We start from the raw sequence: 273514 nt of genomic DNA, 5'->3' as shown, positions 1-273514 counted from the left end.
TTTTTTATTTAAAATTTTTCGATTTTTTATTTTTTTATGTTCCTATTTCTCGATTTTCGACTTGTAGGTTTTCGGATTTTCCGATTTTTCAAATTTTCATTGTTTCAATTTTTCGATTTAAAATTGTTCCGATTTTTTGAAATTTCGATTGCTCAATTTTTCATAATTTCAATTTTGCGATTTTCAATTTTCCAAATTTTGAATTTACTAAATCTTAAATTTTTCGATTTTCCGTTTTCTTATGTTTCAATTTCACAACATTTTCAATTTTGCAATTCTACAGCATTTCGATTTTTCAATCTTTTTATATTTTAAATTTTCGACTTTTTAAATTTAAAATTTTTCGATATCTCAAATTCTAGACTACTCAATTTTTCGATTTTTCGGTTTCTTCAATTTCATGATCTTTCGATTTATAGACTTTTTGGGTTTTGGGTTTTCCGATTTTTCAAATTTTCAGTGTTTACATTTTTTGTTGATCCTTCAATTTTAAAATTTTTCCCTTTTTAAAATTTTCAATTTTTGACATTTCTAAATTTTCGATTTGTTCATTTTTCGAATTCCCGATATGTGGATCAATTGATTTTTCGACCTTTCGATTTCTGGTTTTTCGACTTTTAGATTTTTGGATTTTTTGACTTTTCGATTGTTTTATTTTACCATTTCTCGATTTCTCGACTTCTGGATGTTTCGAATTTACAAGTTTTCAATGTTTCGATGTTTCAATTTTTTAATATTCCAATTTTTCGATTTTTCATTTTTTTACGTTCCGATTTCTCGATTTTCGACTTCTTGGTTTTTCGACTTTCCGATTTTTCGATTTTCCGATTTTTCAAATTTTCATTGTTTCAATTTTTCGTTTTAAAAATGTTCCGAGTTTTTGAAATTTCGATTGCTCAATTTTTCAACATTTCGATTTTGCGATTTTTTAATTTTCCAATTTTCGGATTTACTAAATCTTAAATTTTTCAATTTTTCGATATTTTAAATTTTCGACTTTTTAAATTTAAAATTTTTCGAAATCAAAAATTTAGACCACCCCATTTTTCGATTGTTCAATTTTTCAATTTTTCGATTTCTTCAATTTTAGATTTATCCATTTTAGTTTTTTTGATATTTCAATTTCTCGATTTTTCCATTTTTGGACTTTTGGGTTTTCCGATTTTCCAAGTGTGTTTACATTTTTCGTTCTAAAAATTCTTTGGTTTTTCGATTCTTCAACTTTAAAATTTTTCGATTTTTCAAATTTTAAATTTCTTGACATTTCGATTTTTCAATTTTTCAAATCTCGTGAGTTCGATTTTTCGATTTCTCAATTTTTCAGCATTGCAATTTTGGATGTTTTTAATCTCTTTTTCAATTTTGCAATTCTTCAACGTTTCGATTTTTCAATTTTTTGGGGTACTTTAAATTTTCGAGTTTTTAAATCTTTTTCTCGATTCTTTTAATTTCTCAATTTCCGGTTTTTCGATGTCCCGATTTCAATTTTTCGATTTTTCAGTTTTTCGATTTTTTAAATTCTAGATTTCTCGATTTACTGTTTTTCAAATTTTCGATTTTATGATTTTTGATGTTTCGAATTCTCGATTTTTCAATTTTAGAAAGTTCGATTTTAGTTTTTCGATTTTTCATTTTTCATTTTTCAACTGCGATATTTCAATGTTTCGATTTTCCGTTTTTTTATGTTTCAATTTCACAACATTTCCAATTTTGCAATTCTACAGCGTTTCGATTTTTCAATTTTTTTATATTTTAAATTTTCGACTTTTTAAATTTAAAATTTTTCGATATCTCAAATTCTTGACTACTCAATTTTTCGATTTTTCGGTTTCTTCAATTTCATGATCTTTCGATTTATAGACTTTTTGGATTTTGGGTTTTCCGATTTTTCAAGTTTTCAGTGTTTACATTTTTTGTTGATCCTTCGATTTTAAAATTTTTCCCTTTTTAAAATTTTCAATTTTTGACATTTCTAAATTTTCGATTTGTTCATTTTCCGAATTCCCGATATATGGATTAATTGATTTTTCGACCTTTCGATTTCTGGTTTTTCGACTTTTAGATTTCTGGATTTTTTGACTTTTCGATTGTTTTATTTTACCATTTCTCGATTTCTCGACTTCTGGATGTTTCGAATTTAGAATTTTTCAATTTTTCGATGTTTCAATTTTTTAATATTCCAATTTTTCGATTTTTCATTTTTTTATGTTCCGATTTCTCGATTTTCGACTTCTTGGTTTTTCGATTTTCCGATTGTTCGATTTTCCTATTTTTCAAATTTTCATTGTTTCAATTTTTCGTTTTAAAAATGTTCCGAGTTTTTGAAATTTCGATTGTTCAATTTTTCAACATTTCGATTTTACGATTTTTTAATTTTCCAATTTTTGGATTTACTAAATCTTAAATTTTTCAATTTTTCGATATTTTAAATTTTCGACTTTTTAAATTTAAAATTTTTCGAAATCAAAAATTTAGACCACCAAATTTTTCGATTGTTCAATTTTTCAATTTTTCGATTTCTTCAATTTTAGATTTTTCCATTTTTCGTTTTTTTGAAGTTTCAATTTCTCGATCTTTCGGTTTTGGATTCCTCAGTTTTTCAATTTTTCATTTTTTTTATTTAAAATTTCTCGATTTTTAATTTTTTTATGTTCCTATTTCTCGATTTTCGACTTGTAGGTTTTTGGATTTTCCGATTTTTCAAATTTTCATTGTCTCAATTTTTCGATTTAAAATTGTTCCGATTTTTTGAAATTTCGATTGCTCAATTTTTCAACAATTCAATTTTACGATTTTTTAATTTTCCAATTCTTGGATTTATTAAATCTTAAATTTTTCGATTTTCCGTTTTTTATGTTTCAGTTTCACAACATTTTCAATTTTGCAATTCTACAGCATTTCGATTTTTCAATTTTTTTTATATTTTAAATTTTCGACTTTTTAAATTTAAAATTTTTCGATATTTCAAATTCTAGACTACTCAATTTTTCGATTTTTCGGTTTCTTCAATTTCACGATTTTTCGAATTTTAGACTTTTTGACTTTTAGGTTTTCCGATTTTTCAAGTTTTCAGTGTTTACATTTTTCGTTCTAAAAATTTTTTGATTTTTTGATCCTTCAATTATAAAATTTTTCCCTTTTTAAAATTTTCAATTTTTGACATTTCTAAATTTTCGATTCGTTCATTTTCCGAATTCCCGATTTGTGGATTAACTGATTTTTCGACTTTTCGATTGTTTTATTTTACCATTTCTCGATTTCTCGACTTCTCGATGTTTCGAATTTACAATTTTTAAATTTTTCCATGTTTCAATTTTTTAATAATTCAATTTTTCGATTTTTCGTTCTTTCGATTATTCGATTTTTCAAATTTTCGACTTTTCAATTTCTTCCTATTTCAATTTTTGGAGTCCCCGATTTTTCAATTTTTCGATTTTTCAGTTCTTGGATTTTTTAATGTTTCGATTTCTCGATTTTTCAGTTTTGAAATTTTTCACTCTTATTTCTTGATTTTTCATTTTATCGATTTATCAAATTTTCGAGATTTCAGTTTTGGAATTTTTCAGTTTTTCAATTTTTCTTTTTCTTTTTTTATTTAAAATTTTTCGATTTTTAATTTTTTCATGTCCCTATTTCCCGATTTTCGTCTTCTTGGTTTTTCGATTTTCGGATTTTTCAAATTTTCATTGTTTCAATTTTTGATTTAAAAATGTTTCGATTTTTTTAAATTTCGATTTATTAAATCTTAAAATTTTCGATTTTCCGTTTTTTATGTTTCAATTTCTCGACATTTCAATTTTGGATTTTTTTAATTTCTCCTTTTTCAATTTTGCAATTCTACAATGTTTCGATTTTTCAATTTTTCAACACTTATTTCAAATTTTCGACTGTTTAAATTTCAAATTTTTCGATATCCCAGATTCTAGATTACTCAATTTTTCGATTTTTCGGTTCTTTAATTTTATATTCTTCCATTTTTCGTTTTTTCGATGTTTCAATTTCTGGATCTTTCGATTTTTGGACTTTTTGGCTTTTGGGTTTTCCGATTTTTCAAGTTTTCAATGTTTACATTTTTCGTTCTAAAAATTTTTTGATTTTTCGATTCCTCAATTTTAAAATTTTCAATTTTTGGCATTTCAAATTTTCGATTTGTTCATTTTCCGCATTCTCGATTTGTGGATTGATTGATTTTTCGACTTTTAGATTTCTCGATTTCTCGACTTCTCAATGTTTCGAATTTACAATTTTTCGATTTTTCGTTTTTTCGTTTTTTCGATTATTCGATTTTTCAATTTCTCCCTATTTCAATTTTTCGAGTTCTCGATTTTTCAATTTTTCGATTTCTCAGTTCTTGGATTTTTTAATGTTTCGATTTCTCGATTTTTCAGTCTTATTTTTTGATTTTTCATTTAATCGATTTATCAAATTTTCGAGATTTCAGTTTTGGGATTTTTCAGTTTTTCAATTTTTCATTTTTTTGTATTTAAAATTTTTCGATTTTTAATTTTTTCATGTCCCTATTTCCCGTGTTTCGTCTTCTTGGTTTTTGGATTTTCAGATTTTTTAAATTTTCATTGTTTCAATTTTTGATTTAAAAATGTTTCGATTTTTTTAAATTTCGATTTATTAAATCTTAAATTTTTCGATTTTCCGTTTTTTTATGTTTCAATTTCTCGACATTTCAATTTTGGATTTTTTTAATCTCTTTTTCAATTTTGCAATTCTACAATGTTTCGATTTTTCAATTTTTCAATACTTATTTCAAATTTTCGACTTTTAAATTTTAAATTTTTCGATATCCCAAACTCTAGATTACTCAATTTTTCGATTTTTTGTTATTTTGAAGTTTCAATTTCTCGATCTTTCGATTTTGAATTCCTCAGTTTTTCAATTTTTCATTTTTTTTATTTAAAATTTCTCGATTTTTAATTTTTTTATGTTCCTATTTCTCGATTTTCGACTTGTAGGTTTTTGGATTTTCCGATTTTTCAAATTTTCATTGTCTCAATTTTTCGATTTAAAATTGTTCCGATTTTTTGAAATTTCGATTGCTCAATTTTTCAACATTTCAATTTTACGATTTTTTAATTTTCCATTTCCAATTCTTGGATTTATTAAATCTTAAAGTTTTCGATTTTCCGTTTTTTATGTTTCAATTTCACAACATTTCCAATTTTGCAATTCTACAGCGTTTCGATTTTTCAATTTTTTATATTTTCAATTTTCGACTTTTTAAATTTAAAATTTTTCGATATCTCAAATTCTAGACTACACAATTTTTCGATTTTTCGGTTTCTTCAATGTCATCTTTCGATTTATAGACTTTTTGGGTTTTGGGTTTTGGGTTTTCCGATTTTTCAAGTTTTCAGTGTTTACATTTTTTGTTGATCCTTCAATTTTAAAATTTTTCCCTTTTTAAAATTTTCAATTTTTGACATTTCTAAATTTTCCATTTGTTCATTTTCCGAATTCCCGATATGTGGATTAATTGATTTTTCGACCTTTCGATTTCTGGTTTTTCGACTTTTAGATCTCTGGATTTTTTGACTTTTCGATTGTTTTATTTTACCATTTCTCGATTTCTCGACTTCTGGATGTTTCGAATTTACAATTTTTCAATTTTTCGATGTTTCAATTTTTTAATATTCCAATTTTTCGATTTTTCATTTATTTACGTTCCGATTTCTCGATTTTCGACTTCTTGGTTTTTCGATTTTCCGATTTTTCAAATTTTCATTGTTTCAATTTTTCGTTTTAAAAATGTTCCGAGTTTTTGAAATTTCGATTGCTCAATTTTTCAACATTTCGATTTTGCGATTTTTTAATTTTCCAATTTTTGGATTTACTAAATCTTAAATTTTTCAATTTTTCGATATTTTAAATTTTCGACTTTTTAAATTTAAAATTTTTCGAAATCAAAAATTTAGACCACCAAATTTTTCGATTGTTCAATTTTTCAATTTTTCGATTTCTTCAATTTTAGATTTTTCCATTTTTCGTTTTTTTGAAGTTTCAATTTCTCGATCTTTCGATTTTGGATTCCTCAGTTTTTCAATTTTTCATTTTTTTTATTTAAAATTTCTCGATTTTTAATTTTTTTATGTTCCTATTTCTCGATTTTCGACTTGTAGGTTTTTGGATTTTCCGATTTTTCAAATTTTCATTGTCTCAATTTTTCGATTTAAAATTGTTCCGATTTTTTGAAATTTCGATTGCTCAATTTTTCAACAATTCAATTTTACGATTTTTTAATTTTCCAATTCTTGGATTTATTAAATCTTAAATTTTTCGATTTTCCGTTTTTTATGTTTCAGTTTCACAACATTTTCAATTTTGCAATTCTACAGCATTTCGATTTTTCAATTTTTTTTATATTTTAAATTTTCGACTTTTTAAATTTAAAATTTTTCAATATTTCAAATTCTAGACTACTCAATTTTTCGATTTTTCGGTTTCTTCAATTTCACGATTTTTCGAATTTTAGACTTTTTGACTTTTAGGTTTTCCGATTTTTCAAGTTTTCAGTGTTTACATTTTTCGTTCTAAAAATTTTTTGATTTTTTGATCCTTCAATTATAAAATTTTTCCCTTTTTAAAATTTTCAATTTTTGACATTTCTAAATTTTCGATTTGTTCATTTTCCGAATTCCCGATTTGTGATTTTTTAATTTTCCCATTTTTGGATTTATTTCGATTGTTTTATTTTACCATTTCTCGATTTCTCGGCTTCTCGGTGCTTCGAATTTACAAATTTTCAATTTTTCGATGTTTCAATTTTTTAATATTTCAATTTTTCGATTTTTCGTTCTTTCGATTATTCGATTTTTCAATTTTTCGACTTTTCAATTTCTCCCTATTTCAATTTTTGGAGTCCCCGATTTTTCAGTTCTTGGATTTTTTAATGTTTCGATTTCTCGATTTTCCAGTCTTATTTTTTGACTTTTCATTTTATCGATTTATCAACTTTTCGAGATTTCAGTTTTGGAATTTTTCAATTTTTCATTTTTTTTATTTAAAATTTTTCGATTTTAATTTTTTTTATATTCCCATTTTTCTCGATTTTCGACTTCTTGGTTTTTGGATTTTCCGATTTTTCAAATTTTCATTGTGTCAATTTTTCGTTGTAAAAATGTTCCGATTTTTTGAAATTTCGATTGCTCAATTTTTCAACATTTCGATTTTGCGATTTTTTAATTTTCCAATTTTTGGATTTATTAAATCTTGAATTTTTCGATTTTCCGTTTTTTCATGTTTCAATTTCACGACATTTCCAATTTTGCAATTCTACAATGTTTCGATTTTTCAAGTTTTCGATATTTTAATTTTTCGATTGTTCAATTTTTCAATTTTTCGATTTCTTCAATTTTAGAGTTATCCATTTTTCGTTTTTTTGATGTTTCAATTTCTCGATATTTCCATTTTTGGACTTTTTGGGTTTTCCGATTTTTCAAGTGTTTACATTTTTCGTTCTAAAAATTTTTTGATTTTTCGATTCTTCAATTTTAAAATTTTTCGAGTTTTCAAATTTTCAATTTCTCGGCATTTCGATTTTTCAATTTTTCAAATCTCGTGACTTCGATTTTTCGATAGCTCAGTTTTTCAACATTTCAATTTCGGATTTTTTAAATCTCTTCTTTTTCAATTTTGCAATTCTACAGTGTTTCGATTTTTCAATTTTTCGATATTTTAAATTTTCGCCTTTTTAAATTTAAAATTTTTCGAAATCAAAAATCTAGACCACCCAATTTTTCGATTCTTCAATTTTTCAATTTTTCGATTTCTTCAATTTTAGGTTTATCCATTTTTCTTTTTTTGATGTTTCAAGTTCTCGATCTTTCCATTTTTGGACTTTTTGGGTTTTCCGATTTTCCAAGTGTGTTTACATTTTTCGTTCTAAAATTTTTTTGATTTTTCGATTCTTCAATTTTAAAATTTTTCGAGTTTTCAAATTTTCATTTTCTCGGCATTTCGATTTTTCAATTTTTCAAATCTCGTGACTTCGATTTTTCGATTTCTCAATTTTTCAACATTTCAATTTTGGATTTATTTAATCTCGCCTTTTTCAATTTTGCTATTCTTCAAACTTTCGATATTTTAAATTTTCGACTTTTTAAATTTAAAATTTTTCGATATCGCAAATTCTACAATCTAGACTACTCAATTTTTCAACTTTGAATTCTCTACTTTTCGATTTTTTAGTTTTTCAATTTTTCATTTTTGATTTTTCAACTGCGGTATTTCAATGTTTCGATTATTCGCTTTTTCGACCTTTCGACTTTTTAAATTTTAGGTTTTCCGTTTTTCCAATTTGTCGATTTTTCGATTTAATTTCAATTTACTTTTTACGCAAATTTGTTATAGAATTAAAAATTTTGACAACTTGTTCGTTTATAGTTTCCTTACCTTGAAGAGAAGTATTTGACGAACTTTTATTTTTTAATTCCTCGTCGACATGTTTCGAAAAAAGTTAAAAATTTAATTTTGCAAAGATTTTAAGACTGTAGTAAGCGCTCTAAATTGTTAATTAAAATTTTTGTTTATCCCCTCCAAAACCTGATGACGTCGTCTCGAAATTTTGCTGGTTAAATCCTATCTAAAATTAATTCACACCTGTATTTGTTTTAACTTGTAATAGTTATCACAAAAAATAAAAATTCGAGTTTTAATGTGACCACACTTTCGATGAAGATTCTGTTAAATAATTCTCCTAAAAAATGACCAACTTTTATTGTAAAATACTGGCAGAACTGAAGTAACAGAAATGCTTTTGAAACAATAAAATCAGTAGTCTCCCTGCTTACATGTAAATTTTTCAGACGAAAACTTTGAGCTTGAAGTGGCTGGCTATTGCATATTTTAAAATCTCTTCCCCAAACGGAACAGATAGATCAAACCCCAATTCCGGAAGTGACTCGAACATACTCTCACGTAAATTTTTCGAGGCTGCATGCTCGACTTCACAAACTTCTAGTCGCTGCATCCGTAACACTTTTCCCGAATTTAAATAACCTAATTTGAAAGATAGAAAAAATTTCGTTCATTAATCAAGTCCGGCTCTGCAAAAAAGCGGGAGAAAAATACCCTTCGAAACAACTTCGCACTTTAAAACAACAAAATCACCCCGACTGCGCCTCGTTACGCATTACCCCCGCCCCACCCTCGTCAAGCTGAAACAAGATCCCTCACCTTGAACGAAGAATAAAAAGAAAACGAAGTAAACACACGATGATGACAAAAAGAAATTCAATCAGGCGGATCGATTCATCCCTAACACTTTCATGATTCAATATTGCCGGAGAATAAAAGATTTTTTCTTCGCTTCTGTTCCCGACTAGTTCATGATTGATATTATTATTCGGAAATAGCGTGTTTAAACAGACATGTAATAAAACACGACAAATAATGCTCACGACACATCCATTTCGGATGAAATACGATCGGAGCTGGCAGCGTTTCAAAAAAGAGAACGCAACAGGCGCGTTTTTTTCGAATTTTGCGGAAACGGGGGGCCAGGGCCGGACTCGCCCTAGAAGTCGGCAAATATTGACAATTCGCTAAAGTAGTAGGCCAAACTTGGCAACAAAGAAAAAGAAATAAAAATACAACATAACGTAAGGGGTGTCATAGAATTTTTTACGTGGCCACAAGAACGATGAGCAGTAGCACCATCCTGCTGAAAGTCATAATGATTTTCTAATATAATAATTTTAGACTTCTGTGTCGATGAGACAAACTCATTCAAATCAAACAAATTGCTTGGTTTTCATTTTATAGAGGTTACCACACAACAAAAATCGTAAAATCAAATTTTATTATTTTTCAAAATAGCGAGATTTGTTGGATGTACTTCAAGGGCGAGGGAAGTTCTGTCAGAATTACCTTCTACCGATTTTTTCAATATAAGCAACTGAAAAACTAAGGAATCGATAAATCAAAAATCTAAAAAGCTGCAATATTGAAAAATCTAAAAATTAAAAAGTCTGAGAAATCGAGAAATCAAAAAAATTTAAAATTGAGAAACTGAAAAACCGAAAAATCCAAAAAATGGAAAAATCAAAACATTGAAAAATTGAGAAATCGAGAAATAGAAACAGCCCAAAATCGAAATATTAAAAATTTAAAAATATCCCAAAAACTGAAAAATCGGAAAAACGGAAAGTTGACAAAATCGAGAAATTGAAAAATGGAAATGTTAAAAATTGAAAAATTTCAAAATAAAAAATTTACAAAATTGAAAAATCGAAAACCCGGGATATCGAGAAAGCAGAAAATCGAAAAGTCGAAAATTCATAAAATTGGAAATTCAGCAAATCAATCAATCGAAAAATCGAAACATCGCAATGTCAGAAAATCGAGACATCGAGATATAAAAAAATTGAAAAGTTTTTAAAATTGATAAATCAAATTAAAGAATCGTGTCGAAAAGTTAAAAACTTACGAGATCGAAAAATTACGAATACAAAATATCTAAAATTTTTGAACTCAAAAAACCGAAGAGTTTAAAAAACAATAAATCGAAACATCAAATTGAAAAATAATCTAAAAATATAAAATGAAAATTCAAAAAAAAACGAAAACATTTAAATTTAAAAAAAATCGAAAAATTGAAAAACCGAAAAATTGAAGAATCGAGACATCAAATCATTGAAGTCGAAAAATTTACAAGAGATCGAAAAGTCGAAAAATAGAAAAATCGAAAAACCGAAATAGCCCAAAATCGAAAAAATTGAGAAATCAAAAAAAAATCTAAAATCGAAATTTCAACACTTGATTGAGAAATCTAAGACCTGAAAAATCAAAAACTGAAAAAAACGCAAAGTCGAAAAGTCAAAAAATTTTAAAAATCGCAAAAATGAAAACTCGAAAAGCTAAAAGATCCGGAAATCGAAAAACTGAAAAGTTAAAAAACCGAAAAATTGAAGAATCGAATTATAGAAAAATCGAGAAATTGAAAAATTCTAAAACTGATGTTAAAGAACAGAGAAATCGAAAAAGTGAAAAATCGAGACAGAAAAATCCAAAAACCGAAAAATCGAAAAGTCGGAAAATCGAAAATTGAAAAATTGAAAAATCAAGAGATTAACACATCAAAAGCTTGGAAAAATTTGCCAGAAATCGAAAAATCAAAAAATTTTTAAATCGAAAAACTGAAAAATTACAAAATCGAAATTGATGAGCAATGGAAAAGTTGAACAACTGAAAAATCGAGAAATTGAAAAATCGAAAATTTTAAATATTGAGAAATAGAATTGAAGAGTTGAAAAATCCAAAAATCAAACAACTGAAATATCGAACAACTGTGACTTCGAAAAATTAAAAAAGCGAAAAATTGAAAAAATCGAAAAGCTAAAAGATCCAGAAATCGAAAAACTGAAAATTTAAAATATCGAAAAATTGAAGAATCGAAATATTGAAAAATCGAGAAATTGAAAAATCCCAAAACTGATGTAAAAACAGGGAAAGCCAAAAAGTAGAAAAATCGGAAAAAATCGAAAAATTGAAAAATCGAGACACCAACAAATCAAAAGCTTGGAAAAATTTGCCACAAATCGAAAAATCAAAAATTGAAAAATTAAAACATCGGAAACCGAGTAAACTAGACAAGAAAAAGAAACGAAAAATGAAAAATCTTAAACTTAACAGACACTGAAAAATTTAAGAAGTGAAAAAACAAAAAATCGAGATATCTACAAATCGAAATTTAGAAAAATTTGTAATTTAAAAAATCCAAAATTTAAAAGATCGATAAATTGAAGACTTGAAGAATTGCAAAATTGAAAAATTGAGAAATCATAAAAATCCAAAAACGAAATGTTGAAAAATTGAGAACTCGAAAACCTGAGAAATCAAGAAATCGAAAAAGCGTAAAGTCAAAAAGTTTTAAAAATTGAAAAACCGTTATGTAGAGAAATTGAAAATTCGAAAAATCGAGAAACTGAAGAATCGAAATCTAGAAAAATCGAAAAATCGAGAAATTGAAAAATCCCTAAACTGATGTCAAAAAATTCGAATGAGTGAAAAATCGGGACATGAATAGAAAAACCAAAACATCAAAACAATTCTAAAAATCGTGCAATCTAAAAAATCGGAAAGTCGAAAAATTGAAGATCGCAATTGAAGAATCGTGATGAAAAATGAAAAAAATCCAGAAGTCGAAAAATCGAAAAGTTAAAACGGCTAAAAATCTAAAATTTTAAAACTCAAAAAACCGAAGAGTTCAAAAATCAATAAATCGAAACATCAAAAAAATCATAAAATTTGAAAAATTGGTAAATAGAGAAACTGCAGAATGTCAGAACTGAAATGTTGAAAAATCGGGAAACCTAAAAATTGAAAAATCCAGACATCAAATCATTAACACATTGAAGACGAAAAATTTACGAGAGATCTAAAAGTCGATTGAGAAACCTAAGACCTGAAAAATCAAAAAATGAAAAAACGTAAAGTCGAAAAGTCAAAAAAATTTAAAAATCGAAAAAATGAAATGTCCAGAAATTGTAAATTCGAAAAATCGAAGCATTAAAAAAACGAAAAATTGAAAATTTAAAAAACCGAAAAATTGACGAATCGAAATATAGAAAAATCGAGAAGTTGAAAAATCCCAAAACTGATGTCAAAGAACAGGGAAATCGAAAAAGTGAAAAATCGAGAGAGAAAAATCCAAAAATCAAAAAATTTTTAAATCGAAAAACTGAAAAATTACAAAATCGAAATTGATGAGCAATGGAAAAGTTGAACAATTGAAAAATAGAGAAATTGAAAAATCGAAAATTTAAAATATTGAGCAATAGAATTGAAGAGTCGAAAAATTCAAAAATCCCAAAACTAAAATATCAAAAAATCCAAAAATCAAAAAACCGAAATATCGAACAACTGAAGCTTCGAAAAATTAAAAAAGCGAAAAATTAAAAAATCGAAAAGCTAAAAGATCCAGAAATTGAAAAACTGAAAATTTAAAAAGTCGAAAAATTGAAGAATCGAAATATTGAAAAATCGAGAAATTGAGAAATCCCAAAACTGATGTCAAAAACAGAGAAAGCCAAAAAGTAGAAAAATTGAAAAATCTAGACACAAACAAATCAAAAGCTTGGAAAAATTTGCCACAAATCGAAAAATCAAAAATTGAAAAACAAAAAATCGAAAACCAGGTAAACTACACATCAAAGAGAAACGAAAAATGAAAAATCTTAAACTTAAAAGACAAACTGAAAAATTTAAGAATTGAAAAAACAAAAAATCGAGATGTCTACAAATTTGAAAAATTGAGAAATCATAAAAATCCAAAAACGAAATGTTGAAAAATTGAGAACTCCAAAACCTGAGTAAACAAGAAATCGGAAAAGCGTAAAGTCAAAAAATTTTAAAAATTGAGAAACCGTAATGTCGAGAATTTGAAAATTCGAAAAATCGGGAAACTTGAATCTTGAAAAATCGAGAAATCGAAGCATTAAAAAATCGAAAAGCTAAAGGATCCAGAAATCGAAAAACTGAAGAATCGAAATCTAGAAAAATCGAGAAATTGAAAAATCCCTAAACTGATGTCAAAAAATTGGAATGAGTGAAAAATCGGGACATTAAGCGAAAAACCAAAACATCAAAACAATTCTAAAAATCGTGCAATCTAAAAAATCGGAAAGTGGAAAAATTCAATTCTTCAGTTAATCGTGTTGAAAAATAAAAAAATCCAGAAATCGAAAAATTGAAAAGTAAAAACGGCTAAAAACCTAAAATTTTAAAAATCAAAAAACCGAAGACTTCAAAAATCAATAAATTGGAACATGAAAAAAATTGAAATCGAAAATTTGAAAAGTACTAAATCGAAAAATGTAATATTAAAAAAACGAAAAATTGAGAAATCAAAAAATTGAACAGAAAAATTGAAAAATTGCAAAATCTCAGAATTGAAATGTTTAAAATTTGGGAAACCGAAAAATTGAAAAATCGTATATTCGAAACCCCGAAAAATCGAAAAAACCCAGAAATTGAAAAATCGAAAAATTGAAAAATCGAGAAATCGACACAGCCTAAAATCGAAAAATGAAAAATTGAAAGATCGAAGAATTTAAAATTTAAAAAAATGGAAAACCGAAATGTCGGAAAATCAAGAAATCAAAAAAAATCCTGAAAATCGAGACAATGAAAAATCGAAAAACTGAAAAATCAAAAAATGTACAACTGAAAGTTGAAGCACCGAATTGAAAAATCGAGATATCAAAGAACTTAAAATGCAAAAAATCCAAAATTGAAATGTTGAAAATAGAGAAATAGAAAACCTGAAAAATCAAGAAACCGAAAAATCGAAAAATCAAAAAGTGAAAGAAAATTAAAAATCGAACGACCGAAATGTCGAGAAATCGAGAATTTGAAATATCGCAAAATCGACAGTTTAAACAATCTAAATGTTGAAAAATCGAAAACTCAAAAAATCCAAGAATTGAAGAATCAAAATATTACATATTATTGAAAAATCGAGAAATTGGAAAATCCCAAAACTGAATCAAAAAGTTGAAAAATCAAAAAGGAAAAAAATGAGAAATCAAAAAATTCAAAAATCAAAAAACTGAACTATCGAACAACTGAGACTCCGAAAAATTAAAAAATCGAAAAGGTGGAAAATCGAAAAAATCAAAATGCAACTTTGATATTTTCCAAAAAATTTATATAACATTAACTGAAAAAAATTGGAAACGTCATTGTATTGTTGGTGTCCTTCATCCTGAAATAAAAATAAAAAATTCATAATCAATCAAAACTTACTGAATTAAAAACCAACAAAGCAATTTTTCCTTACCAACCTGCCATTTTTTTTTTCATTCTAAAAACAATTTCACTGTATTTAATCAAGCTTTTTGTCCATTCTTCCAGCCTTGCAAAAATCGATCGCTCATTAAAGCAACAATACAATAAATTATTAAACCTCCAGTGCATTTAAAACTTCCCTCCACCTCGTTTGCTTTCTTTTGTGCTAGAACTTTAACAGATCATCTAAAAATCATTTTCAACCTATCAAAGTTAAATTTTCCAGCGAGGAAAATTTCATTTCCTCTGCACGAGGTCAGCACTAAATGAGATATTAAATGAGATATCGATACCTTTGCATCGAATTTAAAATTTAAATTACAAAGTGTGTATCGACCGGATAACAAAAAAGCGACTAATTATTTTTTAAAAACTGTAACAAACGAGCAAAAATAGCTCCCCTGGACGTCACCGGGATAGCGTTAACATCAATAAATAACCAAAAGAGCGTCAAATTCACAATGTAGTTTCACAAAAATAATTTCGTTTATCTGTGTTTCATCGGATTAGCGGAGCAGTAAAACGTTTACAAAGTCGTTAATTCAATCAAGGTAATAAAACTGGCTCAGCACACGTGTACTGATAATGGAGGGTAAACAATGGTCTAAAAAAGAATCTTTCCGGGACTTTCCGGGGGTTCTCCTCATCGTCTGCGTGAAATACATTTTCAAATGAAATCGTTCCGACAATACAAAGCCGGTTTCCAGTTCGTTTTAAATTGCCGGACATTGTTTCAGGCTACCGAATTACCCGGATAATTAATCCTCGCAGCCTTTATTATCAACGAACGCAATATTATAAAATAATACAATTAAAATCGTGCTCGTAGGCGGTCACAATCGTCCCGAAACGTAAATTAGCCCTCTGCAGCGCCAAACCAATACTCCCCCCGCCGCGAACGTCGTGACGTCACACCAAAAATCATCGATAATTCTACACCTAGACACAGAAACTGCTTCGGCGGTTTCGTCGAATTAGCGCCGCGATAAAGCGGCTTTGCGAGCTTACGGAGTCGTTAATTCGATTATAGAAATAAAACTGGCTTAAAACACATGTGCGCTAATGGGTACGTAAACATTCTTCCGGAAAAGCGAGCCGGTTTCCGTGTTGATTTTTGCGTCAGAGGGAAAGACTGAGTTTAATTAATTTTCGAAATATAAAAGCTGTTTGGTTTCGCTTGTTGTCAATACATATGTGCACATTAAATAAAGGTAATTGGGCTCGTTTTTGCATAAATAGGTTATTATTGTGGGGGAATAACTGCTTTGTGGGTTGTAACGGAGTGTGTATGCGTTCATAATTACATGTGTTATTTGCGCTATAAATTTAAAAATAGGTTTTATAGGTTCACGGGATTGATTGTTGGATTTGGACGGGGCTAATAATAGAATAATTGGGATGCGATTTTGCTGGAGGCGGTTTATTGTTGGAGCTTTTAAATATGCAGACAATTTAAAAATTATTTTTTATTTATTCAATTGTATGCAGCTTGAACAATGAGTAAAATTCGCTTGTTTTATTATGGTGCGGGGGTGCACCATCCTGTCAAACAATCCGATTATTTTTCAATATGATAATCTAGGTCTCCATGGTTTATAAAGTACGGCGTTCAAAATTTATAATTTACAAATTTGATTCTTGAATTTTTCCGTATTTCAGTTTTAAGATTTTTCATTTTCTCAACGTTTCGTTTTTTACATCTTGAGATTCTTCCATTATTCGATTAAATTTTTTGCGAGTTCTCAATTTTTCGGCTTCTCGATTTTTGATTTTTCGATTTCCCGACTTCTCGAATTTTGGATTTCTCGAATTCTCCACCTCTCGAGTTTTCAGTTATTCAACTCTCAGCTTTCCGATTTTTCAGTTGTTCGTTTTAACTTTTAGATTTTATGTTTTTCCGATTTCTCGTTTTAACAATTTTTGATTTTTCAATTTTGGGTTATTTCAAAATTTCAGATCCATTTTCAGACATCTCGACTTCTCCATTTCTCGATTTTTCAGTTATTCAGTTCTTCAGTTTTACGATTTTTTCAATGTTTCAATTATTCGTTTTAAATTTGTCAATGTTTTTCGATTTCTCTCAAAAACCTGTCGGTTTTTCGTTTTTCGGTATTTCAACTTTTCGATTTTAAAATGTTTGAATATTTCAGTTCTTCGATTTTTCACCGATTAAATTCTTTCGATTTTAAATTTTTTTGCATTTCTAGATTTCTCGATTTTTCAAATTCTAAATTTTTCTGATTTTAGTTTTTCAGTTTTTAATTTTGCGCTGTTTCGATTTCTCAATTTTTCGACTTTTTGATTTCTCGTCCAATTCTTAGTTTTTCAATTTTTAAAATTTTTTGACTTTCCGACTTCTCAATTTCTCGATTTTTTAGTTAATTTTTGGATTTTTAAATTTTTTATTACTGGACCTTTGGATTTTTGAAGTTTAATGTTTCGATCTTTGGATTTTTGAATCTTAAAACGTCGAAAATTTCGATTTTAAATTTTTTTGGATTCCTCGATTTCTCAATTTTTTGTCAATTTTTCGTTTTTCAATTTTTTGATGTCTTGATTTCTTGATTTCTCAGTTTTACAAATTTTCGATTTCCTGGTTTTTCTAATTTTTGATTTTTCGACATTTTAGCTTTTTGATGTTTCAATTTTTCTCTTGTCTAAATTTTAGTCTGTTCAAATTTTCAGCTTTTTAAATTTCCGACTTTTCGATTTTGCAGCTTTTTGATTTTAAAATTTTTCAATTTCGCAAATTTTCGATGTTTCGACCTATCGAATTTTGGATTTTTCAAATTTTTTGACTTTCGATTTCTCGATTTTTCAAATTTCGGATTCCTCAACTTTTCAATATTTCAATTTTGGAATTTCCCGATTTTTTTATTTTTCGAGAATTTTATTTCTCGATTTTTTAAATTTTATATTTCTCAATTCCTCGATTTCTCAATTTTTTCAGTTATTCAATTTTTCAATTTTTCGTTTTCTTAAATTTTACATTTTAAATAATTCGATCTTCAGTTTTTTGATGTCTGGTTTACTCGAAATTCGATTTTTCGGGTTTCGATTTTTCAGTTTTTCGATCTTAAAAAACTGTTGATTTTCTTAATTTATCTATGTTTCAACTTTTCGATTTTAAAATTTTTGGATATTTCAGTTTATCCATTTTTCAGTTTTTCAATTTTTCGATTTTTTGATTTTTCGATGTCTCAGTTTTTAAATTTTTCGATTTTTCGAATTTTCGATTTCTCGATTTTTTCTGGATTTTCGATTCTTCAATTTTTCGAAATTTAAATTTTGCGATTTTAAAATTTTTGGATATCTTATCGATTTTTCACTGATCGAATTTTTTGGATTTTAAAATTTTTGCATTTCTCGTCAATTTTTCCTTTTTCAATTTTTTTAAGTTTTGATTTTTTTTTGACTATTCAATTTTTCAATTTGTAGATTTCTCAATGTTTTCGGCTTTTCGATTCCTTAGTTTTTCAATTTTTCAAATTTAAGATTTTTCAGTTTTTAATTTTTCGCTTTTCATTTTAGGCTGTTTCGTTTACCTGATTTTTCGACGTTTCAGTTTCTCAATTTTCAATTTTTCAATTTTTTTGGGGTCCTCATTTCTCAATTTTTCAATTTTTCGATTTCTCGGTCTTCCAAATTTTCTATTTTTCGACTTTTCGATTTCTCGATATTTTGGTTTTTCCATTTTTCTATTTTTCGATTTTGAAATTTTTGGATATTTCTGTTTATTGCATTTTCACTGATTCAATTTTTTCGATTTTAAATTTTTTTCCATTTCTAGATATCTCAGTTTTTCGATTTCTCGGTTTCTCAGTATTTTAGTTTTTTGATTTTTCTATTTTCCAGTCCTAAATTTTCGACTTTCCGACATTTCAGTTTTAGAATATATATTTTAATTTCGCGATTTTTTGGTTTTTCGATCTTAAAAAACCGCTGTTTTTTTTATTTTTCGATGTTTCAACTTTTCGATTTTAAAATTTTTGGATACTTGAATTTTTCGCTTTTCACCCACTCCAATTTTCGTCAATTTTTCGAGATCTCTGTTTAGATTTTTCGGCGTTTCGATTTTTCAAATTTTAAATTTTTCAATTTTGAATTTTTCGCTTTAGGGCTGTTTCGATTTGTTGATTATAAGACTTTCCGATTTTTCAAATTTTTGATTTTTCGACTTTCCGATTTTTCATTTTCAATTTCTCAGAATTTTATCTTTCCGATGTATCTATTTTTCGGTCTTCTAAATTTTTGATTTCTCGACATTTCAGTTTCTCGATTTTTCGGTTTTTCGAATCAATTTTTCGATTTTTCAATTTTTTTTAGATTTCTCTACTTCCCGAATTTTCACTTTTTCAATTTTTCAGTTTTTCGATGTTAAAAACTGCTGTTTTCTTTATTTTTCGATATTTCAACTTTTCGATTTTAAAATTTTTGCGTATTTCAGTTTTTAGATTTTTTTGCAATTCGAATTTTTCGATTTCTCGTCAATTTTTCGTTTTTCAATGCGTTCAAGTTTTGATTTCTCGAATATTCCATTTTCCAATTTTTCGAGAACTCTGTTTAAATTTTTCGGCTTTTCGATTTTTCAAACTTCAAATTTTTCAATTTTTAATTTTTCGCTTTGGGCATTTGGGCTGTATTCCGATTTGCTGATTTTCCCACTTTTCGAATTCTTGTCAATTTTCCGTTTCTCAATTTTTTTTTTGATATTTCCATTTCCCGATTTTTAAGTTTTTCAATTTTTCGATTTTTCAGTTTCTCGATTTTTTAAATTTCTCAATTTCTCAGTATTTTAGCTTTTCCATGTTTCTATTTTTCGGTCTTCTAAATTTTCGATTCTTGGACATTTCAGTTTTGGAATATCTCAGTTTCTCGATTTTTTGGTTTTTCGAATCAATTTTTCGATGTCAAAAACTGTTTGTTTTTTATTTTTCGATGTTTTCAACTTTTCGATTTTGAAATTTTTGGATATTTCAGTTTTTCGAGCTTTCGCCAATTCCAATTTTTTCGATTCTAAAATTTTTTGTATTTCTCCATTCCTCAATTTTTCGATTCTTCCTCAATTTTTCGTTTTTCAGTTTTTCGAACTTTTGATTTCTCGATTATTCAATTTTCCAATTTTTCGAGATCTCTGTTTTGATTTCGATTTTTCTAATTTTTAATTTTTTTCAGTTTTTAATTTTTCGCTTAGGACTTTAGACTGAGGTTTCGATTTCTTGATTTTTCGACTTTTTGATTACTCGCCAATATTTCGTTTCTCAATTTTTTTGACATTTTCATTTCCCAATTTTTCAATTTTTCAATTTTTCGATTTCGCGATTTCTCGATATTTCTATTTTTCGGTCTTCTAAATTTTCGATTTTTGGACATTTCAGTTTTGGAATACTCAGTTTCTCGATTTTTTGGTTTTTCGAATTAATTTTTCGATGTTAAAAACTGTTGGTTTTTTATTTTTCGATGTTTCAACTCCCCGATTTTAAAATTTTTGGATATTTCAGCTTTTTCCATTTTAATTTTTTTTGTATTTGTACATTTCTCAATTTTTCGATTTCTCGTCAATTTTTCGCTTTTCAATTTTTTGAAATTTGATTTCCCGATTATTCAGTTTTCCAATTTTTCCTGATCTGTCTCGATGTTTCGGCTTTTCGATTTTTTGTTTTCAGATTTTTCGAATTTTAAATTTTCCAATTTTTAATTTTTCGCTTAGGGCTTGTAGACTGTGGTTTCGATTTCTTGGTTTTTCGACTTTTCGATTTCTCGCCAATTTTTCGGTTCTCAATTTTTTAGACATTTTCATTTCTCAATTTTTCAATTTTTTTGAGATTTCTCGGGTTCCCGATTTCTAAATTTTTCGAGTTTTCAGTTACTCAATTTTTCACTTTTTCGATTTCTTATATTTTAGATTATTCAATAAATGATGAAGTTTTGTTTTTTGATGTTTCGATTTCTCGATTTTTCCACGTTTCGGTTTTCAATTTTTCGCGTCTAAAAAACTTTTTTTCCATGTTTCAACTTATCAATTTTTAAATTTTTGGCATTTCAATTATTCGAGCCTTCACTGAGTCATTTTTTTCGATTTTAAATTTTTTTGGATTTCTCAATTTCTCAGTTTTTCGATATTTCGATTTCTCGGCAATTTTGCGTTTTTCAACTTTTCGATTTCTGGATATTTGAGCTTTTCTTGTTCCAATTTTTCGGTTTTTTGGATTTTTAGTTTTTTGCCAATAATTTTGTTGTAGTAGTAAAAACTTGGACAATTTTCTCATTTTTCATATGATTTCCTTATATTTGAATTTCATTCTTGAAAATAAGCCAAGAAAAATGTAATAATAGACTCCACTTGATGAACTTCCAACTTTTCTCAACGTTTCACAGCTTGTAGAACACAAACATGTATTTGGCATAAAATTTAAAAAATGCGGATGTCTGGGGAAAAGAAGAAATAATTTTCCATAAGGATGGCTGAATGGCCTAGAACCCCCACTATATAACCATTATTAGTACGAGTTGTCAAAAATATTGTCCAGCTTGAAGAAAAATAAAATTTAAAAGATACTCTAATTAGTAATATAATATAAAATATAGCAAGAATTCAAAAATGACTGACGTCATCAGCTTTCTGGAAGGGTCGAACAAACAAATTGCGAAAAGTGTCAAAATAAAGTGGAAGAGTCCGCAAAACTGTACGAAGTATTTCTCTTTTTTCAGATAAAGAAATTTCGTGATATGTGGGACACACTGTACGCTCCATTGTGGAACATCCTGTATATCATGGTTGTGGGATACAAAATATTTCGTTTCATATAATAACAGTAGGTAGTCAAATTTGTACCATTTTTCCTACCATCAACCAAAAGTACTTAACCATTTCCTGGAATTTTACGTAAATACTTACTTCAAGCATCGCAGAAGCCTCTGACCGAAAACACCCAAAATCGCCAAAAAACACTCAGTACTCATCAAACACCCACTCAAAGTGCCCAAACCACAACTTTCACCCATTTTCAACCACAAATAAACACCCAGACAACTTTTTTCCGGCGAAAAACAGCCCGTGTGACATTTTCACAATTTTCAAAATGACGTCACTAGCGTCGTCACGCCTGCCAACCCCACTTGTATAAAAACGTGAATAAAGCAAAACCGTGTTCATGTCTTTGGGGTTCCTTCAGGGGCTACAATTTTTCTCTTGTGTTGTGTAAATTTTACATTTCTCAACTTCTCGATTTCTGGATTTGTCAATTATGCGATTTCTTAAATTTTAGATTATTTGTTCTTAGTTCTTTTGATGTTTGAGTTCTCGATATTTCAATTTTTCTATGTTAAAAACTGCTGGTTTTTTATTTTTCGATGTTTCAACTTTTCGATTTTAAAATTTTTTTGATTTTTAGTTTTTCGATTGTGCACCAATTCCAATTTTTTCAATTTTAAAATTTTTTGCGTTTCTACATTTCTCAATTTTTTGATTTTTTGTCAATTTTTCGTTTTTCAATTTTTTGAAGTTTTGATTTCTCAATTCAGTTTTCCAAATTTTTCGGGATCTCTGTTTCGATTTTCCGGATGTTCAATATTTAATTTTCACTTTAAGCTTTTGGGCTGTTTCGATTTCTTGATTTTTAGACTTTTCGATTTCTAGTCAATGTTTCGTTTCTCTTCTTTTTTGACATTTTCGTTTCCCAATTTTTCAATTTTTCAGTTTCTCGGTTTTTCAAATTCGTGATTTTTTGACTTTCCGATTTTTCAATTTCCCAGTATTTTATCTTTCCGATGTTTCTATCTTTCGATCTTCTAAATTTTTGATTTTTCGACATTTCAGTTTCTCGATTTTTCGGTTTTTCGAATCAATTTTTTGATTTTTCAATTTTTCGATATTTCAACTTTTCGATTTTAACATTTTTGCGTATTTCAGTTTTTAGATTTTTTAGCAATTCCAATTTTTTCGATTATAAATTTTTTTACATTTCCACATTTCTTAATTTTTCAATTTTTCGTCAATTTTTCGTTTTTCAATGCGTTCAAGTTTTGATTTCTCGATTATTCCATTTTCCAATTTTTCGAGATCTCTGTCTCAATTTTTCGGCTTTTCGATTTTTCAAACTTCAAATTTTTCAATTTTTAATTTTTCGCTTTGGGCATTTGGACTGTATTCCGATTTGCTGATTTTCCCACTTTTCGAATTCTTGTCAATTTTCCGTTTCTCAATTTTTTTTTTATATTTTCATTTCCCGATTTATAAGTTTTTCAATTTTTCGATTTTTCAGTTCCTCGATTTTTCAAATTCTTGATTTCTCGACTTTCCGATTTTTCAATTTCTCAGTATTTTAGCTTTTCGATGTTCCTATTTTTGGACATTTCAGTTTTGGAATATCTCAGTTTCACGATTTTTTGGTTTTTCGAATCAATTTTTCGATGTTAAAAACTGTCCGTTTTTTATTTTTCGATGTTTCAACTTTTCGATTTTGAAATTTTTGGATAGGTACTTCAGTTTTTCGATTTTTCACCAATTCCAATTTTTTAGATTTTAACTTTTTTTTGTATTTCTACATTTCTCAATTTTTAGATTTCTCGTCAATTTTTCGTTTTCCAATTTTTGAGATCTCTGTTCCGATTTTTCGGCTTTTCGATTTTTTAGTTTTTCGATTTTTCGAATTTTAAATTTTTTCCAATTCTTAATTTTTCGCTTGGGGCTTTTAGACTGAGGTTTCGATTTCTTGATTTTTCAACTTTTCGATTTCTCGCCAATTTTTCGTTTCTCAATTTTTTTGATATCTTCATTTCCCAATTTCTCAATTTTTCGGTTTTTCAGTTTCTCGGTTTTTCAAATTTTTGACTTTTCCACTTTCCGATTTTTCAATTTCTCAGTATTTTATATTTCCGATGTTTCTATTTTTCTGTCTTCTAAATTTTCGATTTTTCGAAATTACAGTTTTAGAATATTTCAGTTTCTCGATTTTTCGGTTTTTCGAATCAATTTTTCGATTTTTTGAAATTTCGGGACTTCAGGAAATCTCAATTTTTCGATTTTTCAATTCGATGCTAAAAACACTTGCTTTTTTGTATTTTTCGATGTTTCAAATTTTCGATTATAAAATTTTTGGATACTTCAGTTTTTCAATTTTTCACCAATTCCAATTTTGTCGATTTTAAAATTTTTTGCATTTCTGCACTCCCAGTTTTCCGATTTCTCGTCAATTTTTCGTTTTCCAATTTTTTTAAGTTTGGATTACTCGATTATTCAATTTTCCAATTTTTCTAGACCTGTGTTTCGATTTTTCAAATTTAAAATTTATCAGTTTTTGATTTTTTGCTTTGGGCTTTTGGGCTATTTCGAATTGTTGATTTTTCGACTTTTCCATTTCTCGTCAATTTTTCGATTTTTCAGTTTCTCGATTTTTCAAATTTCTCAATTTCTCAGTATTTTAGCTTTTCCATGTTTCTATTTATCGGTCTTCTAAATTTTCGATTTTTCGACATTTCAGTTTCTCTATTTTTCGGTTTTTGGGATCAATTTTTCGATTTCTTTTTCTCAATAATTTTGTTATATGTACTAGTAAAAATGTTGACAATTTTTTCATTCATAATTTCCTTATAGTGAACTTTATTTTCGATTGCTTGAAAAACGGGAAAGGAATTTTTGTGCAATGTAAAATGTATCTGGCTCTTCTTCGTCAATTTGACAAATCTGTTAAATATTTGTCACTATTTTGACATAAAATGTTTGCAATGTCATTATTGTTTTAACCTATTTCAAAATAGTCCCGTTTAAACTAGAAAAATTCACACAGTAATCTGTCACACTAACTTTGACAGTTCCCGTTTTTTCTGGAGCCACTGTACACACTGTTGGCATTCAATTTAAAAAATCCGGATATCTGGAGAAAAGAAGAAATAATTTTCCATAAGAATGGCTGAATGACCTAGAACCCCCACTATATAACCATTTTTAGTACGAGTTGTCGAAAATATTGGCCGGTTTGAAGAAAAATAAAATTTAAACTGATGTCATGAGCTTTCAGATAAAAAAAATCGTGATATGTGGGACACACTGTACGCTCCATTGTGGAACATCCTGTATATCGTGGTTGTGGAATCCAATATTTCGTTTCATATTTTAACAGTAGGTAGTCAAATTTGTACCATTTTTCCTACCATCAACCAAAAGTACATAACCATTTCCTGGAATTTTACGTAAATACTTACTTCAAGCATCGCAGAAGCCTGCTGCCTGTGACCGAAAACACCCAAAATCGCCAAAAAACACTCAGTACTCATCAAACACCCACTCAAAGTGCCCAAACCACAACTTTCACCCATTTTCAACCACAAATAAACACCCAGACAACTTTTTTCCGGCGAAAAACAGCCCGTGTGACATTTTCACAATTTTCAAAATGACGTCACTAGCGTCGTCAAGCCTGCCAACCCCACTTATACAAAAACGTGAATAAAGCAAAACCGTGTTCATGCCTTTGGGGCTCCTCCAGGGCTACAATTTTTCTCCTGTGTTGTTGTGCACTAATTACAAACGAAATTATTACAGAAATCGGCCACGTGTAAAGAACAAACACGCAAATTTCGGGCCAGTGAACAGCGAAAATTAGCGTGCTTTTGCTTTGTGGAAAAGAGCTAGAAGTTTTGTAATAAACGTAATAAAATGAACGAAAATGAAGAGGGAATAAGTGAGTACAGGTGGAGCAAAATCGCGCGATTTTTGTGTGCGAGTGTACCCTAGTTACAAATCAGTGAATCAGTGTGACCACCCGCCCGAATTTCCCTAGATTAAGTATTTGAGTGCGTTGTAAATATTCAAATAGCTTTTAAAACGTCCTTTATAATGACTAATAAATGACAACTCTCAAGTTTTCCGATTTTTTTTATTTACTAAAATATATAATTTTGATAAATCAGTTTGTACTGGTTAAAATACAGTCTAATATTGTCGCATCGTATCGCTCCTGCTACAAAAGTAGTCACCCTATATACATGATTAAATAATATAATATAGTACAAACGCGATAGAATAAACTACGGAAAAATACTTCAATACGTGATGGGGGTAAGCAGTCTTCACTAACAACGTTACAAAACATAGCAAAAGGTGCCTCTAAAACAGACCAAAACTTAATATCAATCATACCAACAACGGGAGCGGAATGTGATATGTCTAGTGTTCCGTTCCGCTCCTATCATCATTTAATACTTCTCTACTTGTGTACGGAGGAGGCGGCTCGTTCAAATTTAAATTTAAGCGATCGTTTTGAGCATGAATTACGTCAAGATACGAAGGCGGCTGATCCTCCTCGGTAAACAAAAGAGGATCAGCGACATCACAATTGTCAATGATATGGTTACTGGAAGCTGCTAATCTCGTGTTTCGATATGTGTAGCCGTCGCACGACAGGCGCGTGCTCTGATTGGTTAAGCCAACGTTGACGAGAGTGGTGGGGGCGGACCGACTTAAGTCGGTCTTGCGCGCCATCAGCACGACTCGCGACGCCAGCACGAGGAAGAGGAGGATGACGAAGAGGATGCACAGAGTGCCTGCAACAACGTTAAAAGTACGTTTTATCTCACGCATTGTCACTTACAGATCGTGATGAAGAGATAGCGTGCCCCGTTGTGACTCTGAGTCACGGAGGCCGAGCCGTACTCCAACTCCTCGTAAGCTACAAAGACACTTTTAGATTTTGTTACAAACTAGAGTGACTATGTACAATCTGACAAGGCTTGGCAGCACTTCGGCCTGTTCGTCACGTTGCAATTGGGGTCGTGGTGCCGGTCGCAGCACCAACTCATCGGGATGCACCTGCCGTCGTCGCAAGGCAGCTTGTCCTTGCAAGGGTCCCCATGGCAAGTCTCGAGACTCTCGTCAGACCCGTCCTTGCAGTCGGCCTTCCCGTCGCAAATATAATGGTGAATAATACACACTCCATTGGAGCACTGAAACATCTGCTCGCTACAAAAAAACGTTTCTTGAATCATAGGCCTCTCTTCAAGGGGCGGTTTCTCATCTCTCACAATAACCTCGACAACCTCGAGCAAGTTATACTTTAAACTGACGCAAAAATATTTGCCTCGGTCTTCGGGTTTGAGGGGGTGAAAGCGGCGCACGGCTTTGTTCATCTCGCTCGGCTGCAAGATGGAAAACATTCTCGTATTGCTCTTGTCGGGGTGGTGCTCGCGCCAGAACCTGCGACAGGAGACTCAATGGGGGCTGCACAGTCGTGCTTTCACCGACCTACCTGATGTCGTTCGATTGCTTCACCCACGACAGCTGAAAGTCGTAGTAATTTCGGTTGGTTTCGGAAGACACTAAATCACAGAGTAGGGAAAAATTCGCCCCTGCTTTCTCTTCAACGACCGAAGCCGAAACAGGGGCGAAGTTATCTTCAGAACATTTGATTATTTGCAACGTGAGCTCGCCAGCGTTACCTGAAAGAGAAGCTGCAGACGTTACATAACCTCAAAATCGACAAACCCGATTTGGGGGTTGAAACGTCACGCAACAATACTCACATCCTAGACTATTTAGAATACTTAAAATTAACAAAATCACGAAATAATGATACATTTTAAAGCATTTTTTTCAAATTTCATCACGGGAAGCCATTTTTGCGTCACATTTGACGTTTGACGTTTGTTATTATGGTAACAACGAAAATCGAAATGGCGCCGGAAGTGGCTAAAGCAACACAAAAACAACAAAAATCGTTTATTATAATTAGAAAATACAAAAATTGGTGGTTAGTTTCGGGCGATCGACGAATTACTCTTGTACCAATCCACGCTTTCTTTAATCGCCACCGGGAACGGCGTGAACTCCCAATCCGGCAGATATTTCCTCAACTTGGCGTTACTCGCTGTTTTTTTATGCTGACCGTCAGACATTCGAAGATCGAACTCGAACGACCCCTTGAAACCGAAAGCCTTCGCTATCTCTTCCGTTAGCTGTTTAATCGTGACCTCCGCGCTCTCGTCCACTGAAAAACGCGTTAACATAACCTCACTTTTCGCTTGTACACAAACCTGATAAAATAATTGGGTCTACTTCGTCATAGTCGCGCAAAACCCACAAAAACAGTCGCGCTAAATCTAGCGAGTAGATAAATTGTCGCAACGGTTTGCCCGTTCCGAGGATCGTGAAAGTGGAGCCCCCTGACTCCATCACGTCGTGCATTCGCCGAATCAAGCCAGGTATCACGTGACTCGACTCCAGGTTGTAGTTGTCGTGGGGGCCGAACACGTTACAAGGCACCACTGAAGTGAACAAACACCCGTGCTGCTCGTGATATGCCCTATTCATGACGTCGATCATGCGTTTGGCGTAGCTATAACCGAAATTGGAGGGATGAGGCGGGCCGTTGTGTATCTACACACACACAAAATAAGCACAACTTCTCGTCACGACTGTCCTTTACCATGGTTTCGTCAATCGGGTAGGTCGTCTTATCCGGAAAAATGCACGTCGAGAGACACGACACCACCTTCTTCACCCCCGCTTCGTGACTCACTTGCAAGACGTTGCTGTTCATTTCGAGGTTGTTTTTCTGAAGAAAAGTGGGGTTAGAGAGTGTCACGAAAGAAACAACCACGGTACCAAGAAGTCCAGGTTGTGCGACATGTTGTGAAACAGCCCCCCTACCATCGCAGCTAAGTGTATCACATGGGTGGGTTTGTGTTTCTCGAAGAGCTGTTTGGTGGCTTGAAAGTCGCTGCAATGTTGTTTTTAGAGGGGGTTTGCTGGTAAAGGGACTATACCATAAGTTGGCGTCTTTACTGCCGACGAAAATCCAGGTTTCGTCTGGGCGTTTTTCGTCTTGTGTTACTTTCTGGATGGCTTTGCCCACGAGGCCGGAGCCCCCGGTTACCAGAATTGTCTTCGGGTCGCCCATTTTTAGTCGCACTTTTATCTTATCGGACACGTTTTTAAGTACATTCAAAGTGACAGGAGTCACGTGATTTATGTCATTAATGTCAATGGAGGGGTGCCAACATGACGCGGTGTAAGTGGGGTACATGCGGAAAATAGTTGGTTTGGGCGGCGTTTTATGCTAATTTTCCGGTTGTTTGGTCTTGGATTGTGGTAAATTGGCCGAAGCGGTTCGTTTGGTTAATTTTGGGGACAGGTTGCGTGAAAAATTGTTTTGTTTGTGATCGCATAATGTTTGAATGCGTAAATGCCAACGTGAAGGCTCAAAGTCACTAAATTAATGTGTGTTACTAGGACACGGGGCCCCAAGATTCTTTAAAATTCTTTAAAACACCAGAGGCCCCCGAGATTATTCCGATATCTTTCAAAAAATAAAACACTATGGACCCCCAAGATTTGTAAGAGAAATAACAATAATAAAACACCAAATACCTGGGCTTCTTGAGATTTTTTGGACTTCTTTAAAAGAAATAAAACACCAGGAACTTCAGAATGTTAAATATTCTTTGAAAAATAAAATCCAAGAATCTTCCAGATTCTTTCGACTTCTCCAAAAAAAGTAAAACAGTAGTCCCTAAGAATATTAAGACTTCCTTCAAAAATAAAACACCAGAAGCCCAAAGATTGTTTCGACCTCTTTGAAAAAATAAAACACTCAGAATGCTCGAGATTCTTTACACTTTTAGACTTCTTAAAAAAGAACACCATAACCACTGAGATTCTGATAAGTACTTAAAATATAAAACACCAGGGATTCTTGATATTGACTTCCTTAAAATAATTAAATCTCAGAAATCCCCAAGATCCTTTAGATTTCATAAAAAAAAAATGAAACACCAGAGGCCTCCAAGATTGTTTTGTTCATTTTCAAAAAATATGACATTATGGACCCCCAAGATTCTTAAGAGTTAAAAATAATAATAATAAAACACCAAACATCCGGGATTTTTGAGATTTTTTGGACTTCCTTCAAAAAATAAAACACCAGAAGTCTCAAAATTTTTTCGACCTCTTTGAAAAAATAAAACACTCACAATCCCTGAGATTCTTTACAATTTTAGACTTCCTAAAAAAACACCATGACCACAGAGATTCTGCCAAGTGCTTTCAAAAAATTAAACTGAGACACTTGAGTTTCTTTTGATTTCATTAAAAAGCGAAATAAATTCTATTTTAAACTCCAAATTCTTAAGAGTTTAAAATAGAATAAAACACCTGGGATTCTTGAGATTCTTTGGACTTCTTAAAAAAATAAGACACCAAGGACTTCAGAATGTTTGAAATTCTTTAAAAAATAAAATCCAGGTACCTCCGAGATTTCATCGACTTCTTCAAAAAGGAAAAGCAACAGTAGCCCCCAAGACTATTAGGACTTCTCTTGAAAAAATAAAATATTCAAAATCCCCGAGATTCTTTAGACTTTTAGACTTCCTAAAAAAATCAACATAACCACTGAGATTCTGATAAGTACTTAAAACATAAAACACCAGGAATTATTGATATTGACTTCTTTAAAATAATTAAACCTCAGAAATTCCCAAGACCTGAAATTCTTTACACTTTTAGACTTCCTAAAAAATTACCATGACCACAGAGATTCTGCCAAGCGCTTTCAAAAAATAAAGCACTTGCGACACTCGAGTTTCTTTTGATTTCATTAAAAAACAAAATACCATCGGCTCTCAAAATTCTTAAGAGTTGAAAAAAGAATAAAACACCAAATACCTGGGATTCTTGAGATTCTTTGGACTTCTTTAAAAATAAAACACCAGGGACTCCAGAATGTTTAAAATTCTTCGAAAAATAAAACCCAAGTATCTCTCAGTCTTTTGATTTCTTCAAAAAAGTAAAGCAACAGTAGCCACCAAGAATATTAGGACTTTCTTCAAAAAATAAAACACCAGTGGCTCCAAGATTGTTTCGACCTCTTTGAAAAAATAAAACACTCAGAATGGTCGCCATTCTTTACACTTTTAAACTTCTTAAAAAAGAACACCATAACCACTGAGATTCTGATAAGTACTTAAAACATAAAACACCAGGGATTATTGATATTGACTTCCTTAAAATAATTAAACCTCAGAAATCCCCAAGATCCTTTAGATTTCTTTAAAAAAATGAAACACCAGAGGCCCCCAAGATTATTTTGCCCATTTTCAAAAAATAAAACACCATGGACCCCCAAGATTCTTAAGAGTTAAAAAAAATAATAATAAAACAACAAACATCCGAGATTTTTGAGATTCTTTGGACTTCCTTCAAAAAATAAAACACCAGAGGTCTCAAAATTGTTTCGACCTCTTTGAAGAAACAAAACACTCACAATCCTTGAGATTCTTTACAATTTTAGACTTCCTAAAAAAAACACCATGACCACAGAGATTCTGCCAAGTGCTTTCAAAAAATAAAACTGAGACACTCGAGTTTCTTTTGATTTCATTAAAAAAAATAAATTCTATTTTAAACTCCAAATTCTTAAGAGTTTAAAATAGAATAAAACACCTGGGATTCTTGAGATTCTTTGGACTTCTTAAAAAAATAAGACACCAAGGACTTCAGAATGTTTGAAATTCTTTAAAAAATAAAATCCAGGTACCTCCGAGATTTCATCGACTTCTTCAAAAAGGAAAAAAAGGAAAGGCAACAGTAGCCCCCAAGACTATTAGGACTTCTCTTGAAAAAATAAAACATTCAAAATCCCCGAGATTCTTTAGACTTTTAGACTTCCTAAAAAAAACACCATAACCACTGAGATTCTGATAAGTACTTAAAACATAAAACACCAGGGATTATTGATATTGACTTCTTTAAAATAATTAAACCTCAGAAATTCCCAAGACCTGAAATTCTTTACACTTTTAGACTTCCTAAAAAAATACCATGACCACAGAGATTCTGCCAAGCGCTTTCAAAAAATAAAACACTTGCGACACTCGAGTTTCTTTTGATTTCATTAAAAAACAAAATACCATCGGCTCTCAAAATTCTTAAGAGTTGAAAAAAGAATAAAACACCAAATACCTGGGATTCTTGAGATTCTTTGGACTTCTTAAAAAATAAAACACCAGGGACTCCAGAATGTTTAAAATTCTTTGAAAAATAAAACCCAAGTATCTCTCAGTCTTATGATTTCTTCAAAAAAGTAAAGCAACAGTAGCCACCAAGAATATTAGGACTTCCTTCAAAAAATAAAACACCAGTGGCTCCAAGATTGTTTCGACCTCTTTGAAAAAATAAAACACTCAGAATGGTCGCCATTCTTTACACTTTTAAACTTCTTAAAAAAGAACACCATAACCACTGAGATTCTGATAAGTACTTAAAACATAAAACACCAGGGATTATTGATATTGACTTCCTTAAAATAATTAAACCTCAGAAATCCCCAAGATGCTTTAGATTTCTTTAAAAAAATGAAACACCAGAGGCCCCCAAGATTATTTTGCCCATTTTCAAAAAATAAAACACCATGGACCCCCAAGATTCTTAAGAGTAAAAAAAAAATAATAATAAAACAACAAACATCCGAGATTTTTGAGATTCTTTGGACTTCCTTCAAAAAATAAAACACCAGAAGTCTCAAAATTGTTTCGACCTCTTTGAAAAAATAAAACACTCACAATCCCTGAGATTCTTTACAATTTTAGACTTGCTAAAAAAAACACCATGACTACAGAGATTCTGCCAAGTGCTTTAAAAAAATAAAACTGAGACACTCGAGTTTCTTTTGATTTCATTAAAAAGCGAAATAATATGGCCCTCCAAATTCTTAAGAGTTTAAAATAGAATAAAACACCTGGGATTCTTGAGATTCTTTGGTCTTCTTAAAAAAAATAAGACACCAGGGACTCCAGAATGTTTAAAATTCTTTAAAAAATAAAATCCAGGTACCTCCGAGAATTCATCGATTTCTTCAAAAAGGAAAAGCAACAGTAACCCCCAAGACTATTAGGACTTCTCTTGAAAAAATAAAACATTCAAAATCCCCGAGATTCTTTAGACTTTTAGACTTCCTAAAAAAAACACCATGACCACTGAAATTCTGCTACTTTAAAAAATAAAACACTAGAGATACTCGAGATTCTTTTGACTTCTTTAAAAACAAAACGCCATGGATCCTCAAGATTTTTTATATTTAAAACAAATAATAACAAAACGCCAAACATCCCGGATTCTTGAGATTCTTTGGACTTCTTAAAAAAATAAAACACTAGAGACTCCAGAATGTTTAAAATTCTTTGAAAAATAAAACATTAGAAATTTCCAAAATCGTAATAAAACACCAAACATCCGGGGTTCTTGAGATGCTTTGGACTTCTTAAACAAATAAAACACCGGAGACTCCAGACTAAAATTCTTTGAAAAATAAAACCTAGGAATCTCCAATATTCTTTCGACTTCACAGCAGCCCCCAAGAATCTCAGGACTTCCTTCAAAAAATAAAACACCAGAGGCTCAAGATTGTTTCGATCTCTTTCAAAAAATAAAACACCCAACATCCCTAAGATTCTTTAGTCTTCCTTAAAAAAACAAGATGACCACCAAGATTTTACCAAGTAGTTAAAAAACCACCAGGCATCCCAAGATTCTTTAGACTCTTAGACTCTTAGAAAATAAAACACCGAGGCCCCAAAATTCTACCAAGTTTAAAAAACCGGAGATTCTTGAGATGGACTTCTTTAAGAAAAAAAAAACTAAAAGACCAGGGATTCTAGAATATTTAATTTTTTTTGAATTTTGTGAACAATCAAACCCAGGAATCTAAGAGATTCTTTCGACTTCTCATCAATCCGCAAGAATCTTAGGACTTCCTTAAAAAAATAAAACACTAGAGTCCCTGAGATTATTTCGACCTCTTTCAAAAAATAAAACACTCAAACTCCCAGACATTCGTTAAATTCCTAAAAAAAAAGAGAACACCATGACAACTATGACCAGAGGTATCCCACGATTTTTTAGACTCTAATAAAAAATAATAAAACACCAAGGCCCCAAGATTCTGCGAAGTTCTTAAAAAAAACACCGGAAGTTCTTGAAGACTTCTTTAAAAAAATAAAACAGCACTGACTCCAGAATATTTAAAAGTCTTTGAAAAATAAAACCCAGGAATCGTCTAGATTTTTTCCACTTCACAGCAGCCCGCAAGAATTTTAGGACTTCCTTCAAAAAAATAAAACACTCAAAATCTCCGAGATTCTTAAGACTTGCTAAAAAAAAAGAACACCATGACCACGAAGATTCTGCCAAGTACTTAGAAAAACACTAGGCATTCCAAGATTTTTTAGACTCTTTAAAAAAACACCAAGGCCCCAAGATTCCACCAAGTTCTTAAAAAGTACACCGGGGATTCTTGAAATGGACTTCTGTAAAAAATAAAACACTAGAGAGCCTCCAGAATGTTCAAAGTTTTTGCAAAATAAAACCTAGGAATCGCCGAGATTATTTCGACTTCACAGCAGCCAGCAAGAATCTTAGGACTTCCTTCAAAAAAATAAAACACCAGATGCCCCAAGATTGTTTTGACTTCTTTCAAAAAATAAAACACTCAAAATGCTCGAAATTCATTACACTTCCTAAAAAAAAAGAGAACACCCGTGAGCTCCGAGATATTTTTGACTTCTTAAAAAAAATCCAGAAGTCCCGTGATCGTTTCGAATTTTTTAAAAAACAAAAGACTTAGGATTCTTGAGATTCTTCGGATTTCTTTCAAAAAGAATGAAACACGAAGTAAGTCCAACTCTTTAAACTTTTTTGAAAAATAAAACCCCAGAAGTATCCGAGATTTTGAGGTTTTTTGGACTTCTTTAAAGAAAAATTAAACACCAAGAACATCAAACCTTAAAAATATTTTTGAAAAATAAAACACAGGTGCATCTAATATTCTTTAAACGTCTTTAAAAAATAAAACACTCGGAATCCTCGAGATTCTATAGACTTCCTGAAAACTAAAAAAAAACACCATGTCCACCAAGATTCTGCAAGTGCTGAAAAATACACGAAGGATCCTAAGATTCTTCAGACCTCTAAAAAAAAAATAAAACACCAAGGACCCAAGATTCTGTAATAAAACACCAAGGGCCCAAGATTCTGTCAAGTACAAAAATACCAGGAATCCCAAGGTTCTTTAGACTCTTAAAAAAAATAAAACACCAAGACCTCAAGATTCTGCCAAATTCTTAAAGAAACACAATCTTAAGGTGGACTTATTTAAAAAAAAAATAAAACACCACAGAATCCCAAGATTCTTCAGATTTCTTCAAAAAAATAAACCACCAGTGAGCTTCGAAATATTTCTGACTTCTTTAAAAAAAAAGCACTTGAGATTCTTGAGATTCTTTGGACTTCTTTAAAAAAAAAAGTCGAACCCGAGGGAACTCATTTAAACAAAAATTAAATACCAGAAGTGCCCGAGATTATTTTCCCTTCTTTTAAAAAAACAAAACACCTGGAATTCTTGAGATTCTTTGGACTTCGTTAAAAAAAACACCACTAATGCCCAAAATTCCTTCAATTTCTTAAAAAATAAAACACCATGAGCACCAAGATTCTCTCAAGTGAAAAAATACCAGGGATCCCAAAATTCTTTAGACTCTTAAAAAAATAAAACACCAAGACCCCAAGATTCTGTCAATTTCTTAAAAAAACAGAATCTTAAGTTGGACTTCTTTAAAAAAATAAAACACCACAGAATCCCAAGATACTTTAGATTTCTTCAAAAAAATAAACCACCAGTGAGCTTGGAGATATTTCTGACTTCCTTAAAAAAAAGCACTTAAGATTCTTGAGATTCTTTCGGCTTCTTTAAAAAAAAAACACCACTAATGACCAAGATTCCTTCGATTTCTTAAAAAAATAAAACACCATGAGCACCAAGATTCTGTCAAGTAAAAAAATACCAGGGATCCCAAGATTCTTTAGACTCATAAAAAAATGAAACACCAAGACACCAAGATTCTGTCAATTTCTTAAAAAAACACAATCTTAAGTTGGACTTCTTTAAAAAAAAACAAAACACCACAAAATCACAAGATTCTTCTGATTTCTTCAAAAAAATAAACCATCAGTGAGCTTGGAGATATTTCTGACTTCTTTAAAAAAAAGCACTTAGGATTCTTGAGATTCTTTGGACTTCTTTAAAAAGAAAGTAAAACCCGGGGAACTCCTTTAAATTTTTGGAAAAATTAAATACCAGAAGTGCCCGAGATTGTTTTGCCTTCTTTAAAAAAAAACAAAACACCTGGAATTCTTGAGATTCTTTGGACTTCTTTAAAAAAAAAAAAAACCACTAATGCCCAAAATTCCTTCTATTTCTTAAAAAAATAAAACACCATGAGCACCAAAATTGTGAAGTAAAAAAATACCAGGGATCAAAAGATTCTTTAGACTCTTAAAAATAATAAAACTCCAAGACCCCAAGATCCTGTCAATTTCTTAAAAAAACACAATCTTACGTTGGACTTCTTTAAAAAAATAAAACACCACATAATCTCAAGATTCTTCAGATTTCGTCAAAAAAATAAAGCACCAGTGAGCTTGGAGATATTTCTGACTTCTTTAAAAAAAAAGCACTTAGGATTCTTGAGATTCTTTGGACTTCTTTAAAAAAAGAAACCCACTAATGCCCAAAATTCCTTCTATTTCTTAAAAAAATAAAACACCATGAGCACCAAAATTGTGAAGTAAAAAAATACCAGGGATCAAAAGATTCTTTAGACTCTTAAAAATAATAAAACTCCAAGACCCCAAGATTCTGTCAATTTCTTAAAAAAACACAATCTTACGTTGGACTTCTTTAAAAAAATAAAACACCACATAATCCCAAGATTCTTCAGATTTCGTCAAAAAAATAAAGCACCAGTGAGCTTGGAGATATTTCTGACTTCTTTAAAAAAAAGCACTTTGGATTCTTCAGATTCTTTGGACTTGTTTAAAAAAAAATAGAACCCGAGGGAACTCCTTTAAATTTTTTTGAAAAATTAAATACTAGAAGTGCCTGAAATTGTTTTGCCTTCTTTTAAAAAAAAACAAAACACCTGGAATTCTTGAGATTCTTTGGACTTCTTTAAAAAAAAAAAACTCACTAATGCCCAAAATTCCTTCGATTTCTTAAAAAAATAAAACACCAAGAGCACCAAGATTCTGTCAAGTAAAAAAATAGCAGAGATCCCAAGATTCTTTAGACTCTTAAAAAAAATAAAACACCAAGACCCCAAGACTCTGTCATTGTCTTAAAAAAACACAATCTTAAGATGGACTTCTTTAAAAAATAAAACACCACAGAAGCCCAAGATTCTTCAGATTTCTTCACAACTATAAACTGCCAGTGAGCTTCCAGATATTTCTGACTTCTTTAAAAAAAAAGCACTTTGGATTCCTGAGATTCTTTGGACTTCTTAAAAAAAAAGTAGAACCCGAGGAACTCCTTTAAAATTTTTTGAAAAATTAAATACCGGAAGTGACCGAGATTGTTTCGCCTTCTTTTAAAAAGACAAAACACCTGGAATTTTTGAGATTCTTTGGACTTCTTTAAAAAAAACACCACTCAATCCCAAAATTCCTTCTATTTCTTAAAAAAATAAAGCACCATGAGGACCAAGATTCTGTCAAGTAAAAAAATACCAGGGATCACAAAATTCTTTAGACTCTTAAAAAAAATAAAACACCAAGACCCCAAGATTCTGTCAATTTCTTAAAAAAAACAATCTTAAGATGGACTTATTTAAAAAAATAAAACACCATAGAATCCCACGATTCTTCAGATTTCTTCAAAACAATAAACCACCAGTGAGCTTGGAGATATTTCTGACTTCTTTAAAAAAAAGCACTTAAGATTCTTGAGATTCTTTCGGCTTCTTTAAAAAAAAAACACCACTAATGACCAAGATTCCTTCGATTTCTTAAAAAAATAAAACACCATGAGCACCAAGATTCTGTCAAGTAAAAAAATACCAGGGATCCCAAGATTCTTTAGACTCATAAAAAAATAAAACACCAAAGCCCCAAGATTCTGTCAATTTCTTAAAAAAACACAATCTTAAGTTGGACTTCTTTAAAAAAACAAAACACCACAGAATCACAAGATTCTTCTGATTTCTTCAAAAAAATAAACCATCAGTGAGCTTGGAGATATTTCTGACTTCTTTAAAAAAAAAAGCACTTAGGATTCTTGAGATTCTTTGGACTTCTTTAAAAAGAAAGTAGAACCCGGGGAACTCCTTTAAATTTTTGGAAAAATTAAATACCAGAAGTGCCCGAGATTGTTTTGCCTTCTTTTAAAAAAAACAAAACACCTGGAATTCTTGAGATTCTTTGGACTTCTTTAAAAAAAAAACCCACTAATGCCCAAAATTCCTTCTATTTCTTAAAAAAATATAACACCATGAGCACCAAAATTGTGAAGTAAAAAAAATACCAGGGATCAAAAGATTCTTTAGACTCTTAAAAATAATAAAACTCCAAGACCCCAAGATTCTGTCAATTTCTTAAAAAAACACAATCTTACGTTGGACTTCTTTAAAAAAATAAAACACCACATAATCTCAAGATTCTTCAGATTTCGTCAAAAAAATAAAGCACCAGTGAGCTTGGAGATATTTCTGACTTCTTTAAAAAAAAGCACTTAGGATTCTTGAGATTCTTTGGACTTGTTTAAAAAAAAATAGAACCCGAGGGAACTCCTTTAAATTTTTTTGAAAAATTAAATACTAGAAGTGCCTGAAATTGTTTTGCCTTCTTTTAAAAAAAAACAAAACACCTGGAATTCTTGAGATTCTTTGGACTTCTTAAAAAAAAAAAAACTCACTAATGCCCAAAATTCCTTCGATTTCTTAAAAAAATAAAACACCAAGAGCACCAAGATTCTGTCAAGTAAAAAAATAGCAGAGATCCCAAGATTCTTTAGACTCTTAAAAAAAATAAAACACCAAGACCCCAAGACTCTGTCATTTTCTTAAAAAAACACAATCTTAAGATGGACTTCTTTAAAAAATAAAACACCACAGAAGCCCAAGATTCTTCAGATTTCTTTAAAACTATAAACTGCCAGTGAGCTTCCAGATATTTCTGACTTCTTTAAAAAAAAAGCACTTTGGATTCCTGAGATTCTTTGGACTTCTTTAAAAAAAAAGTAGAACCCGAGGAACTCCTTTAAATTTTTTTGAAAAATTAAATACCGGAAGTGCCCGAGATTGTTTCGCCTTCTTTTAAAAAGACAAAACACCTGGAATTTTTGAGATTCTTTGGACTTCTTTAAAAAAAACACCACTCAATCCCAAAATTCCTTCTATTTCTTAAAAAAATAAAGCACCATGAGGACCAAGATTCTGTCAAGTAAAAAAATACCAGGGATCACAAAATTCTTTAGACTCTTAAAAAAAATAAAACACCAAGACCCCAAGATTCTGTCAATTTCTTAAAAAAACACAATCTTAAGATGGACTTCTTTAAAAAAATAAAACACCACGGAATCCCACGATTCTTCAGATTTCTTTAAAAAAATAAACCACCAGTGAGCTTGGAGATATTTCTGACTTCATAAAAAAAAAGCACTTAGGATTCTTCAGATTCTTTGGACTTCTTTAAAAAAAACTAATGCTCAAAATTCGTTCGATTTCTTAAAAAAATAGAACACCATGAGCAGCAAGATTCCGTCAAGTTTTAAAGAACACTAGAAATTCCCAAGATAGACTTCTTTTAAAAAAAATAGGAAAAATAAAATAAAATAACACATTATTTCAACCTCTTAATAAAAAACAAAACACCTGGGTTCCTTGAGTATCTTTGGAATAAAAAAAACTAATAAGTAAAACACCAGGATTCTACCAAGTTCTTAAAAATAAAAACACCAGAAATTATTCAGATTCCTTTGATTAAAAAAATTATATTAATAAAAATAAAACACCAGGGATTCCCGAGATTGTTGCTAAAAAAAAAATGAAACACCGGAAACTTTCAAGATTGACAAAACAGAATGACACAAGTGACAGATAACGGGTGTTCAGCTGAAAAAATCATTAAGTTGGCGAAAAACGCCCGTGTTTTATGACATTTGACACATTTGTTGAAAAGCGTTAAATGTATTATACGAAAAAGTAAGGTTAAGTTCATATTCAGCGTTGTCACCCATCACCGATTAAATTTTAGGTTCATTGTATTGTCGACAAACTCCACAATGTTTACAAAAAATCAAAGCCAACTTGATATAAAAGCAACATGACATGACGTCAACTTAAATAACAAATAACGCCTCTTGTCACAAGCTTCCTCCGCGCCTTTCCCGCCGATTCAAACCCGCCAATCCCCTCGCGTCACGTGCCGCCTTCCCGCCCCGCCATTGGCCAGCACGTCCCCACCCTGCACACCTGTTGCCCGCTTATGCAACCCATTAAACGGGAATTCGCCGTCCTTCGCGCCGCCACAAACCACCAACCGGTCCGCCTCGGCCTTGACTTTGCGTTATTTGTTTAATTATTTCGTAATGCCGGTGAGAGTTCGGCTGTTGTCAAAGCCGCCCAGTCGCCAGTCCACGTCCGAGGCTCGCAGTGCTCGCACGTGACGCATTGATTTTCCCTTGCCGGATCAATACGCGATGCCCGCCACCGACTGAATTCCTCCGTGTCTGCGCATTGTTTTCGTTAACCTCGACACTGTGGCGGCGGTGGCGTTCGAGTGGATGTGTGTCGGGATGGACTAATTTTTTTTTGAGTTTTTGACTTGGAGCTGACATGAAACTGATCCCGGTGAATTACTTCGGCTTCACGGCCATGGACAGGCGCTTCTCCAGCCCCATGCTGCCCTGGATCGTCTCGGAGATCCGCAAGAGGGAGTACAGCGAGAAGGTAAGGCCGGCGGGCGCACCGGGGCTGAGGCGCGTTGAATTGTTATGTAAGAGCGTAAGACCGGGGTTATCTGGCGTGGAAAGAAGGAAATTGCGGCGAGGGGCGCGAGGTTTAATTGTGTTTTGTTGTACTTACCATTGTTGGTGATAAGAATGGGAAAAAGCAGAGTTTTTGCGGTGGATCAGGCAAGGTCAGGCTGGAAATTGTTGGGATTGGCGTCATATTTTCATAAAACGGAATGTAAATTGCTGATTATTCGAATTACCCACGGTTAGTTTGTAAGAAACGTGCATTGTCTTTTTTAACATTGAAATAACATCCGGTTGGAAAGAGATCTTGTTTAGAATTGTGATGGTTGGAAGCATGTGGTTTTTGAGAAAAAACAGAAACTTTGCAGTTTTGCTTTTTCTCGACTGTCAAAACATAGTAGACAAAAAGCACTGTTTTAAACAATGCATGTTTTACATGATAAATTACGCTGTCAAGGGAGCGATAAAGTTGAAAAGATTGCTATATAATCCGTACTAAATATTTACTTGTCATAGACAATGCGTTTTATCATTTGTTTTTATAATGTTATGTATACCTAGTGATTTAGTTTGGCATTCGTAGTTGTGGAACTTTCAATTGGTCAATCAATGTGACTTAATATGTATGTAAATAATATTAACACAGCTCACTTTCTCGTTTCGAACTTACCATTCTTGTTAACGTTACCTATTACAAAATCTCTTTTAATTTACCCAAAGTAAACAAATAAATAAAACAACACATGAAACAACCGGAAGGTAAAGAAACAAAGTAAACATTTGGAGGAACAGAAATTTAAAATCGAAAATTCACAAAAACGACTATTTATATGTCAACGAAGGTGACCAGAATTGGACAACTACAACAAACTTGTTTCAAGATGTTTGAATATGTAGATTTATAGAAGAGATAAAGCAAGAGCCGCGATATTATTTCAAATTCTTTCAAAATTAAAACATCAGGAATTCCCGAAAATTCTTGGACTTCTTAAAGAAAAATAATACACTCGAATCCTCGATTTTTTTATTAAAAAAAAAGATCATTTCAAGTTCTTGAAAAAAAAAAAAATAAAACACCATGGGTCTCCCAAATTCTTTCTTTTTCCTGTGACTTCTTAAGATTATCTTAAGAATTTCTTCAGGCTTCTTTAAAAGATTGAACCACCAGGAATTCCCTAGATTTTTTGGACTTCTTTAAAAAATAAAACACCACGGACACGTAAGATTATTCAGACATTTAAAAAAAATAAAATACAGGGCTTCCAAGATGCTTTTGACAGTTTAAAATTAGTTCTTTGAAAGAATGAAACACTAGCAGCCGAAAATATTCTTTAGACTTCTTTAAAAAACTACCCTAGGTCCCCAAAATATTTAAAATAGAAAAACATCAATTGTCCTCGACATTCATTGCAAGAATAGAATACCAGTGGTTCCTCAAATTCCTCGGACTTCCTAAAAAATAGAACACCTGAGACCTAAGACTTCTTAAAAAAACATCAGGGATCCCCAAGATTCTTCCGACTGCTTTAAAAAATAAAAGACCATGAGCCTCCATGATTCCACAACATTTTTTAAACAATAAAATACCAATGGTCTTCGAGATTCCTTCGACTTCTTTGAAAGAATAAAACACCAGGTATTCCCAGATTCTTTGGACTTCTTAAAAATAAAACACCGGGGCCTAAAAGATTCTTTAGGCTTCTTTAAAAAACACAATGGGGCCCAAGGTTCTCTAACAAAGAATAAAACGCTTGGGATTCCCAAGATTCTTTGGACTTCTTAAAAATAAAACACCAGGCGCCTAAGAGATTCTTTAGACTTCCTAAAAAAACACATCATTCGGCATCTTTGAAAGAATAAAACCGGAGATTTCCGAGATTCCTTGGACTTCTTAAAAAAAAAAATAAACAATCAGGGCTCCCCCGATATTCTTTGGACAAAATAAAATAAAATATCCGAGATTTTCGGAATTCTTTGGACTTCTTAAAATTAAAACACCAGGGGCCTAAAAGATTCTTTAGAATTCATTAGACTTCTCTGAAGAATATATATGTCAGAGATTTCCAAGATTCTTTGAACTTCTTAAAAATAAAACACCAGGGAACTTAAAAGATTCTTTATACTTCTTAAAAAATAAAACACCAGAGGCCCAAGAGATTCTTTCCAATTCTTTAAGAAAAAATAAAATATCAGGGATTCTATTTTTTGGACTTCAAAGAAAATAAAACAAAACACCAAAGTCCTAAACGATTCTTTACATTTCTTTAAATAAATGAAACACCAGGGGCTTAAAAAATTCTTTATACTTCTTTAAAAATACCATGGGCCCCCAAGATTCTCTAACGTTCTTTCTGGACTCTTTCAAACAATAAAACACCAAGGATTTTTTGGACTTCTTTACATAATCCCAAGATTCTTCCGACTTCTTAAAAAAATATAATAACAGGGATTTCCGAGATTTTTGGACTTCTTAAAAATAAAACACCACAGGCCTAAAAAATTCTTTAGACTTCTTAAAAAAACACGATGGAATCCCAAGATTCTTTAACGGTTTTTAAAACAATAAAACACCAATGGTTCTCGAGATTTGTTCGGCTTCTTTGAAAGAATAAAACACCCGGGACTCCCGAAATTCTTTGGACTTCTTAAAAAAAATAACCAGAGGTCCCCGAGATTCTTTCGACTTCTTCAAAATAAAATAAAATATCGGAGATTTTCGAAATTCTTTGGACTTCTTTATCATAAAATACCAAGGGAATAAAAAATTCTTTACACTTCTTTAAAAAATACCATGGGTCTCCAAAATTCTTTAACGTTCCTTTTGGCTTCTTTTAAAATATAAAATATCAGGGATTCCCAAGATTTTTTGGACTTTTTTAAAACATAAATAACCATAGGTTCCCCTGGATTGTTTCGACATCTTAAAAAATATGTCAGGGATCTCCTAGATTTTTTCAACCTCTTAAAATAAAACACCACGAGCCTAAAAGATTATTTGGACTTCTTCAAATAATCAGAAGCTTCCGAGATTATTTCGACTTAAAAAAATATATATAATAGGGATTTCCGAGATTTTTGGACTTCTTAAAAATAAAACACCAGGCACACGTAAGATTATTCAGACATTTAAAAAAAATAAAATACAGGGCTTCCAAGATGCTTTTGACAGTTTAAAATTAGTTCTTTGAAAGAATGAAACACTAGCAGCCGAAAATATTCTTTAGACTTCTTTAAAAAACTACCCTAGGCCCCCAAAATATTTAAAATAGAAAAACATCAATTGTCCTCGAGATTCATTGCAAGAATAGAATACCAGTGGTTCCTCAAATTCCTCGGACTTCCTAAAAAATAGAACACCTGAGACCTAAGACTTCTTAAAAAAACATCAGGGATCCCCAAGATTCTTCCGACTGCTTTAAAAAATAAAAGACCATGAGCCTCCATGATTCCACAACATTTTTTAAACAATAAAATACCAATGGTCTTCGAGATTCCTTCGACTTCTTTGAAAGAATAAAACACCAGGTATTCCCAGATTCTTTGGACTTCTTTAGAAAAATAACCAGTGGTCCCCCGAGATGCTTTCAACTTCTCCAAAATAAAATAAAATATCAGGGATTTTCCATATTCTTTGGACTTCTTAAAAATAAAACACCGGGGCCTAAAAGATTCTTTAGGCTTCATTAAAAATCACCATGGGGCCCAAGGTTCTCTAACAAAGAATAAAACGCTTGGGATTCCCAAGATTCTTTGGACTTCTTAAAAATAAAACACCAGGCGCCTAAGAGATTCTTTAGACTTCCTAAAAAAACACATCATTCGGCATCTTTGAAAGAATAAAACCGGAGATTTCCGAGATTCCTTGGACTTCTTTAAAAAAAAAAAAAAACAATCAGGGCTCCCCCGATATTCTTTGGACAAAATAAAATAAAATATCCGAGATTTTCGGAATTCTTTGGACTTCTTAAAATTAAAACACCAGGGGCCTAAAAGATTCTTTAGAATTCATTAGACTTCTCTGAAGAATATATATGTCAGAGATTTCCGAGATTCTTTGAACTTCTTAAAAATAAAACACCAGGGAACTTAAAAGATTCTTTATACTTCTTAAAAAATAAAACACCAGAGGCCCAAGAGATTCTTTCCAATTCTTTAAGAAAAAATAAAATATCAGGGATTCTATTTTTTGGACTTCAAAGAAAATAAAACAAAACACCAAAGTCCTAAACGATTCTTTACATTTCTTTAAATAAATGAAACACCAGGGGCTTAAAAAATTCTTTATACTTCTTTAAAAATACCATGGGCCCCCAAGATTCTCTAACGTTCTTTCTGGACTCTTTCAAACAATAAAACACCAAGGATTTTTTGGACTTCTTTACATAATCCCAAGATTCTTCCGACTTCTTAAAAAAATATAATAACAGGGATTTCCGAGATTTTTGGACTTCTTAAAAATAAAACACCACAGGCCTAAAAAATTCTTTAGACTTCTTAAAAAAACACGATGGAATCCCAAGATTCTTTAACGGTTTTTAAAACAATAAAACACCAATGGTTCTCGAGATTTGTTCGGCTTCTTTGAAAGAATAAAACACCCGGGACTCCCGAAATTCTTTGGACTTCTTAAAAAAAATAACCAGAGGTCCCCGAGATTCTTTCGACTTCTTCAAAATAAAATAAAATATCGGAGATTTTCGAAATTCTTTGGACTTCTTTAACATAAAATACCAAGGGAATAAAAAATTCTTTACACTTCTTTAAAAAATACCATGGGTCTCCAAAATTCTTTAACGTTCCTTTTGGCTTCTTTTAAAATATAAAATATCAGGGATTCCCAAGATTTTTTGGACTTTTTTAAAACATAAATAACCATAGGTTCCCCTGGATTGTTTCGACATCTTAAAAAATATGTCAGGGATCTCCTAGATTTTTTCAACCTCTTAAAATAAAACACCACGAGCCTAAAAGATTATTTGGACTTCTTCAAATAATCAGAAGCTTCCGAGATTATTTCGACTTAAAAAAATATATATAATAGGGATTTCCGAGATTTTTGGACTTCTTAAAAATAAAACACCAGGCACACGTAAGATTATTCAGACATTTAAAAAAAATAAAATACAGGGCTTCCAAGATGTTTTTGACAGTTTAAAATTAGTTCTTTGAAAGAATGAAACACTAGCAGCCGAAAATATTCTTTAGACTTCTTTAAAAAACTACCCTAGGCCCCCAAAATATTTAAAATAGAAAAACATCAATTGTCCTCGACATTCATTGCAAGAATAGAATACCAGTGGTTCCTCAAATTCCTCGGACTTCCTAAAAAATAGAACACCTGAGACCTAAGACTTCTTAAAAAACCATCAGGGATCCCCAAGATTCTTCCGACTGCTTTAAAAAATAAAAGACCATGAGCCTCCATGATTCCACAACATTTTTTAAACAATAAAATACCAATGGTCTTCGAGATTCCTTCGACTTCTTTGAAAGAATAAAACAACAGGTATTCCCAGATTTTTTGGACTTCTTTAGAAAAATAACCAGTGGTCCCCCGAGATGCTTTCAACTTCTCCAAAATAAAATAAAATATCAGGGATTTTCCATATTCTTTGGACTTCTTAAAAATAAAACACCGGGGCCTAAAAGATTCTTTAGGCTTCATTAAAAAACACCATGGGGCCCAAGGTTCTCTAACAAAGAATAAAACGCTTGGGATTCCCAAGATTCTTTGGACTTCTTAAAAATAAAACACCAGGCGCCTAAGAGATTCTTTAGACTTCCTAAAAAAACACATCATTCGGCATCTTTGAAAGAATAAAACCGGAGATTTCCGAGATTCCTTGGACTTCTTAAAAAAAAATAAACAATCAGGGCTCCCCCGATATTCTTTGGACAAAATAAAATAAAATATCCGAGATTTTCGGAATTCTTTGGACTTCTTAAAATTAAAACACCAGGGGCCTAAAAGATTCTTTAGAATTCATTAGACTTCTTTAAAGAATATATATGTCAGAGATTTCTGAGATTCTTTGAACTTCTTAAAAACAAAACACCAGGGAACTTAAAAGATTCTTTATACTTCTTAAAAAATAAAACACCAGAGGCCCAAGAGATTCTTTCCAATTCTTTAAGAAAAAATAAAATATCAGGGATTCTATTTTTTGGACTTCAAAGAAAATAAAACAAAACACCAAAGTCCTAAACGATTCTTTACATTTCTTTAAATAAATGAAACACCAGGGGCTTAAAAAATTATTTATACTTCTTTAAAAATACCATGGGCCCCCAAGATTCTCTAACGTTCTTTCTGGATTCTTTCAAATAATAAAACACCAAGGATTTTTTAGACTTCTTTACATAAACCCAAGATTCTTCCGACTTCTTAAAAAAATATAATAACAGGGATTTCCGAGATTTTTGGACTTCTTAAAAATAAAACGCCACAGGCCTAAAAAATTCTTTAGACTTCTTAAAAAAACACGATGGAATCCCAAGATTCTTTAACGGTTTTTAAAACAATAAAACACCAATGGTTCTCGAGATTTGTTCGGCTTCTTTGAAAGAATAAAACACCCGGGACTTCTTAAAAAATAATAACCAGAGGTCCCCGAGATTCTTTCAACCTCTTAAAAATAAAACACCACGAGCCTAAAAGATTCTTTGGACTTCTTCAAATAATCAGAAGTCTCTCTTCAAAATAAACTAAAATAGCGGGCATTTTCGAAATTCTTTGGACTTCTTAAAAATAAAATACCAGGGGCCCAAAAGATGCTTTAGAGTTTTTTGAAAAACACCATGGGCCCCCAAGATCCTTTAACCTTCTTTTCCGCTTCTTTCAAAGAATAAAACTTCAGGGATTTCCAAGATTTTTTGGCCTTCTTTAAAAAAATAAATAACCAGGGGTCCCCCGAGGTTATTTCGACTTCTTCAAAATAAAATAAATTATCAGGGACCTTCAATATTCTTCGGACTTCTAAAAAATAAAACTCCAAGGGCCTGAAACATTCTTTAGACTCCTTTGAAAAATACTATGGGTCCCCAAGATTCTTTAACGTTCTTTTAGACTTCTTTCAAAGAATAAAACATCAGGGATTCCCAAGATGTTTTGGACTTCTTTAAAAAAACTAAATAACCAGAGGTCCCCCGAAATTCTTTCGACTTCTTCAAAATAAAATAAAATATCAGATTTTTGATATTCTTTGGACTTCTTAAAAATAAAGTACCAGGAGCCTAAAAGATATTTTAGAGTTTTTTGAAAAACACAATGGGCCCCCAAGATTCTTTAACGTTCTTTTCGGCTTCTTTCAAAGAATGAAACGTCAGGGATTCCCAAGATTTTTTGGACTTCTTTAAAAATATAAATAACCAGGGGTCCCCCGAGATTCTTTCGACTTCTTCAAAATAAAATAAAATGTCGGGCATTTTCGATATTTTTTGGACTTCTTAAAAATAAAATACTAAGAGCCTGAAAGGTTCTTTAACGTTCTTTAGGCTTCTTTCAAAGAATAAAACATCAGGGATTCCCAAGATTCTTTGAATTTCTTTAAAAAAATAAATAATCAGGGCTGCCTCCAGATTCTTTAGACATCTTCAAAATAAAACAAAAAAACAAGAATTTCCGAGATTCTTTGGACTTCTTAAAAATAAAACACCACGGGCTAAAAAATTCTTTAGAATTAAAAAAAAAAACACCATTGGCCCCCAAGATCCTTTAACGTTCTTTTCGGCTTCTTTCAAAGAATAAAACATCAGGGATTTTTTGGACTTCTTTAAAAAAACTAATTAACCAGAGGTCGCCCGAAATTCTTTCGACTTCTTCAAAGCAAAATAAAATATCAGATTTTCTATGTTCTTTGGAATTCTTAAAAATAAAATACCAGGGGCCTAAAAGATTCTTCAGACTTTTTTTGAATAATACCATGCCCTCCCAAGGTTTTTTAACGTCCTTTTAGGCTTCTTTCAAGGAATAAAACATCAGGGATTCCCAAGATTCTTTGGACTTCTTTAAAAAAGTTAATAACCAGGACTCCCCCGAGATTCTTTAGACATCTTTAAAATAAAATGAAAATATATATAACCAGGGGTTCCTCCAGGTTCTTTCGACTTCTTAAAAATAAAATAAAATATTAGGGATTTTCGATAATTTTTGGACTTCTTAAAAAAAAACACCAGGGGCCTAAAACATTCTTTAGACTTCTTTGAAAAACACCATGGATCTTCAAGATTTTTATCGTTCTTCTAGGCTTCTTTCAAAGAATAAAATATCAGGGATTTCCAAGATTCTTTGGACTTCTTTAAAAAACTAAATAACCAGGACTCCCCCGAGATTCTTTAGACATCTTTAAAATAAAATGCAAATATATATATCCAGGGGTTCCCCAAGATTCTTTCGACTTCTTCAAAGTAAAATAAAATATTATTATTATTTCGATAATTTTTGGACTTCTTAAAAATAAAACACCAGGGGCCTAAAAGATTCTTTAGACTTCTTTGAAAAACACCATGGGCGCTCAAGACTTTTTTATCGTTCTTCTAGGCTTCTTTCAAAGAATAAAACATCACGGATTCCCGAGATTCTTTGGACTTCTTTAAAAAAGTAAATAACCAGGCCTCCCCCGAGATTCTTTAGACATCTTTAAAAAAAATGAAAACATATATAACCAGGGGTTCCCCGAGGTTCTTTCGACTTCTTCAAAATAAAATAAAATATTAGGGATTTTCGATAATTTTTGGACTTCTTAAAAATAAAACACCAGGGGCCTAAGAGATTCTTTAGACTTCTTTGAAAAACACCATGGGCGCTCAAGACTTTTTTATCGTTCTTTTAGTCTTCTTTCAAAGAATAAAACATCAGGGATTCCCAAGATTCTTTGGACTTCTTTCAAAAAGTAAATAACCAGGACTGCCCCGAGATTCTTTAGACATCTTTAAAATAAAATGAAAATATATATAATCAGGCGTTCCCCGAGATTCTTTCGACTTCTTCAAAAGAAAAGAAAATATTAAGGATTTTCGATATTCTTTGGACTTCTTACAAATAAAACACCAGGGGCCTAAAAGATTATTTAGACTTCTTTGAAAAACATCATGGACCCTCAAGATTCTTTATCGTTCTTTTATGCTTCTTTCAAAGAATAAAATATCAGGGATTCCCAAGATTCTTTGGACTTCTTTAAAAAAATAAATAACCAGGACTCCCCCGAGATTCTTTAGACATCTTTAAAATAAAATGAAAATATATATAACCAGGGGTTCCACCAGGTTCTTTCGACTTCTTCAAAATAATATAAAATAATAGGGATTTTCGATAATTTTTGGACTTCTTAAAAATAAAACACCAGGGGCCTAAAAGATTCTTTAGACTTCTTTGAAAAACACCATGGGCCTTCAAGATTTTTATCGTTCTTCTAGGCTTCTCTCAAAGAATAAAATATCAGGGATTCCCAAGATTCTTTGGACTTCTTTAAAAAAGTAAATAACCAGGACTGCACGGAGATTCTTTAGACATCTTTAAAATAAAATGAAAATATATATAACCAGGGGTTCCCCGAGGTTCTTTCGACTTCTTCAAAATAAAATAAAATATTAGGGATTTTCGATAATTTTTGGACTTCTTATAAATAAAACACCAGGGGCCTAAGAGATTCTTTAGACTTCTTTGAAAAACGCCATGGGCGCTCAAGACTTTTTTACCGTTCTTCTAGGCTTCTTTCAAAGAATAAAACATCACGGATTCCCGAGATTCTTTGGACTTCTTTAAAAAAGTAAATAACTAGGCCTCCCCCGAGATTCTTTAGACATCTTTAAAATAAAATGAAAATATATATAACCAGGGGTTCCCCGAGGTTCTTTCGACTTCTTCAAAATAAAATAAAATATTAGGGATTTTCGATAATTTTTGGACTTCTTAAAAATAAAACACCAGGGGCCTAAGAGATTCTTTAGACTTCTTTGAAAAACACCATGGGCGCTCAAGACTTTTTTATCGTTCTTTTAGTCTTCTTTCAAAGAATAAAACATTAGGGATTACCAAGATTCTTTGGACTTCTTTAAAAAAGTAAATAACCAGGACTGCCCCGAGATTCTTTAGACATCTTTAAAATAAAATGAAAATATATATAATCAGGCGTTCCCCGAGATTCTTTCGACTTCTTCAAAAGAAAAGAAAATATTAAGGATTTTCGATATTCTTTGGACTTCTTACAAATAAAACACCAGGGACCTAAAAGATTCTTTAGACTTCTTTGAAAAACACCATGGGCCCTCAAGATTCTTTATCGTTCTTTTAGGCTTCTTTCAACGAATAAAACATCAGGGATTCCCAAGATTCTTTGGATTTCTTTAAAAAAGTAAATAACCAGGACTCCCCCGAGAATCTTTAGACATCTTTAAAACAAAATGAAAATATATATAACCAGGAGTTCCCCGAGGTTCTTTCGACTTCTTCAAAATAAAATAAAATATTAGGGATTTTCGAAAATTTTTGGACTTCTTAAAAATAAAACACCAGGGGCCTAAAAGATTCTTTAGACTTCTTTGAAAAACACCATGGGCCTTCAAGATTTTTATCGTTCTTCTAGGCTTCTTTCAAATAATAATACATCAGGGATTCCCAAGATTCTTTGGACTTCTTTAAAAAAATAAATAACCAGGACTCCCCCGAGATTCTTTAGACATCTTTAAAATAAAATGAAAATATATGTAACCAGGGGTTCCCCGAGGTTCTTTCGACTACTTCAAAGTAAAATAAAATATTGTTATTTCGATAATTTTTGGACTTCTTAAAAATAAAACACCATGGGCCCTCAAGATTCTTTATCGTTCTTTTAGGCTTCTTTCTACGAATAAAACATCAGATTTTCGATAATTTTTCGGACTTCTTAAAAATAAAACACCAGAGATCTAAAAGATTCTTTAGACTTCTTTGAAAAACACCATGGGCCCTCAAAAGTCTTTATCGTTCTTCTAGGCTTCTTTCAAAGAATAAAACATCACGGATTCCCGAGATTCTTTGGACTTCTTTAAAAAAGTAAATAACCAGGCCTCCCCCGAGATTCTTTAGACATCTTTAAAATAAAATGAAAATATATATAACCAGGGGTTCCCCGAGGTTCTTTCGACTTCTTCAAAATAAAATAAAATATTAGGGATTTTCGATAATTTTTGGACTTCTTAAAAATAAAGCAACAGGGGCTTAAAAGATTCTTTAGACTTCTTTGAAAAACACCATGGACCCTCAAGATTCTGTATCGTTCTTCTAGGCTTCTTTCAAAGAACAAAATATCAGGAATTCCCAAGATTCTTTGGACTTCTTTAAAATAAGTAAATAACCAGGACTGCCCCGAGATTCTTTAGACATCTTTAAAATAAAATGAAAATATATGTAACCAGGGGTTTCCCGAGGTTCTTTAGACTTCTCCAAAATAAAATAAAATATTAGATTTTTCGATAATTTTTGGACTTCTTAAAAATAAAACACCAGGGGCCTAAAAGATTCTTTAGACTTCTTTGAAAAACACCATGGGCGCTCAAGATTTTTTAACGTTCTTTTAGTCTTCTTTCAAAGAATAAAACATCAGGGATTCCCAAGATTCTTTGGACTTCTTTAAAAAAGCAAATAACCAGTACTCCCCCGAGATTCTTTAGACATCTTTAAAATAAAATGCAAATATATATAACCAGGGGTTCCCCAAGATTCTTTCGACTTCTTCAAAATTAAATAAAATATTAGCTATTTTCGATAATTTTTGGACTTCTTAAAAATAAAACACCAGGGGCCTAAAAGATTCTTTAGACTTCTTTGAAAAACACCATGGGCCCCAAGGTTTTTTAACGTTCTTTTAGGCTTCTTTCAAAGAATAAAATATCAGGGATTCCCAAGATTCTTTGGACTTCTTTAAAAAAGTAAATAACCAGGGTCCCCGAGATTCTTTAGACATCTTAAAAATATATATGTCAGGGATTTCCGAGATTCTTTGGACTTTTTAAAAATAAAACATCAAGGGCCTAAAAAAGTTTTTAGACTTCTTAAAAAAATAAAACACCATGGGTCCAAATTATTCTAAAAAAATTAATTATCAGGGATTTGAATCTTTGGACTTCAAAAAAAAAAAATAAAAAAACACAAAGGTCATCGATTCTTAAAAAAAAAAACTAAAACACTAATAAGGGTTCTTGTAATTGTTTCAAGATCTGTAAAGAATTAAAATTCCAGTAATTTCCAAGATTTTGCGCACTTTAAAAGATAAAACACCTGGTATTCCGAAAATTCTTTAGATTAAAAAAGAATGATAAAACCCCAGAGATCTCAAGATTTTCTTGATTTTTTAATATAATAAAACACGAGGGCTCCCCAAAATGTTTTCAACTTCTTCAAAATGAAGCACCAGAAGTCTAAATAAATGGTGAGCCTAAAAAATCATAATAAAAAAAATGAAGATCAAAATTTTCAAAATAATAGAAATTTTTTTTACAAATAGTAATCGTACTAAAAAAGTCTTCAGATAAAATACACCAAAAAACACTAAATAGATAAACAAATTATAACAACGTTGAGTGGGGAACTAGGTTAGCTGAAACTGCGAACCAAACCGGTCAAGGTTACCAGAGGTCTTTCCGCTAAAACCATCCAATTAATGACCACTTTCCCTTGTTTCGTGATATTACGAAACCCAGTAACAGAATATTGATCAAAATTTAATCAACAAAAAACGCACATTCTTCCAAACAACTACGCACTTCACGCAAATCCAGTTTGCTAAACATTCACAACGATAAAAAACACCATAATTCTACTACATTTATTCACAACCACCTAGACCATTCTAAAAAATGCTAGTCGGCTGCCTTTCCTTCTTAACATCGTACATAGTCTTCACAAACAGCGGACTCGTCTTGATCTGGTGCAAAATCCACCGCACCAGCAACAACTGATGGGTGTACATGGGCAAATAGATGTAGCTTTTGTGCAAGAAACTCAGTATTTTCTTCTCGATGACGGGGATCAGGTGGCTGTCGCGGCAGATCTCTTCGATTTCGTCGGCCTGCATCTTGGTCAACTAGAAACCAACAAGTATAAGATGACTAGATGAGAAGGAACGAGAGTAACACCCACCGGTTTCCACTCGTTTTCTTCCAACCTCTTCCGAACCTCATCGATCAGCTTCACCCCTTCGACGGTTTCCCCGTTGACCAAAATCTCGTAGACGTCCTCCCACACTTTGGGGAAGTTCCGGTGGTAGAGCGCCGCCGCCCAAGGCTGGTTGAAGTAGTCGTAGAGGTCGGGGATCATGTTGAGGTCGTAGCGCAGGAAGAGGTGGTTGAGGAGGACCTCGTGGTGGCCCCACAGGGAGATGAGGTTGCGGAAAGGAATGGGCTTTGGGCAGGGTTAAGAGAGGCTCAAGGTTTACTCACGGATTTGCTTAGGCAGGTTATGGTTTCGATGGACTGGAACTGGTTCAAGTGGAGGCGGAAAAAGCCGCGTTGGTCTAGTTTTTTGCAGTCGCCGCTGGTCAGGACTCGACCCTAAATATGGACTGAATGGGGAAATTTCCATAAAGTCTGGATGAATTTTGAACAATTTGAAGTATTGTCGTGGTATATCTGTGTTAAAAACTGCCTTTTATTAAAAAAAAGTGGTCTCCCGTTTCCGTCTGTCTGTCAGTATGTTTGTCTGTCTGCCTGTCTGTCTGTCGTCGTCTGTATGTTTTATTAGTTAACTTTTCATTTTCTCGATTTTATTTCACAATTTTTCATTTCTTTTATCTTTTCAATGTTCCTTTCGATTTTATTATATTTCCTTTATTCAGTTTTTCAAATTTTCTATCTTCGATTTTTCAATTCCATGATTTTCCAATTTTCCAATTTTTAAGTTTTAATGTTTAGATTTTTCAGTTTTCGTTTCTTAAATTTTTCAAACTATTGATTTCTAATTTTTGATTTTTCAAAGTTGTCATTTTATACTTTTTCGTTTTTTGATTTTCGATTTTTCAATTTTTCGTTTCCTCAATTTTTCAAATTGATTTTTATTTTTCATTTTCCGGATTTTATGTCACAGTTTTTCATTTCATTTATCTTTTCAATGTTCCTTTCGGTTTTATTATATTTCCTTTATTCAATTTTTCGAATTTTCGATCTTCGATTTTTCAATTCCATGATTTTCCAATTTTACAATTTTTAAGTTTTAATCTTTAGATTTTTCAGTTTTTGTTTCTTAAATTTTTCAAACTCTTGACTCCAGTTTTTGGATTTTTCAAAGTTTTCGTTTTATAGTTTTTCGTTTTTTGATTTTCGATTTTTCAATTTTTCAACTTGATTTTTATTTTTCATTTTCCGGATTTTATGTCACAGTTTTTCATTTCCTTTATCTTTTCAATGTTCCTTTCGGTTGTATTAGATTTTCTTTATTCAATTTTTCGAATTTTCAATCTTCGATTTTTCAATTCCATGATTTTCCAATTTTACAATTTTTAAGTTTTAATCTTTAGATTTTTCAGTTTTCGTTTCTTAAATTTCTCAAACTCTTGATTCCAGTTTTTGGATTTTTCAAAGTTTTCGTTTTATATTTTTTCTTTTTTGATTTTCGATTTTTCAATTTTTCGTTTCCTCAATTTTTCAACTTGATTTTTATTTTTCATTTTCCGGATTTTATGACAGTTTTTCATTTCCTTTATCTTTTCAATGTTCCTTTCGGTTTTATTAGATTTTCTTTATTCATTTTTTCGAATTTTCGATCTTCGATTTTTCAATTCCATGATTTTCCAATTTTCCAATTTTTAAGTTTTAATCTTTAGATTTTTCAGTTTTCGTTTCTTAAATTTTTCAAACTCTTGGTTCCAGTTTTTGGATTTTACAAAGTTTTCATTTTATATTTTTTCGTTTTTTGATTTTCGATTTTTCAGTTTTTCGTTTCCTCAATTTTTCAAACTGATCTTTATTTTTCATTTACGGATTTTATGTTACAGTTTTTCATTTCCTTTATCTTTTCAATGTTCCTTTCGGTTTTATTATATTTTCTTTATTCGATTTTTCGAATTTTCGATCTTCGATTTTTCAACTCCATGATTTTCCAATTTTACAATTTTTAAGTTTTAATCTTTAGATTTTTCAGTTTTCGTTTCTTAAATTTTTCAAACTCTTGATTCCAGTTTTTGGATTTTTCAAAGTTTTCATTTTATATTTTTTCGTTTTTGATTTTCGATTTTTCAATTTTTCGTTTCCTCAATTTTTCAAATTGATTTTCATTTTTCATTTTCCGGATTTTGTGTCACAGTTTTTCATTTCCTTTATCTTTTCAATGTTCCTTTCGGTTTTATTAAGTTTGCTTTATTCAATTTTTAGAATTTTCAGTCTTCGATTTTTCAATTCCATGATTTTCCAATTTTACAATTTTTAATTTTAATCTTTAGATTTTTCAGTTTTCGTCTCTTAAATTTTTCAAACTCTTGATTCCAGTTTTTGGATTTTTCAAAGTTTTCATTTTATATTTTTTCGTTTTTTGATTTTTCAATTTTTCGTTTCCTGAATTTTTCAACTTGATTTTTAATTTTCATTTTCCGGATTTTATATCACAGTTTTTCATTTCCTTCATCTTTTCAATGTTCCTTTCGATTTTATTATATTTTCTTTATTCAATTTTTCGAATTTTCGATCTTCGATTTTTCAATTCCATGATTTTCCAATTTTACAATTTTTAAGTTTTAATCTTTAGATTTTTCAGTTTTCGTTTCTTAAATTTTTCAAACTCTTGGTTCCAGTTTTTGGATTTTTCAAAGTTTTCGTTTTATATTTTTTCGTTTTTTGATTTTCGATTTTTCAGTTTTTCGTTTCCTCAATTTTTCAACCTGATCTTTATTTTTCATTTCCGGATTTTATGGCACAGTTTTTCATTTCCTTTGTCTTTTCAACGTTCCTTTCGATTTTATTATATTTCCTTTATTCAATTTTTCAAATTTTCAATCTGCGATTTTTCAATTCCATGATTTTCCAATTTTCCAATTTTTCAGTTTTCGTTTCTTAAATTTTTCAAACTCTTGGTTCCAGTTTTTGGATTTTACAAAGTTTTCATTTTATATTTTTTCGTTTTTTGATTTTCGATTTTTCAGTTTTTCGTTTCCTCAATTTTTCAACCTGATCTTTATTTTTCATTTACGGATTTTATGTTACAGTTTTTCATTTCCTTTATCTTTTCAATGTTCCTTTCGGTTTTATTAGATTTCCTTTATTCAATTTTTCGAATTTTCAATCTTCGATTTTTCAATTCCATGATTTCCCAATTTTACAATTTTTAAGTTTTAATCTTTAGATTTTTCAGTTTTCGTTTCTTAAATTTTTCAAACTCTTGATTCCAGTTTTTGGATTTTTCAAAGTTTTCATTTTATATTTTTTCGTTTTTTGATTTTCGATTTTTCAGTTTTTCGTTTCCTCAATTTTTCAACCTGATTTTTATTTTTTATTTACGGATTTTATGTCACAGTTTTTCATTTCCTTTATCTTTTCAATGTTCCTTTCGGTTTTATTATATTTTCTTTATTCGATTTTTCGAATTTTCGATCTTCGATTTTTCAATTCCATGATTTTCCAATTTTATAATTTTTAAGTTTTAATCTTTAGATTTTTCAGTTTTCGTTTCTTAAATTTTTCAAACTTTTGATTCCAGTTTTTGGATTTTTCAAAGTTTCCATTTTATATTTTTTCGTTTTTTGATTTTCGATTTTTCAGTTTTTCGTTTCCTCAATTTTTCAACCTGATTTTTATTTTTCATTTTCCGGATTTTGTCAGTTTTTCATTTCCTCTATCTTTTCAATGTTCCTTTCGGTTTTATTATATTTTCTTTATTCGATTTTTCGAATTTTCGATCTTCGATTTTTCAATTCCATGATTTTCCAATTTTCCAATTTTTAAGTTTTAATCTTTAGATTTTTCAGTTTTCGTTTCTTAAATTTTTCAAACTCTTGATTCCATTTTTTGGATTTTTCAACAGTTTTCGTTTTATATTTTTTCGTTTTTTGATTTTCGAGTTTTCAATTTTTCGTTTCCTCAATTTTTCAAATTGATTTTCATTTTTCATTTTCCGGATTTTATGACACAGTTTTTCATTTCCTTTATCTTTTCAATGTTCCTTTCGGTTTAATTAGATTTCCTTTATTCAATTTTTCGAATTTTCGATCTTCGATTTTTCAATTCCATGATTTTCCAATTTTACAATTTTTAAGTTTTAATCTTTAGATTTTTCAGTATTCGTTTCTTAAATTTTTCAAACTCTTGATTCCAGTTTCTGGATTTTTCAAAGTTTTCATTTTATATTTTTTCGTTTTTTGATTTTCGATTTTTCAGTTTTTCGTTTCCTCAATTTTTCAACCTAATTTTTATTTTTCATTTTCCGGTTTTGTCACAGTTTTTCATTTCCTCTATCTTTTCAATGTTCCTTTCGGTTTTATTATATTTTCTTTATTCGATTTTTCGAATTTTCGATCTTCGATTTTTCAATTCCATGATTTTCCAATTTTCCAATTTTTAAGTTTTAATCTTTAGATTTTTCAGTTTTCGTTTTTTAAACTTTTCAAACTCTTGATTCCAGTTTTTGGATTTTTCAAAGTTTTCGTTTTATATTTTTTCGTTTTTTGATTTTCGATTTTTCAGTTTTTCGTTTCCTTAACTTTTCAACCTGATTTTTATTTTTCATTTTCTGGATTTTATGACACAGTTTTTCATTTCCTTTATCTTTTCAATGTTCCTTTCGGTTGTATTAGATTTTCTTTATTCAATTTTTCGAATTTTCAATCTTCGATTTTTCAATTCCATGATTTTCCAATTTTACAATTTTTAAGTTTTAATCTTTAGATTTTTCAGTTTTTGTTTCTTAAATTTTTCAAACTCTTGATTCCAGTTTTTGGATTTTTCAAAGTTTTCGTTTTATAGTTTTTCGTTTTTTGATTTTCGATTTTTCAATTTTTCAACTTGATTTTTATTTTTCATTTTCCGGATTTTATGTCACAGTTTTTCATTTCCTTTATCTTTTCAATGTTCCTTTCGGTTTTATTAGATTTCCTTTATTCAATTTTTCGAATTTTCAATCTCCGATTTTTCAATTCCATGATTTTCCAATTTTCCAATTTTTAAGTATTAATCTTTAGATTTTTCAGTTTTCGTTTCTTAAATTGTTCAAACTGTTGATTCCAATTTTTGGATTTTTCAAAGTCTCCGTTTTATATTTTTGCATTTTTTGATTTTCGATTTTTCAATATTTCGTTTCAGTTTTTCAACTTGATTTTTATTTTTCATTTTCCGGATTTTATGTCACAGTTTTTCATTTCCTTTATCTCTTCAAAGTTCCTTTCGGTTTCATTAGATTTTCTTTATTCAGTTTTTCGAATTTTCAAGCTTCAATTTTTCAATTCGATGATTTTTCAATTTGCAATTTTTGTACTTCCAATTACGCCATTTTCGATTTATTTAATTAAATTTTTTAATCTCTAGATTGTTCAGTTTTCGTTTCTTAAATTTTTAAAACTCTTGATTTCCAATTTTTGGATTTTTCAGAGTTGTCATTTTATGCTTTTTCGTTTTTCCATTTTTGATTTTTCAATTTTACAATTTTTGTAATTTTTGTATTATTTTTTTTCGAAAAGTTAAAAAATTGGAAAATTAAAAATCGAAAAATTGAAAAATTAAAAATCGAAAAATTGAAAAATTAAAAATTGAGAAATTGAAAATAGGAATAAATGAAAAAGTTTTAAAAGCCAATAATTGAAAAATGGAAAAATTCAAAATTGGAAGAAACGAGAAACTGGAAAGTCATGAAACTGAAAAATCTGCAGTTGAAAAAAGTAAAACACGAAAATATCTTAAAATTGAAAAATCCAAAAATTGAAAAATTTCACATTGAAAAAAAGAAAAATGATAAAATCAGAAGATTGAAAATCGATAAACTGAAACATTTTTAAAATTGCAAATTGAAAAATTGAGGAAACGATAATTGAAAAAAATTAAGCAAAAAATTAAAAAATAGGAACACCGAAAAATCGAAAAAAATGTAAAAATAAAGAAAATAAAAAACGGAAACAAAAAATTGAAAAATTAAAAATTGAGAAATTGAAAAGAGGAATAAATGAAAAAGTTTTAAATAATTGAAAAATGGAAAAATTAAAAAAATCAGAAAATCGAAAAAGTGAAAAAAACAAAAAATTTAAACGTTGAAACATCGAAATTTAAAAACCGAAAAATTACAAATTGAAAAATTGAAAAATCCAAAAATTCCACAGTGAAAAAAAGGAAAATTACACAAATGAGAAAATTAAAATACCGAAAAATTGAAACAACCAAAAGTTGTAAAATCGAAAGACTGACGAATTTAAAAATCAAAACTCAGACTTGCATTTCGTAAAATTGAAGAAACAAAAAATAAAAAACTGAAAAATGCCAAATCGGAAAATTGTAAAATTTAATAAATCAAATAAACAAGAAATTATAAAATCGGAACAATGAAAATTTGAAAAACTGTTAAAATAAAGAAAATAAAAAACCGAAACGAAAAATTGAAAAATTAGAACTCAAAAAAAGTAAAAATACTGAAATCGTAAAATTGAAAAAGTGAAGAAATTTTTAAAACCTTATTACATATTTAAAAAAAATATGCAAATCTAAAATCCAAGAAACGGAAAATTAAAAGATTTAAAATTTTGAAATATTTGAAAAATTTCACAGTGAAAAAGGAAAAATTCAAAAATCAGCAAATTAGAAATTGAAGACACGAAAAATTGCAAATCGAAAATTTTAAGAAATGAAAAACTGAAGAATTGAAAAATTAAAAACTGAAAACTCGTGAAACTGCAAATTCCAAAAATTGAAACATCCCAAAGTTTGAAAATCGAAAAACTGAAAAAATTAAAAAATGAAAGAGATGCATATCGTAGAAGGAACAAAGAAAATGAAAAATTGAAAAATTTTAAGTCAAAAGATCGAAGAAACAAAAAATTGAAAAATTGAAATTGAAGAAACACAAAATTATAAAATCAAAACAACGAAACTTTGAGAAATTAAATAAAATAAAATAAAATAAAAAACCAAAACGAAAATTTAAAGAAATGAAAAACTGAAAAATTAAAGATCGACAAAAGTAAAAACACTAAATCGTAAAACTGAAAAATGAAAAATTTTTTAAACTAAAAAAACTGCAAATCAAAAATTCAAGAAACGAAAAATTAAAAAAATTAAAATTTGAAAAATAGGAAAATTCGAAAAACTGAAAAATTGCAAATTAAAAATTGAAAAATCCAAAAATTGATTTCACAGTGAAAAAAGAAAAATTATAAAATCAGGAAATTGAAAAATTGAAAACTCAAAAATCGTGAAATTGCAAATTCCGAAAATTTGAAGAAATGACAAACTGGAAAATCGAAAAATTGGAAAATTGTTAAAATACTAAAATCGTAAATTTGAAAAAGTGAAATAGTTTTTAAATTCTTAGTATTATGATATTTAAAATGAAAACTAAAAAAATTTAAAACCGAAAAATTGAAAAATCCAAAAAATCAAAAGTTTTACAGTGAAAAAAGAAAATGATACAATCAGGAAGTTTGAAAACCGATAAATTGAAGACACGAAAAATTGAAAAATCGAAAAATTGAAACATCCAAAATTTGGAAAATCGAAAAACTAAAGAATTTAAAAATGAAAACTCGACGAGTTGCATTTCGTAAAATTGAAGAAACAAGAACATAAAAAATTGAAAAATGGCAAATCAGAAAATTGAAGAAACGAAAAACTGTAAAATTTAAATTGAAAATAATAAAAAATTATAAAGTCAGAACACCGAAAAATTGAAAAACTAAAAATAAAGAAAATCAAAAATTGCAAATGGAAAATTTGAAGAAATGAAAACTGAAGAATTGAAACATCCAAAAGTTGGAAAATCGAAAAACTGAAAAAATTAAAAATGAAAGAGATGCATTTCGTAGAAGGAACAAAGAAAATGAAAAATTGAAAAATTTTAAGTCAAAATTCGAAGACACAAAAAATTGAAAAATTGAAATTGAAAAAACACAAAATTATAAAATCAAAACATCGAAACTTTGAAAAACTATAAATAAATAAAATAAAAAACCAAAACGAAAAATTGCAAATCGAAAATTTGAAGAAATGAAAAATTGAAAAATTAAAGCTCGACAAAAGTAAAAACACTAAAATCGTAAAACTGAAAAAGTGAAAAAAATTTTAAACTAAAAAAACTGCAAATCAAAAATTGAAGAAACCAAAAATTAAAAAAATTAAAATTTGAAAAATCGGAAAATTCGAAAAACTGAAAAATTGCAAATCAAAAATTGAAAAATCGAAAAATTGAATTTCATCTTGAAAAAAAAAAAATTATAAAATCAGGAAACTGAAAAATTGAAAACTCAAAAATCGTAAAATTCCAAATTCTGAAAATTTGAAGATGTGAAAAACTGGAAAATCGAAAAATTAAAAATTGAAAACTCGTGAAATTGCAAATTCCAAAAATTTAACCATTCTAAAATTGGAAAATCGAAAAACTGAAAAAATTAAAAAATGAAAGAAATGCATATCGCAGAAGGAACAAAAAAAATGAAAAATTTGGAAAATTTTAAGTCAAAAAATCGAAGAAACAAAAAACTGAAAAAATTGAAATTGAAAAAACACAAAATTATAAAATCAAAACATCGAAACTTTGAAGAACTGTAAAAATAAATAAAACAAAAAACCAAAACGAAAAATTGCAAATCGAAAATTTGAAGAAAAATTGAAAAATTGAAAAATTAAAGATCCACAAAAGACACTAAAATCGTAAAACTGAAAAAGTGAAAAATTTCACAGTGAAAAAAGAAAAATGATACAATCAGAAAGTTTGAAAACCGATAAATTGAAGTCACGAAAAATTGAAACATCCAAAATTTGGAAAATCGAAAAACTAAAAAAATTTAAAAATGAGAGTTGCACATCGTAAAAAAACAACGAAAATGAAAAATTGAAAAATTGTAAATCAAAAAACCGAAGAAACAAAAATTGACAAAACAAAAAATTATAAAATCTAAACATCGAAAACTTGAACAAGTGTGAAAATAAAGAAAATAAAAAACGAAACGGAAAATTGCAAATCGAAAATTTGAAAAAATAAAAAATTGAAGAATCGAAAAATTGAAAAATTTAAGATCGAAAAATGTAAAAATACTAATTCGTAAAATTGGAAAAGTAAACATTTTTTTAAATTCTTATTATTGTGGCATGTTTAAAATGAAAACTAAAAAAGTTGCAAATCAAAATTGAAGAAACAAAAATTCAAAAATTTTAAAGTTGAAAAATCGAGAAATCGAATGAAAAATTGCCAATTAAAAATTGAAAAATCAAAAATTGGAAAGTCGTGAAACTGCAAATTCCAAAAATTGTGAAAAAAATAAATAACAGACGAAATTTAGTTAATAAAAATCAGTTTTTAACACCGTGAGAAATACTTCATGATAAAGTGTTCAAAAAACAGACCGAAAACTAGATTGAAATTCACGTACGTAGTTAGATTTGATGGTAGCGACTTCCAGAGGGACCGGAGGTCCCGGTTTAGACACGTGCAGGTAGTGAAGCTTCCCGGGGAAGTGGCAGTATTGGACCACGGGTTTGCGAAACCTAGGGGGTCGAGCAGGAGGGTCCCAGTACTCCTTCGGGATCAGCTTCTTCCGGATTTCGGTCCCTAGATTGTACCCTATCTCTTGAGCATTATAGTACTTGTGCATCAAGTGTTCAGCGTGGTACTTCTTCGAGTACATGGTCAGAGGTCCGGCGCCGTAGATGAACTGGTCGTTGGTCTGGCAGTTCTTGTCGATGACCAGGCGTCCTAAAAAGAGAGGGAGAAAGTCACCCAGAAACGTTTGCTAGATTTCTAGATTTGGGTTACCATTGAAGACCAGGCCACTTCTGGCCATGGCTTGGAACGTCCGCGCACTCACCCCCTTCGAGTGGTAGATAAAAAGCGCCGACAACTCGATCTCCACGAACTTATACTTGCTCTCGAACTTGGCCGAGGTGATGAAGTTCCTCGTGGAGTCCAAGTGCCACTCCACGAAATTGTAGTCTTGATAGATCGTCACTCCTTGGTAGAGAATTTCGTCCAAAACCGCTGTTTCCACGGCACTGTTGTTAAAATAGGTGGTCAAGTGGTCGTGGCGGTCCATCTTGACGATATGGTCAGGACTCGGGTCGATGTAGACCAGATTGTTTCCCGGGACACCGAACTCCAAAAGGGCCGCCAGACAACAACAAGCTTCCAAGTAGTGCCCGAACACCACCATGTTACCTTGCTTCTGGTTCGCCGTCAGATTCTTCAACGCATTGAAGGCATTCCCAGCGTCCGCTTCCGTGTTAATAATGAAGACATTCTGCGGAAAATCCACCCTTTTCTTGACAATTTCCTTCTTCTTGATCGGGGGCTTCTGGAACTGCTCCCCACACATCAAAAACAAGTAGTCGTAGGGCAAGTGCGTGTCGTCGTTCAACGAAATGAACTTCTCCTTGCGGTCAATCATCGTCATGACCCCAGTGACCACGTGGACGTAGGTCCTCAAGCAAATGGAGTCCATGTAGCGACGATCCAGGTGCCCATCACCCACGAACACCATCTCCCGAATCGGACTGGGTTGTTTATGGTAGGCGATCCCGTGGGGACTCACCACCGTGATGTTCGGAAAAACCACCATGTAGTTGGGGTTAGTGCCGAAGATTAGCGACTCCAGGAACGAAATTGTGGTGGACCCAGCTCCCACTACCACAAGCCTGTAGTTAATTTCAACCCGGACCATGCTCGTGATCCGGTTGGTGGATAAGTAGAGCCCGAACGGCTGGTGGTACTTGTTCAAAGCCGCCGGAAGATGGTACTCCTCAGTGATCTGCTTACTATACTCCGGAATCGCGTTGGGCAAAATCGGGAGCATGTTATTAATAGCGTTACTAATGGGCATGGACCTGTGGGTGTACATGAAATCGAAACTCTTCAACCGATACATCAGATCGTCAAAATTACTCAGCCGATGAACCTCCCGCAGAAAAAACTTGATATGTCTTTGAAAAATCGGCGAAACGAGGAACTGCTCCACGTGCCCCACTGCCCCAAACTTCGTCTCCCCAGTATTCATCCAATCATCCAGATTATAATACAACTGCAGATACTCATGGTCGCTCTCCTCACTCACAATCGCACACCCAATCACCTGTTTCTCGCACATGAAAGTAAAACCCTTCAAAGGACCATGAGGAACATCCACCGCCTCCCGGAACATGTCGTCGATAATAGACGGCTTCACCAGCGTTCTGACCAAACTCGAAATGATCTCTTTATCTTCGACTTGGGCCACCCGCGCCCACAGTCGCCCCAACACGGCGTTCTTGTGCAAGACGTAGAGTTCGTGGTTGAAGACGGAGTTGTGCCTGGGTACGACCCTGGCGAAGTGGCGCGTCAAGTAGCAGACCGTGGACTCGGTGGGCGACGAAGTCACGATGTAGCTGCGATCGGGGAAGCACTCGAAAGCCGCTTCGAACAGCAAGTAGAGGGCGTTCTCGTGCTCGGGGATCGCCGTGCAAATTTCCATGGCGAAGGCGTCGGGCTCTCCGTAGAAGGTGGGCACGAGCATGTTATCTTGCCTGCTTTCTGTTGAAGAAAAATATTCATTATAAGAGAACAGGTTATGGGCCCAGGTTGAAATGTCGTGAGAATACATAATGTAAGTCATTTGCCAAAATTCGATTTATCTTACCAAGTACTAGCCCCGCCCACCCACCCTTTATTTTTTTAGAATGTATGTCATCTACCAAATCAGTCTCGTCTTAGCAGGTACTAGCCCCGCCCACCCGCGCCGTTCTCACTGTAACGATTTTATTTCTGTTCAGTATAAGATCCTCCCTTCATTCGTAGTAGATAAAATAAATCACTAAAATAGAGGCGGGGTGGGTGGGCGGGGTTAATATAATGTTCTTCTGTTGAGTAAGAATTGGAACTAATAGAACGTAGGCTGCAAAAAAAGGAAAAAATAACCTCCAATCGTAATTTTTTTGTTACACTATTTGGTTTAAGATTTATTTCTTATTTCAAATGAAGAAACGATTAGAGAACGGGTGGGTGGGCGGGGCTAAATTTAATTTTTCTTTTAGTTTTTCAGAAGCAAGCAATAGCCCCGCCCACCCACCCCCTCTTCATTTTAGTGACGACTCTTTCTATTGTTAATTGATGACAACGTTATTATATTATTAGCCGACGTGAGAGTCATATTTAAAAAACTAAATTACTCCTCCCACTTGCAAAAGCTCCACCTTAATAGATCATTTCATTGGCCCGGAAAAGAGGGCGGCGTTTACAATTGGATCTCTATCGTGTTTCGAAAAGAAGAAAAATTTAGTAAAAATCAAATTAAAAAAAAATGTAATCCTAGATTGTTATTTGTCAACAAAATTCAACTTTTGTCTCAAAGCCAATAAAATCACTGATCAAAAGGGAACAGCGGTGAGTGGGCGGGATCACTTTTGACTTTGTTTTAAATCTGAGATTCTACCAGTTTTCAAAACAGAATTCAATTCCCATTTTACGGTAAATAAAATAAGTTTTTGGGAAATATTGTTTTGAACTTTATTTTCAGAATTTTAACATTGGTTTTCATTAAATCTTTATTTTCTTTTAGTCTTTTCTTAGCAAGTAGTAGCCCCGCCCACCCACCCTCTATTTTCTTTGCGGCTATGTCATTTGCCACAGTTTGATCTTAGCAAATACTAGCCCCGCCCGCCCACCCTTTATTTTCTTAGAAAGTATGTCATTTACCAAATCAGTCTTGCCTTAGCAAGTACTAGCTCCTCCCACCCGCTTTGTTCTCATTCCTACGATTTTATTTGTGTTTTCTAAAAGAGCCACATTTCATTCGGACGAGTCAAAATAAATCACCAAAATAGAAGCGGGGTGGGTGGGCGGGGTTAGTTATGTTCTTCTGTTGAGTGAGAATGGGAACTAATAGAACGTAGGCTGCAAAAAAAAGGAAAAAATAACCTCCAATTGTAATTTTTTTGTTACACTGTTTGCTATAAGATTTATTTCTTATTTCAGATGTAAAAACGATTAGAGAACGGGTGGGTGGGCGGGGCTAAGTTTAACTTTTTTCTTTAGTCTTTCATAAGCAAGCAATAGCCCCGCCCACCCACCCCCTCTTCATTTTAGTGACGATTCTTTCTATTGTTAATTGAGACAACGTTATTATATTATTAACCGACGTGAGAGTCATATTTAAAAAACAAAATTACTCCTCCCACTTGCAAAAGCTCCACCTTAATAGATGATTTCATTGGCCCGAAAAGAGGGCGGCGTTTGCAATTGGATCTCTATTGCCTACTGTACACAATTTATTTGTTTATTATTTTAGTGTAAACGCTGACAACAAAGTCGTGTTTCCAAAAAAAGAAAAATTTGGTGAAAATCAAGTTAAAAAAAAAGTAATTCTAGATTGTTATTTGTCAATAAAATTCAACTTTTGTCTCAAAGCCAATAAAATCACTGATCAAAAGGGAATAGCGGTGAGTGGGCGGGGTCACTTTTGACTTTGTTTTAAATCTGAGATTTTATCGGTTCTCAAAACAGAATTCAATTCCCATTCTACGGTAAATAAAATAAGTTTTTGGAGACATCGTTTTGAACTTTATTTTCAGAATTTTAACATTGGTTGTCATTAAATCTTTATTTTCTTTTAGTCTTTTCTAAGCAAGTAGTAACCCCGCCCACCCGCCCCCTATTTTCTTAGCGGCTATGTCATTTGCCACAGTTTGCTCTTAGCAAATACTAGCCCCGCCCACCCGCCTTGTTCTCATTCTAACGTTTTTATTTCTGTTTTCTAAAGGCGCCACATTTCATTCAGACCGGTTAAAATCAATCACTAAAATAGAGGCGGGGTTTATTATATGTTCTTGTGTTGAGTGAGAGTGGGAACTAATAGAACGTAGGGCGCAAAAAAAGAAAAAAAAATAACCTCCAATCGTAATTTTTTTGTCACACTATTTGGTTTAAGATTTATTTCTTATTTCAAATGAAGAAACGATTAGAGAACGGGTAGGTGGGCGGGGCTAAGTTTAACTTGTGTCTTTAGTCTTTCATAAGAAAGCAATAGTCCCGCCCACCCACCCCCTCTTCATTTTAGTGACGACTCTTTCTATCGTTAATTGATGACAACGTTATTATATTATTAGAATCTTAAGCAAATCTGTTGAACCGTTGGTGAGAGAATAAAAAAATTGTTAAACAAAATATCTACAAAGTATTAAGCTGGTGTTAAATAAGCATACCGACGTGAGAGTCATATTTAAAAAACGAAATTACCGATGCTCCTCCCACTTGCAAAAGCTCCACCTTAAATAAATAATGATAAATGAAATAGGTTCTGGGAAACATCGTTTTGAACTTTATTTTCAAAATTTTAACATTGATTTTCATTAAATCTTCATTTCTTTTAGTCTTCTCCTAGCAAGTACTAGCCCCGCCCACCCGCCCTTTATTTTCTTAGAGTGTATGTCATTTACCAAATCAGTCTTGTCTTAGCAGGTACTAGCCCTCCCACCCGCTCTGTTTTCATTCTAACGATTTTATTTCTATTCAGTATAAGATCCACCCTTCATTCGTAGTAGATAAAATAAATCACTAAAATCGAGGTGGGGTGGGTGGGCGGGGTTAATATAATGTTCTTCTGTTGAGTGAAAATGGAAGCTAATAGAACGTAGGCCGCAAAAAGAAAAGGAAAAAGTAACCTCCAATCGTATTTTTTTTGTTATACTGTTTGCTATAAGATTTATTTCTTATTTCAGATGCAAAAACGGTTAGAGAACGGGTGGGTGGGCTGGGCTAAGCTTGACTTTTTCCTTTGGTCTTCCATAAGCAAGCAATAGCCCCGCCCACCCACCCCCTCTTCATTTTAGTGACGACTCTTTCTATCGTTAATTGATGACAACGTTATTATATTATTAGCCGACGTGAGAGTCACAGGTATTTAAAAAACAAAATTACTCCTCCCACTTACAAAAGCTCCACCTTAATAGATCATTTCATTGGCCCAGAAAAGAGGGCGGCGTTTACAATTGGATCTCTATTGCATACTATACACACAATTTATTTGTTTACTATGTTAGTGTAAACGCTGACGACAAAGTCGTGTTTCGAAAAAAAGAAAAATTTAGTAAAAATCAAATTAAAAAAAAATTGTAGTCCTAGATTGTTATTTGCCAATAAAATCACTGATCAAAAGGGAGTAGCGGTGAGTGGGCGGGGTCACTTTTGACTTTGTTTTAAATCTGAGATTCTACCGCTTCTCAAAACAGAATTAATTCAATTCCCATTTTAGGGTAAATGAAATAAGTTTTGGGAAAACATCGTTTTGAACTTTATTTTCAGAATTTTAACATTGGTTTTCATTAAATCTTTATTTTCTCTTAGTCTTTTCTTAGCAGGCAGTAGCCCCGCCCACCCGTCCTCTATTTTCTTAGCGGCTATGTCATTTGCCACAGTTTGATCTTAGCAAATACTAGCCCCGCCCACCCACCCTTTATTTTCTTAGAAAGTATGTCATTTACCAAATCAGTCTTGTCTTAGCAGGTACTCGTCCCGCCCACCCGCTCTGTTCTCGTTCTAACGATTTTATTTCTGTTTTCTAAAAGAGCCACATTTCATTCGGACCAGTTAAAATCAATCACTAAAATAGAGGCGGGGAGGGTGGCCGGGGTTAATATAAAATTCTTCTGTTGAATGAGAATGGGAACTATTAGAATAGGCTGCAAAAAAAAAGAAAAAATAACCTCCAACATAATGTTACACTATTTGCTATAAGATTTATTTTTTATTTCAGATGCAAAAACGATTAGAGAACGGGTGGGTGGGCGGGGCTAAGTTTATTGTTTCCTTTAGTCTTTCATAAGCAAGCAATAGCCCCGCCCACCCACCCCCTCTTCATTTTAGTGACGACTCTTTCTATTGTTAATTGATGACAACGTTATTATATTATTAGCCGACGTGAGAGTCATATTTAAAAAACAAAATTACTGATGCTCCTCCCACTTGCAAAAGCTCCACCTTAATAGATCATTTCATTGGCCCGGTGTATCTCATTGTGTCTACCTTACGCAATTTATTTGTGTACTATGTAAGTGTAAACGCTGACCGCAGTCGTTTTTCGAAAAAACTTGAAACTTAAAAAAATGAAATTTTATAAAAAGTGTAATCCTAGATTATTATTTGATTATCGTTTTGAACTTTATTTAAAAATATTCAACATTGATTTTCATTAAATAAAGATCCAACTTTCATTCGGTCCGGATAAAAGCAATCACTGAAATGGAGGCAGGGTGGGTGGGCGGGGTCAATTATTTGTTCTTCAGGAGATTGGAAATGGGAAGTAATATTATTTTGCTATAAGATGTATTTCTTATTTCAGATAAAATAAAAAAGAATGAGATGACAGGTGGGTGGGCGGGGCTAAGTTTATTTTTTCCTATAGAGTCTTTTATAAGGAAACAATAACCCCACCCACTCACCCTCTTTTCATTCTGGTGACTACTTTTACTACTGTTAATTAATGACAAGTTACGATTTTATGAAAATCTTGGCAAATCTGTTAAACCGTTGGTGAGAAAATTGATAAATTGTTAAACAAAGTATCTAGAAAGTACGAAGCTGGTGTTAAATAAATAAGCATACCGACGTGAGAATTTAAATTTAAAAAGCAAAATTACCGATGCTCCTCCCACTTGCAAAAGCTCCACCTTAATAAATCATTTCATTGGCCCGGAGAAGAAGGGCGGTGTTTACAATTGTACGTCATTGTGTCTACTTTATACGAAATTTAGCTTTAATTCTACCACTTCTCAAAACAGAATGCAAGTCCCAGTTTACAGTAAATAAAATAAGTTTTGGTAATCATAATTTTGAACTTTGTTGTCAACATTTTCAATAAATCTACTGGGTGTTCGTTAAATTTAACCATCAAGTTCGCCTTAAATTTTTTGTAAAGACTGTGAAACATGATATTAGTATTAGTTATCGTTAATTTTTTAAACGGGCATAAAATTATGCAACCCAACATACACGAATTCAATCATTGAAGGACGAAAAATTTTAGGTTATAAAATAATGTGATAGAGAATGAGGAAAACAACTTGTTGATTTTCATGCAACACGTGTCAAAATTTAACAGGATACTGTGCAAAATTGAAAAAAAAGGAAATCGGCTCATCAACTATCAGTGTGTTTTTTGGGTTGCGTGATTTTTCACCTCATAAAAAAAACCATAGTGTCTATAACTACACCTAGGTGTTTAAATTGATCACATCGATCCAAAATTGTACCATTTATGATGTGGCGAAATACTATTGGCTGTGTTTTCCTAATTAAAGACATAACATTACATTTAGATCTGTTGACAGTAAGTCAATTTTTGGAACAATATTGAAAAATGAGTCAATGTTATCGTGCAGGTGAAAACAGTCGAACTAATAACATTAACAATCTTAAGGTCATCTTAACATAGAATTTACAATTAAAGTATCCACAGATATCATTGAAAAACCTTATAAATAACAGCTGTCCAAGATCTAACCCTTGTTGTACACCACTATTTCACCAATATGTATGAGACTCAAATAAATTAGTAGCTGTTATGGTGGATGGTGACACCATCAAGTTTTACCTTTACGTCTTAGTCGGCGGTCTTCTTCTATATTGTCAGCCCCCCTGTCGTTGTACAGGTGATCTTCGTATTCTTCATTGAGGACCACCGCGCTAAAGTGGCTCTCTATACTAGTGGCGCTCCCAGTTGGAGACATGTGTTCACTTATATCTTCTTCCTCGTACAAGAAATTGAGTATCAAAGACGACGACAAATTCACCAGGGAGAAATCGTCGTCCGAAATATTGTCTTCCTCGACTTTCTCCTCCTCTTCTTTGACTTCTTCCGTGAGGGTGATCGCCGACAGGTGCTCCGTGCTACTGCACTCCGCCCCACCATCAACCCCATGTAACTAACCCACCGAATACTTACTCCTCCAGCGTCGGCAACATCGTCGCACTCCCCGCCGCCGACTTCGCCACCTCGTCCGCCACGTTGTGCTTCTTCAACCCATTGTACGGCACCAGCTCGAACTCCTCGTTCAGCAAGTCATAATTGACCACCTCGTTGAGACACAGCACCCCCACAGCGCACCCCTTGTGCTCCGCCACTATGATCTGCCTCTCGGACTCCTCGTTGCTCAGAATCTCCGAGATGTAGTAGTGGCCGTAGGTTTCTTCCACCACTTCGGGGATGATGGCCACCAGGTCGTCGTTGTCCTCCTCCACGGCGCGCCGGATGACGTAGTGGGCCACGAAGTCGTTCTTCTGGGTGATGTAGAGGCTCTGGCTCTTGAGGACGAAGAGGTGGCCCACGGGGAGCTGTCGTGTGGCGTACTCTTCGATGAAGTCGAGGCGCTTGATGCCGGGGGGACACACCATGAGCACGTTTTCGAGGGGTTCGTAGGTTTGGTAGACCCACTGGAGGAGGGGCTTGAGGAAGAGGGTGGTGTAGCGGCGGTCCCAGACGGCGTAGTGGATCCAGAGGGTGGTGAGGGGGAGCATGTCGATGATTTCGTATTTGGCGGCCAGCCAGTGCTCCCAGTCCCAGGGGGGCAGGGCGGGGATGTTGGGGTAGCAGCAGAGGCAGAGGACGCCGGCGAGCTCGGAGTGCTCGTTGTAGATGCCGACGGAGAGGTGGCTTCGGAGTCTGGAAGGGAAAAATTGAGAAAAGGAACAAGCAATAGCCCCACCCACCCACCCCTCTACATTCTAGTGATTACTCTTACTATTCTCAACTAATGACGAAATTATTATCTATTAAAAAACCTTTGGTGAGGAAATAGATAAATTGTTACACAAAGTATCTAGAGAGTTTTAAGAGTCTAAAAATGGATCGAATGTTTGGCAAACTACGTGCAAAATATAGGAAGATATCAAAACTGAAAAACACAAAAGAATGTAGACGAAACTAAGAAATTCTGATGAACACCACAGATAATAAAGTCGAAAAGCAAACTGACAAAAGTGGAAGAAATAGTGAAAAAACCTGCTGACAGATGAAGAAACTAGAAAGAAGAGAATTAACTGATTTTGAAGATAGATATAAAACACCAAAGAAAAATAGGAAACATTCGTCACACGATACAAAGATAAATCAAGTCAATCATAGGCAGAAGAACACAAGAAGAATTAAAGATCGTCTAACAAATAGATAGAAATTTTGTCAAACTACAACAAAGTATAGGAAGACATCAAAATCATGGAAACTAGAACAAATAAAGCAACACAATGATAAAAACAGCACCAAACTAAAAAACACAAGTAGAACGTAGACGAAACTAGGAGATTTGATAAACACCACAGACAATAAGGAAGAAAAGCAAAGTGACAAAAGTGGAAGACAGAATCAAAAAAACTACTGACAAGCAGAACCTAGAAAGAAGAGAAATAACTTGTTTTGGAGACAGATCTGGAATACCAAGGAAAAATACGAAAAATTCGTCACAAGACACAAAGATAAATTCAAAGCAGAGGATATGTAACGAATCATAGGCAGAAAAACACAATATGGATTAAACAGAATCCAAAAAACAGATGGAACTTTGTCAAACTATGACCAAGCACAGGAAATCATCACAATCAAAGAAACAAGAACAAAAAAAGGATTACAATGATAAAAGAAGCACCAAAGTGAAAAACACAAAAGAATGTAGACGAAACTAAGAAATTCTGATGAACACCACAGATAATAAAGCCGAAAAGCAAACCGACAAAAGTGGAAGAAATAGTGAAAAAACCCGCTGACAGATGAAGAAACTAGAAAGAAGAGAATTAACTGATTTTGAAGATAGATATAAAACACCAAAGAAAAATAGGAAACATTCGTCACACGATACAAAGATAAATCAAATCAATCATAGGCAGAAGAACACAAGAAGAATTAAAGGTCGTCTAACAAATAGATAGAACTTTTGTCAAACTACTACGAAGTCTAGGAAGACATCAAAATCAAAGAAACAAGAACAAAAAATGCAACCCAATGATAAAAACAAGCACCAAACTAAAAAACACAAGTAGAACGTAGACGAAACTAGGAGATTTGATAAACACCACAGACAATAAAGAAGAAAAGCAAAGTGACAAAAGTGGAAGACAGAATCAAAAAAACTACTGACAGTTGCAGAACCTAGAAAGAAGAGAAATAACTGATTTTAGAGACAGATCTAGAATACCAAGGAAAAATACGAAAAATTCGTTACAAGACACAAAGATAAATTCAAAGCAGAGGATATGTAACGAATCATAGGCAGAAAAACACAATATGGATTAAACAGGATCCAAAAAACAGATGGAACGTTTGTCAAACTATGACCAAGCACAGGAAATAATCACAATCAAAGAAACAAGAACAAAAAAAGGATTACAATGATAAAAGAAGCACCAAACTGAAAAACACAAAAGAATGTAGACAAAACTAAGAAATTCTGATGAACACCACAGATAATAAAATCGAAAAGCAAACTGACAAAAGTGGAAGAAAAAGTCAAAAAACCTGCGGACAGATGAAGAAACTAGAAACCAGAGAATTAACTGATTTTGAAGATCGATATAAAACACCAAAGAAAAATAGGAAACATTCGTCACAAGATACAAAGATAAATCAAATCAATCATAGGCAGAAGAACACAAGAAGAATTAAAGATCGTTTAAAAAATAGATAGAACTTTTGTCAAACTACAACAAAGTATAGGTAGACATCAAAGTCAAGGAAAGTAGAACAAAAAAAGCAACACAATGATAAAAACAGCACCAAACTAAAAAACACAAGTAGAACGTAGACGAAACTAGGAGATTTGATAAACACCACAGACAATAAGGAAGAAAAGCAAAGTGACAAAAGTGGAAGACAGAATCAAAAAAAACTACTGACAGAAGCAGAACCTAGAAAGAAGAGAAATGACTTGTTTTGGAGACAGATCTGGAATACCAAGGAAAAATACGAAAAATTCGTCACAAGACACAAAGATAAATTCAAAGCAGGGGATATGTAACGAATCATTGGCAGAAAAACACAATATGGATTAAACAGAATCCAAAAAACAGATGGAACGTTTGTCAAACTATGACCAAGCATAGGAAATGATCACAATCAAAGAAACAAGAACAAAAAAGGATTACAATGATAAAAGAAGCACCAAACTGAAAAACACAAAAGAATGTAGACGAAACTAAGAAATTCTGATGAACACCACAGATAATAAAGTCGAAAAGCAAACTGACAAAAGTGGAAGAAATAGTGAAAAAACCTGCGGACAGATGAAGAAACTAGAAAGAAGAGAATTAACTGATTTTGAAGATCGATATAAAACACCAAAGAAAAATAGGAAACATTCGTCACAAGATACAAAGATAAATCAAATCAATCATAGACAGAAGAACACAAGAAGAATTCAAGATCGTCTAACAAATAGATAGAACTTTTGTCAAACTACAACAAAGTATAGGAAGACATCAAAGTCAAGGAAACTAGAACAAAAAAAGCAACATAATGATAAAAACAGCACCAAACTAAAAAACACAAGTAGAACGTAGACGAAACTAGGAGATTTGATAAACACCACAGACAATAAGGAAGAAAAGCAAAGTGACAAAAGTGGAAGACAGAATCAAAAAAACTACTGACCGAAGCAGAACCTAGAAAGAAGAAAAATAACTTGATTTGGAGACAGATGTAGAATACCAAGGAAAAATACGAAAAATTCGTCACAAGACACAAAGATAAATTCAAAGCAGAGGATATGTAACGAATCATAGGCAGAAAAACACAATATAGATTAAACAGAATCCAAAAAACAGATGGAACGTTTGTCAAACTATGACCAAGCACAGGAGATTATCACAATCAAAGAAACAAGAACAAAAAAAGGATTACAATGATAAAAGAAGCACCAAACTGAAAAACACAAAAGAATGTAGACGAAACTAAGAAATTCTGATGAACACCATAGATAATAAAGTCGAAAAGCAAACTGACAAAAGTGGAAGATAAAGTCAAAAAACCTGCGAACAGATGAAGAAACTACAAAGAAGAGAATTAACTGATTTTGAAGATGGATATAAAATACAAAAGAAAAATAGGAAACATTCGTCACAAGATACAAAGATAAATCAAATCAATCATAGGCAGAAGAACACAAGAAGAATTAAAGGTCGTCTAACAAATAGATAGAACTTTTGTCAAACTACTACGAAGTCTAGGAAGACATCAAAGTCAAGGAAACTAGAACAAAAAATGCAACACAATGATAAAAACAGCACCAAACTAAAAAACACAAGTAGAACGTAGACGAAACTAGGAGATTTGATAAACACCTGAGACAATAAAGAAGAAAAGCAAAGTGACAAAAGTGGAAGACAGAATCAAAAAAACTACTGACAGAAGCAGAACCTAGAAAAAAGAGAAATAACTTGATTTGGAGACAGATGTAGAATACCAAGGAAAAATACGAAAAATTCGTCACAAGACACAAAGATAAATTCAAAGCAGAGGAGATGTAACGAATCATAGGCAGAAAAACACAATATGGATTAAACAGAATCCAAAAAATAGACGGAACGTTTGTCAAGCTATGACCAAGCACTGGATGTCATCAAAATCAAAGAAACAAGAACAAAACAAAGGATTACATTGATAAAAGAAGCACCAAACTGAAAAACACAAAAGAATGTAGACGAAACTAAGAAATTCTGATGAACACCACAGATAATAAACTCGAAAAGCAAACTGACAAATTGGAAGAAAAAGTCAAAAAACCTGCGGACAGATGAAGAAACTAGAAAGAAGAGAATTAACTGATTTTGAAGATCGATATAAAACACCAAAGAAAAATAGGAAACATTCGTCACAAGATACAAAGATAAATCAAATCAATCATAGGCAGAAGAACACAAGAAGAATTAAAGATCGTTTAAAAAATAGATAGAACTTTTGTCAAACTACAACAAAGTATGGGAAGACATATAGGAAGACATAGAACGTAGACGAAACTAGGAGATTTGATAAACACCACAGACAATAAGGAAGAAAAGCAGAGTGACAAAAGTGGAAGACAGAGTAAAAAAAACCACTGACAGAAGCAGAACCTAGAAAGAAGAGAAATAACTTGTTTTGGAGACAGATGTAGAATACCAAGGAAAAATACGAAAAATTCAAACCAACCGATATCTGACGAATCATAGACAGAAGAAAACAAGAAGAATAAAATAGAGTTTAAAAAATAGAAATAACTTTTGTCAAACTACGACAAAGTATAGGAAGACATCAGAATCAAAGAAGCAAGAACAAAAAAAGGAACAAAATGATAAAAAAAGCACCAAACTAAAAAACACGAATAATACATAGACGAAACTAAAAGTTTTGATCAACACCACAGAAAATATCTAAAGAAGAAAAGTAATGTGACAAAGGTGGAAGAAAGAGTCGAGAAAAACCACTAACAGAACCAGAACTTAGAAGGAAGAGAAATAACTGATTTTAGAGATAGATGTAGAATACCAAGAAACAATAGGAAAAATCCGTCACAAGGTACAAGGATAAATTCAAACCAACGGATATGTGACGAATCATAGACAGAAGAAAACAAGAAGAATAAAATAGAGTTTAAAAAATAGAAATAACTTTTGTCAAACTACGACAAAGTATAGGAAGACATCAGAATCAAAGAAGCAAGAACAAAAAAAGGAACAAAATGATAAAAAAAGCACCAAACTAAAAAACACGAATAATACATAGACGAAACTAAAAGTTTTGATCAACACCACAGAAAATATCTAAAGAAGAAAAGTAATGTGACAAAGGTGGAAGAAAGAGTCGAGAAAAACCACTAACAGAACCAGAACTTAGAAGGAAGAGAAATAACTGATTTTAGAGATAGATGTAGAATACCAAGAAACAATAGGAAAAATCCGTCACAAGGTACAAGGATAAATTCAAACCAACGGATATGTGACGAATCATAGACAGAAGAAAACAAGAAGAATAAAATAGAGTTTAAAAAATAGAAATAACTTTTGTCAAACTACGACAAAGTATAGGAAGACATCAGAATCAAAGAAGCAAGAACAAAAAAAGGAACAAAATGATAAAAAAAGCACCAAACTAAAAAACACGAATAAAACATAGACGAAACTAAAAGTTTTGATCAACACCACAGAAAATATCTAAAGAAGAAAAGTAATGTGACAAAGGTGGAAGAAAGAGTCGAGAAAAACCACTAACAGAACCAGAACTTAGAAGGAAAAGAAATAACTGATTTTAGAGATAGATGTAGAATACCAAGAAACAATAGGAAAAATCCGTCACAAGGTACAAGGATAAATTCAAACCAACGGATATGTGACGAATCATAGACAGAAGAAAACAAGAAGAATGAAATAGAGTCTAAAAAATAGAAACAACTTTTGTCAAACTACGACAAAGTATAGGAAGACATCAGAATCAAAGAAGCAAGAACAAAAAAAGGAACAAAATGATAAAAAAAGCACCAAACTAAAAAACAGGAATAGAATATAGACGAAACTAAAAGTTTTGATGAACACCACAGAAAATATCTAAAGAAGAAAAGTAATGTGACAAAGGTGGAAGAAAGAGTCGAGAAAAACCACTAACAGATCCAGAACTTAGAAGGAAGAGAAATAACTGATTTTGGAGATAGATGTAGAATACCAAGAAACAATAGGAAAAATCCGTCACAAGATACAAGGATAAATTCAAACCAACGGATATGTGACGAATCATATGTCGAAGAAAACAAGAACAATGAAATAGAGTCTAAAAAATAGAAATAACTCTTGTCAAACCACGACAAAGTATAGGAAGACATCAGAATCAAAGAAGCAAGGACAAAAAAAGGAACACAATGATAAAAAAAGCACCAAACTAAAAAACAGGAATAGAATATAGACGAAACTAAAAGTTTTGATGAACACCACAGAAAATATCTAAAGAAGAAAAGTAATGTGACAAAGGTGGAAGAAAGAGTCGAGAAAAACCACTAACAGATCCAGAACTTAGAAGGAAGAGAAATAACTGATTTTGGAGATAGATGTAGAATACCAAGAAACAATAGGAAAAATCCGTCACAAAATACAAGGATAAATTCAAACCGAGGGATATGTGACGAATCCTAGGCAGAAGAAAACAAGAAGAATGAAATAGAGTCTAAAAAATAGAAATAACTTTTGTCAAACTACGACAAAGTATAGGAAGACATCAGAATCAAAGAAGCAAGAAAAAAAAAAGGAACAAAATGATAAAAAAAGCACCAAACTAAAAAACACGAATAAAACATAGACGAAACTAAAAGTTTTGATCAACACCACAGAAAATATCTAAAGAAGAAAAATAATGTGACAAAGGTGGAATAAAGAGTCGAGAAAAACCATTAACAGATCCAGAACTTAGAAGGAAGAGAAATAACTGATTTTGGAGATAGATGTAGAATACCAAGAAACAATAGGAAAAATCCGTCACAAAATACAAGGATAAATTCAAACCAAGGGATATGTGACGAATCATAGGCAGAAGAAAACAAGAAGAATGAGGTAGATTCTAAAAAATAGAAATAACTTTTCTCAAACTACGACAAAGTATAGGAAGACATCAGAATCAAAGAAGGATGAACAAAAAAAGGAACACAATGATAAAAAAAGCACCACACTAAAAGACACGAATAGAACATAGACGAAACTAAAAGTTTTGATGAACACCACAGAAAGTATCTAAACTAGAAAAGCAAAGTGACAAAGGTGGAAGAAAGAGTCGAGAAAAACCACTAACAGAACCAGAACTTAGAAGGAAGAGAAATAACTGATTTTGGAGATAGATGTAGAATACCAAGAAACAATAGGAAAAATCCGTCACAAGGTACAAGGATAAATTCAAACCAACGGATATGTGACGAATCATAGACAGAAGAAAACAAGAAGAATGAAATAGAGTCTAAAAAATAGAAACAACTTTTGTCAAACTACGACAAAGTATAGGAAGACATCAGAATCCAAGAAGCAAGATCAAAAAAAGGAACACAATGATAAAAAAAGCACCAAACTAAAAAACACGAATAGAACATAGACGAAACTAAAAGTTTTGATGAACACCACGGAAAATATCTAAAGAAGAAAAGTAATGTGACAAAGGTGGAAGAAAGAGTCGAGAAAAACCACAAACAGATCCAGAACTTAGAAAGAAGGGAAATAACTGATATTGTATATAGATGTAGAATATCCAGGAAAAAATAGGAAAAATCCGTCACAAGATACAACATACAAAAATAGACAGATCGTTTGTCAAACTACGACAAAATGCAGAAAGACGAACCAAAACAAAAATAAAAGTTGAATGCCCCCAGAATGGAATAATTTCTGAGGAAAATGTAAAATAAATCTAGTCTAATAGAAAAATAATAATGAATTATAAATTTGTTTTTGGGATTGCAATTTTTTGTTCGAAAACAAAGCGCGGAAATAGAATAAGAAAAGTGTTTTTTCCTTTTTATAGAGAATTTTCCTAGTTATGTTTAATTTACTTACTATCCTTTTCAATGACGTGTGATTGACAGTTATTGCTTAAAATAATGAAAAAAAACTGTTCTAACTCACAAAAGCCTCGCCACCGGCATGACCCCGAACAAATACTCCGTATTCTTGAGCTTCAGCTTCTCCACCTCGGCCGTGTTCTGCGGCCCGATCCTCCGCACATGGTCCGGACTAAGCACAAAGTTCAGCAAAGAGTGCACTTTCGGTTTCAATTGAGTCTGAGAGCTCAATTTCTTCTTCAGTTGAGTGTGAGACTCCATTTTCTGTTTCAGCTGAGTCTGGGAATCGAAGACGGAATCCTGCAGGCCTACAATCCCGACTTCGAGCTGCAATTTTCGCACAAAATATGGCAAGTGACGCGATTCTCCCAGGCCGACCAGGATCCCACGACCTTCCTGTATCTGATGAGGGACGACAACGACACGCTCCTGTATTGCTACCTCTTCCAGGCGAAGAAGAGCGCCGACGTAAGTTATTTTGTCATAACTTGGGTCGCTCCTTTATTCGGAGGAGCATCGGGAGTTGAGGGAATTTCCACACGTGATCGGCGGATGATCGGAACGTGCGGTTTTATTTCGGGAGGAGGTGGGTGGGGCGGGGGGAATGGCAGGAACGGAAAATAGGAGAGAGTGAATTGGGTTTGTGGTGTTGAGGAATAAATGCGGCGATTACTTTGGAGGTTTTTAACGAATTTAAAATATCGCTTTTACGAGTTGGAGTGTACTTAGCATAAATCTGGGGATTTTGTGCAGGCGAAAAATCGGAGGAAAGAATGTCGAACAGAGTGGGTTTAAGTGAATAAAGTCGAACCTATACTCATATAAATTCAGCTCATGGTATAAATCGTAAATTCTCTCGGCGATATTACTTGGAAAACGTGACCCCAGTGCATTCCTATATGACTTATGTGCTTTATTATGAATACTGAAACGGAAGATCGATGTAACCGTTGCAACCGCAAATAATCATTTTTCGATCTTTCGTGACACCTGAATATAGAAAGCGAGTTAAATATTTAAAAATGTTTCAATTTGTCGTGATTTTTCGTTTTTATAGTTTTGCAATTGTTGCATTTTTTGACTGATTTTTACTTGAAAAATTAAAAAACTAAAAAACGAAAAAGTGAAAAATCGAAAAATTGCAAATCAAAGAACTGAAAAAACGAAAAAATGTTTGTTTACACTTTAAATATTTTGACATTGTTGACTTTCATTTTTTCAGATTTTTTTTCAAAATTCGCGCTTTTCTCAGCTTCATTATTAACGTTTTTCTGAAGAAAATTACCTTTTATGGATTTAATTTTTCTTCAGAATCATGTTTTTTTTTAATTTGTTGTGTGCTGGTTTTAAGATCTCGATTTTTTTTCAAAATTCCCAATTTTTTAGATCTCACCTTCGTTATTTACTTCTTCCACTTTAATCGAAAAATTGGAAACAGAAAAAAATGAATCGAATCGAAATTTTGAATTTTTATGAATTTCACTTCTTGTCAAAATCTTGATCTTTTTTCAGAATTTGTTCACCCTTTGAAGATTTCAACATGGTTTTCTCTAACTATTTCAAAAATCGAATTTTTTCCTACAAATGTTTTTTCAAAGACAATTTTTTTCTTGGTAGTTTTTGAAAACCTTTTTTTATTTCAGCTTTATTGGTGATATATTAATAAATCTTTTTTTTCAATGTTGTTGTATGCCTTTTTACGATCTTGAAATTTTTTCAGAATTCCCGCCATTTTCCCCCAGATTCATTATTAACGTTTTTCTCAAGGAAATAACTTATGGATTTAATTTTGGTCAATATTTCCGAATGTTGACATTTATGTCTTCAGATTTTTTTTCAAATTTCCACATTTTTTCCAGTTTCATCGTTAACCTTTTTCTGAAAAAAAAAATGTTTTATAGATTCCATTTTTTTCCAGAACTTGATTTTTGCAAAATTTGTTGTGTGCCACTTTTAAAATCTGTCCTTTATCTAAAATTCCCAATTTTTTAAGTATCACCTTCATTATTTACTTCTTGCAGTTTTGTGAAAATTTTGAATTTCTTTGAATTTCATTTTTTGCCAAAATCTTGTTTTTTTTCTCAAAATTTGTTCCCTAAACATTCCAAAAATCGATTTTTTTCTAGGAATTTTTTTCAAAAACGATTTTTTAAACGAAGAATCGAAACATTGAAAAATTAAAAGCGAGAAACTCGAAAATCGAAAAAATAATGAATCGAAAAATTGGAAAGAAGAAAAAATGAATCGAATCGAAATTTTGAATTTGTATGAATTTCTTTTTTTGTCAAAATCTTGATCTTCTTTCAAAATTTGTTTACCCTCCGAAGATTTTACCGTGCTTTTCTGTAAATATTTCAAAAATCGATTTTTTTTTCTAGAATTTTTTTTTCAAAAACATTTTTTTGTAACGAAAAATCGAAATATTGGAAAATTAAAAATCGAGAGACTTGAAAAAGAAAAAAGGTAATGAATCGAAAAATTGAAAATAAGAAAAATGGATCGAATCGATTTTTTTCGTGGGAGTTTTTGAAAAACTATTTTTTTATTACTTTTTACCATCTTGAGATTTTTTCAAAATTCTCAGTTTTTCTCCAAATTCGCTATTGATGTTTTTCTGAAAAAATAAATTATAGATTTAATTTTGGTCAATATTTACGAATGTTGACGTTTATGTCTTCAGATTTTTTTTTAAATTCCTCATTTTTTCCCATCTGATTGTTAACATTTTTGTGAAGAAAATTATGGATTTCAATTTTTTCAAGAATCTTGATTTTTTTTAAATTTGTGTGCCTTTTTTAAAATCTGTTTTTTTTTTTTAAATTCCCATTTTTTTAAATCACACTTTCATTATTTACTTCTTGCACTTTTTTCTGAAAATTATGAATTTTTATAAATTTCACTTTTTCTCAAAATTTTGGTGTTTTTTCACAATTTTTTACCGGCTTCGTTGTTAACGTTTCTCCGATGAAAATAATTTTTTTTGGATTGCAATTTTCTTTTTGAAGATTTTGAATTTGTATAAATTTCATAAAAATGTATTTTTTTTTCAAAGTTGTATGCCTTTTTATGATCTAGAGATTTTGGTCGATTTTTCCTAATGTCTTCAATTTTTTTTCAAAATCCCCAATTTTTTCCCAGCTTCATTGTTAACGTTTCTCCGATGAAAATACTTTTTTTTTGGATTGCAATTTTCTTTAGAATCTTGATTTTTTTCAAAATTTGTTGTGTGGTTTTTTGTTTTTTTTTTTCAAAATTCCCAGTTTTTTAATTCTCACTTTCACTTTTTTTTGTAGGCATTTTTCTGGAGGTTTTGAATTTTTATAAGTTTCGTTTTTTCTAAAAACTTTGGCCGTTTTACAAAATTTTTGACATTGTTTACCCAAAATATTTCAGATATCGAATTTTTTTCTTGCGATTTTTTTCAAAAACTCATTTTTTTTTGTTTCGGCTTTGTTATTGATACATTATCATTTTGCTACAGATTTTGAATTTTTATGGACTTCACTTTTTCAATTTTTCATGTATTTTCAAATTCATTGTATGCCTTTTTACGATCTTGAAATTTTGCTCAATGTTTCGGAATGTCGACATTTATCTTCAGATTTTACACAAATTCTGGCAATTCTACCAGTTTTTCTGAAGGAAACAATTTTTCTTCATAATCTTTTTTTCTATTTGTTGTGTGCGTTTTTAAAATCTATTTTTTTTTTTTAAATTCCCAGTTTTTTAAATGTCACATTCATTGTTTACATCTTCCACTTTTCTAAAGATTTTGAATTTTTATGAATTTTGCCGTTTGCCAAAATCTTGTTTTTTTGAAAATTTATTTACCCTTTGTAGATTTTTACACTATTTTTCCAAAATACTTCAAAAATCGATTTTTTTTTCCTTAAAAAACGTTATCTGAACCTCGAAAAAAAAATCACGATTCTGTGGAAAAGTGAAATTCATAAAAATTCAAAATTTCTAGAAAAATGTTAATGAATTAATAATAAGCCCGAAATTTAAAAAATAAGCCTTTTGAAAAAAAACTCAAGAAAAAAAATCGATATTTGAAATATTTTGGGAAAACACTGTCAAAATCTTCAAAGGGTAAACAAATTTTGAGAGAAACCAAGATTTTGAGAAAGAGTGAAATTCATAAAAATTCAAAGTCTTCAGAAAAATGTTAGGATGTAAATAATAAAGGTGAGATTTAAAAAACTGGGAACTTTGAAAAAACATCAAGATCTTAAGAAAGACACATAGCAAATTTTGAAAAAAATGTCAAACATTCTGAAGAAAAATTAAAGCCATACGTTATTTTCTTCAGAAAAACGTTAATAATGAACCTGAAGAAAAACAGTGGGAATTTTGAAAAAACTCAAGATGTGAAAAAGACTACAACTACAAACTTTAAAAAAAATCAAGGTTCTGAAGAAAAGTGAAATTAATAAAAATTCATAATCTCTAGAAAAATGTTAGGAGTAATATATTAATTAATTATAAAGCCGAAATTAAGAAAATGAGTTTGAAAAAACAATATCAAGATCTTCAAAGGGTAACCAAATTTAGAAAACAAAAAAAAACAGGATTTTGGGTAAAAGTGAAATGCACAAAAATTCAAACTCTTGGACGTGAATAATGTCGGTAAAATTTAAAAAACTGGGAATTTTGGGATAAAAATTCCGAATCTTAAAAAAGGCGCACAACTTTTGAAAAAGTCAATATTCTGAAGGAAAATGAAATCCATTAAAATAAATTTTCCTCAGAAAATAGTTAATAATGAATCTGGGAAAAAACGGGGAGAATTTGAAAAAAAAATAGGAATCTGTGGAAAAGTGGAATTCATAAAAATTCAAAATCACAACAATAAATTAAAGAAAAATAGTTTTGAAAGATAAAACCCGAGAAAATTTTCTGTGTTTGAAATATTTTAAGGGTAAACAAATTTTGAAAAAAAGGTCAAGATTTTGAGAAAAACGTGGGAATTTGAAAAGTAATTCAGGTCTTTAAAAAAAACATGTTTCTGAAGGAAAATGAAATCCATAAAATTATAAAAAAATATGTATTTTAGTTGCAAAATAACTGTCACAAAAAAATCAACGAAAACACCAATAAAATTAGAATTTCAAGGATGAAGGCATTAGAAGTAAGCAAAAATTAATATTTTGGAATACAATTCCAAAATAAAACTGGATATGAAGATCGAGTCGACACGAGGACGATTAATCATAAAACAAGAATGAAAAAAAAATGGAACCTTGAGATAAATTGATGCTACTTGGTAATACTAATAATAAACTAATAGCTTATAGACGGTCTTGACTTTTAAAATTTTTTTCTTAATTTTGTAAAATCACATAAACACAGGTGAGCATTGTGGCATGTTCGGGACGGTTCTCGAAACGCAAAAATATGCAAAAACGAGAAAATTCTCCCGTCACGTCAGATTTCATAATCACGCATAGCGCGAGTCCAGCGACAAAGAAAAAACAAATTAAGCCAAATTAAAATTAGCAAAATGACATTTTGTAATTATTGGGGTCTGGTACATTGAAACCTTCGTGTTACCACTGTCGTGCATTCAACATGATTCTAAATTTAATGACCAAAATTTGCATATCAAATGTTCCAGTGTACCTACATGCCAGCTTGTTCGCCGCAAAATGCTAACAGCTTTAGCAATTTAAATGTGTTTTTTTCCAGCAGACTTCAAGTCCTCAATTTAAATCTTTGCAGCCGATTGTAAGTCTGAATGTTTCCACTATCGAAACGCGGAATCGGAGGAGAAGTGCGCTCGGAATTGCTGCAGTGCTAATTATAAGAGTGACCTAAAATGCTTTATTGATTAGGTATACACAGGATTTTTTTTAAATGGCGTTTAATAATTCGTAATGTCATAATAGCTTCAGCGCTCGTGGCATGACAAAAAATTAGCCGAAGGTTGTTATTTATATGCATAAAATTTCGCGATTTTTGTTTTCTGATAACCTCTATAAAGAAGAAAGCAGCGATAAATAACAATTCCGCACAATTTTTTTAATTTTTCGTTTCTTCAATTTTTCCTTTATTTAACAATTTTTCGATTTGCGGTTTTTCAATTTTTCATTTTTGCTGTTCCTTCGCTTTTACGATATGCATTTGAGTTTTCATTTACAAATTATTCAGTTTTCCGATTTTCCAACTTTTATCTTTCAATTTTTAATTTTTCAATTTTTGGATATAATTATTCTTCAGAATGTCATTTTTTTTCAACATTCGTGTACCCTTTTTAAAAAAGGCTTACACCAAATTTGGAAAAAGATCGAAATCCTGAAAATTTAGAATAAAAAAACTTGTAATTTGGAAAACGAAAATCTTAAAATAAAAATGTCAACATCTCTTGGGCAAAATCACAAGATTCTAAAAAAGCATAATACAAAGCACTTTGAAAAATAAATCAGGATTCAGAGGAAACTGAAGTTAATAAAAATTCAAAATCACATTAAAAAATTGTGAAAATATCTCAGGACAAAACTTTCAACATTCGGAAAATTTTGGGAAAACGATGCTAATAATTTCAAGGACTAACAATTTTGAATTTTCTGAAAATCTTAAGATGTTACTAAATAAGTTGAGATTAAAAAAAACTTCAGACTTAAGATCTTAAAAAAGCGTACAACAGTGAACTTCCCTTAAAAAACTGAAGATTTAAAAAAAAGCGAGAAGTTTGAAAAAAAGTGGAATTTTGAAAAAAAATTTGCAGCAAATTGTTAAGCAAATTTCAAGATCTGAAAAACATAGTCTTTCCTAAAAATTCAAAATATTTAAACAAAACCGAAGTTGAAATTTAAAAAACATCAAAAACCAAAACCAAAATTTGATGTCTGAAATAGTTTGGGAAAACGATTACAAGACCTTCAAACGGTAAATAAATTTTGAAGAAAACAAGACTGCAGAAAAATGAATTTCAAAAAAATTCAAAATTATCCGAAAACTAACACCAAATAAACTGATTTAAAAAAAAAAGTCAAAAGTGGGGATTTCAACACACCCCCACCTAACATCTTTACTTATAACTGAACCAACAATGATCACTTACACAAACCAATAACAAGAACACAATACATCAAGAGGTACTAAATCAGGCGAACAACGCGTCACCTCCGTCAACAAAATAGTTTTTGGTGACCAAACGGCGGCGGCGTTCACGTGACTATGTTCTTCAACGTTCTCCAAAACGAGGTTTTGGGCGGCGCCGGGGTACTCGCGGGCGGCTTGGGGGCGGCGAAGACGCCGTCAATGAGGTGCACGATCCCGTCGCTGCACTCGTAGTCGGCGCGGGAGACCCGGATGGGTGTGTGGCCGTACACGACGAAGAAGGTGTTATTAGTATGAAGAATCTGGAGTTTGAGGTTTCCGGCGAGGGTCTCCAAGGTGGTACCGTTGTTCCTGGCGCTGGAGGCGGCGAGACTCGCCATGGTGTGGCGGCCGCTGGAGACCACCAAGTGTCTCGAGAGGATGTCCATGAGTTCGTCGTCGGAGTACCCGAGGTACTCGGGCCAGGAGCGGTCTCTGGGGGCGAAGTACGTGAAGAGACCTTTCTCGCGTTTCAGGATTTTGTTAATCCGCCCTTTCTCGCCAATATGGAAAGTAGTGTTAAGGGAAGGGTCAGCGGTGATTTTGTACAAGACGGAAAGATAAGGGAAAGGGCGAAGGGCTTTGTCGACCACAGCCAAAGGTCGTGAAATCAAGTGAACAACACCATTGGTCACAGGAATGTTAGCTTTGACTATTTCGGCAAAAACTTCCCCCTTCTGGTGGTCACTATCTCCAAGAACTGTGTAGCTTTTGACGAAGAGTTTGTTCTTTTGTGACAATAAAGTCACTACTATGTAGATGTAGTCACCGTTGCAAGCCGTTTCGTAGACGAAGTTCTTCAGTGCGGGTCTGGTGAAGAGTACCAGATTGGGTACCACATGACCTTCGATCAGATACCCATCCACGTCTTCTAGACGACGGTCGTACCCTTTATAATCCATGGGAATAAAAAAAGTGTGTTCACCTGGTTTCCGAAACAGATCTTGTTTCTCGTGGAAGAGTACCTTTTTGTAGAAGTGGGACACTTTTCGCCCCCCTAGCTTCCAGTGTTGGTAGTTTTGGAGAAAATCCAGCGCCGATGGGTTAGCGAAAGGGATTTGAAACATCGGATCCAACACTCGATCGACAACGTGTAGTACCTAAGTACCATATGGTGTAATTAGTGCACAAACACCCCCACTTCCTCACCTGCTTCAAACTCTGCACTCTTTTACAGTTCGCCACATAGTCCGATTTATATTGTACGATTTTGGCGTTGTTGAGGTAGTACCCATCATCCGCCACGCTCACCCACAGCGGTGGGTTATCTTCCTGGGCGCTCGCAATGGGTCCAGACCCATTCTTCACCAACTCCTTCAACGTGTAAGGTTGGTTGACCACGTGGTACAAAATTACGTGGTCCCCAGTGGCCGTCCCGTCGTACTTCTCGAACGCTGGGTTCTCCGGCGCGAAAAAAGTCACACCCAAGTAAAACAAATCCAGCGTCACTATCCTGTTGTACTTGATCATGTTCCTGTACCCGGAAAACTCGCTTTCTTCCATCACCCGGTCGTAAATGGTACGATGGTACTGGTACGACCCAGCGACCAATATCATCAAGATGGCGCACGTCGCACACATGTCGCACACTTGTTTGGAATGACGACTAAGCGATTTTTGTTTGATTATTTTCGGGGCAAGGTCGGGTTATCGCGACTTTTTTGTTTGTGTGTAAGATGAGAGGATGAGGCTTCCGGAAGTGGGTTACGAGATGGAAATTTTAGAGTGGGTTATTTCGGAGCGGATGGGAATTCGGGGCTATTTTTGGCCGTTGCCAAGCTGTCTGGGCCGGTTTGGCGGGATGGGTGAGGCGTGGGCGGGAATGGGTTGCGAAATTGGGTGAACGGATGGAGATAAAGTGAAAGTGGGTGCAGGTTTAGGTGCGAGATTAAGTGTGGAATGTGTTTGTGTTTATGTAATGTGGAATGTGAATATGGGTTGCGTAATGGTGCGGATTTGGGTTGTTTGAGAGAGGTGGTGGAGGTTTGGGGAGTTGTATTTGAATGAAATGGGCATTTTAGGGTTCACTGAGGCCCTAAAAGGGAGTTTGGGGACTTGTAATCTCTTGCTTTCTATTTAGTACATTCACATCTGGAATTATGAGAAGCAGGTTTTGGTGTTGTAATCAACATTAAGAAAAAAAAAAAAAACGAAAAATAGATAAAGTCTGAATATTCTAAACCATCAAGTCAAGGTTTATGCTATCAAAAAAAAGTATTTAGACGAAAATTAATGTACAAATCCTCTCAAATTAAATCTAATAAGGACGTAGATGTTCGTAAAAACCCATACACAAACTTTGAAGGTTTTTGAAAGCAAGGTTCGTTATTGACACATTGACATCTTTTTAGAGACTTTGGATATTTCTGGATTTCAATTTAATAGTTTTGTTTTAACATTTTGTATTTTCATATTATTCGCATTTTTTTAAATTCAGCTGTCTTGTTGACATGAACATTTTTCCAAAGACTTTGAATTTTTGTGTATTTCATTTTTCCTGAGATTCTTTTTTCAAAATTTTAAGATTTTGGTTTTTGGATCGTTCCTTCAAAATTCCCAATTTTTCCCCAGTTTGTTTTTTCATTTCAGTTTTGCTATTCACGTGTTAACATTTTTCGGAAAACCAATTTTTTTTTCTAAATCACTTTTTTCAGAATCCTGATTATTTTTTTCAAATGTATTATGTGGATTAAGCGTTTGATTTTTTTCTGAGATATTTCGAATATTGAAATTTTTGTCTTAAGAATTTTTTCTAAATTGTTTGTCTCAGCTCTTGACTTTTTTAAGAATTTCAGTGTTTTTAGATTTTTTTTTTTCAAAATTTGTTGTATGTCTTGAGATTTTTTGCAAAAGATCCCGAATATTGAAATCTTCGTCTTAAGATATATATATTTTTTTTAATAAAAAAAAACTCTGACTTTTTGCTATCTCAATTAATTATTATCTTAAATTTTTAATAATTTCTTAGAATTTCTTCTTAAAAATTTCCTGTGTGTTTTGAAATTTTTCTCAATAGATTTCCCAATGTTTAAATCTTCGGCTTAAGATTTTTTTTTTAAGTTCCCACTCTTTTTTTCTTAGCTCATTACTAACATCTTATTATTTTTTTAAATTTCAATGTTCTTTAGATTTTTTTTCTAAATTTGTTTCAGATTTTTCTCAAGAAATTCCGAATTTTGAAATTTTGGTTTTTATGTTTTTTCTTTTTCAATTCCCTACAGGTTTTTTTTTTATCTAAACTCATTGCTAACTTCTCAACTTTTCAAGAATTTCAGTTTTTCTTAGAGTTTTTTGTTTTTCAAAATTTGTTGTGTCAAGAATTTGCCAAGAGATATCCAAATGTTGAAATTTCCCGCTTAAGATGTTTTACTTTAAATTCCACGGTTTTATCAGCTCTGATGAGATGATAAAAAAGATGTTAGTAATCTAACGTCGTAACTTTTTTAAAAATCTAAGTGACTGTAATTTTTTTTTTCAAAATTTGTTGTGGCTTGAGATTTTTTTGAATAAATACTAAATGTTGAAATTTTCGTGTTTGGATTGTTTTTTTGAAATCTTCACAATTTTTTTCTCTCAATTGATTACCAACATTTTAACGTTTTTAGGAATTTCAATGTTTCTTACAAATTTTTTTTTCAAAATTTGTTGTTTTTCTTGAGAATTTCCCGAAGAGATTTCCGGATGTTGAAATTTTCGTCTTGATTTTTTTTTATTGTCATTGCTACAGTTTTTTATGTCTGAGTTCATTACTAACATCTTACCTTTTTATAAGAATTTCAGTGCTTCTTCAATTTTAGATAAAATGTTCCTAGGAGATTTCATAATGTTGAAATTTTCGTCTTGAGATTTTTTTTATTGAAATTCCTACTTTTTTTCCTCAGCTCATTACAAACAGCATAAATTTTTTAACAATTCAGTGTTCCTTAGATTTTTTTTCAAAATTTGTTGTATGACTTTTAATGTTGAAATTTTCATCTTAAGATAATTATCAATTTTTTTGTTACCTCAGCTCAGTATTAACATCTGATTTTTTTTAAGAATTTCATCAGTATGTCCTAGAATTTTTTTTATTTTTTCAAAATATATTGGATGTCCTTGAGATTTTTCCCAAAATATTCCGAATGAAGATATCATTTTTGAAATCCCCACAATTCTTTTGTTATTTTATCTTCATTATTAACTTCTTAAATTCGTAAAGCATTTCGTTGTTTCTAAAATTTTTTTTGTTGGAAATTTGTTGTATGTTTTGAAAATTTTCACGGGATATTCCCAATATTGAAATTTTGGTACGAAGATATATTTTTTTTTAAATCCCCACAGTTCTTTTGTTATATCAGCTTCATTATGAACTTCTTAACTTTTTTAAGAATTTTTGTTTCTTAGATTTTTTTTGTTGAAAATTTGTTGTATGTCTTGAGATTTTTCCCAAGAGATTTCGAATGTTGAAATTTTCGTCTTAAGATATTTTTTCTCAACTCAATTAACTTCTTAAATTTTTTAAGAATTTCAATGTTTCTTGAATTTTTTGTTGTTCAAAATTTGTTGTGTCTTCAGATTTTTGCCAACATTCAAAATAATGAAATTTTTGTATGAAGATATCATTTTTGAAAGTTCCACAATTCTTTTGTTATCTTATCTTCTTATTAACTCGTTACATTTGTTAAGCATTTCGGTGTGTATAAAATTTTTTATTGTTGAAAATTTGTTGTATGTTTTGAAAATGTTCGCAAGATATTCCCAATATGGAAATTTTGGGATGAGGACATTTTTTTGAAATCTCTTCAGTTCTTTTGTTAAATCAGCTTCATTACGAACTTAATTTTTTTAAGAATTTGTCTGCTTCTTAGATTTTTTTGTTGAAAATTTGTTGTATGTCTTGAGATTTTTCCCAAGAGAGTCCGAATGTCGGAATTTTCATCTTAAGATATTTTTTTCTCGACTCATAATTAACTTGTTTAAGAATTTCATAGTTTCTTAAAATTTTTTGTTCTTCAAAATTTGTTATCTTGAGATTTTTCCCAAGATATTCCTAATGTTGAAAGTTTTGTGTGAAGATATTTTTTTTAAATCCCCACAGTTCTTTTGTTATCTTACCTTCATTATTAACTTCTAAGATTTTTAAAAATTTTTAGTGTTTCTTAAATTTTTTTGTTGAAAATTTGTTGGATCTTTTAAGATTTTTCACGGGCTATTCCAAATGTTGAAATTTTTGTATGAAGATATTTTTTTGAAATCCCCACAGTTTTTTTGTTATCTCAGTTTCATTATGAGCTTCTTAAATTTTTTAAGAATTTCTGTGTTTCTTAGATTTTTTTGTTGAAAATTTGTTGTATGTTTTGTGATTTTTCCCAAGAGAATCCGAATGTTGAAATTTTCGTCATAAGATATTTTTTTCTTGACTCATAATTAATTTCTTAATTTTTTTAAGACTTTCATGGTTTCTTAAGAGTTTTTGTTCTCTAAGATTTGTTGTATGCCTTGAGATTTTCGCCAACATATTCCTAATGTTGAAATTTTTGTATGAAGTTGTCATTTTTGAAATCCCCACAATTCTTTTGTTATCTTATCTTCTTTATTAACTTCTTAAATTCGTTAAGCATTTCGGTGTTTCTAAAATTTTTTTTGTTGGAAATTTGTTGTATGTTTTGAAAATTTTCACAGGATATTCCCAATATTGAAATTTTGGTACGAAGATATATATTTTTTGAAATCTCCACAGTTCTTTTGTTATATCAGCTTAATTATGAACTTCTCAAATTTTTGAAGAATTTTTGTGTTTCTTAGTTTTTTTGGTTGAAAATTTGTTGTGTCTTGAGATTTTTTCCAAGAGATTCTGAATGTTGAAATTTTCGTCTTAATATTTTTTTTTCTCGACGCAATTAACTTCTTAAATTTTTTAAGAATTTCATTGTTTCTTAAATTTTTTTGTTCTTCAAAATTTGTTGTATGTCTTCAGTTTTTTCCCAACATATTCCAAATGTTGGAATTTTTGCTTGTAGATATCATTTTTGAAATCCTCACAATTCTTTTGTTGTCTTATCTTCATTATTAACTTCTTAAATTTATTAAACATTTCGGTGTTTCTAAAATTTTTTGTTGGAAATTTGTTGTATGTTTTGAAAATTTTCACGGGATATTCCCAATATTGAAACTTTCGCATGAAAATATTTTTTTGAAATCCCCACAGTTCTTTTGTTATCACCGCTTCTTTATGAACTTCTCAAATTTTTTAAGAATTACAATGTTTCCTAGATTTTGTTTGTTGAAAATTTGTTGTATGTCTTGAGATTGTTTCCAAGAGATTCTGAATGTTGAAATTTTCGTCTTAATATTTTTTTTCTCGACGCAATTAACTTCTTAAATTTTTTTGTTCTTCAAAAATTGTTGTAGATCTTCAGATTTTTCCCAACTTATTCCAAATGTTGAAATTTTTGCATGAAGATATCATTTTTGAAATCCTCACAATTCTTTTGTTGTCTTATCTTCATTATTAACTTCTTAAATTTATAAAACATTTCGGTGTTTCTAAAATTTTTTTGTTGGAAATTTGTTTAATGTTTTGAAAATTTTCACGGCATATTCCCAATATTGAAACTTTGGCATGAAAATATTTTTTTGAAATCCCCACAGTTCTTTTGTTATCTCAGCTTCATTATGAACTTCTCAAATTTTTTAAGAATTACAGTGTTTCCTAATTTTTTTTTGTTGAAAATTTGTTGTATGTCTTGAGATTTTTTCCAAGAGATTCTGAGTGTTGAAATTTTCGTCTTAATATTTTTTTTCTCGGTGCAATTAACTTCTTAAATTTTTTAAGAATTTCATTGTTACTTAAATTTTTTTGTTCTTCAAAATTTGTTGTGTCTTCAGATTTTTCCCAACTTATTCCAAATGTTGAAATTTTTGCATGAAGATATCATTTTTGAAATCCTCACAATTCTTTTGTTGTCTTCTCTTCATTATTGACTTCTTAAATTCGTTAAGCATTTCGGTGTTTCTAAAATTTTTTTGTTGGAAATTTGTTGAAACGTTTGAAAATTTTCACGGGATATTCCCAATACTGAAACTTTGGCATGAAGATATTTTTTTGAAATCCCCACAGTTCTTTTGTTATCTCAGTTTCATTATGAACTTCTCAAATTTTTTAAGAATTACAATGTTTCCTAGATTTTGTTTGTTGAAAATTTGTTGTATGTCTTGAGATTTTGTTCCAAGAGATTCTGAATGTTGAAATTTTCGTCTTAATATTTTTTTTTCTCGACGCAATTAACTTCTTAAATTTTTTAAGAATTTCATTGTTTCTTAAATTTTTTTGTTCTTCAAAATTTGTTGTATGTCTTCAGTTTTTTCCCAACATATTCTAAATGTTGGAATTTTTGCTTGTAGATATCATTTTTGAAATCCTCACAATTCTTTTGTTGTCTTCTCTTCATTATTAACTTCTTAAATTTATTAAACATTTCGGTGTTTCTAAAATTTTTTGTTGGAAATTTGTTGTATGTTTTGAAAATTTTCACGGGATATTCCCAATATTGAAACTTTGGCATGAAAATATTGTTTTGAAATCCCTACAGTTCTTTTGTTATCTCAGCTTCATTATGAACTTCTCAAATTTTTTAAGAATTACAGTGTTTCCTAGATTTTTTTTGTTGAAAATTTGTTGTGTCTTGAGATTTTTTCCAAGAGATTTTGAATGTTGAAATTTTCGTCTTAATTTTTTTTTCTCGACTCAATTAACTTCTTAATTTTTTTAAGAATTTCGTAGTTTCTTAAAATTTTTTGTTCTTCAAAATTTGTTGTCTTGAGATTTTTCCCAAGATATTCCTAATGTTGAAATTCTTGTCTTAATTTTTTTTTTTGTCCAAAATCTGCAGTTTTTTATGATATTCTTATTTTTTTTTTTTCAAACATTTCTACACCTTTGCATGATTTTGAGATTTTTGTCTCAATATTTTGACATTCTAAATGAGATAAAATGAGATTTTATCCCATAAAAATTAACCCATCCACTCCAAAATTTCCATCTCGTAATCCACTTCCGGAAACCTCATCCTCCCATCTTACGCACAAACAAAAAACTAGCGATAACCCGACCTTGCCCCGAAAATAATCAAACCAAAATCATAGTCGTCAGTCCAAACAAGTGTGCAAAATGTGTGCGACGCGCGCCATCTTGATGATGTTGATCGTTGGGTCGTACCAATACAATGGTACCATTTATGACCGGGTGATGCAAGAAGGCGCATTTTCGGGCTACAGGAAGATGATCACATCCAATACCATAGCAACACAGAATTTGATTAACGGGAGTGTGACTTTCATCGCGCCCGAAGACCCAGCATTCAATGGGTACGACTGGAAGACTGGAAAGCACTTAGTTTTGTACCATGTAATCAACCATCCTTACACCTTGAAACAGTTGGTGGAGAATGGGTCCGGACCCATTGCGAGCGCCCAGGAAGATAACCCACCACTATGGGTAAGCGTGTCGGAGGATGGGTACTACCTCAACAACGCCAAAATCGTACAAAACAAGTCAGACTATGTGGCGAACTGTAAAACCGTGCAGAGTTTCAAACAGGTGAGGAAGTGGAGGTGTTTGTGTACTAATTACACCATATGGTACTTAGGTACTACACGTTGTCGATCGAGTGTTGGACCCAAAGTTTCAAACCCCTTTTGCTAACCCATCGGCGCTGGATTTTCTGCAAAACTACCAACACTGGAGGCTAAGAGGGCGGAAAGTGTCCCACTTCTTCGAAAAGGTACTCCTCCACCAGAAAGAAGATCTGTTTCGGAAGACAGGTGGACACACTTTTTTTATTCCCGTGGATTATGAAGAGTACGACCGTCGTCTAGAAGACGTGGATGGGTATCGGATCGACGGTCATGTGGTACCCAATCTGGTACTCTTCACCAGACCCTCACGGAAGAACTTCGTCTACCAAACCTCTTGCAACGGTGACGATATCCACATAGTAGTGATTTTATTGTCACTAAAGAACAAACTTTTCGTCAGAAGCTACACAGTCCATGGAGATGGTGACCACCCGAAAGGGGAAGTTCTTGCGGAGATTGTTCAAGCTGACATTCCAGTGACCAATGGTGTTGTTCACTTGATTTCGAGACCTTTGGCTATCGCCAAAACCCCCCGACTTTTCCCGTACCTTTCCGTTTTGTACAAAGTCACTTCTGACCCTTTTCTTAACACTACCTTCCACATTGGGGAAAAAGGGCCAATCAACCAAATCCTCGAACTCGAGAATAATGTCTTCACGTACTTCGCCCCTAGGGACCAATCCTGGTCGGAGTACCTCGGGTACTCCGACGACGAACTGGTGGAGGTGCTATCCAGACATGTGGTGGTCTCCACCGGCCGCCACACCATGTCAAGTCTGGCCGCTTCCAGTGCCAGGAACAACGGTACCACCTTGGAGAGCCTGGCCGGAACCCTCGACCTCCAAATCCTCCACACTAACAACACCTTCTTCGTCGTGTACGGCGACAAACCCATCCGGGTCTCCCGCGCCGACTACCATTGCAGCGACGGGATCGTGCACGTCATCGACGGCGTCTTCGCCGCCCCCAAGCCGCCCCCGGAAAGCCCATTTGGGGATCGTTGAAGACCATGGTCACGTGAGCGCCCTTCAATCGCCGATCGCCGCCGCTGCCAAAAACTATTTCGCTGCCAGTTGCGACGCGTTATTCGCCTGATTTAGTACCGCTTGATGTATTGTTTTTTTGTTATTGAGTTGCGTAACTGCTAATTACTGTGCAATTGTAAGTAAAGATGTTGGGTGGAGGTGTGGTTTTTGTGGGGGTGTGGGGTGCGGGGTGTGGGGTGGGGTTTGGGGGTTGGGGGATTGGGGTGGAGGTGTTGGGGTTGCCTGGGGGAGGGTGGGTTTGGAGGTGACGGTGATCGATGACGAAAGGTAATAAATATATCTAGTTTGGCAAGAGGACGGAGTGATTTTTAGAATTGAGTTGAGGATACACGTGTTGGTATTATTGGTTTTTTCTGGTTTGTTGTTTACTTTTATGGGCGGTTTTATGGTGAGCTGGTGCGCTGTTGCTAACGATTAACACTTTCTAAGTAAATATTGTCGTAAAATATATTGTGTTCGACGTAACTAGTTATGTTGTTGATGGGTGTAGTGTACATTCGTACCATGTTGTAGGACCATTTAGCTACAATAGTTGCTGTTTTAATGGAAGTACTTATTCAAAGTCTGAGTTTCTGAAACAAAACACAACAAAAAATATTGTTCTTAATATTTGTTTTGAGACGATGCGCGATGATTTTATTATATTGTATATGAACTATTTTTTTGAAATGACAAAATTTACGCTTAAAAAAACGATTATGTATCTACAGAATTTCTCATTTTTTTTTAATTTTTTTTCGAGGTTAAAAGTTTTTTTGTTCTCAATTATTTTTTTAAGATTTTTTTTCTATTTTTAAAGTGTTCTCAAAATCGAGCGTTCCTTCTTACGATATTGTTTTTGTTTTGTTTTTTAAAGATGCACTTTTAATCTAAATCGTGATCATTTTTCTAATATATTTTTGGTTTGCTTTCCTAGCGATTTTTTGTATTTTAAATATTTTTTCAAAATTCAGTTCTTCAAATTTTTGTTAATCGAATTATCTTTTTTTGTTCTCTTTTTTTTTAGGACATTTATGTTATTTTAAATTCTGCTTTCATTTTAAGATGTTAATTTTTGTCTATATATTCGAATATTTGTTAAGGATCTGATGTGAATTTTTGAGCTGTTGCCATTTTTCTCAAAATTCTCTTCTTTTCAGACTTTTTTGTTTATTTATATTTTTTTCATATTTTTGTGTTTTTAAAGCTGATCTTGGTTAAAATCGTAAAAATTTTACAAATATATAGTTTTCGGGTTTTTTTCCATTCTCACATTTTTATTTGTAAAAACTAGGAAAAACTAGTAAATTAAAATTTTTGTTTTTCTATTTTTGGTTTTTAGATGTTCCCTTTGTTTTCATTTTTTCAAAAACTGTGTTTTTATGCCTCAGTTTTATTGGTACTTGTGAATGTTTTCCAAATATATTTTTCGTTTGCTTTTTTGAAGATTTTCAGGATTTTAAATGCTTTTTCAAAATTTAATTCCTCGAATTTTTGTTGATTTAATTTTTTTGTTCTCAGTTATTTTTTGAGTCTTTCATGTTATTTTACATTTCTTAGCCATATATTGAAATGTTGTACCTATTGTTAAGATTTTGCCATTTTTCTCAAAATTTTCATATCAAAAATTCGAATTTTTCTCTTCAGAATTTTCCTCTTTTTCACATGTTCGTGTTTTTAAAGTTGAGCTTTTGGTCAAATTTTCTAACTTTTCTGATATAGTTTTCGTTTTTTTATTTAAACATTTTTTTTTCTATTTTCTAAGAATTGTAAAGGTTTTCCTAATATTATTTTCGATTTTTATTTTTTCTAGATTTTTTTTCTATTTTTAATGTGTTCTCAAAATCGAGCGTCCCTTCTTACGATATTGATTTTGTATTGTTTTTTAAAGATGCACTTGTAATCTAAATCGTGATCATTTTTCTAATATATTTTTGGTTTGCTTTCCTAGCGATTTTTTGTATTTTAAACATTTTTTCAAAATTCAATTCTTCAAATTTTTCTTAATTGATTTTTTGTACTGAATTATTTTTTTGGGGTATTTATCGTGTTTTAAATTATTATTTATTTAATAGTTAAATTCTGTTTTTGTCTAAAGCTTTAATTTTTTGTCAATATATTGGAATTGTTGTTAAGGCCCTAAAGTGTATTTTTGGGATGTTGCCATTTTTATCAAAATTCTATTCTCTTCAGATTTTTTTTATTTATATTTTTTTTTCATATTTTTGTGTTTTTAAAGCTGATCTTGGTCAAAATCGTAAAAATTTTCCAAATATATAGTTTTCGGGTTATTTTTGAGATGTTTTTTCCATTTTCAAAAGTTTCTCAAAACCTGGACGTTAATTTTGTTTTGAAAAGTTGTTTTTTTCCATTCTCACATTTTTTTCCCTTTGTTTTGATTTTTTTCAAAAACTGTGTTTTTATGCCTCAGTTTTATTCGTACTCGTGAATGTTTTCCTAATATATTTTTCGTTTGCTTTTTTGAAGATTTTTAGGATTTTAATTGTTTTTTCAAAATTTAATTCTTTAAATTTTTGTTAATTTAATTTTTTTGTTCTCAGTTATTTTTTGAGTCTTTCAGTTTATTTTACATTTCATAGCCATATATTGAAATGTTGTACCTATTGTTAAGATTTTACCATTTTTGTCAAAATTTTCATATCAAAAATTCTAGTTTTTCTCTTCAGAATTTTCCTTTTTTTTCACATTTTCGTGTTTTTAAAGTTGAGCTTTTGGTCAAATTTTCTAATTTTTCTGATATATTTTTTTGTTTTCTCAAAATCTTGACTTTTCCTTCTTACGATATTGATTTTTGGTTGAAAATTTTCTCACAAGTTAAAATTGTATTTGTGAAAACTATGTAGAGTTTTTCCTAGCAGATTAAAATTGTTGTTTTTTTTTCCAGACTTTCGCTCCTTTCAGTTTTCTCAAAAACTATTTTTTAAAATGCACGTTTAATCGAAATCTTGAACGTTTTCCTAATATATTTTTCGTTTTCTTTTTTGGAATTTGAAAGTTTTCTGAAAATTTATTTCTTACAATTTTTAACTGATGTTTTCTTCTTAATAATTTTGGGAGACGTTTTATTTTAAATTCTGCTTTCATTCCAAGATGTTAATTTTTTGTTAAAATATTTGATTGTTTATGTGTATAATCGAGATCTTACCTTTTTTCTCAAAATTTTCAATTCAATTTTTATTCGACATTTTTCCTTTCTTTTTCATATTTTTGTGCTTTAAAGCCGAGATTTTGATCAAAATTCTAAAGGTTTTGTTAATATTGTTTTCGATTTTTTTCTTCCATTTTTTTTTCTATTTTCTATGTTTTCTCAAAATCTGGACGTTCCTTTTTACAATATTGACTTTTTGTTATTTTTCTTGGATTAAAATTTTTGTTTTTGTTTTTTTTTTACATTTACCCTTTTATTTTTTCAAAAACTGTGTTTCTAAGCTGCGCTTTAATCGAATTCGTGAATGATTTCTTCATATATTTTTAATTTGCTTTTCCGAAATTTTTACTGGATTTTAACTGTTTTTTCAAAATTTAAGTCTTAATTTTTTGTTAATTGAATCATTTTTGTTCTCAGCCATTTCTTGAAATGTTTGTTTTTTTAAATTCTGGTTTTATTTTATTTATTTTGGAATATTTGTTAAGGCCCCAAAGTGTATTGTTGAGATTTTGCAATTTTCATACCAAAAATTCGAACTTTTTTCGTCTTCAGTTTTTTCCTTTTTTCCATATTTTCGTGTTTTTAAAGCTGAGCTTTTGGCCAAAATGGTAAGGGTTTTCCTAATACCCACAGTTTTCGTTTTTTTCTTTTCTTTTCTTTTTTCTGTTTTCTCAAAATCTGTCCGTTCCTTCTTACGTTCGTATTGATTTTCTGCTGTGTTTTAAGCCGCACTCTCAATTGAAAGCGTGAACGTTTTTCTAACATATTTTTTGTTCTCTTTTTTCAATGTTTTTTGACATTTAATTATATTTTCGGAAAATTTAAGTCTTACATTTTTTTTTATTGAATTTTTTGTACTTAATAATTTTTTTGAGACTTCTGTTTTATTTTAGATTAATTTTTTTCAAAATTTTCGCATTAAAATTTCGAGTACCTACTTCTCTTGCGATTCTTTATTTTTTCGATATTTTAAATTTTCGATTTTTCGATATTTAAAATTTTTAAATTTTAGATTTTTCACTTTTTTGATATTTCGATTCTATCTTTTGATTTTTCGACTTGTTTCGGTTTTTTGGTTTTAAATTTTTTTCCCGAATTTTGAGATCTCAATGTTTCGATTTTTCGATTATTCAGTTTTCCGATTTTTCAATAAGTATTTCGATTTTTAACTTTTAGGTTTTCAATTTCTCGTTTTTTCGAGTTTTTAAATTTCATACTTTCGACTTTTCCATTTGCCCATTTTACAATTTTTTTACCTGTTGATTTTTTAATTTTCTGATGTTGCAATTTTTCGTTTTTGGAATTTTCCGATTTTAGGTGTTCGGATTTCTCGATTTTTAAAATGTTTGTTTTTTCGATATATTAATTTCTGGATTGTCAATTTATCAATTTTTCGATTTCCCAAATGTTCAGTTTTGTGTTAATCAGTTTTAGATTTTTTAAAATTCAACTGTTTCGATTTTTTTGATTCTTAAGTTTTTTTTTTATTATCAAATTTTACGATTTTTAAAATTTTACGTTTTCAATTTTCCATTCTTCGATTTTACGATTTTTTGATACATATAATTGATTTCCCGATTTTTAATTTTTTTTAGATTTTTCGAATTATACGTTCCTCAACACCTCGGTTTTTTGATTTTCAAAATTTTTTAAATATTAGACTTTCTGTTATTTTAAAATCTGATTCTATTTGAAGGTGTTAATTTCTTTTCAATATATTGGAATGTTTCTTAAGGCCCTAAAGTGTATTATTGAGATTTTGCCATTTTCCTCAAAATTTTCTTGTCAAAAGTTCGAGTTTTTCTCTTGAGATTTTTCTTTGTTTCATATTTTCGGGTTTTTAAAACTGAACTTTTCGTCAAAATTGTAAACGTTTTCCTAACATAGTTTTTGTTTTTTTTTTTCATTTTGTTTTTTATTTTCTGTTTTCTCAAAATTTGTTCCTTCTTATGATATTAATTTTTTGTTCTTAATTCTCCCAAAATTCTCATCTTAAAAATCCAAATTTTTGCCTTCAGTTTTCCCCTTTTTAAAATTTTTCCGAAACCTGTTTTTTAAAGCTGATGGTCAATCAAAACGATATATTTTTTTAATGTTTATTTTTAATTTTTCAGGTTTTTTTAATTTTAAATGTTTTTTTCAAAATCTGCACGTTCCTTCTTAAGATTTCCATTTTGTTTCTAAAAGATTCGGATTTTTCAGTTTCTTGTCTGATCGTTTTTTAGTTAATTTTTTATGTTTGTTTTATTTTAAAGTCTGTTTTTATATCAATTTGTCAACTTTATGTCAATATTGAAACATTTTTGAATACCCGAAAGTGTATTTTTGGGATTTGTCAAAATTCAATTCTTCAATTTTTTTTAATTGATCTTTTTTGTAGTCAATTATTTTTTTGAGATATTTATTGTGGTCTAAATTTTGCTTTTATCTAAGACGTTTCTTTTTACGATATTGATTTTGTGTCGAAAAACTGATTTTTTTGTTTCTCGCAATGTCAAAATTTTATTTGTAAATTTTATGCAGTTTTTCCTAGTAGATAAAAATTTTTGTTTTTCTGTGTTTCTTTTTTTCAAATTTCCCCCCGTTTCTTTCATTGTTTCAAAAACATTTTTTTCGTTTGTTTTCCTAACTTTTCTTTTGGATTTTAAATATTTTTGCAAAATTTACTTCTTAAAATTCTTGTTAATTGATTTTTTTGCGACATTTATCTTCTTTTAATTTCTGCTTTTATTTAAGGCTTTAATTTTTTGTCAATACATATATTGATACATTTGGCAAAGCCCAAATGTCTATTTTCGAGATGTTGCCATTTTTCTCAAAATTTTCGTTTAAAGATTCCAGTTTTTGTCGCAAAGTTTTTTAATCGAAATCGTACAAGTTTTCCAAATATTCATTTATTTTCGCCAAATCTGGACGCTGATTTTGTGTTGAAAACTTGTTTTCCTTCTCACTTGTTAAAATTTTTATGCAGTTTTTCCTAGTAGATCAAAACGTTTGTTTTTGTGTTTTTTTAGATTTTCCCTTGTTCATTTTTTCAAAAACTGCACTTTTAACGGAAATTGTAAATTTGGTTTACTTTTCTGAAATTATTTTTTTAATGTTTCCAAAATTTAATTCTTAAAATTTTTTATGGCATTTTTCTTTGTTCTCAATTGTTTTTTGGGACATTTATATTATTTAACTTCTGCTTTCATTTCAAGCTGTTAAATTTTTTGTCAATATATTCGAATATTTGTTAAGGCCCTGAAGTGTATTTTTGAGATGTTGCCATTTTTCTCAAAATTCTCTTCTCTTCAGATTTTTTTTTGTTTTTTTTTTAGCTTTTTCCTTTCTTTTAATTTTCTCAAAAACTATGTTTCTAAGTTGCGCTTTTAATCGAAATCGTGAATAATTTCCTAAACTATTTTTCGTTAGATTTTCTGAAGATCTTTTTGGATTTTAAATGTTTTTTCAAAATTTTATTGTGTAAATTTTTGTTAATTGAATTAAGTTTTTTGTTCTCAATTATTTTTTAGACTTTCATGTTATTTTAAATTCTGGTTAAGATGTTAATTTCTTAGCAATATATTTGAATGTTTGTTAAGGCCCTAAAGTGTATTGTCAAGATTTTTCTCAAAATTTTCATATCAAAAATACAAGTTTTTCTCTTCAGAATTTTCCATTTTTGTTTCACATTTTCAAGTTTTTAAAGCTGAGGTTTTGGTAAAATTTTCTAATTTTTCTAATATAGTTTTACATTTTTTTTCTGGACGTTCGTTTTTACAATATTGACTTTTGTTGTTTCTGTTTTTCTAAGTAGATTAAAATTTTTCTTTTGTTTTTTTTACATTTAGCCTTTTCATTTTATTTTTTCAAAAACTGTGTTTTTAAGCTGCGCTTTAATCGAAATCGTGAATGATTTCTTCAGATATTTTTAATTTGCTTTTCCGAAATTTTTACTGGATTTTTACTGTTTTTTCAAAATTTAATTCTTAATTTTTTGTTAATTGAATAATTTTTGTTCTCAGCCATTTCTTGAAATGTTTATGTTTTTTTTAAATTCTGGTTTTATTTTATTTATTTTGGAATATTTGTTAAGGCCCCTTTTTTCTTTTTTTCAAAACTGTGTTTTTAAACCGCGTTCTCAATTGAAAGCGTGAACGGTTTCCTAACATATTTTTTGTTCTCTTTTTTCAATGTTTTTTTAGATTTAATTATATTTTCTGAAAATTTAAGTCTTACATTTTTTTTATTGAATTTTTTGTACTTAATAATTTTTTTGAGACTTGTGTTTTATTTTAGATTAATTTTTTTCAAAATTTTCGCATTAAAAATTCGAGCACCTACTTCTCTTGCGATTTTTCCCTTTTTTTTTCTTATTTTTTATATTTTAAGTTTTTCGATTTCTTGTTTTTTTTTATTTCTTAGTTTTTAAATTTTTCAATTTTTCAATTTTTACATTACACATTTTCGATTTTTCCATTTGTCGATTTTAGGATTTTTGGATGTTTCGATTTCGCGAATTTTTAAATTTTTTAGTATTTCAGTTTTTCGAATTTTCGATTCTTTATTTTTTCGATATTTTAAATTTTCGATTTTTCAATATTTAAAATTTTTAAATTTTAGATTTTTCACTTTTTTGATATTTCGATTCGATCTTTTGATTTTTCGACTTGTGGGTTTCAGATTTTTTGGTTTTTCAATTTTTGGTTTTAATCTTTTTCCCCGAATTTTGAGATTTCGATGTTTCGATTTTTGGATTATTCAGTTTTCCGATTTTTCAATAAGTATTTCGATTTTTAACTTTTAGGTTTTCAATTTCTCGTTTTTTCGAGTTTTTAAATTTCATATTTTCGACTTTTCCATTTGCCCATTTTACAATTTTTTTACTTGGTGATTTTTTAATTTTCTGATGTTGCAATTTTTCGTTTTTCGAATTTTCCGATTTTAGGTGTTAGGATTTCTAGATTTTTAAAATGTTTGATTTTTCGATATATTAATTTCTGGATTGTCAATTTTTCAATTTTTCGATTTCCCAAATGTTCAGTTTTGTGTTAATCAGTTTTCGATTTTTTAAAATTCAACTGTTTCAATTTTTTTGATTCTTAAGTTTTTTTTATTATCAAATTTACGATTTTTAAAATTTTACGTTTTCAATTTTTCCATTTTTCGATTTTACGATTTTTTGATACATGTTTCGATTTCCCGATTTTTAAATTCTTTTAGATTTTTCGAATTGTAGGTTCCTCAACACCTCGGATTTTTGATTTTCAAAATTTTTTAAATTTTAGACTTTCTGTTATTTTAACATCTCATTCTATTTGAAGGTGTTAATTTCTTTTCAATATATTTGAATGTTTCTTAAGGCCCTAAAGTGTATTATTGAGATTTTGCCATTTTTCTCAAAATTTTCTTGTCAAAAATTCGAGGTTTTCTCTTCAGATTTTTCTTTTTTTTTTTCATATTTTCGGGTTTTTAAAGCTGAACTTTTCGTGAAAATTGTAAACGTTTTCCTAACATAGTTTTTGTTTATTTTTTCGTTTTGTTTTTTATTTTCTGTTTTTTCAAAATCTGTTCCTTCTTATGATATTAATTTTTTGTTCTTAATTCTCTCAAAATTCTCAACTCAAAAACCCAAATTTTTGCCTTCAGTTTTTCCCCTTTTTAAATTTTTTCGAAATCTGTTTTTTAAGCTGATGGTTAATCAAAATCATATATTTTTTTAATGTTTTTTTTAATTTTTCAGGTTTTTTTAATTTTAAATGTTTTTTTCAAAATGTGGACGTTCTTTCTTAAGATTTTGATTTTGTTTCTAGAAGATTCGGATTTTTCAGTTTCTTGTTTCATAGTTTTTTATTTATTTTTTTATATTTGTTTTATTTTAAAGTATGTTTTTATATCAATTTGTCGACTTTATGTCAATATTGAAAATTTTTGAATACCCGAAAGTGTATTTTTGGGATTTGTCAAAAATATTTTTCAAATTTTTATATTTTTTTTAATTTTTTCTTTTCTAAAATTGCAAAAAATTAGTATTTTCGGTTTTCTTTATTTTCAAAATTTTGTGAGATTTAAACGTCTTCTCAAAATCTGAAAGAGCGATTTATTTTGTTTCTGAAATCATATGTTTTTCAGTTTTATTTAAAAAAATATTTCATTTAGAACATTTATTCACTCTGAAATGAATAACAAATCATAAACGTCGCCACAAAAAATTAACCTAAGTAAATTTCACGTAAATCATAGTCAATGTCAACGTATACGTAACGAGCTGTCGCTGCATGAGTAATATTCAGCAAGATTATTTCACCAAAACCGCAAATCCCATACAAAATAGTCTGACCCAAAACAACATTGCATTTTATTGTTGTAAAAAAACGAATTTACGACTACTAAATTAAAGTTCAAACGAATAAAATTATCACCATTAGCAACCTCATAAACCCACCATTAAAAACTAAACATTCCCAGCTACCGTGCAACCAAAGCAACCCATGGCCAGCCCCTTGACTCCCAACCTTGCCCCAATCCCCCAACCCCCAAAACTCCACTCCAGCCACCACTTCCTGCCCCCAAATTACCCACCGTGTTTACTCTCCACCAAGGTCTCGTCCGCACACTTTGATCTTCGACGTAATAACAACTTAAACCAAAAAATAACAATTCTTTGACAGCCGCGACCTTGAAAGCCCCAATTAAATTTTGACGCCGCACTCCTTGATCCACAATTCGTGAATTATTGAGCGATCAAAGCGGTGTCAAGGAAGATGACTTCATGGGAAGTGCGGCGCTATCGCGCGTCCGGCCGAGATACGGCCACCTGCCGGCCCAGATTCGGTGCAATTGATTTCGCTTGGACTCGCAATTGGAGCCGTGCGATGAATCACTGACGTCATTAGTTAATCAAAGCAATAAAACGCGGGTAATAGGGCACGACGTCACTGATAAAGTCAAATGGGGTTTTAATGAAGTTCGAAGATGATAATTGCCCTTCGACTTTGGTGGCTTGCGGACGTCAATGCGACGTCACGTTTATTGATTTGGTGGATGGGTGACAGGTGGGGAAAAATTGGTTAACAGGTGGAAGCGAATTGGTAGGGTACATAAACGAAGGACGCGGTAAATAGAGGAAGTGGTTTGAATTGTAATCTCACTAGTGATAAAAGGGCGGCTTTATTCGCTGCTAAACGACGAGAGATACCCGGGGCTTCGTTCCGACGACGACTAAACCGTGGAAAAAGACGCTCATTTTTTTTAAACCCGATTACTGCGATTCTGAGAATGAGAATTATCTCGTTATCACGGTTATGATAATTTAATCAGCGTCGGTTTGTAAGTGAAACTGTAAACTCGCTATCTGGATTATCTCGTCTATTATGTGTTGCTTTTTTATTATCTCCTTCTGGGAAATGGTTGCGTCAATAATGCAATTCTGCGCTATTATTTAGAAAACAGACTTGAATTAGCTATAAAATAGACGTCGTAATGCGGCGTTTTTTACGACGGTGCGTAAATTTATTTACCTGTCGTACGTGAGGTGTTTTTGTTTGTTTGTTTCACTTTCGTGGGTGTTTTGTCGTAATAGTTGCGTTATGTTTGTTGGAATAAGTTGGTCGATAAAAATATCCAGACTCCGCGCGGACTAAACATCGAGGACGGAAGAGGCCTTGACATCAAATTGTTTTCCTTTATTTTTACGAGTGGATTTTAAACGGAAATATGGCAAGTTTTCTAATAACAATCGGTTTTTTGCTAAGGTAGTAACTTTCACGTTGAAGTGTTGTTTCTGTTTTGTTTGCCGCAGGTGTTTGTCTATTACCATAAAGGTTCGACGGAGTTGCATAGTTTCGGAGATATGAGAAAATTGTCAACAGACGGATCGACGGAAATATGGGACGGTCATTTTCGTATTCTACATAGTATGAAGTGCCAAAAAATAGACTTTATATATTGATCTCTTTTTTTAAGGTTGAAATAATTTTCGAGGTCCCTTGTGTTTTATTACTGTTTTTTTTTTAATATTTTGAAAGAAAGTTATTTTCAGGGTCCACTCTGTTTCATTTTTTATAAAACATTTGGATGACTCCTGGTGTTATTTTTAAGAGTGTGAAAGAATAGTCGGTGTCTCTCCTGGTTTTAAGGATTCGAAGGAATTTTCGACGACTCTTGATTTATTTTTGAAAAAAGTTGATATCTTTTTTGAATGACAAGAATCTTATTTATTTTTTTATTTGGAAATATTTCGAGGACCATTGGGGTTTTTTAAGACGTTAAAAGCTTGAAGATTTCTTGTGTTTTTTATTTTTGAAGAATTTTAAAAAATCCGTAGAATTCCCTTTGTATTTTATTTTTGAAAAAATTTGAAACCATCTTCAGAACCCCTAATGTTCTTTTTAAGAGTTTGAAATAATGTACAATGTACAGTTTTATTTTTTGAAAATGTTTAAAAACCTAGGGAACCCAATTTCTTTTTTTTTAAGGAGTTTCAGTAATATCGAGGCCTTTTGTGTGTCATTATTAAATGAATTTGAAAATATCTGGAGGACCCTTGCTGAAGAATTTGAAAAATCTTCAAGGTCTCTTGTGTTTTATTTTTGAAAAAATTAAAAAAAAAGAAGAATCTTTGGAGTCCTTTGCATTTTATTTTTGATTTTTTTATTTGGAGAACTCCTGGTGTTTTTTTAAGAGTTTGAAAATCTGTTGTTTTTTTGTTGTTTTGTTTTGAGATTGTTTCTCAAATAATCTTGTTGCTCTTTGAAATTTATTTTTGAAAGAATTTGAAAACATTTCGAAACAATTTTCAAGGTCTCTTTTTTTTGAGGAAATTTGAAGAGATCTTTATTTTAAGAGAAGAATTTTTTGAGGTTTCCTGTGTTATATTTTTGAAAAATTTTGGAAATTCCAGGGTTTCTTTTTAGAGTTTGAATAATTTCGGAGCCCTTTGTATTTTATTACTAAAAGAATTTTAAAACATTTCGAGAACCCCTGGTGAAGTGTTTAAAATAATCTTCGAAGTCTCTTTTGTTGAAACAGATCTTTTTTGAGGTCATTTGTACTTTATTTTTAATTTTTTTTTCCAGAAACACCTGTTTTTCTTGTTTTTGAAAGATTTTGAAAATATTTATGAGATCCCTTGGTGTTTTTAAGGTTTAATTACCCTTCTAGGCTTCTTTTTTTTTGAAAAAGAACAATCTTTTTAAATGATGCCTAACCTCCTTGTGTTTCATTTTTGCAAGAATTTGAAAATACCTCGAGGACCCCTGGTGAAGAGTTTAAAAGAATCTTCTAGGTTTATTGTGTTTTATTAAAAAAAAAAAAAATTAAAAAGATCTTTATCTAAGAGAAACATCTTTGAGGTCCCCTTTTATTTAAAAAAAAATGGACGATTTTAATAATTCGAAAAATTCTTGGAGGTCTGTGTTTTATTTTTTAAAGAACTTGAAAACACCTCGAGGACCCTTGATGAAGAATCTTCGAAGTATATTGTTTTATTTTATTTTATTTTATTTTTTTATTTTAAAAGTAATATTTTTTGTAAGAGACGAACCTTTGAAGTCTCCTGTATTTTATTTTTGAAAAGTTTTTGAAAAATCTAACGCCATATGTTTTTGAAGAGTTTCAACAACCTCGCGGCCTTTTGTGTTTTTTTAGTAAAAGAATTTGAAAACATCTCCAGCAGCCCTCCTGAAATGTTTAAAGATTTTTTTTTAATTAGGGGAACTCCTCATGTTTTTTTGTTTTGAAAAATTTCGAATAGTCTTCCTCACTCTTTGGATTTTATATTTGATAGAATTTGAAAACATCTCGGAAACCCTTGTGTTTTTTAAGGGTTTAAAAGATTCTCCGAGGTCTCTTTTTTTGAAAAAGAAGAATCTTTGAAGCCCCATGTGTTTCATTTTTGAAAGAATTTGAAAACACGTCGAGGACTCTGTTGGACTTCATCTTGGAACTCTCTTAGAGTGTTTCAGTTTTGGAAAAATTGAAAGAGATCTTTTTTTAACAGAAGAGTCTTTGAGCTCCCCTTTGTTATATTTATTAATAGTTTTTGAAAATTTTCGAAAACTCCAGCTGTTTTTTTTTAACTTGAAAGAGATTTTTTTGGAGATCCTTGTGTTTCATTTTTGATTTTTTTTTTAATTTGAGGAACATCTGTTGTTTTTTTTTTTTGTTTTGAGAATGTTTCTCAAATAATCTTCTTGCTCTTTGAAATTTATTTTTGAAAGAATCTAAAAACATTTCGAAACAATCTTCAAGGTCTCTTGTGTGTTTTTTTTTTTGAGAAAATTTAAAGAGATCTTTATTTTCAGAGAAGATTTTTTTTAGGTTTTCTCTGTTATATTTTTGAAAAATTTTGGGAATTCCAGGTGTTGTTTTTTAAGAGTTTGAATAATTTCGGAACGCTTTGTATTTTATTATTAAAAGAATTTTAAAACATTTCGAGGACCCCTGGTGAAGCGTTTGAAAGAATCTTCGACGACTCTTGTGTTGAAATAGACCTTTTTTGAAGATCCGTGTGTTTTATTTTTTATTATTTTTTTAAATTTCAGGGACACCTATTTTGTTTTTTTTGTTTTGAGATCGTTTCTGAAAATATCAATCTTCTTGCTCTGAATTCTTTTTTTTTTGAAGAATTTCAAAACCACTCCAGGGCCCTTAGTGAAGAATTTGGAAGAATCTTCGAGGTCTCGTGTTTTATTATTGAAAAAATTTAAAGAGAGGAATCTTTGAAGTTCCCTCTGTTATATTTTTGAACAATTTTTGAAAAATTTTGGGAAGTCCAAGTGTGTTTTTTTAAGAGTTTGAATAATTTCGGGGCCCTTTGTATTTTATTATCAAAATAATTTTAAAACATTTCGAGGACCCCTGGTGAAGCGTTGGAAAGAATGTTCGAGCTCTCTTGTGTTGAAAGAGACCTTTTTTGAGCTCATTTGTGTTTTGTAAAACTTGAAAGATTTTTTTTTGAAAATCCTTGTATTTTATTTTTGATTTCAAATATTTTCTAGCTTTCTTGTGTTTTATTTTTGAAAAAATTTGAACACAACTCGAGGGCGCCTGGTGAATAGTTTGAAGGAATCTTCAAGGTCTCGTGTTTTATTTTCGAAAAAATTGAAAGAGATCTTTTTTAAAAGAAGAATCTTTGAGCTCCCCTTTTATTTTTGAAAAAATTGAGCGAGATCTTTTTTTTGTTTTGAAAGTGTTTCAATGTCCTTTATTTTTGATAGAATTTGAAAACATCGCGAGAACTGTGGTAGTTTTTTAATAGTTTCAAAGATTCTTGAGATTTCTTTTTTTTTTGAAATAGAAGAATCTTGGAAGTCCCTTGTGTTTTATTTTTGAAACAGTTTAAAACACCTCGAGGACCCTTGATGAAGAGTTTGAAAGAATCTTCGAGGTGTCTTGTGTTTTATTTTCGAAAATTTTTTGAAATATCTGGGGAATTCCATGTGTTTTTTTGACAGTTGCAATAATTTCGTGGTCCTTCGCATTTTGTTGTTGGAAGAATTTGAAAACATATCGAGGGAGCTCTCTTTTTTAAGTGAAAAGTCTTTTAGGTACCTTGTGTTACATTTTTGAACAATTTTTGAAATATCTCGAAAACTCCGGGTGTTTATTAAAAGAATTTTTTATTTTAATTTTAAAACATTTCGAAGACCCCTGGTGAAGAGTTTGAAAGAGTCTTCGAGATCACTTGTATTTTATTTTTGAAATTGAAAGATATATTTTCTTGGGGTCACTTGTGTTTTTTTTTATTGTTGTTTTTGTAATTTGGGGAAATCCTGTAGTGTTTTTTTTGTTTTTTGTGTATTTCAAATAATCTAATTGTTCTTTGTACTTTATTTTTGAAAGAATTTGAAAACATCTCCAGAATCCGTGGTGTTTTTTTAATAGTTTGAAATATTCTTGGAGGTCTCTTTTTCCTGACAGAAAAATCTTTGAAGTCCGTTGTGTTTTATTTTTGAAGAATTAGAAAACACCTCAAGGACGCTTGGTGAAGATTCTTCGAGGCTTTCTTGAGTTTTATTTTTGGAAAAATTTGAAATGATGTTTTTTTGAAGAATCTTTGAGGTCTCCTGTATTTTATTTTTGAAGAGTTTTTAAAAAATCTCAGAAATTCCATGTGTTTTTTTTAAGAATTTTAATAATCTCTTTTGTGTTTTATTATTAAATGAATTTGTAAACATCTCCAGGACCCCTCGTGAAGAGTTTAAAAGAAAGGACCTTTGCGTTTTATTTTTGTTTTCGAAGAATTTCGAATGATCTTGTTGCTCTTTGGATTTTATTTTTGGGAGAATCTGAAAACATCTCCAGAATCCGTGATATCCTTTTAATGGTTTGAAAGATTCTTAAAAGGTCTCTGTTTTTGAAAGAGAAGAATGTTTGAAGTCCGTTGTATTTTATTTTTGGAAAAATTTAAAGTGATGTTTTTTTTTTAAGAGAAGAATCTTTGAGGTCTCCTGCGTTTTATTTCTGGAGAGTTTTTGAAAAATTCTGTGTATTACATGTGTTTTTTTAAGAGTTGCAATAGTTTCATGGTTCTTTGTATTTTATTATTGAAAAAATTTGAAAACATCTAAAAGACCCTTTCTAGGTCTCTTCTGTTTTATTTTTGGAAAATTAAAAAAAATCGCAGGAACTCCATGTATTTTTTTTCAAGAGTTTCAATATTTTCGTGGTCCTTCGCATTTTATTATTGAAAGAATTTGAAAACATCTCAGGAATCCTTGTGTTCTTTAAGGGTTTGAAAGAGAAGAAGAACCTTTTCAAATACTCCCTAGCCGCCTTGGGTTTTATTTTTGAAAGAATTTGAAAACTTCTCGAGACCCCTTGGTGTTTTTTAAGGATTTGCAACATCCTTCGAAATCACTTTTTTTCAAATAATCTCTAAAAATATTTAAAGAAATCTTTTTTTAAGAAGAATATTTGATCCCACTTTATTTTTGAAAAAATTGAATGAAATCTTTTTGGGATCTTTTTTTTTTCTTGTTTTGAAAGTGTTTCAAATAACTTAGTTGCCTTTATACTTTACTTTTGAAAGATACTTGAGGTCTCTTTTTTTTAAATAGAAGTCTCTTTTCTTTTATTATTCTGAGGGCGTTTCTCAGATAATCTCGTTGTTCTTTTTAATTTATTTTTGAAAGAATTTGAAAACATCTAGAGGTCCCTTGGTGTTTTTTAAGTGTTTGAAACATCCTTCGAGGTCTCTTTTTTTTTCAAAAAGAAGAATCTTTTCAAATAATCCCTAGCCGCCTTGGGTTTTATTTTTGAAAAAATTTGAAAAGACCTCGAGGACCCATGGTGAAGAATTTGAAAGAATCTTCGCGGTCTCTTATGTTAAAAGAGATCTTTTTTAAAGTCACTTGGTGTTTTTTTTTCTTTGAAAACTTGAAAGATTATTATTGGAGATCCCTGTGTTTTATTTTTGTTGTTTTTTTTTATTATTTTATTTTGAGAGCGTTTCTCAAATAATCCCCTAACTATTTTTAATTTATTTTAGAAAGAAGTTGAATCCCTTGGTGTTTTTTAGGGATTTGAAACATCCTTCGAGGTCTCTTTTTTGAAATAGAAGAATCTTTTCAAATCATCTCTAAAAAAAAAATTAGAGAAATCCTTTTTTTAAGAAGAATTTTTGATCCCATTTTATTTTTGTAAAAATTGATTGAGATCTTTTTTTGAGGTCTTTTTTCTTCGTGTTTTAAAAGTATCTCAACTAACCTAGTTGCCTTTATACTGTATTTTGGAAGAAGTTTAAAAGAATCCTCGAGGTATCTTATGTTGAAAAGAGATATTTTTAAAATCACTTTTTTTTTTGAAAACTTGAAAGAGATATTTATTGGAGATGCTTATGTTTTATTTTTGATTATTTTAGTTTGAGGAACACCTGTTTTGTTTTTTTTTTTTTTATTACTTTGAGAACGTTTCTCAAATAATCTCGTTGCTCTTTTTAATTTATTTTTGAAAGAATTTGAAAAACATTTCTAGAACCCTTGTTATTTTTTAAGGATTTGAAAGATCAGTCGAGAGCTTTTTTTTTTAAAAAAAAAGAAGAATCTTTTCAAATAATCTATAGCCTCCTTCTGTTTTATTTTTGAAAGAATTTGAATATTTTTTTTAAGAAGAACCTTTGAGGCTCCCTTTTATTTTTGAAAAAATTGAATTGTGGTCACTTATGTTTTATTTTTGTTTTTTTTTCTTAATTTGGGGAAATCCTGTTTTGCTTTTTTTTAAGCGTTTCAAATAACCTAGTTGCTCTTTGTATTTTATTTTTGAAAAAAAATATTTCTAAAATCCGCTGCTCTTTTTAATTTGTTTTTGAAATAATTTAAAAACTCTTGGTGTTTTTTAAAAGTTTGAAATATCCTTCGAAATCATTTTTTTTAAAGAAGAATCTTTTCATAGTCTCTAGCTTCCTTGCAATTTATTTTTTAAAGCATTTGAAAACGCCCCGAGGACACCTGGTGAAGAGTTTGAAATAATCTTCGAGATCTCGTCTGTTTTATTTTTGAAAAAATTGAAAGACTCCGTTTTTAAAAGAAGGATCTTTGATCCCATTTTATTTTTGAAAAAGTTGATTGAGATCTTTTTTTGAGGTCGTTTTTTTTTCGTGTTTTGAGAGTCTCAAATAACCCAGTTGCCTTTATACTTTATTTTTGAAGAAGTTTAAAAGAATCCTCGAGGTATTTTATGTTGAAAGAGATCTTTTTAAGGTCACTTGTTTTTTTCTTTTATTTTTGAAAACTTGAAAACGATATTTATTGGAGATCCTTGTGTTTTATTTTTTATTATTATTTTGAGAACGTTTTTCAAATAATCTCGTTGCTCTTTTTAATTTATTTTTGAAAGAATTTGAAAACATCTCTAGAACCTTTGTTATTTTTAAGGGTTTCAAAGATCCTTCCAGGGCTCTTTTTTTTTGAAAAAGAAGAATCTTTTCAAATAATCTCAAGGCTCCTTGAGTTTTATTTTGAAAGAATTTGGAATATTTCTTTTTAAGAAGAATCTTTGAGGCACCCTTTTATTTTTGAAAAAATTGAACGAGATTTTTTTTGTGGTCACTTATATTTTATTTTTGTTTTTTTCTTAATTTGGGGAAATCCTGTTTTGCTTTTTTTTAAGCGTTTCAAATAATCTAGTTGCTCTTTGTACCTTATTTTTGAAAAAAAATTGAAATTGTTTCTAAAATCCGTTGCTCTTTTTAATTTGTTTTTGAAATAATTTAAAAACCCTTGATGTTTTTTAAGGGTTTGAAATATCCTTCGAAATCACTTTTTTTTTTAAAAAAGAATCTTATCAAATAGTCTCTAGCTTCCTTGGAATTTATTTTCTAAAGAATTTGAAAACGTCTTGAAACAGTGAACAGCTTTTTAAAAGAAGCATCTTTGATCCCATTTTATTTTTGAAAAAATTGATTGAGATCTTTTTTTGAGGTCGTTTTTTTTCGTGTTTTGAGAGTGTCTCAAATAACCCAGTTGCCTTTATACTTTATTTTTGAAGAAGTTTAAAAGAATCCTCGAGGTATTTTATGTTGAAAGAGATCTTTTTAAGGTCACTTGTTTTTTTCTTTTATTTTTAAAAACTTGAAAACGATATTTATTGGAGATCCTTGTGTTTTATTTTTGATTATTTTAGTTTGAGGAACACCTGTTTTGTTTTTTATTATTATTTTGAGAACGTTTTTCAAATAATCTCGTTGCTCTTTTTAATTTATTTTTGAAAGAATTTGAAAACATCTCTAGAACCCTTGTTATTTTTAAGGGTTTCAAAGATCCTTCGAGGGCTTTTTTTTCAAATAATCTCTAGCCTCCTTGTGTTTTATTTTGAAAGAATTTGGAATATTTTTTTTAAGAAGAATCTTTGAGGCCCTCTTATTTTTGAAAAAATTGAACGAGGTTTTTTTTGTGGTCACTTATGTTTTATTTTTGTTTTTTTCTTAATTTGGGGAAATCCTGTTTTGCTTTTTTTTAAGCGTTTCAAATAATCTAGTTGCTCTTTGTACTTTATTTTTGAAAAAAAATTGAAATTGTTTCTAAAATCCGTTGCTCTTTTTAATTTGTTTTTGAAATAATTTAAAAACCCTTGATGTTTTTTAAGGGTTTGAAATATCCTTCGAAATCACTTCTTTTTTAAAGAAGAATCTTATCAAATAGTCTCTAGCTTCCTTGGAATTTATTTTCTAAAGAATTTGAAAACGTCTTGAGGACACATGGTGAAGAGTTTTTTTAAAAGAAGCATCTTTGATCCCATTTTATTTTTGAAAAAACTGATTGAGATCTTTTTTTGAGATCGTTTTTTTTCGTGTTTTGAAAGTGTCTCAAATAACCCAGTTGCCTTTATACTTTATTTTTGAAGAAGTTTAAAATAATCCTCGAGGTATTTTATGTTGAAAGAGATCTTTTTAAGGTCACTTGTTTTTTTCTTTTTTTTTTGAAAACTTGAAAACGATATTTATTGGAGATCCTTGTGTTTTATTTTTGATTATTTTAGTTTGAGGAACACCTGTTTTATTTTTTATTATTATTTTGAGAACGTTTTTCAAATAATCTCGTTGCTCTTTTTAATTTATTTTTGAAAGAATTTGAAAACATCTCTAGAACCCTTGTTATTTTTAAGGGTTTCAAAGATCCTTCGAGGGCTTTTTTTTCAAATAATCTCTAGCCTCCTTGTGTTTTATTTTGAAAGAATTTGGAATATTTTTTTTTAAGAAGAATCTTTGAGGCCCTCTTATTTTTGAAAAAATTGAACGAGATTTTTTTTGTGGTCACTTATGTTTTATTTTTGTTTTTTTTCTTAATTTGGGGAAATCCTGTTTTTTTTAAGCGTTTCAAATAATCTAGTTGCTCTTTGTACCTTATTTTTGAAAAAAAATTGAAGTTGTTTCTAAAATCCGTTGCTCTTTTTAATTTGTTTTTGAAATAATTTAAAAACCCTTGATGTTTTTTAAGGGTTTGAAATATCCTTCGAAATCACTTTTTTTTTAAAAGAAGAATCTTATCAAATAGTCTCTACTTCCTTGGAATTTATTTTCTAAAGAATTTGAAAACGTCTTGAGGACACATGGTGAACAGTTTTTTTAAAAGAAGCATCTTTGATCCCATTTTATTTTTGAAAAAATTGATTGAGATCTTTTTTTGAGGTCGTTTATTTTCGTGTTTTGAAAGTGTCTCAAATAACCCAGTTGCCTTTATACTTTATTTTTGAAGAAGTTTAAAAGAATCCTCGAGGTATTTTATGTTGAAAGAGATCTTTCAAGGACACTTGTTTTTTTTCTTTTCTTTTTTTTTTTTTTTGAAAACTTGAAAACGATATTTATTGGAGATCCTTGTGTTTTATTTTTGATTATTTTAGTTTGAGGAACACCTGTTTTATTTTTTATTATTATTTTGAGAACGTTTTTCAAATAATCTCGTTGCTCTTTTTAATTTATTTTTGAAAGAATTTGAAAACATGTCTAGAACCCTTGTTATTTTTAAGGGTTTCAAAGATCCTTCGAGGGCTCTTTTTTTTGAAAAAGAAGAATCTTTTCAAATCTCTAGCCTCCTTGTGTTTTATTTTTGAAAGAATTTGAATATATTTTTTTAAAGAAGAATCTTTGAGGCTCCCTTTTATTTTTGAAAAAATTGAACGAGATCGAACTTATGTTTTATTTTTGTTTTTTTCTTAATTTGGGGAAATCCTGTTTTGCTTTTTTTTAAGTGTTTCAAATAACCTACTTATTCTTTGTATTTTATTTTTGAAAAAAAAAATGAAATTATTTCTAAAATCCGTGTTGTTTTTTTTTTAATAGTTTGAACGATTCTTGGAGATCTCTCTTTTATAAATAAAAGGCTCTTGGGTTTTATTTTTGGTTGTTTTTTTTTTTAATTGATGAACACCTGTTTTTTTTATTTTGAGAGCGTTTCTCAAACAATCTCGTTGATGTTCTGTTTTATTTTTGAAAAAATTTAAAGAGTCCTTTTTAAAAAGAAGAATCTTTGAGGTCCCCTTTTATTTTTGAAAAAATTGAACAATATCTTTGCTTTGTGTTTCTTTTTTTTTGTGAACAGTTTGAATGAATCTTGGAGGTGCCTTGTGGTTTATTTTTGGAAAAATATGAAGCGATGTTTTTTTTGAAAAAGAATTTTTGTTTTGTGGTCTCCTGTGTTATATTTTTGAAATGTTTTTGAAAAATCAGAAATTTCATGTGTTTTTTTAAGAGTTGCAAAAATTTTGAGATCCTTCGCATTTTATAATCGAAAAAATTTAAAGGTCAAAGGTCTCTTCCATTTTATTTTTGTAAAATTTTCAAAAAATCTCAGGAACTGCATGCGTTTTTTGTTAATAGTTTCAAAATCTCGGGCCTTTTTTTGTTTTGTTTTGAAAATAATTTTGTAAGAGTTTGAAAGCTTCAAGGTCTGTTGTGTTTTGTTGTTGACAAAATTTAAATAAACCTCAAGGACCTCTGTGTTTTGTTGTCGAAACTGCGAAAATAAGAGTCAAAGTGCATCTGAAGGTTCAACGCAATTCCGTAATTTCGGAGATATAATTAAATCGCAAACAAACAAACCAATGGAAATTTTACGCAGTATCAAGCGTTGAAAAACAGAAATTAGACGTTAAAGATTGACAAAATAAAGTCCTTCCGGAAGAAAAAGGAGGAACTCACAACCGTAAACCAAACTTCAAGATTTTGGAACAAAGCCAAAAGATTTAAAAACATGTTATTTAAAAAAAGTTTAAAATCTTGACGAAAACGAATTTTACCTGAAGTTGCATTTCAAAATGAAAAATAAAACAGACAGACAGACAGACGGACGGAAATCCGTCGAAAAAATGACTCATTAAAACACGCATTCCACCTTATCCCGAAACTGGGACACTTCGAAACCGTTCCACTCTGCCAGGAAATTTCTGTAGAAACTGATCTGACACAATTTCCGAAAATAAAAACATCCACAAATCAGCAAACCGACACGCCGTCGTCAGGTGCTGAGCAACCACACTAAAAACCCGACCTAAACCTGCGCCCTCGCACCCCCGCTCCCCGTGCACCACCCGCCCGAGTGATCGTTTAAATTTGGACGCCGCTGCGTCACCGCCTCAGCTTCCTTCATGTTTGGGATTTTCAGTAGAGTGCACGCGCCCGCGGACGCAGCACCCATGCCACGCCGAGAGTCCCAGTTTTCGCGATGATCACAGTGCCGAACTACGGTTACATTCCCGTCAGCGGGGTCTCCTCGCACAGCGACGCCTCCTACATCGAGAGGAAGACCGTAAGTCCCGGCCTGGGGTCAAAGTTGAGTCGGCCGTTCAGCGCCCGAGCTATTTTCGGCGCTGTGCAAACACAAACAGCCGCTTGTTGACGAAGAGAAGAGGGATTGAGTTGCAGGTGTTATCTTGACGAGGAACACGTGCGATTGTGCTGATAAGGGGAATTGTGATAAAATTCCGCTGTTTGCGCGGCGGCGCGTGGCGTTTTTTTTTTGTTTGTTTGGTTTTTGTTCGATGCGCATTTTGAAAATTTTCGGCGACGGTTTTGTTTGTGGGGGCGGTGGGATAATTGGGGTTAATTAGAAGAGGTGAATGGAGAGAAAGTAGCGTGATTAGGGAGAATTGTGAGGTTAATAATAAATTTCGCCTGATATATATATACAGGGTGACCTAACTTTTAATCAACATTGTCATTTAGAAGATTTACTAGTAGACAAAGGATCGCAGTTGCATTGGCGATATTCTCGAAGTGTGCGTCAAAATTAACACCTGACCTTTGAAACTAAGAGTTGGCAGCCATAATTTAGGTATCCTGGCGTTTATTGCGAAAATTGTGACAGCGATTTCGTAAATTTTGTGAATAATTTATTGTTTTGATATTTTTTTTGGTGGCCAACGACGTCGGAGTGTCTTGCTGGATGTTGAGTAATAATTGTTAGTTGATGAGCTGGATCATTATTTGTTTATTAGGATGGCAATTTGGGTCGTTAAGGGAACATTAACCCAGAGATTAATTATTATTAAGTGTGTGGTGAATCACTCAGGTCGTTGTGTTAAAATTTTGTGCTTTTTTTAACCTGGACGTCTAGACTTTGGGAAAAAATTACCAAATACCAGAGGTCTTCGAGATTTTTTTTCTTTGAAACTACTAAAACAAAAGCCAGCGTCCGCGAGATGTTTAAAAAAATTAATAAAACAATTAACCGTGAAGATTTTACAGGACTTTCAAAATTGTTTCAAATTTAAAAAAATGGGACGTCCAGAATCTTCTTCAAAAATAACACAGACGGGACCCCAAAGGGTCTCTTAAATCTTGCATTTTTTTTCAATAATGAAACAATAATTTTTTTTTAATAATTAGGTATAACAATAAAACTCAAAGGACCCCGAAATTGTTTAAGACTCTTTAAAAAAATTGGTCAACAGAACTTCCCTCTCACCTAAGGTAGGGCGAAATATATCCAGCATTTTTGAGTTGAATTTTTATATACACCTTTAAATTTCACAGTTTTTACAAGATTAATAGGGGTAAAATCAGTTTTACCTTAACAAATACTAGCCCCGCCCACCCACCCCCTATTTTTCCAGAGGATGTCATTTGCCAAAATCAGTCTTATCTTACCAAATACTGGCCCCGCCCACCCGCCCCTATTTTCTCAGAGGATATGTCATTTGCCAAAATCAGTCTTACCTTACCAAGTACTAGCCCCGCCCACCCGACTCCTATTTTAATTATATCATACTTGCTATGCTTTTTGCTATTTTCTCAGAGGATATCTCATTTGCCGAAATACGACTTATGTTAACAAGTACTAGCCCCACCCACCCGCCCCCTATTTTCTCAGAGAATATGTCATTTGCCAAAATCAGTCTTATCTTACCAAGTACTAGCTCCGCCCACCCGCCCCCTATTTTCTCAGAGGATATATCATTTGCCAAAATCAGTCTTACCGTACCAAGTACTAGCCCCGTTTACCCGCCCCCTATTTGTTAAGATAAAACTGATTTTACCCCTATTAATCCTGTAAAAACTGTGAAATTTAAAGGTGTTAATAAAAATTCAACTCAAAAATGCCGGATATATTTCGCCATACCTTAGGTGAGAGGGAAGTTCTGTCGACCAATTTTTTTTTTTTAAGTTTTAAACAATTTCGGCGTCCTTTGAGTTTTATTCTTGAATAAATTTAAAGAGATCTTTTATTTTGCATGAGAAGAATCTTTGAGGTTCCTTGTGTTTTATTGTTATATCTAATTATTTAACAAAAAATTATTATTTCATTATAGAAAAAAATGAAAAAATTTTTTAAATAGCGTTTGAGGTCCCGTCTGTGTTATTTTTGAAGAAGATTCTGGACGTTCAATTTTTTTTTAATCTGAAACAATTTTGAAAGTCCTGTAAAATCTTCACGGCCCACGGTTTTATTCTAATGGCTTTTGTTCTAATAGTTTCAAAGAAAAAAAATCTCAAAGACCTCTGGTATTTGGTAATTTTTTCCCAAAGTCTAGACGTCCAGGTCAAATTTCACAGTTTTTACAAGATTAATAAGGGTAAAATCAATTTTATCTTAACAAATACTAGCCCCGCCCACCCACTCCCTATTTTTCCAGAGGATATGTCATTTGCCAAAATCAGTCTTATCTTACCAAGTACTAGCTCCGCCCACCCGCCCCCTATTTTCTCAGAGGATATATCGTTTGTCAAAATCACTCTTACCGTACCAAGTACCAGCCCCGTTTACCCGCCCCCTATTTGTTAAGATAAAACTGATTATACCCCTATTAGTCTTGTAAAAACCGTGAAATTTAAAGGTGTATATAAAAATTCAACTCAAAAATTGCTGGATATATTTCGCAATACCTTAGGTGAGAGGGAAGTTCTGTCGACCAATTTTTTTTAAAAAGTTTTAAACAATTTCGGCGTCCTTTGAGTTTATTCTTGAATAAATTTAAAGAGATCTTTTATTTTACATGAGAAGAATCTTTGAGATTCCTTGTGTTTTATTGTTATATCTAATAATTAACAAAAAATATATTATTTCATTATAGAAAAAAATGAATTATGTTAGCAAGTACTAGCCCCGCCCACCCGCCTCTTATTTTCTCAGAGGATATGTCATTTGCCAAAGTCAGTCTTACCTTACCAAGTACTAGCCCCACCACCCACCCTTTATTTTGTCAGAGGGTAGTACTTGCTGGTACTTGCTACGATAAGTCTTATTTTGGCAAATAACATTTCCTCTGAGAAAATAGGGGCGGGTGGGCGGGACTAGCACTTGCTCCGATAAGATTGATTTTGGCAAACGCCATACCCTCTGAAAAAATAGAGGGTGGGTGGGCGTTGCTAGTATTTGGTCAGATTTTGGCAAATGACATATCCTCTGGAAAAGTAGAGGGTGGGTGGGCGGGGCTAGGATTTGTTAAGATAAAACTGATTTTACCCCTATTAATCTTGTAAAAACTGGAAATTTAAAGGTGTAAATAAAAATTCAACTCAAAAATGCTGCATATATTTCACCGTACCTTAGGTGAGAGGGAAGTTCTGTCAACCAATTTTTTTTTTAAGTTTTAAACAATTTCGGGGTCCTTTGAGTTTTATTCTTGAATAAATTTAAAGAGATCTTTTATTTTACATGAGAAGAATCTTTGCGGTTCCTTGTGTTTTATTGTTATATCTAATTATTTAACAAAAAATTATTATTTCATTATAGAAAAAAATGAAAAATTTTTTTAAGAGCCTTTGAGGTCCCGTCTGTGTTATTTTTGAAGAAGATTCTGGACGTCCAATTTTTTTTTAATCTGAAACAATTTTGAAAGTCCTGTAAAATCTTCACGGCCCATGGTTTTATTCTAATGGCTTTTGTTCTAATAGTTTCAAAGAAAAAAAATCTCAAAGAACTCTGGTAATTGGTAATTTTTTCCCAAAGTCTAGACGTCCAGGTCAAATTTCACAGTTTTTACAAGATTAATAGGGGTAAAATCAATTTTATCTTAACAAATACTAGCCCCGCCCACCCGCCCCTATTTTCTCAGAGGATATGTCATTTGCCAAAATCAGTCTTACCTTACCAAGTACTAGCCCCGCCCACCCGACCCCTATTTTCTCAGAGGATATCTCATTTGCCAAAATACGACTTATGTTAACAAGTACTAGCCCCACCCACCCGCCCCCTGTTTTCTCAGAGAATATGTCATTTGCCAAAATCTGTCTTATCTTACCAAGTACTAGCTCCGCCCACCCGCCCCCTATTTTCTCAGAGGATATATCATTTGCCAAAATCAGTCTTACCGTACCAAGTACTACTCCCGTTTACCCGCCCCCTATTTGTTAAGATAAAACTGATTTTACCCCTATTAATCTTGTAAAAACTGTGAAATTTAAAAGTGTATATAAAAATTCAACTCAAAAATGCTGGATATATTTCGCCATACCTTAGGTGAGAGGGAAGTTCTGTCGACCAATTTTTTTAAAAAGTTTTAAACAATTTCGGCGTCCTTTGAGTTTTATTCTTGAATAAATTTAAAGAGATCTTTTATTTTACATGAGAAGAATCTTTGAGGTTCCTTGTGTTTTATTGTTATATCTAATTATTAAAAAAAAAATTATTTGATTATAGAAAAAAATGAATTATGTTACCAAGTACTAGCCCCGCCCACCCGCCTCTTATTTTCTTAGAGGATATGTCATTTGCCAAAATCAGTCTTACCTTACCAAGTACTAGCCCCACCACCCACCCTTTATTTTGTCAGAGGGTAGTACTTGCTGGTACTTGCTAAGATAAGTCTTATTTTGGCAAATGACATCCTCTGAAAAAATAGGGGCGGGTGGGCGGGGCTATCACTTGATCCGATAAGACTGATTTTGACAAAAGCCATACCCTCTGAAAAAATAAGAGGGCGGGTAGGCAGGGCTAGCACTTGCTAAGATAAGACTGATTTTGACCCTATTAAACTTGTAAACACTTGTTAAATTTAAAAGGTGTTAAATTACATATTTCCATAGTAACGAGTTAAATTCCTAAATTTGATTGTATATTTATTTTTTAACAACTCAGTCATTAATTTTTCTGAACACCCTGTATAAGCAAATTCAAAAATATTAATTATACATTAAAAATAAATCACAACTATAGACTCATCATATTTTGCACATTTAAGATAGGGTATATTCAGCAATATTTTGAAGTGACGTCATCATTTTTTAGGGGGGATGAGCAAATACATTTTGATAAAAAATTTACCATGCTTATAATAACTTTAAAACATCTCCAAGATTTCAAAGGTTTCGGTTAGTGCAGAAATGTTGAGATTTTTTTCAAAAATGAAACACGAGAGACCTCAAGGATTTTTCGTTTTCAAAAAAATATGTTTAAATTTTTTCAAACAATAAATACAAAAGATCTTGAAGATTCTGTCAGAGTTTTAGAAAATACAGTATGTTTTCAAATTCTTTAAAAAAAGACCAGGAGCTCCTAACATATTTTAAAATAAAACAAGGGATTTCGAAGATTCTTAAAAAAAAAGATGTCTTTAAATTAAAAAAAAAATAAAACCTAAAGAGCTTCGGGCTTTCCAACTCTTACAAAAACACAAGGTGTCCAAAAATACTTTGAAAACAAAAACGCAAACGCCAGGACCCCCAGATTATTAAAAACGGTTTCAAAAAAAAAACCGGGGGTTCACGAAATTAAAAAAAATCAAAATTAAAACAAATAAATATTAAAAAGAAAACATCAAGGGATATCCAAGATCTGTTTAATTTTTTTCAAAAATAAAACACAAGAGACCTCAAGGATTTTTCGTTTTCAAAAAAAATATATTTTTTTTTCAAACAATAAGTACAAAAGATCTTAAAGATTCTCTTAAAGTTTTAGAAAACACAGTACGATTGTCGAGGTGTTTTCAAATTCTTTCAAAAATAAAACACAAATGACCCCGAAATTATTTGAACTCCAGAAGCTCCTAACTTATTTTAAAATAATTTTAAAATAAAACAAGGACTCTCGAAGATTCTTCAAAAAAAGATCTCTTTAGATTAAAAAAAAAATAATAAAACCAAAAAGAGCTTTGAGCTTTCCAATTCTTAAAAAAAAAAACACAAGGTATCCAAAAATGTTTTAAATTTAAAAAAAAGTAACCGCCAGTGGCCCCCAGATTATTAAAAACTGTTTAAAAAAACGGGAGTTCACGAAATAAAAAAAAAATCAAAATTAAAACAAAGAACCCACTGGGGTCGTTGAAAATATTAAAAAGAAAATTTCAAGTGGTCACCAAGATCTGTTTAAACTTTTCAAAAATAAAACACCAACGGTCCTGGAGATTTTTAAAAAACTTTTCAAAAATAAAACAGAAGCGGCTGTGAAGATCCTTGTACTTTCTTAAAAAAAAAACAACAAGGGGTTTCCCAGATCTCCTTAACTATTCTCAAAAATAAAACACCAGAAAGCTCAGAGATTCTTTTCTTTCAAAATAAAAAAATATCTTTAAATTTTTTCAAAAATAAAGCACAAATAGCGCCGAGATTATTTGAAAATCTAAAAAAAGAACACCAGGAGCTACCAAGATTTACAAATTAAATACTCCTAAAACACCCCAATGGACTTCAAAAAGATTTGTTTAAATTTTTCAAAAAAAAAAAAAAAGACAAAAACCTCGAAGCTTTCAAACTCTTAAAGAAAAACATCAAGTATCTTAGATGTTTTAAAATAAAAAAAATCCAGAAATTAAACAAAGTGCCCTAAATATTTTTTAGATTATTATTAAAAAAAAGACACTAAGGTATTCAAAATTCTTTAAAACTCTTCAAAAAAAAAACACCAGTGGTTTCCAAGATCTTTTTAAATATTTTCATAAATAAAACACCAGAAATCTAAGAGATTTTCCTCTTTCAAAATAAACGATCTTTTTAATTTTTTTCAAAAATTAAAACACTTAAAAAATCAGGAAGTTCCCGAGATTTCTTTTAATTTTTCGAAGATAAAATAAAAGGGACCTCAAAGAATCTTCTCTTAAAAAAAGGATCTCTTAATTTTTTTTCATAAATAAAAGACAAAAGACATTGAAGATTTTTTTAAACTCTTAAAAAAACGCCAGGAGTTCTCAAGATTCAAAAATTAAATATTGAAAAAACCCACTGAACCTCAAAAATTCTTCTTCAAAAAGATTTGTTTAAATTTTTGTCAAAAATAAAGCACTAAAACCTTGAAGCTTTCAAACTCTTAAAAAAACACCAAGTGCGCCAGATGTTCTAAAATTAAAAAAAAAAAACGAAGCGGTCCCGAGATTATTCTAAACAAAAAAATACCCGGAGTTCCCGAGATTTAAAAAAATCCAGAAATAAATCAAAGTGCCCCAATTTTATTTTAGATTATTTAAAAAAAAAGACTAAAGTCTTCAAATTTCTTTAAAACTCTTAAAAAAACACCGGTGGTCTCCGAGATCTCCTTAAATATTTTCCAAAATAAAACACCAGAAGTCTCAGAGGTTTTCCCCTTTGAAAATAAAAGATCTTTTTAAATTTTTTCAAAAATTAAACACTTACGAAAACAAAGAGTTCCCGAGATTTTTTTTTAATTTTTCGAAGATAAAATATAAGGGACCTCACAGAATTTTTTCTTAAAAAAGGATCTTTTTAAATTTTTTCATAAATAAAACACAAAAGACCGTGAAGATCCTTTGAAACTATTAAAAAAACAACACGGGTACCTAAGATTTAAAAATTAAATATTAAAAAACCAGATGATTTGTTTATTAAATTTTTTCAAAAATAAAACACAAAGACCTCGAAGCTTTCAAACTCTTAAAAAAACACCCAGTGCCGTAGATGTTTTAAAATTAAAAAAAAATTAAGAGGTTCGAAATTATTCAAGACAAAAAATACCCAGAGTTCCCGAGTTTAAAAAAAGTCTAGAAATAAAACAAAATGCCCTAAAGATTCTTTAGATTATTTAAAAAAAACAAATACAAATCTTCAAAATTCTTTAAAACTCTTAAAAAACACCGGTGGTCTCCGAGATCTCTTTATATATTTTCCAAAATAAAACACTAGAAGTGTCAGAGATTTTCCCCTTTGAAAATAAAAGATCTTTTTAAATTTTTTCAAAAATTAAACACATACGAAAACAAAGAGTTCCCGAGATTTTTTTTTAATTTTTCGAAGATAAGATATAAGGGACCTCAAAGAATCTTCTCTTAAAAAAAGGGTCTCTTTAAATTTTTTCATAAATAAAACAAAAGACCTTGAAGATCCTTTGAAACTCTTAAAAAAACACCTGGAGTTTCCAAAGTTTGAAAAGTAAATATTAAAAAGCCCACTAGACCACAAAAATTCGTGTTTCAAAAAAATGTGTTTAAATTTTTTCAAAAATAAAACACGAAGTCCTCAAAGCCTTCGAACTCTTAAAAAAACACCAAGTATCTTGATGTTTCAAAATAAAAAAAAAAACGAAGAGGTTCCGACATTTTTCAAAACAAAAAAATACCCGAAGTTCCAGAGATTAAAAAAACCCAGAAATAAAAAATTCTTTAAAACTCGTAAAAACAATACCAAGGAATCTCAGAAAGATCTTTAAAACTTAAAAAAAAAACAGGTCCTCGACATGTTTTCAAATTCTTAAAAAAAGAGTTCCAACATTTCTAAAAAAATTTCAAAAATAAATAACAAAGGACCTATGTCGTAAGAAAAAATCACTTTATAATTTGTTGAAGCTTTCAAATTCTTTAAAAAAATTCTTAAAAAATAAAGCACCAGGAGTTCCCGATATTTAAAAAAATCGCTCTTTTTGATGCCTTTTTTTTATATGATCGCAATTTTTGTTATCATTTTGTCGTTTTTATCGCCTTTTTTTTAAACTTTGTTGCCATTTTTCTTGTCTTTTTTTTTGGTTGCTTTTCTTTTTTACGTTTTCTGTCTACATCTGTCGCATTTTTTAAACCGCTTTTTGACTTTCTCATTGCCTTTTATGTTGGTTTTTTTTTTTTTGTTAGGTTTTTTATTTCGTCCATTTTGTCGTTTTTTTGTCGCTTTTTGTCAAAAGTTTCCCCCGTTTTGACAGTATTTTGTCCCTTTGTTTATTATTACCTTTTTTATATTTTTCTTGATGTTTTTTGGCGTTTTTCTTGTCCTTGCTATCAAGTTGCGTCACAAAATTTTATTAAAAAACTGATAAACGTATTTTTTCATAGAAAATAATTTTTCTTTCAAAAAATAAAGCACAATGGCCCTTGAAATTCCCTTAATATGCAAACTCCTTAAAAAACCACAACATCTATTCAAATAAATGTGACAAGTGAGTTTATAATTTTCAAACTTTTTCCAAAAAAAATTGTCAAAATGGGTTCAATCCACTTAAAATTGGCGTCAATTTGTTGATAATCGTCCGTTAACTGCGACTCCGATATCGCCGTCATGACATCTATTCAAATAAATACCAAAAGTGGGTTCACAATTTTCAAAATTTTTCAAAAAAAAATTAATAGCTACGTTGAAAATTGACTTCAGCTATTCTATCCTAGTCTAAATATATATACACACCGAAAAATAAAATAAATGTTAATTTTATTATGCACACACTGCATCCTACAACCACTCCTACATAACAATTCCACGGGTCCCATGGCCCATCGGACCACTCGTCTCTATCTTCGTACCATCAGCCGGCTTTATTTAAAATCACGTAGTAAGAAAACCATTCCAACTCCTGATAACACGCACTCATGTTTGAATCCAAGAAACACCACTCATGTCGTCCAAATTAGCATTCAACGTCAGTCTTAATTGTCATCGGTTGTTAAACTTTTTGGCATTTATTTTAGTACCCGTTCGTATAAGCAATATAACTTAACCGGTGTATAATTCAAGTTTAAAACGACTAGTTGTTTCGGTATAAATTTGGCAAAACCTGTTGTTTCCTGCTCCTCTAATATTTTCGTTAATTTGAATACTGTTTTGAGGTCGACCGAGATATTTTCGTTGCTTTTATTTTCCGGTAGAGTTTTTTCCCTCCACTCGAACTAATAGCAAGTGCTTTTTTAGCGACGGTCCCTCGCATGCCGCTAATGACTTCGCTTCAATTTTTTTAAATAACAAGCAATAAAAACAATAATTGTTATCGCAGCCGTAAAATATCCAAGTTTTTCTAATTGTGCATATTTTAACACCGTGTTGTTGCAGATGACGCTCATTCCAATGCTAATTTGTAGCCACTTTTTATGTTTTATAACCCGCAATTAATTAAACTGCAGTGCTCATTTTAATGTAAAAAAATTCCATATCAAGTTGGCACGTCGGCCAAAGCGACCCTATCGTGGCGAGTCCCCTCATCTCACGCGGTACAAAAGTTGAAGCCTGTTTGACGAACTGCCAATTTCCTCATTTACTAAAATCCGAGAAAGCTAATAATAGAGATAGTAACACGAAACGGACGTTGCTTTAAAAAATGGATTTTGGTTGCACTTGACGTATGTAACCTTGACACTACGACATTTAACCGTTGTCCTGATCGACATAACCTCAAAATTCTGTTACGTGTCTTAAAACATATCTTTCCCAAGGTCTACACCGTAATAGCACGTTAGGAATGCATAATTTAAAAACGACGCATTATACAATTATCCGGTTACCAACGTAAGAGAAAAAAATCGGTGATTTATGTCGAAATAAACAAACGAAGGGGGCCATCTTCTCCAACTTCGTAACAAAATGTCGTCTGCATTAGTCTTGGGTCTATAAATACGCCAACTTTGTTTCCTGCCGCGATAAACAAACTTTATGTGTTTATATCCTTCACCTCCAAATCGAAAATACCGATTCTCCTCCATCCTCGCTCTATTTTTAATCAAAATCGTCAAGATCGAGTGTACTATGTAAACACATCGTCGACCTTGAGAAACTGCGCCCAAAGTACACGTGTTTTGTTCCAGGTGACCGACCTGTACAAACAAATGAAGGACCAAAACCACCAAGCACCAACCCGCTCGGTGAGCAGCGCTGCCAACCTCACGTCCTTATGCGTCGACATATCACCAAGTTCTAGTAATTTTTTTGAGGTAAGCGTTCCATTTGTAAAACCATACATCTTGTAAGCCTTAGCGATAAGTTTTCTTGTATAAGAAACTACTTTGCATTTAGAGATATTCAACATTAACCTGTTGCGAATACACCAAACATCAGTAGTCAAGCAAAATCAAGCAAAACTGAAGATAGTAACAATCATTAACAGAATTAATTTCCATGTATAATTTGAGATCATCAGCCAACGTAAGTTTATTGCGGGATAGCATCAGGAAGATCGTTAATAAAGAGCAAAAACAACAAGGGTCCTAAGTTCGATCCCTGTGGGACCCCAGAAGATGGAGCTAGCGGGTTTAGAGTTAAAATTTCTGTATTTCACAAATGAGATTCTACCGGTCAGATAGACTTAAAAGTTTCAGTAACGGATTTCTGAAGCCAATACTACATAGCTTTTGCATGCCGACTAGATGAAATCAATAGCTTCGTCGATGAGTAAATGTGATAATACAAAATTGATTCGAAAACCGTAGCAAAGTTGCAAAGTATCTAAATACCTCTATAATTTGTCACCTGATTCTGCTGTCCTTTCTTAAAAATAGGACAATTATTTCAAAATCAGTGTTATCTTACTAAGTACTAGGCCCGCCCACCCGCCCTCTATTTGTTCGGGAATATATCATTAGCAAAAGTATTTAGCAAGTAATTTATAAAACCGAAAATATTAATGTAAATCTAATTTTGGCAGATGATATATGTTCTAAGAAAATAGAGGGCGGGTGGGCGGGGCTAGTACTTGCTATGATAAAACTGATTTTGGCAGATGACATACCCTTTAAGAGAGTAAAGGGTGGGTGGGCGGGGTTAATAAGTTGTAAAGATGAGATTCATTTTGGCAAATGACATTCCTTTTAAGCACTCATCCTCTATTTTCTTAGAGGATTTATCATTTGCTAAAATCAGTCTTATTTTAGCAAGTACTAGCCCCACCCACCCGCCTTCTATTTTCCTAGAGAGTACATCATCTGTCAAAATCAGTCATATCTTGGCAGGTACTAGCCCCGCCCACCCACCCTCTATTTTCTTAGAGAATATGTGATTTGCCAAATTCAATCTTGTCTTAAACAAGTACCAAAATCACTCGTATCTTAGGAAATACTAGCCCCGCCGACCCGCCCTCTGCTTTCTTAGAAGCTTTATCATTTGCCACTATCACCCTTATTTTAGAAAGGACTAGCCCTGCCCACCCACCCTCTATTTTCTCAGAGAATATATCATTTGCCTTAGCAAGTACTAGCCCCGCCCACCCACCCTCTATTTTCTTAGAGCGTATGCCTTTTTCCAAATTTACTCTTGTCTTAACAAGTGCTAGCCCCACCCACCAGCCCTCTATTTACTTAGAAGCTTTATCATTTGCCAAAATCACTCTTATCTTAGCAAGTACTAGCCCCACTCACTCGCCCTCAATTTTCTTAGAAGGTTTATCATTTGCCAAAATCAGACTTATCTTAATAAGTACTAGCCCAGCCCACCCGACTTCTGTTTTCTTATGGGTTACATCATTTGCCAAAATCAGTCTTATCTTAGCAAGTACTAGCCCCGCCCACCCGCCCTCTATTTTTTTAGAGAATGTTGTTTTCCAAAATCAGTCTTATTTTAGCAAGTACTTTACAATACTGGATATATATATATTATTAATATTAATATAAATCTAATTTTGGCAGATGATATACCCTCTAAGAAAATAGAGGGTGGGTGGGCGGGGCTTGTAGTTGCTAAGACAAAACTGATGTTGGCAGATGACATACCCTTTAAGAGAGTAAAGGGTGGGTGGGTGGGGTTAGTAAGTGGTAAAGATAAGACTGATTTTGGCAACTGACATTCTTTTTAAGCACTCATCCTCTATTTTCTTAGAGAATTTATCATTTGCCAAAATCAGTCTTATCTTGGCAAGTACTAGGCCCGCCCACCCGCCCTCTATTTTCTTAAAGGGTATATCATTTGCCAAAATCATTCTTATTTTAGCAAGTACTTTAGAATACTGGATATATATGTTATTAATACTAATATAAATCTAATTTTGGCAGATGATATATGCTCTAAGAAAATAGAGGGCGGGTGGGCGGGCCTAGTACTTGCTAAGATAAGACTGATTTTGGCAGATCGACATACCCTTTAAGAGAGTAAAGGGTGGGTGGGTGGAGTTAGTAAATTGTCAAGATAAAATTAATTTTGGCAAATGACATTCCTTTTAAATACTCACCCTTTATTTTCTTGGAGGATTTATCATTTGTCAAAATCACTCTTATTTTAGCAAGTACTGGCCTCACCCACCCGCCTTCTATTTTCTTAGAGAGTACATCATCTGTCAAAATCAGTCATATTTTGGCAAGTACTACCCCCGCCCACCCACCTTCTATTTTCTTAGAGAGTATGTGATTTGCCAAATTCAGTCTCGTCTTATAACAATTACTAGCCTCGCCCATCCGGCCTCTATTTTCTTAGAGGGTATGTCATTTTCCAAATTCAGTCTTGTCTTAAACAAGTACTAGCCCCACCCACCCACCCTCTATTTTCTTAGAAAGTTTATCATTTACCAAAATCCGACTTATCTTAGCAAGTACTTGCCCCGCCCACCCGCCCTCTATTTTCTCAAAGAATATATCATTTGCATAATCGCGTGTATCTTACGAAATACAAGCCCCGCCCACCCACCCTCTATTTTTTCAGAAAAAATATCATTTGTCAAAATCAGTCATATCTTAGCAAGCACTAGCCCCGAGCACCCGCCTTGTATTTTCTCAGAGAATATATCATTTGCCTTAGCAAGTACCAGCCCCGCCCACCCACCCTCTTATTTTCTTAGAGAGTATTGTCTTATAACAATTACTAGCCCCGCCCATCCGCCCTCTATTTTCTTAGAGGGTATGTCATTTTCCAAATTCAGTCTTGTCTTAAACAAATACTAGCCCCACCCACCCGCCCTCTATTTTCTTAGAAAGTTTATCATTTGCCAAAATCGGATTTATCTTGGCAAGTACTAGCCCCGCCCACCCGCCCTCTATTTTCTCAGAGAATATATCATCTGCCAAAATCACTCGTATATTAGGAAATACTAGCCCCGCCCACCCGCCCCCCATTTTCTTGGAAAATATGTGATTTGCCAAAATTAGTCTTATCTTAGCAAATACTAGGCCCGCCCACCCGCCCTCTATTTTTCTGTAGGCTATGTGATTTGCCAAAATCAGTCTCATTTTAGCAAGTACTAATAAAAAATGAAAAACTTGAAAATTAACAATTGAAAACTCGTGAAATTACTGATCGAAAAATGCAAAATCTAAAAATTGAAACAATTTAGTAAAAATGAAATTGTACTAATAAAATGCAATCCTGGATTCTATTATTTATTAATAGAAAGCCCAACTTCCTGTCTTCACAGCCAATAAAAGTGAATTATCAAAACGAAATAGGGGCGGGTGGGCGGGGCTGCTTTTTACTTTGTTTTAAATCTTAGACTCTATAACTTGTGAAAATAAGTCAGTGAAATAGAGAAAAGAGGTGGGCGGGGCTGAATTTAACTTTTTTCTGGGGAGTCTTATAAGAAGCAAGCAGTGGCCCCGCCCACCTACCCTGTCTTCTTTTCAATGACTACTCTTAATATTGTTCAATCTTATCTTAGCGAGTAGTAGCCCCGCCCACCTCCCCTCTATTTCCTTAGAGAGTAGGTATGTCATTTGCCAAAATATGTCTTATTTTAGCAAGTACTTTACAATACCGGATATATTAATATACATAAATATAATTTTGACAAATGACATACCCTCTGAGAAAATAGAGGGCGGGTCGGAGGGCTAGTACTTCGTTAGTTACGACTGATTTTGGCACATGACATATCCCCTAAAAAAATAAAGGGCGGGTGGGTGGGGTTAGTAGTTGTAAAGATAAGACTGATATTGGCAAATATTATACCTTTTAAGCACTAGCCCTCTATTTTCTCAGAGAATATATCATGTGCCAAAATCACTCATATCTTAGGAAATACTAGCCCCGCCCACCTGACCTCTGTTTTCTTATACATTACATCATTTGCCAAAATCAGTCTTATCTTAGCAAGTTGTAGCCCCGCCCACCCGCCCTCTATTTTCTTAGAGAATGTCATTTTCCAAAATCAGTCTTATTTTAGCAAGTACTTTACAATACCGGATATATTAATAAAAATCTAATTTTGGCAGATGATATACTCTCTAAGAAAATAGAGGGCGGGTGGGCGGGGCTAGTACTTGCTAAGGTATAACTGAATTTAGCAGATGACATACCCTTTAAGAAAGTAAAGGGCGGGTGGGTGGGGTTAGTAGTTGTAAATATATGACTGTTTTTGGCAAATAATATACCTTTTAAGCACTAGCACTCTATTTTCTTAGAGAATTTATCATTTTTCAAAGTCAGTCATATCTTAGGAAATACTAGCCCCGCCCACCAGCCCTCTGTTTTCTCAGAGAATATACCATTTGCCAAAATCACTCATATCTTAGGAAGTACATTTTTTTCCTTATGTTTCGAACCAAATCGTTTGTCTTCTTTATCCAGGTACTCTTCCTAGTGTATGTTTCAAGTTTCTAGTCTTTACCTCGAAATTTTTCTAATTTTGTGAAGTACTACTTATTTTTATACCACTACTTTTTTTCTTCTTCCTCTAGATACTTTTTTCTACTATTTCTTGTATGTGTGTTTCTTGTTTTTCCCTCGCAATTTTTCCAATTTCGTAAAGTACGACCAAAATACTTTTACTGTAATTTTTTCTTCTCTCGTGTTGAATCGAATCGTTGTTCTTCTTCATTTAGGTCTTTTTCTTCACCATTTCTCGTATCTCTCGGTTTTCATATTTTTGCTTCGTACCACTTTAGAATTTTTGCGTTAATTTTTGGTACCGTTTCCATTTTAGAAACAATTTTTTTCCAAATGCATTTGTCAAGTTACAGTTTATTTTTTTCCTCTCTATGTTTTGAATCGAATTCTTTCTCTTCCTTATGGAAGTACTTTTCCTAATATTTCGTGTATGTTCAAGGTTCTAATCTTTCCCTAGAAATTTTTCTAATTGTGTACAGTACTTTCTAAGGATTTTCGCCTCAATTTTTCGTACCATGTCCATGCTATAAATGATTTGTTTTTATTTTTGTTCCCAAATTCCAAAATGAATCTTATCCTAGCAAGTACTAGCCCCGCCCATCCGCCCTCTATTTTCTTAGGGATTGTCATTTTCGAAAATCAGTGTTAGTTTAGCAAGTACTTTACAATACCGGATATATTAATAAAAATCTAATTTTGGCAGATGATATAGCCTCTAAGAAAATAGAGGGCGGGTGGGCGGGGCTAGTACTTGCTAAGATAAAACTGAATTTGGCAGATGACATACCCTTTAAGAAAGTAAAGGCGGGTGGGTGGGGTTGGTAGTTGGAAAGATAGGACTGATTTTGGCAAATAATATACCTTTTAAGCACTAGCACTCTATTTTCTTAGAGGATTTATCATTTTCCAAAATCAGTCATATCTTACGAAGAAAATTGTTTTCCTTATGTTTTGAACCAAATCGTTTGTCTTCTTTATCCAGGTACTGTTCCTAGTGTATATTTCAGGTTTCTAGTCTTTACCTAGAAATTTTTCTAATTTTGTGAAGTACTACCTATTTTTATACCACTAATTTTTTTCTTCTTCCTCTAGGTACTTTTTTCTACTATTGCTTGTATGTGTGTCTTTTGTTTTTCCCTCGCAATTTTTCCAACTTCGTAAAGTACGACCAAAATACTTTTACTGTAATTTTTTCTTCTCTCGTGTTGAATCGAATCTTTGTTCTTCTTCATTTAGGTCTTTTTCTTCACCGTTTCTCGTATTTCTCGGTTTTCATATTTTTGCTTCGTACCACTTTAGAATTTTTGCGTTAATTTTTGGTACCGTTTCCATTTTAGAAACAATTTTTTTCCAAATGTATTTGTCAAGTTACAGTTTATTTTTTTCCTCTTTATGTTTTGAATCGAATTCTTTCTCTTCTTTATGGAAGTACTTTTCCTAATATTTCGTGTATGTTCAAGGTTCTAATCTTTCCCTAGAAATTTTTCTAATTTTGTACAGTACTTTCTAAGGATTTTCGCCTCAATTTTTCGTACCATGTCCATTCTATAAATGATTTGTTTTTATTTTTGTTCCCAAATTCCAAAATGAATCTTATCCTAGCAAGTACTAGCCCCGCCCGCCCGCCCCTATTTTCTCAGAGGATATGCCATTTGCCAAAATCATACTTATCTTGGCAAGTACTAGGCCCGCCCACCCACCCTCTATTTTCTCAGAGAATATATCATTTGCCAAAGTCACTCGTATCTTAGGAAATACTGGCCCCGCCCACCCGACCTCTGTTTTCTTATAGGTTACATCACTTGCTAAAATCAGTCTTTTCTTAGCAAGTACTAGCCCCGCCCATGCGCCCTCTATTTTCTTAGGGAATGTCATTTTCGAAAATCAGTCTTATTTTAGCAAGTACTTTACAATACCGGATATATTAATAAAAATCTAATTTTGGCAGATGATATAGCCTCTAAGAAAATAGAGGGCGGGTGGGCGGGGCTAGTACTTGCTAAGATAAAACTGAATTTGGCAGATGACATACCCTTTAAGAAAGTAAAGGTCGGGTGGGTGGGGTTAGTAGTTGGAAAGATAAGACTGATTTTGGCAAATAATATACCTTTTAAGCACTAGCACTCTATTTTCGTAGAGGATTTATCATTTTCCAAAATCAGTCATATCTTACGAAGTAAATTGTTTTCCTTATGTTTTGAACCAAATCGTTTGTCTTCTTTATCCAGGTACTTTTCTTAGTGTATATTTCAGGTTTCTAGTCTTTACCTAGAAATTTTTCTAATTTTGTGAAGTACTACCTATTTTTATACCACTAATTTTTTTCTTCTTCGTCTAGGTACTTTTTTCTACCATTGCTTGTATGTGTGTTTCTTGTTTTTCCCTCGCAATTTTTCCAACTTCGTAAAGTACGTTCAAAGTACTACTGTAATTGTTTCTTCTCTCGTGTTGAATCGAATCGTTGTTCTTCTTCATTTAGGTCTTTTTCTTCACCATTTCTCGTATCTCTCGATTTTCATATTTTTGCTTCGCACTACTTTAGAATTTTTGCCTTAATTTTTGCTACCGTTTCCATTTTAGAAATATTTTTTTTTCAAATGTATTTCTCAAGTTACAGTTTATTATTTTTTCCCCTTTATGTTTTGAACCGAATTGTTTCTCTTCTTTATGGAAGTACTTTTCCCGTTAACTCGCATATGTTTGCACCTGAATTTTTCGTGTCATGTCGATTCTACAAATGATGTTTTTCTCATTTTTTGTTTTCAAGTTTATTGTTAGTACTTTTTTACGTGTTGTTTCGACTTTTTTTCTTTATCGAGGTACTTTTCTTTACAATTTCTTGTCTTTCTCTCGCAATTTTTCCAACTTCGTAAAGTACGACCATTCCAGAACCGATTTTTTTTCCATTTTTTTTTTTTTGAAGTTATAGTTCATTCTTTGTTTCATCTTTCGTAATGAATCAAATTAATTTTCTTCTTTATCGAGGTACTTTCCTTCATCATTTGTTGTATCTTGCGATTTTCTTGTTTTTCTTTCTTAAGGTAGTACTTTAGAATTTTCGCCTTAATTTTTGGTTATTATTTCCATTTCAGAAACAATTTTTTCCAAATATATTTAATTAATCAAGTTACAGTTTATTCTTTTTTCCTCTTTATGTTTTGATTTGAATCGAATTCTTTCTCTTCCTTATGGAAGTACTTTTCCTAATATTTCGCGTATGTTTCAAGGTTCTAATCTTTCCCTAAAAATTTTTCTAATTTTGTACAGTACTTCCTAAGGATTTTCGCCTCAATTTTTCGTACCATGTCCATTCTATAAATGATTTTTGTTTTTATTTTTTGTTCGCAAATTCCAAAATCAATCTTATCCTACAAGTACTAGCTCCGCCCACCCACCCTTTACTTTCTTTGAGGGTTTGTCATTTTCCAAAGCAGTCTAGTCTAACCTGACCTGACCTGACCTGATCTAACCTTACTTAATGTACTTTATAGTACGGGAAAAATTAAATGTGACCTTCGCAAGAAACATGTGTTTAAGGGTACAGAAAATTCAGATTGTAGAACAAAATAGGCAGAAAAAATTAAAATAGGTCGAACAAATGCAAAAAAGCACTCCTGATCAAAAATAGTCAAGTAGAGCTCAAACAGAATGAAAATGAAATCCGCTCTTTACTCCAATTTCAGGTTTTATACATCGGCAAAATCAAGGTATGGCAGAAAAAAGTCCCCGACACCTTCATCGACGACGCTTTGGAGAAGTTCAAGGCGCACGAGCTGGAGAAAACTCGGGCCAAGATGCTGGGGAGCATCGGGAGGCTGAAGAGCGAGGACAACATGAGGAGGGGGTCCATCGACTCCACGAGCTCGGGCGAGAGCGTCCACTGCCACCACCTACAGCGGTCCATGTCGTCCATCACCAATCTGAGTGTGCGGCCCCAGGAGACCGACGAGGACAAGGAGAAGGCGCAGTCCAGCGACAACGAGTCCACTTCCAGCGGCAAGGACGTGTCCCACGCCGTCGAGATGGACGATCACAACCGCACCATGGTGCTGCAGGTGGACCGCACCGACCTGCGCCTCATCAGTCCGGACCGCAAGGTCATTCTTTTGCACAAGCAGCACCGGGATATCGCCACGTGCGTCCAGGGAGTGGTGAAGGCGGAGCACTTCGGGTTCATCTGTCGGGAGGGCACGACTGTGCAGAATTTCGTGGGGTATATTTTTAAGTGCGAGTCGTCTTCCATCGCAGGGGACGCAGTGGCAGGTGGGTGCAGGATATTATCCGTTCACGATCTTTATATAGTAAAGTAGGCTTTGATATTTTTTTTTAAGTTGGATAAACTGATTTGATGATTTAGTTTTTTGTCTGTCAGTGGTCTGATTGACGTTTGCTTTGAGCTGGATTGCCACTTTTCTACTTCATTTATTAGATCAGAATTATTAGACGCAATTTTTTAATCAAGCAAACAAATGTTTTAATTTTGTCAGCATAGATAATTTGTCATTGTGACCGATTCACAGATCATTGCGACATTATTTAAAAAGAAAATTCCTAAAATAGTTTTAATGCAACAAAAAATTGCAATAAAAAGATGTTTTTTGCAGTTTCGAAAAGACAGGCCCGATCTTACTTTCGAAGAAGTAACTATGAGGATCTCGAACATATTTTCTGCAATGTAAAAATACGCAGTAAATTTTTTTTTCTCGTAGGTGGGAACATCAACTGTGGCGAAAATTTTATCAACAGGGGACCAAAATTTAAAAACATCACTATCTGACAGGCGAAAACCAACGAATTTATTTACAAATTATATGTTTCGGAAAGACCTGCAACGACAAATTTGGCAACTTAAGGGGGCTCGCTAGACGAGAGACAAGTTTGAATTGGGCGCCATTTGTTGCCTTAAACGCAACCAGCAATTCTTTTTTTAATCTACCTGACGCGCTGGGATAGACGACTACCGGACGTGGGTCATAAAAGTATCGTAAGCCGATAATGCAGAATAATGATAATTTATGACAGGCGGCCCACAACATACCTTCAGCACAGAATAATCATTTCTCGTATTCGTTTGACATATTCATTTTAATATTCGAGATAATTATTATATTATTCAAACACAATTTAGACACTGTAGAGCAAACAAGGCTTATCAAGCCCGTCTATTAGTTTCTTCGCCTAAATGTATTATTAATACCGTTTTCAAATTACACCAAAATTGAAAAATCGAAAACTTAATAATTGAAAAATTGAAACATTTTAAATGAAAAAAATCGGTAAACCGAAAAATTGAAAAATTTATAAATCGAGAAATTGAACAATCTAAAAATTAAACAATTTAAAAATCGAAATATCAAGGAAAACAAAAAATTAACGAAACATCTAGAACTTAAAAATTGAAAAATTAAAATACCTATCGAAAAATTGAAAAACCGAGAAATCGAAACATCAAAAAATGGAAAAATTGAAGAACCGAAACATTGCAAAATCTCAGAACTGAAATACTGAAAAACTGAAAAATGGAAGGAAAATTGAAAAAATTCAAAATTGAAATCTTGAAAAACTGAAAACTGGAAAGAAAATTGTAGAATCGGAAAAGTGAAAAAATCCAAAACTGAAATATTGAAAAATCCAGAAATCGTAAAATTGAAAAATCACAATTGAAGAAAGAATTGAAAAATCCAGAACTAGAGAAATGAGAAAATCAAAAAATCAGTTAATCGAAAAATTGAAAAATCGAAAAATTTAGAAACGTCAAAAATTAAAAACTGAAAAATAAAAAAAAAATAAAATCGTAAAACTGAAATATCGTGAAGTTTATAAATTGAAAAACTGAAAATTTTTGAAAAAAAAAATTGTATCAAAAACTAAAAATTCAAAAAATCGAGAAATTGAACAATCAAAAAATCAAAACATTGAAATCCCAGTAAGTTGATAAATAGGAAAATTTAAAAAACAAAAATTTTAAAAATCCAAGAATTGAACAACAAAAAGAATCTAAGCCTGAAAACTCAGAAAATTGAATGATCGAGAACAAAAAATCAAAAATTTAAAAATTCGACCAATTGAAAAATCATGGAACTGAAAAATCGAAAAGTCGAGATAGTGAGAAATCTAAAAGCCTAAAACTTTAAAAACTGAAAAATTAAAATATCGAAAAATTTAAAAACCCAGAAAACACAATATCAAAAATTTGAAAAATTGAAGAAACGAAATATTGCAAAATTCCAAAGCTGAAATATTGAAAAACCTAAAAATGGAAGGAAAATTAAAGAATCGAAACAGTGAAAAAATCCCAAACTGAAACATTGAAAAATTGAGAAATGGAAAAATGGGAAAATCAAAAAAATTAGTCTAAAGAGTTTAGACAGTACTTCCCTCGCTATCGGAAACGTGACGACTGCATGCCTATTATGTTTTTTTTCACATTAGATTTCAAAGCATTCGGTTTTGTATTTCCTGATTAAATCAATAAAATAAATTTGCGCATTCATTAAATTTTTTGAGTCACCCTGTTTATCCGAATCCAAAAAATATGAATGGAATGATAAATTACAAGAAGAGACTCATCATATTTTGTAAATTTTAAATAGGATTATACGGCAAACTTTTGAGCTGACGTCATCAATTTTTTGGAGGGGATAAGCAAATATATTTTGACTAAAAATGTATTATGCTCTTTATAACCTTAAAACAGTTGCAAGATTTCAAAGCATTGGGTTCTGTAGTTCCTGATTAAATCAATAAAATAAATTTACGCATTCATTAATTTTTGGGGTCATCCTGTATATGCAAATCCAAAAAACATGAATGGAATGATAAATCACAAGAAGAGACTCATCATATTTTATACAATTCAGATAGGATTTATTCAGCAAAATTTTGAGGTGACGTCATCAATTTTTTAGAGGGGATAAGTAAATATATTGTGATTAAAACGGTCCTGGTTTAATAACAAAAAAATATTATTCGTCTATAAAACAAGCTCATCTTAGACAAAGTATTCGTAAAAAAATATGTGGTAAAAAAAGTTACGTATGCTGGTCCCGACTGCGATTATAGTTTAAATATTTTTTAGAAAATCCTGTCATGGATGTAGAAACATTTGTGACAGCCAAAGAGGTTTTTTTGAGAAAATTATCTTTGAATTTAGACCAAATTTAAATAGACACTAGGCAACAGGCACATTTGGGCAAAAGAAAGAGAAATTAGGGTTACGGCTTCAAATTTTGGACGTATTTACAAACTTAGACCAACTACAGCAATAGCTAAAACTATGGAGTCTCTGTTGTACAGTACATTTAGAGGTAACAGTTATACATACTATGGACAGCAAAGTGAGGAAAAAGCTGTCAAGTGTTTTGAAATAAATAAAAATATAAAAACTGAACGATGTGGCTTGTTTATTTCAAAACAATTTCCTTACTTGGCTGCTAGTCCAGACAGGGTTCTAGAGGATAGGAGTGCATTAGTCGAAATTAAATGCCCTTCAAAATCGCAAGATTTGTCTCCCGAAGAAGCGGTTAGAAAAAAAATAATCAAATTTTGTACATTGACAGACAGAGAATTGAAACTAAAAAAAAAATCATGATTACTACTTTCAAGTCCAGGGACAAATGCTTGTTACGGGTATTTCTAAAGTTTATTTTGTTGTATAGACACCCAATGGAATAAATATAGAAAAAAATTATAAAGACGAAGAAATATATGTAAAAAGATGGCAGATAAACTTGGCAGATTTTGCTTTGGCGCATTATTGCCCGAAATAATTGATTCAAGAAGAAAGAAGAACCTGCCTTTGCGAGAGATTTTTTTTAAATAAATAAAATTTGTTTCTATTTTTTTATGTACTTTAATAATAATTTATTAGGAGTACATTTTTCATCACCAAGACTTGCATATTTTTATTATAAATATATTTTGAAAATGATCTCTCGGCAAATGAAAACATATACGAGCACTTTTTTCGAGTAAACAATGAAGGGAGAAGTTACTGGGCGTAGGGCTTTTTTAAAACACCTCCTTTCTGGGATAAGTAGTAGATACACTTAGCTACTTATACGTGTTAAACAAAAGCTGTATTTTATATATTTTTTATTATTATTATAAATATGTTTATTATTTTTATTAATTAACAAAGCAAAATATATATTAACAATAATATTACAATGAATTTTTAGTAATCATGTGTATTGAATTCAGGATCCTGAGTGGAGTAAAAATATTATAGTTCCCCAGTTTTAATTCGGTTTTATGATAGGACCTCATTGCGTAAAAGTTAATTTTCTTAACAATAGATTACTACGGCCGGCCCTGGCGGCTTGTTATAAAGCTGAGTTCCCTGCCATAAATTAGAAAAATCAGCCGAGAACTCTAACAATCAGCTTATGATAAAGCAGGCGATAAGGGTTTTACCTGAAAGTCGCTTCCGTAAATTTTAGTGGCGCTGCTATCGGCAAAGTACTGAACTAACTGCTCAAATTCTGTCGAATTGATACCCATTTTTTTCAATAACTGTTAGTTTTGGTTAAAAACTCTGCTAACCAATAGATCATTAATTTTCCTCTGATATTCCTGTTAAAATTATTCGACGTATTTTGCATTAATTTGTGGTATATTTTGATTTTAATAAACACATTATTATTTAAACAAATTGTACCATTAACAAACATTTAATGATTCAGCGCCCTGTAAAAAGTGATGTTCTATCCATGTGCGAATTTTCAAGCGATTTTATGATGGTTATGACTCAAAAAACTTGAAAAGAAAACATAAAATGGTGCTTTTTTACGATATTTCTCAGCCATATTTTTTTAGTTGATTGAACTGGTCTCTGCGCCCTAGAGTATGAAAAAAGCTGCAGTTTGATGTATGACACATCTATATTAATATCATTTTTTCATACAAAAAACCAAAAAAATGTTATACCTCGTCTAGCGAGTCCCCTTAAAAAACCGAATATTTCACTGTAGATACTCTTTTGGCATATTCTAGGGAACAGTTGGAATTTAAAGGGGGGCGAACCACATTATACAAAATTCTTAAGTCAATGGGTTATAAACACAGGGAAGTAAATGGTCGCAAAATTCTACTTGAACAAAAACATATCGTTACTTTTTTGAGAACATATTTACAGTTCCTAAATTCTTGTGAAAAATTGACTTTCGTGTATTTGGATGAAACATGGATTTATCAAAATGGTTCGTCCATTCGTCGCTGGGTGCACAATACTGGTCTAAAAAGCAATCCCACCAAAATTAAAAGTGAAGGATCAAGGTTTACTATTCTCCACGCGGGTTGTTCAACGGGGTTCTTGGATGGTTGTAACAATTTTTTAAATTCAAAAAATAGCGATAGAGACTATCATAAAACGATGGAGGGGACAATTTTTCAAAATTGGGTGGTTAGTCCATTTCTGCTTTGGTAAAGTTGAACCAAAAATGTGTGGTGGTTTTAGACAATGCACCGTATCATTCGGTTCAATTGAATAAACCACCCACTTTTTCTAGTAAAAAATGTGAAATGCTGGAATGGCTCTTGAAACAAAGTGTTGAATTTGACAAAAAATTTTCGAAGGAACAGTTATGGGATTTAATTAAACCCTTCAGAAACAATAGAAAAAAAAAGATATTTGGTAGGCGAGACTTTAAGAAAAAGTGGCCATGAAGTTCTTAGATTACCTCCGTACCATTGTCAATATAATCCAATTGAAATGGCGTGGGGATTTTGTAACAACTATTACAACAAGCATATAAATTCTCAACCTTCACTAAAAAATAGGGTGGAGAATTTATGGCTTGAGGCGCTTTCTAAATGTACTTCAAGCATGTGGCAAAATTTTTGTAAACATTGTGAAAAACTTGTTTTGGCAGATTGGGAAAAACTAGGGGAAATCTTTCGTACGAATCTATACCTCCTTTCATTATTTCGCTAGGTGAATCTGATTCAGAATCTGAATTTGAAAATGACGTTGATGATACAGATTTTCATAGCAAAATAATGGAAATGGAGTGAATTGTAGCTTGTCGGGGGGTGATATTTTTACGCATCTTTCGTTCTAAATTTACCAAGGTAGTATGTGAAAAACTACCTGACGTACAACAAAATAAGTATAATTTTAGTTAGATCATCCACGTTGTTACTTTGCACCAAATTTTAAGCATTATTATTTTTTTTTTTGTAACTCTTCATGGACCTGGAGAAGACGTATAGTAACGTCCTTATCAATAAGCGTTTGGAAGTACTTAGTAAAAGCAAATAAAGAGCACTTACGTAAGCATTAGTAATAGCTATATAGATAAATCATTCAATTCAAGACTGGAAAAATGTTTCAGAAGAGCTAAACCCGTCAAAGCACTAGAGCAAGGTTGTTGTCTTTTACCAACCCTTTTAGTAATCTTAGAAAAGTGAAAAAAGAAGTTGGAAGATATGGAAATAGGCTGTTCACAAAGGTCGAAATTTCCATTTCTAAGAAGAGTGGCCGAGCAGAACGAACTGATGATTGAGAATTAAAGATGAGATGCTAAATGTGGCATGCGACAATAGTCGTATGCAGAACCCCCATTCATATAAAAACAATGTTTAAGTGAAATTTTAGTGTTTGTTCCTTACATATGAAATAAACACTTACAAAAAGTCGAATAACTGTTTTAAAAGCGTAAAGTTTTATGCTTTCTAAGAAATGGATACCGTTAACTTGGTCATTGCTACTGAAAACTGAAAGTATCGGCAACAATGTTTATATTTCTGGCATATTTTTTAACCTTTAATTCAATAAAACATAACCTAACGAAATCAGTTCAGGGAATTTTTATTCTTCTGCATCGTATACCAACAAACTCACTAGATTTTCATGGCCAACCCTACTATATAAAGATCGTGAACGGATAATAGTTTAATCATCTTCAGACACAGAAGTACACCCTGTTGTAAAAGTTTTAGTTGAACTACGTACCAGAATGTAGAATTCTAGCTAAGAATTTTTCCAGCCATCACCCAAGCCTTCGGCAGCGCCGAGTCCCGCCCCCGCCCCACCGTCACCTCGTGCGACCACTGCCCCATGGTCTGGTTCCACCGCCTGTGCACCGAGGTGGAGCGCATGTCCGACCGGAAAACCCAAGCCGCCATCTTGCGCCGCCTGGAGGAACTGGACGTAGACGAGCAGAACATCGTCCTCACCAAATTCAAGGGGGCGGAAACCGACTCCGTGCGGGAACAAAACGAGTTCCTGATGATGCTCCTGAGGGCCCACTGCGAGATGAAGCAGGGCCGCCACGTCCACGACACGGCGGAGAACCGGTCCGAGTTCCTGAATCAGTACCTAGGGGGCGGCACCATCTTCATGAAGGCGAAGCGGTCTCTGACGAACTCCTTCGAGATGCTGAAGCGGAAAGCGTCCAAGGACGACTTCGGCGCCACCTTGAGGGAGATGAATCTACCTATAGCGTCTCTGAATCGGGTACGAAGGGGAAATTTGATAAAAGTCGTTCGGTGAATTTATGGGTGGATTTCAGGAGAACTCGCCACATTCGCCGACGATAGAGGTGTCGGATAGGGAGTCGGAGGGGACGAGGTCCAGGTCGTCGACGATTGGGTCCCAGAGCGACCTGAGGGACGTCCACCTCGCCGTCCACGACTACAACAAGAATTCGGTCTCGCCGGATAGGAGCGTGACCACGCCGGACAAAACCCCGAAGTCGCCTATGATGGATATGTAAGTTAATAATAATAGTAATAATTGATTTAAAATTACTCTTATCATAGCAAGTACTAGCCCCGCCCACCCACCCTTCCTTTTTTTTTAAAGAATGTCATCTACCAAAATCAGTCTTATCTTAGCAAGTACTAACCCCGCCCACCCGCCTTGTTCTTATCCTAACAATTTTATTTGTTGTTCAATATAAGATCCTCCTTTCATTCAATTATATGTTCTTCTGTAAAGTGGGAATGACAACTAATGCAACCTAGGTTGTTGAAAAAAGGAAAACAATTTTTTTCCTATAAGATTTGTTTCTTAGTTCAAATGAAAAAAATGAGAACGGGTGGGTGGGCGGGGCTAAGTTTAACGTTATCACCTTATTAGAAAATAGATAAATTGTTAAACAAAGTATCTAGGAAGTATTAAGTTGGTGTTAAATAAGCGTATCGACGTGGGAATCATATTTAGAAAGCAAAATTAGTGATGCTCCTCCCACTTACAAAAGCTCCATCTTAATAAATAATTTCATTGGCCCGGAGAAGGGCGGCGTTTGCAGTTGTACCTCATTGTGTCTACTTTACACAATTTGTTTGTCTATAATGTAACTATAAACGCTGACGACAAAGTCGTTTTTCAAAACTGCTCTTACCAAGTACTAGCCCCGCCCACCCACCCTTTATTTTGGTAGGAAGTATGTCACTTAGCAAATCAGTGTTATCATAGCAGGTCCTAGCCCCGCCCACCGGCGCTGTTCTAATTCTAACGATTTTATTTCTGTGCAGTCGAAGATTCACCCTTCATTCTGACTGGATAAAATCAATCCTTGAAATAGAAACAGGGTGGGTGGGCGGGGTTAATTATATTTTCTTCCGTAGAGAGAGAATGGGAACTAATAGAACGTTGGCTGTATTTCTTATTTCAGATGAAAAAACTGAAAGAACGGGTGAGTGGGCGGGGCTAAATTTAACTTTTTCCTACGGAGTCTTTTATGAGAAAGCAATTAAAAAGTGGTAAATTGTATTAAAAATATATATAAACGTATGTCATTTACCAAATCAGTCTCATCTTCGCAAGTACCAGCCCCGCCCATCCACCCTGTTCTCATTCTAACGATTTTATATCTGTTCAGTATAAGGTTCACTTTTCATACCAGATAAAATCAATCACTGAAAAAGAGGCGCGGAGGGTGGGCGGGGTTAATGTGCTTCTGTACAGTGAAAATGGGAATTTAAAAAACGAAAAAAAAACGTTAATCGCAATTTTTTGTTACACTATTTGCTATAAGATTAATTTCTTACTTCACATGAAAAAAATAAAAGAACGGGTGGGTGGGCGGGGCTAAGTTTAACTTTGCCCTACAGATTCTTTTAGGAGCAAGTAATAGCCCCGCCCACCCACCCCCTCTTCATTCTTGTGACCACTTCTGCTATTATTAATTGCGTCTACTTTACACAATTTACATTATTTGATTTTTATTTAAGTGTAAACGCTGACGGCAAGGTCGTTTTTCGAAAAAAATTAAAATTTCTGTTAAGTGAAAATCCATATTTCATTCGGGCCAGATAAAACCAATCACTGAAATGGAGGCGAGGTTTGTGGGCGGGGTTAGATTAATTATATGTTCTTATGTAGAGTGGGAATAGGAACTAATAAAACGTAGGCTGTTAAAAAAAAGAAAAAGCCCTAATGGTAATTTTTTTTGTTATACTGTTTGCTTTAACATTTATTTCTTATTTCGGATGAAAAAAGAGAGAATGGGTGGGTGGGCGGGGCTAAGTTTAACTTTGTCCTACAGAGTCTTTTAGGAGCAAGTAATAGCCTCGCCCACCAACCCCCCTTTCATTCTTGTGACCAATTCTGCTATTATTAATTGCGTCTACTTTACACAATTTACATTATTTGCAAGTAATAGCCCCGCCCACCCACCCCCTCTTCATTCTTGTGACCACTTCTGCTATTATTAATTGCCTCTACTTTACACAATTTACATTACATGATTTTTATTTAAGTATAAACGCTGACGGCAAGGTCGTTTTTCGAAAAAAATTAAAATTTCTGTTAAATGAAAATCCATATTTCATTCGGGCCAGATAAAACCAATCACTGAAATGGAGGCGGGGTGGGTGGGCGGATTAAATTAATTATATGTTCTTCTGTAGAGTGGGAATAGGAACTAATAGAACGTAGGCTGTTAAAAAAAAGAAAAAACCCTAATCGTATTTTTTGTTATACTATTTGCTGTAACATTTATTTCTTATTTCGGATGAAAAAAAAGATAATGGGTGGGTGGGCGGGGCTAAGTTTATCTTTTTCTTACAAAGTCTTTTATAAGCAAGCAATGTAATCCTAGATTCTGTTATTTGGCAATTTAAAATTCGACTTCCCTCTCAGAGCCAATAAAATGACTGATCAAAACGGAAACGGGGTGGGTGGGCGGGGCCACTTTTACTTCAAAACTAAGGTCATAAACGCGCGACTAACAGAAACACAACCAATAAAAAAAGGTAGAGAAGAGATCAACAAAAAAGGCAACAAAATGCGAAAACGGAGGACAAAAATTCCATAAAAAATAAGAAAAAGGCCACAAAAATACGATTAACAGAAGCCGGTTAAAAAAATTCTACACAAAAAAAGCGACTTCAAAAAGCTATTAAAAAAAAACAAAAATAAAATTCAACTTCTGTCTCAAAGCCAATAAAATGACTGATCAAAACGGAATAGGGGTGGGTGGGCGGGGCTACTTTTGGGAAGTAGAATATAAACAACAGAAAAATATTCTGTTTAGCAAAGATCCACCTTCCATTCGGACCGGGATAAAAGCAATCACTGAAATGGAGGCAGAGTGGGCGGGCGGGGTTAATTGTATGTTCGTCTGTAGTGGGAATTGGAATTAATATAACCTAGGCTGTTAAAAAAAGGGAAACATTTTTCTGTTATACTCTGCCATAAGATTTGTTTTTTAGTTCAGATGAAAAAAATGAGAGAACGGGTGGGTGGGCGGGGCTAAGTTTAACTTTTCCTAGCGAAGTCTTTTATAGGAAAGCAATAGCCCCGCCCACCCACCCCTTCTTCATTCTAGTCGCTATTCTTATCCTTGTTAATTAATGACAACGTTATCACCTTAAACAAAGTATCTAGGAAGTATTAAGTTGGTGTTAAATAAGCGTATCGACGTGAGAATCATATTTAAAAAGCAAAATTACTGTTGCTCCTCCCACTTACAAAAGCTCCACCTTAATAAATCATTTCATTGGCCCGTAGAAGAAGGGCGGCGCTTGCAATTGTACCTCATAGTGCTACTTTACATAATTTATTTGTTTATAATATAAGTGTAAACGCATAGCAGGTCCTAGCCCCGCCCACCCGCGCTGTTCTGTGCAGTCGAAGATTCACCCTTTATTCTGACTGGATAAAATAAATCCCTGAAATAGAGACAGGGTGGGTGGGCGGGGTTAATTATATTTTCCTCCATAGAGAGAATGGGAACTAATAGAACACAGGCCGAATTTCTTATTTCAGATGAAAAAATTGAGAGAACGGATGAGTGGGCGGGGCTAAATTAAACTTTTTCCTACGGAGTCTCTTATGAGCAAGCAATTAAAAAGTGATGAATTGAAATTGCGAAATGTATTAAGAAAATATATAGAACGTATGTCATTTGCCAAAATTAGTCTGATCTGAGCAAGTACCAGCCCCGCCCACCCACCCTGTTCTCATTCTAATGATTTTATATCTGTTCAGTATAAGGTCCACTTTTCATTCGAACCAGATAAAATCAATCACTGAAATAGAGGCGGGGTGGGTGGGCGGGGTTAATTATATGTGCTGTACAGTGAAAATGGGAACTTTAAAAAACGAAACTACTATTTGCTATAAGATTAATTTCTTACTTCACATGAAAAAAATAAAAGAACCGGTGGGTGGGCGGGGCTAAGTTTAAGTTTGCCCTACGAGTCTTTTAAGAGCAAGCGATAGCCCCGCCCACCCACCCCCTCTTCATTCTTGTTACCACTTCTGCTATTGTTAATTGCGTCTACTTTACACAATTTACATATTTGATTTTTATTTATGTATAAACGCAAGGTCGTTTTCCGAAAAAAATTAAAATTTCTGTTCAGTAAAAATCCACATTTCATTCGGACAAGATAAAACGAATCACTGAAATGGAGATGGGGTGGGTGGGCGGGGTCAATTATATGTTCTTCTGTAGAGTGGGAATAGGAACTAATAGAACGTAGGCTGTTAAAAAAAGAAAAAAAGCGCTAATCGTAATTTTTTTGTTATACTATTTGGTATAAAATTTAATTCTTATTTCAGATGAAAAAAAGAGAGAACGGGTCGGTGGGCGGGGCTAAGTTTGACTTTTTCCTACGAGGTCTTTTATAAGCAAGCAATGTAATCCTAGATTCTGTTATTTGTCAATTTAAAATGCAACTTCCTTCCCAGAGCCATTAAAATAACTGATCAAAACGGAAACGGGGTGGGTGGGCGGTGTTACTTTTACTTCAAATCTTAAAACTAAAAAAAGGTCACAAACGTGCGACTAACAGAAAGACAACTAATAAAAAAGAGAAGAGACCAACAAAACGTCAATAAAAAAGGTCACAAAAATGCGATTAAAAAAAGGAAGTCAAAGAAGGTCACAAAAAATGCAAAAAAAAATAAAAAAACGGAAAAAAGTCCAAAAAATGGGAAAAAAGGCAAGAAGACCACAAAAAAAGGCAACAAAATGCGAAAACGGAGGACAAAAATTCACTAAAAATAAGAGAAAAGGCCATAAAAGAAAGAAGCCAAAAAAGGCCAGCAAAAAATTACCAAAAAATCACAAAAATGCGACTAACAGAAGGAGGTTGAAAAATTCTACACAAAAAAGGCGACTTTAAAAAGCTATTTAAAAAAAAACAAAAATAACAGAAAATATAGAAAAAGTGACTAAAAAAGGAGACCAAAAACACCATGATCGAAAGAATGGGTGGGCGGGGTCAAGTGTAACTTAGGTGCCAGCTCCGCCCACCCGCGTTTGTCTCATTCTAACGCCATTTTTTCTGTTCAGTAAAAATCCACATTTCATTCGGACCAGATAAAATCAATCACTGAAATGGTGGCAAGGTGGGTGGGCGGGGTTAATTGTAGTATGTTCTTCTGTAGAGTGGGAATGGGAACTAATAGAACGTAGACCTTAAAAAAAGAAAAATAAAACGCTAATCGTAATTTTTTGTTTATACTATTTGGTATAAAATGTAATTCTTATTTCAGATGGAAAAAAAAGAGAAAACGGGTGGGTGGGCGGGGCTAAATTTAACTTTTTCCTCCAGAGTTTTTTTTATCAGCATACGAACTAATAACTTTTACGAACTTAATATATCATTGACAAACATAGTAAATAACAGCTGTCCAAGATTTGACCCTTGTGCTACACTATTATATTCAACACAGTGACGCCTGTTCATCACCATTGATTTCAACAAAAAAACTAGACTGTTGTTTGTGTTTTGTCGGCTCTCGTTTCAAGTCACCGAACAGATGGACTAATCCCGAAATTCTTTATCTTCTCCTCCAGATTCTTAAAAGTAGGCAGCAGCCCCAAGTCGGTTCCTTCCGAAGACGGCTCGCCCAAACTCGACTCGGGTTCCTGGCGCCAAGCCATCTTCAAACGGGTCATCACCCCCAACAAGACCGAAAAACCCTCAGAAACCAAGAAACGAACCAACGAAGAGCTGCGCGAACTGTGGAAGAAGTCCATCTGCCAGGCCATCCTCCTCGTACGAATGGAGAAAGAAAACGCCCGCCTTAAGGCCGAACAGGAGGAATCGGCCGTCAAACGAATCAAACTGGAGTACGACGAAATGAAACCGTCGCAGAAGGACGTAGTGGAGGTCTGGGAGATGCTCACCAACAAAGAAACGCGGTTGAAGCTGGATAGTCAGATGTTGTTGAACGCAATCAGACAAGGTAAGTGACACCAAACACGTGAAAAGCGGCCATTTTGTCACACTATTATAGGTGTTCCAAGGGGCAAACGTGGTGAAGTGTGGCAATTCCTCGCCGAACAGTACAACATGAAGTACGCCCCTATCAACACCGCCAACTTCCCTAATTACAACGCTCCTTATGATAAACTACTGAAACAGCTCACGTCGCACCAGCACGCCATTTTGATTGACTTAGGGCGGACTTTTCCCAATCACTCGTATTTTAGTAGTCCGTTGGGGCCCGGTCAGCTCGCCCTGTTCAACCTACTTAAAGCCTATTCGCTCCTGGACTCGGAGATGGGCTACTGCCAAGGTTTGAGCTTCGTCGCTGGGGTCCTCCTCTTACACGTAACCACACCCAACTGACCCCCACTCCATCTTACTTACAGATTCTTGTTTCTAGATGGAAGAATCGCAAGCCTTCTTGCTACTCAAGCACCTGATGTTTAGACGGGACATGCGCTTGCAGTATTTGCCCGACATGGTGGGTTTGCAAGTCAAACTATACCAACTGTCGCGCCTCCTCCACGACCAACTCCCCGATCTCTACAACCACTTCGACCTGTACGAGGTGGCACCCACTTTATACGCAGCCCCGTGGCTACTGACCATCTTCGCCTCCCAGTTCCCGCTAGGCTTCGTCACGAGGGTCTTCGGTACGTCGTCACCATGACTAAACTAACCTCAAATTAACCCCTCTTTGCAGATTTGATCTTCCTCGAAAGCCCCGACGTGATTTTCCGAGTGGCCATAGCTCTTTTAACCTTCCACAAAGACAAGCTTCTAGCCTGTGACAGTTTTGAAGAAATTATGAACTACTTAAAGAACACACTACCAGCGATTGACAAGCCCACCCTTGACAAGATTATGAAGCAAGTATACAACAGTGAAATTAGCAAGCAGCTCAACGAGTACAAAGTCGAGTACCAAGTTCTCCAAGAAGAAATGACTTCCGTCCAACCACAAGTAGAAGCCTTGCATAAACTAGAATCTCAGAATAAGACTTTAACCGAGCAGAATAAAGCCTTGATGGGTCAGTTGGAGATGGCGCTAGGCAACGTCCAACGACTGGAAAAAACCCGGACCTTACAACAATCACAACTCAATAAGCTCGAGATGCAAAGTCGGACTTTGGACGTCACTATAGCCACACTGGGTACCTTCATCAACTCTCTAGTTGAACGAAAAGTGGAAGTTGAGATTCCAGACGACATCCGACGGATTCTCAACCAAATCACTATTTCCGAGCGTCGCAAAAGCGAGCTCAAGCCTCAGAACAACCTCATGAAGATGTTCCAAAAGGAGGTCAACCCGGATAAGATCATGGTGAAGAGTTTGAGTACCGGGAAGATCATCCTCCCGGCGCACCTCGACCAGAACATGCTGAGATCCAACAGTTTGAACACCCAGACGTGCAAAGACGACTTGAATACCAAGAATAGCGACAAGTCCCAGAAAGTGTCCCACTTCTTCTCGAGTTCGCACAACCATATCCTGCAGCAGAAGTTTCACCCGAATAACGCCAAGATTGATATTAAGGTCCAGGAGTTCGAGAAGGACCAGAATGAGAAGAACGCCAACGAGAAGAGTATAAGTTTGCCGATTCCGCTGAGTGAGAGCTACCACGAGAAGGTGTCGCCGTGTAACTCGGTCGACAGTGGGGTTGGAACACCCTCTAGTCCCAAAAGCACCGAACACCACCCCTTGAGTAATTGTGATGTTAATTTTACTTTCAACGGCACCAGGGAATTGAAGAATATCAAGAGTATTAGGAACATGTCGAGGAATTCTAGTCCTGATATTATAGGCAAATGATTGCGTGTGATATTAATTCTTAATGTTGTATAAGTTTTATTTTGTAAAGTTAGGTTTTATTATAGGGATTATTTTACTGGAAACGCGACTTTATTTCATTTAGCGTCGGTCGTACTTCTCGAGTACTTATGCGTTGGTATTAAAGCTATTTTCGACTGTGTATTCTATTCTTATCATCACTTGTGATTTGTGAAATTTATAGTATTTAATAATAAAGTAGTTGTTTCTACTGGCGATTCCCCTCTCTCGCACAACCCCAAATCAACCACCCGTAAAAAATACAAAGTTTATTGTCCAAATATACAACACTTTAACCATTAAAAATATAATTGGAATAATAAAAAATGACTATTCATACTAATATACATAAAATTACAAGGACGGATTCTTAAAATTACGACCTAAACAAAATCACTTTGTCCCTAGATTACCTATACATCGCACTACACCACAATGTACAAAAATACAATTTCGTTTGTCTTTTCATCACCGTAAGACATAAGGCACAATTTTGACGAGTAACACCAACAATTTTTTGTACTAAATTAAAAAAAAAAGAAACAACACCTAGTTTACGCTTATCCCTAACAATGAGCAAATTGTCCTATCCTATAACAAATCGTTGTTCACGACTACGATCACCCATTTTAACTTCTAGGGACGTTTCCCATAGGAACATCCTTGTTCTTGGAGGCGGGAGGACCCACGTGGCCGGGGGCCAGGTGCAGCGAACTGAGCCGGTTGGCGCCGCGCACTAACCTAAAACATCAAATAGTAAGCACTCCGGTGTCAACGGCAAGATGACGCACGAAATGGCAGTGTTGGATTGGTCTTACAGGCGCCCCCAAGTGTCTGCGTACAATATAACCGCATTTAGAGACAACAGAAAGCGTCTTCGCGAAATTTGACTATAGTTCAGTGGTTCTACGTGGCTGCATAAAACTCAAGTCTGTTTACAATCGCCCCCAAGTGTCTTCGTCAAATCTAACTGCATTTAAGGTCGCTCCCAAGCGTCTTCGTAAAATTTGACCACATTTACGGTCTCTCTGACTGTGTTTATACGATTTTACCAAAGTCACCAGTGGCTCTAGGTGTCTCCGTGAAATTTATTAGTATTTACAGTCGCCCCCAAGTGTCTATGTAGAATTTTTCTGTGTTTATGTTATCTCCGAGTATCTACGTAAAATTGAAACGTATTTGGAACTGCCACCATGTACTTCATCGGATTTAACTGTAGTCACAATGGGCTTTGGTCTTTCCGTGAAATATAACCCTGTTTACAGTCGCCCCCAAGTGTCTACGTGAAATTTAGTCGCTTGTATAGCCGAATCCAAGTGTCTTTGTCAGATTTTACTATGGCTACAGTAGCCCCTGGGTGTTTCCGTAAAATCTTGCCCTGTTTACAGTCACCCCCAAGTGTAAAATTTAAACGTATTTAGTGCTGCCACCATCTATCTTCATCGGATTTAACTATAGTCATAATGGTCCTTGGTCTTCCCGTCAAATCTAACCTTGTTTACAGTCGCCCCCAAGTGTCTATGTGAAATTTAGTCGCTTGTGCAGCCAATATCAAGTGTCATTGTCAGATTTGACTATGGTTACTGTAGCCCCTAGGTGTCTCCGTACAAACCTTGCTCTGTTTGCAGTCGCCACCAAGTATCGTCGTAAAATTTAACCAAATTTGCGATCGCCCATGAGCGACATTGTAAGGACTAACTAGGATCAACCGTGGCCCTAAGTATCTACGTAAGATTTAATCATATTACAATCGCCCCCAAGTGTCTTCGTTAAATCTAACCGCGTTTACGGTCGGACTTGAGTGCTGTTGTAAAATCCGACTAGTGATTATGGTTAGCCGTGGCCCAAGGTGTCTCCGCAACATTTTATAGTATTTACAGTCGCCCCTAAGTCTCTTCGAAAAATCCAACCTAATTTACGGTGGCCCTCAAGTGTGAATAAAAATGTAGTGGTATTTGGAGCCGCTACCAAGGGTCTTCATCAGATTTAACTATAGTTACAATGGCGTTTAGGTGTTCCGTAAAATCTGACCCTGTTTACAGTCGCCCCCAAGTGTCTTCGTCAAATTTAAAAGCATTTACGGTCGTCTCCATGTGTCTGCGTAAAATTTAATTGCCTTTGTGGTCAATACCAGAAGTCTTCGTTAAATTTGACTATAGTTACGTGGTCCCTAGGCGTCTCCGTAAAATCTTAACCTGTTTGCAGTCGCCCCAAGTGTTGCCGTCAAATTTGACCAGATTTGCGGTCGATTATTAGTGACTTTGTAAGGACTAATTTAAGATTTAATCATATTACAATCGCCCCCAAGTGTCTTCGTTGAATCTAACCGCGTTTACGGTCGTCTTTGAGTGCTGTTGTAAAATCTGACTGGTGATTATGATCAGCAGTGGCCCTAGATGTCTCTGCAATATTTTATAGTATTTACAGTCGCCCCCAAGTCTCTTCGAAAAATGCAACTTAATTTACGGTGACCTTCAAGTGTGAATAAAAATGTAGTGGTATTTGGAGCCGCTACCAAGGGTCTTCATCAGATTTAACTATAGTTACAATGGCGTTTAGGTGTTCCGGTAAATCTGACCCTGTTTACAGTCGCCCCCAACTGTCTTCGTCAAATTTAAGAGCATCTACGGTCGTCTCCATGTGTCTGCGTAAAATTTAATTGCCTTTGTGGTAAATACCAGAAGTCTTCGTTAAATTTGACTATAGTTATGTGGTCCCTAGCCGTCTCCGTTAAATCTTAACCTGTTTGCAGTCGCCCCCAAGTGTTGTTGTCAAATTTGACCAGATTTGCGGTCGATTATGAGTGACTTTGTAAGGACTAATTAAAATCATCAGTGGCCCTAAGTATCTCCGTAAGATTTAATCACATTACAGTCGCCCCCAAGTGTCTTCGTTAAATCTAACCGCGTTTACGGTCGGACTTGAGTGCTGTTGTAAAATCCGACTAGTGATTATGGTTAGCCGTGGTCCAAGGTGTCTCCGCAACATTTTATAGTATTTACAGTCGCCCCTAAGTCTCTTCGAAAAATCCAACCTAATTTACGGTGACCCTCAAGTGTGAATAAAAATGTAGTGGTATTTGGAGCCGCTACCAAGGGTCTTCATCAGATTTAACTATAGTTACAATGGCGTTTAGGTGTTCCGTAAAATCTGACCCTGTTTACAGTCGCCCCCAAGTGTCTTCGTCAAATTTAAAAGCATTTACGGTCGTCTCCATGTGTCTGCGTAAAATTTAATTGCCTTTGTGGTAAATACCAGAAGTCTTCGTTAAATTTGACTATAGTTATGTGATCACTAGGCATCTCCGTAGAATCTTAACCTGTTTGCAGTCGCCCCCAAATGTTGTCATCAAATTTGACCAGAGTTGCGGTCGATTACAAGTGACTTTGTAAAGACTAATTAAAATCATCAGTGGCTCTAACTATCTCCGTAAGATTTAATCATATTACAGCCGCCCCCAAGTGTCTTCGTTAAATCTAACCGCGTTTACGGTCGGACTTGAGTACTGTTGTAAAATCCGACTAGTGGTTATGGTTAGCAGTGGCCCTAGGTGTCTCGGTAACATTTTATAGTATTTACAGTCGCCCCCAAGTCTCTTCGAAAAATCCAACTTAATTTACGGTGGCCCTCAAGTGTGAATAAAAATATAGTGGTATTTGGAGCCGCTACCAAGGGTCTTCATCAGATTTAACTATAGTTACAATGGCGTTTAGGTATTCCGTTAAATCTGACCCTGTTTACAGTCGCCCCCAAGTGTCTTCGTCAAATTTAAGAGCATTTACGGTCGTCTCCATGTGTCTGCATAAAATTTAATTGTCTTTGTGGTCAATACCAGAAGTCTTCGTTAAATTGAATTATAGTTATGTGGTCCCTAGGCGTCTTCGTAAAATCTTAACCTATTTGCAGTCGCCCCCAAGTGTTGTCGTCAAATTTGAACAGATTTGCGGTCTATTATTAGTGACTTTGTAAGGACTAATTAAAATCATCAGTGGCCCTAAGTATCTCCGTAAGATTTAATCATATTACAGTCGCTCCCAAGTGTCTTCGTTAAATCTAATCGCGTTTACTGGTGATTATGGTTAGCAGTCGCCCTAGGTGTCTCCGCAACATTTTATAGTATTTACAGTCGCCCCCAAGTCTCTTCGAAAAATCCAATTCAATTTACGGTAGCCCTCAAGTGTGAATATAAAATGTAGTGCTATTTAGCGCCGCTACCAAGGGTCTTCATCAGATTTAACTATAGTTACAATGACGTTTAGGTATTCCGTAAAATCCAGCCCTGTTTACAGTCGCCCCCAAGTGTCTTCGTCAAATTTAAGAGCATTTACGGGCGCCTCCATATATCTGCACAAAATTTAATTGCGTTTATGGTCAGTACCAGAAGTCTTCGTTAAATTTGATTATAGTTATGTGGTCCCCAAGCGTCTCCGTAAAATCTTAAACTTTTTGCAGTCGCCCCCAAGTGTTGTGGTCAAATTTGACCAGATTTGCGGTCGATTATTAGTGACTTTGTAAAGACTAATTAAAATCATCAGTGGCTCTAACTATCTCCGTAAGATTTAATCATATTACAGCCGCCCCCAAGTGTCTTCGTTAAATCTGACCTCGTTTACGTCGCCGTTGAGTACTTTTGCAAAATCTGACTGAACGTTTATAGTTAGCAGTGGCCCTAGGTGTCTCTGCAATATTTTATAGTATTTACAGTCGCCCCCAAGTCTCTTCGAAAAATCCAACTTAATTTACGGTGGTTCTCAAGTGTGAATATAAAATGTAGTGGTATTTAGAGCCGTTACCAAGAGTTTTCATCACATTTAACCATAGTTACAATGGCCCTTAGGTATTCCGTAAAATCTGGCCCTGTTTACAGTCGCCCCCAAGTGTCTTAATCAAATTTAACCGAGTTTACGGTCGCCCTTTCGTACTTCTATAAAATCTGACAGAATGTTTATAGTTAGCAGTGGTCTTAGGTGCCTCCGTAAGATAGACTTTACAGTCGCCTCCAAGTGTCTTCGTCAAATCCAACGGCATTTATGGTCGCCCCCAAGCGTCTTCGTAAAATTTGACCACATTTATGATCCCTATCACTGTGTCTGTACGATTCGACCAAAGTCACCAGTGGCCCTAGGTGTTTCCGTAAAATGTATTAGTACTCACAGTCGCCCCCAAGTGTCTTTGTAGAATCCATATGTATTTAACAGATATCAAAGTATCTATGTAAAATTTAAACGTATTTGGAGCTGCCACCGGGTATCTTCATCGGATTTAACTGCAGTTATAATGGCCTTTGGTCTCTAACCTTGTTTACAGTCGCCCCCAAGTGTCTACGTGAAATTTAATCGCTTATACACCCGATACAAGTGTCTTTATCAGATTTGACTATCGTTACAATAGCCTCTAGGTGTTTCCATAAAATATTACCCTGTTTGCAGTCGCCCCCAAGTGTCATCGTAAAATTTAACAAGGTTTGCGGTCGATTGTGATTGCCTTTGTAACGACTAACTAGGATCAACAGTGGCCCTAAGTATTTCAGCAAGATTTAATCATATTACATTCGCCCCCAAGTGTCTTCGTCAAATTTAATCGCGTTTACGGTCGCCCTTGAGTACTTTTGTAAAATCTGACTGAACATTTATGGTTAGCAGTGGTCTTGGTGTCTCCATAAGATTTAATAGTATTTACAGTCGCCCCCAAGTGTCTTTGTAAAATCCAACTACATTTCTGTTATCTCGGAGTATCTAGGTAAAATGTAAACGCATTTAGAGCTGTTATCAAGCATCTTCATCGGATTTAACAAGAGTCACAATAGCCCTTGAGTTTTTCTGTAAAATCTGATCTGGTATACAGTCGCCCCCAAGTTTCTACGTGAAATGTAATCACTTTTACGACCGATACCAAGTATCTATGTGAAATTTATTCTCTATTACGACCGACACGAAGTGTCTTCATCAAAACTAACTGCATGTCTTCGTAAAATTTACAGTTGACACGAAATGTCTTCTTCAAACTTGATTAATTACAGTGGCTCCTAAATAAAATAATTAACATTGTCTTTAGTTGTCTCCGTGAGATTTAATTGTATTACAGTCGCCCCCAAGTGTTCTAGTAAAAATTAATCGCGTTTACGGTCGCCCAAAAATGTCTTTACAGCGATTAACTAGGATTAACAGTAACCCTAGGCGTGTTCGTAAAATTTTATCGTATTACAATCGCCCCCTAGTGTCTTAGCAAAATCTAACCGCGTTTATCGTCGCCCTTGAGTACCCTTGTAAGATGTAACTAATTTATTATGATTGATATGAGTGACCCTAGGTGAATTCGCATAATTTAATCGTAGTGAATCTTATGTTCTTTACAGTCGCCCCCAAGTATTTCGTCAATTTAACCATATCACAGGCGCCCCCAAGTATCTCTGGAAAACTTTTCTCGGACATTTTAAGCAACCCTCTCCAACACTGCCTCTTATCCTTATCAACCCCCTTCAACCCCAACCTACCTCCACACCGCGATGAGCAGCAGCAGCGCCCCCACCGCGAACAAAATCCCCGACAGCGCCGCCCTGGCAATCGGCGGCACCGTGGTAGCCAGACCCATCAAATGGGTCATCTCCTTGGGCAACCCCTCCAGCCCCTCCTCGAACCACATAATCGGGAAAATAATATCCGGGAAAGTGGCGACCTGCTTGATGTCCACCACCTGGGACACAGCCAAGTTGATCTGCACCCTGGCCTTGGCACTCATAGCGCTGCCCATGAGGGGCTGCACGTCCATATAGAACCTGTGCTTTTCTGGGTCCGGGGGCGAAATACCATCCAGAGCCGTCCTGTAGCTGTCATTGGCGAGGTAGAAGTGGGGGAAGGACAACAGAATAGGGGAGTCTGCAACAAAAGGGTGAGAATGTGGTGGCTCGACGCGGAAAAGTTACCGTATTGGCACAAGGACACGTTGAAGAAGCCCGCGGGGGCGCACGGGGGGCCGTGGGGGCAGAAGCACAAGTTCTCGGGCTTCTCGTCCACGTCGGCGAACACGTCGAGGGGCGGGGTGAAGCGGTAGGCCTCGATGTCGTCGCTGGCTTTGACGGTTTGTTCGTACCTGGAGAAAGTACCGTGGAATAAATCAAAGGTGGCTTTGAAATATATTTAGTAAAAATTGTTTTAACGGGAAATTTTCCTTAAATAAGCAAAACAAGGTACCGAAATAGAAAAAAACAATAATAATACAGCATCATTTATAACCGCAGATGTGCTCGTAACGTAGTACGGTTCAATGCTCACTTGACAACCCACACAGTTGTGAACGATTTATGGTCATAGCCCACCTGAAACGCGGTTACATTTTTAGCAAGAATTTCTCCTCGGAGACGTGATTTTTACGCTCACTACGGTAAATGGTTGTTTCTAAACAAAAGTATCCATTACATGGTATCAAATGATTTGGATAATGAAACTTAAGACAATGTTTAATTTAACACTTTCTAAGCCAACTAATGTGGTTTGTCTCGAGTCGGCTGTAATACGTATCATTATGTATGAGCAAGTAATGTAAATGTCATGACTAACACGCATGTTTGAACACGAATTGTGCATACAGTTTTGGCGCCCATGACACGACGACAATAAGATTTGTAAACTTAGTTGGAGTAAACAACTCTGAAATGTTGAAGAGTTATCACCACCGCAATTTACAAGTGTCAAAAAACATTAATCACGGAACGACGAGTTGAGTTGTTTACGGGCAAAATTTCCTGAGGCACTTGCGTCACTTGTAGCCAATTAACCCGTCATTCGATTCCTGTAACTCTAAATCACACCCATAATACTTACACCAGAGGTAGAATCCTGCACAGGTCCTTGTCATACACGTAAATGGTACTATTCTTCGTCAAGTGCGGCGGGAAAATCGACCCATCCGACCCCATCAAGCTATTACACTTATCCGAAGTGTAGTGCGTCAAATGGGACTGCCCATTGAACTTGTCAATCAAGCCATACTTCGTAATATCATTCGCTCCAGTGAAAATCGTCACCCTGTCCCTCGAGGTACCATTTTTCTAAGCAAAAACCACAATGACGATCAGTTGGCAAAAATTTTGACCAGGTTTACATTGTACATGAGGCCGAACTCCTCGTAGGGCAGCTTCTGCTCCTTGGGCACCACGTCCTTGGCGAGTTTGAGCAAAGGGTCCTCGTACCCCCACAGCAGCTGGCCCACTGTGACCTCCACGAAGGGCTTGATCTTGAGGATGTCCATGATGCTGGCCATCGCCAACCTGAGGAACCTGGCGGCGTGCTTCGACTGGGAAGTGGCGCTCTGGAATACCACAAGGGTCACTTTTTCGCTAATTTTGTCTAGTTTTACTAATATTGGACACTCATAACGCGGACTTTCTCTTCGTGGTGGGTTTATGTAACGCTGGTCTAGGCTAGGAAAAAACGAAATGAATGTCGATCGGGTGCTCCAGATTTTCCGCTCGGGCGGACTCGGCTCGTGGACGAGGAAATTCCCCACATTCACTGGTTGGAATGTGGGGTCGCGGGGGTGTTGAGGATTTTGGGTGATTTGAAGACGGAATGAACACTTTTGGAGGTTAAAATCATGTCATAGAGGTGTAAAAATAATGAGGTATAATTTCTCACCAAATGTGAACTTTGTTCAAATAGAGGCTGCCAGCTTGTCATCCTTGGAATTGAATTAGTATATTATATTCACGGCTTTTTAGACGTTAGATGGTCATGTTTTTTTTAGTTGTTACCATGACTAACTAACACGGTTTTTATTGTCATCATGCAAATCTTACTCAACGAAAGTCGCCAATTTTAAAATTTAAATTGTATTCCCTATCAATATACTACCTAAATCCTTTTCCATTGATTTTTCTTATACTGATTATGTCGCGGTACTTTTCTTTAATGTTTCCAATTTCGTAAGGTACTACCTAAGAATATTTGCTTTAATTTTTGATATCATTGTTACGAAATTTGTTCGTCAGGTTGTTCTTTCTATGTTTTGAATCTAATCATTTCTCTTCTTTATCGAAGTACTTTCACTACTGCTTCTTGTATGCTTCAATTAGCATTCCAGAAATGCTTTTTTCATTTTTTCTTTCAAGTTATAATTTATTCCATTCCTCTTCTTTCGCGTGAATCGAGTTCTTTTTTACTTTATCGAGGTACTTATCTTTAATATTTCTTTTCTACTTCGAACTCTTTCTCTGCCTTATCGAGGCTGTTCTCCCGCTATTTCATATATGTTTCAAGTTTCTAGTTTTTATTACTAAATTTCTTTAATTTTATGAAGTACCGCTTAGAGATTTTCGCGTCAATTCGAGTCGATTTTTTTTTCACTTGCAATTTTTCCATCTTCGTAAAATACTTTTGTAGTAATTTTTTCTTCTTTCGTGTTTCGTAAGGTACTACTTTAGAATTTTTGCCTCAATTTTTGGTACCGTTTCCATTTTGAATTATTAATTTTTCAAGTTACAGCTTTTTTTTCCTTCTTATGTTTTGAACCAAATTGTTTATCATCCTTATCCAGGTACTTTTTCTAGTGTATGTTTCAAGTTTCTAGTGTTTACCTCGAATCTTTTCTAATTTCGTGAAGTACTACCTATTTTTATACTACCAATATTTTTCTTCTTCGTCTAGGTACTTTTTTCTACTATTTCTTGTATGTGTGTTTCTTGTTTTTCCCTCGCAATTTCTCCAACTTCGTAAAGTACGACCAAAGTACTTTTACTGTAATTTTTTTCTTCTCTCGTGTTGAATCGAATCCTTTTTCTTCTTTGCTTAGGTCTTTTCCTTCACCATTTCTTGTATCTCGCGATTTTCATATTTTTGCTTCGTACTACCTTAATTTTTGGCACCGTTTCCATTTTGGAAACGATTTTTTTCCTTATTTATTTTAGAAGTTACATTTTTCTCCTTATGTTTAGAACCAAATCATTTGTCTTCTTTATCCAGGTACTTTTCCTAGTGTATGTTTCAAGTTTCTAGTCTTTACCTTGGAATTTTTCTAATTTCGTGAAGTACTACCTACTTTTATACCACCAATTTTTTTCTTCAAGCACTTTTCTCTACAATTTCTTGTTTTTCTCTCGCAATTTTTTCAACTTCCTAAAGTACGACTAAAGTACTTTTAATGTAATTTTTCTTCTCTGGTGTTGAATCCAATCCTTTTTCTTCTTTATTTAGGTCTGTCTTCACCATTTCTTGTATCTCCCGATTTTCAGATTTTTGCGTCGTACTACCTTAGAATTTTTGCCTTAATTTTTGGCACCGTTTTCATTTTGGAAACGATTTTTTTCCTGATTTATTTTTCAAGTTACATTTTTTTCCTTATGTTTTGAACTAAATCGTTTTTCTTCTTTATCCAGGTACTTTTTCTAGTGTATGTTTGAAGTTTCTAGTCTATACCTTGAAGTATTTCTAATTTCGTGAAGTACTACCTATTTTTATACCACCAATTTTTTTTTTCAAACACTTTTTTCTACTATTTGTCGTATGTGTGTTTCTTGTTTTTCCCTTACACTTTTTCCAACTTCGTAAAGTACGACCAAAGTGCTTTTACTGTAATTTTTTCTTCTCTCGTGTTGAATCGAATCCTTTTTCTTCTTTGTTTAGGTCTTTTTCTTCACCATTTCTCGTATCTCTCGATTTTCATATTTTTGCTTCGTACTACTTTGGAATTTTTGCCTTCATTTTTGGTACCGTTTTCATTTTGGAAACGATTTTTTTTTCTTTATTTATTTTTCAAGTTAATTTTTTTTTCCTTATGTTTTGAACCAAATCGTTTGTCTTCTTTATCCAGGTACTTTTCCTAGTGTATGTTTCAAGTTTCTAGCCTTTACCTTGAAATTCTTCTAATTTCGTAAAGTACTACCTATTTTTATACCACCAATTTTTTTCTTCAAACACTTTTTTCTACTATTTGTCGTATGTGTGTTTCTTGTTTTTCCCTCACAATTTTTCCAACTTCGTAAAGTACGACCAAAGTGCTTTTACTGTAATTTTTTCTTCTCTCGTGTTGAATCGAATCCTTTTTCTTCTTTATTTACGTCTTTTCCTTCACCATTTCTTGCATCTCTCGATTTTCATATTTTTGCTTCGTACTACCTTAGAATTCTTGCCTTCATTTTTGGTACCGTTTCCATTTTGGAAACGATTTTTTTCCTTATTTATTTTTCAAGTTACATTTTTTTCCGTATGTTTAGAACCAAATCGTTTGTCTTCTTTATCCAGGTACTTTTCCTAGTGTATGTTTCAAGTTTCTAGTCTTTACCTTGGAATTATTCTAATTTCGTGAAGTACTACATATTTTTATACCACCAATTTTTTTCTTCAAGCACTTTTCTCTACAATTTCTTGTTTTTCTCTCGCAATTTTTCCAACTTCCTAAAGTACGACTAAAGTACTTTTAATGTAATTTTTCTTCTCTCGTGTTGAATCCAATCATTTTTCTTCTTAATTTAGGTCTTTCTTCACTATTTCTTGTATCTCCCGATTTTCAGATTTTTGCGTCGTACTACCTTAGAATTTTTGCCTTAATTTTTGGTACCGTTTTCATTTTGGAAACGATTTTTTTCCTTAGTCATTTTTCAAGTTACATTTTTTCCTTATGTTTTGAACTAAATCGTTTTTCTTCTTTATCCAGGTACTTTTTCTAGTGTATGTTTCAAGTTTCTAGTCTATTCCTTGAAGTATTTCTAATTTCGTGAAGTACTACCTATTTTTATACCACCAATTTTTTTCTTCAAGCACTTTTTTCTACTATTTCTTGTATGTGTGTTTCTTGTTTTTCCCTCACAATTTTTCCAACCTAGTAAAGTACGACTAAATTACTTTTACTATAATGTTTTCTTCTCTCGTGTTGAATCGAATCCTTTTTCTTCTTTATTTATGGTATGGCATTTGCCAAAATCAGTCTTATCTCAGCAAATACTAGCCCCGCCCACCCGCCCGTATTTTCTCAGAGGATATGTGATTTGCCAAAAACAGTCTTATCTGAGCAAGTACTAGCCCCACCCACCCACCCGTATTTTCTCAGAGAATATGTCATTTGCCAAAATAAGACTTATCTTAGCAAGTACTACCCTCTGGCAAATAAAAGGCGGGTTGGCGGGGCTAGCACTTGCTAATATAAGTTTTATTTTGGCAAATGACATATCCTCTGAGAAAATAGGGGCGGGTGGGCGGGGCTAGTACTTGTTAAGATTAGACTGATTACTTTTGTTTTCGTGTTTTTTGTACCACTGATATTTCAGAACCGGTTTTTTCCATTTTTTTTTAGTTATAGTTCATTCTTTGTTTCATCTTTCGTAAAGAATCGAATTCATTTTCTTCTTTATCGACGTGCTTTTCTTTACCATTTGTCGTACCTTTCGATTTTCTTGTTTTTCCTTCCTAAGGTACTACCGCAGAATTTTTCCTTTACTGTTTGGTACCATTTCCATTTTAGAAACGATTTTCTTCCGAATTTATTTCTCAAATTACAGCCTATTCTGGTTTTCCTTCTCATGTTTTGAAACGAATTCTTTCTCTTCTTTATGGTAGTACTTTTCCTACTATTTCGTATAATTATGTTTCAAGTTTCTAGTCTTTACCTCGAAATTTTTCTAATTTCGTAAAGTAGTTTTTAAGGATTTTCGCCGCAATTTTTGGTACCATGTCCATTCTACAAATGATTTCTCAAATGTATGGTTAGTACTTTTTTCTTTTTGCGTGTTGAGTAGATCTTTTTCTTCCTTATCTAGGTACTTTTCTCTATTGTATCTTGTCTTTTTTTGACTATTTTTCCCACTTCGTAAAGTACCACCAAAGTACTTTTGTTTTAATGTTTTGTACCAACGATACTCCGCAACCGGTTTTTTCCACTTTTTTCTTTTAAGCTATAGTTTATTCTTTGTATCATCCTTCGTAATAAATCGAATTCATTTTCTTCTTTATCGAAGTGCCTTTCTTTACCATTTGTCATATCTTTCGATTTTCTTGTTTTTCGTTTTTAAGGTACTACCTTAAAAATTTTGTCTTAGTTTTTGGAAACATTTCCATTTTACAAACGATTTTTTTCCAAATTTATTTTTCAAGTCAGTTTATTCTTTTTTCTTTGTTACGTCTTGAATCTTCTTTACGGAGGTACTTTTCCTACTATTTCGTATATATTTCAAGTTTCAAGTCTTTCCTTCAAAATTTTTCTTATTTCGTACAGTATTTCCTAAGGATTTTCGCCTGAATATTAGTATTATGTCCATTCTACTTATGATTTTTTTTCTCATGTTTTGCTTTTAAGTTTATGGTTAGTACTTTTTTCTTTTTACGTCTTGAGTCGATTTTTCTTCTTCAATATCGAGGTACTTTCTCTACAATTTCTTGTCTCTCTCTCGCTATTCTTCCAACTTCGTAAAGTACGACCAAAGTACTTTTGGTCTAATATTTTGTACCACTGACATTCCAGAACCACTTTTTTCCATTTTTTTAAGTTATAGATTATTCTTTGTTATTATCTTTCGTAAAGAATCGAATTCTTTTCTTAAAAGGTACTACTTCAGAATTTTTGTCTTAATTTTTGGTATCATTTCCATTTTAGAAACAATGTTTTTCCAAATTTATTTTTCAAGTCAGTTTATTCTTTTTTACTTGTTACGTTTTGAATCTTCTTTAAGGAGGTACTTTTCCTACTATTTCGTATATGTTTCAAATTTCAAGTCTTTCCCTCAAAATTTTGCGAATTTCGTAAAGTATTTCCTAGGGATTTTAGCCTGAATGTTAGTACTACTTATGATCATTCTACTCATGATTTTTTTTGTCAAGTTTTGCTTTTAAGTTTATGGTTAGTACTTTTTTCTTCTTACATCGTGAGTCGATTTTTCTTCTTCAATATCGAGGTATTTTTCTGTACAATTTCTTGTCTTTCTCTCGCCGCTATTTTTTCAACTTCGTAAAGTACGACCAAAGTACTTTTGCTCCAATATTTTGGACCACTGACATTCCAGAACCGCTTTTTTCAATTTTTTTTTTTTTTGAAGTTATAGTTTATTCTTTGTTATTATCTTTCGTAATGAATCGAATTCATTGTGTCTTTCAATTTTCTTATTTTTCGTTCTTAAGGTACACTTCAGAATTTTTGTCTTAATTTTTGGTATCATTCCCATTTTAGAAACGATGTTTTTCCAAATTTATTTTTCAAGTCAATTTATTCTTTTTTCCTTGTTACGTCTTGAATCTTCGTTATGGAGGTACTTTTCCTACTCTATCGTATATGTTTCAAATTTCAAATCTTTCCCTCAAAATTTTTCCAATTTCGTAATGTATTTCCTAAGAATTTTAGCCTGAATGTTAGTACTATGTCGATTGTAGTCATGATTTTTTTTCTCATGTTTTGCTTTTAAGTTAGTACTTTTTTCTTTGTACATTTTGAGTCGATTTTTCTTCTTCAATATCGAGGTACTTTCTCTACAATTTCTTGTCTCTCTCTCTATTTTTCCAACTTCGTAAAGTACGACCAAAGCATTTTTGGTCTAATATTTTGTACCACTGACATTCCAGAACCACTTTTTTTCCATTTTTTTTTTTTTGAAGATATAGTTTATTCTTTGTTATTATCTTTCGTAATGAATCGAATTCATTTTCTTCTTTACCATGTTGTGTCTTTCAATTTTCTTGTTTTTCGTTCTTAAGGTACTACTTCAGAATTTTTGTCTTAATTTTTGGTATCAATCCCATTTTAGAAACGATGTTTTTCCAAATTTATTTTTCAAGTCAATTGATTCTTTTTTCCTTGTTACGCCTTGAATCTTCTTTATGGAGGTACTTTTCCTACTATTTCGTATATGTTTCAAATTTCAAGTCTTTCCCTCAAAATTTTTCTAATTTCGTACAGTATTTCCTAGGAATTTTAGCCTGAATGTTAGTACTACTTATGTCCATTCTACTCATGACTTTTTTTCTCATGTTTTGCTTTTAAATTCATGGTTAGTACTTTTTTCTTTTTATATCTTGAAGTCGATTTTTCTTCTTCAAGATCGAGGTACTTTTCTCTACAATTTCTTGTCTTTCTCTCTCTATTTTTCCAACTTCGTAAAGTACGACCAAAGCATTTTTGGTCTAATATTTTGTACCACTGACATTCCAGAACCACTTTTTTTCAATTTTTTTTTTTGAAGATATAATTTATTCTTTGTTATTATCTTTCGTAATGAATCGAATTCATTTTTTTCTTTAGCATGTTGTATCTTTCAATTTTCTTATTTTTCGTTCTTAAGGTACACTTCAGAATTTTTGTCTTAATTTTTGGTATCAATCCCATTTTAGAAACGATGTTTTTCCAAATTTATTTTTCAAGTCAATTGATTCTTTTTTCCTTGTTACGCCTTGAATCTTCTTTATGGAGGTACTTTTCCTACTATTTCGTATATGTTTCAAATTTCAAGTCTTTCCCTCAAAATTTTTCTAATTTCGTACAGTATTTCCTAGGAATTTTAGCCTGAATGTTAGTACTACTTATGTCCATTCTACTCATGACTTTTTTTCTCATGTTTTGCTTTTAAATTCATGGTTAGTACTTTTTTCTTTTTATATCTTGAAGTCGATTTTTCTTCTTCAAGATCGAGGTACTTTTCTCTACAATTTCTTGTCTTTCTCTCTCTATTTTTCCAACTTCGTAAAGTACGACCAAAGCATTTTTGGTCTAATATTTTGTACCACTGACATTCCAGAACCACTTTTTTTCAATTTTTTTTTTTGAAGATATAATTTATTCTTTGTTATTATCTTTCGTAATGAATCGAATTCATTTTTTTCTTTAGCATGTTGTATCTTTCAATTTTCTTGTTTTTCGTTCTTAAGGTACTACTTCAGAATTTTTGTCTTAATTTTTGGTATCAATCCCATTTTAGAAACGATGTTTTTCCAAATTTATTTTTCAAGTCAATTGATTCTTTTTTCCTTGTTACGCCTTGAATCTTCTTTATGGAGGTACTTTTCCTACTATTTCGTATATGTTTCAAATTTCAAGTCTTTCCCTCAAAATTTTTCTAATTTCGTACAGTATTTCCTAGGAATTTTAGCCTGAATGTTAGTACTACTTATGTCCATTCTACTCATGACTTTTTTTCTCATGTTTTGCTTTTAAATTCATGGTTAGTACTTTTTTCTTTTTATATCTTGAAGTCGATTTTTCTTCTTCAAGATCGAGGTACTTTTCTCTACAATTTCTTGTCTTTCTCTCTCTATTTTTCCAACTTCGTAAAGTACGACCAAAGCATTTTTGGTCTAATATTTTGTACCACTGACATTCCAGAACCACTTTTTTTCAATTTTTTTTTTTGAAGATATAATTTATTCTTTGTTATTATCTTTCGTAATGAATCGAATTCATTTTTTTCTTTAGCATGTTGTATCTTTCAATTTTCTTGTTTTTCGTTCTTAAGGTACTACTTCAGAATTTTTGTCTTAATTTTTGGTATCAATCCCATTTTAGAAACGATGTTTTTCCAAATTTATTTTTCAAGTCAATTGATTCTTTTTTCCTTGTTACGCCTTGAATCTTCTTTATGGAGGTACTTTTCCTACTATTTCGTATATGTTTCAAATTTCAAGTCTTTCCCTCAAAATTTTTCTAATTTCGTACAGTATTTCCTAGGAATTTTAGCCTGAATGTTAGTACTACTTATGTCCATTCTACTCATGACTTTTTTTCTCATGTTTTGCTTTTAAATTCATGGTTAGTACTTTTTTCTTTTTATATCTTGAAGTCGATTTTTCTTCTTCAAGATCGAGGTACTTTTCTCTACAATTTCTTGTCTTTCTCTCTCTATTTTTCCAACTTCGTAAAGTACGACCAAAGCATTTTTGGTCTAATATTTTGTACCACTGACATTCCAGAACCACTTTTTTTCAATTTTTTTTTTTGAAGATATAATTTATTCTTTGTTATTATCTTTCGTAATGAATCGAATTCATTTTCTTCTTTAGCATGTTGTATCTTTCAATTTTCTTGTTTTTCGTTCTTAAGGTACTACTTCAGAATTTTTGTCTTAATTTTTGGTATCAATCCCATTTTAGAAACGATGTTTTTCCAAATTTATTTTTCAAGTCAATTGATTCTTTTTTCCTTATTACGCCTTGAATCTTCTTTATGGAGGTACTTTTCCTATTATTTCGTAATGTTTCAATTTTTTTTTCTCATGTTTTGCTTTTAAGTTTATGGTTAGTACTTTTTTCTTTTTACATCTTGAGTCGATTTTTCTTCTTCAATATCGAGGCACTTTTCTCTACAATTTGTTATCTTTCTCTCGCTATTTTTCCAACTTCGCAAAGTACGACCAAAGCATTTTTGGTCTAATATTTTGTACCACTGACATTCCAGAACCACTTTTTTTTCATTTTTTTTTTTTGAAGATATAGTTTATTCATTGTTATTATCTTTCGTAATGAATCGAATTCATTTTCTTCTTTACCATGTTGTGTCTTTTAATTTTCTTGTTTTTCGTTCTTAAGGTACTACTTCAGAATTTTTGTCTTAATTTTTGGTTTCAATCCCATTTTAGAAACGATGTTTTTCCAAATTTATTTTTCAAGTCAATTGATTCTTTTTTCCTTGTTACGCCTTGAATCTTCTTTATGGAGGTACTTTTCCTACTATTTCGTATATGTTTCAAATTTCAAGTCTTTCCCTCAAAATTTTTCTAATTTCGTACAGTATTTCCTAAGAATTTTAGCCTGAATGTTAGTACTACTTATGTCCATTCTACTCATGATTTTTTTCTCATGTTTTGCTTTTAAGTTCATGGTTAGTACTTTTTTCTTTTTACATCTTGAGTCGATTTTTCTTCTTCAATATCGAGGCACTTTTCTCTACAATTTGTTATCTTTCTCTCGCTATTTTTCCAACTTCGTGAAGTACGACTAAAGCATTTTTGGTCTAATATTTTGTACCACTGACATTCCTGAACCACTTTTTTCCATTTTTTTTTTTTTTTTGAAGTTATAGTTTATTCTTTGTTATTATCTTTCGTAATGAATCGAATTCATTTTCTTCTTTCCCATGTTGTGTCTTTCAATTTTCTTGTTTTTCGTTCTTAAGGTACTACTTCAGAATTTTTGTCTTAATTTTTGGTATCATTTCCATTTTAGAAACGATGTTTTTCCAAATTTATTTTTCAAGTCAATTTATTCTTTTTTCCTTGTTACGTCTTGAATCTCCTTTACGGAGGTACTTTTCCTATTATTTTGTAATGTTTCAATTTTTTTTCTCATGTTTTGTTTTTAAATTTATGGTTAGTACTACTTAGTAGTTTTCCAACTTCGTAAAGTACGGCCAAAGTACTTTTGCTTTAAATTATCGTACCATTGACATTCCAGAAGCGCATACTTTATTCTTTTTTTCTTCTACTGTTGTTGTATTTTACCAGAATGGTTTAATCACCGACATGCTAAATCATTTCCAAGGCTGACTCGATTACAAATTTGTTACAAATTTTCTACTTCCCAAGATGGAAATTTACTGACCTCTAACCTCAAACAGACCTCAACAACCGAGTCAGTAATGCACATTCCACACCAATGTGCTGTTCTGTCAGAAATTCTATGTTTATTTCAGTATGAAACCTGACTTGATTAACGATACCCACAAAGATATTATTTATGTTGCTACCTTACCAACACCGACACTATAGATAACTAGCGATGACTCAAGGCTAAACTTCTTCGCTCATTACAAGCAATCACATGAACACGATGAAAACAGGTGTTAAATTTAATTAGAAAAAAATTAACACAAATTATCCACCATAATTAACGGAATTCTTAATAACCACCCAATTTTTTCTTCAGCATTAGCGAGCATGACTAGTGCAATAACGTTTTTTACCTTCCTCCAACTAAACAAACAAATATTCTCACGTACTCACCAGCATTGGTATATTGGGCACTACGACCACGTCATCTTCAAGGCCAGCGGACCTCGACTCATCGAACATGTAGATCTTCTCCTGGTTGAACGAAACCGTTCCATTGTCGTGGAACTTGATGTTCTTCTTCTCCCATTTCTCGCTGAAACCGAAAATCGTGGTGTTGTAGACAAGACGCGTCACGTGACTGCCCTCCCTCCGGCCGCCATTGTTAACTATCGCGTTTAATTACTTAATCGTCGTTATTTTGATTTATGTTTTGTTTTTAATGTCATAAATAGTTTGATTGATTGTTCGGAAGTTTTGAAATTGTTCTGTTTACAAGCAATGTACAGGTTGTTGTTACTATTACTATTCGTGTGCAACCCTCCCTCCGGCGGCCATTCCCTGCAGCGTTGCCAGTTCCGTTCGATTGCGCAACGCCGCATTTCGTAACCGTGTAGCTCGTCCCGTTTCAGAATCACTTTCTCCGCTTTCGTCTTACGCAAGAGATGCGTTACGGCGCGATTGTAATGGGAAGTATCGGGGGTGGCGCTTTCACTCACACGTAGACGTAAGGTCCCAGCTCGTCGACGACCGGCTTGGAGCCGTTGTTGAGGAACTCGTCGGCGTTGGTGACGTTGTAGACGTAGACTTGGATAACGGGGACGACGGGCGGTTTGGCCCACCATCCGAAGGCCTGCGAGCCATTCCTCAGCGTAACTTCCTGCGTAAAAAACGTCACGTTACGAAAGAATTTGTTTGATAACATTTAAGTAGGCTTCGGGTTTCAAGGTTATTGTGAAAGAGCGCTTACGTGATTGACGACTAGGTTGACCCAGCTGGCGAAGAATACGAGCACGATGACGCCGAAGATGATGATTCCGACGGACGCCGCCACCACGAACCCTGGAACAAGAACAAGTTTAAATCGGCCTCCAGATCAACCGCGAAAGCGGCATGATGGCGGCGAGAGGGGAGGCGTTACGTCACCCGCGCTAATTATCTTAATTAGAATTAGTCCGGGCTCCGGTACAAATGAAACCAGTTTGAAAGGTGACCTCTTGGATCCACGCTGGTACTGAAAACTCAAGCGAGGTTGGTACCCTTGAAATTTGCTCTCTTGTTTTTTAAAAACGTTGTTCGGCTAACCACCGTCTGACGTCCGATAAGTCGTCAGCGTGCTGACGATTGCTCGCAAGAACGTGGACGGAATGGATGTCAAGGAAAGTTTTGTCCTGAGTGACCGATTATTTTCATTGACGTTTAAGGGGAAAACGACGTTTCAATGGCGCGGGAGGGGAGGCAAACGTAAATATTGTCGAAGAGTTACATAAATGTTGTTCTTGACTGGCTGGCAGTTTTCGAGTTGATTGTGAACGGCCTTGCGACGGAAAAAAATATAATGACTGTGCCAATTTAGTACATTATAAATATATATAAAATGTTAATTAATGTGAGCTTAATAAGGTCGAATCAAAAACGTCGATTGTAATGGCGCGCGAGGGGAGGCAAACTCACAATTCATAACCTATAATGTGAGAAAATGGAAAAAACGCAACAACAGATATTGTAATGAAGAAAGAAGGAAAGTCATGTACCTACGATGTGCAAAGATATGAAAGCTGCTTTCGACACGGTACAGAGAAACTAAACTAGAATTAAAATTACGGTACTAATTAAAATTTAGAAAAAACAACAGATGCATTCTCACGATAAACGATGAATGTCAATGTTTTTGGCGTAGATTAGTCAAGACGGAACTGGAGAGGGTTATACAAATGAAGGATGTACTAAAAGGAGCAGCTCAAATATGGACAGTTCCATTTATGGAAAAAAACAAATATGCATAATGATGTCGACGTGAAATAAATACATACTTGAAGAAGGAAAATTGATATTCTTTGTGAGTAATGTGTGTTATTGTACTTAGGAAAGCAAGGAATAAAAGAGGGGGAAATACAGAAAGTAAAAATCATTCCAGAGTTGTTTTTTTCGGGAAAATAAAAAAAGCAAAAAAATGTAAAGAGAAATCAAAACTACAAACTTGAAATATACACGAAAAGTAGTACGAAAAGTACCGCAATAAAGAATAGAAAGAATTCGATTCAACACGTAGGAGGAAAAAACAAGCTATGACTTCAAAATCTAATTAAAAACAAATCGTTTCTAAAATTATGATGATACGATTATTTAAAGCAAAAGTACAAAGGTACCACTTTGCGAAGTTGAAAAAATTACCAGAGAATGGCAAGGACTTCAAAACATGCAAGAAATAGAAAAGATAAGTACTAATGAACTTAACACACAAGAGAGAAAAAAATTATAATACACAAAGAGTGAAAGTACCACGATAAAAAAGAAGATTTCGATTTCACACGAAAGATGGAAGAAAGAATAGCTTGAAAAACAAATTGGAAAAAAATGTTATATAGTGGAAATAGTACGACAAATTGAAGCAAAAATTCTTTGGTAGTACCTTAAGAAGTTGATAATACTGCGAAGGATAGACTAGAAAATCGAAACATACAAGAAACAGTGAAGACAAATACCTCAATAAAGAAGAAACAGAATTCCATTCAACACGTAAGAGGAAAAAAGCTATAGCTTGAGAAACCGACTTGGAAAAAAATCATTTCTAGAATAGAAATAGTACCATAAATTGAAACAAAAATTCTTAGGTTGTACCATAGGGAGTTGAAAAAATTAGGACGGATAGACAAGAAAATCGAAACATGTAAGAAATAGAAAAGATAAAGAGTTTGACAAAGAAGAGAAAAAAAATCGATTTAACACATAAAAAAGAAAAAATTATAAGCTACAACGCGAAAAACAAATTTGGAATAAACCACTTCTAAAATGGAAATGGTTCCAAAATTACAGCAAAGTTATGAAGTTGGAAAAAGTTACGACAGAAAAAAAAGTAAATCGAAACATACAAGAAATAGTGAAAGTACCACGATAAAGAAGAAAAAGATTTCGATTCCAGACGAAAGATGGAAGAAAGAGTAAACTATAGCTTGAAAAACAAATTAGAAAAAAATGTTTTTATAATGGAAGTGGTACGACAAATTAAAGCAAAAATTCTTCGGTAGTACCTTAAGAAGTTGAAAATACTGCGAAGGAAAGACTAGAAAGTCGAAACATACAAGAAACAGTGGAGACAAATACCTCAATAAAGAAGAAACAGATTTCCATTCAACAAGTAAAAGGAAAAAAACTATAGGTTGAGAAACCGACTTGGGAAAAAATCATTTCTAGAATGGAAATAGTGCCATAAATTGAAACAAAAATTCTTAGGTAGTACCATAGGGAGTTGAAAAAATTAGGACGGACAGACAAGAAAATCGAAACATCTAAGAAATAGAAACGATAAATAGCTTGACAAAGAAGAGAAAAAAATCGATTCAACACATAAAAAAGAAAAAATTATAAGCTACAACGCGAAAAACAAATTTGGAATAAACCACTTCTAAAATGGAAATGATTCCAAAATTACAGCAAAGTTATGAAGTTGGAAAAAGTTACGACAGAAAGAAAAGTAAATCGAAACATACAAGAAATAGTGAAAGTACCACGATAAAGAAGAAAAAGATTTCGATTCCACACGAAAGATGGAAGAAAGAATAAACTATAGCTTGAAAAACAAATTAGAAAAAAATGTTTCTATAATGGAAATGGACGACAAATTAAAGCAAAAATTCTTAGGTAGTACCTTAAGAAGTTGAAAATACTGCGAAGGAAAGACTAGAAAATCGAAACATACAAGAAACAGTGAAGACAAATACCTCAATAAAGAAGAAACAGATTTCCATTCAACAAATAAAAGAAAAAAAGCTATAGTTTGAGAAACCGACTTGGAAAAAAATCGTTTCTAGAATGGAAATAGTGCCATAAATTGAAACAAAAATTCTTAGGTAGTACCATAGGGAGTTGAAAAAATTAGGACGGACAGACAAGAAAATCGAAACATCTAAGAAATAGAAACGATAAATAGCTTGACAAAGAAGAGAAAAAAATCGATTCAACACATAAAAAAGAAAAAATTATAAGCTACAACGCGAAAAACAAATTTGGAATAAACCACTTCTAAAATGGAAATGATTCCAAAATTACAGCAAAGTTATGAAGTTGGAAAAAGTTACGACAGAAAGAAAAGTAAATCGAAACATACAAGAAATAGTGAAAGTACCACGATAAAGAAGAAAAAGATTTCGATTCCACACGAAAGATGGAAGAAAGAATAAACTATAGCTTGAAAAACAAATTAGAAAAAAATGTTTCTATAATGGAAATGGACGACAAATTAAAGCAAAAATTCTTAGGTAGTACCTTAAGAAGTTGAAAATACTGCGAAGGAAAGACTAGAAAATCGAAACATACAAGAAACAGTGAAGACAAATACCTCAATAAAGAAGAAACAGATTTCCATTCAACAAATAAAAGAAAAAAAGCTATAGTTTGAGAAACCGACTTGGAAAAAAATCGTTTCTAGAATGGAAATAGTGCCATAAATTGAAACAAAAATTCTTAGGTAGTACCATAGGGAGTTGAAAAAATTAGGACGGACATACAAGAAAATCGAAACATGTAAGAAATAGAAAAGATAAATATCTTGACAAAGAAGAAAAAAAAATCGTTTCAACACATAAAAAAGAAAAAAATATAAGCTACAATTCGAAAAACAAATTTGAAATAAATCACTTCTAGAATGGAAATGGTTCCAAAAATTACAGCAAAGTTATGAAGTTGGAAAAAGTTACGACAGAAAGAAAAGTCAATCGAAACATACAAGAAATAGTGAAAGTACCTCGATAAAGAAGAAAAAGATTTCGATTCCAGACGAAAGATGGAAGAAAGAGTAAACTATAGCTTGAAAAACAAATTGGAAAAAAATGTTTCTATAATGGAAATGGTACGACAAATTAAAGCAAAAATTCTTTGGTAGTACCTTAAGAAGTTGATAATACTGCGAAGGAAAGATTAGAAAATCGAAACATACAAGAAACAGTGGAGACAATACCTCAATAAAGACGAAACAGATTTCCATTCAACAAGTAAAAGGAAAAAAGCTATAGCTTGAGAAACCGACTTCTAGAATGGAAATTGGTGCCATAAATTGAAACAAAAATTCTTAGGTAGTACCATAGGGAGTTGAAAAAATTAGGATGGACGGACAAGAAAATCGAAACATGTAAGAAATAGAAAAGATAAATAGCTTGACAAAGAAGAAAAAAAAATCGATTCAACACATAAAAAAGAAAAAATTATAAGCTACAACTCGAAAAACAAATTTGAAATAAATCACTTCTAGAATGGAAATGGTTCCAAAAATTACAGCAAAGTTATGAAGTTGGAAAAACTTACGACAGAAAGAAAAGTCAATCGAAACATACAAGAAATAGTGAAAGTACCTCGATAAAGAAGAAAAAGATTTCGATTCCACACGAAAGATAGAAGAAAGAATAAACTATAGCTTGAAAAACAAATTGGAAAAAAATGTTTCTATAATGGAAATGGTACGACAAATTAGAGCAAAAATTCTTAGGTAGTACCTTAAGAAGTTGAAAATAGTGCGAAGGAAAGACTAGAAAATCGAAACATACAAGAAACAGTGGAGACAAATACCTCAATAAAGAAGGAAAAGATTTCGATTCAACTAGTAAGAGGAAAAAAGCTATAGCTTGAGAAACCGACTTGGAAAAAAATCATTTCTAGAATAGAAATAGTACCATAAATTGAAACAAAAATTGTTAAGTTGTACCATAGGGAGTTGAAAAAATTAGGACAGATAGACAAGAAAATCGAAACATGTAAGAAATAGAAAAGATAAATAGCTTGACAAAGAAGAGAAAAAAACATCGATTCAACACATAAAAATGAAAAAATTATAAGCTACAACTCGAAAAACAAATTTGGAATAAATCACTTCTAGAATGGAAATGGTTCCAAAAATTACAGCAAAGTTATGAAGTTGGAAAAGTTACGACAGAAAAAAAAGTAAATCGAAACGAAAGAAATCGTGAAAGTACCTCGATAAAGAAGAACAAAATTTCGATTCCACGAAAGATGGAAGAAAGAATAAACTATAGCTTGGAAAACAAATTGGAAAGAAATATTTCTATAATGGAAATGGTATGACAAATTGAAGCAAAAATTCTTAGGTAGTACCTTAAGAAGTTGAAAATACTGCGAAGGAAAGACTAGAAAATCAAAACATACAAGAAACAGTGGATACAAATATCTCAATAAAGAAGAAAAAGATTTCGATTCAACTAGTAAGAGGAAAAAAGCTATAACTTGAGAAACCGGCTTGGAAAAAATCGTTTTAGAATGGAAATGGTCCAATAAATTGAAACAAAAATTCTTAGGTAGTACCATAGAGAGTTGAAAAAATTAGGACGGACAGATCAGAAAATCGAAACATACATGCAAGGAATAGAAACTATAAGTACCTTGATAAAGAAGAATGAAGTCGATTCAACACATAAGAGGGAAAAAATTATTAACCTACAACTCGAAAAACAATTTTTTTGAAAAAAAAAAACATTTCTAGAATGGAAGTACTTCCACGAAGACGAAAAAAATTTCGATTCAACACGAAAGACAGAAAAAGAATAAACCACAGCTTGAAAAATAAATTGGAAAAGAATGTTTCTATCCTGAAAATGGTACGACAAGTTAAAGCAAAAAATGTTAGGTAGTACCTTATCAACATGAAAAAATTGCTAGGAAAAATGTGCTTCAAAAAATTACGGCAAAATCATGAAGTTGGAAAAATTGACACAGAAAGAAAAGAAAATCGGAACCTACAAGAAATAGTAAAAGTACCTCCACAAAGAAGAACAAGTTTTCTACTCAACAGAAAGATGGAAAAAGAATAAACCATTAATTGAAAAACAAATTGAAAAAAAAATGTCTCTGTAGTGGAAATTGTACGACAAATTAACGCAAAAATTCTGAGGTCGTACCTTACGAAGTCGAAAATACTGCGAAGGAAAGACTAGAAAATCCAAACATACAAAGAAATAGTGGCAACAAAGCAAGAAAATGTCAATTCAAGACAGAAGAGAAAAAAAATAATCTACAACTCGAAAAACAAATTTGGGAAAAGTCATTTCTATAATAATTAAAATGGTTCGAAAAAGCACGGGAAAATTTATGAATTTGGAAAAATTACAACAAAAAATAGTGAAACTACCTCGATAAAGAAGAAAAAAATTTCGATTCGACATGAAAGATATAAACAAAAATTTCTAGAAAAGTAATTTGGAAAAAATGTTTTTATAGTTGAAATTATACGAAAATTAAAGCAAAAATTCTCAGGTAGTACGTTACGAGGCTGAAAATACTAATCTATAACTTGAGAAACAAACTGGGATTTTTTTTCTAAAGTGGAAATGGTACGATAAATTAAAACAAAAATTCTTAAGTAGTACTATTCGAAATTTGAAAAATTAGGACGAACAAACAAGAAAATCCGAACAAGCAAGAAATAGAAAAGGTAAGTACCTTGATAAAGAAGACAAAAAAGTCAATTCAAGACAGAAGAGGAAAAAAAATAATCTACAACTCGAAAAACAAATTTGGAAAAAGTCATTTCTATAATAATTAAAGTGGTTAGAAAAAGCACGGGAAAATGTACGAATTTGGAAAAATTACAACAAAAAACAGTGAAACTACCTCGATAAAGATACAAACAAAAATTTCTTGAGAAGTAGTTTGAAAAAAAGTTTTTATAGTGGAAATGATACGAAAATGAAATCAAACATTCTCGGGTAGTACCTTACGAGGTTGAAAATACTAATCTATAGCTTGAGAAACAAACTGGGATTTTTTTTCCAAAGTGGAAATGGTACGATAAATTAAAACAAAAATTCTTAGGTAGTACTATTCGAAATTTGAAAAATTAGGACGGACAAACAAGAAAATCCGAACAAGCAAGAAATAGAAAAGGTAAGTACCTTGATAAAGAAGAGAAAAAAGTCAATTCAAGACAGAAAAAGAAAAAAAATAACCTACAAGTCAAAAAACAAATTTGGAAAAAGTCATTTCTACAATAATTAAAACGGTTCGAAAAACCACGGGAAAATTTATGAAGTTGGAAAAATTACAACAAAAAATGGTGAAAGTACCTCGATGAAGAAGAAAAACATTTCGATTCGATACAAAAGACGAAAAAATACATCTTGAAAAGCAACTTGGAAAAAAAGTTTTTATAGTGGAAATGATACGAAAATTAAACCAAAATTCTCAGGTAGTACCTTACGAGGCTGAAAATACTAATCTATAGCTTGAGAAACAAACTGAGATTTTTTTTCTAGAGCGGAAATGGTACGATAAATTAAAACAAAAATTCTTAGGTAGTACTATTCGAAATTTGAAAAATTAGAACGGACAAACAAGAAAATCCGAACAAGCAAGAAATAGAAAAGGTAAGTACCTTGATAAAGAAGAGAAAAAAGTCAGTTCAAGACAGAAGAGGAAAAAAATTAACCTACAAGTCGAAAAAAAAGTCATTTCTACAATAATTAGAACGGTTCGAAAAACCACGGGAAAATTTTTGAAGTTGGAAAAATTACAACAAAAAATAGTGAAAGTATCTCGATGAAGAAGAAAAACATTTCGATTCGATACAAAAGATGAAAAAAAAAACATCTTGAAAAGCAGCTTGGAAAAAAAGTGTTTATAGTGGAAATGATACGAAAATTAAAGCAAAAATTCTCAGGTAGTACCTTACGAGTCTGAAAATACTAATCTATAGCTTGAGAAACAAACTGGAATTTTTTTTCTATAGTGGAAATGGTACGATAAATTAAAACAAAAATTCTTAGGTAGTACTATTCGAAATTTGAAAAATTAGGACGGACAAACAAGAAAATCCGAACAAGCATAAATAGAAAATGTAAGTACCTTGATAAAGAAGAGAAAAAAGTCAATTCAAGACAGAAGAGGAAAAAAATTAACCTACAAGTCGAAAAAAAAAGTCATTTCTACAATAATTAGAACGGTTCGAAAAACCACGGGAAAATTTTTGAAGTTGGAAAAATTACAACAAAAAATAGTGAAAGTATCTCGATGAAGAAGAAAAACATTTCGATTCGATACAAAAGATGAAAAAAAAAACATCTTGAAAAGCAGCTTGGAAAAAAAGTGTTTATAGTGGAAATGATACGAAAATTAAAGCAAAAATTCTCAGGTAGTACCTTACGAGTCTGAAAATACTCATCTATAGCTTGAGAAACAAACTGGATTTTTTTTTCTATAGTGGAAATGGTACGATAAATTAAAACAAAAATTCTTAGGTAGTACTATTCGAAATTTGAAAAATTAGGACGGACAAACAAGAAAATCCGAACAAGCAAGAAATAGAAAAGGTAAGTACCTTGATAAAGAAGAGAAAAAAGTCAGTTCAAGACAGAAGAGGAAAAAAAATAACCTACAAGTCGAAAAAAAAAAGTCATTTCTACAATAATTAGAACGGTTCGAAAAACCACGGGAAAATTTTTGAAGTTGGAAAAATTACAACAAAAAATAGTGAAAGTATCTCGATGAAGATGAAAAACATTTCGATTTGATAAAAAAGATGAAAAAAAACATCTTGAAAAGCAGCTTGGAAAAAAAGTTTTTATAGTGGAAATGATACGAAAATTAAACCAACAATTGTCAGGTAGTACCTTACGAGGCTGAAAATACTAATCTATAGCTTGAGAAACAAACTGGAATTTTTTTTTCTATAGTGGAAATGGTACGATAAATTAAAACAAAAATTCTTAGGTAGTACTATTCGAAATTTGAAAAATTAGGACGGACAAACAAGAAAATCCGAACAAGCAAGAAATAGAAAAGGTAAGTACCTTGATAAAGAAGAGAAAAAAGTCAATTCAAGACAGAAGAGGAAAAAAAATAGCCTACAAGTCGAAAAACAAATTTGGAAAAAGTCATTTCTACAATAATTAAACCGGTTCTAAAAACCACGGGAAAATTTATGAAGGTGGAAAAATTACAACAAAAAATAGTGAAAGTACCTCGATGAAGATGAAAAACATTTCGATTTGATAAAAAAGATGAAAAAAAACATCTTGAAAAGCAGCTTGGAAAAAAAGTTTTTATAGTGGAAATGATACGAAAATTAAACCAACAATTGTCAGGTAGTACCTTACGAGGCTGAAAATACTAATCTATAGCTTGAGAAACAAACTGGGAATTTTTTTTCTAGAGTGGAAATGGTACGATAAATTAAAACAAAAATTCTTAGGTAGTACTATTCGAAATTTGAAAAATTAGGACGGACAAACAAGAAAATCCGAACAAGCATAAATAGAAAATGTAAGTACCTTGATAAAGAAGAGAAAAAAGTCAATTCAAGACAGAAGAGGAAAAAAATTAACCTACAAGTCGAAAAACAAATTTGGAAAAAGTCATTTCTACAATAATTAAAACGGTTCGAAAAACCACGGGAAAATTTATGAAGTTGGAAAAATTACAACAAAAAATAGTGAAAGTCCCTCAATGAAGAAGAAAAACATTTGGATTCGATACAAAAGATAAAAAAAAAACATCTTAAAAAGCAGCTTGGAAAAAAGTTTTTATCGTGGAAATGATGCGAAAATTAAAGCAAAAATTCTCAGGTAGTACTTTACGAGGTTGAAAATACTAATCTATAGCTTGAGAAACAAACTGGGATTTTTTTTCTAAAGTGGAAATGGTACGATAAATTAAAACAAAAATTCTTAGGTAGTACTATTCGAAATTTGAAAAATTAGGACGGACAAACAAGAAAATCCGAACAAGCATAAATAGAAAATGTAAGTACCTTGATAAAGAAGAGAAAAAAGTCAATTCAAGACAGAAGAGGAAAAAAATTAACCTACAAGTCGAAAAAAAAAAAGTCATTTCTACAATAATTAGAACGGCTCGAAAAACCACGGCAAAATTTTTGAAGTTGGAAAAATTACAACAAAAAATAGTGAAAGTATCTCGATGAAGAAGAAAAACATTTCGATTCGATACAAAAGATGAAAAAAAAACATCTTGAAAAGCAGCTTGGAAAAAAAGTGTTTATAGTGGAAATGATACGAAAATTAAAGCAAAAATTCTCAAGTAGTACCTTACGAGTCTGAAAATACTAATCTATAGCTTGAGAAACAAACTGGAATTTTTTTTCTATAGTGGAAATGGTACGATAAATTAAAATAAAAATTCTTAGGTAGTACTATTCGAAACTTGAAAAATTAGGACGGACAAACAAGAAAATCCGAACAAGCAAGAAATAGAAAAGGTAAGTACCTTGATAAAGAAGAGAAAAAAGTCAATTCAAGACAGAAGAGGAAAAAAAATAACCTGCAAGTCGAAAAACAAATTTGGAAAAGTTATTTCTACAATAATTAAAACGGTGCGAAAAACAACGGGAAAATTTATGAAGTTGGAAAAATTGGAACAAAAAATAGTGAAAGTACCTCGATGAAGAAAAACATTTCGATTCGACACAAAAGATGAAAAAAATAACATCTTGAAAAGCAGCTTGGAAAAAAAAGTTTTTATAGTGGAAACGACACGAAAATTAAAGAAAAAATTCTCAGGTAGTACCTTACGAGGTTAAAAATACTAATCTTTAGCTTGAGAAACAAACTGGGATTTTTTTCTAGAGCGGAAATGGTACGATAAATTAAAATATAAATTCTTAGGTAGTACTATTCGAAGTTGGAAAAATTAGGACGGACAGACAAAAAAATTCAAACAATTAGTAGTAGAAGTACCTTGATAAAGAAGAAGATTTGGATTCAACGCAAAAGATAGAAACATAAATTGGAAACAAAACGTTTCTATATTGAAAATGGTACGACAAATTAAATAAAAAATTCTTAGAAAATCGAAACATACGAGAAATAGTAGAGACAAAGAAAAAGTAGCTTGAGAAACAAACATGAAATAAAATCGTTTCTAGAACGTGTAAGAAATAGTGGAAAAAATATTTCCAAAAAGAAAAAAAGAATTAACTAGAACTTGCAATAATAGGAAAAATCGAGACACAAAACCACAAACAACAACAAAAATTTCACAAACTTCTAGTCAACTGAAATAATTCTGCAAACGAAGAGAAAGAATCATGTTTCTGACTGTTGTATAATAAAATGACGAAATTATACCACACATTTTTTTTAAATATCAGTTATTTAATTTTTAGAACTAGTTCCTTGGAAAACCAGACAAAGTATTTTAGAACTACATAAATCGAGCTCCTCAAAAGTTTAGTTTTCTGACTTTCTTCAAAATTAACATTTCACATTATACCAGCGTTACATAAACCACCCATTTTCGCGAATTCCAAAAAGCGAGCGGAATAAACCTATGCTCGTTTTCACTTTTCCCTCTTCGTTGACACTTCTTGATATTTGAAGACGTTACCAAACTTCCGCTCTCACAGTGGCGCTCGAGGGGAAATAAAAAGTAGAGAAACTCATTCCAAAGACAATTCATTGTTCATTCACACAAAATAATAACCGCATACATTATCCGTAATGGCGCTCGAGGGGAAGAAGTGAAACTATTACGCAAATAACTAATACTCTGCCAACCAGAAGTAATTAAAACCGAAAAATTAAATCCGTGCTAAACGCTTCACCCCACCACCGCCGCAGCAATGGCGCCGAAGGGGAGGCAACCCTAACCTAACTCTCCGTCGCGATCTGGTTCGCATACATTGCCGCCGCCATTGTTGCACCCACGACTCATTACCAATGCAAATACCGGCATTGTTTAAGACGAAATGCCATCGGATCACGTTCCCGTTAAAACAAAAACTCTGCGCGCTGTCCTTGCCAGGCGGATTTCGCACGATCGCGGCGCCCAACGCACATGCAGGTAAATCGTAGTCGCAGTTGTGGATTTTTTAGGTCATTGTGCTTTCGACACCGCTTGCCTAAGCGTATTATTTCGACGAGCACACGATTGCTATTGCGACAGTCATCTCGAAACCGTGCGAGAAACGTCTGGGAATTGGCGCCCAGCGGGTGGCCCGGCAATTGGGTCAGGTGGATGTGTCGGAGGTTGACGACCGGCCGAGGAAGAAAAAACGGAAAACGCACGCGGAAGTGCACCCGAGCGAGCCGCCAAGGTTGGCCGTGGTGGGTCGATTGGGAGATCGATGGTACGGGCCGAGATGGGAGGTGTGGCTGGAGGTGATGGGGTTTTTGGAGAATTAGGTCAAAATTTGAGAACACAGACCATTTAGAAATGTCTATTATTTTGTTAGAAGAAATAGCCTTTAAAGAATTTTGAATGAAGTCGAAGAAACATCATTTTACGTCAAACTAACAGAACTCTCAAAAGATTACATTAGAACTTAGATAAAAGCACAGATTTAAAAATAGCCTTTTTTTAGAAGGAAAGAAGAAAGTTTCATTAATTTTAGGTATTTTTCACTTTTCTGTTTAATTTAATTCAATTCTTTGTCATTTTACACTAAGCAATTTAAATTGATTAAAAAACTGAGATCTTACAATAAATCAAAAGGGCCCTCAGATTTTTAAATATTCTTGGGATATTTGTTACTTAAAATTTGTGCTATATTTTTGTCAAATCATTGTACCATTTCCACAGTTATGTCACTTGAACTTTTTGTCATTTTACATTAAATTATCAAAACTTTCAAACAATTATATTAAAAAACAGATGAACTTATAACTTTAAAAATGGTCCTTTTTTCAGAAGGAAAGAAAAAAGTTTCATTAATTTTAGGTATTTTTTACTTATATGTTTAATTTAATATAATTTTTTGTCATTTTACACCAAACAATTTAAATTGATTAAAAAACTTGGATCTTACAATAAATCAAAAGGACCTTTAGAGTTTTAAATATTCTTAGGATATTTGTTACTTAAAATTTGTGCTATATTTCTGTCAAATCGTTGTACGATTTTGACAGTTATGTCATTTCAACTTTTTGTCAATTTATCTCAAACTATCGAAAGTTTCAAAAAATTATATTAGAAGACAGATACTTTTGTAGCTTTAAAAATGGTCTTAGTTTAACCGGAAATAAACAAGTTTCATTAATTTTCAGTATTTTTTACTTTTCTGTTTAGTTCAACTTAATTTTTTGTCATTTTACACCAAGCAATTAAAAATGACTAAAAAACGTAGATCTTAAATAAATCAAGAGGGTCTTTAGATTTTTCAATAATCTTGGCACATTTGTTATTTACAATTTGTGCTATATTTCTGTCAAATCACTGTGCGATTTTGACAGTTATGTCATTTCAAGTTGTTGTCAATTTACATCAAACTTTCGAAAGCTTCAAAACATTATATTAGAAAACAAATAATTTTATAGCTTTATAAGTGGTCTTAGTTTAACCGAAAATAAACAAGTTTCATTAATTTTCGGTATTTTTCACTTATCTGTTGATTTTACCTTAATTTTTTGTTATTTTACATCAAGCAATTAAAAATGACTAAAAAACTTAGATGTTGAATAAATCAAGAGGGTCATGATTCTCCCATTTTGACAGTTATATTATTTAAACTTTTTGTCATTTTACAACAAACTAACGAAACTTTTAAAAAATTATATTACAAGACAGATGACTTTATAGCTTTAAAAATGTCATTTTTAGAAAGAAATTACAAAGTTTCATTAATTTGGGATTTTCACTATTCTGTCTAATTTAATTTAATTTTGTGTCATTTTACACTAAGCAATTAAAACTAGTTAAAAAACTTAGGTATTATAATAAATCAAGAGGCATTTAGATTTTTAAATGTTCTTGGCGAATTTATAATTTGTGCTATATTTCTGTCAAATGATTTCTACGATTTTAACAGTTGTCATTTAAACTTGTTATCATTTTACGTCAAACTAACGAAACTTTTAAAAAATTATATCAGAAGGCAGATAACTTTATGGCTTTAAAAATGTCCTTTTTTTAGAAAGAAATAAAAATGTTTCATTAATTTTGAGTATTTTTCACTATTCTATTTAATTTATAAAATGTTTTGTCATTTTACACTAAGCAAGTAAAATTGATTAAAAAACTTACATCTTACAATAAATCAAGGAGGCATTTAAATTTTTTAATATTCTTGGCAAATTTATAATTTATGCTATATTTCTGTCAAATGATTCTCCCATTTTGACAGTTATGTTATTTAAACTATTTGTCATTTTACATCAAACTAACGAAACTTTTAAAAAATTATATTACAAGACAGATAACTTTATAGCTTTAAAAATTGCCCTTTTAGAAAGAAATTACAAAGTTTCATTAATTTGGGATTTTCACTATTCTGTCTACTTTAATTGAATTTTGTGTTTTTACACTAAGCAATTAAAACTGATTAAAAAACTTAGGAATTATAATAAATCAAGAGGCATTTAGATTTTTAAATATTCTTGGCAAATTTATAATTTGTCCTATACTTCTGTCAAATGATTTCTACGATTTTAACAGTTGTCATTTAAACTTGTTATCATTTTACATCAAACTAACGAAACTTTTAAAAAATTATATCAGAAGGCAGATAACTTTGTGGCTTTAAAAATGTCCTTTTTTTAGAAAAAAATAAAAATGTTTCATTAATTTTGCGTATTTTTCACTATTCTATTTAATTTATAAAATGTTTTGTCATTTTACACTAAGCAAGTAAAATTGATTAAAAAACTTACATCTTACAATAAATCAAGGAGGCATTTAAATTTTTTAATATTCTTGGCAAATTTATAATTTATGCTATATTTCTGTCAAATGATTCTCCCATTTTGACAGTTATGTTATTTAAACTATTTGTCATTTTACATCAAACTAACGAAACTTTTAAAAAATTATATTACAAGACAAATAACTTTATAGCTTTAAAAATTGCCCTTTTTAGAAAGAAATAACAAAGTTTCATTTATTTGGGATTTTCACTATTCTGTCTAATTTAATTGAATTTTGTGTGTTTTTACACTAAGCAATTAAAACTGATTAAAAAACTTAGGAATTATAATAAATCAAGAGGCATTTAGATTTTTAAATATTCTTGGCAAATTTATAATTTGTGCTATACTTCTGTCAAATGATTTCTACGATTTTAACAGTTGTCATTTAAACTTGTTATCATTTTACATCAAACTAACGAAACTTTTAAAAAATTATATCAGAAGGCAGATAAATTTATAGCTTTAAAAGTAACCTTTTTTTAGAAAGAAATGAAAATGTTTCATTAATTTTGAGTATTTTTCACTCTTCTATTTAATTTATAAAATGTTTTGTCATTTTACACTAAGCAAGTAAAATTGATTAAAAATTATATCTTACAATAAATCAAGGACGCATTTAAATTTTTTAATATTTTTGGCAAATTTACAATTTATGCTATGTTTCTGTCAAATGATTCTACGATTTTGACAGTTATGTTATTTAAACTATTTGTCATTTTACGTCAAACTAACGAAACTTTTAAAAAAATATATTAGAAAAAGGTAACTTTATAGCTTTAAAAATTGCCCTTTTTAGAAAGTAATTACAAAGTTTCATTAATTTGGGATTTTCACTATTCTGTCTACTTTAATTGAATTTTGTGTGTTTTTACACTAAGCAATTAAAACTGATTAAAAAACTTAGGAATTATAATAAATCAAGAGGCATTTAGATTTTTAAATATTCTTGGCAAATTTATAATTTGTGCTATATTTCTGTCAAATGATTTCTACGATTTTAACAGTTGTCATTTAAACTTGCCATCATTTTACATCAAACTAACGAAATTTCTAAAAAATTATATCAGAAGGCAGATAACTTTATAGCTTTAAAAATGTCATTTTTTTAGAAAGAAATAAAAATGTTTCTTTAATTTTGAGTATTTTTCACTCTTCTATTTAATTTATAAAATGTTTTTTCATTTTACACTAAGCAAGTAAAATTGATTAAAAAACTTACATCTTACAATAAATCAAGGAGGCATTTAAATTTTTTAATATTCTTGGCAAATTTATAATTTATGCTATATTTCTGTCAAATGATTCTCCCATTTTGACAGTTATGTTATTTAAACTATTTGTCATTTTAGATCAAACTAACGAAACTTTTAAAAAATTATATTACAAGACAGATAACTTTATAGCTTTAAAAATTGCCCTTTTTAGAAAGAAATTACAAAGTTTCATTAATTTGGGATTTTCACCATTCTGTCTACTTTAATTGAATTTTGTGTGTTTTTACACTAAGAAATTAAAACTGATTAAAAAACTTAGGAATTATAATAAATCAAGAGGCATTTAGATTTTTAAATATTCTTGGCAAATTTATAATTTGTGCTATATTTCTGTCAAATGATTTCTACGATTTTAACAGTTGTCATTTAAACTTGCCATCATTTTACATCAAACTAACGAAATTTCTAAAAAATTATATCAGAAGGCAGATAACTTTATAGCTTTAAAAATGTCATTTTTTTAGAAAGAAATAAAAATGTTTCATTAATTTTGAGTATTTTTCACTCTTCTATTTAATTTATAAAATGTTTTGTCATTTTACACTAAGCAAGTAAAATTGATTAAAAAAATTGTATCTTACAATAAATCAAGGAGGCATTTAAATTTATTAATATTCTTGGCAAATTTATAATTTATGCCATATTTCTGTCAAATGATTCTACGATTTCGACAGTTACGTTATTTAAACTATTTGTCATTTTACATCAAACTAACGAAACTTTTAAAAAATTATATTACAAGACAGATAACTTTATAGCTTTAAAAATTGCCCTTTTTAGAAAGAAATAACAAAATTTCATTAATTTGGGATTTTCACTATTCTGTCTAATTTAATTTAATTTTGTGTCATTTTACACTAAGCAATTAAAACTAGTTAAAAAACTTAGGTATTATAATAAATCAAGAGGCATTTAGATTTTTAAATGTTCTTGGCGAATTTATAATTTGTGCTATATTTCTGTCAAATGATTTCTACGATTTTAACAGTTGTCATTTAAACTTGTTATCATTTTACGTCAAACTAACGAAACTTTTAAAAAATTATATCAGAAGGCAGATAACTTTATGGCTTTAAAAATGTCCTTTTTTTAGAAAGAAATAAAAATGTTTCATTAATTTTGAGTATTTTTCACTATTCTATTTAATTTATAAAATGTTTTGTCATTTTACACTAAGCAAGTAAAATTGATTAAAAAACTTACATCTTACAATAAATCAAGGAGGCATTTAAATTTTTTAATATTCTTGGCAAATTTATAATTTATGCTATATTTCTGTCAAATGATTCTCCCATTTTGACAGTTATGTTATTTAAACTATTTGTCATTTTACATCAAACTAACGAAACTTTTAAAAAATTATATTACAAGACAGATAACTTTATAGCTTTAAAAATTGCCCTTTTTAGAAAGAAATTACAAAGTTTCATTAATTTGGGATTTTCACTATTCTGTCTACTTTAATTGAATTTTGTGTTTTTACACTAAGCAATTAAAACTGATTAAAAAACTTAGGAATTATAATAAATCAAGAGGCATTTAGATTTTTAAATATTCTTGGCAAATTTATAATTTGTGCTATACTTCTGTCAAATGATTTCTACGATTTTAACAGTTGTCATTTAAACTTGTTATCATTTTACATCAAACTAACGAAACTTTTAAAAAATTATATCAGAAGGCAGATAACTTTGTGGCTTTAAAAATGTCCTTTTTTTAGAAAGAAATAAAAATGTTTCATTAATTTTGCGTATTTTTCACTATTCTATTTAATTTATAAAATGTTTTGTCATTTTACACTAAGCAAGTAAAATTGATTAACAAACTTATATCTTACAATAAATCAAGGAGGCATTTAAATTTTTTAATATTCTTGGCAAACTTATAAGTTATGCTATATTTTTGTCGAATGATTCTACGATTTTGACAGTCATGTTATTTAAACTATTTGTCATTTTACATCAACTAACGAAACTTTTAAAAAATTATATTACAAGACAGATAACTTTATAGCTTTAAAAATTGCCCTTTTTAGAAAGAAATAACAAAGTTTCGTTAATTTGGGATTTTCACTATTCTGTCTAATTTAATTTAATTTTGTGTCATTTTACACTAAGCAATTAAAACTAGCTAAAAAACTTAGGTATTATAATAAATCAAGATGCATTTAGATTTTTAAATATTCTTGGCAAATTTATAATTCGTGCTATATTCCTGTCAAATGATTTTACGATTTTAAGAGTTGTCACTTAAACTTGTTATCAATTTACATCAAACCAACGAAATTTCTAAAAAATTATATCAGAAGGCAGATAACTTTATGGCTTTAAAAATGTCCTTTTTTTAGAAAGAAATGAAAATGTTTCATTAATTTTGAGTATTTTTCACTCTTCTATTTAATTTATAAAATGTTTTGTCATTTTACACTAAGCAAGTAAAATTGATTAAAAATTATCTTACAATAAATCAAGGACGCATTTAAATTTTTTAATATTTTTGGCAAATTTACAATTTATGCTATGTTTCTGTCAAATGATTCTACGATTTTGACAGTTATGTTATTTAAACTATTTGTCATTTTACGTCAAACTAACGAAACTTTTAAAAAAATATATTAGAAAAAGATAACTTTATAGCTTTAAAAATTGCCCTTTTTAGAAAGAAATAACAAAGTTTCATTAATTTGGGATTTTCACTATTCTGTCTAATTTAATTTAATTTTGTATCATTTTACACTAAGCAATTAAAACTAGTTAAAAAACTTAGGTATTATAATAAATCAAGAGGCATTTAGATTTTTAAATATTCTTGGCAAATTTATAATTTGTGTTATATTTCTGTCAAATGATTTCTACGATTGTAACAGTTGTCATTTAAACTTGTTATCATTTTACATCAAACTAACGAAATTTTTAAAAAATTATATCAGAAAGCAGATAACTTTATAGCTTTAAAAATGTCCTTTTTTTAGAAAGAAATAAAAATGTTTCATTAATTTTGAGTATTTCTCACTCTTCTATTTAATTTATAAAATGTTTTGTCATTTTACACTAAGCAAGTAAAATTGATTAAAAAAATTGTATCTTGCAATAAATCAAGGAGGCATTTAAATTTATTAATATTCTTGGCAAATTTATAATTTATGCCATATTTCTGTCAAATGATTCTACGATTTCGACAGTTACGTTATTTAAACTATTTGTCATTTTATATCAAACTAACGAAACTTTTAAAAAATTATATTACAAGACAGATAACTTTATAGCTTTAAAAATTGCCCTTTTTAGAAAGAAATAACAAAATTTCATTAATTTGGGATTTTCACTATTCTGTCTAATTTAATTTAATTTTGTGTGTTTTTACACTAAGCAATTAAAACTGATTAAAAAAACTTAACTATTATAGTAAATCAAGAGGCATTTAGATTTTTAAATATTCTTGGCAAATTTATAATTTGTGCTATATTTCTGTCAAATGATTTCTACGATTTTAACAGTTGTCATTTAAACTTGTTATCATTTTAATTCAAACTAACGAAACTTTTAAAAAATTATACCAGAAGGCAGATAACTTTATAACTTTAAAAATGTCCTTTTTTTAGAAAGAAATGAAAATATTTCATTAATTTTGAGTATTTCTCACTTTTCTATTTAGTTTATAAAATGTTTTGTCATTTTACACAAAGCGAGTAAAATTGATTAAAAAAGATATCTTACAATAAATCCAGGAGGCATTTAAATATTTTAATATTCGTGGAAAATTTATAATTTAGGCTATTTTTCTGTCAAATGATTCTACGATTTTGTCAGTTATGTTATTTAAACCATTTGTCATTTTACATCAAACTAACGAAACTTTTAAAAAATTATATTACAAGACTTTATAGCTTTAAAAATTGCCCTTTTTAGAAAGAAATAACAAAGTTTCATTAATTTGGGATTTTCACTATTCTGTCTAATTTAATTTAATTTTGTGTCATTTTACACTAAGCAATTAAGACTAGTTAAAAAACTTAGGTATTATAATAAATCAAGAGGCATTTAGATTTTTAAATATTCTTGGCAAATTTATAATTTGTGCTATATTTCTGTCAAATGATTTCTACGATTTTAACAGTTGTCATTTAAACTTGTTATCATTTTACATCAAACTAACGAAACTTTTAAAAAATTATATTAGAAGTCAGATAACTTTATAGCTTTAAAAATGTCCTTTTTAGAAAGAAATTACAAAGTTTCATTAATTTGGGATTTTCACTATTCTGTCTACTTTAAATTAATTTTGTGTGTTATTACACTAAGCAATTAAAACTGATTAAAAAACTTAGGAATTATAATAAATCAAGAGGCATTTAGATTTTTAAATATTCTTGGCAAATTTATAATTTGTGCTATATTTCTGTCAAATGATTCTACGATTTTGACTGTTATGTTATTTAAACTATTTGTCATTTTACATCAAACTAACGAAACTTTTAAAAAATTATATTACAAGACAGATAACTTTATAGCTTTAAAAATTGCCCTTTTTAGAAAGAAATTACAAAGTTTCATTAATTTAGGATTTTCACTATTCTGTCTAATTTAATTTAATTTTGTGTCATTTTACACTAAGCAATTAAAACTAGTTAAAAAACTTATGTATTATAATAAATCAAGAAGCATTTAGATTTTTAAATATTCTTGGCAAATTTATAATTTGTGCTATATTTCTGTCAAATGATTTCTACGATTTTAACAGTTGTCATTTAAACTTGTTATCATTTTACATCAAACTAACGAAACTTTTAAAAAATTATATCAGAAGGCAGACAACTTTATAGCTTTAAAAATGTCCTTTTTTTAGAAAGAATTAAAAATGTTTCATTAATTTTGAGTATTTTTCACTCTTCTATTTAATTTATAAAATGTTTTGTCATTTTACGCTAAGGAAGTAAAATTGATTAAAAAACTTATATCTTACAATAAATCAAGGAGGCATTTAAATATTTTAATATTCGTGGCAAATTTATAATTTATGCTATGTTTCTGTCAAATCATTCTACGATTTTGACAGTTATGTTATTTAAACTATTTGTCATTTTACATCAAACTAACGAAACTTTTAAAAAAATATTTTAGTAGACAGATAACTTTATAGCTTCAAAAATGATTTCTTTAGAAGGAAATAAAGAAGTTTCATTAATTTTCGTCATTTCTTACTATTCTGTTTATTATTACTATTTGAAATTAGTGCTACATTTTTGTCAAACAATTGTACGATTTTGACAATTATGTCATTTTACGTCAAACTATGACAATTTTCAAAAAAATATATTATAAAACATAACTTTACAGCATTAAAAATGATCTTTTTTAGGATGAAATAAAAAAGTTTCATTAACTTTAGGTACTTCTTACTATTCTGTTTAATTCAAACAAATTTAGCATTTGTGTCATTTTACACCAAACAATTAAAATTGAGTAAAAAAAACATACATTTTACATCTAATCAAGTGGGGCATTTAGATTTTTAAAAATTCCTGGCGAATTTGTTGCTTAAAATTTGTGCTATATTTTTGTCAATCGATTGTGGGATTTTGACATTTATGTCACTTTACGTCAAACTATCAAAACTTTCAAAAATTTATATTATAAGACAGATAACTTCATAGCTTTAAAAATGATTTCTTTAGAAGGAAACAGAAAAGTTTCATTAATTTTAGTCATTTCTTACGATTCTGTTTAATTTAATTTATTTTATTTTTTTGTCATTTTACACGCAGCAATTAAAATTTATCAAGAAACTTAGATCATACATCAAATCAAGAACAAATTTATATAGAAAATATCCTTGGCGGATTTATTATTTAAAATGTGTGCTACATTTTTGTCAAACAATTCTACGATTTTGGCAGTTATGTCATTTTACACCAAACAATTAAAATTGAGTAAAAAAACTTAAATTTTACATCTAATCAGTTGGGGCATTTAGATTTTTAAAGATTCCTGGCGAATTTGTTGCTTAAAATTTGTGCCATATTTTTGTTAATCGATTGTGGGATTTTGAGATTTATGTCATTTTACGTCAAACTGTCAAAACTTTCAAAAAATTATATTTTAAGACAGATAACTCCATAGCTTTAAAAATGATTTCTTTAGAAGGAAGTACAGAAGTTTCATTAATTTTAGTCATTTTTACTATTTTGTTTAATTTAATTTAATTGTTTTGTCGTTTTACACAAAGCAATTAAAATTTATTAAGAAACTTAGATCATACATCAAATCAAGACGAAATTTAGATAGAAAATATATTCGTTAAGGATATTTTCTATCTAAATTTCGTAAATATTCTTGACAAATTTATAATTTGGCCTGCATTTCTGTCAATTGATTCTACGATTTTGACAGCTATCTCACTTAAACCTTTTGTCATTTTACATCAACTAACGAAATATTTAAAAATTGTATTAAACTCCAAATAACTTTATAGTTTTAAAAATGGCCTTTTTAGAAGGAAATAAAAATGTTTCATTAATTTTAGGTATTTTTCAATGTTCTATTTAATTTAATTTTTTGTCATTTTACATCAAGCAATATTTAAATTGATTAAAACCTTACATCCTTCAACATATAAACAGGGCAATTAAACTTTTTAATATTCTTGACAATTTTTTTATTTAAAATTTGTGTTACATTTTTGTCAAACAGTTATACAATTTTGACAGTTATGTCATTTTACATCAAACTATGAAAATTTTCAAAAAATTATATTATAATGATACAACTTTATAACATTAAAAATGGTCTTTCTTTGAATGAAGTAAAAAAAAAGAGTTTCATTAACTTAAAGTATTTTTTACAAATCTAGTTAGTTAAATTTAATTTGTTTGTCATTTTACACCAAGCAACGAAAAGTGCGCATTTAAATTTTTAAAATTTTTTGGCGAATTTGTTATTTAAAATGTGTGGTATATTTTTATTAAGCAAGTGTACATTTTCTGACTAATCTGTTACTAAAAATGTTCGTCGTTTTACACTAAGCAAACAAAATTTATCCAAATCTTGAGAGCCCAGATAAACATTGCAATTTAAAATAGACATTTTAAATAAAATCGAAAACAATACAGACTTCATGAATGTTTAACACATATTACTTAACTCTTGCATAATTTTGCCACAAAGCAAATAAAAGCATCACAAGCATGCGAAACAAGAAAAAATACAACACTTCGCAAGACAATCTGAACAAAGCAAAAAATCATCGAAAAATTTGACACCAAAAATAAACCTTGTCAATTAAAACACACCTTAGGCAAAACCAAGAAGACATTAACTTTGTCAAATATCTCACAAATTTGTTATTTAAAACTTTCCTTATTTCGACATCGACCAAACCAATTACCAAACAAGTCGGTAATAATTATATGAAACGATAATTTAAAGAGCTCCATTTTTATTTATTATGATTATTGTAACATTTTCATCATCATTTTCAAAATAAATAATATAAATGTTATATAATTCGAGCTCCGCTCCAACAAATTTTTTCACTACGTTCGACTAAAGGTAAATTATAGACATATTAAAACCTCTTACACTAATCACGTACATTACAAGTAACATGAAAATTACATAAGACTTTGCAATTAACCCGTTCTGTTTAATTGAAAAAAATGTATAGCAACACGATACGAACATTTTTTGCGGTAATAGCGCGAGTCCGGAGCTTCGCTCGATGTGTCCGACTCCCCGATTCCGTGTTTAATCAAAGCAAAATCGCTTTGTTATCGCAAAAGCGCCAAGTTATGCAAACTATTTTGTGTTAATTAATCATTATGTATTTGCCGACACACTGGACAGGAATTCGGCCATAATTACGTTAATTTGTGTCGGCGACAACTGACGAATTAGTGGTTTCTTATCACCGCTACGTTATCACCAGCGTTTCATAATTCACCAAAGAAAAAAACGGTAGTCATAGGAAATGACGTTTCGTCCAGAAAACGCTCACTTTGCGCTCCGGTTCAGACGATCCGTTTTCTTTGACCTCGCGATTTCCCAAGCGATGTGCCGAAACCCGGGACGCACGCCCATGGAATGAACATTTCGCAGCGTTCTAAGCCTTGATACTTACACCACTTTCTCAGGAAAGCGCTGCTCAGTTTGGCACAGAGTTTCTCTCTTCCTTTCATTTTTCGTTGCAAGCAATAGTTTTTCTCAGACTCGACTCACTTCACTCACAGCACTTTTTCCGGCCGACACTCTACTTCATTCCGGCCCTGGAGCGCGCAGCGGAATTAAAGAAAAATCGACGTCGGGGGTGGGGGGCTCGTCGCTCTTACGTCAAACCGAAACCAGTTTGGTGAACTCAATTAGTTTTCAATGAAAAAACGGAAAACCAGTTCCGAGCAGGAAAGCGTCGACGCCGCAGTCACACTAACCCATAAAGTTACCCATCTGGACGCACGCAACCCAGCCAAGTGGCGCGAAGGTGAGCAAAAACGATTAGAAAGTGGCGCGGGAAGGGAGGACGCAGGCGCGGCCGGGGGTTCCCGCAGGCACTGAGGATGAGGGAGGAAGGCCGAAACGTTGCGCGCGCGTGACGGAGGGATCGCGACTGAGAGGCTAACGGCACGTTACACCTGATCAAGTTGGGCCGGTCCCCCCCATGCGGCCGGGAGGGGAGGCGCCCCCCTTCGCGGACGCGAGCGGCGCTCTTGGGGGCGACCTTGGCGAGGGCCGGGTGGAAAGCGCGATTTTGGCGATTTCGCAACGGAGTTCGAGTTTGAGTTTCTCTATGGACGCGGTGGAGTGAAAGTGAATGAACTTGATGGATTTGGAGAGGTATTCACATTAGGGGGTTTCTAATGGGTTTTAAATTTGACGCTGATTGATAGGCGAGATTTTTTCGGTGATTTTGACTACCTGAAAATTTTTCAAAATGAACGTGTAGAGAGATAAACCGGCACCTGATGATGTGCCAAAATTAACATTCGCATTTCAGAAGCGGTTTTGCTCTCACGCAATCGGTCGAACATGGAGCGTTTTTTGCCACACAGTTGCATCACTGAGATTGAGAAAAACGGTACGCATTTGTTTTTGTAAACAGAGGACGAACGTTCGGATTTCTAATGACGCGCGACTTTAAAAAAAATTATAAATGCATGAAATAAATTATTCGGGCGCTGAATTTACATCAAATAAAGTAAAAAGAATTAGTTATTGGCATTCCAAGGAACTACACTAAAAGGTTAAGACTGTTATGTAACGGCACCGGTCATTTCGGTCTCCGAATGGGATGTTAATATTTATTTTGGTTTTGGCGCTTGGTTGATTTCGGACAAAGCAAATACGTTGGGCTTGTGTGAAAATCGTAAATCTTGGCACGTTCCTTCCTGGTTGGACAGGTGGAACATAATAACTTAATAACATCCAGACCAAGCCGCTGGAGTTTTGGGTATATTTGGTACCTTATGGTAATTTGGATTTTTGATTTTGGAATTATTTTCGAAAATTGTTTTTTATTTTATCGACTCCGATTATTTTTCGAGGAAATGTACTTGAAAATGTCTTTGAGTAATTTTTGAAAGATGCTTGAAAAACGATAAAAAAATTAATAAGAAATTGAAAATTTGAGATTTTGAAAAATTGACCACAAATTCTAAAAAAATTCTGGCAAATATATTTCGATGTGCTGATTCAAGAAATACGTCTTGGTTTTCCCGGACTAAGATTTTTGAAAAATGTCGTTTGAAATTGATTTTTTTAATATCTCAAAGTTTGTTTTTCATTTTATGGCTTCCGAAAAAAATCTTCATGATTTTCGAAGAAAGAAAGCGATAAATAATTTCTACAAGTCGAAATCTACAAGATCTCTTTACGTAATTTTCCAGTGGAGCTTGAAAAACGGTAAAAAAATTAATAAAAAATTAGAAAAACTGAGATTTTTGAAAAGTTGCCTGAAAATTCTAAAAAGATTCTAGAAAATATATTTCGATGAACTGATTTCAAAAAACGTGTTGGTGGCCTCGGACTAAGATTTTCCTGAAAAATTTGATTTGGAAATATATTTTTTAATCTCTCGAAAATTGTTTTCAATTTTATCGATTCTGAAAAAATTGTTGATTGTTTTTCGAACAAATGAAGCTAAAAATTATTTCTATTAGTCGAAATCTACAAGAAAATGTCTAAGTAATTTTCGAAGGATGCTCGAAAAACGGTCAAAAAAATAATAAAACATTGAAAAATTGAGACCGAAAAATTGACTAAAATATCTAAAAAAATGTGGCAAATACATTTCGATGTGCGGATTCAAGAAATATAACGTCTTGGTTTTCCCGGACTAAGATTTTTGAAAAATGTCGTTTGAATTTGATATTTTTTTAATATCTCAAAGTTTGTTTTTCGTTTTATGGCTTCCGAAAAAAATCTTCATTATTTTCGAAGAAATAAAGCGAAAAATAATTTCTACGAGTCGAAATCTACAAGATCTCTTTACGTAATTTTCCAATGGAGCTTGAAAAACCGTAAAAAAATTAATACAAAATTAGAAAAACTGAGATTTTTGAAAATTCTAAAAAGATTCTAGAAAATATATTTCCATGAACTGATTTCAAAAAACGTGTTGGTGGCCCTGGACTAAGATTTTCCTGAAAAATTTGGTTTGGAAATATATTTTTTTAATATCTCGAAAATTGTTTTCAATTTTAACGATTCTGAAAAAATTGTTGATTATTTTTCGAAGAAGTGAAGTCGAAAATAACTTCTACGAGTCGCAATCTACAAAAAAATGTCTTTGGGTAATTTTCAAATAGTACTTGAAAAACGGCCAAAAAATTGATAAAAATGTGAAAAACTTAAATTATTGAAAATTTTCCTAAAAAATCTAGAAAATATGTATGTTTCGAAGACCTCTGATACATTTTATTGTAGATTTCGAATTCGTTTTTCCAGAATGCCTGATTGAAATATGGTAGTTTTTAGAATTTTTTAAAAATTTTAGTTTTAGGCCGAATACTTCGAAAAAATTGCTCCGTGACCATAAAAGCATTATATTTTTGGAATCAGCAAATCGAGATCTATATCCCAGAATTTTGCGGGTTTTTAGAGAACTTTTTCAAAAATGAAATTTCCCAGCTAGAAATTTTCGATTATTTATCGACTTCTGAATTTTACATTTTTCCATTTCTCAAATTATCGATTTTTCGATTTCGATTTCTCGAGTTTTAAATTTGTCGATTTTTCAATTTTTGAGTTTTCGAATTTTCAGTTTCGCGATTTTTTATTTTTCGATCTCCCGATTTTCCATTTTTCAATTTTTCTATTTTTCGAATTTCGACTTCAATTTTTCGATTTGTGGAATTTTCAATTTTTCGATTTTTAAATTTCTCGATTTTTCGGTTCCTCAATTTTTCGATTTTTCAATTTCTGAGTTTTTCAGTTTTTTGATTTGTTAATTTCTTAGATTTTTCAATTTTTCAACTTTGATTTTTCGATTTTTAGTTTTTCCATTTTCAGATTTCTCATTTTTTTTATTTTTTGCAACTTATTGATCTTTAGATACAAATTTTTCGATTTCTCAATTTTTCGATTTTTCAATTTCTCAGTATGTAATTCAATTTTTTGATTTGTTAGATTCTTAGATTTTTCGATTTCTCGACTTCGATTTTTCGATTTTTGGTTTCTCTATTTTTAGATTTCTCGATTTTTCGAGTAACCGACTTTTCAATTCGATTTTTCACCTTTTCCAACCTTTTTTGGATTCCTTTTTTTTATGGTCTTTTTCAGTTATGTTTTCGTGTCCTTCTTTTGGCCGTTTTTTTGTCACCTTTTTTGTCACTATTTTGCTTTATTTACTCCCTTTTTTCGTTTTTTTAGCCTTTTTTTGCTGTTTTTAGTCTTTCCTTTTGGTGGTTTTTTATCCTTTGATTAAATCTCATTATTGTTCTCATTTTTTTGGCGTTATTTTTGTGGCATTTTTCCCGTATTTGTCACCTTATTACTTTTTCGATCTTCCGATTTCTCAATTTCTCGAATTTCGACTTTTCGATTTTCTCTGCTTCCCAAATTTTTTGATTTTTCAATTACTCAGTTTTTTAGTTTTGATTTGTCAGTTTCTTAAATTATTCGTTTTCTCGACTACAATTTTTCGATTATCTATTTTTTGATTTCTTGATTTGTCGAGTTTTAGAAATTTCGATTTCTGCATTTCTCCATTTTTAGACTTTCCGTTTCTTTGATTTTTAATCGTTTTCTCAGTTTTTTTTATTTTTCAATTCGATTCTTAAATTTTTTGATTTTCCATTTCGATTTCACGAGTTTTTAATTTGTCGATGTTTCAATTTTTCCATTCTTCAGTTTTTAGACTAGTTTCCAGTTTTCCGTTTTCCCAAATTTTAGAATTTTCGATTTTGAAAAGTACAATTTTTAATTTTTCCGTTCTTCAGTTCTTCGATTTTTCAAAATTTCGAATTTTCGAATTTAAGTTTTTTCAATTGTTGATTTTTCGATTTATCGCTTTTTCGAAATTCCGATTTTTCAAATTTTGGACTTTTCAATTTGTCGAATTTTAGATTTTCCTATTTGATTCTTCAGTTTTTGGTCGGTGTCGAAAAATTTCAAAATTGTAAACTGAAGAAACGGAAAATTAAAAAACTGAAAAATCGAACAATTGGAAATTTAAAAACTGAAAATTCTAAAAAGCGAAAAAATAAAAATTGAACAAGTGAAAATCCAAAAATTGAAAATTTAAAAACTGTAAAATTGGTGAAACGAAAAATGAAAAAAATTGAAGAAATCAAAAGTCAAAAATCGGAAAATTAAATAATTTTAAATTGAAAACTATAGGAAAATTGCAATTCCAAACCTAAAAACCTTTAATAAACGAACAACTATAATTAAAAAATTGAAAAAACGAATTTGAAGCATCGTAAAATTGAAGAAACGAAAAATTTGAAAGTAGATAAGTCGAAAAATTTTGTCGAGATTTTCCAATTTTTTATTTTTCCGAATTTTCGATATTCGATTTTTTTAATTTTCGATTGTTGGAAACTAGAAGTTTCAATTTTTCCGTTCTTCAGTTCGTTTTCCGATATTTCACTTTTCGATTTTTTATTTTCGAGTTTTCGTTTTGTCGATTTTTCAGCTTCCCGATTTTTCGATTTTCAGTTTTTCGATTTTCGAAATTCCGATTTTTCATTGTTTTTTATTTCTCGATTTTTCGGTTTTTAAATTGAAGAAACGAAAAATTAAAAAACCGCAAAATAAAAAAAAGTAAAATTAAAAACTGAATACGCTAAAAAGGAAAAAAATTAAAATATTGACAAGTGGAAAATCTAAGAATTGAAAAATTGAAGAAATTAAAAGTCAAAAATCGGAAAATTAAAATATTTGAAATTGAAAACAAGGAAATTTGCAAATAGAAAACCTAAAAGTGAAAACTTCAAATTGTAAAAATCAAAAAATGTAAAATAGAAAAATTTTTAATTAAAAAATCTGGAGAATTTTCGATTTTCAATTTTTCCGTTTCGATTTTTCAATTTTTCAGTTTTTCCGTTCTTCAGATTTTTTACTTTACGATTTGTTTAATTTTTGATTTTTCGAATTTTGGAATTTTCGTTTTGTGGATATTCGAATTTTTAGTTTTTCCCTTCTACAGTTTTTCGATTTACAAGTTTTTCAATTTTTTTACTTTTCTGCTTCCTGGAAGGTTTTTCTTTGTCTAGCCGTAATAAACATTTTCGGTTTTTCGATTTTCAGGAAGATTTTTCTATTTTCTTAATTCATCGATTGTTCCAAATTCCAATTTTTCTAATTTTTTGATTTTCGATTTTTTCTTTCGAAGAAATTAATGAAGCCGAAATAACTTCTACAAATCAAAATTGGCAGAAGCTATCTTTAGGTAATTTTCAAATGGTACGTACTTGAAAAACGGCCAAAAAATTGATAAAAATGTGAAAAATTTAAATTATTGGAAAGTTGCCTAAAAGAAGAGCTGATACATTTTATTGTAGATTTAGAACTCGTTTTTCCAGAATGCCTGATTGAAATATGGTATTTTTTAGAATTTTTTAAAAATTTAAATTTTAGGCCGAATACTTCGAAAATATTGCTCCGTGACCATAAAAGCGTTATATTTTTGGAATCAGCAAGTCGAGATCTATATCCCAGAATTTTTTGTGGGTTTTTAGAGAACTTTTTCAAAAATGGAATTTTCCAGCTAAAAATTTTCGATTATTTATCGACTTCTGAATTTTACATTTTTCGATTTCTCAAATTACCGACTTTTCGATTTCGATTTCTCGAGTTTTAAATTTGTCGATTTTTCAATTTTTGAATTCTCGAATTTTCAGTTTTCCGATTTTTTATTTTTCGATCTCCCGATTTTCCATTTTACAATTTTTCTATTTTTCGAATTTCGACTTCAATTTTTCGATTTGTCCATTTGTCCATATTTCGATTTGTATAATTTTCAATTTTTCGATTTTTAGATTCCTCGATTTTTCGATTTCTCAATTCTTCAATTTTTAAATTTCTTAGTTTTTCAGTTTTGTGATTTGTTAATTTCTTAGATTTTTCAATTTCTCGATTTTTCGAGTAATCGATTTTTAAATTCGATTTTTCAATTTTTTAATTGCTCGATTTTTTTGACTTTTCGGTCTTTTTTTGATTTTATTTTCGATTTCTCAATTTTTCGATTTTTCAATTTCTCAGTATTTCAATACTATATTTTGATTTGTTACGATTCTTAGATTTTTCTATTTCTCGTCTTCGATTTTTCGATTTTTGGTTTTCCATTTTTAGATTTCTCGATTTTTCCAGTAACCGAATTTTCAATTCGATTTTTCACTTTTTCCAGCCTTTTTTGGATTACTTTTTTTATGGTCTTTTTCAGTTATGTTTTTATGTTCTTCTTTTGGTCGTCGTTTTTGTCACTTTCTTGTTTTATTTACCTCTCTTTTTTCGTTTTTTTTTTGTGGTTTTTCGCCCTCTTATTGTCATTTTTATTCGCCTTTTTTGTTGTTTTTAGTCATTCCTGTTGGTGTTTTTTTATCCTTTGATTGCAACTCATATTTTATGACATTTTTGTCTCACATTTCTGTCACCTTTTTGCTTTTTCGATCTTCCGATTTCTCAATTTTTCTATTTCTCGAACTTCGACTTTTCGATTTTCTCTGCTTTCCAAATTTTTTAATTTTTCAATTACTCAGTTTTTTAGTTTTGATTTGTCAGTTTCTTAAATTATTCGTTTTCTCGACTACAATTTTTCGATTATCTATTTTTTAATTTCTTGATTTGTCGAGTTTTAGAAATTTCGATTCCATTTTTAGATTTTCGGTTCCTTGGATTTTTTACCGTTTTTCCAGTTTTTTTATTTTTCAATTCGATTTTTCAAATTTTTGATTTTCCATTTCGATTTCACGAGTTTTTAATTTGTCGATTTTTCAATTTTTCCATTCTTCAGTTTTTAGACTACACTTTTTTTACTTTCCAGTTTTTTGTTTTCTCACATTTTAGAATTTTCGAATTTGGAAAGTAGAATTTTTAATTTTTCCGTTCTTCAGTTCTTCGATCTTTCGAATTTTAGATTTTTCAATTTTTGATTTTTCGATTTATCGCGTTTTCGAAATTCCGATTTTTCAAATCTTGTCGAATTTTAGATTTTCCTGTTTTTTGATTCTTCAGTTTTTGGTGGATGTTGAAAAATTTCAAAATTGTAAACTGAAGAAACGGAAAATTAAAAAATCGTAAAACTGAAAATGTCAAAAGTCAAAAATCGAAAAATTTCAAATTAAAAAATCGAGAAATTTAAAAAATCGGAACAATGCAAAATCGTAAAATTGAAGAAACGAAAAATTAAAAAACTGAAAAATCGAACGATTGCAAATTTAAAAACTGAAAATTCTAAAAAGCGAAAAAATAAAAATTGAACAAGTGAAAATCTCAGAATTGAAAATTTAAAAACTGTAAAATAGGTGAAACGAAAAATGAAAAAATTGAAGAAATCAAAAGTCAAAAATCGGAAAATTAAATAATTTTAAATTGAAAACTAGGAAAACTTTAGTAAACGAACAGCTATAATTAAAAAATTGAAAAAACGAGAAATTGAAACATCGTAAAATTGAAGAAACGAAAAATTGAAAATTCAAAAGTTTGAAATCGAAAAATCAAAAAATGCAAAATTGAAAAATTAATAAATTAAAAATTTGAAAGTATAGAAGTAGAAAAATTTTGTCAAGATTTTTTATTTTTTCTGATTTTCGATATTTGAATTCTCAGTTTTTATTTTTCGCTTCCGCGTTTTTCAAACTTTCAATGCTTCAGTCTTTTGATTTTCCGAATTTTCGATATTCGATTTTTCGATTTCACCATTTTTTTAATTTTCGATTGTTGGAAACTAGAATTTTTAATTTTTCCGTTCTTCAGTTCGTTTTCCGATATTTCACTTTTCGATTTTTTATTTTCGAGTTTTCGTTTTGTCGATTTTTCAGCTTCCCGATTTTTCGATTTTCAGTTTTTCGATTTTCGAAATTCCGATTTTTCATTGTTTTTTATTTCTCGATTTTTCGGTTTTTAAATTGAAGAAACGAAAAATTAAAAAACCGCAAAATGAAAAAAAAGTAAAATTAAAAACTGAATACGCTAGAAAGGAAAAAAATTAAAATATTGAACAAGTGGAAAATCTAGGAATTGAAAAATTGAAGAAATTAAAAGTCAAAAATCGGAAAATTAAAATATTTTAAATTGAAAACAAGGAAATTTGCAAATCGAAAACCTAAAAGTGAAAACTTCAAATTGTAAAAATCAAAAAATGTAAAATAGAAAAATCTTTTAATTAAAAAATCTGGAGAATTTTCAATTTTCAATTTTTCCGTTTCGATTTTTCAATTTTTCAGTTTTTCCGTTCGTCAGTTTTTTTTACTTTACGATTTGTTTAATTTTTAATTTCTCGAATTTTGGAATTTTCGATTTGTGGATATTCGAATTTTTAGTTTTTCCCTTCTACAGTTTTTCGATTTACAAGTTTTTCAATTTTTTGACTTTTCTGCTTCCTGAAAGGTTTTTCTTTGTCTGGCCGTAATAAAGATTTTCGGTTTTTCGATTTTCCGGAAGATTTTTCTATTTTCTTGATTCATCGATTGTTCCAAATTCCAATTTTTCTAATTTTTTTATTTTCGATTTTATCTTTTGAAGAAATTAATGAAGCCAAAATAACTTCTACAAATCAAAATTGGCAGACGCTGTCTCTAGGTAATTTTGAAATGGTACTTGAAAAACGGTAAAAAAATAATAAAAAATTTGAAAAATTGGGATTTTTCAAAACTTGATAACTAATTAAGAACATACCACTAAAACACATCGCAAGTGCAGCGGTTTTTGAGGTCGTCCACGAAGAGAATAGAATGCAATCGATTACGTCAACGTCATTAACGAACACCACAAACAATAACAGATCCAGGATGGAACCTTGAGGAATTCTAGTTTCTCGAATAACAATGTGGATTTAAAACCATCTGTGCAACAACAAGCCAAAACCATGGAAAAAACGAAATCGACGACACCAACCAACAACCATTACCTAAACCACGACACCACAATCGAGTTAGCATATTCAAATTTGTCCGAATTGAAAAAAAAAATCTTTGGTAGGAAAATACACAAAATTAATTAAAAATTCATACATACAAAATTTTTCACGGAATTAAAGCTTGAATTAGAGGCGCTGTTTATTGGGGTTTTTTTCTAGAATAAAACGAGCTGAGCAAAGCAGCTTGCATTAATAGTCCACACTTTTACATTTCGTCTCCTGTAAACAAAACCATAAAACGAAACCCCGACTCCTCCACTCGACGCTAAATTCAATTAGAATGTCTACATAATTCGGCAATAAAATAAAATATGGTTTAAGGCATATTGTTCGCATTGAAACCTATCGCATTCCTTGTATAGCATTACCAACATTACCATGATGTGCTATCTTCACAATTCACATGCACAAATAATGCGCTGTAATGGCCAGTTCATAGTCCGGCTCTACTCATTTCATCAAATACGTAGATAATTACAAACCTGTTAAAAGCTAATTGCTAAAAATTAGATGTTGCAAAAACCGAGGTTACACTTTTCTTAACACGTGCCGCTTTTTCACAATGGCGTCGTTGTCGTCACTGAGTAAAATGGTTTTCTTGTTGCTTGTTGGGGTTATATAACTTGGAAAACTTTAGCAAGAATGAAAATTTTTCTCTTGTTTGATCGTTGTTTTTTTTTTAACCTCGAGCTTCGCTGTTTTCGTCAGATGTAGTAGCAGATAAACGGTGAGATCCGAGTGGATGGAAAAGGAAATTTTAAACGTTTTGCACATGAATCATGAGGAACATTGTGTTTAACAATTCTGAGAAGAGGAAGCTCGTAATTCAGATGTCTAACGCACGATTACTAACGTAGATAATGGTTCCATTAATTCGAAACAATAAAGTGTGTATTTATTTAAATGTAGCCACTTATGAGATGTTACGCCCAAAGAAGAAATGAATTAGTGGACTGATTGTGATAAGTGGTGTGATTTGGGCAAAAACTGGTCTATGGGGTTTGGGCACCTTGTTTTCATTATGATCTGCCGCCAAAAACACTTTACTGACTTTATCAACTCTTGATAAAATTTTCGGATGACGTCATGGAAAAACAAAAAATCGGAATTTCGAAAACTCGAAAATAAAAAATTGAAAAATCGAAAAATTGAAAATTCGATGAGTCAAATATTAGAAAATCGACCATAGAAAATGGAATAAACGAAAAGTTTAAAACTAGAAAAATCGGAATTTCGAAAAATCAAAATATGTATAGAAAATTCGAAAATTCGAAAAATCCAAAATTCGGTGGGTCAAATATTGGAAAAATCGAAAATAGAAAATGGAAAAAACGACAAGTCAAAAATTAGAAAATCGTAATTTAGAGATTTAAAGCTTTAAAATTCGAAGGATCGAAAAATTGAAATTTGAAAATCGAGAAAACGAATAGTTGAAAAATCGAGAAATCGAAAGGTAAAAATCGAAAATTGTCGATAAAATCTCCACATTTTTTAATTCAATTTTTCAGTTTTTCGGTTTTGCAATTTCTCGATTTTTCTATTTTACATTTTTTGATTTTTCGATTTTGAAGTTTTGGATTTTTGGTTTTCAGATTTTCAATTTCACGATTTTGCAGTTTTCCAATTTTTGGAGACCTCAGTTTTTCGCTTATTCAAGTTTTGGCCTTTGCGTTTTTTTTTTGGTTCCCTGATTTTTAGTTTTTCGATCGACCAAAAACTGAAAAATGAAAAAACATGACAATATAAAATTCGACAAATCGAAAATTCGATGGAAATATTGGAAAAATCGAAACTCGTAAAATGAAAACATCGAAAAGTCGAAAATTTGAGAAATCGGAAGTTCGAAAAATCGATAAATGGAAAAACTGAAAATCGAAAAATCAAAAAAACGCAAAAGAGAAAAGTAAAAAAAACTGAAAATTCAAATACCGAAAATTCGAAAAAGTCAAAAATCCCGACAAAATTTCTCGAATTTTAAACTTTCAAATATTTTATTTTATTAATTTTTAAAATTCATCGATTTTGTGATTTTTAATTCGAGTTTTCAATTTTGCATTTTCTGATCTTTCATTTTCTGGTTTTTTCAATTTTTTAATTATAGTTGATCGTTTATTTAAGTTTTTTGGTTTGCAATTTTCGTAGTTTTCAATTTAAATTTTTTTAATTTTCCGATTTTTGTCTTTTGATTTCTTCAATTTTTCAATTTTTTCGTTTTTCGTTTCTCCAATTTTACCCTTTTGAAATTTTCAATTGTGAGGTTTTTCACTTATTTTTCCACTTTTTAGAGTTTTCAGTTTTTTAATTTCCAATTGTTCCATTTTTCGGTTTTTTAATTTTAGTTTCTTCAATTTTCCGATTTTGCAGTTTTCCAATTTTTCAATTTCTCGATTTTTCAGTCTTTCAATTTTTGGATAATAGTTTGGTTTTTCGATTAACAATTTTCCTAGTTTTCAATTTAAAATGTTTTAATTGTCCGATTTTTGACTTAATTTTTTCACTTCTTTTTATTTTCCGTTTCTTCAGTTTTACGATTTTGAAATTGTTTGACTTTAAAATTTTTCGACACCGAGCAAAACCCGAAAAATAAAAAAATAAGAAAATCTAAAATTCGGCAATTGAGTCAAATACTCGAAAAATCTAAAATCGAAAGATGGAAAAATCGAAGTCTAAAATTTGAAAAACCGAAAAACCGAAAATCGAACAATAAAAAAATTGCAGAATCTAGAACTCGAAAAATCAAAATTTTGGAAAATCGATAAAACGAAAACGTGGAAAAACCTTGCGGAAAATCGAAAAACTGGAAAATCGAGAAATCCGAAACTCGAAACATAAAAAGTCGAAAAGAAAAAAATTGAAAAATCGAAAAACTGAAGAACGGAAAAATTAAGAGCTCTAATTTACAAAAATCGAAAATTAAAAAAATTGAGAAATCGAAAAATCGAACATCGAAAATTAGGAAAATCGAAAAACTGAAACATGGAAAATTTGAAAAAAAGCAGAAGCGAAAAGAAAAAATTGAAAATTCGAAAAAAATCAAAAATCGGAAAATCTCGGCTTTTAATTCAAATTTTTTAATTTATTCATTTTTTTAATTTTTCGATTTTGCGATTTTTAATTCCAGAGTTCAATTTTGCATTTTTTGAATTTTCGATTTCGAATTTTTGAATTTTCAATTTTACGATTTTGCAGTTTTCAGATTTTCCAATTTTTCAGTTTTTGGATGCTCCAGTTTTCGCTTATTCAAGTTTCCAGTTTTGCGTGTTTTGGTTCCCTGATTTTTAGATTTTCGATTTGCAATTTTCCTAGTTTTCATTTTAAAATTTTTCGATATTTGACTTTGATATTTTCAATTTTTCGATTTCTTTGTTTTCCGTTTCGTCAGTTTTACGATTTTGAAATTTTTAGACGTCGACCAAAAACCGAAGAATAAAAAATAGGAAAATCTAAAATTCGATGGGTCACATATTTGAAAAATCGAAAAGTCTAAAATTTGAAAAATCGGAATTTCTAAAAATCGATAAATCGAAAACCCGAAACACAAACGACAATTCAAAAATTTGAGAAAACAAAAAATTGGAAAGTAAAAAAAATGGTCAAGTCCAAAAACTGAAGAATAGAAAAATTGAAAAATCGAAAGTCTAAAAATCGAAAAATTAAAACATCGAGAAATCGAAAAGTAAAAAGATGAAAAATCGAAAACTCAGGAAAACAAAAAATCGAAAAATAAAATAATCGAAAAGTCGAAGAATCCTAAAAAAAATACAGTAGTGCACTGAAATAATTTGTCTTAGAAAAATAAACCAAAAATTATTATTTTTCTTCTTTGTCCTTGTTATAGTTAAACAGTTTCTTGAACAACGAACAGTTTCTCCTACAGATTGTTGTGTATTTAGATGATAGCAGAGACAACGAGACTTTCTCGGTTTTTATTATTTTTTTTTAATTTAGAATAAACTGAATTAGTTTTTCCTGTGTTTTTATTGTTTTAAATATATTTCAAACATCTGATTCATAGGACCTTTGTTCCTTTCAGGTAAACAATCGGAGAGAAACAGAAAGTCAATGGTCACTATTACCTGGACTCTATTCTATCTACTGAAATATCAACCATTACCAACACAACACACAAGTTGGGAATGAAATGGAACCTTGTCGTCCATCACCCATGACGTCCTAAACCCACCCATCAGTCCCATCACTCTTAATTCCCCCGCCTTATCATTACTTTACCAAATGCGTGTCCAAACCTCTCCTCTCCTCCCCAATTTCGCCTTCAACGACTTCGAAATCGCTCATACAATTACCCTAATGATAAAAATTAACGATAATGAGCCACAATCACGTCATTATCTTTCCGAATCTCGACTTTTCGCGTCTGCTCCAGCATCGAAATCTCCGCGAAAATTTCACCGGAACTCCGAAACCGCATAATTAGAGACACGCGGAAGTCGTTTCCTTCTTAGACAATAATTAACGCTAATTACGCCGACGCGTGCTATCAAGATCCCCGCTAATTACCCAGCCCAGGAAATATTTTTCCTCGTGATTGACATTTCGGACGATTTACGTCTCATTTTCGCAATTTACATCAATCAGGAGTTGTTTAGCGTTCTGATTTGACGAATCGTTATTGTGGGAACTTTGAGATTCGTCAAGGTCGGTAGTGACTCCGGGCGGGTTTTTTGGGTAATTAACAACGAAATGTAAAGCAGGGCCGGCTGCGGATCGCGTGTCCGTATGCCAAAAACGCGCGTTTGAAGACGCTTCGAGAGACGTTTTTCGGGCGAAGCCGGCGCTGTGTTAGTTGTAAACTGGAAAAAAACAGGAAATCCCTCGGCAAGAGAGCTGGAGGTCTCGCTGAATTTTTCAAAAGTTTCCATTCTCCGCACGTTGGGGTCAACCGATTTCGATGGAAATGGACCAAGGAGAAGGCTATTTCCTAAAATAATGGAAGAGTCGTGTCGGAGATGAGGTGAATAATAAAGAGTGTCGAAACGGCGAGCGAAGGCGAAGTTGGAAAAACGACGATTTTAAGGCCCCAAACCCGTTTCAGGTAGTTAAGTTCTTGCAAATGTTCAAGAATGCTAATAATTTCATAAGGAGTGGATTACGGCCTTCAGGTGTTGTGGACGTTCTTTTCATGGTCGTGATCTTTTATTGCTCTCGTCTTGAACCGGGTGTTAAGCAAACAAAAACGAAAATAACCGGCTGAGTCTGGTGTTGTTTGTTGGCGTGATTTACTTTTAGAGGTTTTCGGTGTGGCGGCGGCTGGGGGGTTTGTCAAGGGAAATAAAATTCGAAAAATCAAATTTTGGGACTTGTTTAAGAAATCGGATTTGTTTTACGGCGAGGACTCCTGGTGTTTTGTTTTTGGAAATGTTTGAATGAACCTTGAGGGACTTTCGTCCCTTTTTTAAGTATATGAAAGATATTTAGGGATTTCTAGAGTCTTTTTTGTCAAGAAATGTGAAAAAATCTTGAAGAAATCTGGTCTTTGACCTCAATTCACAAAATCAAAATCAGAAAAATTCAAAAACTGCATAATCGCAAAATTAATGAATCGGCAAACTGAAAAATCAAAGAAATCATTTTTTTTATTTATTTAAATGAAATATTAAAGTGTATAAACAATCTACAAATTGAAATAAAAATTACAAAATAATAAATCTGAAAACTGAAAAATCGAAAATTTGCAAAATTCTAAAATTTAAAATCAAAAAATTGAAAAATTAAAAACCAAGGGATTCAAAAATGAAAAAATTGGAAAATATAAAAGCTGAAAAATGTAAAAATCGAAAAAGAATAAACTGAACTAGTGAAAAATCTAACAACTGAGTAATTTCAAAACGGTAAAATTGGAGATACGAAAAATGAAAAGATTGAAAAACTGAAATATTCAAAAGTCAAAAATCTGAAAACGATTTAAAATTGAAAACTAGAAAAATCGAAAAACTAAAAATCGAGGAACGAAAAAGCTAATACAAACCCGAAAATTTGAGAATTCAAAAGCTCGAAATCGAAAAATCAAAAAATGTGAAACTAAAAAATCGAAAAATCGCAAAATTGAAAAATAATAAGTCAAAAAATGTGTCAATTTTTCCATATTCTAATTTTATTTTTTTACTTTCACTCTTCTATTTTTAAATCCTAAGATTCTTCGATTTTCCATTTTAAATTTTTTGTTTTTCCGATTTTTAACCTTTGAATATTTCAGTTTTTCAATTTCTTCAGTTTTTGGACTTTACAATTTTTTTTTCTTTCCATATATCGATTTTTTTGAATTTATCGAATTGAATTTTGAGTTTTTCGATTTTTCAATTTTTTTAAATTTCAATTTTATTTTCATTAAGTTTTTTGGGTTATTCGATTTTTTACTTTTTGATTATTTGACTTTCGGAAAGATTCTCCATTTTTTCGTGTTATCGATTTTTCGAAAATCCGATTTTCAAAATTTTTGGATTTCTCGATTTTTCCATAGTTCGATTTCGTAGTTATCGAATTTTTGATTTTTCGAATTTCAAAGTTTTCTATTTCTTGATTTTTCCAATTTCATATTTTTCTATTTTTTGATCTAAAATTATCTTCAGTTTTCTAGTTTTCGACTTTTTGAAATTCAGATTTTTCGAATTTTAGACTTTTCTATATTTTAATTTCTCGCTTTTCGGTCGATGCCGAAAAATTTTAAAGTCGAAATATTCCAAAATTGTAAAATAGAAAGAAACTAAAAATAAAAGTCAGAAATTGAAAAATTCAAAACTTAAATAGCTTAAGGAATATTTGATAATTTAAATCTTGAGAACCAGAGAAAAAAACAAATCTAAAAGCTAAAAAATCTAAATATTGAAAAATCGCAATTTTTTTACTATTCGATTTTTCGATTTCTCGAATTTTCGATTTTTTACTTTTCGTTTCTTCTTTGGACTTCTCGATTTTTCCATTGTTCGATTTATACTTTTGAAATTTAAAAGTCGAAAAATTCCAAAATCGTTAAATTGAAGAAACTAAAAATAAAAAAATCAAAAAATTGAAAAATTCGAAAGTTAAAAAGTTTACGGAATATTTGATAATTTAAACATTGAAACCAGAAAAACAAAAAAAAATCGAAAAACCAAATAATCTAAAAATGGAAACATCGAAAATCGCAAAATTGAAAAACTGATAAATAAAAAAATGTGACATTTTAAAAATAAAGATTTTTCGATTTTTGATTTTTTATTTTAGTCTTCTATTTTCAAGTTTTCCATTTTTCGATTCCTCGATTTTTCAATTATTTTATTTTTCGATTTTTGATTCTTTATTTTAGTCTTCTATTTTCAAGTTTTCCATTTTTCGATTCCTCGATTTTTCAATTATTTTATTTTTCGATTTTTTGTTTTCCTGCGTTTTCGATTTTCTATTTTGCAATTTTTCCATTCATCAGTTTTTGATTTTTCAACTTTTTTTCTTTTCGAGTTTTTGGATTTCCCAAGTTTTCGATTTCTCGATATTTCGATTTTTTGACTTTGGGGAAGGTTTTGTCTATTATGTATTTCGATTTTTCAATTCTTCGATTTTTGAATTTTTCCATTCTATAGTTTTTCGACCACACTTTTTTAACTTTTCGATTTTTCGATTTTTCAATTTTTTCAATTTATCGATTTTTCGAAATTCCGATTTTTCAAATTTTAGACTTTTCGATTTATCCATTGTTTGATTTCAGATTTATCGAATATTTGAGTCGTCGAGTTTTATATTTTTCAAATTTTTAGATTTTTGGATTTACGGTTGGTTTTCGATTTTTCGAAATTCCAGTCTTTGTAATTTTAGATTTTTCTATATTTTGATTTTCAAATTTTCGATTGATGTCGAAAATTTAAAAATTCGAAAAATTCCAAAATCGAAAAATTGAAAAGCTAAAAATCTAGAAACTGAAAAAAAAGCGAAATTCAAAAATCCAGCAATTCAAGAATGAAAAAACTAAAAAAAATCTAAAATTTGAAAAATTGAAAAAACACAAAATTAAAAAATCGAAAAATCAAAAAATTCGGAAATTCCAATCGGAAAATCAGAAAACGATAAGGTGAAAACTAGAAAAATTCTAAATTAAAAGTTAAAAATCAAGAAAAGAAAAATCGGGGAATCAAAAAACTGAATGAAATAAAAATTAAAAAATTGAAATTCGGAAAATTGGAAAACTAGAAATCGAAAATCAGAAAAATCTAAAAACCGCATAATCGTAAAATTAAAAATTCGACAAACTGAAAAATCAAACAAATCCTTTTTTCGATTTTTGATTTTTTCGATTTTTCGATTTTTCAATTTTCAGTTTTTTCATTCTTCAGTTTTTAGTCCGCAATTTTTTTACTATTCGATTTTCCGATTTCTCGAATTTTCAATTTTTCCGTTCATTAAGTTTTTTGGTTATTCAATTTTTCACTTTTTGATTATTTGACTTTCCGAAAGATTTTCCATTTTTTCGTGTTATCGATTTTTCGAAAATCCGATTTTTCAAAATTTTTGGATTTCTCGATTTTTGCATAGTTCGATTTCGTAGTTATCGAATTTTTGATTTTTCGAATTTCAAATTTCATATTTTTCTATTTTTTTATCTAAAATTATCTTCAGTTTTCTGGTTTTCGACATTTTGAAATTCAGATTTTTCGAATTTTAGACTTTTCTATATTTTAATTTCTTTATTTTCGGTCGATGCCGAAAAATTTGAAAGTCGAAATATTCCAAAATTGTAAAATAGAAAGAAACTAAAAATAAAAGTCAGAAATTAAAAAATTCAAAACTTAAATAATATTTGATAATTTAAATATTGAAAACTAGAAAAAAAAACAAATCTAAAAGCTAAAAAATCTAAATATTGAAAAATCGCAATTTTTTTACTATTCGATTTCTCGAATTTCAATTTTTCCTTATTCGAATTTTCGATTTTTCCGTTCAATAAGTTTTTTGATTTTTCGAATTTTTATTTTTCGTTTCTTCTCTGGACTTCTCGATTTTTTCATTGTTCGATTTATACTTTTGAAATTTAAAAGTCGAAAAATTCCAAAATCATTAAATTGAAGAAACTAAAAATAAAAAAATCAAAAAATTGAAAAATTCGTTAAAGTAAAAGTTTAAGGAATATTTGATAATTTAAACATTGAAACTAGAAAAAAAATTGAAAAACCAAATAATCTAAAAATTAAAACATCGGAAAATCGCAAAATTGAAAAACTGATAAATAAAAAAAAAAAATGTGACATTTTAAAGATAGAGATTTTTAGATTTTTGATTTTTTGTTTTAGTCTTCTATTTTTCAAGTTTTCCATTTTTCGATTCCTCGATTTTTCAATTATTTTATTTTTCGATTTTTTGTTTTTCTGCGTTTTCGATTTTCTATTTTTCAGTTTTTCCATTCATCAGTTTTTGATTTTTCAACTTTTTTCTTTTCGGGTTTCTGATTTCCCAAGTTTTCGATTTCTTGATTTTTCGATTTTTCGACTTTCGGGAAGGTTTTGTCTATTATGTATTTCGATTTTTCAATTCTTCGATTTTTGAATTTTTCCAGTCTATCGTTTTTAGACTACACTGATTTAACTTTTCGATTTTTCAATTTTTTCAATTTATCGATTTTTCGAAATTCCGATTTTTCAAATTTTAGACTTTTCGATTTATCCATTGTTTGATTTCAGATTTATCGAATATTTGAGTCATCGAGTTTTATATTTTTCAAATTTTTAGATTTTTGGATTTACGGTTGGTTTTCGATTTTTCGAAATTCCAGTTTTTGTAATTTTAGGTTTTTCTATATTTTGATTTTCAAATTTTCGATTGATGTCGAAAATTTTCAAATTCGAAAAATTCCAAAATCATAAAATTGAAGAAATTAAAAATACAAGTCAAAAAATTGAAAAATTCAAAAGTTAAAAAGTTGAAATATTTGATAATTTAAATATTGAACACTAGAACAAAAACAAATCGAAAAACTGAAAACTGTTAAAATTAAAAAAAAACAAAAATTGTAAAATTGAGAAATTGTTAACATTGAAATCAATAGAAAATTGAAAAGCTAAAAATCTAGAAACTGAAAAAAAAACGCGAAATTCAAAAATCGCGCAATTCAAGAATGAAAAAACTAAAAAATCTAAAATTTGAAAAATTGAAGAAACACAAAATTAAAAAATCGAAAAATCAAAAAATTCGAAAATTCGAATCGGAAAATCAAAAAACGATAAAGTTAAAACTAGAAAAATTCTAAATTAAAAGTTAAAAATCAAGAAAAGAAAAATCGGAGAACCAAAAAACTGAATAAAATAAAAATTAAAAAACTGAAAATCGGAAAATTGGAAAACTAGAAATCGAAAAACTGAAAAATTAAAAATCTTGAAATCTAAAATAGGGTGTCTAGTTTTAATTTTTTTTAGTTTTCTATTTTTCAGTTTTTCCATTCTTGGATTTCGACTTCACAATTTTCAAACTTTTTATTTTTCTGATTTTTAGTTCTTCAATTTTTCGATTCTTCAGTTTTAGTCTGCATTTTTTACTTTTCGATTTTTTGATTTTTCGAATTTTCAATTTGTCCGTTCGTAAGTTTTTTGATTTTTCGATTTTTGACTTGCCGGAAGGTTTTTCTATTTTTTCGATTTACTAATTTGTCGAAAATCCGATTTTTGAGATTTTTCGGATTTCACAATGTTTCCAGTGTTCGATTTATTCGCAAAATAGCAAAATTGCAAAATTGATATATAAAAAAATATGACAATTTAAAAATCGACAACTTTGATTGAGATTTTTCAAATTTTGTTTTTTTCGATTTTTCGATATTCTAGTTTTAATATTTTTTCAGTTTTCAATTTTTCCATTCTTCGATTTTTCGATTTTTTAATTATTTATTTTTTGATTTTTTGTTTTTCTGAGTTTTCGATTTTTCAATTTTCGAATTTTCAATCTTCTTACTTTTCCAGTTTTCGATGTTTTAATTCTTCGATTTTATGATTCTCGATTTTTCAATTTTTCCATTCTTCAGTTTTTAGTACGCAATTTACTTATTATTCGATATTTCAATTATTTACTTTTCTTTTTTTTGACTTCCCGAAAGGTTTTTCTGTTTTTTCGAATTATCGATTTTTCGAATATCCGATTTTAAAAATTTTCTGGACCTCTTGATTTTTTCATTGTTCGATTCATATTTATCGAATTTCCGATTTTTGAAATTCAGATTTTTAGAATTTCAGATTTTTCGATATTTTGGTGTCTCGATTTTTGGTCGATGTCGAAAAATTTAAAAGTAGTCGAAAAATTCCAAAATCGAAAAATTAAAATATCTAACAATTGAAACATCGCAAAACCACAAAATGTGAAAATTTAAAAATCGAAAAATTTAATCGAGATTTTTCGATTTTTGAATTTTTTGTCTTCTATTTTTCAAGTTTTCCATTCTTCGATTTCTCGATTTTTCAATTATTTTATTTTTCGATTTGCTTTCCTGAGTTTTCGATTTTTCAATCCTTTTACTTTTCAACTTCCCGATTTTTTAATTCTTCGATTTTTCGATTTTCCATTTTTCAGTTTTTCCATTTTTTAGTTTTTAGTCTGCAATTCTTTTTCTTTTCGAATTTTTGATTTCCCAAGTTTTCGATTTCTCGGTTTTTCGACTTTCCGGAAGGAAAGGAATCGTAAAATTGAAGAATCTAAAATTGAAAAAATCAAAAAATTGAAAAATTCGAAAGTTAAAAAGTTGAAATATTTAATAATTTAAATATTGAAAACTAAAAAAAAACAAATCGAAAAACTGAAAACTGTTAAAATTAAAAAATACAAAAATTGTAAAATTGAGAAATTGTTAACATTGAAACCAATAGAAAATTGAAAAGCTAAAAATCTAGAAACTGAGAAAAAACGCGAAATTCAAAAATCGCGCAATTCAAGAATGAAAAAACTAAAAAATCTAAAATTTGAAAAATTGAAGAAACACAAAATTAAAAAATCGAAAAATCAAAAAATTCGAAAATTCGAATCGGAAAATCAAAAAACGAAGTGAAAACTAGAAAAATTCTAAATTAAAAGTTAAAAATCAAGAAAAGAAAAATCGGGGAACCAAAAAACTGAATAAAAGAAAAATTAAAAAATTGAAAATCGGTAAACTGGAAAACTGGAAATCGAAAAACTGAAAAATTAATAGTCTGGAAATTGAAAACAGGGTGATTGAAAAAATCGGAAAACTACAAAATCTAAAAATTAAAAAATTGAAAAATTTTGAATTAAAAGCTGGAACAACTGTAAATCGAAAAATTGAAGGAATAAAAGCTGAAAAACGAATATATTGAAAAATTCTAGTTAAAACAACGAAGAATTGCAAAATAAAAAACCCCACACAATATAAACACCACGATGAAAGCAACAATCAAAAACCAGAGCCCAGATTTCAAACCCAGTTTCTGAAAAACAAGTCAAACAGCTTCCACCAATATTTTTTTACTTTGTAATTTATTTTGCACATAAAAGTGTTAACGTTTTCATTTACATTCCTCAGTATGTAAGACTAATCATAATCAGTAATCATAATCATAATCACGTTTATGTTCTTGGCGCACTTGCAACAAACTTGTCAAGTCAGATTTCCTCGGTAAGAAAATTTCCACATCTGGTTTTAATTATGACCAGAGAGTATTTTTAGCCGAAACCAATTAATTACAAAACGACGCTATGCACTGAAAACCGATACCATCAAACGCAAAAACATGCTGTTTGATACGCCTAAGCAAAAAATTGAGCAGTTTGACGGGATGCCAGCGTTAATTATACATGCGCATACGACAAAAGTAATGCAAATTATGTCGAAGTTGCACATAAATAATTAATACCGCGTAAAAACCAGTTACAGAAACAAGAACTTCGAAATATATCCAACCTGAAAGGTTTGAGCGAAGCAGGAAAACGATTTTAGGTTGTTTAGGATTTTTTAAGCAAATTCTGTCATTAAGATAAACATTGAGAAATAAAGCTACTTCTGGTAGAAGAAAAATTTCGGTAGTTGTATAGTGGGGCTTCTAGATCACTTTTCAGAGGGTATATATGCTTTGAACAACGTCTGTTTACGCAATTTGGGACGGAAAATTCTAGACGTTGGAGCTCCAGTGGATCCTATTTACATAGACTTTTCAAAAGCCTTCGATAAACCGGATCATTATAAACTTCTTAACAAATTAAACTCGTTTGGTTTTTGTGATAATTTAATTACGTTTTTTGGTTACTATCTAACAGGTAGGAGACAACGAGTTATTTGTGTGCTATCTGTTTTTATAGTTTCTTTGAATTAACATATCGGGAATGATGCAAGGATGCGTTTTCGGGGCGCTGTTTTTCATTCTTTTTGTTAAAGACGTCGTGGATAAGTTGACTTCAGATTTTGTCAATGTCACAGTTGTGTCTCAAAAGAAATTTTCTTTTCGCTCAAGCTAGTACAAGAGATTTTTAATTTAGTAATAAATCTGTGAAATTCCGAAGCGACATTGCCATTCCATTTTTTTTTAATTTATTTTGCAATGTGATACACCAAAAAAATCGCAAAATAAAAATCAAAAGACTGGAAACATGGAAAAATCTAAAAATTGCAAAAATTAAAAGTAGAAAAACTAGAATTCAAAAATTGAACAATTAAAAAAGGTAATAGAAAATAGAAAAATCGAAAAACTGCAAATCCTGAAACTGAAGAAACGAAAAAATTAAAAATGAAAACTAGAAAAACTGGAAGTGTCGACACATCAAAAAAAAAAAAACTGACAGATCTCAAAAAATTACAAACTTGTAAAACTGGAAAATCTAAAATTTGAAAAAGCGAGAAACTGAAAAATCAAAAAATTAAAAAATTCGAAAGTTGAGAAATCAAAACATTAAAAAATTTAAAATCAAGAAGGGCAAATAAAAAAATTGAAGAAATTAAATGTTACAAAATCGACAAAATGAATAATCCAAAAGAAAAATCGAAAATTGAAATTCAAAAACTGAAAAATCAGAACATTAACAAATTTAAAATTGATTAATTAAACTAAACATTTAAAATACGAAAAATTAATCGAGAAGTTGAAAAATTTTAAAATTGAAAACTCGAAATATCGAAAAACTGAAGAAACGAATGCTTGGGAAATCGGAATATTACAAAATTGTAAAAAATCTAAAATTTAAAAATTACGGAATTGCAAAATCAAAAAATTGAAAATTTCAAAAGTTGAGAAATCAAAATAATAACAAATTTAAAAGAAAAATCAAAATATTGAAAAATTGAAATTTGAAAACTACAAAAATTGCAAATCGAAAAACTGAAAAAAAAAACAAAAAAAATCGAAGAATTAAAATGAAAAAACTCAAAAATCGAAAAAAAACGAGATATGAAAAATTGAAGAATCAAAAGAAATAAAAATTAAAAACTAGAATCACTGCCAATCGAACATTTTAAAATCGAAAAATGAAAAGTTCAAAAGTTGAAAAATCGAAAAATGTCACTCCAAAATTAAAAACCAAGAAACGGAACATTAAAATGTCTCAAAAATGCGAAAATCGAAAATTTGCGAAGTTGTAAAATTAAAAAATCGGAAAATTACCATTCGAAAAACTGAGGAAACGAAAAATTGAAAAATCGAAAAATAAAAAATCGAGAAACTAAAATGAAAAACTTAAAGAAAAAAAATTAAATTACCTAAGAATTATAAAAACGAAAAAATTGCAAAATCGAAATCAAAATAACTGTAAAATCGGAAAAATCGAAAAAGTAAAAAATTAAAAAAAGAGAAACTGAGGAACTTGAAAAATAAAAAAATTTAAAAACTAAAAAATCTAACTGAAAATAATAAAAGTAACGAAATATTAAATAAAAAATTGAAAAATTGAAATAAACAAAAATTAAAAAAACAAAATCATTGGAAAACCGCAAAAATTCCAAAAACGTAAAATAAAAATGAAATCCTGAAAATTCAAAAAGCAAAGAACGAGAAAATGGAAAATCAAAAATTCAAAAATTCGTAAGTCGAAAAATCGAAAAATTGAAAATTGGGAAACCTAAAAACTGACAAATTAAAAAATTGAAAAATCAAAACACTGTTTCAATTGAAAAGTAGAAAAACTGAAAAACGGAAAACTGAAAAACCAAAAAAAATCAAAGAATTAAAAATCGAGGTCCTCAAGAATCGAATAGAAAAACTGAAATATTGAAAAATTTAAAGAACGAGAAAATGGAAAATCAAAAATTCAAAAATTCATAAGTCGAAGAATCGAAAAACTGAAGAATTTGAAACATTGAACAATCTAAAAATTAAAAATTGGGAAACCTAAAAACTTAAAAATTAAAAACTCGAAATATCGAAAAACTGAAGAAACGAATGCTTGGGAAATCGGAATATTACAAAATTGTAAAAAATCTAAAATTTAAAAATTACGGAATTGCAAAATATTAACAAATTTAAAAGAAAAATCAAAATATTGAAAAATTCAAAATTGAAAACTACAAAAATTGCAAATCGAAAAACTGAAAAAAAAAACAAAAAAAATCGAAGAATTAAAATGAAAAAACTCAAAAATCGAAAAAAAACGAGATATGAAAAATTTTAAAGTTGAAGAATCAAAAGAAATAAAAATTAAAAACTAGAATCACTGCCAATCGAACATTTTAAAATCGAAAAATGAAAAGTTCAAAAGTTGAAAAATCGAAAAATGTCACTCCAAAATTAAAAACCAAGAAACGGAACATTAAAATGTCTCAAAAATGCGAAAGTCGAAAATTTGCGAAGTTGTAAAATTAAAAAATCGGAAAATTACCACTCGAAAAACTGAGGAAACGAAAAATTGAAAAATCGAGAAACTAAAATGAAAAAATTAAAGAAAAAAAATTAAATTACCTAAGAATTATAAAAACAAAAAAATTGCAAAATCGAAATCAAAATAACTGTAAAATCGGAAAAATCGAAAAAGTGAAAAATTAAAAAAAGAGAAACTGAGGAACTTGAAAAATAAAAAAATTTAAAAACTAAAAAATCTAACTGAAAACAATAAAAGTAACGAAATATTAAATAAAAAATTGAAAAATTGAAATAAACAAAAATTAAAAAGACAAAATCATTGGAAAACCACAAAAATTCCAAAAACGTAAAATAAAAATGAAATCCTGAAAATTCAAAAAGCAAAGAACGAGAAAATGGAAAATCAAAAATTCAAAAATTCGTAAGTCGAAAAATCGAAAAATTGAAAATTGGCAAACCTAAAAACTGACAAATTAAAAAATTGAAAAATCAAAACACTGTTTCGATTGAAAAGTAGAAAAATTGAAAAACGGAAAACTGAAAAACCAAAAAAAATCAAAGAATTAAAAATCGAGGTCCTCAAGAATCGAATAGAAAAACTGAACAGAAATATTGAAAAATTTAAAGAACGAGAAAATGGAAAATCAAAAATTCAAAAATTCATAAGTCGAAGAATCGAAAAACTGAAGAATTTGAAACATTGAACAATCTAAAAATTAAAAATTGGGAAACCTAAAAACTTAAAAATTAAAAACTCGAAATATCGAAAAACTGAAGAAATGAATGCTTGGGAAATCGGAATATTACAAAATTGTAAAAAATCTAAAATTTAAAAATTACGGAATTGCAAAATCAAAAAATTGAAAATTTCAAAAGTTGAGAAATCAAAATATTAACAAATTTAAAAGAAAAATCAAAATATTGAAAAATTCAAAATTGAAAACTACAAAAATTGCAAATCGAAAAACTGAAAAAAAAAACAAAAAAAGTCGAAGAATTAAAATGAAAAAACTCAAAAATCGAAAAAAAACGAGATATGAAAAATTTTAAAGTTGAAGAATCAAAAGAAATAAAAATTAAAAATTAGAATCACTGCCAATCGAACATTTTAAAATCGAAAAATGAAAAGTTCAAAAGTTGAAAAATCGAAAAATTTCACTCCAAAATTAAAAACCAAGAAACGGAAGATTAAAATATCTCAAAAATGCGTAAATCGAAAATTTGCGAAGTTGTAAAATTAAAAAATCGGAAAATTACCATTCGAAAAACTGAGGAAACGAAAAATTGAAAAATCGAAAAATAAAAAATCGAGAAACTAAAATGAAAAAATTAAAGAAAAAAAATTAAATTACCTAAGAATTATAAAAACGAAAAAATTGCAAAATCGAAATCAAAATAACTGTAAAATCGGAAAAATCGAAAAAGTAAAAAATTAAAAAAAGAGAAACTGAGGAACTTGAAAAATAAAAAAATTTAAAAATTAAAAAATCTAACTGAAAATAATAAAAGTAACGAAATATTAAATAAAAATTGAAATAAACGAAAATTAAAAAACAAAATCATTGGAAAACCGCAAAAATTCCAAAAACGTAAAATAAAAATGAAATCCTGAAAATTCAAAAAGCAAAGAACGAGAAAATGGAAAATCAAAAATTCAAAAATTCGTAAGTCGAAAAATCGAAAAATTGAAAATTGGCAAACCTAAAAACTGACAAATTAAAAAACTGAAAAATCAAAACACTGTTTCAATTGAAAAGTAGAAAAATTGAAAAACGGAAAACTGAGAAACCAAAAAAAATCAAAGAATTAAAAATCGAGGTCCTCAAGAATCGAATAGAAAAACTGAAATGTTGAAAAATTCAGAGAACGAGAAAATGGAAAATCAAAAATTCAAAAATTCATAAATCGAAAAATCCAAAAACTGAAAAAATTTAAACTTTGAACAATCTGAAAATTAAAAATTGGGAAACCTAAAAACTGAAAAATTAAAAAATTGAAAAATCAAAACACTGTTTCAATTGAAAAGTAGAAAAATTGAAAAACGAAAAACTGAAAAAACAAAAAAAATCAAAGAATTAAAAATCGAAGTACTCAAAAATCGAATAGAACAACTGAAATATTGAAAAATTTAAAGAACGAGAAAATGGAAAATCAAAAATTCAAAAATTCATAAGTCGAAAAATCGAAAAACTGAAGAATTTGAAACATTGAACAATCTAAAAATTAAAAATTGGGAAACCTAAAAACTGAAAAATTAAAAAATTGAAAAACCAAAACACTGTTTCAAGTAGAAAAATTGAAAAACGGAAAATTGAAAAAACAAAAAAAAATCAAAGAATTAAAAATCGAATAGAAAAACTGAAATATTGAAAAATTCAAAACTAAAATCATTGCAGATCGAAAATTTTCAAATCGACAAATGAAAGCTTCAAAAGATGAAAAATCGAAAATTCAAAAATCGGTAATCGAAAAGAAAAATTAAAATTGAAAACTAGAAAAATTACAAGTCGAAAAATTAAAAACAAGATACGAAACATTAAAATATCTCAAAAATGCGAAAATTGAAATATCGAAAGATTACAAAGTTGTAAAATTAAAAAATCGAATAATTATCAATCTAAAAACTAAGGAAGCGAAGATTTGACAAATCGAGAAACTAAAAATCGAAAAATTAAAGAAACAAAAAATTAAATTATCTAAAAAAAATGCAAAATAAAAATGAAAATAACTATAAAATCGGAAAAATAAAAAAATGAAAATTGAGAAACTGAAAAATGCAAAAACTGAGAAATTTAATTGAAAAAATCCAAAAATTCAAAATCGCATAATCTAGGAACGAAAAATTAACAAAAAATTAAAAATTTCAAAAAATTATAAATTAAAAAGTTGAAAAAGTTAAAATTGAAAACTAGAAAAACTACAAATCGAAAATGAAAACAAAATGTTTGGAAAACCGATAAAATTCGAAAAATGTAAGAATGAAAAATTGAAAATCCAAAAAGCGAAAATTGAGAAAAAAAATCAAAACATTCAAAAATTCATAACTTGAAAAATCGAACATCAATAAATATATTAAACTATCGAAGATATAAATAAAAAAAATGCAAATTTCAATATTGAAAAATTGAAACACAAAATAATTGGAACAATAAAAATTCCAAACAGGTAAAAATGAAGAAACGAAAAACTGAAGAATCCAAAAATCGAAAATCGAAAATCTAGAAAACTGAAAAATTCAAAAATGCAGAAGTTGAAAATTGAAAAATTAAAACTCAAGAAACTTAAAAATCGAAAAGAAAAACTGAAAATTGAAAACCTGGAAACGAAAACTTAAAATATCAAAAAATTCGAAAACCCAAAAAATTCAAAAGTTGAAAAATCAAAACTTTAACAAATTTAAAATTGATGAACTGAAGAAACTAAAAAATCAAGAAACGAAAAATACCGAAATTGAAAAATTGAAGGAACGAATAATTGAAATATCGGAAAACTAAAAATTTAGAAATTGAAGATCGAAAGATTAAAAAATTAGAATGTGTAAAAACGTACAGATTGTAAAAAAAAAATCGAAACAAAATTGTAAAATCGGAAAAATTGAAAAATTATAAATCGAGAAACCACATCAAAAAGAAAAAGCGAAAAATTGAAAAATTCAAAAGATTAAAAACTGAAAAACTGAAAAATCGAAATATTAAAAAATTTAAAAACCAAAATAACTGGGAAACCGAAAACTTCCAAAAACGTTAAATGAAAAATTGAAAAACCAAAAAGAAAAAATCCAGAAAATGAAAAATCAAAAAGTTCAAAAATTCGTAAGTTGCAAAATCGAAACATCAAAAAATTGCAAATACTGAAAAATCGAAAAGTTAAATATCGAAAAAAAAAATGCACATTTCAAAAGTTAAAAAATCAAAAAATTTAAAATAGGAATCTAAAAAAATTACAAGTCGAAAAATTAAAAACAAAGACATGAAAAATACCAAAATTGAAAAAGCGGAAACTTAAAACAGCTAAAAATTCGAGAATTGAAAAACTGAGAAATTTAAAATCGAGTAACCGAAAACCCGAAAAACTGCAAAATTGGGAGATTAAAAAATTCCAAAAACGTAAAAACGCAATGAAAAATTGAAAAATTCAAAAGCAGAAAAATCGGAAAATGAAAAATCAAGAAACCGAAAAATCCAAAACAAAAATCGAAAAATTAAAAATCTAGAAACTTGAAACTCGAAAAGAAGAATCGAAAACCCAAAAAATTCTAAAGTTGAAAAATCAGAACTTTAACAAGTTTAAAATTGATGAACTGAAGAAACTAAAAAATCAAGAAATGAAAAATACCGAAATTGAAAAATTGAAGGAACGAATAATTGAAAAATCGGAAAACTAAAAATTGAGAAACTGAAAATCGAAAGATTAAAAAATTAGAATGTGTAAAACGAACGAATTGTAAAAAAAATCGAAACAATATTGTAAAATCGGAAAAATCGAAAAATTATAAATCGAGAAACCACATCAAAAAGAAAAACCGAAAAATTGAAAAATTCAAAAGATTAAAAACTGAAAAACTGAAAAATCGAAATATTAAAAAATTTAAAAACCAAAATAACTGGGAAACCGAAAAATTCCAAAAACGTAAAATGAAAAATTGAAAAACCAAAAAGCAAAAATCCAGAAAATAAAAAATCAAAAAGTGCTAAAATTCGTAAGTTGAAAAATCGAAACATCAAAGAATTGCAAATACTGAAAAATCGAAAAGTTAAATATCGAAAAAAAATGCCAATTTCAAAAGTTAAAAAATCAAAACATTTAAAATAGAAAATTAGGAAAATTACAAGTCGAAAAATTAAAAACAAAGACACGAAAAATACCAAAATTGAGAAAGCGGAAACTTAAAATAGCTAAAAATTCGAGAATTGAAAAACTGAAAAATTATAAATCGAGTAACCGAAAACCCGAAAAACTGCAAAGCTGGGAGATTAAAAAATTCCAAAAACGTAAAAATGCAACGAAAAATGGAAAAATTCAAAAGCAGAAAAATCGGAAAATTAAAAATCAAAAAACTGAAAAATCCAAAACAAAAATCGAAAAATTAAAAATCTAGAAACTTGAAACTCGAAATGAAAAATCGAAAATTCAAAAAATTCAAAAGTTGAAAAATCAAAACTTTAACAAATTTAAAGTTGATGAACTGAAGAAACTAAAAAATCAAGAAATGAAAAATACCGAAATTGAAAAATTGAAGGAACGAATAATTGAAAAATCGGAAAACTAAAAATTGAGAAACTGAAAATCGAAAGATTAAAAAATTAGAATGTGTAAAACGAACGAATTGTAAAAAAAATCGAAACAATATTGTAAAATCGGAAAAATCGAAAAATTATAAATCGAGAAACCACATCAAAAAGAAAAACCGAAAAATTGAAAAATTCAAAAGATTAAAAACTGAAAAACTGAAAAATCGAAATATTAAAAAATTTAAAAACCAAAATAACTGGGAAACCGAAAAATTCCAAAAACGTAAAATGAAAAATTGAAAAACCAAAAAGCAAAAATCCAGAAAATAAAAAATCAAAAAGTGCAAAAATTCGTAAGTTGAAAAATCGAAACATCAAAGAATTGCAAATACTGAAAAATCGAAAAGTTAAATATCGAAAAAAAATGCCAATTTCAAAAGTTAAAAAATCAAAACATTTAAAATAGAAAATTAGGAAAATTACAAGTCGAAAAATTAAAAACAAAGACACGAAAAATACCAAAATTGAGAAAGCGGAAACTTAAAATAGCTAAAAATTCGAGAATTGAAAAACTGAAAAATTATAAATCGAGTAACCGAAAACCCGAAAAACTGCAAAGCTGGGAGATTAAAAAATTCCAAAAACGTAAAAATGCAACGAAAAATGGAAAAATTCAAAAGCAGAAAAATCGGAAAATTAAAAATCAAAAAACTGAAAAATCCAAAACAAAAATCGAAAAATTAAAAATCTAGAAACTTGAAACTCGAAATGAAAAATCGAAAATTCAAAAAATTCAAAAGTTGAAAAATCAAAACTTCAACAAATTTAAAGTTGATGAACTGAAGAAACTAAAAAATCAAGAAATGAAAAATACCGAAATTGAAAAATTCAAGGAACGAATAATTGAAAAATCGGAAAACTAAAAATTTAGAAACTGAAGATCGAAAGATTAAAAAATTAGAATGTGTAAAAACGAACAGATTGTAAAAAAAATCGAAACAATATTGTAAAATCGGAAAAATCGAAAAATTATAAATCGAGAAACCACATCAAAAAGAAAAACCGAAAAATTGAAAAATTCAAAAGATTAAAAACTGAAAAATTGAAAAATCGAAATATTAAAAAATTTAAAAACCAAAATAACTGGGAAACCGAAAAATTCCAAAAACGTAAAATGAAAAATTGAAAAACCAAAAAGCAAAAATCCAGAAAATAAAAAATCAAAAAGTTCAAAAATTCGTAAGTTGAAAAATGGAAACATCAAAGAATTGCAAATACTGAAAAATCGAAAAGTTAAAATTCGAAAAAAAAATTGCCAATTTCAAAAGTGAAAAACTCAAAAAATTTAAAATAGAAAACTAGAAAAATGACAAGTCGAAAACAAAGACACGAAAAATACAAATTGAGAAAGCGGAAACCTAAAACAGCTAAAAATTCGAGAATTGAAAAACTGAAAAATTTTAAATCGAGTAACCGAAAAACCGAAAAACTGCAAAACTGGGAGATTAAAAAATTCCAAAACAAAGACACGGAAAATACCAAAATTGAGAAAGCGGAAACTTAAAACAGCTAAAAATTCGATAATTGAAAAATCGAAAAATTAAAAACCTAGAAATTGAAAAATTGAAAAATTAAAAAAAAACACAATAATTGGAAAATTAAAAAAATCCAAAAACAAAAATCAAGAACCGAAAAACTGAAAAATCCAAAAACCAAAAATCGAGAATGCAAAAAATCGAAAAATTAAAAATCTAAAGTAATTGAAAAACCGCAAAAATCGAAATATTAAAAATCGAAAAATAAAAAAATTCAAAAGTTAAAAAACCACATCAAAAAATTAAAAATTGAAAACTGGAAAAATTGAAAAACGAAAAGCTGAAACATCGAAAAATTATAAATTGAGAAACTTAAAAATCGAAAAGAAAAACTGAAAAACTGGAAACGAAAACTTAAAATAACTAAAAATTCGAGAATTGAAAAACTGAAAAATTAAAAATCGAGTAACTGAAAAACCGAAAAATTGCAAAACTGTGAAACTGGAAAATTCCAAAAATGAAAAATTGAAACATTCAAATGCAGAAAAATCAAAAATTAAAAATCTATAAACTTGAACCTCGAAAAGAAAAATCGAAAACCATAAAAAATTCAAAAGTTGAAAAATCAAAACATTGAAAATTTAAAATTGATGAATTGAAGAAACCGTTTTAGTTTAGTTTAGTTTATAAAATCCAGAGGAGATAATAAGGGGCGTGTCCAACGTGAGGTGAGGTTATGAAAAGAGGCGGGGACTATTGTCTTTAGTAGAGATCAAAATATCAAAAAATTTCAAGTTGCAAATCGAGAAATTGAAGTAACGAAAAACTTAAAAATCGAAAAGAAATATTCCAACATTCAAAAGTTATAAAATCAAAAACTAGAAAAATTACAACTAGAAACGAAAAATACTAAAATTAAAAACTGAAAAATTAAAAAATCAACAAACGTAAAAATGAAGAAATCAAAACTCCAAAAGGAAAATGGAAAAATTCACAAGTAACAAAATCTAAAAATTTTAAACTGGAAACTAGGAAAATTACAAATCAACAAATAAAAAAATCAAAAATTGAAAATTCGAAATATCGAAAAATTACAACATTCAAAAGTGGAGAAATTGAAAAATCAAGAAATTTAAAAATTCCAAAGTCGAAAAGCAAAACGTCAAAAAATTTAAAATTGCCAGTCACGAAAAACTGAAAAATTAAACCTCCAAAAATCGAAAAATTAAAAATTGGGAAACGAAAAATACCAAAAATGAAAAAACAAAAACTGGAAATATTTAAAAAAATTCCATAATTGAAAAGTCGATATTTTGAAACATTAAAAAACAAAAAGATTGGAAAATTAAAAAATTCAGAAGTTAAAAAATCTAAAAATTTAAAAATTAAGAGCCACAAAAATTGGAAATCGAAAAATTCAAGAAAAATTTAAAAATCCAGACAACAGAAATTGCCAATTTCAAAAGTTAAAAACTCAAAAAATTTAAAATAGAAAACTAGAAAAATGACAAGTCGAAAACAAAGACACGAAAAATACAAATTGAGAAAGCGGAAACCTAAAACAGCTAAAAATTCGAGAATTGAAAAACTGAAAAATTTTAAATCGAGTAACCGAAAAACCGAAAAACTGCAAAACTGGGAGATTAAAAAATTCCAAAACAAAGACACGGAAAATACCAAAATTGAGAAAGCGGAAACTTAAAACAGCTAAAAATTCGATAATTGAACAATCGAAGAATTAAAAACCTAGAAATTGAAAAATTGAAAAATTAAAAAAACACAATAATTCGAAAATTAAAAAAATCCAAAAACAAAAATCAAGAACCGAAAAACTGAAAAATCCAAAAACCAAAAATCGAGAATGCAAAAAATCGAAAAATTAAAAATCTAAAGTAATTGAAAAACCGCAAAAATCGAAATATCAAAAATCGAAAAATAAAAAAATTCAAAAGTTAAAAAACCGCATCAAAATATTAAAAATTGAAAACTGGAAAAATTGAAAAACGAAAAGCTGAAACATCGAAAAATTATAAATTGAGAAACTTAAAAATCGAAAAGAAAAACTGAAAAACTGGAAACGAAAACTTAAAATAACTAAAAATTCGAGAATTGAAAAACTGAAAAATTAAAAATCGAGTAACTGAAAAACCGAAAAATTGCAAAACTGTGAAACTGGAAAATTCCAAAAATGAAAAATTGAAACATTCAAATGCAGAAAAATCAAAAATTAAAAATCTATAATCTTGAACCTCGAAAAGAAAAATCGAAAACCATAAAAAAATCAAAAGTTGAAAAATCAAAACATTGAAAATTTAAAATTGATGAATTGAAGAAACCGTTTTAGTTTAGTTTAGTTTATAAAATCCAGAAATGAAAAATACCGAAATTGAAGGAACGAAAAATTGAAAAATCGGACAACTAAAAATCGAGAAACTAAAGATCGAAAGATTAAAAAATTCAAAACTTAAAATGTGTAAAAAAATCGGGAAACTAAGAAATTAATAAAGGAGAACAAATAAATCTAAAAATTAAAAATTGGAAAAATTGCAAAATCGTAAAATTGAAGCAAAAAAATGAAAACATCAAAATCTAAAATATTCAAAAATTCAAAATTCAAAAAATTTCAAGTTGAAATCTTAAAAATTACAAAACTGAAAGAATGAAAAATTGAAAAATCGATTGAGAAATCGAAAAAGTTGAAAAATTGAAAAACAAAAAACTAAATTAAAAAATGAAAAAAGTATAAAATCTAAAATTCCAAAATCGAAATATTGGAAAATTGAAGAATTAAAAAAACAAAATGATTAGATAATCGAAAATTTTCAAAACCGTAAAAATGATGAAACTGAAAAACCGAAAAATATTAAATATACTGTATGTTAAATTATTTTCATTGTCAGGTTTTAGGTTGTTTCTTGCCCTACTAAACCCAGAAACATATAAATCTATCACAAAATTTTCCTTCAATACACAAATAATTACACAACCGTTGAACAAACCATAAAAAATCACCGATTTACTTGAACGCTTTTGCGGTACCACCGGCAGCCAAATCCAAACAATGACTAGTGGACTAGTGCACATGACGAAAAAACCCCAAAAACTCCGTCCAAAAATCAAATTCCGTAACGCTATATTTTTTCACCGCCGTCGCAACACGTCCTCGAACACTTAATTCCAAACATAAAACCGATAATTGTTAAACGTTATTAAATTCGACAAGACCTTTACCAATTATCTCCATTAACATGAACGCCATAAAACTTTCATTAATTTGAATATAGGTTTTTGAGGTCAGAATAGCTTATTGTAACACAAATTCAGTCAACCTTATGTGTATAACACCGCCGCGTTTATTTAATATTTAATACCGTCTAAATTTATTTTTCAAAAAATTGCGGTGTTGCATTAAATGTCAAACAACATTCGGTGACATTTGAGTACGAGTTCAAGTTTAATGGTCCGCTCGGTAATTTATTTTATTATGGTTGTTGTTTTTCCAAATTACAGTTTTTTTAATAACTATAATGAAGGAAAGCTCTTAAAATCTGTAATTTAACCTACTTTCTATTTATAGATTCCGAGAATAGCATAATAATAACAGTAAAATGGAAAAAGTGCAGTGGACGTCGTATGACAATGGAGGCGATTTATGCAACCAACAATACACCAACTATTGAAAAATTCCATAGTCGTAAACAAGTGTCAAATTTTCCCACATTAAAGCTCGCTGAATAAAAGCAGCCCACAGGCATGCTTTAAAATTGAAATTTATTCACCGATAAAACTTCAAACGTTCTCATCACGTAACAATGTAACACCAACAATTCCAAGAACACTTACTCATCCCATTAGCACTAATGCTTAAATTAAGCAAGTCACAATAGAACAAAAAAAAAACAGGAAAAAAACTCACCAATTCGGCAGAATCTCCGATGAAACAAACAGGACAACATCTTCGGGAACTATGCAACCAACCAAACGCCCATCAAGGATTTACCCCTTCACTTCTGGACAAAAAACACAAAAAAGCATTAGAATTGCAAAACGCATAACGGGAAAGTGCAGCTATTTCGAGCAAAAAACAACGCACAATTTACCAGAGGCTCCAAAAATCAAACGCGACGAAAATTTTGTCAACCGAGTATGCTCTGAAACGAAATCAAATTTTCACTAACTTTGACATGGAAACCCGACACTAAAACAAAAGGCGGTGCGAACTCGACCAGCGACCACAGCCGACTAAGCACACTCCACTTTTATTGTTATTTCTTTGTCTGTATGATTAAGTCGCATAATTAGTTTAATAATAATGCAATTACAGTCGAAATTGGCTTTCCCTCTCCAGTCGCCGCATTTATGCTTTATATAACCAGCGGAAACCAGCGGAAGGATAAATTACCGTTTTTTGTGACAAAATTTTCAAAAATTGGTCGCTTTAGCTACGGTAGCGCGAGTGCGCGGTAGCGCCAAATACGCGGTAGATCAAACCACCTGACATTGATTTTTGAACCAAACCTACTCCGTGAAAGCGGTCACGTAGCTCATGTTTGTGCCAATTCGAAGACCATGTCGCAGTTTTTCACGAACGAGGCGGTTAGTTTGGAAAAAGGGGTGGATTCGGTGATTAATAAACCCACCGAGAGTGAACTAATCGACGAAACATATGAACTAAAAACGTGCTTGGAGTGGATCAAATCCAACGAATTCGAAAAGGTGCGTACTTTATTTATTGTCAGTGTTGTATTATTGTTGTTGCAGGTGTGTCTGCAGTTCCCCGACCACCTTCTCCAAGACTCGTCTGAAGTGGCTTTGAGGTTACAAAAAGCCCTAGGCCGAAACGTGTACATTTTGGCCGACACCGCCTACGAAAGGTAAAATCGCCGCTTGTAAAGCCCGTCTAAACGAATTTTGTAGCTGTTGCGTCGACTACGTCGCCGCCAACCACGTCAACGCCGACGCCATCATCCACTTCGGTCCAGTATGTTTCTCAAAAACGTCAGCCACCATCCCCTATTTGAACATTTATGAGAAAAAGTGGCCCGATTTGGATGAACTCCACCAAACTCTGACTGAAACACATAAAAACTTGGATCCGAACCTCGTGATTTTGCTCGACACAGACTTCATACACTTACAAGGTAAAAGTGAGGTTATGTCACACTCGTACTAAAATAACTCTTTTTAGCCAAAATAGCAGCTAAGTTTGACCCAATTGGCGTCCAAACGATTGATTCGGGCCACCTTAGTCTGAAAGACGCCACGGTTGTCTTTATAGGGGGGCGCAACCACCACCGCAAACTCCCTAACCTCAAATTTTCGCACCAGCGTGAGTCCGCAAACTTTCGATAAAACACCCTCTATTGTGTCTTTTCAGCCAAAAACTTATACTACTTCAGTCAAGAGCAGCCCCCACGCTTGACTAACTACGAAACCGACGAAAAAATCCTACGCCGAAGGTATTTTCTAATAGAAAAAATTAAAGATAGCAATACTGTTGGTATAGTTATAGGAACTTTGGGCGTTAAAAATTACTTGCAGGCTATAGAACGGTTAAAAAAACTGATCGCTTTACACAACAAAAAATACTATTTGGTGAGCGTTGGCAAACCCACGGTGGCCAAACTCGCCAATTTTCCAGAGGTAAAAAAAAACGATGACGCGATTTATCAAACTTGTATTTTTTTTATTTTAGATTGACGTTTACGTGGTGGTCACTTGCGCCCTGAACGAGATTTATGACAGCAGAGATTTCTACAAGCCGATAGTGACGATTTATGACGTCGAAATGGCGCTGAATCCTAGTGATAACGGGCTGGGTTTCACGTATGACTATAATGACGTGATTGCGAGACCTATCGCGGACGTGGTGGTTAGTGATTCCAGTGATGTGAGTTTGGTGACGGGGAAGATAAGGGGCGGGTCTAACGTGAGTGACCACGGTGAGGTTATGGCGAAAGAGGCGGGGACTGTGGTTTTGAGTGAGTCGCACGGGGCGGGGTTTCTGGCTGCGCGCAGTTGGAAGGGGCTGGAGCGCGATTTGGGGCGGGGCGAGGTTAAACTGGCGGAGGAGGGGCGACGCGGGATCGCTCAACAGTATGAGGAGGAAAGCGCGCACTGAGTTTTGTTGTTTTTAAATAAATAAATGATTGTTGGATGATGTGTTTGTTTTGGGGGTGGGGATAACTATGGCGGGGGTATTAATTTGTGTGAGATTCCTGGAGGGGAAACTAAGGGGCGTGTCCAACGTGAGATGAGGTTATGAAAGGAAGCGGGGACTATTGCCTTTAATATATACAGAAGAAAAACTGAAAAATCGAGAAACTGAAAAATCAAAAAAATTCAGAAGTCGAAAACCAAAATATCAAAAAATTTCAAATTGCAAATCGAGAAATTGAAGTAACGAAAAACTGAAAAATCGAAAATTAGACATCGTGAAAGTGAAAAACGGAAAAATTAAAAATCGAAAGAAAAATTCCAACATTCAAAAGTTATAAAATCGAAAACTAGAAAAAATCCAAGTCGAAAAATTAAAAACCTAAAAGGGAAAAATACTAAATCTCAAATATTGAAACATTAAAAAAACAAAAATATTGGAAAATTAAAAATCTCAAAAATGTAAGAATGAAGAAACAAAAACTGAAAAATCCAAAAATTGAAAAATTAAAAAATGAAAAGCTAGCAAAATTGCAAATCGAAAAATTCAAGAAAACCTTTGAAATCCAGACGAAAAAAATTATAAAACCGTAAAACTGAAAAATTGAAAAATCACAAAATTTCAAAATTCAACGTCAAAAAATTTAAAACTACAAATTAAAAAATTGAAGAAACGAAAAATTGAAAAATCAAGATTGCATTAAAAATCAAAAAATTAAAGTCGGGAAACTCAAAAATCGAAATAAAACTGCAAAATTGAAAAGATAGAAAAATCGAAAAATTTAAAATTTAAAACTAGAAAAAATAAATATCCAAAAATTGAAAAATTAAAAACTGGGAAACGAAAAAGACTAAAATTGAAAAAACGAAAACTTAAAATATCTAAAAATTCCATAATTGAAAAATCGAAAAACTTAAAAAATTTTAAATTTGTGAATTAAAAAACTGCAAAAGCGAAATAATGATAAATTAAAAAAATAAAATGATTGTAAAATTAAAAAATTCCAAAAACGTAGAAATGAAGAAACAAACAATTGAAAAATCCAAAAATCGAGAATGTAAACAATCGAAAAATTAAAAAATTCAAAAGTTGAAAAATTGAAAATCTACAAAAATTGCAAATCCGAAAATTCATGAAAAACTGAAAAATCCAGAAAAAAAATCGAAAAATTATAATGTAAAACTCAAAAATTGAGAACATTCAAAATCAAAAAATTAAAAAATTCAAAGTCGAAAATCAAAATATTTAAAACTGCTGATTAAAAAAATTGAAGAAAAGCTGAAAAATCAAACTTGCATTAAAAATCAAAAAATTAAAAATTGGTAAACTTAAAAATCGAAAGAAAAAACTGCAAAAGTCAAAAGATAAAAAATCGAAAAATTCAAAATTGAAAACTGGAGAAATTGCAAATCGAAAAATTGAAGAAACGATAGTTGAAAAATGGAAAACATTAAAATCGAAAATAAAAAATCCAAAAGAAAAATCGGAAAAAGCAAAAATTCAAAATAAAAAATCCAAAAATTTTAAATTGATGACCGGAAAAATTGCAGAACGAAAAAACTAAAGAAACGAAAAATTAAAAATCAGAAAACTGAAAATTCCAGAAGAAACATTGAAAAGTCGAAAAATTGAAAAATCAAAAAAATTCAAAAGTGAAAATCAAAACATCAATAAAATTAAAATTGCAAATCGAAAAATTAAGCATCGCAAACCGAAAAACCGAAAAATTAAAAATCAAGCAACTAAAAAATGGAAAGGAAAAGTTGGAAAATTCAAAGGTTGTAAACTCAAAAAATTTAAAATCTAAAACCAGAAAAATACTAAAATTAAAAAAAGACAGAATAATTGGAAAATTTAAAAATCCCAAAAACATAAAAATGAAGAAATCACAAATGGAAAAATTTATAAACTAAAAATCCAGAATATATTAAAAATTGAAAAATTTAAATATTCAAAATCGACAAAAAAATTCAAGAAACTTAAAAATCGAAAAATTCGAAAGTTTAAAACTGAAAAATTGCAAATCGAAAAACTGATGAAACGAGATGTCAAAAAATCCAAAAATTGGAAATGGAAAAAATTAAAATCAAAAATGAAAAAGACAGAAGAAAAACCGAATAATGCGAAAATTCAAAATTGAAGAAATGAAAAATAAAAAAAATCGGAAAACGACAAATTCCAAAAGGAAAAATTAAAAAATTAAAAAACTCGAAATTCGAAAAATCGAAAAACTGAGAAATTCGAGTAAAAAAATGGAAAAATTTAAGATCGAAAAGCTAGAAAAATTGTAAATTATAAAACTGCAAACCTGAAAAATTAAGAAATTGAAAAATCAAAAAATTTAAAAATTCCAAGTCGAAAGTAAAACATCAAAAAATTTAAATCTGCAAATTAAAAAAACTGAAGAAACGAAAAACTGAAAATACAAAATTGCATTAAAAGTGAAAAAATTAAAAATCGGGAAACACAAAAAACAAAAAAAAACTGCAAAATTCAAAAGATAAAAAAAGAAAAATTTAAAATTGAAAACTAGAAAAAACGAAAACATAAAATATCTAAAAATTCGATAATTGAAAAATCGAAAATCTGTAAAATTAAAAAATTGCAAAATCGAAAAATTGAAAAATTTAAAAAACAATATAACTGAAAAATTAAAAATCCCAAAAACCTAAAAATGAAAAATATAAAAACCAAAAATCGAAAAATAACAAAATTCAAATGTTGAAAAATCTAAAAATAAAAAAATCAAGAAACTTAAAAATGGAAAAAAGTGATTTCAAAAGTGAAAAATCCAGAAGAAAAATTGAAAAATGCGAAAATTCAAAATAAACAATTGAAACTGGAAAAATTGCAAATTGAAAAATTGAACACAGAAAAATTAAAACAAGGAAAACTGAAAATTCCAAAAGGAAAATGGAAAAATTTTAAAATTCACGAGAGGCAAAATCTTAAAATTTCAAACTGAAAACTAGGAAAATTGCACATCGACAAATGAAAAAAACGAAAAATTGTAAATTCGGAATATCGAAAAATTGCAAAATTGAAAAGTCGAGAAATTGAAGTAACGAAAATTGAAAAATTAAACATCCAGAATGTGAAAAAATCGAAAAATTAAAAATTGGGAAACGAAAAATACCAAAATTGGAAATACAAAAACTTAATTTCTTGAATTGAAAAATTGAAAAATAAAAAAATCGAAAAACTACGAATTCTAAAATTAAAAATCGAAATGCTGAAAAATTTATTTGAAAAAAACATGATTGAAAAAAATTTCAAAATCCAAACACGTGACAACGAACAAAAAATGTGAAAAATCTAAAAACCAAAAATCGGGAATTTAAAAACAGAAAAATTTAAAAATTCCAAAGTTGAAAAATCGAGAAATTGGGAAACAGAATACCAAAATTGAAAAAACGAAAACTTACATTTTTAAAAATTTCGATAATTGAAAAATCGAAAAATTAAAAAATCCATAAACTGCAAAATTGCAAAATCGAAATACTGAAAAATTTATTTCAAACAAAAATATTGAAAACATTAAAAAAGTCGAAAATCTAAAAACGTAAAAATGAAGTAACAAAAACTGTAGAAACGAAACGTTAAAAAATCGAAAAATTAATAAAATGGAAAAAATTAAAATTAAAAATGAAAAATCCCGAAGAAAATTCGAAAAATGCGAAAATTCAAAATCAACAGTCGAAAAATTTTAAATAGCAAAGTGGAAAAATTGCAAATCGTAGAATTCAAGAAACGAAAAATTAAAAAAAGGTAAACTGAAAATTCCAAAAGAAAAATGAAAAATTGAAAAATACACAAGTGGTAACATCTAAAAATTTTAAATTTCAAATGGAGAATTTCAGGTAACGAAAAACTGAAAAATTAAACATCGAGACACTAAAAAATCGAAAAATTAAAAACTGAGAAACGAAAAATACCAAAAATCAAAAAACTTCAAAATTATAAAATTGAAAAGTTAAAAAGTTGCAAAATCAAATATTGAAAAATTCAAAGTCGAAAATTAAACATCAAAAAATTTAAAACTTGAAAATCGAAAAAAAAACTGCAAAATTTAAAAGATAAAAAATCAAAAAATTTAAAATTGAAAACCTGAAAAATTACAAGTCGAAAAATCCAAAACTGAAAAATTAAAAAAAAATGTAAAGCTAAAATATCTAAAAATTCTGTGATTGAAAAATCGAAAAACTGCAAAAATTGCAAATAGAAAAATTCAAGAAACGAAAAATTAAAACATCAAAAATCGAGAAACTAAAAAAACGGAAAAATTAAAAAATTCGACATTTGAAAACTCGAAAAATTAAAAACCAAGAAACGTATGTGAGCTGAGAAAAATAAGGGGCGTGTGCGCGACGGTGAAGTTACGATAAGAGGCGGAAACTATTGCCTTGAGTGCGTCACAAGGGGCGCGGTTTCTAGCCGCGCGCACTTGGAAACGTCTGGAGCGAGATTTGGGGCGGGGCGACGTTAAAATCGCGAAGCCCCGCCCACCGATTCCTACTATTTCAAAATAAACAAACGACTGTTGGATTCTGTCGTGTTTGTTTGGGGGTAGGAACAACAACAACAACAGAATTATCAATTTATTAGTCTCTCTTTTCTGAAAAAAATAAATAAGTGGCTTACTTATTTAACTAAAAAACAACGGATCGGTTACAAAATTGCACGATTAGTACTTATTGACTATCAAAATTGCCCACGTTCCACGCCACCACCGTGACGTGGTCCAACTTCCCCGGGAGATTCTGCACCCTCTCCAGACCCCGTTTCCTCCGAATTTTCTTCTCTTGTTGAGACACCTCGACTAGAGCCCCATTTCGGTTGTCGAAATACAGCTCCGGATCCTCTAACGTGTGTCTTTTAGCGGACGTGATACTAAACGTAAAACTGACTAAATTCTCGCACAGTTTTTTGGCAGTGGTGCAGGGTCTGTCCCTCCCGCTGATCCCGTTTTTGAGCACGTCCTCGATTAGTAGTAATTGGAGTTCGTAGCGTTGTAAAGGCGTGACGTAGGGAATCCCGTCCTCGTTCCGCGCCACTTGGTGCTTAGCCACGCCCCCTGACCGCACCTCGATCGTAGTTTTGGACCGCAAAAATTTGTACCCTTGTGGCGTGGCAGTCGAACTCGAGCCCGCATTCTCCTTCTGCTGACTAGACATCTGCTTGCGGAGACTACTGGTTTTGTTGTCGACGACTGTCACCGCGCGAGCGCCGCCCCGCGAAGGCGTGGCCTTGTTCTGGCTCCGCCTTGGCGGCTTGACCGGCGGCTCCGACGACGCGGGCGCGCGCCACACCCTCGTCGCCATCTCCCCCACGCAACTATTGACCGTGAAGCGACACACGTTCTCCTTTTGCTGACTAGACCAAAAAATCCTACGCCAAAGGTATTTTCTAATAGAAAAAATTAAAGATAGCAATACTGTTGGTATAGTTATAGGAACTTTGGGCGTTAAAAATTACTTGCAGGCTATAGAACGGTTAAAAAAATTGATCGCTTTACAAAACAAAAAGTACTATTTGGTGAGCGTTGGCAAACCCACGGTGGCCAAACTCGCCAATTTTCCAGAGGTAAAAAAAAACGATCACGCGGTTTATCAAACTTGTATTTTTTTTTTATTTTAGATTGACGTTTACGTGGTGGTCACTTGCGCCCTGAACGCGATTTATGACAGTAGAGATTTCTATAAGCCGATAGTGACGATTTATGACGTCGAAATGGCGCTGAATCCTAGTGATAACGGGCTGGGTTTCACGTATGACTATAATGACGTGATTGCGAGACCTATCGCGGACGTGGTGGTTAGTGATTCCAGTGATGTGAGTTTGGTGACGGGGAAGATAAGGGGCGGGTCTAACGTGAGTGACCACGGTGAGGTTATGGCGAAAGAGGCGGGGACTGTGGTTTTGAGTGAGTCGCACGGGGCGGGGTTTCTGGCTGCGCGCAGTTGGAAGGGGCTGGAGCGCGACTTGGGGCGGGGCGAGGTTAAACTGGCGGAGGAGGGGCGGCGCGGGATCGCTCAACAGTACGAGGAGGAAAGCGCGCACTGAGTTTTGTTGTTTTTAAATAAATAAATGATTGTTGGATGATGGCGTGTTTGTTTTGGGGGTGGGGACAACTATAGCAGGGTTATTAATTTGTATGAGCTCACTATAGGAGATAATAAGGGGCGTGTCCAACGTGAGGTGAGGTTATGAAAAGAGGCAGGGACTATTGTCTTTAGTAGAGATCAAAATATCAAAAAATTTCAAATTGCAAATCGAGAAATTGAAGTAACGAAAAACTTAAAAATCGAAAAGAAAAATTCCAACATTCAAAAGTTATAAAATCGAAAACTAGAAAAATTACAACTAGAAACGAAAAATACTAAAATTAAAAACTGAAAAATTAAAAAATCAACAAACGTAAAAATGAAGAAATCAAAACTCCAAAAGGAAAATGGAAAAATTCACAAGTAACAAAATCTAAAAATTTTAAACTGGAAACTAGGAAAATTACAAATCAACAAATAAAAAAATCAAAAATTGAAAATTCGAAATATCGAAAAATTACAACATTCAAAAGTGGAGAAATTGAAAAATCAAGAAATTTAAAAATTCCAAAGTCGAAAAACAAAACGTCAAAAAATTTAAAATTGCCAGTCACGAAAAACTGAAAAATTAAACCTCCAAAAATCGAAAAATTAAAAATTGGGAAACGAAAAATACCAAAAATGAAAAAACAAAAACTGGAAATATTTAAAAAAATTCCATAATTGAAAAGTCGTTATTTTGAAACATTAAAAAAACAAAAAGATTGGAAAATTAAAAAATTCAGAAGTTAAAAAATCTAAAAATTTAAAAATTAAGAGCCACAAAAATTGGAAATCGAAAAATTCAAGAAAAACTTAAAAATCCAGACAAAAAAATTAAAAAACTGAAAAATTGAGAAATTGAAAAATCAAAAAATTAAAAAATTCAACGTCAAAAAATAAAACAAAAAACTTAAAACTACAAATTAAAACATTGAAGAAACGAAAAACTGAAAAATTAAAATTGCATTAAAATCAAAAAATTCAAGTCGGGAATCTCAAAAATCGAAAAAAAACTGCAACAAAATTCAAAAGATAAAAAACGTACAAATGAAGACACAAAGCTGAAAAATCAAACTTGCATTAAAAGTCAAAAAATTAAAAATTGGGAAACAAAAATCGAAAGAAAAAAATGCAAAAGTCAAAACATAAAAATCGAAAAAATCAAATTTGAAAACTGGAGAAATTGCAAATCGAAAAATTGAGGGAACGATAGTTGAAAAATGGAAAAATTTAAAATCGAAAATAAAAAATCCAAAGAAAAATCGAAAAAATCAAAAATTCAAAATAAAAAATCCAAAAATTTTAAATTGATGACCGGAACAATTGCAAAACGAAAAATTAAAAATCGGAAAACTGAAAATTCCAGAAGAAACATTGAAAAGTCGAGAAATTGAAAACTCCAAAAAATTCAAAAGTGAAAATCAAAATATCAAAAAATTTAAAATTGCAAATCGAAAATTTAAGCATCGCCAAACTGAAAAACCGAAAAATTAAAAATCAAGCAACTTAAAAATGGAAAGGAAAATTTGGAAAATTCAAAGGTTCTAGCTCAAAAAATTTAAATTCTAAAACTAGAAAAATACTAAAATTGAAAAAGACAAAATAATTGGAAAATTTAAAAATCCCAAAAACATCAAAATGAAGAAATCACAAACTTAAAAATCGAAAAATTCGGAAGTTTAAAACTGAAAAATTGCAAATCGAAAAACTGATGAAACGAAATGTCAAAAAATCCAAAAATGGGAAATGGAAAAAATTAAAATCAAAAATGAAAAAACCAGAAGAAAAATCGAAAAATGCGAAAATTCAAAAATCGCAAATCGAGAAATTGAAGAAACGAAAAATAAAAAATCTCGAAATTCGAAAATCAAAACATCAAAAAATTTAGAATTTCAAATCGAGAAACTAATGAAACGAAAAACTGAAAAATTCAACATCCAGAAACTGAAAAATCAAAAATTGGGAAACAAAAAAAACCAAAATTGAAAAAAGGAAAACAAAAGTATGTAAAAATGACAGCTGAAAAATCGAAAAACTGCAAAATTGTAAAATTAAAAATTTTAAAATTGCAAAATCAAAATATTGAAAAATAAAAAAAAAGCAAAATGACCGGAAAATTAAAAAATCCCAAAAACCTAAAAATGAAACAAAAAATTCGAAAATTCAAAAGTTGAAAAATCGAAAAATGAGAAATTCAGGTTAAAAAATTGAAAATTTTAAAATCGGAAAGCTAGAAAAATTGTAAATTGTAAAACTCTAAACCTGAAAAATTAAAAAATTGAAAAATCAAAAAATTAAAAATTCCAATTCGAAAGTAAAACATCAAAAAATTTAAATCTGCAAATTAAAAAAACTGAAGAAACGAAAAACTGAAAATACAAAATTGCATTAAAAGTGAAAAAAATAAAAATCGGGAAACACAAAAATCAAAAAAAAACTGCAAAATTCATAAGATAAAAAAAAAGAAAAATTTAAAATTGAAAACTGGAAAAAACGAAAACACAAATTATCTAAAAATTCGATAATTGAAAAATCGAAAATCTGTAAAATAATTGAAAAATTAAAAATCCCAAAAACGTAAAAATAAAAAATCCAAAAACCAAAAATCGAGAATATAAAAATCGAAAAATTAAAAAATTCAAATGTTGAAAAATCTAAAAATAAAAAAATCAAGAAACTTAAAAATGGAAAAAATTGACTAAAAATTCGAAAAATTAAAAATCAGGAACTTGAAAATCGAAAATAAAATTTGCAAAATTGAAGAGGTAAAACAGAAAATTTTTAAACTGAAAACTACAAAAGTTACAAGTCAAAAAATTAAAAACCAAAACTTAAAATATCCTACAATTCGATAAGTGAAAAATCAAAATATTGAAAAATAAAAAAAAACAACGATTGGAAAATTTTAAAAATTCAAAATCTTAAAAATGAAGAGACGAAAATAAGAAAAATCCGAAAACCAAAAATCGGGAAATAAAAAAAAACAAAACAAAAAAATTGAAGAAACGAAATGTTGAAAATTCAAAAGTTCAAAATGGAAAAAAAATAAAACAAAAATAGAAAAATCTTAAATTGATAACTAGAAAACTTACAATTCAAAAAAATGAAAACATGGAAAACTGAAAATTCCAGAAGAAAATGAAAAAATTGAAAAACTCACAAGTTGAAAAATCTAAAAATTTTAAACTGAAAATTAGAAAATTGCAAACCGCCAAATGAAAAAAAAAGAAATATTGAAAATTCGAAAAAACACAAAATTGTAAAACTGGAAAATTGAAAAAAATTAATGTCATTCAAACATCGAAAATCAAAACATCCAAAAAAACTGAGAAATTGAAAATTTTAATATCGGGAAACTGAATAAACGAAAAATTAAAAATCGGGAAACTTAAAAATACAAAATTCAAAAGCTGAAGAAACGAAAAATTAAAGTTAAAAAATCGAAAAATTTAAAATCGAAAAAGGGGAAAAATTGCAAATCGAGAATTTGGAGAAACCAAACGTTGGAAAGTCGAAAACTTAGAAATCTAAAAATCAAAAGTCGAGAATAAACCATCAAAAAATTTAAAACTGCAATTCAAAAAATTGAAAAAACGAGAAACTGAAAAACAGAAATATTAAAAGTCGAGAAACTAAAGTGGAAAAATTCGATAGTTGAAAAATCGAAAAATTAAAAATTAGGAAACTTAAACATCGAAAAGGGAAATTGCAAAATTCAAAAATTTAAAACTAGAAAAATATGAATCGAAAATTTGAAAAATCGATAGTTGAAAATTCAGATGTAAGCTTGGTGTCGGGGAAAATAAGGGGCGTGTCTAACCTGAGTAACCACAGTGAGGTTATGGCAAAAGAGGCGGGGATTATTGCCTTGAGTGCGTCACACGGGGCGGGGTTTACTTGCGCGCGTTTGGAGCGGGACTAGGGGCGGGGTGACGTTATAATGGCGGAGCCTCATCCACTGAGCCCTACTGTTTCAATATAAACAGAGGATTTTTGGATAATGACGTGTTTGTTTGGGTGTAGATAACAACAACAACAGAATTATCAATTTATTAGTCTCTCTTTTTTTCTGAAAAAAATAAATAAGTGGCTTACTTATTTAACTAAAAAACAACGGATCGGTTACAAAATTGCACGATTAGTACTTATTGACTATCAAAATTGCCCACGTTCCACGCCACGACCGTGACGTGGTCCAACTTCCCCGGGAGATTCTGCACCCTCTCCAGACCCCGTTTCCTCCGAATTTTCTTCTCTTGTTGAGACACCTCGACTAGAACCCCATTTCGGTTGTCGAAATACAGCTCCGGATCCTCTAACGTGTGTCTTTTAGCGGACGTGATACTAAACGTAAAACTGACTAAATTCTCGCACAGTTTTTTGGCAGTGGTGCAGGGTCTATCCCTCCCGCTGATCCCGTTTTTGAGCACGTCCTCGATTAGTAGTAATTGGAGTTCGTAGCGTTGTAAAGGCGTGACGTAGGGAATCCCGTCCTCGTTCCGCGCCACTTGGTGCTTAGCCACGCCCCCTGACCGCACCTCGATCGTCGTTTTGGACCGCAAAAATTTGTACCCTTGTGGCGTGGCAGTCGAACTCGAGCCCGCATTCTCCTTCTGCTGACTAGACATCTGCTTGCGGAGACTACTGGTTTTGTTGTCGACGACTGTCACCGCGCGAGCGCCGCCCCGCGAAGGCGTGGCCTTGTTCTGGCTCCGCCTTGGCGGCTTGACCGGCGGCTCCGACGACGCGGGCGCGCGCCACACCCTCGTCGCCATCTCCCCCACGCAACTATTGACCGTGAAGCGACACACGTTGGGGTCGAAGTTGTCCGTCAAGCCGTCGCTCGCCACCATGACGATGTCCCCCTTGTTCAGCGTCGTGATGCTAAGCGTCAGGTTGCTCAGCTCGGGGTTGATCCCGTCCACCGGCCCCAGCGCCCCCAGCGCGTCCCGCATGTCCCTGTTGCAGTTGATGTCGTGCGAGCCCTTCGTCAGCTCCCGCAGCCCGTGCCGCTGCGAGTACACGTACGCCAGCGTGTCTCCCACGTTGCACACGCAGCACACGAACCTCTGGACGTCGTCGCGCCGCTTCAGCGGCAGCACCACGGCCACCGTGAGCGTCGTCAGCATGCCCTTGTTCTCGAGGATGAGGTCGTGCGCGCAGCTGAACGCCCGCAACAGACTCACGAAGACCTCGCGCGTGTTGCCGACGCGGTTGGCGCAGGCGGCGGCGCCGCCCCCGGCCTCGTCGCTCTTGATTGTCAGGCTATCGAACGGCTTCGTGTCGTTGAAGATGGTCTTGTTGAGGTAGTGCAAGCTGCCGTGGACGGCCGATTTGGCGGCGATGCTGGCTTTCTCGCCCCAGTTGACGCCGTCGGCGACGGCCACGATGGCCGAGTTGCCTCTGGCGATGACGCCGAAGCAGTCGGCGATGGGGTCGCCGTTCTTGTTGTCGGTGACCTGGTTGCGGTCGTACAAGGAGTCGGAGATGCCGTAGACGAGCTCCGACTTCTTGTTCCACTCGGACGGGAGGGCGGAGTCGTCGGGGGAGTGCAGGGTGGACGGGCTGGTGGGGTCGTCACCTAGAACGCAACGATTTGATTGGGCGGAGTCACGCGGGCGGGGCGTAGGACAAGGTGGCTAAATTGATTCCGTGGGAATTTTGCTAAATGAGGCGATTATTTACAGATGGATTAATTTGGAGCAAAATGCCAACTTTGTCGAGCGGAAATCAAACGGTGGCCAATCGCTGGGGAAGAATTTTTGATTTGGAGTTTTGATCGAAGTTTAACATTTTTACGACAAAACCATCCCAAAAGCACCGAATTTGACACAAAATGCGACGCGCTTCGTCAATTGGAAATTTCTAGAGGTTCTAGAGTCTCTAAAAATATTAAAAATTACTGATGACGCCACATTGCGACGAAACACGTCGACACTTTGCATCAAGTGCATCTCAGCGTGATAACACACAAGTGATAAAGTGAGTCCTAATTTGTTGCTGTTAAAGTTCGATATTTATTACGAACATCAAAAGTGAGGTTAGAATCACATTTTTAGCTTCCTGTAATACTAAACTTTAAACCAAAACTTGGTAACAAATTTAATTCCAGGTTAAACCCAAAAATTAATAATTTTTCACACAACTTTTAGGTAACTTTTATATTCGTCACCTCTGTCATTCGATTTTGACACTTAAATATTCTGGCAGAAGGTTCAAAATTAAATTTGGACAACTAAAACCACTCTGGTGTCAGAAGAACGTTTGGCGTCAAAGTTTTCACGTTTTAAGCTTTTAATTCCAAATGAAACCAAAAAATGAAACATTTTCTACACAGTTTTTAGGTTAGTTTTTTTAAATTGCCACTTCTGTCATTTGATTTTGACACTTAAATACCCTGACGGAAGGTTCAAAATTAAACTTTGACAACTAAATGTACTCTGGTGCCAAAAGAACATTTGGCGTCAAAATTTTCACCTTTTAAGCTTTTAATTCCAGATTAAACCAAAAAATAAAACATTTTTTACAGAGTTTTTAGGTTATTTGTTGAAGTTGCCACTTTTGTCATTCGATTTTGACACTTCAATGTCCTAACAGAAGGTTCAAAATTAAATTTTGACGAGTGATTCCACTTTGGTTGGGCGTCAAAATTTTCACCTTTCAAGCTTTTAATTCCACATCAAACCCAAAAATGAAGAATTTTTCAGACAGTTTTTAGATTATTTTTTAAATTCGTCACTTGTGTTATTCGATTTTGACACTTAAATGTCCTGACAGAAAGTTCAAAATTAAATTTTGGCCAGTGATTCCACTTTGATAACAAAGAAAAATTTGCCGTCAAAATGCTCAACTCTCAAGTTTTTAATTCCAGATTGATTAGACCAAAAATAAATCTTTTTGCTGAAAACTTGTAGGTTATTTTTTGAATTTGTCAATTGTGTTATTCGATTTTGACACTTAAAATGTCGTGACAAAAGGTTCTAAATTAAACTTTGACAACTAAATCCTCTCTAGTGTCAGAAGAACAACTGGCGTTAAAATTTTCACCTTTTAAGCTTTTAATTCCAGATGAAACCAAAAAATGAAACATTTTCTACAAAGTTTTTAGGTTATTTTTTTAAGTTGCTACTTTTGTCGTTCGATTTTGACACTTAAATATCCTAACACAAAATTTACTAATATTAAATTTTGACAAGTAATTCCACTTCGACAACAAAGAAAAATTTGGCGTCAAAATGTTCACATTTCCAGTTTTTAATTTCGGATTAATCCAAAAATGAATCATTTTGCTCAAAACTTGTAGGTTATTTTTTTAAATTTGTTACTTCTATCATTCGATTTTGACACTTAAAATGTCCTGACAAAAAGCTCAAAAATAAATTTTGACAACTGTATCCTCTGGGATGTCAAAAAAACCTTTGGCGTCAAAATTTTCACCTTTTATGCTTTAAATTCCAGATGAAACCAAAAAATGAAATATTTTCTACATAGTTTTTAGGTTATTTTTTTAAACTGACACTTTTGTCAATCGATTTTGACACTTAAATATCCTGACAGAAGGTTCGAAATTAAATTTTGACGTGCGATTCCACTTTGGTTGGGCGTCAAAATTCACACCTTTTAAGCTTTTAATTCCAGATTAAACTAAAAAATGAAACATTTTCACAGTTTTTAGGTTATTTTTTTTAAGTTGTCATTTCTATCATCCAATTTTGACACTTAAATAGCCTGACAGAAGGTTCGAAATTAAATTTTGACGAGTGATTGTCCTTCGGTTTGGTGTCAAATTTTTCATCTTTCAAGCCTTTAATTCCAGATCAAACCAAAAAAACGAAGCATTTTGAACACAGTTTTTAGCTTATTTTTTAAATTTGTCACCTACGTCATTTGATTTTGAGACTTAAATATACTAACAGAAGGTTTACTAATATTAAATTTTGACAACTAATTCCACTTTGACAACAAACAAAAATTTGGCGTCAAAATGTTGACGTTTCAAGTTTTTAATTTCGGATTAAACCAAAAATGAATCATTTTGCTCAAAACTTGTGTGTTATTTTTTGAATTTGTCAATTGTGTCATTCGATTTTGACACTTAAAATGTCTTGACAAAAGGTTCTAAATTAAACTTTGATAACTAAATCCACTCTGGTATCAGAAGGACGTCTGGCGTCAAAATTTTCACCTTTTAAGCTTTTAATTCCAGATGAAACCAAAAAATGAAACATTTTCAACATAGTTTTTAGGTTATTTTTTTAAGTTGCCACTTTTGTCATTCGATTCTGACACTTAAATATCCTGACAGAAGGTTCAAAATTAAATTTTGACGAGTGATTATCCTTCGGTTTGGTGTCAAATTTTTCACCTTTCAAGCCTTTAATTCTAGATCAAACCAAAAAATGAAACATTTTGCACACAGCTTTCAGTTTTTTTTTTTAATTTGTCACTTGTGTCATTCGATTTTGACACTTAAAATGTCCTGACAAAAAGTTCAAAATTAAATTTTTATAACTGTATCCACTGGGATGTCAAAAAAACCTTTGGCGTCAAAATTTTCACCTTTTAAGCTTTTAATTCCGGATTAAATAAAAAAATTAAGTTTTTAGGTTATTTTTTTTAATTTGTCATTCGATTTTGACCCTTAAATGTCCTGGCAGAAGGTTCTAAATTAAATTTTGACCAGTGATTCCACTTTGGTTTGGCGTCAAAATGTTCACCTTTCAAGTTTTTAATTCCAGATTAAACCAAAAATGAATCATTTTGCTCAAAACTTGTAGGTTACTTTTTGAATTTTTCAATTGTGTGATTCGATTTTGACACTTAATATATCCTGACAAAAAGTTGAAAATTAAATTTTGACAACTGAATCCACTTTGGTGTCGAAGAAACGTTTTGTCGCCAAAATTTTCACGTTTTGAGGTTTTAATTCCAGATGAAACCAAAAAATCAAACATTTTCCACACAACTTTTAGGTTTTTTTGTTTAATATGTCGGTTGGCATTCGATTTTGACACTTAAATATTCTGGCAGAAGAATCAAAATTATATTTTGAGGAGTGATTCCACTTTGGCAACAAAGAAAAATACGGCGTCAAAATTTTCACCTTTCAAGCTTTTAATTCCAGATTAAATAAAAAAATGAAACACTTTCCACACAGTTTTTAGGTTATTTTTTTAAATTTGTCATTCGATTTTGACACTTAAATGCCCTGACAGAAGGTTCTCAATTCACTTTTGACGAGTGATTCCACTTTGGTTTGGCGTCAAAATGTTCACCTTGCAAGTTTTTAATTCCAGATTAAACCAAAAATGAATCATTTTGCTCAAAACTTGTAGGTTATTTTTTGAATTTGTCAATTGTGTCATTCGATTTTGACACTTAATATATGCTGACAAAAAATTCAAAATTAAATTTTGACAACAGAATCTACTTTGATGTCCTAGAAAACGTTTGGCGTCAAAATTTTCACATTTGAAGGTTTTAATTGCAGATGAAACCAAAAAATGAAACATTTTCCACACTACTTTTAGGTTATTTTTTTTTTAATTTGTCACTTGTCATTCGATTTTGACACTTAAATATTCTGGCAGAAGATTCAAAATTGACGAGTGATTCCACTTGGGTAACAAAGAAAAATTTGGCGTCAAAATTTTCACCTTCCAAGCTTTTAATTCGAGATTAAATCAAAAAATGAAACATTTTCCACACAGTTTTTATGTTATTTTTTTAAATATGTCATTCGATTTTGACACTTAAATATCCTGACAGAAGGTTCAAAATTAAATTTTGACGAGTAATTCCACTTTGGTTTGGCGTCAAAATTTTCACCTTCCAAGCCTTTACTTCTAGATCAAACCAAAAAATGAAGCATTTTGAACACAGTTTTTAGGTTATTTTTTAAATTTGTCACCTACGTCATTTGATTTTGACACTTAAATATCCTAACAGAAGGTTTACTAATATTAAATTTTGACAAGTAATTCCACTTCGACAACAAAGAAAAATTTGGCGTCAAAATGTTCACGTTTCAAGTTTTTAATTTCGGATTAAACCAAAAATGAATCATTTTGCTCAAAACTTGTAGGTTATTTCTTGAATTTGTCAATTGTGTCATTCGATTTTGACACTTAAAATGTCCTGACAAAAGGTTCTAAATTAAACTTTGACAACAAAATGCACTCTGGTGTCAGAAGAACGTCTGGCGTCAAAATTTTCACCTTTTAAGCTTTTAATTCCAGATGAAACCAAAAAATGAAACATTTTCAACATAGTTTTTAGGTTATTTTTTTAAGTTGCCACTTTTGTCATTCGATTCTGACACTTAAATATCCTGACAGAAGGTTCAAAATTAAATTTTGACGAGCGATTTCACTTTGGTTTGGCGTCAAAATTCTCACCTTTTCAGCTTTTAATTCCAGATTAAACCAAAAAATAAAGCATTTTGCACACAGCTTTCAGTTTTTTTTTTAATTTGTCACTTGTATCATTCGATTTTGACACTTAAAATGTCCTGACAAAAAGTTCAAAATTAAATTTTGACAACTGTATCCACTGTGGTGTCAAAAAAACGTTTGGCGTCATAATTTTCACCTTTTAAGCTTTTAGTTCCAGATTAAACCAGCAAAATGAAACATTTTCCACACAGTTTTAGGTTATTTTGTCAATTCTGTCATCCGATTTTGACACTTACATATCCTGACAGAAAGTTCAAAATTAGAATTTGACGAGTAATTCCACTTTGGCTTGGCGTCAAAATTTTCATCTTTCAAGCCTTTAATTCCAGATCAAACCAAAAAAATGAAGCATTTTGCACACAGCTTTCAGTTTTCTTTAATTTGTCACTTGTGTCATTCGATTTTGACACTTAAAATGTCCTGACAAAAAGTTCAAAATTAAATTTTGACAATTGAATCCACTTTGATATCAAAGAAACGTTCGGTGTCAAAATCTTCACATTTGAAGCTTTTCATTCCAGATTAAACCAAAAAAAAAACATTTTGCACACATTTTTTAGGTTATTTTTTTTAGTTTGTCAATTGTGTCATTCGATTTTGACGCTTAAAATGTGCTGATAAAAGGTTCAAAGTTAAATTTTTACAAACGAATCCACTTGTTACCAAGTTTTGCCCGTGAGTTTAAACTTCTACCCTAAATCGTGATTCTTGGCCCAGTAATACCACCTTCACAACAAAATAAAAAAAAAAACACAAACAGGCACATGCAAAATCAGGTTAACCAACTTCACGATGCAAACTCAAACTAACTCAAATGAAATCTACGGTCGGGCAGCCTCAGCCATGCTACTTTTACCCCTCGAATTCGCCCTCTGGGCCACCTTGATAATTTTCCCTCTCTTTTTGTGGTGGAACGGATTGCCTTCGCTTTTCGATTTCGCCAAACTAAAATTCTGCGCCCGACTCTCGTTATCGCAACTACCCGCACTGTCGTCCGTACTCTCCCCCTTGTCGACGCTCTTACAGCAAACGTCGGCGTTATTATTACTATTATAAAACTCTTTGTCAATTCTCGTCGTCTCGATTTCCAACGGGAAATCCGATATGCTGCCCAGACTGTGACTTTTACTGTGCTTTTTTGTACGGTTGGTAACACAATACTCTTGCCCCGCCACCTTGATCACCATCGTCGTGTTATCGACGGGCTGGCCTGACGGCCTTTTGGGCGACTTTTTCGCCGGTGGCTCTACTGCAAGGAACTTTGGTTAAAGCCGGTCCTGGCGCTGCCGGACTTACCGTTTTCGTCTTGGGTGTCGATGAAGTCGATGTCGGGGTCGGGGACCGACAGGTGCTTCTCGGTGCGCTTCACGGTAGTGAGGCCCCCTTTGGGGCCCGAGTAACAGCCAATTATGGAAGAACAGCCAGTTTCGTACTCGCCGAGCTCGTAGTTGGGGAGATCGGTGGGGTTCTTACCGTAAATGATCGGGGGGCCCTCGCGCAGAGTAACATGTCTGCAAAACTCTTTCAGTTGGGTCAAACCAAAAGCGAGAAAGTTGTTACCCTTGGAGGTACTTCGTAACAAAGGAATTTTCGTTTATGTTGTGTCTTTTGTCGCGGGGCTCGTTGTGGAAGCTCAGCTGCCTAAAATAGCTAGAGACGCGTTTTCGAAGCGATGGCATCGTGTTTGCTGCGGAAAAACAGGAGGTAAATATTTATGTTTACATTCAGGTTAACCTACCTGATATGACGACGGATATCGTAGTGTAAATATTATTCTAGTGCGATGATTGGTCTAAATTGTGGTCTTATTACTACATTTAAGCTAAAATACTTGGTTTACGGACGATATCATGGTTTGTTTAATTTTTTTATTAATTAAGTTGTTGGATGGGCACACCCATGTTGTGCCATTGCACGCTTGACAGATTTGTCACCAGATCGGGCGACGAGTGATGAAAATCCCCAGCGCCGCATAACGGGTTGCCTACACACAAATTATTTTTTAAACAAATTAACAAAACACAATTTAGGAAGATAAAACATTGTAATGTAGTTGTGAATTCACAAAACCGTGAAAAAACAAAGTTTCGTTGTAAAAGTCGCCACCGTTGGATGTCGCTCCCGTCAAAAATTTTATTATCAAAAATTGTATTTTTTTGTACATAATTAATTCATAAAATAAAATTATTCTTGCTATAAAATAAGAAACTCCAGTTTGTTTTTTTACGGTTTTGTTTGCCTCGCTTTTCGTTGTTGTTCACATAGGCCGAATTCTTTCTCTTGTTATCGCAAACAACTACGCCGACTTTTTCCCGCTTCTTCGAACTTTCCCCAAAAATGCGTAACCCCAAAATAGCCTCTTTTGTCCCCGTCACTACGCGTATTTTTACCCACTAATTAAAATTAAAAGTCTTTAACCCCAGCATTTCCACCTGGCCCTCTGCCAGCCCCGGCACTACTGCTTCCCGCACGGTTGGTTGCCTATCCAGCATCGATTTTTCCGCCTCATTGACATCGATCCTATTTTTACGCTCCTCGGCCAAAAATAGCCCCCAAACAGATGATTTTGCGTCGCACGCCGCAATAAATCCCTCTGATATCAACACAAAAACAAAAAACAGCGTGCATCGAAGTGTCGTTGTTTGATTATTTTAGGACCAGACAGTGACCTCAGCTTTATTTGTACGCAAAAAGCGTCTTTGTCAACAAAATCATAAGGTCTAAGTGCTGATCACGGTAAATGCGGAGCGGACCCCACAGGAAGTGGTGGTTCCACACTGAAACATCGTGCCGCTTGTCCGAATTCCGTTACTGCGAAATTCGCACCTAACAAAGAAACAACTTCGTATTTGGCCGGTGGCCAAGTCTGCGTGGCCTCTGCGCTGGAAAATCGTGGAAAAGCGGCTTTCCCGGGGGTGCTTTCGCCCCAATTTGTATTTATAGCAATGCTGTCAGCCGGTTTCGGGTGGCCACGACGTGGGCCTTTGCTTCGATTACGTAAATTTGCGAAAAACTGCATGACATTTGGGAAAATTCGCACAGACAACGTGGAAGGGTAAACACGCTTATAAATAGAAAGTTGTCGACGATTCAGCTTAGTATGACGCGGACTTTCACAGATCGAGTCGTCGCGACGCCACCACCACGAAAACCTGTTAATTGCCTGCATCGCACTTGCTTCCGGGGGAGTTTCGGAGGGTTTTTTGGGCTTCTGTGTGACACGTTCTTGCGTTTTACGCTTGTTGGAAGGTCTTGCGTCTGGATTTGCGTCTTCATTTTGGAAGTCGTTGTTAAGGGGACGTACAGGAGGAGGTGAGTACCTGGAGGGTAGTGCCCCCGCGGTGGGTCAATTAGCGGCTTCTGGGAACACCGGCATGATTTGCGTTTGTTGGCAAACACGGATCGCACAGCTGTTCCCTAATGACTTTCTGGAAATAGTCGGATTTTAATAATAGCGCAAGGTCATGGAAATCGCGTTGTTGTAGGTGAGATGCCGACGGAGTGCATTACCAACCCTCTACAGAGGGAACTGGCGGATTCCATCATTCGGATGGTACCACTGGACGAAATCCGGATTTTGCTGGCTTGTGGGGCTAAGGTGAGTACCATTGTTACTACGGAGGGTGTTCTGACACGTGCTTCCAGGTCAATGAGCCTGTGACGCAGGGTTTGATGCCCATCCACTACGCCGTCTGGCAAAGGTACTACGAAGCAGCCCAGTTGCTACTGACTAGAGGCGGTGATGTTAATGCGGTGGATGAGTGCGGCTACAGCGCCTTGCATCTTTCAGCGGAACACGGGTACTTCAACCCCATCCCCTCATTCTTCATTCTTCTTTATTTATCTTCATAGATACACGGAAATCGTTCGTCTTCTTCTTCTGTCGGGCGCTAAAGTTAATTATCGCCCTAATACTGATGAAGACTTCCCGAGGACTACGCAGTGCGACGAACCTCTGCGTCTTGCCATTAGGAACAAGCACATGGAGATAGCGCGGATGCTCCTAGAGAATGGGGCTGACCCCAATAAGCGCTATTTCTTCGGTGCCGAGATCAATCTAGTGACGGATTTGGAATTTCTCGAGTTGTTGCTCACTTTCGGTGCTAACCCCGACAGTAGAGATAGGTCTGGGTTGACCCCTTTGATGAAAGCAGTCCGACAACCACAAGGCATGGAAGCGGCTCTTATTCTTCTCAAATATGGCGCGGACGTGAACGCTATGGCAGACGAAAGGCACGATTACAGAACGGTACTGCATTACGCGGTACTATCAGGCAACTACGAAATCATCAACTTGATTATAAAACAAGGCGCCAAGTTGAACTACGACGAGGAGTTCGATTTAGGGAAACCCAGTCCTCTGGACTTAGCGATTCTAAAAGGGGATCCGAAGATCGTAGAACTGTTAATTCAATCAGGTACGACTTTACTTTCCTCAAACAACGACTACATTTTTCTTTCTAGGAGCTAACGTGAATTGTAGCTCACCCATCATTGGATCACCCTTACACGTAGCTTGCGCCGATAACATCTCCAACCGGTTCGAGATCCTCCAGGTACGTACGTACTACCTCCGTCCACCAAAACCACTACTTTTCTTTGTAGATGTTGTTGAAGGCCGGCGCTGACCCAAACCTCAAGGTTTACAACGACGTCTACGACAACAACTCGCAGCTGAGACCCGTCTTGGTGGAGTACTTAGCCAGTAACACGGATCCAAATCTCACGATCATCAGTCTTCTGATCCGATATGGTGCCAGAGTGATAATGAAAACCCAATTCCGTGATCCGGACGGTATGCTCAACTCTCTCCACAACGTGATCGGAAGCGATTCGATTTTCTCGCTTCTGTTGGAAGCCAGTGAATCTTTCGACGTTTGTATGATCAGAAGGAACAACGTCATCACGCCGGAGCAGAAGGAGACTTTGTTGAAGTTGGCCAGATATCCGCTGAGTTTGCGCAAACAGGTTAGGTTCTTTTTGAGGAAGCTGATTGGAGGGATTAAGCTGATGGAGTCGGTTGGGGGTTTTGAGCTGCCGAAGTGTTTGGAGAAGTATCTGCTTTTTGATTATAGTTGATGTGATATTTTGTGATTTGGTGCGTCTTTTTGGGCGCTTTTAATTTGTATCTTTTCAGTCCTGAGACTTGCTTGAATCCCGTAATTCCGATTTGTGGTATTATCTTGTTTAAGCTTCAGTTTTGTAACCTGTGGTTAGGTAGTAGTTTTGTATATTTTTATCCTTCTTTTACCTTTGTTCAAATTTATATATATTTGTAATCATCACGTTTAATAAAGTGGAAATATGTTAGGAAGCTGTTTTATTTCGCGGTGTCTATTTTTAGAAGAACTTTGGCCCTGCTTTGCATCAAAGTCAAAACGTTTGGAACTTCCTCGTGATTTTCGTTAACGCATTTTATTAAAGTTAATGAGTCATCTCGATTTTTTCCTTTCTACCTTTTGCAACTTCAGTAGATTTCATATCGATCCTTCAAGGGCTACTTCTAGAGGTTCACTTTCGAAGAAAAAGAACTTATGAGGAAACAAAAGCCTTGAGAGGGAAACAAAAACACAAAACACTTTCAAAAATTTTCTAACCCCAAATTTTCCATTTTAAACATGTTTTAAGTTTTATGTTGTGAAAAGAGGTCTACACATACGAAAACAAAAAGGCAAAATGTAAGCCCGCCCACCCACCCTGTCTCAATTGTGATGATTTTTTTTATTCGCCGTGAACCAAAGGGACGGATCTTAACTGCTAAATACTTATTTATTTACAAGCAAATTAAAAACGTGATTTTGAGTATCGTATTGTTCAAAGAAGACAACAAATTATGAAAATAGAGTAAAAATATAAACCCCGCCCTCCCACCCCATCTCAATTGTGATGATTTTTTTTATTCTTAGAAACTTACAACAGGTTTAAAATGGTAAATTTCTGTAGCGAAATATGGATTTTGCAATTAGGCTCCGCCCCTAGGTCTGGCAACGAATAAAAACTTCATCACTGTTTAGATCAGGGGATGGGTGGGGTTCAATCTTTGGCTATAATTAAAAACATGTTTTTAATTTCTCGTAGAGAAATAAAGATTTTTCAGTTAAGCTCCGCCTCCTTGGCTCACGACGAATAAAAAAATTATCACAATTGAGACAGAGCGGGCTACTTCTAGAGGTTCACTTTCGAAGAGGAAGGACTTATGGGGAAACAATAGCTTTATAGGAAAAAAAAACACAAAATACTTTCCAAAATTTTCTAACCCTATTGCATCACCACCCTTTTAAAATATACACCTTTCCAATTATTTTTCAATTTTGTAGTTTTTCTGTTTTAGAATTATGTTTCAATTTTTTTTAATGATTTCATTTTCAATTTTATATTTATGCAACTTTTCAGTTTTCCAATTTAATAATAATTTTTCGATTTTACAATAATTAAACAATTTTTCAGTTTTGTTATTTTGTAATATTTTGATTTTTATGATCTATGTTTTTATTCTTTCCTTTTCATATTCAATTTAATAACTTTGCAATTTTTCAATTCTGTAATTTTGAATTTTTTGATTTTGTTTCAGTTTTATAATTTTACAATTTTTCGATTTCTCAATTATCCGGTTTTTAATGAACCAATTTTTGAATTTTTTTCGTTTTTTCAATTATTCAATTTTTGATCTCTCAATTATCCGAATTTCATTTTTCGATCTTCCAATTATTTGATTTTTAATTTTTCAACTTGTTCTATTTTCAATTTTATGTTTATGCAATTTTTCAGCTTTCCAATTTAATAATTTTTCGATTTTTCGATAATTAAACAATTTTTCGGTTTTGTGATTTTGTAATATTTTGATTTTAATGCTCTATGTTTTTATTTTTTTATTTTCATTGAATTGAATTTTTTGATTTTTTTTTTCAGTTTTATAATTTTACTATTTTTCAATTTCTCAATTATCCGGTTTTTAATGAACCAACTTTCGAATTTTTTTCGTTTTTAAAATTTTTCGATTTTTTCAATTATTCAATTGTTGATCACTCAATTATTCGAATTTCGTTTTTCGATTTTCCAATTTGATTTTTAATTTTGCAGAATTTCAATTTTGTAATTTTTCTATGTTGCAATTATATTTCAACCTTTCGATTTTAAAATTATTCTATTTTCAATTTTACAATTATAAAATTTTTCGGTTTTGTAATTTTGTAAGGTTTTGATTTTTTAGTTCTAGATTTTTCCAATTTTTCGATTTCCCAATTATCCAGTTTTTAATGAATCATTTATATCCAAGACTTTCCAAATTTTCAATTTCTAAGTTTTTCGGTTTTGGAATTTTTGGATTTTTCAATTTCATAATTTTACAATTTTTCGATTTTCCGATTATTTGATTTTTAATTTTTCAACATTTTATTTTTCAATTTTGTAATTTTTCTGGTTTACAATTATATATCAATTTTATTTATATTTATGCAATTTTTCAGTTTTGTGATTTTGTAATATTTTGATTTGTTAGTTTCACATTTTTACAATTTTTCGATTTCCCAATTGTCAAGTTTTTAATGAATTAATTATTATAAGACTTTTCAATTTCTCGATTTCTTCAATTTTTTGGGTTTGAAATCCTTCGATTTTTCGCTTTCTAATTGTTGGCTTATTCAATTTAATAATTTGACAATTTTTCTATTTTGTAATTTCGCTTTTTTTTTATTTTTTCCAGTTTAATAATTTTACAATTTTTTGATTTTTCAATTATCCAATTTTTTTTAACCAACTTTTCAATTCCCTTTATTTTTAAAATTTTTCGTTTCTTTCAATTATTCAATTTTTGTTATCTCAATTATCCAAAGTTCATTTTTCGATTTTCCAATTATTTGATTTTTAATTTTTCAAATTTACAAAAATTATACAATTTTTCAGTTATGTGATTTTGTAAAATTTTGATTTTTTAGTTCTATATTTTTAGAATTTTTCGATTTCCCAATTGTCCAATTTATAATGAATCAATTATAAGACTTTCCAATTTCTCGATTTTTCAATTTTTTAGTTTTGGAATCCTTCGATTTTCATTTTCCAGTTCTTCGTTATTAAATTTAATAATTTTACAATTTTTCAATTTTATAATTTCGCAATTTTTTTGTTTTTTCCAGTTTCATAATTTTACAATTTTTCGATTTTTCAATTATCCAATTTTTTTAACCAACTTTTCAATTTTCTCTATTTTTAAAATTTTTCATTTCTTTCAATTATTCGGTTTTTAATTTGTCAATTTAACAATTATATTTCAAATTTTTAAAATTATTCTATCTATAATTTTATATTTATGCAATTTTTCAGCCTCCTTGGTTCACGACGAATAAAAAAATTATCACAATTGAGACAGGGCGGGCTATTTCTAGAGGTTCACTTTCGAAGAGGAAGGACTTATGGAGAAACAATAGCTTTATAGGGAAAAAAAAACACAAAATACTTTCCAAAATTTTCTAACCCTATTGCATCACCACCCTTTTAAAATATACACCTTTCCAAATATTTTTCAATTTTGTAGTTTTTCTGTTTTAGAATTATATTTCAATTTTTTTGAATGATTTCATTTTCAATTTTATATTTATGCAACTTTTCAGTTTTCCAATTTAATAATAATTTTTCAATTTTACAATAATTAAACAATTTTTCAGTTTTGTTATTTTGTAATATTTTGATTTTTATGATCTATGTTTTTATTTTATTCTTTCCTTTTCATATTCAATTTAATAACTTTGCAATTTTTCAATTCTGTAATTTTGAATTTTTTGATTTTGTTTCAGTTTTATAATTTTACAATTTTTAGATTTCTCAATTATCCGGTATTTAATGAACCAATTTTTGAATTTTTTTCGTTTTTTCTGTTATTCAATTTTTGATCTCTCAATTATCCGAATTTCATTTTTCGATCTTCCAATTATTTGATTTTTAATTTTTCAACTTTTCGATTTTAAAATTGTTCTATTTTCAATTTTACATTTATACAATTTTGCATTTTTTTTATTTTTTCCAGTTTATTAATTTTACAATTTTTTGATTTTTCAATTATCAAATTTTTTTTAACCAACTTTTCAATTTCCTTCATTTTTAAAATTTTTCGTTTCTTTCAATTATTCAATTTTTGATATCTCAATTATCCGAATTTTATTTTTAGATTTTCCAATTATTTGATTTTTAATTTTTCAAATTTACAATAATTATTCAATTTTTCAGTTATGTGATTTTCCAATTATTTGATTTTTAAGTTTTCAACTTTTCGATTTTAAAATTGTTCTACATATTTTCAATTTTATATTTATGCAATTTTTCAGTTTCGTGATTTTGTAATATTTTGATTTTTTAGTCCTATATTTTTACAATTTTTCGATTTTTCAATTTTTTGGTTTTGGAATTCTTCGATTTTTCAGTTTAATAATAATTCTGCAATTTTTCGATTTTGTAATTTTGCAATTTTTTGTTTTTTTTTCAGTTTTATAATTTTATAATTTTTCGATTTTTCAATTACATATCCGGTTTTTAATGAACCGATTTTTCAATTTTCTTCGTTTTTAAAATTTCTCGTTTTTTGATCTCTTAATTATCCGAATTTCATTTTTTAATTTTCCAATTATTTGATTTTTAATTTTTCAACTTTTCAATTTTAAAATTGTTTAATTTTCAATTTTATATTTATGCAATTTTTCAGCTTTCCAATTTAATAATTTTTCGATTTTTCGATAATTAAACAATTTTTCGGTTTTGTGATTTTGTAATATTTTGATTTTAATGTTCTATGTTTTTATTTTTTTATTTTCATTGAATTGAATTTTTCGATTTTTTTCAGTTTTATAATTTTATTATTTTTCAATTTCTCAATTATCCGGTTTTTAATGAACCAACTTTCGAATTTTTTTCGTTTTTAAAATTTTTCGATTTTTTCAATTATTCAATTGTTGATCACTCAATTATTCGAATTTCGTTTTTCGATTTTCCAATTTGATTTTTAATTTTTCAGAATTTCAATTTTGTAATTTTTCTATGTTGCAATTATATTTCAACCTTTCGATTTTAAAATTATTCTATTTTCAATTTTACAATTATACAATTTTTCGGTTTTGTAATTTTGTAAGGTTTTGATTTTTTAGTTCTAGATTTTACCAATTTTTCGATTTCCCAATTATCCAGTTTTTAATGAATCATTTATATCCAAGACTTTCCAATTTTTCAATTTCTAAGTTTTTCGGTTTTGGAATTTTTGGATTTTTCAATTTCATAATTTTACAATTTTTCGATTTTCCGATTATTTGATTTTTAATTTTTCAACATTTTATTTTTCAATTTTGTAATTTTTCTGGTTTACAATTATATATCAATTTTATTTATATTTATGCAATTTTTCAGTTTTGTGATTTTGTAATATTTTGATTTGTTAGTTTCACATTTTTACAATTTTTCGATTTCCCAATTGTCAAGTTTTTAATGAATTAATTATTATAAGACTTTTCAATTTCTCGATTTCTTCAATTTTTTGGGTTTGAAATCCTTCGATTTTTCGCTTTCTAATTGTTGGCTTATTCAATTTAATAATTTGACAATTTTTCTATTTTGTAATTTCGCTTTTTTTTTATTTTTTCCAGTTTAATAATTTTACAATTTTTTGATTTTTCAATTATCCAATTTTTTTTAACCAACTTTTCAATTTCCTTCATTTTTAAAATTTTTCGTTTCTTTCAATTATTCAATTTTGGTTATCTCAATTATCCGAAGTTCATTTTTCGATTTTCCAATTATTTGATTTTTAATTTTTCAAATTTACAAAAATTATTCAATTTTTCAGTTATGTGATTTTGTAAAATTTTGATTTTTTAGTTCTATACTTTTAGAATTTTTCGATTTCCCAATTGTCCAATTTTTAATGAATCAATTATAAGACTTTCCAATTTCTCGATTTTTCAATTTTTTAGTTTTGGAATCCTTCGATTTTTCATTTTCCAGTTCTTCGTTATTAAATTTAATAATTTTACAATTTTTTGATTTTTCAATTATCCAATTTTTTTTAACCAACTTTTCAATTTCCTTCATTTTTAAAATTTTTCGTTTCTTTCAATTATTCAATTTTGGTTATCTCAATTATCCGAAGTTCATTTTTCGATTTTCCAATTATTTGATTTTTAATTTTTCAAATTTACAAAAATTATTCAATTTTTCAGTTATGTGATTTTGTAAAATTTTGATTTTTTAGTTCTATACTTTTAGAATTTTTCGATTTCCCAATTGTCCAATTTTTAATGAATCAATTATAAGACTTTCCAATTTCTCGATTTTTCAATTTTTTAGTTTTGGAATCCTTCGATTTTTCATTTTCCAGTTCTTCGTTATTAAATTTAATAATTTTACAATTTTTCAATTTTGTAATTTCGCAATTTCTTTATTTTTTCCAGTTTAATAATTTTACAATTTTTCGCTTTTTCAATTATCCAATTTTTTTAACCAACTTTTCAATTATCTCTATTTTTAAAATTTTTCATTTCTTTCAATTATTCGGTTTTTAATTTGTCAATTTTACAATTACATTTCAAATTTTTAAAATTATTCTATCTATAATTTTATATTTATGCAATTTTTCAGCCTCCTTGGTTCACGACGAATAAAAAAATTATCACAATTGAGACAGGGCGGGCTATTTCTAGAGGTTCACTTTCGAAGAGGAAGGACTTATGGGGAAACAATAGCTTTATAGGGAAAAAAACACAAGATACTTTCCAAAATTTTCTAACCCAATTGCATCACCACCCTTTTAAAATAAACACTTTTCCAATTATTTTTCAATTTTGTAGTTTTTCTGTTTTAGAATTATATTTCAATTTTTTTAAATGATTTCATTTTCAATTTTATATTTATGCAACTTTTCAGTTTTCCAATTTAATAATAATTTTTCGATTTTTCAGTTTTGTTATTTTGTAATATTTTGATTTTTATGATCTATGTTTTTATTCTTTCCTTTTCATATTCAATTTAATAACTTTGCAATTTTTCAATTCTGTAATTTTGAATTTTTTGATTTTGTTTCAGTTTTATAATTTTACAATTTTACGATTTCTCAATTATCCGGTTTTTAATGAAGCAATTTTTCAATTTTCTTGATTTTTAAAATTTTTCGTTTTTTCAATTATTCAATTTTTGATGTTTCAATTATCCGAATTTCCTTTTTCGAGTTTCCAATTATTTGATTTTTAATTTTTCAAAATTTGAATTTTCAATATTGCAATTTTTTGTTTTAGAATTATAGTTCATATTTTTTAAATTATTCCATTTTCAATTTTATATTTATGCATATTTTCAGCTTTCCAATTTAATAATTTTTCGATTTTACAATAATTAAACAAGTTTTCGGTTTTTTTCGTTTTAATATTTTTTGTTTTTTCAATTATTCAATTCAATTTTTGATCTCTTATTATCCGAAGTTCATTTTTCGATTTTCCAATTATTTGATTTTTAAGTTTTCAACTTTTCGATTTTAAAATTGTTCTATTTTCAATTTTATCTCTATTTATGCAATTTTTCAGTTTCGTGATTTTGTAATATTTTGATTTTTTAGTCCTATATTTTTACAATTTTTCGATTTTTCAATTTTTTGGTTTTGGAATTCTTCGATTTTTCAATTTAATAATAATTCTGCAATTTTTCGATTTTGTAATTTTGCAATTTTTTGTTTTTTTTTCAGTTTTATAATTTTATAATTTTTCGATTTTTCAATTACATATCCGGTTTTTAATGAACCGATTTTTCAATTTTCTTCGTTTTTAAAATGTCTCGTTTTTTGATCTCTTAATTATCCGAATTTCATTTTTTAATTTTCCAATTATTTGATTTTTAATTTTTCAACTTTTCAATTTTAAAATTGTTCAATTTTCAATTTTATATTTATGCAATTTTTCAGCTTCCCAATTTAATAATTTTTCGATTTTTCGATAATTAAACAATTTTTCAGTTTTGTGATTTTGTAATATTTTGATTTTATGTTCTATGTTTTTATTTTTTTATTTTCATTGAATTGAATTTTTTGATTTTTTTTCAGTTTTATAATTTTACTATTTTTCAATTTCTCAATTATCCGGTTTTTAATGAACCACCTTTCGAATTTTTTTCGTTTTTAAAATTTTTCGATTTTTTCAATTATTCAATTGTTGATCACTCAATTATTCGAATTTCGTTTTTCGATTTTCCAATTTGATTTTTAATTTTTCAGAATTTCAATTTTGTAATTTTTCTATGTTGCAATTGCGGTTTTGTAATTTTGTAAGGTTTTGATTTTTTAGTTCTAGATTTTTACAATTTTTCGATTTCCCAATTATCCAGTTTTTAATGAATCATTTATATCCAAGACTTTCCAATTTTTCAATTTTTAAGTTTTTCGGTTTTGGAATTTTTGGATTTTTCAATTTCATAATTTTACAATTTTTCGATTTTCCGATTATTTGATTTTTAATTTTTCAACATTTTATTTTCAATTTTGTAATTTTTCTGGTTTACAATTATATATCAATTTTATATTTATGCAATTTTTCAGTTTTGTGATTTTGTAATATTTTGATTTGTTAGTTCCACATTTTTACAATTTTTCGATTTCCCAATTGTCCAGTTTTTAATGAATTAATTATTATAAGACTTTTCAATTTCTCGATTTCTTCAATTTTTTGGGTTTGGAATCCTTCGATTTTTCACTTTCGAATTGTTGGGTTATTCAATTTAATAATTTTACAATTTTTCTATTTTGTAATTTTGCATTTTTTTTTGTTTTTTCCAGTTTAATAATTTTACAATTTTTCGATTTTTCAATTATCCAATTTTTTTTAACCAACTTTTCAATTTCCTTTATTTTTAAAATTTTTCGTTTCTTCCAATTATTCAATTTTTGTTATCTCAATTATCCGAACTTCATTTTTCGATTTTCCAATTATTTGATTTTTAATTTTTCAAATTTACAAATATTATTCTATTTTTCAGTTATGTGATTTTGTAAAATTTTGATTTCTTAGTTCTATATTTTTATAATTTTTCTATTTCCCAATTGTCCAATTTATAATGAATCAATTATAAGACTTTCCAATTTCTCGATTTTTCAATTTTTTGGTTTTGGAATCCTTCGATTTTTCATTTTCCAGTTCTTCGTTATTAAATTTAATAATTTTACAATTTTTCAATTTTGTAATTTCGCAATTTTTTTGTTTTTTCCAGTTTAATAATTTTACAATTTTTCGATTTTTCAATTATCCAATTTTTTTAACCAACTTTTCAATTTTCTCTATTTTTAAAATTTTTCATTTCTTTCAATTATTCGCTTTTTAATTTGTTAATTTTACAATTATATTTCAAATTTTTAAAATTATTCTATCCATAATTTTATATTTATGCAATTTTTCAGTTTTGTGATTTTGTAAAATTTTGATTTTTTAGTTCTATATTTTTAGAATTTTTCGATTTCCCAATTGTCCAATTTATAATGAATCAATTATAAGACTTTCCAATTTCTCGATTTTTCAATTTTTTAGTTTTGGAATCCTTCGATTTTTCATTTTCCAGTTCTTCGTTATTAAATTTAATAATTTTACAATTTTTCAATTTTGTAATTTCGCAATTTTTTTATTTTTTCCAGTTTAATAATTCTACAATTTTTCGCTTTTTCAATTATCCAATTTTTTTAACCAACGTTTCAATTTTCTCGATTTTTAAAATTTTTCATTTCTTTCAATTATTCGGTTTTTAATTTGTCAATTTTACAATTATATTTCAAATTTTTAAAATTATTCTATCTATAATTTTATATTTATGCAATTTTTCAGTTTTGTGATTTTGTAAAATTGTGATTTTTTAGTTCTATATTTTTAGAATTTTTCGATTTCCCAATTGTCCAATTTATAATGAATCAATTATAAGACTTTCCAATTTCTCGATTTTTCAATTTTTTAGTTTTGGAATCCTTCGATTTTTCATTTTCCAGTTCTTCGTTATTAAATTTAATAATTTTACAATTTTTCAATTTTGTAATTTCGCAATTTTTTTATTTTTTCCAGTTTAATAATTTTACAATTTTTCGCTTTTTCAATTATCCAATTTTTTTTAACCAACTTTTCAATTTTCTCTATTTTAAAATTTTTCATTTCTTTCAATTATTCGGTTTTTAATTTGTCAATTTTACAATTATATTCAAATTTTTAAAATTATTCTATCTATAATTTTATATTTATGCAATTTTTCAGCCTCCTTGGTTCACGACGAATGAAAAATTATCACAATTGAGACAGGGCGGGCTATTTCTACAGGTTCACTTTCGAAGAGGAAGGACTTATGGGGAAACAATAGCTTTATAGGAAAAAAAAACACAAAATAATTTCCAAAATTTTCTAACCCTATTGCATCTCCACCCTTTTAAAATATACACCTTTCCAATTATTTTTCAATTTTGTAGTTTTTCTGTTTTAGAATTATATTTCAATTTTTTTGAATGATTTCATTTTCAATTTTATATTTATGCAACTTTTCAGTTTTCCAATTTAATAATAATTTTTCGATTTTACAATAATTAAACAATTTTTCAGTTTTGTTAATTTGTAATATTTTGATTTTGATGATCTATGTTTTTATTCTTTCCTTTTCGTATTCAATTTAATAACTTTGCAATTTTTCAATTCTGTAATTTTGAATTTTTTGATTTTGTTTCAGTTTTATAATTTTACAATTTTTCGATTTCTCAATTATCCGGTTTTTAATGAACCAATTTTTAAATTTTTTTCGTTTTTTCAATTATTCAATTTTTGATCTCTCAATTATCCGAATTTCATTTTTCGATCTTCCAATTATTTGATTTTTAATTTTTCAACTTTTCGATTTTAAAATTGTTCTATTTTCAATTTTATGTTTATGCAATTTTTCAGTTTTCCAATTTAATAATTTTTCGATTTTACAATAATTACACAATTTTTCTGTTTTGTGATTTTGTAATATTTTGATTTTTTAGTTCTATATTTTTACAATTTTTCGATTTTTCAATTGTCCATTTTTAATGAATCAATTAAAAGACTTTCCAATTTCTCGATTTATCGATTTTTCGGTTTTGGAATTCTTCGATTTTTCAGTTTAATAATTTTGCAATTTTTCGATTTTGTAATTTTGCAATTTTTGGATTTTTTTTTTCAGTTTCATAATTTTACAATTTTTCCATTTTTCAATTATCCGGTTTTTAATGAACCAATTTTTCAATTTTCTTCGTTTTTAAAATTTTTCGTTTTTTCAATTATTCAATTTTCGATCTCGCAATTATCCGAATTTCATTTTTCGATTTCCCAATTATTTGATTTTTATTTTTTCAACTTTTCGATTTTAAAATTGTTCTATTTTCAATTTTACATTTATACAATTTTTCAGTTTTGTGATTTTAATATGTATTTAGATTTTTTAGTTCTATATTTTTACAATTTTTCGATTTTCCAATTGTCCATTTTTAATGAATCAATTAAAAGACTTTCCAATTTCTCGATTTTTATTTTTCGGTTTTGGAATTCTTCGATTTTTCAGTTTAATAATTTTGCAATTTTTCGATTTTGTAATTCTGCAATTTTTGTTTTTTTTCAGTTTTATAATTTTACAATTTTACGATTTCTCAATTATCCGGTTTTTAATGAAGCAATTTTTCAAATTTCTTGGTTTTTAAAATTTTTCGTTTTTTCAATTATTCAATTTTTGATCTTTCAATTATCCGAATTTCCTTTTTCGAGTTTCCAATTATTTGATTTTTAATTTTTCAAAATTTGAATTTTCAATATTGCAATTTTTTGTTTTAGAATTATAGTTCATATTTTTTAAATTATTCCATTTTCAATTTTATATTTATGCATATTTTCAGCTTTCCAATTTAATAATTTTTCGATTTTACAATAATTAAACAATTTTTCAGTTTTTTTCGTTTTAATATTTTTTGTTTTTTCAATTATTCAATTCAATTTTTGATCTCTTATTATCCGAAGTTCATTTTTCGATTTTCCAATTATTTGATTTTTAAGTTTTCAACTTTTCGATTTTAAAATTGTTCTGTTTTCAATTTTATATTTATGCAATTTTTCAGTTTCGTGATTTTGTAATATTTTGATTTTTTAGTCCTATATTTTTACAATTTTTCGATTTTTCAATTTTTTGGTTTTGGAATTCTTCGATTTTTCAGTTTAATAACAATTCTGCAATTTTTCGATTTTGTAATTTTGCAATTTTTTGTTTTTTTTTTCAGTTTTATAATTTTATAATTTTTCGATTTTTCAATTACATATCCGGTTTTTAATGAACCGATTTTTCAATTTACTTCGTTTTTAAAATTTCTCGTTTTTTGATCTCTTAATTATCCGAATTTCATTTTTTAATTTTCCAATTATTTGATTTTTAATTTTTCAACTTTTCAATTTTCAATTTTATATTTATGCAATTTTCAGCTTTCCAATTTAATAATTTTTCGATTTTTCGATAATTAAACAATTTTTCAGTTTTGTGATTTTGTAATATTTTGATTTTAATGTTCTATGTTTTTATTTTTTTATTTTCATTGAATTGAATTTTTTGATTTTTTTTTCAGTTTTATAATTTTACTATTTTTCAATTTCTCAATTATCCGGTTATAACGAACCAACTTTCGAATTTTTTTCGTTTTTAAAATTTTTCGATTTTTTCAATTATTCAATTGTTGATCACTCAATTATTCGAATTTCGTTTTTCGATTTTCCAATTTGATTTTTAATTTTTCAGAATTTCAATTTTGTAATTTTTCTATGTTGCAATTATATTTCACCCTTTCGATTTTAAAACTATTCTATTTTCAATTTTACAATTATACAATTTTTCGGTTTTGTAATTTTGTAAGGTTTTGATTTTTTAGTTCTAGATTTTTACAATTTTCCGATTTCCCAATTATCCAGTTTTTAATGAATCATTTATATCCAAGACTTTCCAATTTTTCAATTTTTAATTTTTTCGGTTTTGGAATTCTTGGATTTTTCAATTTCATAATTTTACAATTTTTCGATTTTCCGATTATTTGATTTTTAATTTTTCAACATTTTATTTTTCAATTTTGTAATTTTTCTGGTTTACAATTATATGTCAATTTTATATTTATGCAATTTTTCAGTTTTGTGATTTTGTAATATTTTGATTTGTTAGTTCCACATTTTTACAATTTTTCGATTTCCCAATTGTCCAGTTTTCAATGAATTAATTATTATAAGACTTTTCAATTTCTCGATTTCTTCAATTTTTTGGGTTTGGAATCCTTCGATTTTTCACTTTCTAATTGTTGGGTTATTCAATTTAATAATTTTACAATTTTTCTATTTTGTAATTTTGCATTTTTTTTATTTTTTCCAGTTTTATAATTTTACAATTTTTTGATTTTTCAATTATTCAATTTTTTTTAACCAACTTTTCACATTCCTTCATTTTTAAAATTTTTTGTTACTTTCAATTATTCAATTTTTGATATCTCAATTATCCAAAGTTCATTTTTCGATTTTCCAATTATTTGATTTTTAATTTTTCAAATTTACAAAAATTATTCAATTTTTCAGTTATGTGATTTTGTAAAATTTTGATTTTTTAGTTCTATATTTTTAGAATTTTTCGATTTCCCAATTGTCCAATTTATAATGAATCAATTATAAGACTTTCCAATTTCTCGATTTTTCAATTTTTTGGTTTTGGAATCCTTCGATTTTTCATTTTCCAGTTCTTCGTTATTAAATTTAATAATTTTACAATTTTTCAATTTTGTAATTTTGCATTTTTTTTATTTTTTCCAGTTTAATAATTTTACAATTTTTTGATTTTTCAATTATCCAATTTTTTTTAACCAACTTTTCAATTTCCTTCATTTTTAAAATTTTTCGTTTCTTTCAATTATTCAATTTTTGGTATCTCAATTATCCGAATTTTATTTTTAGATTTTCCAATTATTTGATTTTTAATTTTTCAAATTTACAATAATTATTCAATTTTTCAGTTATGTGATTTTGTAAAATTTTGATTTTTTAGTTCTATATTTTTAGAATTTTTCGATTTCCTAATTGTCCAATTTTTAATTAATCAATTATAAGACTTTCCAATTTCTCGATTTTTCAATTTTTTGGTTTCGGAATCCTTCTATTTTTCATTTTCCAGTTCTTCGGTTATTCAATTTAATAATTTTACAATTTTTAAATTTTGTAATTTCGCATTTTTTTTTATTTTTTTCCAGTTTAATAATTTTACAATTTTTTGATATTTCAATTATCCATTTTTTTAACCAACTTTTCAATTCCCTTTATTTTTAAAATTTTTCGTTTCTTTCAATTATTCAATTTTTGTTATCTCAATTATCCGAAGTTCATTTTTCGATTTTCCAATTATTTGATTTTTAATTTTTCAAATTTACAATAATTATTCAATTTTTCAGTTATGTGATTTTGTAAAATTTTGATTTTTTAGTTCTATATTTTTAGAATTTTTCGATTTCCTAATTGTCCAATTTTTAATTAATCAATTATAAGACTTTCCAATTTCTCGATTTTTCAATTTTTTAGTTTTGGAATCCTTCTATTTTTCATTTTCCATTTCTTCGGTTATTCAATTTAATAATTTTACAATTTTTAAATTTTGTAATTTCGCATTTTTTTTTTATTATTTTCCAGTTTAATAGTTTTACAATCTTTTGATTTTTCAATTATCCATTTTTTTAACCAACTTTTCAATTCCCTTTATTTTTAAAATTTTTCGTTTCTTTCAATTATTCAATTTTTGTTATCTCAATTATCCGAAGTTCATTTTTAGATTTTCCAATTATTTGATTTTTAATTTTTCAAATTTACAATAATTATTCAATTTTTCAGTTATGTGATTTTGTAAAATTTTGATTTTTTAGTTCTATATTTTTAGAATTTTTCGATTTCCTAATTGTCCAATTTTTAATTAATCAATTATAAGACTTTCCGATTTCTCGATTTTTCAATTTTTTGGTTTTGGAATCCTTCTATTTTTCATTTTCCAGTTCTTCGGTTATTCAATTTAATAATTTTACAATTTTTAAATTTTGTAATTTCGCATTTTTTTTTATTTTTTTCCAGTTTAATAATTTTACAATTTTTTGATTTTTCAATTATCCATTTTCTTAACCAACTTTTCAATTTTCTTTATTTTTAAAATTTTTCGTTTCTTTCAATTATTCAATTTTTGTTATCTCAATTATCCGAAGTTCATTTTTCGATTTTCCAATTATTTGATTTTTAATTTTTCAAATTTACAATAATTATTCAATTTTTCAGTTAAGTGATTTTGTAAAATTTTGATTTTTTAGTCCTATATTTTTAGAATTTTTCGATTTCCCAATTGTCCAATTTATAATGAATCAATTATAAGACTTTCCAATTTCTCGATTTTTCAATTTTTTGGTTTTGGAATCCTTCGATTTTTCATTTTCCAGTTCTTCGTTATTAAATTTAATAATTTTACAATTTTTCAATTTTGTAATTTTGCATTTTTTTTATTTTTTCCAGTTTAATAATTTTACAATTTTTTGATTTTTCAATTATCCAATTTTTTTAACCAACTTTTCAATTT

The 273514-nt window shown here is 31.0% G+C and overlaps 11 protein-coding genes across 19 annotated transcripts; 4 read left to right on the top strand and 7 right to left on the bottom strand.

The window, feature by feature from the left end:
• Positions 1-25662: 25662 nt before the first annotated feature.
• Positions 25663-27440, bottom strand: LOC135140521 (uncharacterized). Of its 2 annotated transcripts, none has more exons than XM_064071109.1 (5): positions 27319-27440; positions 27045-27246; positions 26517-26992; positions 26391-26468; positions 25663-26343 (listed from the first exon to the last, which is right to left on the bottom strand). In XM_064071109.1, the coding sequence occupies exons 1-5, from the start codon at positions 27371-27373 to the stop codon at positions 25967-25969; spliced, it is 1188 nt and encodes a 395-aa protein (XP_063927179.1). In that variant the 5' UTR covers positions 27374-27440; the 3' UTR covers positions 25663-25966. The 2 variants fall into 2 exon arrangements, with proteins under 2 accessions (XP_063927179.1, XP_063927180.1); XM_064071110.1 differs by having other exon boundaries at positions 27045-27234.
• Positions 27441-27499: 59 nt separating this feature from the next.
• Gmer (GDP-4-keto-6-deoxy-D-mannose 3,5-epimerase/4-reductase) lies at positions 27500-28835 on the bottom strand. Its single transcript, XM_064071111.1, has 5 exons — positions 28561-28835; positions 28400-28514; positions 28221-28349; positions 27829-28171; positions 27500-27782 (listed from the first exon to the last, which is right to left on the bottom strand). Exons 1-5 carry the CDS (start codon positions 28818-28820, stop codon positions 27547-27549), a joined length of 1083 nt encoding a protein of 360 aa, XP_063927181.1. The 5' UTR covers positions 28821-28835; the 3' UTR covers positions 27500-27546.
• Positions 28836-40224: 11389 nt separating this feature from the next.
• On the top strand, positions 40225-154459 carry LOC135140462 (TBC1 domain family member 1-like). Of its 3 annotated transcripts, XM_064071016.1 has the most exons (10): positions 40225-40569; positions 80532-80726; positions 130032-130157; positions 138429-139008; positions 145734-146203; positions 146259-146458; positions 152004-152395; positions 152447-152763; positions 152819-153071; positions 153122-154459. In XM_064071016.1, exons 1-10 carry the CDS (start codon positions 40456-40458, stop codon positions 154228-154230), a joined length of 3756 nt encoding a protein of 1251 aa, XP_063927086.1. In that variant the 5' UTR covers positions 40225-40455; the 3' UTR covers positions 154231-154459. The 3 variants fall into 3 exon arrangements, with proteins under 3 accessions (XP_063927086.1, XP_063927088.1, XP_063927087.1); XM_064071018.1 differs by lacking the exons at positions 40225-40569; positions 80532-80726 and adding an exon at positions 107632-107870; XM_064071017.1 differs by lacking the exons at positions 40225-40569; positions 80532-80726 and adding an exon at positions 119267-119395.
• LOC135140461 (cilia- and flagella-associated protein 61-like) lies at positions 53388-80536 on the bottom strand. 2 transcript variants are annotated; one of them, XM_064071013.1, is made up of 8 exons: positions 80323-80536; positions 71654-72370; positions 71303-71601; positions 63505-65250; positions 63122-63444; positions 54015-54125; positions 53716-53976; positions 53388-53659 (listed from the first exon to the last, which is right to left on the bottom strand). In XM_064071013.1, the coding sequence occupies exons 1-8, from the start codon at positions 80517-80519 to the stop codon at positions 53426-53428; spliced, it is 3888 nt and encodes a 1295-aa protein (XP_063927083.1). In that variant the 5' UTR covers positions 80520-80536; the 3' UTR covers positions 53388-53425. The 2 variants fall into 2 exon arrangements, with proteins under 2 accessions (XP_063927083.1, XP_063927085.1); XM_064071015.1 differs by lacking the exons at positions 53388-53659; positions 53716-53976 and having other exon boundaries at positions 54021-54136.
• LOC135140464 (fasciclin-1-like) lies at positions 87182-88965 on the bottom strand. The gene is made up of 2 exons (XM_064071021.1): positions 88509-88965; positions 87182-88459 (listed from the first exon to the last, which is right to left on the bottom strand). The coding sequence occupies exons 1-2, from the start codon at positions 88938-88940 to the stop codon at positions 87428-87430; spliced, it is 1464 nt and encodes a 487-aa protein (XP_063927091.1). The 5' UTR covers positions 88941-88965; the 3' UTR covers positions 87182-87427.
• On the top strand, positions 95505-97148 carry LOC135140465 (fasciclin-1-like). Its single transcript, XM_064071022.1, has 2 exons — positions 95505-95937; positions 95987-97148. Exons 1-2 carry the CDS (start codon positions 95509-95511, stop codon positions 96977-96979), a joined length of 1422 nt encoding a protein of 473 aa, XP_063927092.1. The 5' UTR covers positions 95505-95508; the 3' UTR covers positions 96980-97148.
• Positions 154460-154502: 43 nt separating the features above from the next.
• Positions 154503-234209, bottom strand: LOC135140463 (scavenger receptor class B member 1). 2 transcript variants are annotated; one of them, XM_064071020.1, is made up of 9 exons: positions 234118-234209; positions 173946-174037; positions 173695-173855; positions 173150-173291; positions 162349-162555; positions 162069-162295; positions 161171-161337; positions 160742-161123; positions 154503-154989 (listed from the first exon to the last, which is right to left on the bottom strand). In XM_064071020.1, exons 1-9 carry the CDS (start codon positions 234155-234157, stop codon positions 154878-154880), a joined length of 1530 nt encoding a protein of 509 aa, XP_063927090.1. In that variant the 5' UTR covers positions 234158-234209; the 3' UTR covers positions 154503-154877. The 2 variants fall into 2 exon arrangements, with proteins under 2 accessions (XP_063927090.1, XP_063927089.1); XM_064071019.1 differs by lacking the exon at positions 234118-234209 and adding an exon at positions 198222-198720.
• Positions 234210-234524: 315 nt separating this feature from the next.
• On the top strand, positions 234525-236361 carry LOC135140466 (2-(3-amino-3-carboxypropyl)histidine synthase subunit 2). Its single transcript, XM_064071024.1, has 6 exons — positions 234525-234917; positions 234963-235075; positions 235119-235342; positions 235390-235530; positions 235579-235844; positions 235897-236361. The coding sequence occupies exons 1-6, from the start codon at positions 234771-234773 to the stop codon at positions 236320-236322; spliced, it is 1317 nt and encodes a 438-aa protein (XP_063927094.1). The 5' UTR covers positions 234525-234770; the 3' UTR covers positions 236323-236361.
• A 4581-nt stretch (positions 236362-240942) lies between these two features.
• On the bottom strand, positions 240943-241781 carry LOC135140755 (PP2C-like domain-containing protein CG9801). The gene has a single exon (XM_064071434.1). It carries the CDS (start codon positions 241677-241679, stop codon positions 241050-241052), a length of 630 nt encoding a protein of 209 aa, XP_063927504.1. The 5' UTR covers positions 241680-241781; the 3' UTR covers positions 240943-241049.
• A 4698-nt stretch (positions 241782-246479) lies between these two features.
• On the bottom strand, positions 246480-255303 carry LOC135140754 (PP2C-like domain-containing protein CG9801). 3 transcript variants are annotated; one of them, XM_064071431.1, is made up of 6 exons: positions 255138-255303; positions 254637-254882; positions 254459-254585; positions 254195-254409; positions 253755-254144; positions 246480-248025 (listed from the first exon to the last, which is right to left on the bottom strand). In XM_064071431.1, exons 3-6 carry the CDS (start codon positions 254575-254577, stop codon positions 246590-246592), a joined length of 2160 nt encoding a protein of 719 aa, XP_063927501.1. In that variant the 5' UTR covers positions 254578-254585; positions 254637-254882; positions 255138-255303; the 3' UTR covers positions 246480-246589. The 3 variants fall into 3 exon arrangements, with proteins under 3 accessions (XP_063927501.1, XP_063927500.1, XP_063927502.1); XM_064071430.1 differs by lacking the exon at positions 255138-255303 and having other exon boundaries at positions 253755-254147; positions 254637-254878; XM_064071432.1 differs by lacking the exons at positions 253755-254144; positions 255138-255303 and having other exon boundaries at positions 254637-254860.
• A 687-nt stretch (positions 255304-255990) lies between these two features.
• Positions 255991-258208, top strand: LOC135140630 (ankyrin-3-like). 2 transcript variants are annotated; one of them, XM_064071265.1, is made up of 6 exons: positions 255991-256210; positions 256384-256496; positions 256544-256698; positions 256751-257316; positions 257363-257454; positions 257504-258208. In XM_064071265.1, the coding sequence occupies exons 2-6, from the start codon at positions 256389-256391 to the stop codon at positions 257975-257977; spliced, it is 1395 nt and encodes a 464-aa protein (XP_063927335.1). In that variant the 5' UTR covers positions 255991-256210; positions 256384-256388; the 3' UTR covers positions 257978-258208. The 2 variants fall into 2 exon arrangements, with proteins under 2 accessions (XP_063927335.1, XP_063927336.1); XM_064071266.1 differs by having other exon boundaries at positions 256360-256496.
• Positions 258209-273514: the final 15306 nt, after the last annotated feature.

The sequence above is a fragment of the Zophobas morio genome, unplaced genomic scaffold (assembly GCF_036711695.1).
Source record: "Zophobas morio isolate AGI-343-1 ecotype UQ-CSIRO unplaced genomic scaffold, CSIRO_AGI_Zmor_V1 ptg000040l, whole genome shotgun sequence".
NCBI lineage: Eukaryota > Metazoa > Arthropoda > Insecta > Coleoptera > Tenebrionidae > Zophobas > Zophobas morio.
Note: the sequence above shows the minus strand (reverse complement) of the source record. Positions and strands in the feature narration are given on the sequence as shown.

Coding starts and splice junctions, on each gene's coding strand:
- LOC135140464 (XM_064071021.1), bottom strand. CDS start 88,940: ATGTGTGCGACGTGCGCCATCTTGATGATATTGGTCGCTGGGTCGTAC. Junction 88,460..88,508: donor GAGTGCAGAGTTTGAAGCAG/GTGAGGAAGTGG, acceptor TATGGTACTTAG/GTACTACACGTTGTCGATCG.
- Gmer (XM_064071111.1), bottom strand. CDS start 28,820: ATGTACCCCACTTACACCGCGTCATGTTGGCACCCCTCCATTGACATT. Junction 28,515..28,560: donor AGTAAAGACGCCAACTTATG/GTATAGTCCCTT, acceptor ACAACATTGCAG/CGACTTTCAAGCCACCAAAC. Junction 27,783..27,828: donor AGACCCAATTATTTTATCAG/GTTTGTGTACAA, acceptor CGCGTTTTTCAG/TGGACGAGAGCGCGGAGGTC.
- LOC135140462 (XM_064071016.1), top strand. CDS start 40,456: ATGAAACTGATCCCGGTGAATTACTTCGGCTTCACGGCCATGGACAGG. Junction 146,204..146,258: donor CTATAGCGTCTCTGAATCGG/GTACGAAGGGGA, acceptor GGTGGATTTCAG/GAGAACTCGCCACATTCGCC. Junction 153,072..153,121: donor CTTCGTCACGAGGGTCTTCG/GTACGTCGTCAC, acceptor CCCTCTTTGCAG/ATTTGATCTTCCTCGAAAGC.
- LOC135140465 (XM_064071022.1), top strand. CDS start 95,509: ATGTGTGCGACGCGCGCCATCTTGATGATGTTGATCGTTGGGTCGTAC. Junction 95,938..95,986: donor CCGTGCAGAGTTTCAAACAG/GTGAGGAAGTGG, acceptor TATGGTACTTAG/GTACTACACGTTGTCGATCG.
- LOC135140755 (XM_064071434.1), bottom strand. CDS start 241,679: ATGGCGACGAGGGTGTGGCGCGCGCCCGCGTCGTCGGAGCCGCCGGTC.
- LOC135140521 (XM_064071109.1), bottom strand. CDS start 27,373: ATGTATCATTATTTCGTGATTTTGTTAATTTTAAGTATTCTAAATAGT. Junction 26,469..26,516: donor CTGCCAAGCCTTGTCAGATT/GTACATAGTCAC, acceptor GTGTCTTTGTAG/CTTACGAGGAGTTGGAGTAC. Junction 26,344..26,390: donor CTATCTCTTCATCACGATCT/GTAAGTGACAAT, acceptor ACGTTGTTGCAG/GCACTCTGTGCATCCTCTTC.
- LOC135140463 (XM_064071019.1), bottom strand. CDS start 198,279: ATGAAAGGAAGAGAGAAACTCTGTGCCAAACTGAGCAGCGCTTTCCTG. Junction 174,038..198,221: donor CGCTTTCCTGAGAAAGTGGT/GTAAGTATCAAG, acceptor TTCTTGTTCCAG/GGTTCGTGGTGGCGGCGTCC. Junction 161,338..162,068: donor TGCAGGATTCTACCTCTGGT/GTAAGTATTATG, acceptor TACTTTCTCCAG/GTACGAACAAACCGTCAAAG.
- LOC135140461 (XM_064071013.1), bottom strand. CDS start 80,519: ATGGAGTCTCACACTCAACTGAAGAAGAAATTGAGCTCTCAGACTCAA. Junction 72,371..80,322: donor ATGCCGGTGGCGAGGCTTTT/GTGAGTTAGAAC, acceptor TTTCCCTTCCAG/ACTCCGAAGCCACCTCTCCG. Junction 53,977..54,014: donor TAACCTGCCTAAGCAAATCC/GTGAGTAAACCT, acceptor CCCTGCCCAAAG/CCCATTCCTTTCCGCAACCT.
- LOC135140466 (XM_064071024.1), top strand. CDS start 234,771: ATGTCGCAGTTTTTCACGAACGAGGCGGTTAGTTTGGAAAAAGGGGTG. Junction 235,531..235,578: donor CCTCAAATTTTCGCACCAGC/GTGAGTCCGCAA, acceptor GTGTCTTTTCAG/CCAAAAACTTATACTACTTC. Junction 235,845..235,896: donor AACTCGCCAATTTTCCAGAG/GTAAAAAAAAAC, acceptor TTTTTATTTTAG/ATTGACGTTTACGTGGTGGT.
- LOC135140630 (XM_064071265.1), top strand. CDS start 256,389: ATGCCGACGGAGTGCATTACCAACCCTCTACAGAGGGAACTGGCGGAT. Junction 256,497..256,543: donor TGCTGGCTTGTGGGGCTAAG/GTGAGTACCATT, acceptor ACGTGCTTCCAG/GTCAATGAGCCTGTGACGCA. Junction 256,699..256,750: donor CATCTTTCAGCGGAACACGG/GTACTTCAACCC, acceptor TTATCTTCATAG/ATACACGGAAATCGTTCGTC.
- LOC135140754 (XM_064071430.1), bottom strand. CDS start 254,577: ATGCCATCGCTTCGAAAACGCGTCTCTAGCTATTTTAGGCAGCTGAGC. Junction 254,410..254,458: donor GTTACGAAGTACCTCCAAGG/GTAACAACTTTC, acceptor AGAGTTTTGCAG/ACATGTTACTCTGCGCGAGG. Junction 254,148..254,194: donor CGACACCCAAGACGAAAACG/GTAAGTCCGGCA, acceptor AGTTCCTTGCAG/TAGAGCCACCGGCGAAAAAG.